Source organism: Acomys minous (genome assembly GCF_964271855.1).
Source record: "Acomys minous genome assembly, chromosome: 8".
NCBI classification, from domain to species: domain Eukaryota; kingdom Metazoa; phylum Chordata; class Mammalia; order Rodentia; family Muridae; genus Acomys; species Acomys minous.
Window position 1 is genome coordinate 112707081 of NC_140489.1, and position 258109 is coordinate 112965189.

The following is a 258109-nucleotide window of genomic DNA, read 5'->3' on the forward strand; positions in this document are numbered from 1 at the left end:
TCTTGAGAGAGAGAGAGAGAGAGAGAGAGAGAGAGAGAGAGAGAGAGAGAGAGAGAGAGAAATGTAAGAGTTTCTAGAGGGGCTGCAGAAGCTGCTGTTCCCCTGGCTGTTGCTGATTGCTGTTGTTTGCAGTTTGTTAAGTGGTCATGCCAAAAAAGATGAGTAAAAAAAAAAAAAATTAGAGCCAGGTGGTGGTGGTGCACGCCTTTAATCCCAGCACTTGGGAGGCAGAGACAGGTGGATCTCTGAGTTTTGAGGCCAGCCTGGTCTACAGAGTGAGTCAGGACAGCCAAGGCTACACAGAGAAACTGTGTCTCGAAAAACCAAAAAAAAAAAAAAAAAAAAAAAAAAAAGGATATCCTGTTGGTGAAGATCAAACTCGCTCCAAGAAACTCCATGCCCCTAATCAACAGGAAGTAGTCTAGTGATATGGGTGCCTTCTTTTCCCTCTAACTTTCTTTTCTCTCCTAACTAGTGATGTGGAGTTGGAAGGGATAGGGTTGGGGTTGGGAGGTAGATAAAAGAACCCAATATAGTAGCCAGAAATCCAGCTACACACATGCACATGTATGCAAAATAATAATAATAATAATAATAATAATAATAATAATAATAATAATAATAATAATAATAATAATGCTAGTTATGAAGGACCATAGATTTAATCCCAGCATCCCCCCGCCAGGCAGATACAGAAGGAATCTCTGTGAGTTCCATGCCAGCCAGGGCTACATAATAAAACCCTTAAAAAAAAAAAAGGGCATCTGTCAAATGAATAAGCCATTACTTCTGAAGCTACTTCTGAAAACAATGCTACCCCCTCTTTTTTCACCTGCTCTCTCCTGTGACTCAGGTCCAGAGCCTCATGGGAGTACTGCGTTTGGTGGAGCCCAACTGAGTCCTAAAGCCTTAGCCGCCAGGATCTGAAGAGTGGAGGGTTGTTTTGTTTTAAAGCTCAGTGTTAGTGTTTCAGTCTTAGTGTATAGCATGCTAATATGCAATCTCTGCCATGGCAATCTTTAGCATATCAAGAAATGTCCTTCTATTTTCTATTCCATCTATTTGAGTTATTTATTTATTTATTTTTGGTTTTTCAAGACAGGGTTTCTCTGTGTAATAACCCTGGCTATCCTGGAACTCTCTTTGTAGACCAGGCTGGCCTGGAACTCACAGAGATCCACCTGCCTCTGCCTCCCAGCGCTGGGGTTAAAAGCGTGCACCACCACACACCACCTGGAGTAAACACACACACACAAAAATCTATATTAGTGGTTTTCTATTTTTTTTAAAGATTTATTTATTTTTATCTTATGTACATTGGTGTTTTGCCTGCATGTAAATCTGTGTGAGGGCGTTGGGTCCCCTGGAACTGGAATTACAGATGGGTATGTGCTCCCAAGTGGGTGTTGGGAATTGAACCAGAGTCCTCTGGAAGAGCAGCCAGTGCTCCCAATCCCTGAGCCGTCTCTCCAGCGGGTGGGGGTGGGGAGGTGGAGGTATTGGCTTTTTGTTTCTAAGCAAGGTCTCATGCTGCTTCAGGTTGCTATATAGCTAAGGGCGGCCTAGAACTTCTGATTCTCCTGTCTCTGCCTCACGAACACTGACATTACAGACAGGCACCACCATCACAACTTACTCCAGTGGTCAAAAAAATCAGGACTTGAACCATAGGCAGCAGTGGGCTGATGCCGTGAAACCATTACACCATCTCCAATTTAGAGAGCTGAGAGTCAAGGCTAAGGCTTTATGCTTGGGAGGTAAACACTAACTGAACTACACCCTAGTCCTATACTGGCCACTTTTAAGTATACCTTCCAATGGTAATGGTATTAAGTATATTAACACTATTATACAATCAATCTATAGAACTGTGTTTTTAGACAGAGTTAGCCTGTGTATCTCAGACTGACCTAGAATTCACGATTGTCCTGCACCAACTCCCTGACTGCTGGGAGTACAAGCATGTGCTAGGTAAGGAATCCTGACCAGCTAATGATAAAGAAAATATAGAATGGGTAATAAAAAGAAGGCGTTTGTTAAGTATGAGCTACACTCACATGGCCAGTCATGAATGAGGACAGTGATTGTCATGGCATTGGTCAATAATACATTATGTGTGTGCCCATGCGTGTGCACACGTGTGTGCATGTATGGGCATGTGTATCTGCATGTGTGTGTCAGGGAACACTTGTTCTCTGTAGGCTTTTTATTGGTGTGCGATGACAAGGGACCTGGCCCATCCCCTAGACCTCAGCCCTCGCTTCGAGGTAACCAGCAAATGTGATATTTTAATTTCTTCTTCACTTTGTCAAATGCCTCTGAAGACCGGTGCTGGGACTTGGCCATGAACTCCTTCTATTTGATATAGTCCATGGCTGGCCAGGCCTTGTCTGTTCCCAACCTCCCTCAGTTTATCTGGTAAGCTCTCCAGTGTGCTGGACAAGGCAGAGGCCGCCTGGGCTGGGGGTGTGGGGGTGGGGGTGGGGGTGGGGTGGGGGAGGGATGCTGGGCCTTCCAAAGCCATGGCCATGGCCACGATCAGAACAGGAAGGGAGATGAAGACACTCTGGTGGCTGCATGGCCACCCTGGATCTAACCCTCTGTCAGGAGGACGGCATAGGCGGGAGGACCCTGCACAGTGCTTTCGCGGGTTGGGGAGCACAGACACCGTTCTTATCACTGAATACACTGAATTTGTATCAGTAATTAAGCATCTTAATTTTATATCATAGTGTTTGTTGTAGAATGTCAGAAGACTGAGCATTGCTCAGTGACTTTACTACCTCTTTCAAGGAGGAAAACAAACAAAAACAAAACCCCACAAAAACCAAGCCAATGAACGAACACTTAAAACATAGAGTTCCGACAGCTGTGTTCCTTGGTCATAGGATGTCCTTAAAACTCACTACGGAGCCTGGATTGACCTGAACCTGCCACCGTGCGTTAGACTTTCAAGTTCTGGCACTATAGGTTGTGTGTACAGAAGTATCCAACTTCTGTAGTTTTATGAAAACTTTAAATTGTGAAATATGACTGCAGTGCCATGAACCCAAATAAAGTAAATAAATGTGTGTGTGCTGTGTATTTGGGCCTGCTTCAATTGTGTCCTTCTCTGTGGTCATTATCCTGAAATCCAGCCAGTCAAAGGTGATGCACACTTTCCTCTGTGGGTTCCAAACCTGACATATCTGACTTGGGAGTTTGGACTAAAGCCAGCATTCCAACTAGAGTTGAGAACCACTGGCAACTCCAGCCCCCTAAGGAGAGAAAAGCTGGAGCCTCTAAGATAAGAATGCTGGGTCACCCGCTTGAGAGCTGTATCTTCTCTCTCTCTGAGTCTTTAACCCATTGCTATGACAGTAACCAAAGGCTATTTTCTCTGGCATCAAGCAGGGATGGGAGCAAGAGGAAAACAGCATGGTTGGAGACATAGGATAAGACTGTATCGGAACACTTAGCCCAGCACGGCATAATATCAGCCCTATCACTTTACTAAAAGTGATATGTAGAGTCCACTTGTCACATAAACAAAAGGAAAGCTAGTTGTGTTTCTCCGGGTCTGTTTGTTCCCTCCTACCAGAAGGAAGGAGGTTTCAGGCTGCCCAGGCTGTCCTGCCGCGACACTGCCCATAGGGCTACCTCTGGGACGTCTTCCCCTGTTCCTCATCCTTCTTCCCTTTGTGTGCTTCACTGGCCTCTTATTTCTTTGGAGATTCTCATTTCATTGATTAAATATGAGCAGGTTGGTATTTATGCCTGTGTTGTTGACTTCCCTTCACTCCAGTGAGCGCTTTCTTTGGGGGAGTTACCTTTGGCTCTGTGTGTCCATCAAGATATCTCTCTTTCTTTCACTGAGGGAAGCTTGTTTTCTTTTTCTTCTTTCTGTTACCGTATTTTTTGGACTATAAGACGCACCTGACCATAAGACACACCCAGTTTTTAGAGCAGTAAAACAAGAAAAACAGTAAAGGCCTTGTAGCCCTGGCTACTCTGAAACTTTCGCTGCAAACCAGGTTGGCCTCTGCCTCCCGAGTGCTGGGATTATAGTTCAGACCATAAGGAGCACCCTAATTTCCCACCCCACCCCCTTTTTTTGGGGGGGGAGTATGTCTTATAGTCTGAAAAATACAGTATCCTCTTTCTTTCAGAGACAGAGTCTAGCCTGAACTCACAATGCAGCCCACATTGTCTCAAATTCCTAGTTGATTCTCTTCTCCTCAGTCTCCAGAGTGCTGGGATTATAGTCATGAGGACACCATCACACTGTTAAGAGAAATTGTGGGGAGCCCTACCTAGGGTGTCACATGTTACTAGGGAAATTGGAGTCCCCTCTCAGTGTTCTTAGTTATGTTAATAAAAGAAATTATCCTTGGCTCTGAAGAGATCTCAAAGGCAATTTTTATTAGTGGAAAAGAAAAACAACAAGCCTGGTGGTGATGAGGCGTAACTATAATCCCAGCACTCGGGAGGCAGAGGCCAACCTGGTTTGCAGGGAAAGTTCCAGAATAGCCAGGGCTACAAGCTAAATGCTGTCTCGAAACAAAACAAAACAAAAAGAAAAACCATAAGACAAGCAAGCTGGAAATCTTGGCAGCTGCTAAGGAGTGGGGAATAGAGAATAGAGCAAGAGAAAGCCATGACTTGGGTTAAACTGCAATGTTTAGGAGAAGGCGGTCAGTCAGTCGCACAGTGGACAAACAGCTGCATGACCAAATGGTAGGGTGCAGAGCTTCAGAGAAGTGGCAAAGAAGCCCAAAGTACCAGGAAAAAAGCATCCCTGGCCTCTGGGAGCTTCTGAAAGACCTAGCAGAAACCTTGGGATGGGTGGGGGGGTGGGAGAGCTGCCTCTGCAGTGATGCCCCAGGGGTGGCTGTCTCACAGGGGAAAGCAAATTATCTCATTAGAGAATTATTTGTTTCCCCCAAGCTCTTTAGGAAGGCAACTCTATTTCCTGAGAGATGGTCCTTTAGCCAGGTGACCGACTTGTCCAACTGGATTAACTCTTCTGTCTCCACTCAAAACCAGAAGTGAATAATTTTCCATTAATGGGCCTCACAGAGCCCTGGCCTTCAATGCTACTGCAAAAAACACCTAGCTCTGAAGGGGTCTTCAATGAGATTCACGTAAACAGGCTAGGTGCTGTACTGGTGGCCTCTGAGGCACTCTTTTGATGACGTGCATTGGGCATCCATCTTGGCTTATTTCTCTGAATGGTCTCAAAGTGAGAGTGAAGATTCTGCAGGGAGAGAAGCCCAGGCCCTGTTAGAGCTGTGTGGCAGCTGGGCACGGTGGCTCAAGCCTAGACACTGTCCCACTGGTTGAGAGGCAGAGGCAGGAGGATTGCTGCAAGTCTAAGACCAGCCTGGCCTAAATAGTGAGTTCTAGGTCAGCCTAAAGAGTGAGACCCTGCCCCCCCCCCCCCCCCGATAGATAGATAGATAGACACATACATACATACATACATACATACATACATACATACATACAGTGTACTGTGTTGTATGCAATATAAATACTTGTGTTTGTTTGTTTATTGAAACAGTAAACAAATCGTTCAGGGCTGGCCTCCAACTTACTATGTAGCCAAGGATGACTTTGAACTTCTGACTTTTTATTCTACCTTCTCAGTGCTGGGATTACAGGCAATGACCAACACATCCATCTAAGTTTGGTTGTTGTTGTTTTGATTTACTTTTAGCGTGTGATGGGGGTGTGGTGCCATGATCCATCAGGATGTCCATGGTCAGAGGACATCCTGCAGGAGTCAGCTCTCTCCTTCTACTTTAGGGGTTCCAAGGATCAAACCCCAGTTGTCAGGCTTGGCAGCAAGCACCTTTAGCTACTGAGCCACCTCACTAACCCTAGGTGTTCTTTATAGAGCATGCATGGGAAAAGGACTTATGTTTCCTAACAGGGTCTCCCTTAATCTACCTTATAAGTGCACAACGAATTTTACTGCATTGGTTTGTGGTTTTCTATCTAGCAAAAGTTCGAAAGCACTGGATGAGCCTATTTCTGCAGAGCACAGTGACCCTGAGTGCTCCAGAAATAAGAGTGGCTGCAGCAATATTGATTTTTAAACTTGTCTTAGAATATTGACCTTTCCAATTATTTTTATATCTATATTGCTAAGACAGGCATCTTTTTAGAAAAAGAACAGATGCACTTCTGTAAATTACTTTCCACTAGAGACGGTGCCTTTCCATTGCTATTTTCTGATGTCAAAACTTCACCATGACCCTGTAAATCCTAATGCTCAGAGCTGAGGCAGTGGGATTGCCAGTAGTTCAAGGTTAGCCTGGGTTATAGTGCTAAAAAAAAAAAAAAAAAGCCTTGGCATGGTGACTCATGTCTGTAATCCCAACACTCAAGTGGTTGGGGAGGGAAGATTGACGTGATTCCAGGTCAGCCTGGGCTACACAGTGAGTTTGAGGATAACTAGGCTACACAGTGAGTTTGAGGATAACTAGGCTACACAGTGAGTTTGAGGATAACTAGGCTACACAGCAAGACCCTATCTTCCTCTTCCCTCCCACTAAAGCCCATAAAAACCCAACTGTAGGAACTGGGGATGTGGCTCAGTGGTAGAGTGTTTGCCTCACATGTATGAGGCTCTAGGTTTGATGTGAACCCCGAAAGAAAACCAAAAGAAAGAAAGACAAGAAGGAAGGAAAAACAAACTCCTACAGGACACAATAATTTCTCTCTAATATCTTACAGCTTTGTAGCCCTCTGCAATCAGACCTTTAGAAAAGCTTAATTCAAGACTCTTATCTTAGCCAGGCATGGTGGTACACTCCTGTCATCCTATCACTTAAGAAGGGGAGTCAGGAGGCTCAGGAGGATCAGAAGTTCAAGGCCATCCTCAATTACATAGTGAGTGTGAAAACAGCCTGGGCTGTACAAAGCATTGTCTGAAAAGCAAATAAGTCAGTTAGTGGAGCTTTTGCGGAGCCCTGGGTTCACCCTAACGCCACAGACACGGATTAGCGGGACGTCAGTACAATCCCACTGGAAGCTGGAAGCCGAAGCCTTAGAGTTCAAAGTTATCCTCTAAGCACATTCAGTGAGTTCAAGCCCAGGCTACATGAAACCATGCCCTGAAAAAACCAAAGAAAGGGAACCTTGATTTTTGTAAGTAGAGGGGAGAATCTAAAGAAAAGCCAAGCAGAATGAACTATGTCAGTCCTCCTAACGATCCTAGCTGGCATTTCAGGGTGAGCGCCCCCACTGCAGGTCATGTGATTCCAGGAGAGGCTAGCAATGTGGACAGTGTGCTGACTTAGAAAGGACTGATGGTCATTTCTACCACTATTATTCACTTGGATTTAAAAAAAAAAGAAATGTTTAAAGACTGTGAAATTAATAATGCTGTTCCTGAGAACTTGTCACCTGATTGTTAGGTCAGAAGGCCCCCGAAGCCTGGCACATTGGCACACCCTTTTAATCTCAAGCAGGAAGATCTTTGTGCATTCCAAACCAACCTCATTTACATATCCAGCACCAGATGTAAAAATTGCTACGTATAGAGACCCTTTCTTTTTGGGGGGTGGTGGTAGTTTTTTATTAATTTATTCAGATTACATCTCAATTGTTATCCCCTTGCTTGTCTCCTCCCATTCCTCCCTCCCTCCCTCTTACACCCTATTCCCCTCCCCTAGGTCTGTGACAGAAGGGGACCTCCTCCCCCACCATATGGTCACAGCCTATCAAGTCTCATCTTGGTAGCCTTCCTATTCTTTCTCTGAGTGCTACCAGGCCTCCCCATCAAGGGGGTGTGGTCAAATATGGGACACCAGAGTTCATGTCAGAGTCAGTCCCTGCTCTCCACATAACTGTAGATACTGTCCTGTCCCTTGGCTAGATCTGAGTAGAGGTCGGTGAAGTAGTTTGAACAGAACCCTCTGGGCCCAGAGTTGCCCATCATGATGTTCTTCTTATAGGTTTCTAGGACCCTCTGGATCCTTCTATTCCTCCATTCTCCCATACTTCTCTCACCTAGAGTCCCAGTAGGAAGTCCTTGCATCTATCTCAATCTCCTGGTAAGTGAAGACTTTCATGGGACATCCCTGTTGGGCTAGTGTCCAATTATAAGTGAGTATATACCATGTGTATCTTTCTGGGTCTGGGTTATCTCACTCAGGATGATCATTTCTAGTTCCATCCATTTGCCCACAAATTTCAGGATTTCCTTGTTTTTAATAGCTGAGTAGTATTCCATAGTGTAAATGCACCACGGTTTCTTTATCCATTCTTCGAGTGGGGGACATAAAGGTTGCTTCCAAGTTCTGGCTATTATGAATAATACATAATACATAGAGACCCTTTCTTTAAAAAAAAAAAAAAAGACAAAACAACAACAACAAAAGAAGGTCCTCAAATGGTCTGAGATGAGACGAGATGGAAAGACAAAGTCTCAGACCCTCCCCTCAGATCTTCTAAATTACAAATTATAAGGATTGGGGGGGAAAATCTTATAAAGAAAAAAAAAAAAAGAAAGAAAAAGAAAGGTTTTTGGTTAGTTGGTTGGTTGGGGTTTTGTTGTTGTTTGTTGTGGTTGTTGATGGTGTGTTTTTTTGTTTTTGTTTTTGTTTTGTTTTTTCTTCTTTTGAGACAGCGTTTCATATAGCCCACGCTGGGCTCAGACTTACTTTGTAACCAAAGCTGATCAGAACTTCTAATACTCCTGCACTCGCCTCCTTCAGAGCACTGGGTTTACAGGCATTGAGCCACCACAGGGATTTAATCCAGAGCTGTGTGCATACCAGGCAAGCACTCTGCCAACTGAGCTTCAGCCCCACCCCCATCCAGGTGATTCAGATGTGCGCTGCTACTTGGGAACCACTGGTTTAGATAATCCTCGTGTGTTAATGTTCCTATCACCATGACTAGATACCCAATGGAAGCAAGTTAAGGGAGCAACGATTTACTTGAGCTCACGGTGTCGGTTTATCTTGAAGCCACGGTACGGTTCCCAGTGGCCTGCTGTGTGGTTGGAGGTTCCTCACATCTCTGTGGATGAAGAAGCACAAAGCTCAGGCTGGAACCAGAGGCAGCTCTCTCTCTCTCAAAGCCTGCACCCAGTGACCTGCTTCTGCTAGCTAGTCCAAAGTCCTAGTGGTTTCACAACTTCCCAAGCCAGCAAGCACCAGTTGGGGACCAAGTGTAAGGACACATGAGCCTTCAGGAGACACTGCAGATGTGTCTTAGTGTTCTGTTGCTGTGAAAGAGCACCACAGCCAAGAGAAGTCATCAAGGAAAAGTTTTAGTTGGAGGCTGGCTTACAGTTTCAGAGGCTTAATCCATTCTTATCATGGTAGGGAACCTGCTGGCATGCAGGCAGATGCTGGAACAGTACGGGCTTTGGAAACTACAAAGTGCACCCCTACCGACCTCTAATGAGGTCCCTCCTAATCCTTCTAATCCTTTCAAATGGTGTCGCTCCCTGGTAAGTAAGTATTCAAATATAGGAGCCTATGAGGCCATTCTTATTTAAACCACAATACAATGCTTTGCTTCAATTAATTATAATATCGGGTTACAAAATGGGGAATTTCCATCACCCGTCTAACATCCACTCCACCTGGAGGCACACACAGGAAGCCTTTCCTCACTTTACCTTCCTCCTTTCCCCACCCTCCCATCTTGAGTCACAGAGTTTGGAAATTCAACCTGCTGACTCTTTTGTGGCACCATGCTTTTTTTTTTTTTTTTTTTTTTAAATAGACGAAGTCTGATGTGTCACAGGCTGGCCTGTCTAACTCACTATGTAGCAGAAAAGGACCTTGAACTTCTTATTCTCCTGTCTCCACTGCCCAAATGCTGACATTATAGGCATGTGCCACCATACCTGTTTTTAATGCAGTGCTGGATTTGAAGCCAGGCCTTCAACCCTAGCATGCGTGAAGGCAGGCACTCTAAGAGCTACCTCCTTAGCCCCTGCTCCCACTTCTTTTCTTTCTAGTACTGGGGATGAACCCCAGGGCCGTGGGTATGCTAGACAAGAGCTCTATTGCTAAGGTACGTGCCCAGCCCTTCCACCATACTTTTTGATGCCCAATGGTTCACTGTTTGCCTGGTTGTGTACTCCACACACACTCCTCCCTGGGTTATTTTTTTCCTCGGGGTGGGGGTGGGGTGGGGGGGGACTTGGTGTCTACATTATGTTCTAAAGATTAAATGCTCTGGGACAAGGAAGAGATACGTATTATTTTGCAAAGAGCAGAAGCCTGTTGCAATTATATTGAAGTCCTTGTGAATTTTAGACTAGGGTGATGTCGGGTAGATACAGGCTGCAGTGTTAAGTTTCGACTTTCGGGTAATTATTTAGACTCTGAGGTTTGACCCTTGATCAGATAACACAAAGATAATGTTTCATAACTGGCGAGAGCAAACTGGGGATGGTGAAATGAGTTTCAGCCACTACTAATTTGTCCAGTTTTAAGTCTGTGTAATACCACACAGGCATTGTTACTTAAAATATCTCAGAGCTAATTAGCACAGCTGAAGTCGAAAAATTAACTTGCCAGCACAATAATACGTTTCATTTGAAAGATAATTATTTATGATCCAGGAACCGTATCAAATATTTAACATGCTTCAATTAATTTGTAATTTGCAAAGTCGCTATGTACTTTCAATATTTGTCCCCTACAGCTAAGTAAATTGAGGTATAGATATTTTTAGTAGCCGATTCGCGTTCACGTTGAGAGGTAGTGTTTCCAGACTCCACGTTCTCAAGCACCACATCCAAACACCTTTCTAAATTTGTACTTGTAAATACTGCTCACTCAGGAGTCTGCTCTGTGACTGACTGACTTTTCATCATCTCAGGAGGAAAAGCAAGCAGTGCTGCGTTGTGGCAGGAACCCAGGGATTTTGGCCAGTGCATAAAGTTCCAAACAAGGCTCAGATATGACACAACCACATGAGCCTTAGTTTCCTCCTTTGCAAAACACCCTAACAATGTTTTTAATTATTGTCTAATAGCAGCCATCCTACCTCACGTGTAGATGGTCCTAAGTGTCGGACAGTGCTTCTTAAACAGGATGATATGTGGTATGGGTATGAAAATGCTAAAACGGAAGTGATGAGATACCTCTTAACAAAATAAAGTGTGTATGCATACATATATTTTAGGCTATTTGTTTATTTATTTATAAAACAAGTTCACATTCCAGATGTAAATTTCCTTCCGTTTTTTTCATTTTAAAACAGGGTCTCACTCTATAGCCCTGGCTGGCATGGGACTCAGGCTGCCTGAGGTCTGGCTGCCTCTGAGCATTGGGATTAAAGACACACATCACCACACCTGGCTAATATTTGATTTTCTTTTCTTTTTCTTATTTTGTATGTTCATTGGTATTTTACCTGAATGTATGTGCGTGTGTGAGAATGTCAGAAGCCCTGGAACTGGAATTACAAGCAGGTATGAGCTGCCATGTGGGTGCTGGGATTTGAACTCGGGTCCTCTGAGCCATCTCTCCGGCCCAATATTTGATTTTTTTTATAAATTATTTATTTCGTGTGTATGTATACTCAAGTGGAACCATTCGCTTCTTTTACCAGGGTGATTGCAGGGATCAAACTTAGGTGGACAGGCTTGGTGGCAAGTGTCTTTACCCTGACATCCATCTCACACCAGCCCCAAATAGTTGTGAATATTGGCAATCCTGCTTGGCAAGGTGGGTCACTGACAGTGGTTAGGAGCAGAGCAGCACTTTCGGCAGGCAGGTAGGCAGGGTTGCAGGCATAAACAAAAATACAATGTGTCTGTGGAACCAGCAGTCAACTCTAAGACCATCAAGAAACTAAAACCCTAAAAGCCCTGACTCATCAAGATGTCAGCTTGTCACTGGCCTTTTTCTTTTCTTTTCTTTTCTTTTTTTTTTTAACTTCCTATGTTGGGTCATGCCCCTCTCCTCTTCCTGCCCAGTTCAGAACTTTTTTTTTTTTTTTTTTTTTTTTTTGAGACAGGGTTGCTTTTATAGTCCTGGCTGTCCTGGACTCACTTTGTAGAACTTTTTGATTACTTTTTTCACCCTGCTTTGTGAAGTCTCATCTTATAGCTGGTCATATGACACACTGTCCAAACAGTAGTCTCTGCTCACGTTCAGACTAGCCAATCAGGCTTATCCCAAATCGACGCCTACTTTACACACATAGAGCCAATCAGGCACGTTTTTAACACATAACAGTGCTTCCAATGAGTGCTATTTGACAACTCCCTCTCCACTTCCCTCTAAACCGCAGAGGTTTTTTTCCTACTCAACCTTGTCTGTCCTTCTACTGTCCTGTTTGTCAATCCCCACGGCTGCGAGACAATGAAATTAGAAGCTGCTGACTTGGGTTGACTTTGGAGTCTGGTCTTCTAGAACTCCAGCTCCCTGCAAGCCCGTGAAGAGCCATGAAAGACATGAACGCTCTCAAAGAATCCTATTCAGTGTAGGCAAGAGTTCCAGGCTAGCCTGGGTTACATAGTGACTTCCAGCATGAGCTGCAGTAGGAGGTCTCAAACAAAAATCCATCCATCCATCCATCCATCCAAACAAATATATATATATTCCAGGGGATCTGATATTCTCTTTTGACCTCCTTGGGCATGAGGCACCAACATGGTCCACATACATACATGTAGGCAAAACACCACACACAAAAATTAAATCAAAATAAAAAACCTCTTATAGCCTCACTGTGTACATAAATTCCATTACATGGCTTCTCCTGGGGCCAAATCTTAAGATATGTCATATTCTAACCATATTGAGATACTAAATGATATAACCTACTGTTCTGGTTGCTGTATCTTACAATTTTCATATTTCTTTTTTTTTTTAAAGATTTATTTGTTATTATTATATATATGTACATCTTCAGGCCAGAGGAAGGCATCAGATCACATTATAGATGATTGTGAGCCACCATGTGGTTGCTGGGAATTGAACTCATGACCTCTGGAAGAACAGTCAATGTTCTTAACCGCTGAGCCATCTCTCCATCCAGCCCCACAACTTACATATTTCATAAAGAAAGTAAAGAAAAAGAGAAGTCTGCCAGATAGGAGTCTCCTTCCAGGGAGAGAACTAGCAAAAATTTGCATAGCCACAACCTCTTCTGCAAAGATGCTTGTTTCAGTGCTGGCCATCTGTGCCAGGGTGCCAGCTTATCTCAAGCTCCTGAGGCTAGTCTGGGCTCCAGCCTGAACCTCTGCAAGAGGTCTCTACATGCAACTTTTGCCGAACTTCTTCAAACCCCAGAAAATCGGGAATGAAAAAACAAAAGAGTGAAACAGTAGGCCCATCTCTAGAACCTAAACGTTTGCCTTATACCTGTCCAGTTAGTCAAGTCTTGCAAAAGTCTGGCCACCTGCTGGGGAAGGAGGCTCAGGTGCTTGGATTCTCAGGAGGTGACTGGGCAACTTCCTCCATGCTGTCTTTCCTGGAACCTGTTAGGTTCTGCTGAGATACCATTTTTTTTTTCTTCAGCGGGTAAAGAGTGGCAAGCACCTCTGCGCCCTCCCTTCAGGCCCACCTCCTAAATGCTCTCCACAGTAACATCCTAAAACAAAGGACGGCCCAGGGGAGGACCCAGCTCCTGTGCCAGCCAAACACCATCCACCTACCTCTACCTCCTGGAAGTCCTGGCTGCCCTGTTTCCCAGGCTCACTCCACTACCCAGGAAGTTGGGTGTGGTTCCCAGAAAGTTTGGTTGGGATTTACATTTTCGTTTGCATTGATGAGGTAATCCATTGTTTGGGGCCCTTTTCACCGGAAAACCAAGCAGGGTATTTTTGTTACCAAATTTGCTTTTCTTGAAATTAAACCTAAAGAAAAGAAAAGAAAAGAAAAGAAAAGAAAAGAAAAGAAAAGAAAAGAAACAGAATGCTACCAAGCAAAACTAGGGTAAGTGAGATTCTCTTTTTCTCTCTCGCTTTTTGAGACAGTGCCTTATGTATCCTGGCCTGGCTGCAAATACACTGGACTAGTAGCTGAGTATAAGTGAACTCCCCCTGCCCCCCCGCCCCGGGATTTTAAGGTGTACCACCAAACCCTGCCTCCTGTTTCAGTTTCTGTCCTCACACATGTCAGCATAACAGCAAAACAAAAGTGAGAAACAACAAACATATTATTTTTATCACATGACTATTTTCAGTTCATCAGAGGACTGAGCTCAGCACCTTCCACTGTATTACTGAGATGCGTGTCAGCCCTGAAAACCAATTTTAAGGTTTTGAAAGAATTTATGAGTTTTCGTGTTGACTTGCCCTGAGGAGGAGAGCTGAGTGCTGCTACTCAGGAAAACCGGGATTCCTTTTTTTTTTTTTTTTTAATAGAATATAAAAAATTGTAAACTATGTGTATGTGTGTTGGTCTGTGTTGGACGCATGCGCAGGAGGGAGATATCTGTGAAGGTGAGAGGCACCCCTGGGGTGGAGTTTCAAGTGCCTGCGAGCCCCATATACCACACGCATATGCCACGCTCACATTTTTGATCTGCTTCATTTTTCCTGAGAGTGTCTTTTTTGTTGACACCTCAAATGATACTTAGATACTGTATAATCCTAGGAGAGGTTGACAATTGTGTATGCCACTAAGTATAGTCACCTCTCCAAACAAGATAGAAAGTAATTTTTGTCACCCAAGAGAGTTCCTCCGTACTTACTTTCAATTTATCTTACCCCGACACAACTCCAGGAAACCACTGTTCTGATTTCTATCAGTATAAGGTTGAGTGTGTCAAAAGACAAAATGGTGGTCAGGGAGCGTTGGGTGTTCAGTCAGTGGAGTCGCTGCCTCATGCACGTACACAGGAACACTTTGGGGGTGGTTCCTAGTACCAAATAAACTGGGTGTGGTGCTGCTGGCCTGTAATCCCAGGACTAGAGAGTGGAGGGAGGAGGGTTAGAAGTTCAAGGTCATCCTCAGCTATATAGAGAGGTCCAAGCCAGTGTAGGTTACATTAGCCTCTGCCTCATGAATAAAAAGGAAAAGAAACCTAAAACAACATCAGGTTTCTTAGTAGTTGCCTTTTCCAGTGTCGCTAGCCCACTTCCGCCCTTAGGAATGCCTCAGTAAACCTCTATTCCTATCAATAAGAGAGAAAAAGCTGGGCACGGTGGTGCAGGCCTGTGATCCCAGAACTCAGGGAGGCAGATGCAGGCAGATCTTTGAGTTCAAGGCCAGCCTAGTCTACAAAGCGAGTCCAGGCCAGCCAAGGCTACACAGAGAAACCCTGTCTCGAAACACACACACACACATACACACACACACACACACACACACACACACACACACACACACACACACACACAGAGAGAGAGAGAGAGAGAGAGAGAGAGAGAGATCCCAAGCCAGATGTGGTCGAACACACCTCCAGTCCAAGTACTAAGGGCCAAGACAGGATGATTACTGCATTCAAAGCCAGTGAGGGCTACCATGCAAGACTGTCTAAGAAAACAACAAGAAGTCTTCATAAGGGGGTTGGCGAAATGGCTCAGCAATTCAGAGCACTGGCTATTCTTGCAGAGGACCCAGGATGCATTCCCAAGACCCACATCACACAGCTCACAACCTCAAATTCTGTTGCATGCACATAGACTCCTGTGCACACACATAACGAATGAATAAATGTAAAAAAAATTGCAACATGCTGAGCAGAGGAAGTGGTCTATATAGGCAGAAAAAGGGCTGAAGAAAGCAGAAACAGAAAGAGAGGGGACCAGTCATTTCAAAGGTTCCTTACAGGGTTAACTCAGAGGTCACTTCCTTACTGTGCTAAAACTGGCCTGTCTGGGGGATTTGAATATTATTTCTTTCTCCTGATTTCTGGGAAAGCCCAACAAATTAGTTTGGCTTGGTGAGCGGAATGTCACCATGACTCTAAGTCCACATAAGTGGGGCCCAGTAAGAGCTCCTGAGAATCATATTTAACAACAGGTTATCTATTTATTAATAAGTGAACTTACACAGACTGTTGTGTTTGGATCTTTCATTCAACCTGAGTTCTATGACATGGCAAATCTTTCACCTGTGTTGCTGTATATATCAACAGTTCTTTTATTTTTCTTGCCTTTGAAATTTTATTTTTAGAATTTTTGTTTGTTTTATGGGGTTTTGTTTGGTTTTGGTGTGTGTGTGGTGGTGGTGGTGGTGGTGGTGGTGGTGTGTGTGTGTGTGTGTGTGTTCTTTGAGACAGGGTCTCACTTTGTAGTCTGGCTTTGAACTTGCTTTAATTCTGAAAGTGAATGCTAAGATTATAAATTCATCAACATGCCTTATTTTTTGCCTTTTAAAAATCATGATAAAACACATAAAAATGACCATTGAACCATTTTGTTGGGTGTGGATTTTTTTTTTTCAGGACAGGGTTTCCCTGGGTAGCCTTGGCTGTCCTGGACTTGCTTTGTAGACCAGGGTGGCCTTGAAGTCACAGAGATCTGCCTGCCTCTGCCTCCCTGAGTGCTGGGATTACAGGTGTGCACCACCGTGCCCAGCTGGGTGTGAAGTTTCAAGGGAGGCTCTCACTATACAGGCCAGACTCAGCTCAGGAGTCAGTCTTCCTGCTTCAGCCTTCTATGTGTTATCTGATTTTTCCCCCACTCACTACCGCGTTTGTTTCCATTTTAGCAGTTTAAAAGCTTTAGTCTTCCTGGGGTCTTGTTTTTATTTTGTTTTGTTTGAGGTGAGGTGTCATTATATAGCCCAGGATAGCTTTGATTTTTACTGTGAGCTCACACTGGCTCCTGTTTCTTTCTTCCAAATGCTAGGACTAAGGCACACACCACCCAGATGGAGTAAAGCAAAACTTAGGAACTTTCACAATGTTGTACAGCTACCGCCATTAGCCATCCTCAGAACCTGCTCACTACCCTGAATGAAAAATGTCCTTATCAAGCAATGACTTCCCCCCTTCGCACACCCCAGTCTCTGGCAACCACTATTCTACCTTCTTGCTGGGAATCTGAACATTTTATATAGCACACAAATAGAGCCATATGCTATGGTCTGTTGTAGCTGGCTTCTCTCACTTAGCAGAATATTGCCAAAGTTCATTCCTTTGTTTTTAGTCATATTTCATTATAAGCCACCCGACCCATCTTCTCAGTTCCTGGGAGGGGGCTGAAGGCATAAGGGTTGCATAGTGAGAGATTCTCTCAAAACAACAATAAAAAGAAGTAAATAAAAAAAAGTCATTATTTGCTGGGTGGTGGTGGCGGCTCACACCTTTAATCCCAGCACTCAGGAGGCAGAGGCAGGCAGATCTCTGTGAGTTCGAGGCCAGCCTGGTCTACAGAGTGAGTGCAGGACAGCCAAGGCTAACACAGAGAGACCCTGTCTCAAACAAACACACACAAAATAGTTGTTCTCTCTTTCTAATAGGTTTCCCCTTCGGTTATGTAGAAGAGAAAGGAAGGAAGGAAGAAAAGTAAAAATAAAGTATTACTAGGGCTATAACTCTGTGATTTAGGACTTGCCTAGCATGCTTAAGGCCCTGAATTCCCCTGGCTAATCTCTAGCACCACAAGGAAAATAAAGTGCTCGAATTTGGCCTCCCAATACCAGGGTCTAGATGTTTCTGTCTCCTGGGATTCCTGTGTTGACCCAAATGCAATGGAGCTCTGGCGGGCCTGAGACTCATGGTAATTCTCCTCTTCTGCCTGTGGATGGGAGGACAGGTTTGTGCCACCCCACACAGCAGCCCTGATCCCCTCCCTTCCTCTTCCAGCACTTTCTTCTTCCTGTGCTTCTCTTTTACTTTTTTTTTTTTTTTTTTTTTTTTTTTTTTAGCTTTGACAGCCTTTACAGACCTGGTTCTCAGCCTTCCCAATGCCGTGACCTTTTAACACTGTTCCTCATGTTGTGGTGACCCCGACCTTAAAATTATTTTGTTGCTACTTCATAACTATAGTTTTGCTACTGTTATGAATTGTAATGAAAATATCTGATTTGCAGGATATCTGATATGTGACCCCCAAAGGGGTAGCAACCCACAGGTTGAAAACTACTACTTTACAAGAACATATTTTTAAAGTGTGTGTGTGTGTGTGTGTGTGTGTGTGTGTGTGTGTGTGTGTATGTGTGTGTGTGTGTGTGTGTGTGTGTGTGTGTGTGTGTGTACAGGTGTGCCACAGCCCCAGGATGTTTTTTACACGTAGGTACATTTTACCTATAGTGGCCATGTCTCCAGGGCTAACATGTGGCCAATGGCCTCTGTACAGACAACACAGCTCTAGGGAGTTAAGCTTTAACTGGGATTTGTCTTCTGTATTTCCACTGTCACTTCTAACATGGGCTGTTTCATTCTGGACCAGTGTATTGAAAAACAGTCATAGAGTATTTTCCCAACGGTCTTTTAAAACAACATGTCAGGAAGATACCATCAACTAAGATCAGAGTTCTACGTGGTTCTGTTGCAAACGGTCTAGAGAGTTGGGGTTTTTGCATCTAGAATCCCTCATCTCTTAGCTGGACGTGGTCTGAAGGAATACTGAAACAGGTGAAATTAGTCCTACCTTCTGGCCGCTAAAGCCTTCAAAGTAGTTTTTAACCAGAACCGCACTCTTCCAACTCAGATGTCACACCTCAGAAACTGAGCCAAATGCGCCATCACAGCGCTTGCAACTATTGTGAGCCCTGCAGCAGAGAGCTAGCCACCCAGCCACCCAGCCACCCAGCCAGCCATGCCATGCCTACCCTGCCATCTCCTCTCCCGCTGCTCCCACATACGCAGAGTAACTTGCTAACCCAAGAGACTATGAGTTCCATCTCCCCCTCAAAAGGAGGCTGCTGGCTTTACTCTGTCTTCTTCCTTCCTTTTGGCTTGAGTGGCGATACCTACAGTAACCTTGGAGGGAACATGTCAAGGCCGCAGAGCTCGCCTCGGTAAAGATCCCTCTGCTGAGGATGTGCTGGTTGAGTGAGTGGTAGTGTGCCTGCCTACCGTGTATATGCGCTTCAGTTCCATCGCTAGTGCTACAGAGATCAAACACACAGGGTCCCTGAATGATGGTGGAGCATAGATGCCCACTTATATAGACCTCCTAGCTGGGACTGTTACATGGCAGAGAAGAAGAAAACATCTATGTAGCTTGAATGGCTGGATTTGGCCGTCTGTGAGGGATAGAGGTTTTCACTCCAATTCGATTACTTGACCTACTCCCCCTTGGCCACTGTTTCCTTAGGTGTACTGCAGCAGCTACTGGAAAGCTCCTTAGTGTCTCGTGATACATGAGTACCAAGCCAGACTTCAGTGAGTCATTCCAGAAAAGTGGGAGAAGGAAGGACATCACTTAGAGGCTTCTATTAGCAAGGAAGTGTCAGTGTCCTCGCCAGACTTCTCTCTCCACTGCTCACCTGCTTCATCTGCCCAAGGCTCCAGCCTGTAAGGAAACACTTCGGGCTGTTGCTTATCTGATGTAAGGACGGCTGCTGCTTTGCTTTCCATTGCTGCAGCTTAAGAGGAGAGGGTTTATTTCAGTTTACACTTCCAGGTCATAGTCCACCATTAAGGGAAATCATAGTAGGAATCGAAAGAGAAATCATGAAGGAATGCTGAGTAGTGTCTTGCTTGCTCTCTGGCTTTTGCTCAGCTAACTAGCTTATACAGCCAAGAGCCACCTGCCTAGGGATGACACCGCCCACAGTGGGCTGGGCCTGCTTACATCAGTTAGAAATCAAGAAAATACCCCAGAGACATGCCACAAGTCAATCTGATCCTAGCAGTCCCTCACTTGCCGCTCTGTCAGATAACTCCAGGCTGTGTCAAGTTGACAGCTGGAGCTAACTGGGACAACGGCCACCAGTGTGGGAATGTTGATTTCCTTTACAGGAATTTTGTGGGCCTGTGCAGGGCTGGGGTTGGACTGCAGAGCTCTGCATATTGCTAGGCAAGAGTTCTGCCTAAGTCAACTAAATTATTTTCTTTTGCAGTGTCTGCTGGGGGAAGGATGTGTGTGTGTATGTGTGTATGTGTGTGTGTGTGTGTGCGTGCGCATGTGTGGAGGTCTGAAGACTGCTTGCAAAAGTTGGTTCTTTCTTTCCACCACATGGGTCCCAGGGATTGAATGAACTGAGGACCTCAGGCTTGGCAGCAAGGATTTTTATCGCTGATCCACCTTGTCAGCTCAGGGAATCTTATTTCTACATAGAATGATAGAAGCAAATGACAGAAATATTTTAAACATCTGAGTTTTTCAGTTGTAACCAATGCCATGCATGGGGCACCAAGAGCAACTGTTAGCTCAGAGCAAGCTCAGTTCTTTTTTGTTTGTTTGTTTGTTTGGATTTTTTAGTTTTTTTCAAGACACGGTTTCTCTGTGTAGCCTTGGCTATCCTAGACTCACTTTGTAGACCAGGCTGGCCTCGAACTCACAGTGATCTGCCTGCCTCTGCCTCCCGAGTACTGGGATTAAAGGCGTGCGCCACCACTGTCCAGCAGCAAGCTCAGTTCTTATCAGGCTCTTGCCAGCAAACATTTAAAACCTCCTAAGGGCATCATGACTTACACTGCATCCTGACTATTTCCCTTGCCTGGATTCTGAAAATGAAATCTCACTTGAGGTGTAAAATGCGCAGAGCGTGTGAATGGTAAATCCTTCGTTCTAGTTTCCCTTCTGCTTCTGTGATTAAAAACACTAATCAAAAGAAACTTGGGGGAGGAAAGGGTCTAATCAGTTTCAATGCTGGGTCACAGACCATCACTGAAGGGAGCCGGCAGGAACCTGAAACAGGATCTCTAAGCAGGAACTGGAAGCAGGCACTGGAAGCAGGCACCAGAAGCAGGCATGGTTCTATTCCTCGATGACCAAGGAACTGACTTCAAAGGTAAAGAAATACAGATCAGGAATTACGGAAGATGCTGCTTGTGGGCTCACAGCCCAGCTTATACTCAGCTAGTTTTCTTGTACAGCTGTAGGGACGGCACTGTCTACAGTGTGCTGGGTCCTCCTACATGAATTAATGATTTAAGACAATCCCGCACCGACATACCTACAGGGCCAACCTAGGCATTTCCTCAGTTGACTCTGGGCTGTGTCAAGTTGACAGTTCAAACTAACCAGGTCACTGTGCATAACCCTTATGCCTTGCATATATGTATGCAGAGTATGCCTATGTATGAGATTTGTATAAGTGTACACATGTGCACAGGTGTGCTCTTCCACACGTATGTGCATAGAGGGCAAAGGTCAATGTGGGTGTCTTCCTCAATCTCTGTCTACATTATTTTTGGAGACAGGGGTGTCTCACTGAATGGGGACTCGGCTTTTTTTGTGGCTTCTAGGGACCTGACCTCAAGTTCCCATGCCTGTGTGGCAAGAACGTTACTGACCGATGGAGCCATCTTCCCAAACGAACCTTACATTAAGTTATTGTGCTTCTCATGGCTTAGCCCTATCCTAAACCACCTGTCAGGCCAGCATTCCAAATGATTAAATTTGTATTACAAATGGATTTTAAAATTAGCAAATTTGAGCACTTTATCTTTTTTATTTTTTATTTATTTTTATTTTTATTATTTTTGGTGCTGGGGATTAACCAGGGGAATTTAGGTCCTTGAGCACGCTAGGCAAGTCCTCAGCCACAGAGCTATAGCCAGTCCTGTAATACTTTTACTTTTACTTTTCTCTTTCTTCCTTTCTTTCCCTCTTTCTTTCTTTTCTACATAATTGAAGGGAAATACTATTAGAAAGAAAGAACAACTATTTTTCGCTTGTTTGTTTGAGACAGGGTTTCTCTGTGTAGCTCTGGTTGTCCTGCACTCACTTTGTAGACCAGGCTGGCCTCCAATTCACAGAGATCTGTCTGCCTCTGCCTCCTGAGTGCTGGGATTAAAGGCGTGCACCACCACTACCCGGCAAATAATAATTTTTTAATTTAATTATATCGTTATTTTGAGAGAATATCTCACTATGCAACCCTTATGCCTTCAGCCCCCTCCCAGGAACTGAGAAGATGGGTAGGGTGGCTCATAATGAAATATGACTAAAAACAAAGGAATGAACTTTGGCAATATTCTGCTAAGTGAGAGAAGCCAGCTACAACAGACCATAGCATATGGCTCTATTTGTGTGCTATATAGAATGTTCAGGTTTCCAGCAAGAAAAGTAGAATAGTGGTTGCCAGAGACTGGGGTGTGTGAAGGGAGGGGAGTCATTGCTTTATTCTTCTTCAAAAAGAAAAAAAAACCAACAATAAGTTTTGTGAATGAATTATTGATTAAGACCATCAAATCATAATACTCACTTTAATATCTAACAATTTTGTGTTTTGTTAAATTTACTTAGTTGAGAATTTTGTTTTTCTCTGAGGCCAGCTAATTCATTCTTACCAGTTGATGGAAGTTGATTGATTCTTAAGCTTTTAACATGTTTAAAACATGCTAGAAAATTCCAAAGTGTTTTGTTTTGTTTGAATGTGCAGAGATGTGATGTTTTGTTTTGAGATGTGACTAGCCTGCTGAGGTTTTTAAGCATCTGACAATCATAAGACCCTTTCCAAGCACAGGTTTTCGAGGTAAATTCCCCAAAGTACATATTTCTTTTAAAGAACAGCTACTGTGTCAGCTGTAGTTAACTCGAGTTGTTTTCCAAAAGACTTAAGCTGGATGACTTATAAAGTATTAAAAGCCTCTTATCGTTACTTAAATGTCAACTTGTTTGGAATGCTTATCTCTTTTGTTAAAAAGACAACTCTTTCCCAATGTGGAAGATTCCAGTAAGGACTCTGCCACAAGACAAACAGGGAACCTTTGGCCTCCTGATGCCAGGGTCTGGATGTTTTTGTCTCCTGGCATTCCTCTATTGACCCCTTATCCCAAAGACAGTGGTGTCTTGCAGTTGGGACCTTCAAGAGATATCAAGAGATGAAGGTGGAGCTCCTGAACAAAGCTCAAGGGGGCTGGAGAGACGCACAGTGATGAAAACTACTTGCTGCTCTTGCAGAGCACCTGGCTTTGCTCCCAGCATCCACATGGAGGCTCACAGCCCTCTGTCACCAACTCCATTTGCACGGGATCTGGTTTCTTCAAATACTGGGAATACACGAGGTGCATGTACACATAGGCAGGTGAAACATATACATCTAAAATAAAAATAAATCTTTTTCAAAAAAGCTTAAAGAGCTAGTGCATCTTTCCTACTTAATTGCTGGCCTGTAGGAAATCATCCATGGAGCTGGAGAGATGTTAAGAGAACATCCTGCTCTTGTGGAGGACCCAGGGTGAGTTCTCAGTACCCATTTCAGGGGCTTCACAACTGCTCATAACTCCAGCTCCAAGGGACCCAATGCCCTCTTCCAAGATTCTTCCAGCACCTGCACTCACATGTGCATCCACACACATGCACACGTGCATGCACGCACGCACACACACTTTAAAAATAAGACCAGGCAAGGCTGTGTACACCTTTAGTTCCAACATTCTGGAGGCAAAGGCAGGCAAATCCAGGCCAGCCAGGGCCACGTAATAAAACCTTGCCTTGAAAGTGAATTAATAAATAAGTCATAGAAATCACTCATTATGTAGCCCAGGAGGACCTCAAACTTGTAGCAGTTCCCCTGCCTAGCTTTTAAGTGCTGCACTTTCAGACATGTGCTGTCACACCCAGTTCAGTTTTATTATTTATTTATTTGTTTGTTTCTTTCTTTATTTTGGGTTTTTGAGACAGGGTTTCTCTGTGTAGCCATGGCTGGCCTGCAACTCATAGCAATATGGCTGTCTCTGCCTCCTGAGAGCTGGGACCACCAAGCTTCGGTTTTTTAAAACATAGTAAATGCACGGTTAATCACTCCTACAGAGAAACATGCTGGTGGTGGTGCTCATCATTTCAGTGCTCAGAGACTAGAGCCGTAGACTACATGGGACTCTGTCTCTAAAACAAGCAAAAGCAAAAAAGATGTGGGGAGGGGGAAACTTGGGCCAAAGAGCAAAGCCTCAGTGGTTATGAGGACTTAACTGTTCTTCTAGAGGGCCTGGATTATCCCAGCACCCACATGCTGGCTCACAATCCCACCTCCAGCGAATCTTACAGCTTCTTCTGGCTTCTTCTAACAGTAAGCACAAATGTTGTACACACACACACACACATACACATACACACACACACACACACACACACAGCCCAAAAATAATATACTCAAAAATAAATCTTAAAAATAAAATCAACTTCTGTGGTTTCTAAGTTACTCAGTGTAAGGCAGTTTTGTTATAGCTCCAAACGTGAAAAAATAGTCTCTTGAAATTACCCAGGGCTTTTGCTCAAAAACAGCAGAACCAAGCTAATTTAAGTAGAAGAGATATAGATGTCTAAAAGGAATAATCATAAAGGCCAAAGAAACAAGCTGTTAGGTGAGCTTTTAAAAGCCCAATAGAAACCTGGTTCTCCAAGGGGCCTAACACTTGTGTCTAACTGTTGGCCTCAAGACTATGCTGCTTAGAAACAAAACAAAACCTCAGCTGGGCAGTAGTGGCGCACATGTTTAGTCCCAGTACTTGGGAAGCAGAGGCAGACAAATCTCTGAGTTTGAAACCAGCCTAGTCTGAGAGAGTGAGTTCTTGGACAGGCTCAGCTACACAGAGAAACCCTGCCTCAAAAAACAAAAACAAACTCTTCTCCTCCCTCCCCCATCCCTCCCCCTTCCTCCCTTCCTCCCTTCCTCCCTTCCTCCCTCCCTCCCTCCCTCCCTCCCTCATTCTTTGTGTTTACATGTGCACATAATGAAACATGGGCACATATGTGCTTGTGTGTAAAGGCCTGATACCTCAGGTGTCATCCTCAGGGACCTTGTCCACAGCCCAGAGTTGAGAGACTCTGGACTTTTAAAGAGGCCATGGAGAGGTGCTGCTTACTGGCTTGCTCCCTTAGCTCACTTCTATTACTTTCCTCATTTGTCCCAGAACCCCCACCTAGGGTGGCACTGCCCACAGTGGTCTGAACCCTCTCATATCAATCATTAATAATATATTTTTTAAATGCTCCTGAGACTGACTTACAGGACAATCTAATGGAGTCATTTTCTCAATTGAGGTTCTCTTTCCCTAGACGACCCTAGTTTGGGTCAAGTTGACAACAAAACAAAACAAAACCCACCACCACCAACAACAAAAAACTACCAGCAAAGTTACATAGAAAATATAAGTGTAGAAAAATATTCATATGCAAATCAGAAGCACAAGTGGCTGAGACTTTGTAACACGTTAGAGTGGCTGTCACAACCCCAGTGCCCGGCATGGGAAACCTCCCTTCTGGTGGTTGGTTAGTCAGGGTGCTCCAAGGGATACCCCAAACAATATAGGCAATTACCATTGGTTGCTTCCCAGACCTTCAAAGTAAGATTGCTGAAGACGCTTAGACACAGGAGGACTTAGAGGAACTGAGCCAGACCTCGCCTGGAAGCTCCCACTCAGGCCCAGCTCTCTTGGCTTGTTGGTTGAGAGCATTGGCCTTTAATGACTGAGCTGCCCCTCTAGCAACTGGCCCCCTTTCATCAGAAAGTGCTTTTCAAGTTGCCAAGGGAGAAAAAAAAATCAAGAGTCCTACCCAGTTGTAAAGCCTGAAACCACTGGAAACCAGGACAACCACTGGCCAGGGGAGATATCCCCAATAGTACAATAGTGGCACTTACATCTTGGGGGGTAACCAACAGCTATCTAGTCAGACTTAAAGCCCACTCAATAAAGACCTCACTCCTGTTACTGTAAACCCAGCCAACTCCCTGCGGCTGGAAGAAGTCACAGACCACAGAGGGAAACTACTACTGTCGTTTTCCTAAATGAAGATAGTTTGACTGGGTTCTAAATACTTAGAATACTCGTCCTTTGTGCCCATAGATAAGTGTAGTTCTTGCTGTCATCAAAGAATCTTTTTTTTGGGGGGGGGCAGGGATCCATAAAACTGGTCAAAATGGAGAGAGTAAATGACTCTACATAATCCCTACATCTAAGGCTCAAGGAGCATTGTGGAAAGAGGGACCAGAAAGACTGTGAAAGCCAGAGGATCAGTTTGCCGGATTTGAGAGACTGTCTTCTAACAGATGCTGCACCCTCAAAATCTCAACCACACGATTGCACAAACAAGACCTGCCTAGTCAACAGGCCCATGTGGATGGGGGAAATATCCCTAGGCCCCACCCTATAGGTCAATGATTCTCAACCTTCCTAATGCTGCGAACCTTTAACACAATTTCTCATGTTGTGGTGACATAAAATTATTTTAATTGCTACTCCACGACTTTAGTTTTTCTACTGTTATGAGTTGTAAAGTAAATATTTTTGGAGATAGAGGTTTGCCAAGGTGGGTCGAGACCCACCGGTTGAGAATCAGTTTTCCCCATGGATTGAGCCCCTGATAGGTTATTCAATCCCAAGTGGTCAGTCTTAAACACTAAGCTTAATGATCAACACCAGATGAACCCCATGGATTGATACATGTTCACACTGCTGTAGCTCCCCTGTTCCACTAACTCAGACTGACCCTGGGACTAACTTTAATCACAAGAAGTGGCACAAGTGGCCCCTTGCCTATTCTGGGGCGTGGCAGAAGGGCGTGGCAGTTTCTGCTTGACACATTTTGGAGCCTTGAACAGAAAAATCAGGTCCTGCTATCCTGCTGGAGGGGATTATATCATGAAGCTAAATGAGACAGACAGACAGACAGACAGAGACAGAGAGAAGACTGACTGCCCAAGCAAATCAACCATGCTCCATCTTCTAGTAGAGATGGGTGTTCTCTTGGCTGTTCAGCCCCCAACCATCCCCGGCTATCTGAGGGCAGCCACAAGAGGAGTTCCAAGGGCCGAGGAGCCAGCACAAAGACTCTTCCTGTTGATCCCCCACTAACCCTGGAGAAGTGTGGGAGATAATGCCACGGCTGTCGCTTTTAGCCCTCACATTTGAGGGGAGGTGGTATTACATAAGCAGAGATAACTGAACCAGGCATGTTTAATCTTCTGTTGGCTCACCCACTTCCTGCTCAAGTTCCAGACCACCAATCCCAACATTCCAAGAACTGGAGAGAGTCGCGGAACTGAGGAGGTGAGATAGGGGTGTGTGGAGGGAAGAGAAGAGAGCTACACTGGGTGCAGTGAGGGAGAAAAGATCCCCTGTGGTTGCGGCATTAAAGGAGTTCTATATCTCTAAGTCAAAATTCACATGAAAGTTCCATTTTATGTCGTTACTTTCTGCCTCTGTCTTCCTTCTTTCTAACTGTTCTAGTTGGCTTTCCAGTGTTGCGATAAACCCCAACAACCAAAAGCAACTTGGGGAGGAAAGGGTTTATTTCCGCTTACTGTTGTATTCCACCATGAAGGATGTCAGGGCAGGAACTTGAGGCAGGAACTGAATCAGAGGCCGTAGAGACTGGTGTGTTCCTCCTGGCTTGCTTGGTTTGCTTTCTCACACACCCCGGGACCGCCTGGCCGAGGATGGTACCGCCCATAGTAGACTGGGCCCTTCCACATCAGTCCTCAATCAAGTAAATTCTCCACAGGCTTGTATATGGGCTAATCTGACAGGGGCATTGCCTCAGTTGAGGCTCCCTCTTCACAGACTCCACTCTGTGTCAAATTGCTAAAAACTGACCAGCACACCAGTCCTTTGTCAAGACTACTCCTCATAATTTTATGAAATTGAATTTATGACACCGACTTTATGGATGATATGTCCTAGACTCAAGAAAAACAACACCCATTCCCTCCTTCCTGTAGCCTCTACAGTGTGGAGAAACTTACCTGGCTTGGGTGTGGCTCTTCAATTTGCTTTGAAAAATAGGTTAACTATGAGCAGATGGGACAGCATAGCACAGCTGAGCACACCATTCTACAGGCAATGTGAGTCTCCCCTGAGCCTTTTGCCCCTGTGGCCTCTGACCCAAGAAGGGACTGTCCCCTGTCTGGGCCTTCACTTTAGCCTGAGTCCTTGATTAGTCACTCAGATCTGTTCCCATGCTGCAGCCTAGATGAGAGCTGAGGCAGCCAGCTCACAGCAACTGACCCCTAAAAGGAACATCTGTTGCTGTAAGCTGCAAAGACCTTTGAGGTCACTGTGCCACATAATCTAGCAAAACTCAACTAATGAAGTCCAAACTTTAGAAGTTTCTAGAAAAGGAAGAAGATGGTTCAGCCGATAAGTGTGCTTAACCACCAAGCCTGACTTCTTGAGTTTGAATCTCTGAACCCACACTGTGGAAGGAGAGAAATGCTTCCTGCTAGAAGATGGAATTCTATCTTCAATGAAGCTTATGAACTTCCACATTCCCTCGTCACATCATGAAATTAAAAAAAAAAAAAAGCAGGGGTGGGGTGGGATTCTGTGGAAATAAGCCAGAAAAATGCCCACTGTGCCAGCTAGAGGACCTGAATTATATTACCAGCATCCATGTGAGAAAAAAGTGGGTGTTCTTAGGTGCTCTGTAAGCCTAGAGTAAGTGGGCAGTGACAGGCTGATCCCTAGAGGCCAAAGGCCAGTCAACCTGGTCAATCCATGAGTACTGAGTTCAGGGAGAAACACACACATACACACGCATACACAGACATGCATGCACTCATGCATGCATGAGCACACACACTTTCATGCTTCTATTTAGGAAGACGCCCAGTTTTGACCTCCACCTACATACATATATGAACATACCACTACACATAAAAGAAAAATATTATGTTGTATTTTGGGGGAAGTTGGGTTTTCTATTTGTTTTTGTTCTTGAGACAGGGTCTCTCTGTGTAGCCTTGGCTGTCCTGGACTTGCTTTGTAGACCAGGCTGGCCTCGAACTCACAGAGATTCACCTGCCTCTGTCTCCCTGAATGCTGGGATTAAAGATGTGCACCACCACGCCTGGCTTATTATGTTGTATCCTATCAAAATGAAAGCAATCCACATCTATATCATTATATATCTACCAATGTTTTCTTTTATGTGTATGGTGGCATTTTATGCACACTACTCTACCTTTGGAATGTTCAATATAAATACATGTAGGTCTACTTAACCTACGGCCATCCCTTTGATGTGTCACATATTTAGCAATTTTAAGGAGATCATGTTTGTGTAAGATTTGTGGAATAATTAAAAACATGCATAGATGCTCACGAGTTATTAAAATAAATAGCCTAGCAGATGACAAAGTACTGGAGAGCTTTGCCAGCCAGTGAATCTGTGAGTAGCCGCTTTCAAATGTGGAGGAAACAGACACAAGCTTGCCGTTTGCTCTTACAAATTCCCCGCAATGACACAACCATTGTGCCCTTTGTCCCAGTGACTTGGCCTTTGTAACTGGAGAAACAGTCTGGGCTCCTGCTCCAAGGAGATGCTGGAGAAATGGCTGCCCGCAGACAACAGGCAGTGTTGTATTGGTGATCCTGAGGTCAACCCCAGCACAGCCACCACGTACCTCTTCTGCTTGCTGACAATCAGAAAGAACCAGTTACAGGCATTGAATCACCAACACCAGGGGCCTTGCATTCAGTCCCACAGAGACTATAGAGCCAGTCAGTCCTAGCTGGAAGAACAGGCTTTCAAGACCATTTGCCTGCCCTGTCTGTCATCGCCAGATGGATGCTGGGAAGCAATGTCAAGGAGAGGAGAGGCAGATTCAGGCCATGTGGTCCAGAAAGCCCGCTGCAGCTGCACCTTGTCTCCATCACGGTAGTGGTGGTGATCACACTGAAGCAAGCGCAACTTTCAAACAAACCAACCCCATCTATTTTGCAATGATTCTAGACTTAAAGAACAGCTGCCATGCTGATACTGGTAATGCCCGGTTACCTCCACGATACATGACCTATGCCTAATGGTGGCATTGCAGGTTACCATGGCACCCAAACTAACAATGGCATATTACTATTGACGACAGATTTTATTTAGATTTCTCTAGTTTTTCTACCAAAAAAAAAAAAAAGTTTTGCCCACTGTTCCACTATCCACTGTGGGACCACACGTTTCTTTCCTGATTATGTATTCTTTATTCCTATGTTTCTCAGTCCTTCCTTTTCAGAACTTTGACATTTTTGTGTGTTGGTTTGTTTGAGATGCTCCCAGGGATTTTGTCTGCCCATCCTCCCACGCTCCAAAATAGAAAACCGAGGCACAATTGTGCCAGAGTTCACTCTGGGGAACCAGTGACTTTCCTGGGCTTCTTACAGAGCTCAGGTGTGAGAGTGCAGGGGTGTTGGCACCCGCCCCTGAGAAGCCTTATGTAGCAGGGGTGAGGGCTTCCTCATAGCTTGCCTGCATGGAGCTTCACTAGTCTACTCTTCCTTGATGTGCTCCAGCACCTCTCCCACGCCCCCGGCAGCAGTCCCAGATGGTATGGGACAGCTGGATACTCAGGCAAGACTCTCCTGCCCTAGTCCACCCCTCGGGCAGGGGTGTAAATTAACAATAAACCCAGCTGGGATGACCTTTTTCAAGAGAGTGCAGCTAAATGCCCCAAGATGACAGTTGCTTGGTCCAGACAACACTTATTCTTGACAGATGGTGTCCTGTATGTGACCCAGGTTAGTTTTTTTTAAAAAAGATTTATTTATTATTATGTATACAGTGCTCTGCCTCCTTGTATACCTGTAGTCCAGAAGAGGGCATTAGCTCACATTATAGATGGTTGTGAGCCACCATGTGGTTGCTGGGAATTGAACTCAGGACCTCTGGAAGAACAGGCAGTGTTCTTACCCATTGAGCTATCTCTCCAGCCCCCCAACCCAGGATGGTCTTGAACTCACTATGTAGCCAAGGATGACTTTGAATTCCTGATCCTCCTTGCTCCACCTTTGGAGTGCTGGCATTATAGGTGTAGACCACCACACGTGGTTTCTGCACTGAGCTATAGTCCCAGCTCCAGTAACCTTGATAGTTTTTTAAAAAGACTTATTTATACTTGCTTTCTGTTGCTGTAATAAAACACCATGCCAAAAGCCACTTGAGGAGGAAAGGGTTTATCTCATTTACAACTCTCAGGTCACACTCCATCACTGAGAGAAGTCAGGATGAGGACTCAAGGCAGGAACCAAAGCAGAGGTCACAGAAAAATACTGCTTAATAGCTTTTTCACTCATGGCTTACTCAGCCTGCTTTCCAGTATAACTCGGGACCACCTGCCCAGGGATGAGATCGTCCCCTGCCTCCACTTGCCCGCATAGGCTGGGTCTGCTCATATTCATCATTAATCAAGAACAGTTACCACAGGCTTGCATACAGGCAATCTGATGGAGACATTTTCTCAACTGAGGTTCCCCTTCCCAGACAACTCTAACTTGTGTCAAATCAACAAAGCCACCAATCAGGACAATGTGTATGAGTGTGTGCCTGAGCATCTGGCCCGTCTCTTTGGCTCCTACCTTAGCAGTTTTGAGTAGTACTGGCCAGAGGTTTAGCAGATCTTCCTCAATCTGGACTCATCTGATGCTCTTTTCTCACCATGAGATTAAGGTTATGGGTTATGGGGCTGAGAGCAGAGCAGACATGCTCCTCTTGTCACAGCAGGGTCAAAGATAGGACATCACGATTTCTCAGTGGTGATACCTGGATGATGTGGCTACGGTGGAGCCCCCAGGTCCCTCCACTCTAATGTCACTGTTTCCTCATCCTCATGTCCCTAAGCCCACCCCACGCTCAAAGGGAAGGAGGGCTGACACTTGACTCCTGAAGAGGAGAGTGTCTACATGTTTTATTTAAAATCATTTAATAGGAAAACAACTGCTTCTCCCTCTTCTTCTCCACCAGCTTATTTAGTCATCTGGGTAATTGTATACACAAGCACATTTTTCATTAAATGCAGAGCATCCTCTGTGGAGGGATATGTGTTCTGCCTTTAGTAAAGCTGCTCTTCCTCAGTGGTGGATGGTGAATGGAGATCCATCTTGGAGCTCACATCAGCGCTACTGCCAAGGCCAGGTGTCTAACTTCTCAACTCAATTTTACTGTGAGATGGCTCAGCCAGTACAGGTGCTTGCTGCCAAACCTGATGTCCTGAGTTCAATCTCCAAAACCTGTGTAGACGAAGGAAAGAATAGCTCCTGTGAGTTGTCTTCTGACCTCAGTGTGTGCGCTGTGGCATGTGAGGATGTGTACACACACACACACACACACAGAGAACATTAAATAACTGGATACGAACCAGGCATGGTGGTGCACGCCCTTTAATCCCAGCACTTGGGAGGCAGAGGTGGGCAGATTGCTGCGAGTTCAAGCCCACCCTGGTCTACAAAGGGAATCCAGGACAGCCAAGGCTACACAGAGAAACCCTGTCTAGAAAAAACAAAGCAGAACAAACAAAACAAAACAAAACTGGATATTATGTTATCCATGTTTATTGCTATACTATTCATAATTTAAGAAATAGAATCAGCTTAGATGTCATCAGTGGAGGAATGGATAAGGAAAATGTGGTATGGAATTCATAAGCTGAAGGCTGGCATTAGGGATATGCAATGGAATTCTTTCTAGCCACAAATAAAGGAGTAATGACATGTTCAGGAAAATGGATCGAACTGGAGATCATTACATTAAGTGAAATAAACCAGATTCAGAAAGACAAAGGAGGAATGTTTTCTTTCATATATGGAATTTAAATGGAGAGAGAGAGAGAAGAGAGAGAGAGAGAGAGAGAGAGAGAGAGAGAGAGAGAGAGAGAGAGAATGTGTGTGCAAGTAGAAAAGGGACTGGGAGAGAAAGAATGAAATACTAAAAAATGGAGGAGAGAGAGGGTAATGAAATGCATGTGGCATCAAAGCAGAAGGGGTGTATTTTGGGGAGGAAGAGAAGTAAGCCAGGGTCAAGGGACACGGAGGATGGCAGTGGGGGAGGAGCTAAATGCTGACAAAATATGATGGGAAATAAGTATGAAAATGCCACAGTGGGAGCCATTAACGTTGTATGCTAATTTAAAAATACATTTAAAACAAAAAGAGCAAAACAAAACAAAACAAAAGATAGAGGAATGGAGCTCAGCCAGTAGTGCAGACCTAGCATGCCTGAAGCCGTGGGTTTGATGCCCAACACTGCAGAAACTGGGGCTGCTGCACACGTCGGTAGCTCTAGCACTCAACGTACAGGCAGAGGTTTAGGGTCATCTTGCACTTCATAAGAAGTTTGAGGCCAGCTGGGCTATATGAGACATTGTCTCCAAAAATTAAAACTGAAATGGACACTAAATATAAAGTGCACTATTACTATATAGGGCTGTGACAATTTAATGAGATTAGCTTTCAATGGTTCTGGAACACAATTGTGCTGAACTATACTGTTTGCCATCGCTTCTTCCATAATTTTAGCAAGTTAAGAAATTATGTGCACCTCTGTACCTAGAGAGAGAGAGAGGAAATGAGAGGTTGGTAACATCATCAGTTCCTCTGCTCTTCTCCTTGGTCCTAGAGCAGTCTAAGTATCTACAGCAGAGCTTTGCCATTTCTTCACTAACACAAAAACAGTGAGTTCCCAGACTAATAACACGTGACCCTGCTGCAAGTGTGGAAAATGACCACCACCTCATACCACTGCTGGGAAGAAAGTCGGTACAGCCTCTGAGGAGTGCCTTGGCAACATGGACCGTAAGCAGTAACACGCTGCAGACTTGCTGACTCAGCAGTTCCATTTGGAGCTGTTTTACCCAGATGGAAATCTTGTCCGGTAGACGTGTGCAAAGATTTAGTCATACAGACACTCAAGGCATCGACTTAAAAAGCAAAAAACTGGCAACAACGGGATGCCTATGTAAAAATTTGAATATTAAAAAATTTAAATGTTTATTTTATGCTGTGTATATGAATGTTTTGCCTGCCTGCAGGCATGTGCATCACATGGAAGTGTACTGTATCCCCTGGAACTGGGGTTATGGATGGCTGTGAGACATGTGGGTGGCAGGGAATGGAACAGGAGTCCTCTGCAAGAGCGACAAATACTCTTACTAAGCCATCTCTCCAGCCCCCGTCATGAATATGTAATAGGAATATTTAAATATTCATAGTATGCCAACGTGACAAGTAGTAGATACACAAAAGTTATAACCAATGCAATTTTATTTCTGTGAAACACACGTGTGCACACACAGAAAAAGATTAAAATGCACATGCGTAGAATCTAAACAGCCACATTACCATCTCTAGTTCCTGAGGTCATTAGTGAGTTTGTTTCTTTTTTTCTTTTTTCTTTTTTTTAATAATTTGGGTTTATCTATATTTTCCACATTGCCTACCAATAGCCTATATTATTTTTGGAAGAAGAAAAGCCAGTGCTACTTTCAACACTCTCAACATAGAAAATTTGTAAAATGCTTAATCAAGCTGCAGAACACTATTAAAGGAGGTTATGCAAAGCACCCACTGAGCATTTAATTTGATTGTTTCTTGAGATAAGAGACTGTGAGAAAATATTTGGAAAAAACAGTTTATGCAGAGTAGCTAGCCATTACCTCTGTGAATCCAAGGACTTCCTTGGTTCCTTTGGAAGTCACAAGTGGAAAACTCAAGCTCCATTCCAATTTGGAGCCATTCTTTCCACTGTTCTCACTCTTCTTCATCAAGAGAGCCTGGTGAGCGCTTACTGGGCAAGAGAGGCATTCTGCTATGCCACAGTGGCACCCGGTGGCCTACTGTGCTCTGCCATGGTCTATGGCGTTAAGATCTTGAGTGTGTTTATTAAAGGAACACTAAACAACACGAAACAAAGGAAACTACCCAGGGCCAACTGCAAAAACCACCTTACACCTCCTGGGTAGTTTTGCTTGCTCAAAAATGAAAGTGGAGTTTGTGCTTTCTTTTCTTTTTTCTTTTGTAAAGCAACCCCACCCAGGACTATATACTGCAGAATTTAGCTCATTTGCCTCCAACAGGAAAGAGTGAGGGGCTCCTGCAGTAGACTAAGAGGCTGGAGAACACAGGACCAACTTTTTGTGATGCTGGCTGAGCATGCGCCCTGGCTAGGGTGCTTGGTCCTTAAGAGAGAAAGCTGGCTGTGTGGTTTCACAATGCACCTGAACGGGGCTTGACTGCTTGTCACCTACTATGAAGCCGCTGAGGGTCAGCGCAGTTACTGGTTCTAGCGGCCAAAGCTTCTCATTTCATCCAGTGGATTTATTTGGAAGAAAAGAAGGCCCAAGACCCAGGCTGGCACTAGTTGATATTTCAAGCATACAAAGCTTATTTTAAGCATATTTTAAAACCCTTTCTTTCCTTCTCTCTCTCGATAGGGTCTCATGTAGCATATTTAAGGCAGAATGTTGGGAGGTGGATTTGGGGGAGGGGCAGAACATCGAGACAGGGTCTCTCCGTGTAGCCTTGGCTGTCCTGGACTCACTTTGTAGACCACTGTGTTGGTCTTGAACTCACAGCGATCCACCTGCCTCTGCCTCTTGAGTGCTGGGATCTCAGGTATGTGCCATGGCACCTGGCAGAGTTTTGTTTTTGTTTTTTATTTTTAACTGTTTTGGGTTAGCCACTTAGTAGGGCAAAATTAGGTTTGGTTTTGCTCAATTTCAAGCCACAAAGAGTTCAAAGGAGCTGATGCAATACTAGCGCGGCGCACTGGGTGGAGGCAGGGGGATCAGGAGTTCCAGGCCAGCCTTGTCTACACAGCAAACTCAATCCCAGGCTCGGCAACAGGGGCAACAAGAGTCTCAAAACAAAACAGCAGCAGCAAGGACAGACGGCAAGAACCAAAACACACTCAGCTGAGTAGCAACGGGAGGCAGAGACTACAGTGGCCGGATGTTGCCCAGCAGAGCTCACTGGACACATTTTAGAAACAAGAGGGACCATCTTCTCTGGAGAAGAGAGAGGAACAGTGACACAGGGAACAAGCATGGCTGTGTTTCTAGTCGTGAGCTAGCTCTTGCTGCCTCTCCCTCCCCCGTCCCCATCTTCCTTCATCCTTGCCCTCTTCCTTTGTGCTACATCCCAAGTTGACCTTTGACCTTCACATACATGCCTCATCATCCATGCCTCTCCACACAGATTAAAGAAACAGGTGTAATTAAAGAATTTTTTTTCTCTTAGAGGGTGATGACAATACCACCATATAGCTTCTTAGATTACAAGGCACACTAACACAAATGTTTTATTGTTTCACACAATACTTCCCCCCCACCCCTCACTGCTGAGGTTTGAATTCAGGGCCTCAGGCAATGCCTTCCCAGGTTGCCTTCCCAGAGAGTAGAGAGCTGCTAAGCCTTAAGGGCTCAGTCCAGTCTGTGCCTCAGGAGGTCACAGAGCCACCCTGGATGGAAAGTGAGACAGATGAAATGGACATCACATAGCAATGGCATGGGATAAACAAAACAAACAAACAAACAAATAAATGTTTAAGAATAAGGTAGAGAAAGGATTGAGAAACGTATTTCATCTCTGACCTCCAAATGCACCCACTGGATGAGCATACCATACATAGATGTATACATGTATACACTACACACACACACAAACACACACACACACATGCACACACAGACATGCACATGTGCAGACATGTATGCACACACATGCACACATGCACATGCACTTGCAAACTCATGCACACATGCACACAACACATGCACACACATGCACATGTGCACACATATGCACACACACACACACACACTCATTCACACTCTGAAAGCAGAAAGATTAGTTCAAGAGAAAAGAAGTGAAGCATATCTGAACAGTGACCTCACTCACTATGAATTGCTTCTTTCTCTTTTGGTCATTGGTTTGCATTTGGTCCTGAATCCTTTCTCCTCTGTAGCCACACAAGGCACTCTATAAGCTGCAGCTGAAGACGCGAGGCCGTGCTGCATTCTGTAGGAGGACTAGAAAGCAGAGAAATACGCTGATAAATTGAAATAAAGACTCTTGCAGGCTCCTGGTAAAGTTGCCAAGATGTTCTCAGAGCTGAGCATCTGGCTAGCCAGCCTGGAAGAGATTTTGTTAGTTTCCCATTTGTAAGAATTCCCACAAAGAGCAGTCTGCTGTGTCAGCCTTTCAGATATTGCAACTGTTGGAAAGCACGTGGTGGAATTCACAGAGATGACAATTTTCTCACTCAAGTATGAAGTATTAGATAATAGACTATAGTTAATTTGAATAGAACTTAGGAGACAGTAATGTTTCTGGCTTTTATTAAAATAAATTAAAGAACAGTCAAGTTAGGTTATATATACAAATATACAGTCACTAAAGTGTTTAATCCTTATACAGCTTTCTTAACATCTCATGTTAATTTTTTGTTTTGTTTTGTTTTTTGTTTTTGAGACAGGGTTTCTCTCTGTAGCCTTGGCTGTTCTGGTCTCGCTCTATAGACCAGGCTGGCCTTGAACTCACAGAGATCTGCCTGCCTCTGTCTCCCAGAGTCCTGGGATTACAAGCGTGTGCCACCATGCCTGGCCTTTCAGTTAAAATTTTGTAAATACCATACTATTATATGTTTAACATAATTCAATCAAAACTGCTTTGTAGTAAACTCTAGTGGCTTAGATTACCACTATGCTAGCAAATAAATGCTAATTAACTATAGCTACAACTTCAAGCGATCTGAAATAGCCCAGCCTCTATACAGACACATTCGCAAATAACCAGTGAGCACAGGCATCTTCTGCAGCATGGTGACATTTAGAGGGATGCTCAGCGGCTCCGTTTAACAGCTCTATTACTTTGCTTCTGTTTGCTGGAGGGCCTCACTGTGCAGCCTCGCCTGGCCTTGAACTTGGAATCTCCCGTCCTGCCCCTTGATACAAACATGCGCCATCGTACCTGGACAATTCTAGCCCGGCCTGGTTTTGAACTCTACGTGTAGCGAAGGACAGTGACTTTGAACTTCTAATTCCAGATAGGCGTGACTCCAGCTGTTTTGTCCCATGCTGGAGAGGAACCCAGGGTTTCCTGCATCTCAGGCAAAGATGCCGCAGATTTAGCTGCATCCCCAGCCTTTCACAAGGCTTAGTAAAACTAAAACAGGGATAATTTTAAACTGTAGACCAGCACATAGTCATTGTTTTATGTTTTAATATAACTGTAATTAGGTCAGAAATGGAATACTAAGAAACTCACCAAGGCAAAGAACATTTAGTACATTTCTACTTTCCAGCAAGATCTTTAGATATCTCAACAGATGACAACAATGGTGTTCTACATATGTAGGGATTATTTGTAATTTATACATCCAGCTGCAGGGACTTGGGTTCAATCAACTTGTGGAGAACGGGTGTTGAGACAAGCTCGCGCTATGTAGATCGGGCTGGCCTCCAACTTGTCTTTTGACTTCTGCATATGAGGTCTCTCCTTCCCCACCTCATCTTTCTTATACACACAAGTAGATTTGAAAAGAAGAAGAAAAAAAAAAAAAAAAAGGAAAAAGAAACCCTGGTGTACCAGGGACAACGTTGGGGTGTGCAGCCAGTGACTGAGGGACGTTACTGGCGTGCGTTGGGCGACTCCTTGTAGTTTCTCTGCTGTTAGCCACGTATGCTGCAGCAATGTAAATGCAGAACACGGTGAGACCGGCCACACTGAGAAGAAATTCCAGCGTGGAGGGTCAGTGTCATGCCCTCTATGAACGGCAGCCAGCGAGCGGATCTGATTCTGGTCCAGGACGTTACGCGGCCGCTGAAGGGACAAGGTATACAGAAGGCTCTCCTAGGTCGAAGTGCACGCCCACAGATTCACAGTATCAACTGCCTAAGAAAGTACAGCTGGGATGAGAGTGTCTCCTCGGTATGTGCCATTTTGGCACTGTGACATTTAAGGAGAATGTTCTAGGGGATAAAGTTGGTGTGGAATAAGCACAGGGTAAGAATTAGTGGTGGTCAGAGCAATGCAGCCCTAGGAGGCGCCTTCATCGTCATGTCGCTCATTTGCATTTGCAGCACTGAGGACCCCTGCCTTGTACAAATATATACATGCTAAATGAATGGCCTGGGAACAGGGTCCCTAAATGTTTGGAAGATGATCGAATTTTAGCTGGAGGACTTGTTTTCTTCCATCGGGTGTGGGGGAGCCGTGGCTTCCAGGTATAAGAGGCAACAGCTGATTCTAATAGCAGAACGAGACAAAAATGAGAAAGTGAATTGAAGACCATACCTGTAGGCGCCATCTAGGTCAGAAGTGATAAGATGGCAACAAAAGACACCCACAGCACAAAGAGGTCAAAGGTCACTGGCTTTAAAATTATGCTCGTACCCTTTCCCAAAAATTGTGCTCCTCTGATACTTGAATGGAAAATTCGGTTCTGTGAGTTATTTCGAGGTTCCCATGGCCAGACTGTTTCTTACTTCAATACGGCGTTGCTGCATGTGCAGTCAATGATTAAAAGATTTTCGCCAGCTTTTTCACGAGAATCCCTGGTGACAACCTCGTGGGCACATCATGCTTTAAAAGCTAGGCTTTTTCCTGCATCTGTTGACAGTGGTCTTAAGGAAGTCATTGCCTACCATGAGGAGATCCAGAGTCCACATCGAGGTACACGCCTGGACTCTCGGAGCCAAGCAGACAGGAGCAAGCAGACCCCTGTGGAACCTACCCCCTGCTCCCTCCCTCCCTCCCTCCCTCCCTCCCTGTCCTTTCTTTTAAATACAATGACAACAGAATGCCAGCACTCCATCAGGGGAGGGAAGCTGTCCTACTGCAGCCTTCAGGAGTGAGGGTTATTAGGAGTAAGGGCCTCGAGACCAGGATTGGGCCTTGAGGAGGGCGGGGCAGGAAGAGCATTAAGCAGAAAGTACAGTGTGTGTGAGGTGGGGCCTTCGAGGGAAGGCGGGGCTTCTTTATAGGAAAGGACTTCATTACAGTAGCCGTGTCAGGATGCCTGAGTGGTCTAAGAGAGTATGAGAGACAGGGAGAAAGAGAGATAGCTTCTGAGAGAGAGAGAGAGAGAGAGAGAGAGAGAGAGAGAGAGAGAGGGAGAGAGAACAGAACTATGTTCAGACAAATTCCCCAGAGCGTCCCTAAAGCAAAGGGGTATCAGGTTTTTAGATGCTTTGGGGAGGTTTTACAGCCCATGATTCAGTTCAACATAACGTACACGACCTTTTGTCCCAGTAAATGTCTAAGGCTATTTCCTTTATGAAAGACATGATAACTAACAGATAAATGACCAAAAATTAGAACAACGATGGAAGACTGAGCAAACACAAAATATATCATTCATCAGCCACTGATAAATTGAAAATTACCATGTGGACTTATTAACAAATAGCATTCATCTATTTAATTTATTTCAATGATATGCATTAAATATCTTAATGTGTTAGATGTTATTTATTTTTAATGCTGGTGTGGAAAAACATTCAAGACAAGCCTGCTATCATCGAGTTTATGTTTTCACTTGGAAGTTGCCTCACAGGAGTCTGCCGTCTTGTTCTGTCCTTGTGTGACAGTCTTGGTTGCTAGGCAAGTGCTCCGTCACTGAGCTAGCCCCGGCCCTGGTTTCTTCCTTTTGATTTTTCTAGGAAAAGCCTAGAAAGGCAGTCTTGGCTGCCTGCATGGGCCAAAGATGAGCAGCTGGAGCCCACTGAAAGGGGGGGGCCTGTCCCAGTGCTGGCTGGTTGTGATGGGGTGCCCTTAGGGTAGATACGTCATCTGGCAGGTTGTAGATCCAATCAGCATGACAGAAGAGATGTGAAACTTAGTTCAGTTGCAGGCTGTTCACCTGTAATCCCAGTTACTTGGGAGGCTGAGGGGGCGGGAGAGGGGTGGGGTTGTCACTTGAGCCCGAGAGCTGGAGACTAATTTGGGAAACATAAGGACAGCCCCAACTGTGGACACGTATGGTTTGAATAAGACCTTTCAACAAGCTCGCTCTTTTCACAGTTGTAGGTTTTATTACAGTAATTACCAGTATTTACTGAGATTAATACAACTAAATCAGAACAGCAGCAACCAAAGTTTTGGTGTTCCTCTTGCCTGACTTTGAAAAGTAGAAAAAGTTAAAAAAAAAAAAAAAGCATTACTGTATCACTTCAGGTTGGGAACTGTGGTACCTGCTGACGCCGCCGTCTGCTTCTACCCTCACTGCGGCCTTTGCTTTTCGTTTGGTCCTCTCGGGAGGAATGGAAGTAAGCACTGTCCAGCAGCTGGGCACAGGTCAGCCTCTCATCTGGGCTCATCTTTAGACAGCCCTTTGAAGGAGAGAGAAGGCAAAACTGGTTTAAGAGATTGGCTTATTTGGTTACTGTGAACCCAAAACTCTGGAGAAGGAGTCAGCAAACATGGTTGAAAAAGGCCAGTGCCAGGCTGGGATCGGTGCTTGCCAAGCCCACGTGGGGCTCTGGGTTTAATCCCCAAAACAACAGAAACTGGGTGCCTGGCTCAGAAGGTAACGGTGCTTGCAGCCAAGACTGATAAGGGTTCAATCCCAGGAACCCCCACAGCAGAAGAAAGAAGTAGCTTCCACAAGTTGTCCTGTGACCTCCACACACATGTTGTGGCATGTGTGTGTGTACACACACACACACACACACACACACACACACACACAGAGTAATGAACAGATAAACAACCTCAAATTAGATCAAAGATGGAATAATGAGCAAACACAAAATGTATCAACCATCAGCTTCTGTATGTTGAAAATTACCACATGGGTTTAGTGGTAAATAACACCTGTCTATTTAGTTTATTTCAATGTTATGTAATAAGTATCTTATATATGTTAGATATTGGTTTTGGTGTTATTGAGGGAAAAAAAATCAAGGAATGTGGAGCAACTGATCATATTACACCCATAAGAGCAGATATCAGTGAATTAATGCTTCCTCCTAGTGCACAGGCCATTTTTATCAACTCTCACACAATCTAGTATGTCCTGCCTAGAGAATGGTTCCGCCCACTGTGGGCAACGCAGGCGTGCACCACCACGCCCGGCTTCATGCATATTCTTATGTGAGGTTTTCAGAAATGTAGCCCACTGAATGAGTTTCTGAGTCTAAGAAGAGGCTGCCATCCTGAGTTCTCTGGAGCTTCATACTGGGAACTATGCCTTGCTTGCCTCATCTTTTGAGTGCTGATATTGATTTGATGGAGACAGCTCCCCAGTCCCTCATCTCCCCAAATTAACACTTTCTGTAAATGTGGACCAGTCCTTAAAAGTGCTCCTCTCAGCCAGCTTCAAACCTGCTGAAAGGTCTCGAATCAGGACGCAAGAAACAAGCTGCAAAGTCCAAGGCGGGATTCGTTTCTCTCTAAAACATAATGTAAAAGTTGTGTGTGTGTGCACACATGTCCAGGAACATGTCGGGATGAGGGGTGGGACTGAACCCAGGTCCTCAGGCTTATGCGGGTACTTTGCCACCCTCAGCCATGTCACCTTCCTCCTCCTCTTGTCATATTAAATTACTCTTCTCCACTTTGGCCTATGCTCCTCATAGCCTCCCCACCTCCATGTTGAATGGCCAGGCCTGATAATTACAATTTATAGTTAATCCCATTTACCTTCATGAAACTTAAAGCCACAGGCTGAACATTTGAGAATTTTTCTTCAAGAGTCTCCTGGAAAGCAAAGAATTTCAGTGTCACATAACCACAAAGTAATGAATATGTCCGTGTGTGTGTGTGTGTGTGTGTGTGTGTGTGTGTGTATGTATGTATGTATGTATGTATGTACATATTTCATAGTCTTGGGGAACTTTATAGGACTTTTGCATAAATTTACAGCCTTATGCATGCTAGGCAAACATTCTACCATGGAATTATCTCTCTACCCATAGTGTGTGTATTTGACAATAAGAGCACTTTGGAGAAACACCCTTAGTATGTTTGATGAACCTTTTAAAGTTTTTGTTTGTTTGTTTAGTTGGTTATTCAAGATAGGGTTTCCCCGTGTAGCCTTGCCTGTTCTGGACTTGTTATGTAGACCAGGCTGGCCTCGAACTCACGGCAATCCGCCCGCCTCTGCCTCCCTGAGTGCTGCGATTATGGATGTGTGCCGCCAAGCCTGGCCTTTTAAAGTTTTTAAAAACAGGTTTTTACATAATCTTGTACTATAGTATAAAGGCTCAAGAGATATAAAACTAGAGTGCTTCCTTAAGCTTGTAATGGCTTCCTCTTGGTGCTAGTAATCCTGGGAGGGAAGGGGACGGGGACGCTTCAAACAAGAAGCTAAGAAATGCCCCACCTGAAATCCTGCCCCAGAGCTTGGCTGTTGGAGCCCGGCATGTTAATGAGGACGCTCTGGGCATTCTTGAAAACACACTGACTTACACACTGGAAAACACCACAGCAACCAATAGGAGGCAAAGCCAGTCAGAAGAGCAGGGAGGGAAGGATTGGAGGAACGGCAAAGGTAAGAGGAACAGTCTTCTACGGGCGAGTTTGTTGCGTCTTATTCTTTACATTAAGTGTGTTATATAAATAATCCTTGGGTGGCTTTTTTTGCTTTGTCCATTTTTCATGTGTGTATATGCATGTTTCTACATGTATGTGTGTGAGCATGTGTGATTGTGTGTGAGTGAGAGTATGTGAGTGAGTGTGCATGAGTGTGTGTGTGTGTGTGCATGCGTGGAGGCAAAGGCTGGTGTCAACCATCATCCCCTTCACTCTTTCACCTTGGTCACTGAGGCCGGGCACCTCAGACTCAGAGCTCATCCTATGGCTAGTCTCCCTAACTAGGTGGCTCTAGGAACCACTTCCTGAGGTTAGAACTTGGGCAGGCCCCCACAGCTGGGCAGTCTCTATATGGATCTGGGGGGGGGGGGGCTCCTTGCATACTTGTGAAGTGAATGGCTTTACTGCGGAGCCATCTCTCCATCCCTCCTTTACCTTTTAACATTGTAAGTCAACCTTTAACCTTGTGTTATAGTTGTGACAAGCTTTACAAACCATAGTTAAAAAGAAAGAAGATCTTAGGTAAAGTAAGGCATTACATGAAATTGTGGACTCTAGTCACATGCCGCAGTCACCATCTGTCTTCCCCTGCTGCAGCCCAGTGCTGTGTGGACCATGCCTCTCCCGAGAGGGCTCTCCTTTCCCCCCCACTGGGCAGACAGACAGTATGGAAATGGTTTGGGTTGGAGTTGTTCTGAGACGGAGTCTCCTGGCTGCCTGGGACTCACTACAGACCTTCAGCTTGGCCTTCAGCTTGTGGCGTCTTCCGGTCCCTTGCTTCCTCACGGCTGGGATTACAGGTTTGGGCCACAACACCAAGAGCAGCATGGGGTTTGGGAGGTGAGACCCTGAGCTTAGGTGATCTGATAGAGGGAGCTGGATAAGGCAGACTAGGAGAAAACATGTCCATGGATTGGGAGCAGCAAAGGCACAGCAGATCCTATAGAATGAACTCCCATGAGGGAACTATGGGGGAAAAGTGTTTTGTTTTATGCAGGGCAGTGAGTAGTCTGGGGTCTCCTCTATGTTTCAGGCTGGACTCGAACACCTGCTCCTGCTGCTCCTGCCTCCGAGTGTTAGGGTAATAGGAATATTGAGCTGATTTGAAAACTGTTTTCTTTTTAATTTTTAAAAATTTATTTCTACTGCTGTCAGGTTTGTTCTACAAGCTGGAATATAAATTAAATCAAAACATATCTTCAAAATAAAGAAAACTGAAGTATTGTTGTGAGACAGTAATTACTTCAGGGAAAGTTAACATTAGTATTTGACCAAAAACATCAAGGTGCTGTGTCAGACACTAAGTGTGATTTAAATTTAAATGTACATCAATTGTAGAGATGGGACAGGTAAATTATTCCTTTTTTTTTTTTTTAGTTTCCTGGACTCACTTTGTAGACCAGGCTGACCTTGAACTCCCAGCGATCCCTCTGCCTCTGCCTCCTGAGTGCCGGGATTACAGGTGTGCACCACCATGCCTGGCCTCCTCCTTTATTGTTTTTATTAATTATTATTATTTTGGTATGTATGTGGGGAGATGCGCCAATGTGTAAAACCACGCAAGTGTGTGAGGAGGCCACTGGGTGTCCTCTAGCGTTCTACCCCTTACTCCCTTAGGGTAGGGTCTGTCACCGAACTGTTTTTAAGCTGCACTGGCAGTCAGCAAGGCCCAATGCCCCCTGTTGCCACTGCTCGGGCTACGGCATGCCCAGCCACGCACCCCTTCCTGCGTGGGTGCTGAGTCCTCATTCTGTGTGGGTCCTGGGTCCTCATTCAGTGTGGGCGCTGGGTCCTCATTCTGTGTGGGTCCTGGGTCCTCGTTCCACGTGGGTGCTGGGTCCTCCTTTCGCGTGGGTGCTGGGTCCTCGTTCCGCGTGGGTGCTAGGTCCTCATTCCGCGTGGGTGCTGGGTCCTCATTCTGCGTGGGTGCTAGGTCCTCATTCCGTGTGGGTGCTGGGTCCTCATTCTTCATGGGTTGTGGGTCCTCATTCCGTGTGGGTGCTGGGTCCTCATTCTGTGTGGGCCCTGGGTCCTCATTCCGCGTGGGCGCTGGGTCCTCGTTCTGCGTGGGTGCTGGGTCCTCATTCCGCGTGGGCGCTGGGTCCTTGTTCCGCGTGGGTGCTGGGTCCTCATTCCGCATGGGCGCTGGGTCCTCGTTCCGCGTGGGTGCTGGGTCCTCGTTCCGCGTCGGTGCTGGGTCCTCGTTCCGCGTGGGTGCTGGGTCCTCATGCTTGCACAGCTGGCACTTTTATCTCTGAGAATCTCTGTGTCCCAGGTTGGTGTTTTGTTTTGCTCTGATTTACTTTTGTGTGTGTGACAGTTTCAGGCTGTCTGCCTGATAGCTGTGGTTGCCTCATTCTAGACTTTGATATAGCCCAGGCTGGCATCAAACTTGCATTAATTGACCTTCTGAGTGTCAGGATGATAGCCATACTCTTGGATTCTTATACTTGTTGTGTTAGGACCTCAAAACTGCCCAGGCTGGCCCGGAGCTTCTGAGCTCAAATGATCCAGCATCTCGAATAGTTGGGAATTATATTGTGCCCCAATGTGTGTGGCTTATGCATTTTTATTTTTATTTTCCTTTTTTTTTTTTTTTTGGTTTTTCAAGGCAGTGTTTCTCTGCATAGTATTGACTGTCTTGCTTTGTAGACCAGGCTGGCCTTGAACTCACAGAGCTCCTCTGCCTCCTGAGTGAGCCACCACCACCCAGCTAGTTTATGCATTTTAAACTGTCTGACTTCAATTTTGCGTCAGTGTTTCATAGGGAAAACAGCTGCCAAAAGCGCCCATGTGAAACAACCACCTCCTTACAGAAAGAAACACCACAAATAGTAATTCACCCAACACAGCCTTTTACCATGTCTTCTGGTTCAGGTATGCTGATGCCACGGAAAAACTGGTTACTTTTAAAGATAGATTGATGCCTTGGGATGAGTTTTCCTGTAAAATACAAAACACATAGCTCATGATAACGCTGGCTTGAAAATGATAAAGTATATCATAAAAATCCCCTAAGATGCAGGCAGTAAGGAAGCATCATGCCTGAGTATTCCCTCCAGACAGGGCCAGTGTGAGCCTGGGCAAGGGCCACTCTACCCTCAGCTCCCTGCTGCACGTTGTGTGGCCTGCCAATCCACCTCCACCTGGGACGGCAGCTGGGCTCTCATACGCGTTCCCTCACCTGCTTCCCTAATGATCTCGCAACAAAGCTGCTAGCACGAGCTGTGTAGCCAAGCATGACCTTGAACTTTGGATATTCCTGCCTCTGCTTCCCAAGCTCTGGGATCAGACGCTCGGGCCGACATGCCTCATTAATACATGCTGGAGATCGAATGTCAGCATTTCTGCGTGCTCGGCAGGCACTCTGCCACTGAGCTATAACGCCCAGCCTGAGATTTGACAGTGTTCGTCTCCATTTCATCAGTGAGGAAAATGATGCTGAGAGAGGTTCGTTGGCCGGTCACAGGAACAGGACTCAACTCTGTGTAAAGAGTCAGGGAACTGAGCAGACAGACACACACACAGAAGGTGTGACCTGGACGGAGGCTCTAGAGCCGCATATTTTTCATGTTGCCTGGGAGGATGAGGAAGCAGAGAACCACCCAGAAGGCAGAAAGCCGGAGCAATTCCGGGAAAGAATCAGTGCATCATCCTGTGAGGAGAGGGCTAAAGGTTTTACATGCAGGCTCCCAGCATGGGCCTGTGGTCTACAGTGGGTTAGATTCCTCTCCCAATCACAGGAGGAAGACCGCAGCTTCTGACTGTCAAGGATGACACAGTCACCAAATGCTATGAAACAAATGTGCTCAGTGGCAGAGGGCTTGCTTAGCACACACAGAGGTCCTGGATTCCATGTCTAGCATATCACACACACACACACACACACACACACACACACACACACACACACACACACACAAATAAAAGTAAAACAAATATTTTGTTGTTGTTGTTGAGGGTTTTTTGTTTTTGTTTTTGAGGTAGGGTCTCTCTATATAGCCGTGGCTGGCTTGGAACTCACTATGGAGACCAGGCTGACCTCAATTCACAGACAGTTCTCTTCTGCCTTCCAAGTGCTAGGGTTAAAGCCATGTATCACCACATGGGGCCAAAATAAAACAAACCTTTATATAAAAATACAACTTCCGCTGGAGAGATGGCTCAGTGGTTAAGAGTGGCACCTGATCTTCCAAAGGTCCTGACTTCAATTCCCAGCAACCACATGGTGGCTCACAACCATGTATAATGTAATCTGATGCTGTCTTCTGGCACACAGGTGTACATGCAGACAGAACACTGTGTACATAATAATAAATAAATATATCTTTTTTAAAAAGAGTGAAAAACACACAATATATATATATATATATACACACACACATAATTGGTTTTTCAAGACAGGGGTTCTCTGTGTAATAGCTCTGGCTGTCCTGGAACTCTCTTTGTAGACCAGGATGGCCTTGAACTCACAGTGGTTTCCTGCCTCTGCCTCACAAGTGCTGGGACTAAAGGTGTGTGACACTACACCTGGATTTATTTTATTTTCTTATATTAAAATTTTTTAAATTAAGTATTTATTTTTTACTTAAGTAAAATAGTATGCAATCTGCCAGGGGAGGGAAGCCATAAAATAGTCCTGAGCATCTGCAACACCTATGAACCAACATGACAAGGACAATTAGCAGTATGGCAAGATATGCGTAAAGGTGCAGTAAGTGGCACTCACATGTCAGTGGCAGCCAACAGCTGTCTGATCGGACTCATGGCCCATGCAATGGGAGGGAAGTCATGCCCAGGAATGAAAACCAGCTTCCCACAAATAATAAAAATGTATATCTATGCATGTATGTAATACACACATGTGTGTGTATGTATGTATGTATGTATGTATGTGTGTGTGTTTATATGTGTATTTGTACATACACATTATCTTAGTTAGGGTTTCTATTGCTGTGATGAAACACCATGACCAAAAAAGCAAGTGAAGGAGGAAAGGGTTTATTTGGCTTACACTGCTATATTGTTCATTATTGAAAGAAGTCAGGACAGGAACTCAAATGGGACAGGAACCTGGAGGCAGGAGCTATGCAGAGGCCGTGGAGGGTGCTGCGTACCGGTTCACTTGCTTCACATGGCTTATAGAACCCAGAACCACCAGCCCAGGGGTGGCTCCACCCACCCGTTGAGGTCTAGGACCTCCCCCGTCGATCACTAATTGAAAAAAAATGCCTTATAGCTGGATCTCATGAAGCCGTTTCCTCCACTGAGGCTCCTTCCTCTCTGGTGACTCTAACTTGTGTCAAGCTGACACACAAACCCAGCCAGTGCCCATACATACATACATACATACATACATACATATATACATACATACATACGGATGCATATAATAATAACAAAGAAAAGCAGGCTATCAACAACTTAAGTGGGGGGCATGGGAGAGGTTGGAGGGAGCAAAGGAAGGGATAAATGTGATATAATTCTATTTCAATTAAAAACATATTAAGAAAATAATGAAAGATTAATTTGGACAGAAGTAGTTATTTTACTTATGTGTATGTTGAGGGGAGGGACACAGACATGCATGGAGACATGCATGGAGACATGCATGGAGACATGCATGGAGACATGCATGGAAGGGCAGAGGTGTTGAGTCCCCTGTAGCTGGAGTCACAGGTGATTATGAGCCACCTGATTCCAGGTGCTGGAAACCAAACTTGGGTCCTCTGCAAGAGCTGTCATGCTCTTAACCCCTGAGTCATCTCTCCAGACAAGTAGGGTTTTTTTTTTCCTCCTTAAAACGCTATACAAATGAATCACGTTAATATCACTTTAAATGTTGGCTGCCATTTAGAACAGGAAATAATATCAGACTTACTGGATTTTCTTGGCAAGGCCTCTGCAGACTCAGTGCTGGTGCTGTGTGTTCAGAGAGGGTTTGGATTCCGCTACAACTGAGAGCCCAGAGACCTTCCCTGCAGAGCCTTAGAGGAGCAATGGGCTTCTTGCTTTCATAATAGTATCTACCATATAGGTGGCCATCACAAACACGTGAGCTGCAAAGAGCAATTCATACCCAGCGTCCTGATGATCAGGTAAAGTTGGTCCACATCCGATTTTCCTGGCCAGAGTGGCTGACCGGTCAGGAGCTCTGCAAAAACACAGCCGACAGCCCAAATGTCCACGGAGGAACCGTATTTCGTGTCTCCCACGAGAAGTTCAGGGGCTCGGTACCACCTGGTGGCAACGTAGTCTGTGTAGGAATCCCCAGGAACTGCAAAGGAGCGAGGCAAGCAGATGAGATGACATCATCATCTTCTGGCCCTCAGCACCTCTGACCCACTCCCCCAGGGCAGCTGGGACAGCAGCTCAGTCAGAGGTGGGAATCCTGTTGATGCTGAGCCAAGGCCTCAGGGAGCACCAGGTGCACTATAGCTGAAGAGCTGGAAGAATTGTCCCAGGCACGTGAGAGGGTTTCCGTCATGCCACTTAAGTCTAAGTTAAGCCCATTTCTATTTTTTAAAATACATTAAATTTTTTTTATTACATTCGTGTTCTGCTTACATGCATGTCTGTGTGGGGATGTCAGGTCCCCTGGAACTGGAGTTACAGAGACAGTTGTGAGCTGTCATGTGGGTGCTGGGAATTGAACCCAGGTTCTTTGGAAGAGCAGCAAGTGCTCTGAAGTCCCAGTCTGAGGTAGCTGTGAATTTGACCTTGTTTGGAAATAACGTTTTTTCAGATGTTGAGTTACAGTGAGGCCATAGTAGGGTGAAGTAGGATGGGCCCTGAACTCAGGGACTGATAGTGGGGGGTGGGGGGAGATGTCCACATGCATGAGTGTGTGTAGCCAAAGCTTTGCCTCAGGTGTCATTCCTCAGGCCACTCTCCCCTTTGTTTTGTTGTGTTTTGTTTAAAAGACAGGGTCCTGTGTATCCCATGTTGTCCTTGGACCCCTAATGGTGCTGCGTCTACCTTCCAAACGTTGAGACTAGAGGAGAGCCACACATATGTAGCACCTGGTGTGTGTTAGGCAGACACTCTAGCATCTGAGCTACATCCCTAACCCTTACCTTAATTTGAGACCGAGACTCTCACTTTTACCTGGAATTTCCGGATCTGGCTAGGCTGGCCAGCCACTAGAGCCTCAAGGATCTCTTGGCTCTGCCTCCGCAGCACCAATGTCACAAATAATCACACAACATGACATCTAGATTTTTTTTAAAAAATGTGGGTTCTGGGGATTGAACTCATATCTTCAACATTTGTACAGAGAACACTTAACCATACACACACACACACACACACACACACACACACACACACACCCCTAAACCCCTAGTCTAGGGACTGGTATTCTTACAAGGTGGCCCCTCAGGGGCATAGAGACAGACAGACAACATATAAGTTAGAGCAGACGCTGAGGGATGGGATGTGGCTGCCAAAGGAGGCATCACACAGCCTCGGGTGCAGGAAGGAGCATCCCCTGGAGCCTCCAGGACTAAGAAAGATTGGATTCTGCTGCTTTCAGCCTCATAGGTTGTGGCTGTTCACTTGGGTGGCCACAGACACCACTGCACGGGTGCACCCAGTGACTTTCCAGGTCTACGCTTATTTTCCAGGATTACTGTGACAGTTTAGTTTGCCTCCTCGGACCATGAGTCATGCCTGTGTGACAGAGAGATGATGGAGAGCTGGGGGAAGTCTCTCTAGTCAGACAGCCCTACCTCCGTGAGGGTTATAGTGCCTATGGTCAGATGGGCAGAACCCAATCCCATGATAGCACAAGAGCCAAGATCCTGGGATCCCAATTTTTCTCCTCTAAGGCTAGAGGGAAGTTGATATGACAATTCCAATGGGCCTTTAGGTGACAAGAGTTATATGTGAGTTTTGAACAAACTCCAAATGTGCCAAAGAAAAATTGGTAAAATAGTGGCTTATAGAAACCAGAGGATAGGTACCTCTTTGACTTTTTAAAAAAATAGTTGTGGGCTAGTGAGACAGCTCAGTGGGTCCAGGTATTTGCCACTGACCTTGACCACCTAAATTTTATCTTTGGGAATTACATGGTAATAGCAGAAAACCCACTCTGGTAGGTTGCTTGAGTGTACACACACTAAATATGTTTTTTTTTCCCTTTTTGAGACAGGGTCTCTTCATGTAGCCCTGTCTGTCCTGGAACGCACTCTGTAGAGTGAGCCTCAAACTCCACCTATCACTGCCTCCCAATTGCTAGGATTAAAGGTGTGAGCCACCATGCCAGGCAATTGTGTGCTTTGTTTGTTCTAGACCGGATCTTACCATGTAGTCCTGGCTGGCCTCAAACTCATGGAGATCTGCCTGTCTCCCCCTCCTAAGCTCAGAATTACTATGTGGCTTGAGACAGCTAATGCTGGCCTTGGAGGCCGAATAATGCGGCTTCATCTGTACACGTGTGGACATGCAGATGTGTGTGATACACTCAGGTGGCAATGCTCCTTAGCAAGGGACATGCAGACAGCAGTTAGACCACCACAGAAGACAGCTCAGAATCTAGGAGTTGCAGCTCATAAATCAGTCGTCTCCACAGCAAGAACAGAAAACAACCTTGACCATCCATGGCTCTTTCATAAAATTATGTAACTTTTTTTTTTTTTTTTGAAACAGGGTCTTGTGTAGCTCAGGCTGGCTCAAACTCCCTATGTAGTCTAGGATGACTCTGAACTTCTGATCCTCCTCTCTCGGCCTCCTAAAGTGCTGGGATTACAACTATGTTCCTCCACGCCCAGTTTATGCAGGGCTACTTGCATGCTGCCAATTGAGCCTGAGTCCTAGCTAGCCCTTTGTCCTGGGCATTTCCTGGGTAATTGCACTCACGTTGCTTGTATGACTTCAACTTGCTTTTTCGCTTATGAGGGCGTCTTGGAGATTTCCTTTCTTTTTAAATGTGGTGTGTGTGTATGAGTGTCTGTGTGCTGCGTGTGTATGCACAAGTGTGTAGGTCAGAAGACAGCCTCAGGTATGGGTCCTCACCTTCCTTGGCTTGAGACAGTCTGGTTTTCTGCTGCATCCTCGAGGCTGCACGCCTGGGAGTTTCTGGAGCTTTGGCTATCTCATCTCACCACGGGAATGCTAGGCTTACACATGCACGCTGCGCATTCAGCTCTTAGGCCTCTGGGAATTTGGATTTCAGTCCTCAGACTGCAGGACAAGGCTTTACCCTAAGCCATCTCTCAAGTCTCTGGACATTTCCTAGTGACCCTGAAGCCTGTGACCATCATTTCTAACCAGGGCCGCTTGTGCCACAGGATGACCACACTTACTACATAGCTCATGGCTTAGGAGCATGGCCGGTTTGTCCGTTTCTCTTTTCAGCCACAGGACAGGGTCTTACTGCTTTACAGCACAAGGCACGGCAGCCTCGGGGAAACTCAGTCAGTTTTGTTTCAGCCTAACCCTTCTTCTTCAGGTCTCTCTGGGTACCACTGGAGTGCTGAGGGTGCTCACATCTATCCCCCGGTAAAGTGCGTGTTGCTAGCATAGGCCCTGCACCTTCGATGAAGGTTTAGGCTTAGGGAGAAATGGTTCTCCCTGCATCCCTCTGGCCCCTCACTGCCTGGAATGAGGGACTCGTTCCTAGCACTGTCTCTGAATCCTGGTGGCTCTTTAATTTCCAGCTGACTCGCACAGTCTCACCAGCTCTGTGGAGCTTTTCCAATCACTCAAGCCCATGTTGCGATCTCTCTCCAGGGAGCCATCTGCTCCCTCACTTTAGTGCTTTATGGCCAAACCATCTTGTCTTAACTCTTTCATCTCGTTTACTTTAGGTTATAAGTGCCTGCAGAGCAGAAATGCGTCTTACGATTCCTTTCCACCCCTGTGGGGCCAAGCACACAAAGATGGCATCCGATAAATTCTAGCTGAGCGGAGAAGAGCTGAATTTTCAACTGGCTGAGAGGCTAAAATGAGATTCACCCCCTCCCTTTGAATAACAAGACATTTAGCATCTATCAATTAGTTTAAGTAAGAAAACAAATGACATCAATTTCTAGTCATCTGAATTACACGAAATAGGTTAAAAAAAAAAAAAAGAAATGTACTTACTTAGAATTCGCGCAAATCCAAAGTCACAAATCTTTATCATTCCTTGCTTGGTTATTAGGATGTTTTCAGGTTTCACATCCCGATGAGTACACTGTAAGGTGATATTTGATTAATTAGCTGAGCTGTCAAAATGACAAAGAACTAATAGTACCTATTAGTCTACATGGTGGAATCAGAGCTTACAACTGAAAAACAGATATCTCCTTACTTTTCTAGAAATGTTGAAATTATTCATTTCATGTATGAATCTCATCAAAAGAAAAACTTTAAATGTCAGTATATTATCAAAGACATTAAAACTAAGATTGCTAGCTGGGAAGTGGTGGTACAAGCCTTTAATCTCAGCATTAGGAAGGCAGCGGCAGGCGGATCTCTGTGAGTTTGAGGATAGCCTGATCTACAGAGTGAGTTCTGGGACAGCCAGGGCTACAGAGAAAACCCCTTTCTTAAAAACCAAAACCAAAAAGTATTATGTTACACACATACATAATTCTGGTTTTTGTGATACAACTTATGCTTTCAGATTCTTAGAAAAGGTGAAGTTGAATAGAATCAACATGTTGTTTTTCCCCACACAGAGACATAATGCTCAGCTAAAGCCGACGCACTAATAGGCACAGGTTTTTAAAAACATTTTTAATGTGTATGGATATTTTCCCTGCATACCACATTGCATGCCTAGTACCTGAAGAGGCAAGAAAAAGGCAACTGAATCTTCTAGAACTGGGGCTATATTTGGTTGTAAGCCAGCAAGTGTGTGCTGGGAATTGAACTTGGGTCCTCCGGAAGAGCAACCCATATGCCTGATTGCGGAGTCATCTCTCCAGCGTTGTTAGGATGGTTTCTAAAGCTGGACGTGGTAGCGCACACCTTTAATCCTAGCACTCCAGGAGGCAAAGGCAGGCTGATCTCTATGTGTTCAAGGCCAGCCTAGTCTACAAAGGGAGCCCAGGACAGCCAAGGCTGTACAGAGAAACCCTGTCTCAAAAAAAAAAAAATGGTTTTTAAAAAAACATTTACCACAAGTGTTTTTGTTTTTTACATGTACACATTACTGAAACAATGATGTCTGAGGCTGACTCTTCTTTATCTCTTTGATGCATAATATGGACCTCTTATAAAAAAAAAGATGTGCAATAAATATCCATTGAATAACCAGATAGGTAGGTGGATGGATTATTCAGTCATACAACCTGATTGTAACTAAATAATTATTGTAGCTTGGTGCAATTGACATGGCATCCCCACGTAGAAGAATGTATCCTCTACCCTGACTTCAAAATACTGCAAACTTCTCCTTAACAATCTATGGCTACTGTTAAAAATGGATAATTTCCAGGAGAAAGAAAGAGAGAGAGAGAGAGAGGGAGAGAGAGAGAGAGAGATGTGAGATGGAATTTCTAGACAAATTTACCTCCCCTTTCCCCAGGATGAAAATCTTCTGAACGAAAAAACAACAACAACAACAAAAAAAAAAAAAAAAAAAGAAAAGAAAAGAAAAGAAAGAAAGAAAGAAAGAAAAGAAAAAAGAAAAAAGAAAAGGAAATCTTCCGAAACATGCTTTTCTCACACCTGTATGTTCCTTTCTTCAAAAGATCCAGAATTATGTATCTTGGGAAAAACTTCCCCCTCTTTCATTCCTCCTAAGAAATGAAAGCCTTTACTTTCTTTTAATGGAAACTTCAGTAGCTTTTTTTTTTTTTTAATTAAAGAGAGTGTCCATAAGTATAGATATTTAGTTCCCAATCTTGAATTTTTGTTTCCAGCGATCCCAGACTACCGTGTAGACATCCTGCTGGCACTGGAACTGCCCATATGGTACTCTGAGTTGGTGCCTTGGCACTCTCCGCACCCACTCAGAAGGTCTAGAGATAGTTTATAAAATTTCCAATTCTAGCAAAAGCACCAGAAGCCAAGTGGAGTGAGCTCCCACTAGCCCGAAGTGGGAGAGAAAAACGACTGAGCACAAAAGAGAAAGTCAACTGCAGCTGCGTGTATAAACTCCCGTACATGAATATTATATGCGTGTGCATACCCTAAACCAACCCGGCACACACACACCATACCACATGCACATATGCGCATGCGCCAAACCAATCCACCATGAACGCACGCACACACCACACGCATGTATGCGCATAACCAACCCAACTTGAACTCAGGCACACACCACACATACATATGCACATGCGCCCAAACCAACCTAACGTGAACGCACCCACACACACACCACACTCGCATATGCGCATGCCTCAAACCAACGCAAATGAATGCACGCACGCACGCACGCACGCACGCGCACACACCACACTCGCGTATGCGCATGCCTCAAACCAATGCAAATGATGCACGCACGCACGCACGCACGCGCACACACCAGACTCGCGTATGCGCATGCCTCAAACCAATGCAAATGAATGCACGCACATGCACGCGCGCGCCCTCAAACTAAGCCGACATAAACGCGCGCTCATGCACGAACATAGGTACGCAAGTGCACATGCAAGGCGTGCATAAATGTGCCCCCCAAATCAACCCAATATGCACACACGCAGTGCCCGCAAAGCAACCCAACACCCATGTGCGGACCCACGAGCGTACTCCAAAACATAAAAAACCCTCCCCACACACAAAACACACACATGTGCCCCACAACCAACCCCAAAACCCGACAGTAAGAATAAAACCCAACCGAGTGCCATGATGGGTCAGGCTATAGAAAAGATAAAATATTACTTTAATCCAGTGCAAACAATTTTAGGAATAATTTAATCTGTGGTGGAAGGAAACATTAAATCCACACAAACTTGAACTCGCAAAACTATCGGTAGCTTGATTCTCATAGCTAGGAGAAGAGCCATGAGCGAGGCTGCCTCCCCTCACATGTCACTTGCTTTGGTTTTAGTCTTCTGGTTCTTTCTCTCCATCAGCAGAGTCATTACAGAGAACGTCCTAGTGCGAACACATTCTACTTACATTATGTTTGTGGCAGAAGTTCAGGGCTTGAAGGGTTTGCCACAGTACACTTTTGATAACTCCATCAGGAACTCTGCAGAGAGGAAAAAAAAAACAAACAAAAAACAAAAACAGAAATGAAAGCTCCTGGGGGTGGGTGGGTCCCGAATTATTTACATGCTTGTTGTGCCTACTTGTATGTTTATGCACCATATAGAGGCCTGGCATCCTTCACGTGGGTGCTGGGACCTGAATTCAGGTCTTCTGGAAGAGCAGCTTGTGCTCTGAACCACTGAGCCATCCCCTCAACGGGAGGGAAATGGTAAACTTGGAAGAGTTTTCTAAACCTTTTGGTGGGAAACAGTAAAGTAGGCACCACATTACTGTCTGAAGGGCACACAGCTTGCACCAGGGAGGGGTCGACACCCAATGGGGAGTCCAGGGAGATAAAAGGTCAGATAAGAACGAGAGGCTCTGAGCTTCCTGTCCCTGGCAGAACCAGCCTTCTGCATGGGGAGCATTGACAAGTGTCCTTGCTGGTTTTCATTTTCACCGGGGAACAGAGGAGCTGGGCAGCTTCTGTCTGGGAACGTTCTTCTTCTTTAGGCCCCAATCTCTGTAAGTCACAGCAACCACGTTCCATTTAACTCTGGGTACCTTTCCACTTTTCACGTCACTGTCCTACTGAGCCATCACATTTACATACTGCCAAGCAAGCTACCCTAAGGAAGGCTGTACCCATCACACGCCCACCGAACATCTGTGCAGACACATCTCTGTGTCCTCATCCGTGTGCCAACACTTGGTTTTTGCCAATGCTATGCTCTCCTACTGGTGGATAAAATGATACCTCGTTTTGATTATTTTTTTTTGTCATTCCTTAATTTTTAGTGATTAATAACCTCACATAATGGCTCTGGGAATACAGCCTGTCTAGTATGCCTGGAGTCATTCTTGGGTTTGAGCCCAAGAACTAAATAAAACCAGGTATGGAAGGACACACTTGTATAGTCTTGGCACTTAGGAGACAGAGCCAGGAGGATCAAAGCTGAAGCTTATTACAAGTTAATAACAAGACAGTGGTTAGCCTCGGCTACATGAGACTGCCTCAAATTAAATGTTCATGTGATTACTGGGCACTAGACTTCCTCCTTTGTATATTTCCATTTCATGTCTTTTTATTCTCTTTTCCTTATTATTTTATGGAGTGTGCACATGTGTTTTTATATGTGCATGGGTGTGTGTCTCTCGGTGTGTGTATGTGTGTGTGTACAAGTGTGCATGGGCATAAGGTAGTTCAAGGTTGAGATCGGGAATCCTCTTTGATTGTTTTACCTTGAGGCAGTCTCTTAATGAAACCAAGATTTCTCTGATATGGCTAACCTCCACCTCTGCCTTCTGATGCTGGACTTACAGGTAGGTTGTGATACGTACATGGGTTTCTAGAGATCCAAACTCTGGTCCACAGGCATGTACGTCAAGTGCGTAACTATTGAGTCCTTTCCCCAGTCCCCACTCTCCATTTTGGATTTGTCTGTTTCTCTTTCTCCTCCCCCCTCCTCCCTACCCTCCTCCCCCTCTTCCTCCCTTCCTCGTCCCTCTCCTCCCCTCCTCCCCCTCCTCCTCCTCCTCCTCCTCTTCTCCCCTCTTCCTCCCTCTGCCTCTCCTGCTGCTCCTCTTCCTCCTCTTTTTCTTCTCATTTGCAGGTGCTTTTGCCTTTTGGCTTTTTTAAATTTAATTTTAATTTTTTTATTTTTTGTGCTTTTCTTTTTTATAATTTATTTTTCTTACACAATATGTGTGTGTGTGTATATGTATACCCACACATAAAGTCACTTAGATTATATGTCTCTGCTTTAGCCTCACTTCCTTTCCACTTCTTTCCACCAGATCCCCCTTGTGGTTTGTCTTGTTGTTGCTGCTGCCACTGTATTAAAGCAGGTTGCGAGCACTGGTCTCTGTCCTCTTAGCAGCCCCCTGCTCAGTGTGTACTGCTCTGCCGTGGACACCGCAGAGCTCTTCTTGGTGTGTCGCTCATCTTTGCAACTCTGCTGATGCACACGGGACTGACATTTTCATATTTTTGAAAACCAGAGAAACAAAGGTTTACTTTTTATATTGAAAACTTAAATTATCTTCTAATCTACTTCTTTTGGGCGCACGTGTGTACACATGTGAGCATGCATGCAGACAAGTTGAATGAGTGAGCTCTCCTTCTGCCATGTGGACCCCTGGCTTGAACGCAGGTCATCAGTTATGGCCCTACGCATAGGCACTACCCCGTGGAGGCTGCTCTATACAGAACAACGAGTGTAGGGGTGAGTTTCCTCAGAGCAGTTCCTTTTCTTAGGTCACGATTATAGCAGCATTGTCCTTGACAGTCAGGTATTTGGTGGCAACCTTTGACTACAGTCATAATTGCAAATATTGTGAGAGACTTCATTCTCAATGTAAGTCCTTTCCCATGTGAAATATGTATTTGTCTCCTGTACTTCATTTTGTTATAAGTTTTATCCATGTCTACTTTTCCCTAGCTTTTCTTTTTTATGAAGTGGAAAGGTGACCACAGCCATCCTGGCCCACAAAGAGGCAGGCTGCTCAAACTCAAATCCCACTATGCTACTTCCTACTTTTATAACCCTGGAGAGTTATGGAGGCTTCTACTTTCTCCTATGTGAAAGTGGAATAACACCCCCAAATTCGCCGAGAAAGCCACTACCCAAGTGCTTGGGCTTAACCTCCACTTGTATTCAAGAGATGAAGGTCAGAGGTCAGATGAAGCCAGTAGGGATGATGACCGCGACCCAAGCACAGTGACCAGAGGTCCCAGAGTGGAAGACTGTGTGTGTGTGGGGTTGGTCTGATGCTATATATACTAGTGCTAATTACTGGGCCCCCAAGATCTGGTTGCCGCCTAGACGAGTGCATTCTCACGTACACCAAGTGACGCTGTATAAAACTTTGCTCGCCAATATTCTCTGATTGGTTAAATAACGTAGCTGACAGCCTACAGCTGGGCAGAAGGGATGTAGGTGTTGCTTAGGTTCTCAGGCTTGGGGTCAGATGGAGACCATGAGAGGAGGCATCAGAGGAGGAGAAGCAGGAGGGAAGGGCTGGCCTTAAAGCTTTTATAAATCCAAGAAGTCTCTGTCTCAATCATTTGGGAACTAGCTGGGGTAGAAAAGCCCGCTAGAGCCTGATATCAATCACAACAGAAGATGCTCTAGGGTGAGAAAGACTCTGAAGTGTGTCTGGGTGGGGGGACGTAAGGCAGCAGCCAGAAGCTGTAGAGTCCTGCAGAACCTGGACTCTGCTCTAAGTTCACAGCCACGGAAAGGAACCAAGCAAGAAGCAATATGGTGCAGAGAGGGTTCTAGGAAATAAAGTGAGTATGGGGAATGAATCAGAAAGCTGATCTAGCAACCCAGGCAATGCAGAGGAGGGCGAGAGTGGCTTCAGCCCTCAGGGAGGGACAGGCACAGGCACTAGTGACTGCTAACAGACAGAGGACACTGGGTAGGCATCCAGAGACTCCAGGTGAGGGGAACTGGGAGACAAGGCAGGCATGATAGTTCAGAAACCTGTCTCAGAACCCTGACTGCTAACATTGTTAATGAGAAGCCAAGCAGAGCTAATTCAGTAGGGCCACCGGTTGTCAAACAGCATCTTTAAAGACCTCTTGCTGGAAGGCCATGGCTATGCCCAGTTAGCTCAGACTCTAAGGAGGCAGAGTCCACTGCTGGAAGAACACCACACACTAGGCATGAGTCACATTGACCTTGCAGAGGAGATGGAACCATGGAGAATGCCAACTGGCAGTGCCAGGGCCAGACAGCGAGAGCACTCCAATGCCATTCTGCCACAGGCAGCAGTTTTCAAAGCATTACGGAGTGAAATAAAACCCTCAGTGGAAAGAAATCAATAGTTGGTGTTTAAATGTTATGCTTCAGTTGAGTGTAAGGACAAATATTGAAAGGAATGCTGAGAAGCTTAAAGCTCAAGACTGAGATGTCAAGACTCACGTCCAGGTGAGTTGAGCTATGCAGCTCAGAAACTGCAGCCTTGGTCACCTGAAGATGATGCTGACCTTACAGTTCGTGTGTGTGTGTGTGTGTGTGTGTGTGTGTAAGAGAGATGCATCTGTAGGCATTTGTGTATGTGCCCTCATATGTGTACATATGTATGCATGTGTTGAAGGCCAGAGGTTGGTTTCTTGGGGTCTTCTATACACCTAATTATTATTTTTTAATGATTTATTTTATTTTTAAATTTCAATAAAATAAGTCATTATTTAATTTTCACGTGTGCATGTCCGTGTGTGTGTGTGTGTGTGTGTGTATGTGTGTGTGTGTGTGCACTCAAGTGTGTGTCCCCATGGAGGCTAGAGGTGTCTGATTCCCCGGAACTGGAGCTACAGGCTGTTATGAGCCTCCTGGCATGTGTGCTGGGAATCAAACTCAGGTCCCCTGGATGAGCTGTACATGTTCTAAACAACAGAGTCATCTCTCCAACGCTATTTATTTTTGAGGCAGGGTCTCTCACTAAGCCTGGAGCTAGCTCACTGACTTGGCCCGAGTAGCTGGCCAGTTCCAGGGATCCCTCTGACTCAACTGTCCCAGTACTGAGATTACAGGTGTGTACACCCACTCCTAACTTTACATGGGGTTAGGAGAAAGAGAAGATAAACCTAAACGTGGGCACGGACTTGTCAAGAGAGAGTCATGTCTTAGCCCACCAATTCTTTACTATTGGAAAATCAGGTCAGCCCCAATATTTTCTGTTTTAAATAATGATTTTTGGATATTTGTATGTGTATTTTTGCCCTTATCTGAATATTTCCCTGACACACATTTCTCCAAATGAAATTTTGTGGTCAGAGTATGAGAACAGCTTTAAACTGTTCATACACATTGTCAAACGATCCACATAGTAACATTCTTTCTGGGTAGAGGAGGCCTGCACACTTGCTTTGTTTGGGGGTGAGCTTCAAATCGAGCCCCTGTGCCTTGCACATCCCATCCTTTTGAAAACATTTGAGGCAGGGGGTTGACTAAATGGCTCAGGTTAACCTTGAACTTGTAACCCGCCTGTCTCAGCCTCTCTAGTATATTACAACACCCATCTTATCCACTTTTAAAAATTACTAATTGTGGTAATAGCTTATTCAAATTCTTTTTCAGTTTTATTCATGGGTTTTTGTTTTTGTTTTTAAAGAAATCTCCAAAATTTCTGTGATTTAAACATTGTTGACCATTCCCCTGCACACCCCTCTCCACTTTATTTTTTTTTTAAACTTTCTTGGTTTTATGTTGCAAGATATTTAATCACATTGTGAGCCCTGAGATTGTGTACTGGAAATACCTGTTTTATAGTTGTGGTGTGCTTAGCCCTAGCACACACCTTTATTCCAATAACTTCCTGTTTATTGTAAGTAGGTGGTTGTGGTGTGGCTCAGCCCTAGCACACACCTTTAATCTAAGAGCTTTATGTAAACGGGATTAAATAAAGTCAACCATAGGTCGAGAGGTAGAATAACCAACCAGTTGACATTGAGCAAACATAGGAAAAAAACAAGTGTGTGAGAGGAAGTCTGGAGGACAGATGGAGCAATGCACAGGAAGTAGAAAGGAGGGACATTCATCTTGAAGGGTTTTTAAGACAACACTGAGAAGGATGGGGTTTTTTCCTTTTGAGATGTGGCTGAGTAGGAAGGTCAGCTGGGTGCTTTCTCTGTTTTTCTGAGGTAGCAGGTTTTCACCCCAGCATCTGCCTCTTTACTCTTTAGTGGTAAAAGTGAACATTTGGGCTTTTGCTTAAAACAACAGCTCTAACCTTTTCAAGTTTGAAAAAAATATCCTATTGGCATTCTAATTAAAAATTTGTGCTACAAAAATTGATGAGACAACATGTTTATACTTTATAGCTTTTCTATCTAAAAACACACGCCTATTTAAATAAAACCCTTTAATAATCTCAGTCAGGTTTGTGGTTGTCTCTTTTTCTTTTTTAAAGATATTTTATTTTCTGTGTTTGAGTGTTTACCCACATGTATGTATGTGCAACATCTGCAGGGATAGAAAAGGGCATCAAATCCCCTGGAACTGGAGTTTCAGATGGTTGTGAGCCGCCATGTGCTGGGAATTGAACCTGGGTCCTCAGCAAGAGCAGCAGGAGGGTGCTCTCCGGCCCCAATAGTGCTTTTATTTAAGCTCTGACTCCCTGGTAAGTTATACGATTAGGTTTCCTCAGACTGAGCTGTGGCTGCTCCTTGGGGTCGGATGGTCCTGTGTATGCTTTCCCCTCAAGCTACCCTGGGATTTATACTCACGGCCATTTGCTCACCCTTGGAGCACATCCTTGCCTGAAGCTGGAGGGTGCTGGCCCAGTATATGGGGATTGATGGGGTGTGGGGTGTGGGTGTGTGGGGAACTGGGGCCGTGATTCTCTATATGGGGCTGCCCATAGGACAAAAGAGAACTGGCCACAGAACCCAAGTTCCTAGGTCACTTACCCATTAGGGTTTCTCTCCAGCTCATGTAACAGTGTGTGATCGCAGTACTCAAACACTAAGTGCATCCTCCTCTTCCTTCGGAACACCTCGATGAGGTTCACAAGGTTTGGGTGTTTCAACTGCTGCAAAAGAGTCGAAGTGCACAGCTTAGTGGTGTGTTTTCCCTCATAGCTCTCCCCAGATCTGCTGCGATGCTGAGAGAACAAGGCCCCTTGTATCACTCCATCTCCTGGGCAGAAGCTTTGTTTTTCTTTTATTGTGTGTGTTGTTGGTGTATGTGTGGATGTGTAGGGTGCATGTGTGTGTGTGTGCGCATGCGTGTGCATATGGAGGATAGAGGTTGACATCAGGTATTCTCCTAAATTCTCCCCCCTGTAACATTTTTACTACTAATTAATTATTACATGTGTGTCTGAGTGCATGGGCACACACACACGCACACACACACACACACACACACACACACACACACACACGCAATGTCACATGTGTGGAGGTCAGATGACAACCTGTGGGGACCGATTGTCTCCTTCTATCACTTAACTCCCAGGGATTAGACTCAGGTTGTCAGAGTTGGCTGCAAGCGTCTTTACCTGCTGCGCCATCTTGTCTCCCGCCTCCCTTTACTTTTTGAGACAGGCTCTCTCACTGAGATGCGGCACTTACCAGCTCAGCTAGGCTGGCTGTCCGGCAAGCCCTAGGTCTCTTCCTGTCTCCGCCTTCCCAGAAATGGGCTTATAGGCACATGCCCTTGAGCGCAGTATTTCACACGGGCGCTGGGGATCTGAACCCGGGTCCTCATGGTTGTGCAACAAGCATTTACTGGCTGAGCAACTTCTCCAGCCTCTAGGGCAGCATCTTGCTACGGTGTTTCTTATGATAAAGTGCTCTTACAGGCTACAGAAACTTCAAGGTGGAATAAATTTAATATTTGTAACAAGTAAGTAATGATAGTAGCTAAACTGTGAAACTCCCTCTGGTAATAGCAAAGTGGGAACAGTGCGCTAATGTGAAACCACTATGCAGCGTATGAAAACTAGGAACCTACCATTCATAACACAAATGAAGAGTCATTATGCAAAAGACTATACATCTACGTACCTTATTCAGTACCCCTTGTTCAATATTTTAAGATGAAGTCATTCTATCCCTAGAGGGCCTATAAAACTCTTAGTATAGATGGCCATACAACAGGTAAAACCAGTACAATTGTGGGCAAACTACCATACGTGGCTGCTCTGCCTGTGTGTGCTGAGGGAGACCAAACAGGCCAGTGTAGATACCAGGGCACGCCGAGAGTGGTGGGGTGTGACCTCACAGGGAACCAGGGCAAAAACCATAAGCCAGGAGGTCCCTGGGAAAACCAGGACATATGACCTCACCTACTTGTAACCCCTTTCCCTTGTTGTATATGTAGTAGACAAATCAAATTTCCAACACACACACACACACACACATACACACACGAGTGTTTTGTATTTTGTAGCAGTTCAGTAAGTATCTCGCAGGCTCAGTAGCCAGTAGAGAGTCTTAGAACAAACACAAAACTGCAGCCTGAGGGCGTTTCATACTCTCTTTTGGCCTAAGTAGGCACTTGCACACACACACACACACACACACACACACACACACACACACACACACACCTATGTGTAAAACAACAACAAAATCACCTGACAACTGCTGGGGAAAGGAGAATCTATTCTATATGGGAAATGTGTCCAGAGCCCCAAATCAGCCTGCACTCTATATACCCAGTGGCTGAAAGAGTCGAAGGTCAAAGGGTGGCAGGGGTGGTTTCACAAGAGAGTCAGCTGCTTTGTGCTCTAGCGAAACCACGCTTTGGAAGCCAGGCTGCTTTCCTGCCAGGCGGACAAGGGGTTCACAGACGCTGTGGCCAAGTTGAACCTGGCCAAACTGTGGGCAGGCCTGCGACTCACAGCTACTTAGCGGATGATGTTGACCTAGCCTGCACTGTGGTCGCCTGAAGTGAAACAGGCAGTGTGAGGAGGAGGAGGAGGCTGATCGAAGGTAAATAGGAGGAGAGTGTGAGGAATATGAACAGGGATGGAGCAACAGCAAGGGGCAGGACATACAGCGTGTTCTGACTCGTCACCAGACACCTCACGGAAGCTTGGCTACTTTGCACCTTAGGGCTCACCCTCAGATTGGAGCTGTTTTAACTCAGAAGTTAAACAAACAGGCAAAACCCTAAGCATTAGGCTTATCTGAAGACCAGGGAGGGCGAGGAAGAGGTTAAGAGCATTTTTAAATTTTTTGATCTTCGACTCTGAGTGCCCAAGCAGGCTGGTTCCCTAGAGCCCTCTGCTGGCCAAGTGGTAAGAGCGAACTTTTTTTTTTTTTTTAATCAAATTATATTTTAAATGAACTGGGGAAAACTTCTGCATATGATATTTGAAAAGGAGAAATAATATAACTATCCTTTACCTTTATAAGCTGAAATTCCATTAAAAATAACAGAAGATACTTAGAAAATGAATGTTGGCTGTGTGTTCTTCAAACCCCAGGGTCAAACCCTAACTGGTGATGTCTCTACCTCTGGGAGCTTGTTAGAAATGAGGCACTTCGGGGCCCATCCTAAATCCCTCCAAACTCTGCATTTCAGTAGGTCCCTAGGGGTTCCCATGGATGGTCACACTGGAGAAGTGCATGCCAGGCTTTACAGCGCTAAACAGTGGAAGGAGTTTTAGGCTAGGAAAACATTTCCACTGAGAACATGTGAAACTTCCACACCGAGTTCCATCAAAGTAAAAACAGTGGCAACTGGGTACATGGCTGGGTGATACTTAGGGGCGGGGCGAATCCACGGTGATACCTGCAGGGGCGCTGGGGGCACTGGGAGGCTCTCTCTGCCGGGAAGTGCCCTTGTAGTTTTGTTGATTGGTTGGCAAAGTGTGTGTAAGGGCAACGTCCAGAAGACGGCCAGGCAGGAGGGCGGTTGGTAAACAGTAGGGTCAGGACACTTGGGACAGCAGGGATGTTTCCCAATCATGGATGCGGTGTACAAAGTGCCAAGTACTTCCACCTACCCGCTATGCTCACACACGCAGATAAAATCTAAGAGGCCAAAGTCCCACTCAGTTTCCCAAAGTTGCTGATCCCCAGGGATTTAAGTCCCATGGAAAAGAAATCTGACTTTTGAAGAGTCTCGGCCATTTTAGTATGGCCGTTTCACCCCATGCCTTCCTTCGGAGTGCAGATGTCCGCCCGCCCGCAGGGCGTGACCTACCTTCAGCATACGTATTTCTCGCAGTGCTATTTTCTTAACAACAGGGTCGTCCTCGGATTCCATGAACTTTTTGATAGCTACTACTTGCCCAGAGGACTTGTTTCTGCATTTGAACACAACTCCGTAAGACCCTTCTCCAATCTTAGCTAGTTTTTCATACTTTTCCATTTCGGTTAAAGCGGCCTAAGGTAGCGTACTTGATTGCAGCATTGCCCCTGGAAAAGAAAAAACAAACAAACAAACAAAAAATACTTATTACTCAAGCTACACAGCACAGTGTCCTCACAGTTTGTTCTAACAGTTTGCCTGGGTTGCCAATGGTTTATTTCCCCCCTTTAATCTTTGCTTTCTATGTACAGTAGAAGTGAGCACCAAAGTGGTACTTAGTTAGCCTAGCTCTCTCTGTTCTAGATATTTCAAGGCCTGCGGGACTCACTTCTGATGGTGGCTTTGTGTTGACCACAGGTCAGTGAAAACAACACGGAGGAACGGCCTTTACCCAATATATTGCTTTAATTTTCCTGGAGCAAATGATTAAAATACAAGGCTGTAAAACGTAGCCGAAGGGAAGGATTTTGATAGTCTGGAATACGGTGTTTGCCTTCCTAACTCACCGGAACCCCCGCAGCAAAGGGGAAGAACTGTGCAACACAACAGTACAAAACTCTACAGCGCCACCTGGTGGACAGAAGAGAGAAAACCACGGTCTCTGGACAATGCCGCTTCTCTCAGGATACCAACCATTTCCTTGAAATGTTTAGACTACATTTATCATCATCATTGTGTGTATATGATATAAATGTGAACGTGTGTTTGATATGATTATGAGATGTGTATAGGAAGCAGGATATGTCATATGGATCTGACAGCGAGAGTGTGACGGTCAGAGGACAACTTGTGATGCCAGTCCTCTCCTGCCACGTGGGCCTGAGATCGTAATCCAGGTTGCAAAACTTGCCTGGCAAATGCCTTTATAACCTGATCCTCCCTGCGGGTCAAGACACCATTATCTTTTTTCTTTTTCTTTCTTTTTTCCCCCTGTTTTCTTTTGTTTTTGTTTGTTTGGTTTTTTTTAATCTTATTTTATTTATCTTATTGTTTAGATAGAGCTTTTCTGTGTAACCCTGGAATTTACTTAGTAGACCAGGCTGGCCTCAAACTCACAGAGACCCTGAGTGCTGGGATTAAAGATGTACTACAACACACCTGGCAAGGCATCATTTCTTGTTCTTAGCTTTTACTTGCATTGGGGGGACCAATTCTTAGACTCTCGTTAAGAAAATAAGTACAGTAATACATCAACAAGGAGGTCACATCTTTTTGTTTGTTTGTTTTGGTTTTTCGAGACAGGGTTTCTCTGTGTAGCCTTGGCTGTCCTGGGAACTTTATTGTATACACTGTATCTTTTACAGGGGTATCATTAACTTAAAGGTGGCTTGCATACATTTGCCTGGAAAGAGGAGAAAGTACAAATTAGCTTTAGAAGGCTATCAGTACAAACCTTTATATATACATCATTTTACCTAGTTTTTAAAAACTATAGCTACTGGGGAAAACCTGTTTTCTTTCTTTTTGTTTTGGAGAACCTTATATATACAGTATCTTAGGCTGGCCTCACACTCACTATGTAGCTGAGGATGATGTTGAACTTGGAATTCTGTCTTTCTCTCTTGAACACTGGCGTTACTGGTGTATACCGTGGTACCTGACTTTTTAATTGCGCAGTTTTAGTCCATGCACTGTTTCCACAGTTCCCTCTAGGTAAGCTAATCCATATAGTGATTGAATTATCTGCGCCACCTGCTTTTGTCCAGCAGGTTTTTCAACAGTGACTGATTTCTCGACTGATCAGATCTCTGACACATCCACCAACTACTGATTGTAATAAAATAAAGCTCCGGCTTTTAACCCTAGTGCAGAGGCAGAGAGGCAGAGAGACAGACAAAGAGACAGAGGTAGAGGCCTCTGAGTTTCAGGTCAGTCTGATCTATATAGGAAGTCCAGGCTAGTCAGGACTACATACTGAGATCAGTCTCAGATAGATAGATAGATAGATAGATAGATAGATAGATAGATAAACTAATTAATTAATTTAAAAGATAGTGCTTTATAGAATTTTTCAGTGTGATCTTTCCTTCCACAGGGAATGCGGGAGGTATTTCCAAAGGCATTAGATAGAGGAGGCAGGGGTTCCACAAAGGGCGTTCGGCATCTAACTCCTGTTTACTTTCTTGGTTTCTAGATTCAGTGATCCCCGCTCTCCCACCTGGGGTCCTAGCTAGATCTCCACATACACAGCCCGGGCATCTCTACACGACTGGGCAGGGCCATCCTGACACATGTATGTTCTACAGTGATGCCTGCTCTGCCCTCTGACCCTCTGTTCATATCTGAGGCTCACAAGCATACTCCATATTACACCGAAATGACTTCCTAAGACATGCATAGAGGGAAAACTGAGAGATGACCAAGGATAATAGTAGGCATAAGGTTACTGTGTAGCTTAAATGCTGATTTCTGTACCCAACACATGTGTTCGCAAGCTTTGTTCTGAGAATCTAAATATGTAAGCTCCGCTCCCCCATTGTCCTCTTGATATGTCAATAAAGCAGCTTCCAGCCAATCAATGAGCAGAGGAGAGAATAGGACTGAACTTCCTGCCAGCCCAGGGTAGGAGGAGTTAGGAGAAAGATTAGGAGGAAGGAGCTGGCTCTGAGGAAAGGCGAGAAGGGCAAGTCTCTCTGGATGTTTGCTGGAGTAAGGCAACAGCATGAAGGGCGGGGGTTTTAAGAACAGACTTAAACTGCTCTATGTTAGGCTGTGAAGCTTTGTGTTAGAAAAGCGTCTCAATTATTTGCGTGATAGCCGGGTTAAGACATAAGCCAAGGGAAACAAGGACTGTTTTATAAAACTAACTTCAACAGATAATGACACTGCAGAATGTAGTCTTTTTGTAAACAACGCACAGAGCTATATCAATCAACCAGGGCACACAAACCGCTTGCACGCAATGGCTTCAACGAAACACATGGACTCCAAAAGCAACTCAGCAAGCAAAGCCCAACTCTGAAAGAGGTGTCTCTTGAACCCCCCTTTGTAAGAGTTTGTCTGGAAGAATGCTGGGAACACAGGGGCATACTCACCATCAAGTTCCTGTGCACTGATAGCTACACTCTTTGGAGCGAGGAGAGAAGAGAGATGGGACAGGCATCCATTGGAGGCTGACAAGTGATGGGAAAAGGGAAGAAGTGGGGCACAGGTGGGATTTTTAAAATAAGATAATGGCCAAAACTTTCTAGATATAGTGAAGAACATTGGTTTCCACTTTCAAAAAGTTCAGTACATTACAAAAAAAAAAATAGCAAAGATACAGGTAGGATAAACATGAGACTCAGTCTGTCCTCCTGGACCCACTGCTGTAAGCCACAGAAACCAGCCAGCTGTCTGATGGCTGATCAGAAAACAACATGGAAATGACCCAAACAAAGGCTGGCCCTCTGAAAAGATCTGCGAGACTGATGAACCTTGAGAGGGACTGATTAAGAAACAAACAAAATTATCCTTCAGACATTTTTAAAAATGAAAGAGAACAAGCTGGGTATGGTGGCGCAGGCTTTTAGTCCCAGCACTTGGGAGGCAGAGGCAGGCAGATCTCTGTGAGTTCGAGGCCAGCCTGGTCTACAGAGTGAGTCCAGGACAGCCAAGATTATACAGAGAAACCCTGTCTTGAAAAACTAGGAAGAGAAAGACACACACACACACACACACACACACACACACACACACACACACAGAGAGAGAGAGAGAGAGAGAGAGAGAGAGAGAGAGAGAGAGAGAGGGGAGAATATAAAGAGAACATTAGAAATATATATTTTGGAGACCAAAGTAGTCAAGTTCAACAAATACCTAGAAAGACAAAAATACTCAAAGAGAAATAGAAATCTGTCTATATAGAAAGCAAATTCGCCATTATAAATCTACCTGCACAGAAAAGCCTAGGATGAGATCGATGGCTCATAGATAAATTCCACCAAATATTCAAAGGATAATCAGTACAAATACAACTTTTCCTAAATATTCCTAAAGAGAAGGAAATTTTTCCAGAGGGCCAATATCATCCTGGTTAAAATAAAATCAGACAAAAAAAATCACTATGCACATGAGAACACACAACAAAATAACTACCAAACCAATTATAGACACAAATGAAAAGGATTATATGACGTGGGCACACGGAATTTACCTCAGAAATGCAAGGTTTGTTTAATATCTGAAAATCAATTGTGTTAAAAAACAAAACAAAACCAAAAACCAAAACCAGTGATACAAATAGAATAAAAGTCAAAACTCACATGTTTATCTCAGCAGATATAGAAAAAGCATTTAAGAAACTCAGTAGTCATTCATGAAAAATATCTTAACAGACTAATAGAAGGGAAGGAACTTCAAGGGTGTGTGTGTAAAGCCCACACAGTCAATGCTTTGCTTAGCAGTGGAACATTAAAGGCTTCTTCCTAGAACCAGAATAGATAGTTTTGTCCTTCCCCATCCCTTCCAAAATCTCATTATGCATCCCTAGAACCCAAGAGATCCCCCTGCCTCTGCCACCCTAGTGCTGGGATTAAAGGTGTGTGCATGCCTCCACCTCAGCTTTATTATTTCTTTTTAATGATTTATTAGAAGTTCTTGCCAGTACAATAACACAGCCAAAGACATTAAAGGTGCATAGATTGGAAATTAAAAGCAAAATTGTTGTCATAATTGTATGTAGAAGATGCTAACAAACGGACAGAAATTTTATTAGAACTAGTGAGCAAGTTGGCAACGCAGTGGATGCAAGGTCAGTATGCAAAGATCAGTTGAGTTTCTGTATTGGCAACAACTTGGAAATATAATGAGGAAAACAATTTTATTCCTAGTGCTTTAAAAATACTTAGAAGTAAATTTAACAAGTGATATTCAAGGCTTACACACACACAGCCAGGAGTGGTGGCACATACCTGTAATCCCAGCACTCGGGAGGTAGAGGCAGGCAGATCTCTGTGAGTTCTAGACCAGCCTGGTCTACAAAGTGAGTCCAGGACAGCCAAGGCTATACAGAGAGAAATCTGTCTTGAAAAAATAAAACAAAACAAAAAAAGATGTACACACTAAAAAATATGAAACCTTACAGAAGAAATGTAAAGAAAATCAAAAAGGGAGAAAAATGTTAAATTCATCGATGGAAAACTAAACAAGATGTGAACTCTTATGAAAAACTTTCTCTTTTGCTTTAGTTTTGGTTTGTGAGATAAGTCTTTCTCTGTAGCCCAGAATGGCCTCAAACTGTGGCAATCCTCCTGCCTCAGCTGCCTAATTAGTGATCACAAGCATCAGCTACAATTCCTGGCTGCCAATAGACTTTTTTAAAAAATAGAAGTTGAGCAAATAAATTTAAAATTTATATAACAATGCTCAGGAACCTAAACTGCCAAATTAACACTGTAAAATACAAATGGGACATTTTTATGTCACCTAAGTCAAAGTTGACCAAAGTCATGATTTATTTTCGTAGTTATATTCGAAGTTATTTTTGAAGTTGTAATAAATCAACTGAGATGTTGACATAAGGATGGAACATAATAGTGAGTCAAGAATTAACCTTTTAAGTTTATTGTCTATCTTGTGATACTATAATAATGCCTGAGACTGGACAATTTATAAAGAAAATTATAATTCTGGAGTCTGAAAGTCCAATATCAAGACACTGGCTTTTTCTTGCTCTGTCAAATACATAAAGGGGATGGGGAGCTAAGAGCTAAGGAGGGCTGAACTCATGCATTTATTAACTGCACTCGTCCTACCCATGAGGCCTTATGGCCTAATTACCTCTTGAAGGCCCCATCTCCCCACACAGCCAACGGTAATTACATTTCAACATGAGTTTGGGAGAGTCGCAGCAATTTCAAGTCTCAGCACTTGCTAATTGTCTTTTGATAATGGTGCCAAAGTGCCTCAAGGAGGACAGAAGGGTCTTCAACAAATGATGTCATGACAATTGAATATCCATATGGAAGGAAATAATAAATGGGCCCCATGAGACAGTGACATCAGAGGGCAAAGTGAGGCTCAACTTTACTGAAGCACTGAGGGGGGACTAGCCTGGGTTACATGGCAAGACCCTGCTTCAAAATACTGACCCCGTCCCCAAAATACAACAAACAAAACACATGCAAATAGGAAAAACAAGACAGAATGAGCGAAAACCAAAAACTAAGAATGTATAGCTAGGTTAAAGTAGCCAGGTACACACCCAGCCACACATATCTGTAGAATTCTATTTACGTAAAATTCCTAGCAAATACAAAATACCGAGATGGATACAGCATGTCCTTTGTGTTACTTTTCAGCAGGCACAGTCACAATGGAACGGCTCCTACAGACAGCTGGCCTGCACTCGTCAGAAAATGCCAAGGTCAGGGAAGACAGAGGTCAAAGCTCCGGATTCACAGAGACTGAAAAGGACACACAGTGTGATCCCCAGTTCCCTTCTGCAGCAGGGGACAGGTCTGCAAAGAGCATCACTCTCTTGTAGTTGGAAAACTCTAAACACCATATGTAGATTTGGTTTTAAAATCTTGACTTTGGTAAACTGCACTGTGGTTATAAAAAGGATGATGATGATGATGATGATGATGATGATGATGAGGAGGAGGAGGAGGAGGAGGAGGAGGAGGAAAGCTCAATAGCTTTGTACGAGCACTAGCCGTGCCAGCCCAGGGAACTGGCTTGGGTCCTTGGAGTCCCTGTACGGCAGAAGCAGCACCTCCACAGAGCTGTCCCCTGACCCCCGCATGTGCATTGTGGCATGCTCACACAGCAATAACACATCTTTAAAGAAGTTTATTTTTATGTGTGCATGGTGTGTGTGTGTGTGTGTGTGTGTGTGTGTGTGTGTGTGTGTCCACAGAGGCCAGAGCAGAGAGACAGAACATAACTATAGCTAGTTGTGAGTCACTCAGTGCGGGTGCTGGGAACCAAACTTGAGTCCTTTGGAAGAACAGCAAACACTGTGTCATCTCAATGCCTGGTACATTTTTAAAAAAAGTACATATGGCCTCTAAAGCCTGTAGAATAAACTTCAAACTTCTACCTGGTCCTGATTTACCTTTCCTGCTTTGTCTCTCAGAGTCCCAAATACCTTCAGCCTCCTCTGCTTATATTTCCGTCTGGACTGTCGGACCCTGCAGGGTCATATTTCAGCCCTCTTCATTTTTTACAGTTCAACTCAAATGTCCTAATTCCCCAAGACAGGCTCTTTTCTCCACACACCTGATTCTAATACTGCCCCTCCCCCACCCCAAGCATTACTCATCACGCCAGACTTTATTTTCTAGCACACAGTAGGCTTCTCTTCAGCCTTATTATAGTTTTATTTTCTAATCTTTTTCTTTCTAAATGCAAAAGTCACAAGTATCCATCGGTTATTATTAGCACAGTATTTGGGCAAGATTAAATGGATATAGCTATTGGTGGAAAATGTTTCCCGGAGCTATCAGTCTCCTTCTGCATGAAGTGGGGTACCTTCATCTTAACTTCAGAATTTCTGTGTTTTTAGAAGTGTTTGACTCTTGAGTAATTGGAGTTCTGTGTGTACAAAGGCAAAGACAGGAACCGACTCAGGGTCACGAGCGATTGTAAAAAGACACAGAGAAGGGAGGGGGGTAGATGGTCCTAGACTGGATTTTAAATTCCTTAGAAAGTTGCTACAGAATTTCTTTACTGTTAAAGATTTACAAAATAACGTACAAAGGAAGAAAGCACTTGGAGGTTAGTTTTCATGACTGTCCCGAGGGCCTGAGGAAGCACAAGGAATACACAGGCAAACAAAATAACAGGGGGAGAAAATGGGGAGTAGGAAAAATAGGGTGGAGAAGTGATTTTCCTAGTGTAAGAGGTTTTAAGAAACTGTTAAAATCCAACCCCGACCAGCACCTGGCTTTAGGGAAGCCGAGGGGAAAGGGTAGTTTCAAGGCCAGGGAAACTTCTCAGAAATGCTACCCACCACTCACAGTCACTTGTTTCCAACGAAACCAAACATGCATTTAATGTTTAATAAAATTGACTGGGAACATGGATTCTACAGACCAATCACTCCTATCTGTCTTACTGCGGCACCACAATTTAAAGGCGCACACCTGCGTACAAAGGTGTTACACAGAGCTTGTTACAATTCCCGGAACTAGCCCAAGTCATTTACACAATCTACACAACTCATTTTACTGGTCCCACGCTTCAGGCGTGCACACAAAAGACCTGGAAGTTTGGCAAAAAAACTCACTTTATTTCCAAGCCTCTGAGCCTTCGCTTACTGACTTCTCCCTGCGTCCAGGCCACACGCGGGCCCTAGATGCACAGGTGCATCCCTGTCCCTCCCTCCCTTGCGCCCCCACGGCCCATGAGGTCACGGGTGGCCGGTTCTCCCGTGGGTGCGCCCCCTCCGGTCCTCCGAAGCCCCGCAGATCCCACTGTCTCCGACAGCCCCGGCTAGGCAACCCGCACTTACAGCACAGCCTTAGGCGACGCAGTGTGCAGCCTTCTGGAGCCCCATCCCCACAGCCGCCGCAGAACTCCGGAGGGACTAAGCCACAGCCGCGTCGCCAGGGCAACCGGGACGCGCAGGCCGCGCAGCTTCCGGACAAAGGTTTCCGCCCTGAACTCCGGTGGGTTCATTCCCTGGCGAGGCAGCACTCAGGGCAGTCCCTTTACCTTTAGCGCTTACCTTATTCCTTGTGCTGTTTGGAGTCAGCCGTAGCTCATTAACACCTTTTTCGTAACTCAGCGACGCTGCTCCAGAGTCCGGGGTGGGTTTAGAGGAGGATTGGTTTGCCGCCCAGGGGAGAAAAAAGCGAGGCAGACACCATTGAATGTGGCATGGAGACAAATGTTTTAACCTCAGGAAAGAGAAGTTCAGTCATTACCCACAGAATACACCAAACGCGCCACACACACACACACACACACACACACACACACACACACGCACACACGCGCACACACACACGCGCACACACACAAAACACCAGGTGTCCTTCTGTCTTCTGCCTCACCTCCCCATTTCCTCACGAATATGCTGAGGGATCACATTTTAAACAAAATTAAACCACGGAGCACATTTATCTCGCTCTTTCAAGACCAGAACACAATTCCACTAAATTCATCGGAACCCACTTCTGTGTGACTTCTGTCCTTACGCTAGAAAAAAGCCATTTCTCATTAGGTGTACCAAGTCACTTCATGTGCAAAAGTGGCCTTTCTATTACCGAACGTGTGCGCGCGCGTGTGTGCTTGTGTCCTGTGCTTCTCAGGGCCTGCCTTTGTTCCCTTTTGTGTAGGGCGCGGTAGCTGGCCTGTGAAATTTGGGAGACTGTCTCTCCATCTTGCCCCAAGAGTATTGGGATTGCGTGGGCTCTAGAGATTCAAACTCACGTCTTTTCACTTTAATGGAAAGCCCTTCATCCATCGCCGCAGCCTGCTACCTGTGTTTGCTTGTTTTTTGTTTTTTTTTGAGACAGGGTCTCTCTATGCAGGCCCAGTTGTCCTCGAACTTGCTATGTACAAAAAGCTAGCCCCAAACTCAGGGATCCGCCTGCCTTTGCCTCCCCAGTGCTGGGATTAAAGAGTATCATGGCTCACTTGCCCCTCTCCATCTTTCTGGCCTGGAACTCGCTGCGCATCCCAGGATGACACGGAACTCAAGTCTCCTGTCTCTACCGCCTGAGCACTGGGAATGACAGGGGCGCCCACTCCCGATTTCGTCATGCTGCTTATCTACAGACTCCTCACGCAGGGACCCACTCCTGCTCCCCAGCACTGTCTGTGCCTGGTTCTTTGTCCATAGACCCCACGCCCCGCTGCATTTCCTGCTCCTTGAGCATGCATTATTTCTGCAAGTCCCCTGCCAGCCCATCCTTGCATATTAAAAGTTCCTTTTCCTGATCCATGACAGAGCACACTCAGGATGGACCTAGGTCCTCTGCGCATGTTACAGTGGTGCAGCTCGGTCTTCATGTGGGAGCAGGGGGACCAGGACCGAGGAGCAAGGGACAGGTTTACAGCCATGGGAGGCCTCCCTTTTTCTGAGGAGAAAGGGAGTCCTGGTGGATGTCAGGGGGGTGGGGGTGGGTGGGTGAGAAGGAGGAACTGCGAAGAGAGGAAGGAGGGAGAACTGCAACATGGATGTAAAGTAAATTACATAAATAAAGTTCCTTTTCCTCTACCAGGGATGTTATAGCTGTCTATATAAAAGCTTCTTTCCTCAAAGCATATTCTAAGTATCTTTTGGTCTCTCTCTCTCTATATATATTTTTGCATATGTTTATATATAATATATACACAAACATGCTGTTATATATATATGTGTGTGAAATATATATGAAACATGTTACATTCATATATGTATTGTGTGTGTGTGTATATACTGGAGAGGGAGAAGACACAAGGGAGCACCTTGCTCTACAGTTCCAGCCTGGCCTTGAACTTACGACCTTATCAGTTGGGATTAGAGATATGCTATTCCTTACTTCTATTTACCTTCCATTTACCCAGGCACGAACTGCATGGATTTCCATCTTAAGTCCTTTCAGTGTTTACAGGCTGTTTATTCCCCACCCATACTTTCCCTCCTGTGCTGGTAACGATGAGACGACTAAATCCTTTATTTTTGTGGTCTCTACTAAAACATGACTCACACACATCCACCAAAACCACCCACAAACAACTGCCACTTTCAAAACCAGTAAGGACACAATTAGTTACCAAGAAAAGCAACTTGAATGTAAATGAAGACAAAGTAAAATGATTTCCAACATAGATGTGATTGGATCTCTTCTGGAACTTGCACTTGAAACTGTCATCTAAGCACGTCTTTGAAACCAGCGACCCTTGCACCACGTCCGGCAATGTGGCTATAGTGTAATCCTAAGTGCCCCTCCCTCTGGTGCCCGCAGAACAATTTATGCTTCCTAAAGACAAAGGTTACTGGGCCTTATTCCTGAAGAGTTTGACTCCTAAGATGTTTTGTGAAAGCTTATGGTTAATGAGTGACCAGTTATGCACATTTTTAGGGAGGGCCCAGTATTTCTGAGTGGTTGGCAGTTTGATGGGAGGTTAAAGGCATCAACTGTCCTGCAATGGTAAGAGCAGAATCTGGATTCTTAAAAACTTTCCCATAGGCCTGTTTTTCAGCTCCGTTATATGATTCTCATGAAAGTGGATTTTTAAAAAGCACAATTAGTAGTTAATGTTGATTATTCATATTAGAGGAAATGATATCCATAATTGCTGTGACTCTTAGACATGGAAAAGGCTCTGAAATAAATGATCCAAGGTCACTCTAGAAGGTTGTGGAAGATCAATAGAAACAGCATCTCTTGGTCATCCAATCAAGTCCTTCCTTCTTTCTATTCTTGCCTTCCAGAACCACGTCCCCACCCAACACTACTTTGCTGACGTATCTCACAGTAGACACTTGGGCTATGCAGGCCAGTCTGATCTTCTGAAACCACTCAAATCTGATGCTCAAGTATGAACACAGTCTCGGACAACAGGTCAATACAGAGGTGGTGCTGTGTTCTCATAAAACTTTACTGACAAAAACAGGAGGTGGCCTAGATTTGGCTAATATATAAATTGCTAACTCCTGTTCCAACCAAAATACTATGAGTGCTTGATTTTCCCGACAAGAATTCAAGAGTCTACATAAGATACCCCTTTTCTCAAATGTGGCAATATTACACTAAAAAGATAGATCAAATAATGATGCTTACAGGAGAACTGATCCTTAAGATATGACTGCGAAGCAAAGCCTCCCCCTTTAATGCTGTTAAGCCAGATGTCAAGCAACTACTCAACAGCATGTTAAAAAACATGTTTATTTTACAGTATGTACAATCAGAACATATTTAAAACCATTATCAATTAAAATAATTGAAGCATAAATCACAATTTAGTTTCTTAGTGTATACATACTCACATCAAAATATAAAGAACATATACCAAAAAGAGCCAGAGGTGTGCACTTTGCTACAACCTGGTATCTATCTGATAAGACAGATACACTTCATTGGAAAAAAAACCAATCGACAATGATTTTAACCAAACTAACGTCCTGCGATGTGTAGTAACCATTATGATGCTTGCATGAGGTAGTAACTAAATTATTTTGGCCATGTATTAATACTCTAAATCAAAAGAAATATGAAAGTGGTAATAAAATAAGGCCAACAGAAATAAAAATTCCATGAGAAATCTGATCCCTTTGCTCTGGAATGTTGGAATTCTTCAGTGTGAGTCTGTGAAGTGTCTAGCGTGGGCTCTCTAGCAACACCACTGTATCCTGTGTGCACACCGCGGCCAGACAACGACTGCAGTGTTCGACCGTGGCACCGCCATTCTGCGATTTAAGTGTTTTGCAAAGGTGTATCCTAAGCACAGACAAGCAATCTTACACGATTCTGCTTAAATATAAAAAGATCAGTTACTACAACAGGTGGTTAATCAGTCTGTTTCACATAGAAAACAATCCAAATACATGTAAAAAAGATGTTGTGGAGCCAAATGCGTATTCATGGCGTCACAGCTTTCTTTGTGACTTAATACATCACATATCAACACTGTGCAAGGAGAAACACCAGTGCACTTGCATCAAAATTAAAAACAAGATTATAAAATGATTATAGCTCGTTACCATTTTAAAAGTTACAAGATTTATATCCATATTACTAAATTACATATAATAAAAATACGATAGTGTTAAGTGCCTTGTTTCATTGCCAGCATCCCATTTTGTAATATAACCACACCCAAGAATATACTAAAGAATTCTTAAAATAATAACCCCAGTTGCATTTTAATCAACATTTACATCTGTACAGATAAGACAGTTTTACATCTCATAAAAGTACATTATCTACATCAATTCTTAGTGTATGCCTTCAGCAATATGAAGTTTCACAGAAAAATACTGCTTATATGTACAAAGATTACATAACAATGAATTAAGCACTTGTGTGGTTCAATATGCTAAATATGTCCATACCACTTAAAACAAACAGGGCTCTCCCGTCTGTCTCATGCCACAATAAATGATGAGGAAGTGAAGCGAGGCTCCTGCGGCCCCTGTGGAGCTTCACGCACCCGCTAACGTTGCAGCAGCCATGGCCTCGGTCTCTACAGGTCACTGGCAAGAGCTCCATGTCTCAGTAGCTGTTTTCGTGACCCGCCAAGATGTATAAATTGCTATTTGCTGTTGGGTTATCGGTTGGCCTACTCTCCAAAACCACAACCCTGAGGGTAATAAGAAACATACAACAAAACAAAATTATTTACTCGTGAAAACTAACATCAGCTGGAAAGAATCCCCGAGGCCTCTCTGTTAGAACCCTCTGTGATCGCTTCTCCTCTGACTTAGGGGCGGAATGCATCTGCAGTCACTGTGCCTGAGGTTCCAGCCCCGGGGGGTGCCTACCACTGCCTATTTCTAGATCAATGCTCTTCTAGGACTTGGGGGTGAAGGACAGGGGTGAGGAGAAACCAATAATATAGGGATGATTGGTTTTTTTGTTGGGGAGCTTGGTCCTATTAATCCTAGAAACAGCTTAAGAATCTGATTACAATCCAGACTAAAAGTCCAAAATATGATGTGGCATGAAAGTCTGCAGAGCTGTCTGCTGACACAGCGCTGCCGCCCTCCTGTCCTAGGCACTTGCAGCGGCGCCGCTGAGGCACACAGTACTGTCAGGTCCGTGGGCTCCCCTGACTTGGAAGACTAGTTTTTCAGTAGTTAAAAAGCAAACAATGTTGAACATGCAGGAATTTCAACTCTTCCAAAGAGTAAGCAGCTTTATGCTGAATGTGGAAAACCTACTTAGTACCAGACGTTCCCCTACCCATCTTCATACCTGTCAGATCCAAGGAGCCTGAAAATTCTTGTGTTATCTGAAATTTCCTGTGTTACCTGTTTGGTTAAAAAAAATTTTTTTTTAATTCCTCAAATTAAAGATACAAAATCTTTTTAAAATTCTTCCTTTCCTTTTGTGACAGAATCTTGCTCAGGCTAGACCTGAACTTCTGATCCTTTTGACTCAGTCCACTGAGTACTAAGATCACATGCATGTAGCACTGACCTGACTCAGTCCACTGAGTACTAAGATCACATGCATGTAGCACCGACCTGACTCAGTCCACTGAGTACTAAGATCACATGCATGTAGATCAACCTGACTCAGCCGACTGAGTACTAAGATTACATGCATATAGCACTTTGTAGACCAGGATGGCCTCGAACTCAGAGATCCACCTGCCTCTGCATCCTGAGTGCTGGGATTAAAGGTGTGTACCACCATGCCTGGCTTTCATTATGATTCATAACAGTTGTAACATCGCAGTGTCACCACCACATGAGGAGCTGTATAAAGGTCACAGTGTGAGGAGGGGGTGAGAGCCGCTGCTCTAGTCTCACAGCGTGTGCTACTGCTCTCACCACTGGATTGAACACAGTGGGCATAAACAGGCTCACAGGGTCCCTTAGGAACTTTCTAGTACTGAAAGAATTGCTTGAAATAAACTCTGTATCTTCTATTTTTTTTTTTTAAGGACCCTGGTCTCACCATGTTGCCTGGGCTGGACCTGAACTCTTGAGCTCAAATGATCCTCATGCCTGAGCCTCCTTAACGCTAACAGAATAGGCACAAGTCAACACGCCTGCCTCCTGACTACTTAATGAGCACGCTTCAGACAAGATCACTTACCTCATTAGACCTAAAACTTCTACCTTGCATCCCGTGTTTCCAGAAAGCCAGCACACTGTCTTGTAGACAAACTAGCAGACAAGAACAGCTGTTAGCAGGACAAAAGCACAGCGACAAGCACCCGTCACCCCTGCCCATCCGCACAGCTCAGATGGGTACTCTCAGTTCTGTGTACTGATATGGCATCTTTACCTCTGAATTTATAACATTTAATATATACAATGCATTCATCTTTTTGGTATGGGAAACTCACTGGAAATATGCATTAGAAAATTGGTTTCATAAAGTAATTAAAAAAGAAATAGTATAGCACACAGAAAAGTACAGACAACAGCAGAGAAGCATATGCACACTCCTTCAATGATCAAATCTAAATATTCTACTATATTTGCCTTTGCGTCGGCCACAGATAAACACAGCTGGATCTCATCAACTCAACCCTGCTCTCACTCTGGCCTGCTTTCCTCTCTTGGACAGGACTGTAATGACTTTTACATTTGCCGTTCTCAGGCGTGTTTACGTGAATGAATCCCATACTGTCAACGTAAACGTTTATGTTGAAGTTTCCAAATATTAGAATGAACAATTATTTCTACTTCTCTTTATTATAAATGATGACACAGCAGCCATCTTGTACATATTTCTAAAAATGTATACAATATTTTCTAAGGCATGGGATAAAAGCAGAAATAGTGGGACACAGGCAGAGAGGAGGCGAATTGCAGTTGTGCATTTACATCCTATACAGCGTAATTCTGAGGAAGAAGCCTGATTGTTTCCTGCAGAAAATGAATGGTGCTGGCATCATTTTCCCACTTACACAGCACTCCAGGTTTCCATTTACATGTGGCCCTACTCTGGTCCTTCTCTTTGTCCCATTTTTCTTTCTGTTTATACCTGTGTTGACTAACAACCATGTGTTCTTGGCCTTACTCTTTGCCAATGTATGTACATGAAAAAACTTCATTGGTAAAATACATAAAACCCATCAAATGCAAAGCTCAAAGCCTGTGCATGTTAAATACTAATTATCCACCTAGCATCCTGCTTCATGATCATTGCTTTTACGTCCTCAGGACTTTAAAATACTGATACTGCTTGAAATCCCTTCAGAGAATGCAACAACCAGGAGAAAATGGCAGTGACTTTTGTTTGTTTGTTTGTTTTGAGACACGGTCTCTTGCTAGGTTTCTGAGGCTGGACTAGAACTTGCCATGTAGACAAGGCTGGCCATGAACTTACAATCTTCCTGTCTGAGCCTCCTGAGTTCTGGGCCAATAGGGATGTATCACTAGTTCTGGCTAAAGGAACTGTCATATTCCAAAATTCCCTGAGCAGTAGGCAGCAATGGCAAAAACACAGCAGGCTACCAAGGGTCAAATTTTAAGGTACTTATAGGGAAGCCATGGATTCTGGAGGTAATGTAAACTGAGAAACGCCACATCTGTAAGGAAGTTAACTTATTGACAGTGTATGTGACCACTACACACACACAGGAAAGTATAAGAAGGAGATTCACAGCGGCCTCATATTTATTATATCCAAATTAGAAAGTCCTTAATGGTACATATTTATAATGACAGTAGCTATCATATAAATAATTTTAAACAGTTCATGATACAAAGAAATAAAAAAACGACTCACCTATGGATTCTATCTGGAAATCGAAGGTGAGTTCTGATGATAATTTCCTGCTGGATTTCAATCTTCCTTGGAGATTCACTATTTTTATACAACCTAGAGAAAAAAAAAACGGAAGTCACTCAAAAGTAAGAGGGGAGAAATCTTTTCAGCAGACACAAACAGAAACTTACAATCCAAGCACACGAGGATGGTGTCTCTCTCCAGCTGGGTTACATGAGTGACGTTTGTCTGCGGGGTATCTACAACACAAATACAGCTGGATGAAGTTACAGAAAACTAGAATAGTTACAATATGTTTTTTCATAAACAAAGAGCTGATTGAGGCCGGTTGCATTTTGAATGGATGGGCATCTCACGCCGAGCACAGTGGAACAGCTGCACTGGTGCACGTGAGTTCTGATACCATCAAGGACACCAGGCACGGCAGAGCGGGCCCCTATCAGTGTTACTGCTAACGAGAGCGGTGTTTATAAGTACATTTGAAACAAGTTACGACTCTGGCCAATTTCTGATCTTAAACTCAGACTATCTGGGATGTGCTTTGAGCATTACCATATGCAAGTGTCTAGCTCATATAGTCAGTGTGTATTAAATAAAAGAACCAGGGAGCTAAACAACTTACCTTTTAACTATAAATAAGCTAAAATATCGAAGCATCTTCAGAAGTTCACACTGTGCCTGTGGGGTGTGTATACGGTGTGTGGGGACTAGAGGTCAACTTTGGGTGGTTTTTAAAATCATCCTTTCATTCTTTTGAGCAGGGTCTCTCAGTGAACCTGAGCTTGCTGGCCAACAAGCCCCTGGGACCCTCCTGACTCTGTCCCCCAGCACAAAGTCAAAGATGCATAACACATGGGTGCTGGGGATGTAGACCTAGGTCCTCATGCTCGCACGGTAGCGCTGCGCCCACCGGGCATCTCCCAGGCCCTGGGTTATCTCAGCGCTGTGCCCACCGGGCATCTCCCAGGCCCTGGGTTATCTCAGCGCTGCGCCCACCGAGCATCTCCCAGGCCCTGGGTTATCTCAGCGCTGCGCCCACCGGGCATCTCCCAGGCCCTGGGTTATCTCAGCGCTGCGCCCACCGGGCATCTCCCAGGCCCTGGGTTATCTCAGCGCTGCGCCCACCGGGCATCTCCCAGGCCCTGGGTTATCTCAGCGCTGCGCCCACCGGGCATCTCCCAGGCCCTGGGTTATCTCAGCGCTGCGCCCACCGGGCATCTCCCAGGCCCTGGGTTATCTCAGCGCTGCGCCCACCGGGCATCTCCCAGGCCCTGGGTTATCTCAGCGCTGCGCCCACCGGGCATCTCCCAGGCCCTGGGTTATCTCAGCGCTGCGCCCACCGAGCATCTCCCAGGCCCTGGGTTATCTCAGCGCTGCGCCCACCGGGCATCTCCCAGGCCCTGGGTTATCTCAGCGCTGTGCGCACCGGGCATCTCCCAGGCCCTGGGTTATCTCAGCGCTGCGCCCACCGGGCATCTCCCAGGCCCTGGGTTATCTCAGCGCTGCGCCCACCGGGCATCTCCCAGGCCCTGGGTTATCTCAGCGCTGCGCCCACCGGGCATCTCCCAGGCCCTGGGTTATCTCAGCGCTGCGCCCACCGGGCATCTCCCAGGCCCTGGGTTATCTCAGCGCTGCGCCCACCGGGCATCTCCCAGGCCCTGGGTTATCTCAGCGCTGCGCCCACCGGGCATCTCCCAGGCCCTGGGTTATCTCAGCGCTGCGCCCACCGAGCATCTCCCAGGCCCTGGGTTATCTCAGCGCTGCGCCCACCGAGCATCTGCCAGGCCCTGGGTTATCTCAGCGCTGCGCCCACCGGGCATCTCCCAGGCCCTGGGTTATCTCAGCGCTGCGCCCACCGGGCATCTCCCAGGCCCTGGGTTATCTCAGCGCTGCGCCCACCGAGCATCTGCCAGGCCCTGGGTTATCTCAGCGCTGCGCCCACCGGGCATCTCCCAGGCCCTGGGTTATCTCAGCGCTGCGCCCACCGGGCATCTCCCAGGCCCTGGGTTATCTCAGCGCTGCGCCCACCGGGCATCTCCCAGGCCCTGGGTTATCTCAGCGCTGCGCCCACCGGGCATCTCCCAGGCCCTGGGTTATCTCAGCGCTGCGCCCACCGGGCATCTCCCAGGCCCTGGGTTATCTCAGCGCTGCGCCCACCGAGCATCTCCCAGGCCCTGGGTTATCTCAGCGCTGCGCCCACCGAGCATCTGCCAGGCCCTGGGTTATCTCAGCGCTGCGCCCACCGGGCATCTCCCAGGCCCTGGGTTATCTCAGCGCTGCGCCCACCGGGCATCTCCCAGGCCCTGGGTTATCTCAGCGCTGCGCCCACCGAGCATCTGCCAGGCCCTGGGTTATCTCAGCGCTGCGCCCACCGGGCATCTCCCAGGCCCTGGGTTATCTCAGCGCTGCGCCCACCGAGCATCTCCCAGGCCCTGGGTTATCTCAGCGCTGCGCCCACCGGGCATCTCTCAGGCCCTGGGTTATCTCTAGGACACATTGCTGCCTGGCTAAGACTCTCAAGATTTCCTGAACTCAGAGAGACAGTTTGTGTATCTATGGAAATCCTTCAGATAAACCAAGCGAAGTTTAATGAGGCCTTTCATTTATCAATTAAAGTGTATTTAAAATTACAATACTTCAGAGAACTAAGACATTATTAAAATAAACTGACATCAAAATATTTTTTATCCAGCAATCCTTTCCTGTTAAATAAGACAAAACTGGAAAGCAGGTGTGTCCCAGTTGTCTCACAGGGAAGACAGTGGTAACGTAAGAGACTTTGGGAAGATCAAGGAGCTAGCCACATCTTCCTTCAACAAAGTATCCATGAAGAAACCTGTTTCAAGTTCAGTGCGCTGTTTAACACCTTGGGCTTCAACTGTATTGTGAATGCATTTGTCATCTTTTATGCCCCAGTATAAAAGTTTGAGCATGCATGAGTACGTGCATTCACAGGTGAGTACATACATGTGTGGATGTGTGTTTGGCCTTAAGCTTCCAACAATGTCCTTGCTTCAGCCTGCTGAGTGTGAGCTATCGGCCCTTTGCTTACTCTTCTTGTATTAATGGCTTCCCAAACTCCCAACAAACTCCTGCTTAGCAGATCTTGCCAGAAAACTGTTTCTTTCACATTTCCCCTTTGAAGTGTCCATTCTCTACTGCATAGCAAAACATCCCATAGTGTTTGTATGTGTGTATTGTTTGGGGAGAGGGTCTCATGTAGTCCAGGCTGGCCTCGAACTCACTATGTAGCTGAGATTGGTCTTGAACTCCTGATCTTCCTGCCTCCACCTCCGAAGTGCTGGGATTACAGGTGTGTACCACCACACTTGGCTCTACAGTATTTTTAAAGAGAAAAAAGTGAAAGGGGCTTTCCTTATCAGCTTATAAACTGAAGACATTGAAAGCTCACACTCTTTAAGTGTGAGAGTTCCACCTCATTTATTTACACAAACTAATATTTTATGTCTATTATTTTGCTACAGTACAATTCAAACTGTAATCAAATTTCTATAAAACAATTATTTGGATCTAATATTTGCTAAGGTAATTAGGGTAGTTGCCATAAAGGAAGTGTCTGTTCAGCAACTTGGCAATAAACATTTGAGAAAATAAATTATATAAAAATTATTTTCAAATATTCCCACAAATATTTCAGAAATAGTCATTATATATATAATATAATATATAATACATCTTAACCTTTAAACCACTTAACAGTTTCATTCAAGATACTGAGTACAAGCGTATGAATTATAAGAGACACCTGTACTCAAGGAAGTCTAATAGCTTCTCGTAGCTTCCCTTTGAAGGCGTTGTTTCTATCAGCCTGACAGTCTGTGAACATGAATTGATAAAAAATGACTTTATTGTTTATGTGTATGGGTGTTTTGCCTGCGTGTATGCCTGCCTAGTACCTGAGGAGGCCTGCAGAGGGCGTAAGAGCCCCTGGAACTGAAGTTACAGAGAGCCCCCATGTGGGTGCTTGGAATAGAACTTAGGTCTTCTGAATAAGCTCTTAGCCACTGTGTGATCTCTCAAGTTCGCATACACTCTTAAAGCACGGTGGCCTTCTTTCCAACATCACCAGCGCTGACTGTGGGCTTACCAAAGGACGCACTCTGGTGTAAGCTCACATTTGGGAAGCACCGGCCTGCACTGACTGCGCAAAGACCACTGTGTCAACACACTTACTAAAGCGGCGAAGTGTGACTGAAATGGTGAAATAACTGATGATTATGAGCAGGGGCAACTGGAGTTTAAGAAGATTAAAAAAAATAATCTATACCATTTAGAAATTATATTTAAACACTTGAAGATATGAATGTTATAAAATGCCTTTGTTAATTTTTTTTTTTTAAAGGTCTTTGTGAAGTAGTTCAGGCTAGAGTCACATCTTTCTGACTCAGCCTCCTAAGTGCTAGGATTCTCCGTATCCACAACCACTCCTGGCTCCTGGCAGCGGTACATGGTTCCTTCATTAATATGCATTTCAGAAAGGCTCAATCTTTATATGAACAGTAGCACCAAACAACTGAATTCTGTAAAACTCTAAAAATAATTGTGAAAAGAGATGGAAAGTACTATCAAAATATTGATAATATTTGCTCATGTATTAAACTGTTATTTGTTTTTTGTGAACCATGGTTCAGTTTGTCATATTAATACTGCTTTTTCTAAGTAAAATTACTAGAAATGTGTGTGATTTCTTTATTTTGAGGGGAGGGAGGGAGAGTGCTTGGGACTGAACTCCTGACACGTGTGTGTGTGTGTGTGCGTGCGTGCTTGCTTAAGATTTTATTTTTAACTATGCAATATGTGTTGGGGTTTATATACACGAATGCAGGTTCCCTTGGAGGCCAGAAAGAAGGTGCCAGATCCCTTAGAGCTGGAGTTACAAATAGTTGTGAGCTGCCTAACATGAGTGCTGGGAACCAAACTTGGGTCCTCTGCACGGGCGGTGTGTGCTCTTATGGCTGCGCCATGTCTGCAACCCTGAGACACAGGCTTTGTATGTGCTGTGCACTAAGTATGTACTCTATCTACCACCCAGCTACACCGCAACCTACAGCATGAAAAAAGCTTCTTCATACATATGTGGCTTTCAAGATAATGAGCTACCTAAAGCATGTGACTTTAAGTAATACATTCCGCAAAAAGCAGAAGAGCACACTGGTATCTCCTCATTTTATGGCAAGGCAGTTCTGGTCTGGATCTGAAATGTCTTCAATAGGCTTATGTCTTAAGCCTTATTTTACATTTTTAAGATGTATTTACTTGTGTGTGCACGTGAGTTACAGTATGGACAATGGCAGGAGGCAGTGCTCTGCCATGTGGGCCCCGGGACAGAACTCTGGTTATCACGCTGGGCAGCAAGCACCTTTACCATGAGCCGGCTGGCTGGCCCCACATGTTGCATTCTTGCTCCTGGATGGCTGATGGTGCTATTCTGCAAAGCTGTGGGACCATAGGAAGGAGGAGACTCGCTGAAGGAAGGTCAGCAGTGGGGGCAGCGCTGTGAAGGGAGCGGCTCAGCTGCGTGTCTTGCTGTTTCTGGTCCCACACGATCTCAGTGGGGGCTCATCACACACTCCCAATGCCAGCAACTGCTCTGCCCCACAGGACCTTCCCTGCCATGTAGCTGAAACCTTCTCAAACCATGAGCCAAAATAAATGTCTAAGTTTTTCCTGTTATGTATTTTGGTAAATAATATATAAATAACAAATACATATAACAAATTCACACACCAAATTCACCTGCACACTTAAAGAGTGTATATACTTTCTATATAGTGTGTTTTATAATCAAATTGTTTTAAATGTGTTGAACACACTAACTATACTTTACAGCATGTTGTCTCTTCTTCCGGTTACTAATGTACTTATTTAAGACTGGCTTTGTAGGCTGTCTGCTTGTTGGGAAACACAGAACACTTACTGCGTTTAACACAACCATAAGCATGGGCTTTAATAATTACATAACAATCACAAACCTGACTCTGTAAACCACGACGAGGTAGAATTTGGATTGACCGTCTCAAATCGAACCACCTGGTTGAAGTCTCGCCCTCTACTGACCCCAACGCAGACCAGAGGGTACTCCTGCTCAGGGACCACCAGCATCTCAAACATCTGGAGCGGACATGGCATTGGAAATTCTATGTTCTGGAGAGAGAGACAAACACGCTGAGCAGAGGAACCAAGGTCACATCACCAGCTGGGAGCTCTCTGCTCTCAAGACTGCTTCTTGCTCCAGGAACTCAGAGCATGCAGATAAATAGAAGTACAAAGTATCTTTATTGTTACATTAAGATTACACAAACTTTGGATATTAGTGCTGGGAAGGAATCTCACTAGCCTTCTCTCTTGAGAGTGGAAAATGAAGTTGAGGAGCTGAGTGACCAGCCCTGTCTGTCACCCAGCTTCTGTGGCAGCCTCCTGTCCCAGCTCAGTCCTTCAGTTACCCTCATCTGCTTCTTTACCAGAGGAGCAGACATGGAGGAAAGCCAGCAAACACAGGTCAGCACGAGATGTGCCTCTTTTATGTATGAACAAAAATGCCCTAAGAGAAAGCTGGCCTCCTATCTCAAGTGATTTCATTAACACATTAACTTTGACACAATGCCACTCTTTAATCATATACAACTTTAAATTAAATTTTTTTATGCATTAAAAAAAAGAAATGCCTTCCCCGTGTGGAGAACTGAAAATAAAAAACACTAACTTCATTAGTAACCAGGGACAAAACAAACAAGATATCCCCTATCGACTAGAACGGCTGAACTAAGGAGAGTGCCACGAGAGGATGAGAGCGAGCAATGGACGACGGGGACAGACCCAGGACAGCCACACCGGCTGAACACACTGCCCGCCAGTGCTGAGCACGCGCATTCCTCCTGACGCAACACTAAACACCCCGAGGAAACGGACAGAACAAGGGAGGGCATTCACAGGAGGCTACGCCAAAGTACTCATGGCAGACTGTTTAGAAGAACTCAAGAAACATCCAACTTGCTGTCAGCAGCCCAGGGATAAAACACAGCTCACAGAAAACAGAAAACCAAGAGTGAGGTAGACGGGCAGCCTGTAGCCAGACTGCTGAATACAAGGGTGCACGTGAGAACACTGGCTTGACTGGACCAGTCTTTCTGATGCCACTTCTTAGTGTTATGACATCATCAGCGCTGACACTTAGGGACACACACGCAAAGTGGAAAGATGAAAAAAAACCAAAAAACAAAACCTGGCCAAACTGGTCTTACACATACTCTAAGTTCATTCTTTCACGGTTGTGTTTTGTTGCTCTTACAAATAAATGAGTTGTGTTTGACTGCCTTTTCCGAATGGTTATTGCTAGCACTTAACAAAGCAGTTGAATAGGATTTGTTTTTTAAGCTGGCAACTCATCCTGCCAAAGCAAATAGGTAAAATGGGCTTGCCATAATGACTAGTTTGAAGACACAAAGGCCTTGGTGACTGGAAGGCACAGTTTTACGCACATCTGTTCACCCATCATCACCCTGTGGGCTCCTTCCCAGGGATCACTGGAGTGTTAACACCTCCCACCACACACACATCCCTAGCGCAGCAGCTCTCTAGAAACTCACCCTTTACTTGGGACACAGGTTTTGAATAAAACCTTTTATTTCTTCCCTTCCACATGATCTTACTAAGTTTCTCAAACTTCCTTCAAACTCTCCATGCAGCCAAGGCTAGCACTCAGACTTCCTTCAAACTCTAATATAGCCAAGGCTAGCCTTGAACTGGTGATCCTTCCACTCAGTCTCCCAAGTGTAGGAACAACATAGGCATGCATCACTATGCTTGGCCAAACCTGTCCGTTTTTAAACAAAATTTTTAAAATTTATCTTTATTTATATGATGTTTTGCATGCATATACATATGTGTACCAAATGCATGCCTGATGCTTGTAGAGGCAGAAGAGGGTGTGAGATCTAAAACTGAAATTATAAATGGTTACAGGTGCTGGGTCCTCTGGAAAAGTACCCAGTGCTCCTACCCTCCAATCCATCTCTCCAGTCCCCAAAACATTTAATTTTTAATCATATGTATGTGTGTGTCTACAGGTGCCTGGGGAGGCAGAGGTGTTGGATCCCATGGAGCTCCTAACAGCTGGGCTGTCTTCAACTTTCCATATTTATGATCAGATAATTTGAAGATTCTTTTAGATGCGGTTATATTAATACAGTAGGAAGAATGTATTTCTGGCTCTTTATTTTGTCTGAGCATGTAAGAAGGCAGCAGGCTTTGATTCCCATGCACTTGGATCCTGTAGTAATTAGTCACTAGGAGCACAGGCTCCTGACACTGTGTTCTTGGTGGCTGACGGCAGGCCCCACATCCGACTGACGCTAACAAACAGCACTGACCTTTCTTTAGGGTGCAGATAGAGTGTCGCTGAAGAGCTCTAATTTAACCTTATTTATGATTAAAAAAAAAAAAATGAGGCCTAATGACACAAACACTGTCCGAATGTCACCAAGATGAAGAAAGCATACAAAAAGCAAGAAAGCACATTTGAATGACCTAGTACACAGCCACAGTAGAGAAGCACCAAGAAAGCGAAATAAACTTCGAATCCATAACAAAATGTTTGGTGTGCAGAAGTCATGAAGCAGACACAGAAATAGAAGTGCAAGAAACGTCAGGGGAGGGGTGTGACACAGTCCTGCAGGAGAGCTAGGTGTGCAGTGACTCCCTGTCCCAGAAAGCTAGCCACCAGCTCACTAGTCGGCCAGGTCAGGCTCTCCAGTGCCATGCACTTAGAGAAGAGAAGCCACAGCAAGGTAACCTGTGGCACACCACCGCTTCTTAGAGCACACAGTCCCTCCGGCAGCTTGTGTGTGCGCGTGCACACGTGCGTGTTTCTCTACCAGGATCAGCCCCAGTGATCTTCCTAGGCCTGGGGTCTCTTTTAGTGCCGCTCTCTGGCTTCTCAGGGCTGTCTTGGAGCTAACCATGTAGCTTTCACAGACTACCACACAAAATCACCAGACTTGAGAATTAGCTGAAAACAGTTTTCTCTTAAAGAACAGCAAAGCTAACAAAGGGTTGTACTATGGATGCCATGAATGCTTACCTTAATTAACATAAACTTCTGCATTGGCTCAACCCATTCTAATAGAACGATGCTGGTCTGAAGTGCCCCGCAGAGGTACTTATGGCCCGTGTAAGGATTTCTCACTGAAAAGGCAAAAAAGTAAACATCAGTTTTCTTGGTATATAAAATCCTTACAATACTAGTTAAAAAAAATAGAGATAAAAAAAAAAAAGCAGGCTGCTAGTTTGTTATTAATCGGATAGGAGAGTGAGTAAGAAATGCTACTTCAGGAAATGAGAGGTGCCCCAGCACTGGAAGGGTCTTGCTCAGATGCACGCGTGAGAACATGATCAGGTGTCAGGTGTACAGGGGCCGAAGTGAATCTGGGAGATGTCAAATGATGTGTATGCAAACCCAGGTGGTTCACAGGCGCTTTTGACAGTAATGTAGAGAGGCTATAATGTTTGGCTTCTAAAAAGAAAGTATTTACCTATGTCCTTTAAAAAAAAATCATAGCCTTTCTATTGTCACTAGAAAACATTACAGGCACTAATCAAATTTTATAATAAAAGCTTCCAGATAATAAAATCGAATTGTCTCAAGTGTTTGAGCTTTTCTTACATTTAAAATATAGTGTAAACACATAGAAATAAAGAGTATGAAGGATAAGAGAAAAATCCACTAACTTCACATAGGTTTGAAACAGCTAAAAGGCAGAGGCAGTAAGTGGCAAGACTTCCCAGCTAAAGCCAACACAAAAGCCTGGATGGGAAATCAGGGACAAGAAAACCCTCATGTCTGTTTCCTCACACAGAGCCAAGTGGACAGGTAAGCTGCCACTCAGTGTACCAGGTCAGCGCCAGCCCCGTCCCCTGCTCTGGCCCAGGCCAGCTGCTCTGATGTCTGCCCAGCGTTCTGAGGCCCCGCCTCCTCCTTCTGTCCCTGGTTTTGTTCGTGGATGGTGAACAGGGCTCCAGCCCACAGTAGCCCTCACCCACCGCTCTGCAGCCTGCGTCCTGCTGATAGCAGCATCCAGCTTCTAAGTAAGGATTCACGCCACTGTGTTCACAGTGCCCTCTCCAGCTACTCACAGCTAATCTGAGGCACAGTGCAGGCGCTCTTCTGAGCTGGCCTGTGTTTAGCATGCTTTCCGCACGCCTGGCAATGTAGTGACAGTGTACTCACGTCCCTCTTACAACAGTGGAGAATTAAAGGACAGAAACAATTTGGGCTTTTGTTGTTGTTGTTACTTGTAAAGGTGGGGGAGCAATTTAGTGGAGAAACCACACATTACGGACTCACAGTGCACAAGCACAGCATGACTGAGTACAAGCTGCCCCACGAGCACTCACTAAGCAGAGGAGTGAGTGATAAACAACTGTTTCAGAGAGCGTGACGTGCTGATTCCCTGTGATAAAGTCACCCGCCATCTCTTATTCTCACAAGCAACAAAATATTTGCTAAGTACCTATATGTGAAGGGTGCTCTACTTGGCTTATTCTACATAGGCATAGAGAGGCCAAGAAACCTGCTTTATTTAAGGTGTGTGTGTGTGTGTGTGTGTGTGTGTGTGTGTGTGTGTGTGTGTGTGTGTGTGTGTGCACTGCCCCCTATTGAATGAGAGCCTCACAGGGTTCCCTTACACACAGCCAGGCAGGAAGGCCACAGGACGCTGGAGTCTACTTACCCACACAGCACTTCTGACACCACTTGGTTTCAGGAATTTTTGCTGATACAGCAAATTTCCTACATTTGAATGGAGAAGAAGATAAGATGCAGGCAGGCAAAGTGTACATTGCAAAAATCCCATTACTCATCAGTAGGTAAAGCATGAGCTAAAAATTAGTTCTGGCAAGTCTATATCAAAGTAAGACTATGGGAGCTGGCAAAATGGTTCAGTGGGTAAAGAAAGGTATTTACTACCAAATTTGGTGACTTGAGATTGACCTCTGCAACCCTCATGGTGAAAGGCTGTCATCTAATACCATGCATATTGTGGCAAGTGACACACACATACTGACATACATACATACATACATACATACATACATACAGTCCAACACAAAATACTTAAAAAGTTAAAGTGTATTGGATCCCTTTCTTAGGTCCCCACCAATGCCAAATTTTAAGTTGAAAACAAAACAAAACAAAACTATGGAGTATTTTTGAATTCAGAAGAATATGACCTTAGGATTTCTTTTTTAAATGTTAAACCAATAAACGACATAAAAATATACACGTAAGTCGTTGCGGCTTTCATTGGCACATTGCATCTTTCAAATTACAGAAGGCATCCAGTGAGCTGCACTAGGAACTCTGGCTTATCAGAAGGTACCAGTGACAAAAATGAAGGGAGACCAAAAGCCAGGAAAAGGTCCTTTCAACACATACGATGAGTCTAAGCTGTGTGAAAAGCTGTCTTGTTGGCTGATGCTCAGCAATAAGAACAGGTGCTGCTCTTCCAGAGGGTCTGAGTTCTAACCCCAGCACCCACACTAGTGTGGGTCACAGCTGCCTATAACTCCAGCCCCAGGGGATCTGATGCCGTCTTCTGGCCTCTGTGCATATACCCACACAGACAGACAGACAGACAGACAGACAGACAGACAGACAGACACACACACACACACACACACACACACCCCATACCTAATACCACTCTAACTTATACCAGGATTGTGAGTTCCATGCTTTCCAAATGTGCTCTCATCTGATTCAAATGAAATGGGCCACGTCAATTTTCACCTATATCTAAAAACTGCAACTTAAAAAATACATAGACATTGCCAGGCGTGGTGGCGCACGCCTTTAATCCCAGCACTCGGGAGGCAGAGGCAGGCGGATTGCTGTGAGTTCGAGGCCAGTCTGGTCTTCAAAGTGAGTCCAGGGCAGCCAAGGCTACACAGAGAAACCCTGTCTCAAAAAACAAACTACCAACCCCCTCCAAACCGCCCGCCCCCAAACATAGACACTTACATCTCTATATTTAAATGATTTATTTCTTTTTAAAGCTGTGCTATGTCTGTGTGGACATGTGAATTCAGGGCATCAGATCCCCTGGAGCTGGAGTTAGAGGTGGTTGTGAGCTGCCTGCCTGGTAGGAGCCAACCTTGGATCCTCTGCAAGAGCACGGCACGCTCTTAGCCCCACAGCCATCTCTCCAGCCCTCGACCCCTTAACAGAGGGTCTTCCGGTTCACCAGCCTTTGATTCCTCATCCTCCTGCCTTTACCTGCTAAGTGCTGGGGCTACAGGCATATGTTATGGTAACTGACTCCTAGATAATGAAGAGGAAAAAGGAAGGAAGTATCTATGGGTATTTCTAACTGTAGATAAATTATAACAAAATTCCTAAAATGGTGAGTTAGAGATAAAATCTTCCAATATGAAAACTTCCTAAAGGAGGAGGCACCATCTTACTCAACTGTGTCTCATCTTTACATGCAGACCCTTCACATACACATAAACACAGCTAAGAACGAAGACCTCTGAACCCAAGCCAAAAGGCCTCTAAGTCACAGCCTGTGTACACCATTTATATAGCAAAACACATGCTTTTAAAATATTCTTTTATGTGTGGGAGTGTTTTGCCTGCATGTATGTCTATGCATCACCAAGCGCCCAGTGCTCACAGAGGCCAGAAGACGGTGTTGGGAAGTGAACCTGGGTCCCCTGAAAGAGCTGTCAGTGCCCTTCACCACGGAGGCATCTGTATCGCCCCCAGCCTTTATTTTCCCCTCTCAACAAGAAGTCTCTTTACAGTCTGTGTGTTTTATACTCTACAGGAGCAAGTTAGGTGAGTATCCTAGATATGCATTTGGTAGTTGACTTTTGTGTCCATAAACATTTTGAATTATTAAGTTACAAAGTTGCATGGAAAGGAAGAATAGACAAACAGCAGCACAAAGTGGTAGTAAAAGGAAAAATAGGGGCAACAACTTTATTTGCAAATACAGCCATTATTATACTAACTGAAGCCCCAAATCACAATTCTGAACAATTACAAAAGTGCCCAATTAAATTTGATGTCTCCCCTAAGATAGAAAAAGCACACGTTTTTAAAGTGGTTTTCATCAGAAGGCTATCTTAAAAACCGTTTGTCAAGACTAGAGAAATAGCTCAGCTGTTCACAGCACTTCCTGCTCTTCTAGAGGACCCAGGTTCAGTTCTTAGCACCCATGTTGGGCAGTTCACACACTCCTTGTAACTCCAACTCTAGGGGATCTGATACCTCCATGGGTATGTATGTACACACATACACACACACACACACATACACACAAATGAAAAAAAAATCTTTAGAAGACATTTGTGCATAAGGGGCAGATCATAGCTCTGCTGTAAACTTAGCAGTTAACAACAGACCCTCAAGGTACCTGAAAGCTACAGGCTTTTTCCGCCTTGGCGTTACCACCAATTTTGGGAAGGGAGCCTGGCTATAGTATAGTTTGACTTAATAGACCATTTGGTCAGCAATGAAAACCACTATTATGATAAAAGCGAGAGCGCAGCATAGTTAAAAACGCCAAAAGTACAAAAGCAAAACTCCTCACCTTTCATTATCTCCCAATGCAAAAATACATTAATTCAATAAATCATTTTGATTTCCAGGATTAGAAACTGTACTTGGGAAAAATTCACTTTATGTAAGCCAACACAATAATATTAAGAGTAACAATAGTGTATGTCATGTATTGTTACATGAAAACTTAGTTTTATCTTTGCAGAGAGACAGAAACAAAAATTCAGGGAGAAAATGCTTATGTAATCAGAAAGCACAAATTACAACAATTTTAGAACAAAAATATGACAAATAAGACCTTGTTAGAATACATTACGCATGAGTTTTTAGTGAAAACTTTCTGTTCGCCCAAACCTCACCTCCTCCTGAACGTGATTGCCAGGGGCAGAAACACAGCTAGTTACCTGGGCAGGATCCTATCGGGGAGCTTGTGTGCTGGAATCGCTACAGGTAACTTCTGCATCTGTCTCGCATAATCAAAAAGCCCTGGTAAATTATGGGAATAGAGCTGAGAAGCTTTGCCTGTGAAGAAGTAAGCACCACATGAGAGCCAATAACAAGCAACAAGGGCTACTAAGATACAAAAAGTGAGACTCACCAGATATCGACAGTAAGCAGTTGTTCATCACGTACAGCCACGTACACCTGCGGGGGAAGAGCTGACAAAAAACACACAAAGTTTACAGAAGTTGAGACGCAACAGCTATGCAAAGATGTACACAGGGACTATGCAAACTGACTGTCAAGAGGCCACTTCTTCAGTATTTAAAATGCACACACACTCAATACATCAAAGGAAGCAAACCTGAGTCTGAACCCAGCATGATTAACTCGTCCCCCTGTGATGATGAGGGACCATGTAACCCCAAGGAGAATAAAAAACACTTTAAGTACCATCCATTCTTTACTTTGGTCCTGGGCTTAAACGATTAAGTCTTTCCTGTTCATTCTTCTTAAAATATACTTATCAAGTACACGCACATGTATAATGTAGAGCAAGAGACTCTGAAATTAGGTTTGTACAGGAGAAAGGCTGAGGGGCCATCATGAAGCCTTGCAAACTGCAGGGGCTGGGGCAAGCGGGAGCTGAGTGGAAACTGAGACCCCATCTGTGCATGTCGTGTGTGAGAACTGGGAACAGCTCAGAAGCGTGATGATGTGTGAGTGTTGGGGCAAAGAAAAGGGAGGCACTGTCCTTCACAGACAGAAGGCAGCTCTGACGGACGTGCTTCATCAGCACATTGGTCTGCACGGCGGCTCCAGGCCAGCAGCGTCAGCACGGCCCGGGCCTGCGTCAGAAAGGCCAGTTTCGCAGACCTCACTCACCCACCAGAGCGGCTGTGAGTGGGGAATGAACACGGGTACCTAAGCACACCTGAGGGCAGCTGTGAGAGGCACTCACGGCTGTACCCGGGTGCCCTGACGTAACTAGTTGTTTGCTGGGCTTGCTCTGGCAATTCCTACCGGTCTTTCCCAAGTGTACTGGGAGGAGGGCAGGGAATAGGAAGAGTAGAGAGATGATGCCATACATCACGGCTCTAAGGGTGTTACTGTATTAACATCAAGTCTCAACAAATGTAACAAGAGAAGGAAGAGACAAAGTAAGACCCTTATTGGTAAATGTAAATAAAAAAAGTGGAAGGCTTGCATATCACTTATTTGGGACATGCATTCATGAAATATTCTACTTCAACCAAACACTAAAAAATACAGACCCTGTGCCTATAGCTAACTATGTCTTAAATTCAGATTTCAACACGTACCTTCTACTTTATGTTTTCATTAAAAACTGTAACTGAAGTGGGAATTTACTGGCTACCCTGAGAACAGGAGGTAGAGAAAAGCAATGACTTATCATAGACTGCCTCAGCAGCAGGAGGGAGACTTTATTTAATCACTGTCGACCTGGGTACTTTTTACACAAATACAAACGTAGAATTACTTCCTTACTGTCAATCATAGGACTGTGTTTTAAAATTAGTAATACACTATATAAAAAGTCTTCATGTTTTCAACACGTGGCAATGGACTGGCATTTACATCTAGTTTGATTCAAGTGTTGAATTTCATTTTGGCTTTATTTTTAACCACATTAAAAAAATATATATATAAATATATATAAATAAAGGGAGCCTAGTGTGGCGGTGCATGCCTTTAATCCCAGCATTTGGGAAGCAGAGACAGGCAGCTCACTGTGAGTTTGAGGCTAGCCTGGTCTATAAAGCAAGTCTAGAAACCCTGTCTCAAAAAACAAAACAAAACAAAACTCTAAAGTTTTTCTAGATCATCAATGCTTCCTTTAGTAAGTTAGGTTCTGAGTAAACTAATCAATTTAATGAAATAATGTAACAGTCAAGAAGGAAAGGTTCAATATTTTGCCTAAACTGTATTTTGTTGAGGATTACGTGACTTCAGTTAACTTATTTCAGTCTTTGTATTCCTATCTGGAAGATGGAGTGTGAGGGGCTGGAGACGGTGCAGTGGTTAGGAGTGCTGGCTGCTCTTGAGGAGGACCTGGGCTTGATTCCCAGCTCCCACATGGCCCCTCATAACCATCTGCTCTTATTCCAGTTGCAGGGGATGCAACATCCTTCTCAGGTCCCTGCAGGCACCAGGCACACACATGGTGCACGTACATACAGTTTGACAATTTTAACATATTAAAAAGATTGAGGGGGCTTGGGATCACTCAGTAGTACAGCCCTTGCCTAGGATGTGCAAAGTCTTAGGAGTTTGGTCACAGCATCGCAAAACAAACAAACAAACAAACAAAAACAAACAAACAAACAAAAAACCCAAAACCAAACCAAACCAAAACAAAAAACTCCAAGAGGAACAACAAGTAGTTTGTATCTTTCAGAGGCAGTTTCTCTATGCAGCTTGGCTGTCCTGGACTCTCTTTGTAGACCAGGCTGGCCTTGAACTCACAGAGATCTATCTGCCTCTGCCTCCCCTAGTGCTGGGGATTATAGGCATGCGCCACTATGCCTGGCTCGTCTCAGATATTTTTGAAGAGAGGAAATAATTGTGTAACCACAGGCAGATAATCCTCCCCACCCCTCCCCCAAGTACTGAGGCTTCAACCCAAGGCCTTGTACATGTTAGGCAAGAGCTCTACCAGTGAAGGGTCCTGATGTTAACTTTATACAGATTTCCATTATAACATCAACTTCATTATTACCATTTTTGCATACTGTGCTAAATGACAAGAGCTTCCCTAAGTCATGTGAAAATCAAAATGCTTCCATCTATATTGTTCTATCCCACCTTTTCTTCAGTATTTTTAATTCTTAAATACATTTGCTGTCATACAATGTGTGTGCGTGTGCATGTGCATGTGATGCATGTATGTGGGCGCACATCCATGGAAGTGAGAGGACTGTTTGGTGGAGTCGGTTCTCTCCTTTCGCCTTTATGTAGGTGGGTGTCAGGGTCTGAACTCAGACGGTAAGGAGCATGGCAAGAATCCTTTTATTTATTTAAATTATTTAACATTTTTTACATGCCAGAGTATCTGCCTGCATGCATGTGTACATGCCACTTGCATGCCTGGTGCCTGGGGAGGTCAGAAGAAGGCACTGCATTCCTCGGAACCGCAATTACAGATGGTTGTAAGCCGCCATCTGTGTGTTGGGAATCAATCCCAGGCCCTCTGCAATATCAGCAAGTGCTCTTACCCTAAGCCTTGAACCTTTAAAGAATTACTTTTATTAATTAATGTGTTATGTTTTTGTGCATCATGTGTCTGCGTCTGTGTAAGTGTATGTGCATGTACGTGTATGGGCATTCGCCCGTGTGCACAGAAGCCAGAGGAGATGCTCTGGGGCTAGAGTTACAGGCATTTGCAAACTGTCTGGCTTGTTAATGCGGGCATGCAAATCTGGACTCCAGTGTTCACAACTGTGTAGCAAGTGCTCTTAACCACTAAGCCATCTCTCTAGTCCTCTGCCCAGACTTAACGCATCTGCAACCTTTCACAACAGTCTCATGGCCACTATGTCACATTTCTTTCTTTTTTTAAAAACTATTTTTTAATTTATTCTTATTTATTCAGATTACATCTGGATTGTTATCCCTTCTCTTGTCATCTTCCTGTTCCCGCCCTCCCTCCCTCCCTCTCGCACATTTCTAAAGCCCAGGCCTGACCATTGCTGGGCACGCACCGCTCGGGCTTGGCAATCCACTGCTCCTGTTCTAGACTCCATGTCACCCTGCTTCACAGCCCATGCCAATGCCTGTGCCCTCCCTTGTCTATCTATCACTTAGGGGGCCACCCACACACATCTCTTACACCTCTCACAGGAAGCGCTGACACTCGCCTCTGTGGCCTACATCCCGTGCTCATCCCTAGAGTGCTGTCCAAGTGAGTGTAAGCCTTTCAGGAACAGTGTAAGGTAGGAACCAAGCCCGTGGCTCTGGCGTCAGTATGTAGCAAATGGATGCTCCATAAGTGTTTTACAAATAAAAGAAGTGCCAAATCATAACTGAAACTTATATACAACAAGAAAAAACACAGAAGACAGCCTACCTGTTCCATTGATGTTTCATGAAGTTCATTGAGATTAAGGGTATAAATGCCCTCCTCAGCACCAAATATCAAGTACTGATCTGAAGTAACAGAGACACTTCATTAACTGGTTTCAATAAGCAAGATACTTTAAAATGGCTTTTATCATCTAAAATTGAGTAAAATGTGTTAACTCTGAAAAAGACCGATTTTTAAAAAAGATTTATTTATTTATTATGTATACAGTGCTCTGTGTGCTTGTACACCTGCAGGCCAGAAGACGGCACCAGATCTCATTATAGATGGTTGTGAGCCACCATGTGGTTGCTGGGAACTGAACTCAGAACCTCTGGAAGAACAGACAGAGCTCTTAACCTCTGAGCCATCTCTCCAGCCCAAAAAGGACTGATTTCTAAAGTTATAGTACAAAGAAGAAATTAGACACCCATAAGCAATGTTACATATAAATATTAGTCGCAGAACAGTGAGGAAACGTTTCATGAGGGAGGCTTGAAAAGTGGCCTGTGGGACTCATCACTCACCAGAGAGTGTGACTGATGGAAGAGTCTGCAGCTACTTTTTCTAAGGTGTCCTGAAGAGCAGGTTATGTGCAAAGGTCACAGCATGAAAACCAAGAACTAAGTCGGATTAAAAGTACTTTTACAGATGTGGTGGTTCGATAAGAATGGCCCCACAGGCCGTATATTTGAATGCTTTGTCACCAGGGCGTGGAACTGTTTGAAAGGGTCATGACCTTGTTAAAGGAGGCGTGTCACTGAGGAGGAGGACTATGTGGTTTCAAAAGACCCAGTTAGGCCCTGGCTCTCTCTCTCTCTCTCTCTCTCTCTCTCTCTCTCCCTATGGATTAGGATGTAGATCCTAGCTACTGCTCAAGTGTCATGCGTGCTGCCATACTTCCCACTGGGGTGAGAATGGTTTAAACCTCTGAAACTATAAGCAAGGCCTCAATTTAAGTGCTCTCTTTTATAAGAGTTGTCATGGTCATGATGTCTGTTCACAGCAGTAGAATGGTTACTAAAACAACATACTATTTTATTTATTAATTTATTTATTTTTGGCTATTACTATAAGCACCTCCATGACAAGTCTGGGTTCTGGAGCTGCGAAGGCAGAATGAAGTAGGTCCTGAGGATGTAGCTCCATGGGCAGAGTGCTGGTCAGATGGGCAAAGCACTGGGTTTGACTCAGAGCCACACAAACTGGACATGGTGGCACAGGCATGTGATCACAGCATGGGGAGGCAGAGACAAGTGGACCAGAAGGTCACGGTCATCACTGATGAGATAGGAGGTCTGAACCAAAGCATACTCACCACCCCAACCCAGGACCCAGGTATCTGCTGGGCTACTCAGTACCTTCTAGATGGTAAGGGAGACTCAGCCAGCACCCATCTAGTCAGTTTAAGATGCTAAAAGGGATACATGGCGATCTTGTCCAGGCTGAGCTGCTAAGAATAACTGAGAACACAGAGAACCCCTGACTGTGCAGCCTTTAGGATCGGTGCTGGCAGGAGACATGAGGTCACGCAGCAGTGGCTTTAAGCCAAAGAGCTCTCCCATCACTGTCTGTGGAGCAACAAATCTGAATATTTTTACAAGGATGCACACATGCACGTCTTCTTATGCACATTCATGTAAGAGTGCTCACAGATGGCTCCATGGGTATTTTACAAGGCTAAAGAGAGAGCTGATGGGATGCAGGTATGCAGAAAGAACACCAAGCCCGGACTTAGTCCTCAATTACGCTGAATATGACCCTTTACAATTTAGAGTTCCTCTAAAGTAGTCACTTGACTCTGGATATCTGAAAGCCAAGTCAGTTCAGCTGTGACTGTGAGAGTAAGCACACTGGGTCATAGCAGAAGAAGCATTTCGGCAGGAAGTGAGGGAGGCCTGACACTCCAATTGCCAGGCAACTTCAATGGGCTAACTGCTACCTCAAACTACAGTGACAGTACAGACTAATATGTTTACCTTACATTTACAGAAAACATCAAAACATCAAAGACACCCAGAAAACAAGTCAAATGAAACTCAGAGCCCCATTGAAGGACAGATCGTAACTGGGGTCCTACCTCTCGTGTCTGGGTTTATCCAGGATGTGGCACAGTGGATTTTCAAGGGACATCCATTAAAAACCTTTGAAAAACATGCTCCCATCTGGAAAAATAAGGACTCAATCAACACAAAAGTGACAAATATGATCCCTAAGGTAAAACATAATGTATAACTATTTTGTTTTAATATGGTAGACCACAAAGGGGACACTAAAATTAAGTCACCTTCAAATTTCTAGAAATAAGTGTGTCACGTCAGCCATTTATCTAACTCTTCTCTAGACATTCATAATCAACTTTTTGATAGTATTACACAGTTTCCTGGTACAACAACAATTTTGCTGGAGAAAAAAATCTCATATTTTATTTCCTTTATCATTCCACAATAAACAAATAAGTACCAATAACCAATTCTGTGTAATAAATAATTTGCCAGTTAGAATCAGAACCTCTATCACAACAACATAATATTTTTAGATAAGAAGAAAACAATAATCCCCATAAAGAGAATGTGCTTGTTTGGTTTCATGATAAATGTTATCATTGAGGTCAGGCTTGGTGGCACACACTTTTTTTTTTTTTTTTTTTTTTTTTTGGTTTTTTGAGACCGGGTTTCTCTGTGTAGCCTTGGCTGTCCTGGACTCACTTTGTAGACCAGGCTGGCCTCTAACTCAATGGCACACACTTTTAATACCAGCACCCAGGAGGCAGAGGAAGGCGGATCTCTGTGAGTTGAGGGCAGTCTGGTTTACATAGAAAGTTCTAGGAGATAGTCAGGACTACACAGACAGATCCCATCTCAAAGAAAACAAACAAAGAAACAAACAAGCAAAAACCCCAAAACCCCACAAAGTCATCATTGAACTTCGCATTGTACATTGAAAGATGCAGGGTTGATTTAAAATATGAATCTACACACTTCAAACTCAAAATATACAGCCTCTTTCAAGAAGCAATCTGAGGATAGGCATGGTGGCTCAGCAGGCAAAGGCAACTGCCTGCAAGCCTGACCTGAGTTTTATCCCCAGGTCCCATATGATGGAAGAAGACTCACTTCAGGAAGTTGTCCTGTGACTTCCATGGATGTGCTGTGACAGGAGCACACATGTTCATATGTGAAGTAAGCTTGGGCACATGCACAAACACACATATACACCTGCACACAGATGCATACACATAGATGCACACATAGAGAAAAACATGCACACATACATATAGAAACACACAAACATATACACACATACATGTATAGATATATACACATGCATGTCCACACACACAGAAAGAAACACACCCATGTACACAAACACATGGGCACACACTTGTAAAAAATTTTAATATAAGAAAAAGCTAAGCGTGATTGTGATGTGCCTGCTTGTATCAGCGCTTGAGGAGCAGCCAGACACAATCACAGATACAGTCTGAGACACTTCTCACTACATTAGGCTTAAAAAGTCAGTTGTTTGATACTGAGTACTTACATGGACTTTAGGTGTTGGAGGAAGACCATTACTGATTGGCTTCTAGAAAAGGAACACGCTGTTATAACTTTTTTGTTGCTATTTGGCAAGAAGATACTGTATTTCACACTCATTTCTTTGAATAAAATACACAACTACAATTTTACCATAAAACAAAAGCTATTTTAAATTTTCCTATATTCTTTCCAGAGTTACTTAATTGCACCCACAAACCAGTTTGGTGGAGCCTTGCTCTAGGTAACTGTGCATACTTATACATTAAATAGTGTTCTGGGCAGCATTTGTTTTTTGCAGTGCTGGAGGTCAATCTCAGGCCTCTCTAAGGCCAGCCACTCGAGCCGGAAGACAGAGCTCAAAGAGTCAGTTTCCATCAGGGAAGGTAACCAGCCCTTTCAGTGACCAACCACAGCGTGAGGGGTTAGACTTACATAAAGACCACGATTTAGAATGTGCTAAGTAAAAATGCATCTAAGTTTAAACAAGGAGGTTATGTCAGTTTACTGTAGCAAAGGTAGCCTTACAATGTAAACAAAATACTTTCACTACAGTCAACAGACTAAACTATCAATATAGTAACACACTGTTATGGTTTCAGTCCTTGTAAGTGTGACACTTGCTATATATACAATGAAAGGACACACGTGTGAGTGTGTAAGCAACCAACACTTACTGGTACGTCCTTCTTCTCTTTTCTGGAAAGGTTTGTGCCTCTTTGCTCATTCTGTTGCTGATATAATGATGCGTCTCGTTCACCGTTTAGCTGGAAAGAGCTCACTCCATTTCCTTTAATAAGGTATTTTTAAATATATTGTGAAAGGACTACTTTTATGAAAGATTTTATTAAGAGGATTATTAAGTAGGAAAGAAGTTCATTCTGAATTTGAGATTTCCCATGCAGAACATTCATCCCTAATGTGTGTATATATGTTCTTCTAGTTAAACCTATTTGGCATATCAGATAAATTTAAATTCAGCTTATATCGAAGAAAAATAGTACATACATACTTACTTTTAAGGAACGGGTAATTCATATTACAAATAGTTACCAAGAAATGGTAACTGCTCTTTTAAAGAGTTCCTCTGGACAACAGAGGAGATGTCAGTAATAAAACTCTACCTTCTAGTGATAATTTATAGATAATATCTATTCATACCAATCATTTTTCTAATAGTGATTCCTATATGGCTGCTCACCACTGTCTAACTACAGTGCCAGGAGATCTGACACCCTCTTCTGGCCTCTATTGGCACCAAGCATGCATGTGAAGGACATACATACATGTAGGTAAATACTCACACACATGAACATGACAAAAAATAGGGGTAAATGTCCTAGGCTGGGTCACAAGGGGTCCTGTCAACAGAGCACTTTGAACCAGGAAGCAGCAAATGTGTGTAGCAGCCACTGCTTTTGCTACCTCCTCCCAGAAAGGAATGCCAATTGTCTCTTAGACTTATAGAGCAAACACCTGTGACAGGCTGGGCCTTGTCCTCTACCCTCACCTAAAGCAGCAGGCTTCTGTGGGGGCAGCCGCGGGGGAGGTGGCCTAGGTGGCACGTGGGACGGCCTTGCTGGGCTCCCCGCTGAGGGACATCTCTTGATTGTTCCTTGATTACTGTCCTCAGCAGAATGTGTATCCTGAGGTATGAAGATGGATTTAGGCTGAAATTACACAGGAAAGGAAAATAGTCATTACATGTAAGGTTACTTTCTTGAAGTAAATATTACTATATATCAGGGACTGTCAAACTATTCACTAGATGAGGGTCAAGGGTATTTGAGATTCAGGATATCTTATTACTTAATTAAGAAAAAAAGAGTCCTACACGTGTTCATGAAAACATGTTGTGTTTCGCAGCTGTGGAAGGCGGTATGAACTGGTTGCTAGTCAGTGTATGAGTGTCTCAGAAGCCTTCCCAGCTACAGCACTCTTGTCTTTCTGGTTACGCTCCAGCGTCACTGCATCTTTTCAAGGACTGACGCTAATTACCACTTGTCCCTGGGACATCTTGGTATGCTTATGTTACAGGGTAATCTTTCAGATCAGGAACAATACAAGATGGCAGTTACAATGCTCATGTACTGGAGAACACCAACAGGAAGACAGGATGCCCGGGAAACTTTTGTGAGGCAGTGAGAAACCTCCCACAGCTTAAGGTTTGCAGAACTTGTGCATTCTTCCAAGTGTGCCCTTAAGATTCCACCAAAGCAATCCCCACAGGCACGTGCAGCACCCTTCCCCGGTGAGAACTGAGATTGTCCCAGTAACACGGTGAAAACAAAACACTGTTAGCAGTCAAGACTGGTGAGGCTCTGACTCAGACTACATCTGTGACTGAAGCTTGTTACGAATATAAACCCGTAAGATAAATGGGCCCATACTGCTGTTCACATTCACTCATTTTATCCTTGAGAAATCTGCAGATACGTTGTATACGTGTATGGAATTAAACAAAACCCTGTAAGTTGGGGTTACATTATTATTCACGAGGACTCTGTGCACAGTGCTTGCCTAACATGCATGAGGGCCCCAGGTTCAATCTCCAGTACAGCCAAGGAAAAGGGGGATTTTTGTCATTAAACTGTTTTCCAAAGCAATTTTCCAAATTGCTCTCCTAATTTTGTATTTTTAAGTTACAGTTCTTTTCTGAAAATTAAATGTCTGTGATGGTAGTTTACCCTCTGTCTGTTCCATTTGCAGCAATCAATTAATGGTAGGTTGTAGCTTTTAAAGAACATTTTATGAAAATGTAAGATTTCTAGCTAGGCAGAAACAACACCAATCTAGAAATTATTTCAAAGTATAAATGTTTAAAATGTATTGTTTAAATGGGTACAAAGTTATTTTTTAAAAGGCAAAAGTAAAATTATGTTCCTAGGCACTAATCGTCAACTCCGGGTCAGTCTCTGGATGGGAGGCAAAGCAGGCTCTAGTGAGCAGGGCAGCAGTAATGGAGGAGCAGCGCAGAGCTCAGCAGAGTAGGGCGGCTACCTTTGGTGGCAGAGGTGGTGGGACTCTTGATTTCATGGTTGAACTAAAAACAGAAAATACAATCAGAACTCCTCATTTGACAAAAGAATTATTAAGCACAACTAATAATAAAAAGACACAGAAGAAAAACTTTCAGAGACAAATACTGTTTTCTGGGTTCATGAGGTTCCCCCCCCCAAAAAATATTTTGTAAAATGTCTAAATTCTATTGACTGAAACATTCAGAAGTGGGTAGAAGTGCATCTTCTTGGTTTCAAACACTCTAAGTGATCCAGACTCAAAAGTTACGTAAGTAAGGATGCAGGTAGGACTGGTTCCGGATTGCTCAAGGTGATGATTAATGCTAACCTTACAATAATACAGCTTTATCTTTGCTACCAATAGATACGGCATATCTCTAATGAAACTATACATGTGTGTAGTCTATGAAGCAACAGGCACAATCCCATTGAAGCTAACATTCACTGTAATTCACAATCTTTCAGAAACAAAGCTTTAAAAGATAATCAAGAACAATTTTTTTCTTACATCTTCAGAGACAAAACGATAGGACCCAGGGTCGCAATAACTCTGTGTGTCTGTCAGTCTGGTGGAGTCAGGCTGGCACTGTTGTCTCCTGATAAACTGTATCTTCTTTCTTTGCCAAACCCAAACCAATCATCACACAAAGAGCCTTATCCCTTCCAATGAACTTCTGTAAATGTGTTGTTTATTTGAAACACACCGGGTGAAATTTAATCAAGCTTTAGAACAGCAGCAATGATTAGAACAGCTACCAGCGCTGGCTGACAGGTTCTAATGTGGACCTTTCCCCTGCAGCTTGTACTGAGCTTGTGATCCCTAGGCTGGTGCCCACAGGTCTGGAATGTAGAGTCTGGGATGTGGTGCCTGGGCGACGGAGGCTGCGAAGATGCAGCCTTGAGGATTATAGACAGATCTTCTTTCCAGTCCCATCTCTGCTTCCTGGTTAGCATCATGTGAGACCTCAAAGCTGCAAGGTTCCAGTGCCACAGACCAGGCTGCCTGAGCCACCATGCTTTCCCCCACCATGACCAACTGTTTCCCTGAAACTGTGAGCCACAGTAGACCTCTTTCCTTAAGTTGCTGCTGTTGAGTATCAATCAGATCACAGCGATGGGAGAAATAACTAATAAACTGTCCAAATTATGATTAAAAATGATCTTTGTTAATTAGCTTTTTCTAAGCCAATTCTGTCTTCAATTAGTGTTGCAGATTGACTTTTATCTCCTTAAATGAACATATTGATGAGAAAATTCTCAATGTGATATCCCTAAAGATACAGCTTTTAGGAGGTCAGTCAGGTTAACCGAGGCCATAGGCTTGATGAACACGCAGTCAGGAAGAACGGACTGCCCTTTGCCCCATTACACACATCAAAGAACGCCCATGTGGATACAAATGGAGGCAGGAAGCAAGGAGCTCGGGGTTGTTCTCATGGACATAACAAGTTCTTAGCCCACCCGGGTTACAAGGGACCCTGTCTCAAAAGCCAGGGTTGGGTTGGTAGGTACACAGCCAGATGGAGGCCATCATCAGAACCAAGTGGTCACAACCTAGATCCTGACCTGCCTAGCCTCCAGAGCAGGGAGAACTAGGTTCTGCCCTCCCCTCCCCTCCCCGTACAGGGCATCTCTGTCACGCTGATCTGAAGCTGAGCAGTCCAAATGAAACAGAAAAGCAACAGCATAGAGACTGTGGTTTAACCTAAGGTAGTGTGCTACTTAAATTAAAATTGTCATTAACACTAAGCTGGTAGAACTATGACCTCTGGTCAAGTGAGGTCTTCTCTATTGGCCAAGAAGAGCAAAGCACTTACTGTTTAGAGTCATCATCGTCCCCTTCATCATCTTCTAAGTGTGCCACATGTCCTCTAGGGAGAACAGAAGCATCATTAGATGGTGGACCTCCCAGAGCAGCCTCGCAAATGCAGGAGCCAACCGCAGGACAGGACTGCATGCCTGCATCTTTATAGGACAGACTGACAACTAAACTAACAAACTACACATGACAGAGAAGGGGGAAACGATTTATTTCATCTCTGACATAAAGCACTTCAAGTTTAATTAAAAGTTATAATTACCGCTGATGTAATTCTTCTTCAACAGACTTCAGGAGACTCCTTAAAAGACAAAAACATGGTGTGTGAGTAAAATGCAATCAACTGTGTCACTTCTATTACTTTACGTTTACCCATAAGTATCCTGAATACATTTGCCACACTGACCAATTTCTGTGCCACAGAGCTTGTGTTTTAATGAGATATCCCTCTTTTTGGTTGCTAATGCCTTTGCAAACATATCCTAAATGTACAGAAAGAAAGAAATTCTAATATTGACTAAGAATTACTGATTCAAACAGGACAACTCAGCATGAAATGCCACAACAGAACTGACAAAACAACTGCAGTGCCAGAGCAAAGGGGTTTCCAGGACTCAACTTCTACCTGGAATATTTATTCCACCTGATATTTGAAATTACAGTTCTCTTTCTCAATATAAGGAGGGTGACATACTTTAACCGATTCATGCTCTCAGGCAACCCTGCAAAAAGGGACTCAGCATGTTGGCTTTCTGCAGAAGCATGCACGCATGTGCTGTGAACATATGAATGTAGTAGCAGTCTTCTGCTTCCACGGAGGTCACTCCCTCACCTATGGGCTGCTCTCCGGTGGTGCATGTGCAAACACATTTACTTTTGGGAGACTAAGGCTGTGTTAGACTAGCTTAGCTGTAAGGGTTTTGTTTTTGTTTTTGTTTTTTTTTAAACCAGTAGGAGCAATTTTTTTTTTTTTTTTTTTTTTGGTTTTTGGTTTTTTTTAAAAAAGGCTTTTATTTTTAAGACTGTGAGAGAGTTGGGGCATTCCTGAACACAGCAATTCAGGAAGCACAGGCACACAACCTACCCACTGCTCATGTGCATCTCCAGACTACTGCAACTATCGGGAGGAATGTATTCGCCCTAAAGCTTGTGAGGTAGTAGCTCTGAAATGCTTTTCTAGAATTATCATGCCAGGAAGCCCAAAAGGCACCTAGCTGTCTACTGTAGACAACGAGCAGGATGGTCTTAGCCACCAAGTATTTTAAGTGGGCCAGCCTGGTAAGTTTCCAAGATGACAAGTTATGGATCTGGAATGGCAAATGACACAGAAAAACAATAAACAATTCCAACTGCTACCACCCCTATTGTAGTTCAATTTCCTGTTAACTGTGAAGCTCCAGGAGCCATGAGCAGAGTGGGCAAAGGAGGGCAAAGGTGGCTGGACGCTGATCCGGTGTCACCTCTGCAGGCCACGTGGCCTTGTGAATGGATGTGATTCAGTTCCTTGTGTGAAAATGAGACCTACACCAGGAGAGAAAGTACCTGAAGAAGCAACAGGTGGATGAGGGAAAGCACTGTAGCTGCTTAGGTCACAGCAAGCACTTCACTTCTATGTTCTTAAGGAATACCTGCGAGACACACTCGCCCAAATTAGATCCTGGAAAAACCTGTCTCAAACAGGAGGGCCTGCGAGGCCCCACTGTCTGCAGAATACATAGCCTTTTCTACTTCCCCCTTCCTGAAGACAGGGTGTCTCTGTGTAGCCTTGGATGTCCTAGACTCACTTTGTAGACCAGGCTGGCCTCGAATTCACAGTGATCTGCGTGCCCCAAGTGCTGGGATCACTGCGCCCAGCTTGCTTTTTCTACTCTTGTTTTTGCTGCTGTTTTCTAGAAACTATGTGTTATGTGATATAACAAATTGAATGAAGTAGCAGGCATGAAAATTCAGCCACCTTCCAGTAATGGCAAAGAACTATGAAAAGAGAAAGAAAACAATGCCATTTGTATTATTACTTTGTCAGAGGAAAGTAGTTCTTTTCATAAGAATATTGCCTGTCACGCCCCACAGTTTGCTGACTGCACAGGTGTGGCTGGAGTTCTCTGCTCCAGTCATGGTGAGAACCATGGGTATTGTGTCCAAAGGGAGCTGAAGAGGAGGCTTTTGAGCTGGTCCCTTAGGGTGAGGACTTTTTAAAATAACTGTACAAAACATGTATCTTATTAAAGGTGAGTACATATTATTATTATCTTAACATATTTAAATAACTATTTGTGGGAAAGCCTTTGTTTAGTTTTCCATTCTAAAATACTACACTAGCAATAGGAAATGCCAGCATGGTGCTGCTGCAGAGTGACCCTAGATCTGAGCCGTGTGGCTCTCCTAAGTAAGCCTGGTCTCTCGGGGGGATAGTGGGCTTTTACATCATCCCAGAAGATACGAAGTCAGCAACGGCAGCAAATGCCGGCAATCCTGTCATTAGCCCGGGCTGTATACTCAACACCCTGCCACAAGCAAACAAGCAGAAAATACGTTTTTCTGAGCATGTGGCAGTGTTTTGTTTTGTTTTTTGCATTAAGATTTGAAAATAATTGGGGGGGGTAGTTTACATATAGTTTTATTTTCTGTTACCATAGTCAATGGGTCCACACACATTGAGTGTGTGTATGTGTATGTGTGTGTGTGTGTGTGTGTGTGTAGCATGTTTAAGCGAGAATCTTACAGGAAGTTTTCTAACAACACCACTTCTGTTCATTGATATGAGTCTCTCACTGTGAATTAAGGTATTTTGTTGATAGAGAAAATGAGATATAGCTCAGTTTGCGGAACAATCCATCCCAGCTCCTGCAGCAGAGAAGGCTAGAGAACATGTGGCCCTGAGTTATTCCCAAGGCTCAGTACCACACAAGAACAAAGCCACCTTCCACTGCCCACTTGAACTTGGCTGTTAAGGGATTTTTGGTAATAGAACTGAGTGTCTATATTGAAAATATGACAAAAAGTTCTAAATTGAAACAGTGTATGAATATAGATTTAAGTGACAAGGCAAGGACACTGAAGTAGAAAAGCCTGAAGCCACCGTTAAGCACTCAGCACACCTGACTTAGCACAGGGAGTCATGCGCAGGCTACCAGGCTTCCACAGTGGCCAGGCTGACTCAGGACAACCTGTGTATGCACTTCCCTGACTGCATGTAAAAGCAAGAAACTCGGGATTTCTTTAAAACTCAAGAACAGTTTTATCTCCTTCTTAACATAATTGGCAGCTGCTAAGTGGCTGCTTACGCATAAAGAGAGCTAACAAACATGCACGCAGGCCCATGGGCACTCCACACTCCACAATGGTTATTTCCTTCTCCCGTGCATCCTAGGACTCAGGTACTAACTACTACACTCCTCATTTTACCAGAGACAGTGGTAGTCAAGTGTTCACAGGAAGAGCCGATGCAGGGACGGCACTGGCTGCTAGTCCAGTCTGCTGTGGGGAACTATCTGACTCCTGTCCAGAACAGCGACCTTTACAACCCTGCTCTATACCACAAGCAAAACCAGACATAGTTTAGTTTTCTTTAAAACAAACAAAACAAAACAAAAATTGCTTTGATTAAAAAAATTTTTTTTAAAGGTCAGAAGTAATGATCCCATATTTCAAAATGATACCAGAATTCAAAAGAAAAGGTGTTAGTTGGGTTGAACAAAAGCACTTCTGTTACAGAAAGCCAAGTCTGTGCAGCAAATCTAACTAAGGTTCCTGCGGGATCTGAAATAGGCAGATACCCATCAATAGAATTTGTCTACCTTCGCCATCAGAGAAAGCAGTAATTTTGAGTTTCAAAGCACTGCCTACTTGGAAGAATAAAGCAGCCAAATCTATACAGTAAGAGAAGTGCCACATCTGTGCTCATGTCACATGGATGTAAACACCTACACGTCAAACACAGCCAGAGCTAAAACTTTTGGCCAACCTACCTTGCCAATGACTCGTTATATAGAATACAGTTCCTTAAGCACGGATCCAATTCATCAAAAAATGAAAGGTGGGCAAATTATTAACATTTTACCTAGCCAAAGTAGCTATACATACTCAGAAAATCAGACAATTGGAAGTAGGAAATCTGGAAAAGCATCTGTGGTTGTATTATTTTGCAAGTACATTAATTTGAAATGAAAGGGTGAGTGATATATAGTCACCAAATTAATCAGCCTCTTTAGGTACATGAAAAGTTGTTGTAACAAGGTCCTCAAAAACCAATGGTATAATTTTTTATAAAAAAAAGTTAATCACTTTTTAAAATTCACTACCCCACAGTGACACACAATCTACTCTTTGTTACCCACTAAAACAAAGACAATTTAAGTAGCAGCAACATTTTCTCCCAGGGGATTTTATACTTATCTTCCAATTCTATGAAAGACAGAGTCTACTGGATGACGCACAACTTTAATTCCGGCACGCAGGAGGCAGAGGCAGGAGGAGCTCTGCAGGTGTGAGGTCAGTCATGGCTACACAACGAGGCTTTTCCTCAAAATATATTCATGAATAAACAATCAACAAAAAGATAAAAGAAGACAAAGGCTAATAAAAAATGACAAATTATTAACCTTTTATATTTAGCTAAAACTTAGATTAAACAAAATTAGCACACTTCTTTAGCTTTTCATTAAAAGCCTTTTTAAGTAAAAAATAAAAAAGAGTGAAGTGTTCGGATTACTGAAAAGAAAAACAAGGCTTACTGTCTGTCTGTTAAACTAAGGCATCTGTAATCATTATCTCTCAGCAGCTAAACTTAAAGTATGGGAAGAGATGTCTTGGCTCTCCAGTGTAACCAAGAGTTTGAAACTTTTAGTTCTAATTTAATATGTATATACATCCCCAGAGTACTTTGGTAATTTAAATACTCCCTTACAAATTAGCTTATAGAGTGCAAATTCATCTATGGATTCAGGAATCAGGAAGCTGGGAAGGGCAGTGTTGGATTACAGCATGCTTTCACCAGCTCGGTGGTGCCTGATTCCGGGGAGGCATTACCAGACGTTAATCTTAGTCCTTGCGTGAAACAGCATTAGGAGTCATGTCTATTCTATGACTAGTATTCTTTAAAAGACCAGCATGGCTGAAGCTAAGGCGTGGATTTATCTCTAAGTAGTGGGAATGATTTAGCCGTTTTCAGTGGCTAGCCCATCTGGGAGAACAAGTTTTGCAGAGGGTAAAGAGGCCAACTTCAGAAAGAAATCAACTGCTGAGCTGCAGCTTCATCACAGCTGGGGTGCACTGCAAGAAGAACGATCTACAGCATAGGTTAATACAAAGTGTGGTCCTCCCAGATGACAATCACTGACTAAAGATGGCCAGTGGAGAGAGCGGGGGAGTCAAGGGCACACTGTGCAGCCAGTGGAGAGAGCAGGGGAGACAAGGGCACACTGTGTAGCGTCCACCACCTCAGGTATTAAATATAGCAATATTAAAGACAGTTACTTTGAATTTAAATTTCAAAAGGACTTTACTTACTTGTTTCCGCCTAAAAAGTAATTACTTGGGTGTCCTTGTCCATAATCTAGTTGTAGATCCTGATGGCATAAAGCAAAATATTTAGCCCAACAGTATACCAATCACTATACACTAATACATATATTATTTTAAGAAGAAAATCTCCAAGCCCCAAATAAATCTGTATTGCTATATACTCTTAAAAAGAAGGCATGGTGGCACTTTCAACAATACAAGATGTAAGGCTGTGGTCCTGATTTTTATTGTTTGAGTATTTTTCTGGGAATTTTCCCAGTGACATCTACAAGTTTCATTTGTGGCTATTGCTATTGTAATTAGTATTCGTAAAAATTAGTTTGTAGAAAGAAAAAAGCTCAAATAAACAGTTGTCAAGCTACACAGAGCAAAAAAGAACAGAGAATAAGCCCCACACCATCTTGATCTGCCATGGTATGTGGCAGCTGGAGTGATGGTGTGTGCAGACACGTTTATGTTTCTATGCGGCTTCATGCAGGTGATTAGTGCTTCACAGACACAAAGCTGGGCCAAACTGCAAAAGTGGGGCTTGTATGTGAACTAGCACAGGCCTGGAAACGCGCTGGAGGCGGGTTAGGAAGATTTTAAAGGTTAAAACAGCAAAGTTTAAATGAATATTGATCCTTTGCCTTACAGAATGATCACACCTGGGCAGGGGGACAGAGGGCTTGCAGAGAGAAGAGCAATCATGGGTGGGGACATCTCTGTGACAAGCTGGGGAGCTTCTGGGAGGACAAGGGAACAACTCTAGCTGAGACTCCCCGCAGCAGGGGGTCATGGAGACCCACCCATAGAGACTTCAGCCCAAAACTGACCCTGCCTACAAGATATGCCGGGATAAAGATGGAACAGAGATCGAAGGAAATGTCCAACCAATGCCTGGCAACACCATGGGAGAGAGCCAACCCTGACATTAGCAATACTCTGCTATGCTTGCAGTATAGCTGTCCTCTGAGAGGCCCCACCCAGCAGTGGATCAAAACAGATGCTGAGACTCACAGCCAAACACTGGGTGAAACATAGGGAGTCTTGTGGAAAAGTGGGAAGAAAGGTAGAAGGACCTGGCGGTGACAGGAGACCAACAGAGGCAACTAATCAGGGCCCAGAGGGGCTTGTGGAGACTGATGCCCCAAACAAGGACCACACATGGACTGGGCCTAGGCCCCCTGCACAGATGCAGCCGATGGGCAGCTTGGACTTCATGTGGGTCCCCTAGTAAGGGGAGCAGGGCTGTCTCTGACTCTGTTCCCTACTTTTTGATCACTTCCCCCTGGTGGGGCTGCCTCGTCAAATCACAGAGAAAGAGGACATGCTCAGTCTAGATGTGACTTGATGAAATGCAGTGGGTTGGGGGTGCTTTCCTTTTGCTGAGGAATAGAGGAGGTGGGAGGTGGGTGGGACCAGGAGGAGAGGAGGGAGGGGGCTATGATTGGGATGAAAAGTGAATAAATATATTAATTTTAAAAATTAATATTGAGAGTTCCTTGCCTACGAAAGCATTTTGACTGAGTACTGTAGGCAGCAGAGAGCTAAGAATTAAAATGAAAGAGAATAAGCAATACACGGGCTTTATTCAGACACCTTCTTGAGAAAAATCTAGTATTCAACAACCACAGAAAGAACCATGTTGTCTTTCTCCTCTTTTAATGAAGCCACTATGCTCCACTCACTGTTATTAGGGATCTTCTACAAGACTACAGCAGGGCTTGCTTCTGTTTCACAAGGCAACAACAGATGTATGACTGGGGGCTCTAATCTTTCCAGAGTTTACCACACACCTCTCCTCTAGCATTTACACTGAATTTTAATCTGTCTACAAGTCTCTTAAAACAGTAGCCGGGCCATAAACTCTTCAAACACAGTGAAAAGGTCAAATTGGTCTTCCTGCCCTCCAGCCTTGGTCTAACTAGACTGTCTTCCTTACAGTATGGTCTAGCCCAGCCCCGACACACGGACTGTCTCCCTCCCTTACAGCATGGTCTAGCCCAGCCCTGAAACAGAGACTGTCTCCCTCCCTTACAGCATGGTCTAGCCCAGCACTGACACACGGACTGTCTCCCTTCCTTACAGCATGGTCTAGCCCAGCCCTGACACAGAGACTGTCTCCCTCCCTTACAGCCTGGTCTAGCCCAGCACTGACACATGGACTGTCCTCCTTACAGCCTGGTCTAGCCCAGCACTGACACACGGACTGTGTTCTGAGTAATAAACGTTTGTTCAAATGCCACCTGTTTTATTTCCCAGATGAAACAAATACTTCCCCAGATACTCAGAATCACAAAGATTTAACTCTGGAATCTGCTTAGTCTTTTAAGATTAATACAATTCCTCACAACACACTGTATTTTGTAATTAACTTCAAGACCCATCCAAAAATTATCTGTTGAAAATTAAAGTACTAATTTAGACATGGCTCAAATTTTATCCCCTTCAATACTTGTGTTCAGTGGTGCATATAGTAACTGCTCTTACCAGTGACATCGTAAATGAAAAAGATTAGTCAACTGTCACAGTGGTATCCTATGAAATCGTAATGAAAAAGGATACCTATTTTCTTTAACTTATGTATGACATATCTTAATAGAACCAAGTCACCAAGTCACAAGCCTGCCACGATTATTTCACTTTAAATTGTAGTGGTCATGACCTTATACTTTATGGACTAGAATTCAGTCAACAACATACTAACTTCTGTGGATGCTTCTAGGCTCAGGGTTGTCTTCACGTACAAATGACTAGCCCTCCTAACCAGAGCAGCAGCAACAGCTTAGTCAACAGAACCTGGTCAACTTTTACCTAAACAACAGCTTCAAAAATGTGTATGTGCAGAGAGGATATGGCTTCTGTTGATGTGTAGGAATGTACACTTAGCTGAGAAATGTTAATCAACAGCAGCTTGACAATCGTGACCAGAAAATGAAAATCTATCAAGGTCAGGATTATATTTATGAGGGTAAAGAGAATTATTTAAAATAACTAAAGGGATATTTAAATAGAAAACCAAGCATAGAGTCATATACATTCAGGCTAACGGAGTAGGCAAGGTGTATGTACACCCAAGTCTGATAATTAATCCAACAAGAAAAGCTAAAACTGAAAGGGACTATTCTTCACTAATTGTTTCTCTCCTAGAATCAAGTTACAATGTAACATCCAGGTGAGCCATCAAGATGGTTCAGTGCGTTAAGATTTTTGGCACCAAGACTGATTATCCGAGTTCAATCCCCAGAACTAGCATGGCAGGAGGGTAGAAATGATGCCTCAAGGTGGTCCTCTGACCTCTACCCTCAACATGGTGTGTCCTCACACACATATTGTGCACTACACAGTAATCATAAATTAAAAGAAAAGGATTTGGAAGCCATTCTATATTAGAATAATGCTATCAAAATTAAGTTCAGAAAGCACTCAAAATAACCAAGATGATGGCATCATTTGGTCATCTTTGGTTAAGGAAAATCAGAATGCGCTTGAACACGTAAGCATTAAAAATTAGATTAAATAATGAATGATAATGCTTACTTACAGAACGATGTCAAAGCAGTAAATGACATGTACTGAAAACATGCAATAACCTAAGAAAGACTCAACCTTGAGACAGTTTCCCTAAGATATGCTAAAAAACTTTATAGGTGAAAAAGTTCAATTTTAGAGGTTCCTTTCACTGAGCGGCAGGGGAGGCTATTTCTAAATCTAGAGCAAAAATTATAAGGAAAGAGCAAGTATAAGCTAAGAGAGGACTAAGACATCACTGTGAGATACTGGGAAGCAAGGGCGCACACACTTAGGAAAGTCTGACTGTAGTTTATGTTATGTCACCTTGGAAGACGGTAGTCTACAGCAGATGGAAAGCACCAGAAAGTCAACAGAGCTGAGACTATGGACACACACACTCACATTCACTCACTCATTCTCTCTGACATACACACACACACACACACACACACACACACACAGACACACAGAAACACACACACACACACACACACAGACACACAGAAACACACACACAGACACACACACAGATACACACACACACACACACACACAGACACACAGAAACACACACACACACACACACAGACACACAAAAACACACACACACACACACACACACAGAAACACACACACACAGACACACAGAAACACACACACACAGACACACACACACAGAAACACACACACACACACACACAGAAACACACACACACACACAGACACACAGAAACACACCCCCACACACACACACACACACACAGACACACAGAAACACACACACACACACACACAGACACACACACACACACACACACACACACACACACACACACACCCCAAGAAAAAAGAAAAGAACAGGAATGAATAATTTTCCTCATCATAAAAATGAGAAAATTATGGCAGGAATAAGAATGGTTAGAATAATGTATTTAATATTGAAGATGATGTGCAGAAATAAAGTGGGAATTAATCCAACAGAATACAAAAGCGATTTCTTTGGAAGTCAGAGAAGCAGCTGGGTTGGAACGTGGTCTGATGACTGATCCCCAGTAACCGATGAAGACTGAAGGGCCATGTCTGAAGAATGTGACTTTCATGCTGACTCTTAGAAAAACTACCCCAGGTGGTGAATGGCCCCCTCAGGGCTCTCCATGTCCTCTCCTAAGCATTAGCATGGGGCTTTAGCCTGGAAAGTAGTGCACACCTGCAATCTGAACACCCAGAGGGCCGAGGCAGGTGTATCTTCAGTCCCAGGCTAGCCTAACTCTATATAGAGAGATCCTATCTCAAAACAAGATAAAAAGGCAAAGCAGAAGAAAACAATAAACAGATAAACCTAAAAAACACAAAATAGTATTTAATTTTAAACTTTCAATGTATTAGCAAATGTATTATTGAAAATTAGTGAGTAAAATTAGGCATGTTCGGCTGGAGAGATGGCTCAGAGGTTAAGAGCATTGTCTGGTCTTCCAAAGGTCCTGAGTTCAATTCCCAGCAACCACATGGTGCCTCACAACCATCTATAGTGAGATCTGGTGTCCTGTTCTGATCTGCAGGTGTATAGTACATGCAGACAAAAATATTGTATATGTAATAAATAAACCTTTAAAAAATTAGGCATATTGTAAAACATATAGCATCAGCTCTACAGATCTGAAATATAATCTTTTAACTAAAGATACTATTTTATAGATCAAAGAAACCCATTTTATGACTAAATTCTACTATCCAATTATTGCTTCAGTGAGTTTTAGCAATGTCAGCAGATTCCAAAATTCAGTTACGGCATCTCTTTTTGGACTCTCCAGATCCCATTCCATCATGCTGGTGTCAGCTGCCCACTAAGATGAGAGCCAGACATTTTAGGCTCATTAAGTGTTTGGTGGCTAGTAATAAGATTTTCATTTTTTTGAGTCAAAGTCTCATATAGCCCAGGCTGGCTCTAAAAGTTCTGTGTAGCTAGGAAAGACCTGGAACTCCTGATGATCCTCCTGCCTCCATCTCCCACCTGCTGAGATTATGGGTATGTGCCAACAGTCCTGCAACAAGCATTTATGGGAGCTGAAGTGGATGGACATTTCACACTCACTAGGACAACTATTACTACAACTGAAGAAAAAAAGAAAGAAAAAGAAAAAAAAAAGAAAAAAAGAAAGATGATGGTGTGGGGAAAGCAGAACCCTGTCTACAGGTGAGTATGTACAGTGGGAAATATATGGCAGCTTCTGAAACATTCAAAGACAAAACTGTCTGTCATTCATTCCAGCAATTCCACTTCTGGGTACATAACAGAGGGGACTCAAACCTACACTTGTAGATCTGGGGTCCCATCTGTATTATCCACAGTAGCCAAAAGGTAAAACATTTACATAAATAGATTTTTTTTTCCTGTTTGAAAAAGAAAATTCTGAGGGCTAGAGAGATGGTTCAGTGGTTAAGAGCACTGGCTGCTCTTCCAGAGGTCATGAGTTCAATTCCCAGCAACCACATGGTGGCTCACAACCATCTATATATAATGTGATCTGAAGCCCTCTTTTGGCCTGCAGATGTACATGCAGACAGCACTGTATGCATAATAATAAATAAGCCTTAAAAAAAAGAAAAAAGAAAATTCTGACATATGACATAATGTGAGGTAATGCTGAAGATGCTCAGCTATGTGAGCCAGTTGGGAGAGCACACGTAGTTAGGATTCCACTTATCCATGGTCCCTAAAATCTTCACACTCATAGAGAGAAAACATGGGAGCTACTGCAAGGGCATGAAGTTCAGTTTGGGAAGATGAAACATTTTGGAGACGTGAGCAGTGACTCGTGTGCCATGAGTCTGCACTATACTTTAAAAAAAGAGTAAGAGATTTTATTCTACGTATATTTTATCAGGGCTAAAGTATTAAGAGGAAGGAGAACCCATTACTTCAAGGCAAAGCAAGCAAAACAACACAACCAACCAGAACTGATGCTGGTGGGCAGAGGCTGTAACACAGCACATGGGCTGAGGCTACTACCCCCAACTGATTGCTTAGCTAATGAATGACAGTGACAATGGTCACTTTCTTTGCCTCTTGAATGTTTGTTGCTTTTGTAAACAAGGAGAATAAGGTAATACAGTCCCATGTGCCAAGATGATTATGACATCAGTAGGTGATGTAATCGTGGGCCACTATTAGATATATACTTTATGTTGTTGATGAAAACACCATACTTAGTGTTTAGAATAACACATGACATGTAAAACTATGAGCAGAAATGTTAGGTTTTTTTTGTTATCACTAGAAATGAATTTTTGCAGCTGATTTTATGAACTGTAGAATCCAACAGTGTCTCATTTGTCCTTTTACCACAGCTACCTAGGGTTTGAAGGCCCCTAATGCCCTCATCTGTCATAGATCCTCCCCTCCATCCCAAGATGCTCCTGACTTCAGGACAGAGATAGAGTGAGGGCCTCAGCAGGTCTAGGGAGAGGAGCCAGGGATGTGGTAACTCAGTCAGGTTTTGGGACTGGTTCCACAAGGTCACAAATGGTTTTTTCTTTTCTTTGCTTTCTTTCCTTTCTTTTCCAAGACATGGTAGCCCTGTGTAGCCCTGGATGTCCTGGACTCACTTTGTAGACCAGGCTGGCCTCAAACTCACATCGATCCGCCTGCCTCTGCCTCCCTCCAGAGTGCTGGGGTTACAGGCGAGCACTACCACGCCCAGCTCTGGTTAAGAATGTTGGTAACTCTACGTCCGACATTTCTGCTCTGACTGTTACTCTTTCTGCATTGAGGGAATTACTGACCAGTGGAGCTGACTCCAATTTCTGACCATGACCTATTTACTTTGTAACACTCACCAACTGTCCTTCTAGTCTGCATTATCTAATTCTGAAGAAAATTATGACCCAGAAATTACTCTTTGCTTTGGATTTCTATCTCACCTGGCCTGAGAAGCCTCATTTCTCTCAATTGAAGAAGCCTTTGACACATGCTTTCTGACCTGGAGTCACATCTGCTCGCTCACTTGGCTTTCCCAAGGCCTCCTCCCTACTCTTAATGCTGCTTCTTCGTGATAGCCAGTTTTTGCATTCTCTCTCTCTTTCTTTCTTCTTCCTCCTCCTCCTTCTTCTTGTTCTTCTTCTTCTTGTTCTTGTTCTTCTTGTTCTTCTTCTTCTTCTTGTTCTTCTTCTTCTTGTTGTTGTTCTTCTTGTTCTTGTTCTTGTTCTTGTTGTTGTTGTTGTTGTTGTTGTTGTTGTTGTTGTTGTTCTTCTTCTTCTTCTTCTTCTTCTTCTTCTTCTTCTTCTTCTTCTTCTTCTTCTTCTTCTTCTTCTTCTTCTTTTAAATGACAGGATCTCACTCTGAGGTTCAGGCTACCCTAGAACTCATTATGTAGCTCAGGTTGGCCTTGAACTCACAGTTGTCGTCCTGTCTTAGCCTCCCAAGTGCTGGAATTATAGACATGAGCCACCACAGCCAGCTGCACTGTGCCCCACTTCTTCACATGCCAGCTTTGCAGCTTCATCAGTTCTCTCTGATGACTCAGCTCTATCCTTTCAGCTAGCTTCCATTTCTAGTGGTAGTGTAACAGTGTCTTCATTTCAGCTGTTTATTAAATACCTCTTAAAACCGTGGTCTGTGCCAATGACCCAACGCTGAGTCTCATGAAACATAGGCACACCTCTCTGTTTCCTTCCCCGAGAGTCCATGATACTGACACCAGCCTTGATAACTCACAAAAGCCAATTACGCTACATGGGCCCCAAACAGTTTTTGGTTTCCTGACTCTCATGGTACCAACTGGGTTTGCCCCACTGGTTAGCAGTTGACAGCTGGCCACATTTTGATAACTGAGCATATGTTTTTTGCACAGCTAAGAATTTATGTCTGTAAGTATTGCTTTATCTAATGAGTCAGAATTTCTCTCTTCAAAAGAATGTCTAAAATATTTTGTTGACATGGATTTCAGCATTTATATAAATATTCGGAGTAACTAGAACTCAAAGAGGTGTCCTTTCAAGTTGGAGAGGAAGAGAAAGAAAGTCTCATTTGACAGGCAGAAAAGCAGAATCTGGGAATAAATGATGGAGTAATGTGGGGCTCTAGCCAGCTATATGCACAGAAGGAGCTACCTAGTTATGAATAAAAGGAGCTATCTAATAATGTTTTAGAAAGCACTAGCTAGCTAATATTTACTAAGTCAAGTTTTCCATGCAATGGGAATATAGTCTTCAGGGATGCTGTACAATCCAGATCTTTTTCATGAGAAAAGTAGACACTGTATAATGCTAACAAATGCAAGATTTCATCTGACTCCACTATTAACTCAGGGATAAATTATTTGTTCAAATTATATATGATGCATGCAATATATATAATATATTAACATATATTATATAACATATATAACAGCATTATATATGTAATATCAAGTTATATGTAAAATATATATTTATCATTCATCTAAACAAGATACATTACTAAAATTGGATATTTTTACAAGGAAATGTCTTTTCTAAAAAAAAAGTTCACATTTGTGTAAGAAATTTAAATACTAACATTTTTTTCACAAAAGAAAAAAATTGTTTACTATTACATTGTACACTTGAGTGGATCTGACTTATTATGGGGGAAATTACTGTATTTTTAATATATGGAAGCTTGCTAACTAACAAGCTTTAGTTTGTAAAACAATAAAACTGGACAAAATGTCTGAACTTAAGAGTTAAGACTAAAACAATGCTGACAAAGAAAATCAGAAGATAAGAAATACCAGATTAGATCTTGCAGTGTAGTATATTTCTTCTGAACTGTCGAAAAAAGCATCACTGTCGGGCTGTTTAGCAGAGACCAAGAAACCCAGGTTATTGACACTTAGACTGACAACCACAAACTCACAAGGGAAATGCTCACAAGGGAGGTGGGCCCTGCTAACATAATTTTATTAAGGCAAATGCAAAATCAAATGATAGCACGTGGCTTCCACACAAGCAACATCACAGCAGCCGCTTGTTAACAGTTACTAATTAGGGACAGATCCACTCTGCAGACTGTCTTAAAACACAATTAGCATTCACAAACATTATGACTGCTTTTCACTCTTTATCTTCTATGATTAAGGAGATTAGTCTACAGGAATGACAGGCTCCAATGTTAAAATATGATCATCTTAAGCTTTTAACATTTTCTTCCTTCAGGCTAGTACAGCAGATTCATAACAGGAGGGCTGATACCTTCCTTGGTGCCAATCAAGTGGTGAAAATGTGCTTAAACTTCATGAGAAAGCTACAGTGCATCAGCCTTCAGTGCTTATTAACCAGTATTTTCTTCTCATTTATTAACTGGGAAAGGAAAATCCACCGTGCTAATAATCTGCAGCCTTGGTAAAGCAATTTTATTAAGATTATCTTTTAAACCTTTTTTTTCTTCTATAAATTATGAACATCTGAAATATTTGCAGCGCATGCTGCCTCCAGGACTGCATTTGGACAGCGGCACATATGAACCACCACAGAAGCCTCCTGAGCCCTTTAGATGCAGATGATCTGTTCTCCACACCTGCTGTGAGTGTTTGTACTCTAAACACACCAGCCACTGCTGTGACGTTTAGAGACCATGGTACTTTTCCTAGCGGACACACAGAAAAAAGCCCCTCAAAACCAAACATGAATAAAATAAAATAAAGTAAAAGGCCAGCATTTAAACCACTTAATCAGAGAATGCTAAAACTGTATCTCTTCAAATAATTTTGAAAATACTTAATTTCAGCAACACAGATTTATTTATTCAGTATTTAAAATTACCATTTTTTTAAATCCAAATACTTTTGGAAATACTAAGTACTAGCTAGCCAGTGCCAACGTATTACAAAGGCAAATTCAAGATTTATGTTCAAAGGCTAACATTCCAAGACAAAGTACTTACAAGTTCATGATGTGGCTCAGTCTCCTTCCGTAAGGGAGGATCAAATTTTACCTGGCCAACTGAGAAGAAAAAGAATTTATGTCAAGATATGGGATATTTCCCCCTTGGTTTGTTTGTTTGTTAGATTTTTTTTTTTGGGACAGGGTCTCACTATTTTAGGTCCAGTCTAGCCTTGAACACAGGAACTTCCTGTAAATATTAAGTGATATGATATTTTAATTAATTAATTCATGTATTCAGTGCTGGGGGTTGAAACAGGGCCTTGATCATAATAGGCAATTGTTCTACAGTGAGTTATATCCTTTGCATTGCATTGTAGAAATCCTTAGGCATTTCTACAGTCAAAAACAAAACAACAACAGCAAAAAAGCACTAGCGAGCAAAATGGCATGTGCTGTGGTCCAGCATAAGAGATCTTTGAACTTGGTATCTGGACAGAGATGTAAGTTGGTGCCATTGGGTATAAGAGTCACATGCAAGATGGCCCCAGTGATGCCTGCATCCTAGCACTGAAGAAGCTGTGTATTCTTCTCCTACACTAGATCACAGTTTGTGGGGATGACAAAGCAAACATGGCAGAACTATGGCTGACCTTCATGGTAAAGTTCTGTCTTTCCATTGGATCATCTGGCTTGGAGGAAACTCCTTTGTGAGCTGCCCTACAGAGCGAGGGGCCTTTACCTAAGTCATGTAAGGGAGTATGGAAGCAACCATGTAGTGCAGCCAAGCCTTCCACGACCACAGTTCTGGGTAACATTATGACAGCTATGCCACCAGAGGCCCTGAGTCAGAAACACTCTGCCATGCTGTGGTGGTTTGAAGATGACTGGTCCCCCAATGCTTAGTCACCCGGAGTGAAACTGTTTGAAAGGATTACAAGGATTAGGAGGCATGCCCTTGTTGGAGTAGGTGTGCCCTTGTTGGAGTAGGTGTGTCCTTGTTGGAGTAGATGTGTCCCTGTTGGAGTAGGCGTGCCCTTGTTGGAGTAGGCGTGCCCCTGTTGGAGTAGGTGTGCCCTTGTTGGAGTAGGTGTGCCCTTGTTGGAGTAGGTGTGCCCTTGTTGGAGTAGGTGTGCCCTTGTTGGAGTAGGTGTGCCCTTGTTGGAGTAGGTGTGCCCTTGTTGGAGTAGGTGTGTCCTTGTTGGAGTAGGTGTGCCCTTGTTGGAGGCAGTAAAACTCAGCAGCTTCAGCCACATGGTTCTAGCTTTAGAGTCAAGGATACAAAAAATGAGTTTTGAAATCTCCAGATGTGGCTGCAGAAAGCCCTTGAGGCCAGGTGTGTGTAGGGGGTGTCCATGCACGGAGGAGGCCCAGAGGGGCTTTTTGCGAAGCTGTCAAGATGAGGCCTAGATTGTGTCTGAGATCCCAAGAGGTTAGAGATGCCAGAATCTTAGAGTGCCTGACAAGAAAGGCTGCAGCCTGGGCATGGAACCAACCCAAGAGAGAGAAGTGTGCTGCAGTCAACAAAGCTGAAAGGAGCTGCAGATCTGAAGAGTGCTCTGGCATCCAACATGGAGACGCAGTTTCCAGTTTGCCCAGCTGGGCTTTGGTCTTGCTTTGGTCCGGTATTTCCTCACTGTGCTCCCTTTCTCTCCACTTGAAATGGTGATGTACATTCTGTGCCATTTTATGTTGGAAGTATGCAATCTGCTTTGTGATTTTGATTTTACAGAGGTTTACAGTTAGAGAGATTCCCAAACATCTCAGAAAAAGACTTTGGGCTTTTAAACAGTGTTGAGACTATGAGAGCCTACAGGAACTTTTGAAGTTGGACGGAATTCCTTTTCGCATTCTCATATGACTACAAGCCTTTGGGGACCAGGAACGTAGTGGTTTGAGTAAAATGGCCCCCAAAGGCTCCTACAATTGAATTCCTAGTCAAGGGTGCGTGGAACTGTTTAAAAGGATTAGAAAGACTAGCAGGTGCTGGCGGAAGTGTGGCCCTGGGGGGGGGGGGGCTTTCAGCTTCCAAAGTCCACGCTAGGCCCAGCCTCAGGACTTGGACCTCAGGTTCTGCTCCAGCACCAGGTGTGCCACTATGCTCCCCACGGCGACCATCCTGACTGACCCTCTGAAACTGTAAATGTGGTGGTTTGAATACAAAGGCCACCCATAGGGTCATGTATTTAAATGCTTAGTTACCAGGGAGTGGCACTACTTGAGAAGGATTGGGGGGTGCGGTTTTCCTGGAGGAAGTGCATCACTGGGGACAGGCTGCGAGCTTTCAAAAGCCCGTGCCAGACCCATTTGCCAACCTTCCTGCAGCCTGAGGATCAGCACACAGCTCTCAGCTAGTGCTCTCGTGCCATGATGAGGATGCTGATTCTCTGAAACTGCAAGCCAGCCCCAGCTAAATGCTCTTTTGTAGAAGCTGCCTTGGTCATGATGTCTCTTCATAGCAACAGAACCCTGACTAAGACAGTAAGTAAGTGGCTGACTATATACTTTCTGTTCTAAGATTTACTGTGGTTATGGTGTCTCTTCACAGTGACTGGGACAAATGCTGTTCTAGACTTTTGACCTTCAAGATCCTTGTGAGACAATGTGTATTTTACAATCAACCGAACTGTACTTATTAACACTTATTCTTTGATGCTCTAACGCACACCATGCTTTACTATCTTTACCTTTGAGCTTCTGCTTTTATAGTTCAAGTAAAGCACTGAAGACCACTGAGATGAAATTAGTTACAAGTGTAACGATTTCTGAGGTGACTAAGGCAGGAAAAATCAATTCCTTCATGGCTTACATAGAGGGCTTAAGGCCATCCTGGGCTAACAGGAAGACCTTGTCTGGGAAAATCAAAAGGAAAAGAGTTCGAGGCCAGCCTGGTTTACAAAGTGAGTCTAGGACAGGACAGCCAAGATTATACAGAGAAATCCTGTCTCAAAAAACAAAACAAAACAAAAAAATCAAAACCAAAACTAAAACAAAACAAAAAACAAACAAAAAACCCCCAAAACCCCAAAAAAAGAAGACAGCAACAACAACAAAAAACAAAAAAAAAAGAAAAGAAAAGAAAAAAAAAAACAAAAACAAAAAAACAAAACCCTGTGCTACCAGACTGTCCTGTGGAGATTTTCTTGACTGTGGGTGGTCCTGGCTGCTATAGGAAAGCAGGCTGAGTAAAGCATGAGGAGCAAGCCAGTAAGCAGTGTTCCCCCACGGCCTCTGCACCAGCTCCTGCCCTACCTTGAGCTCTTGTCATGTGCCTTCCCTGAATGACTGCCTACAGGCGCTAACATGAAATAAACATTTTCCTTTCCAATTGTTTTTGTTATGGTGTTTTATTATAACAAAGAAACCCTAAGGATTATAGACCTGAAAGATTCAGACTTGAAAGCCTCAAGTAGCAAACCCATAAACTATCAAAAGTGGAGTTTTAAAATCTTGTTGTTCCCTAAACATATGAAAAATATGATGCTTATTATCTGTCCCTACCCATAGGGAGTACACACAAGAGCCTCAGAAAAGTCAGGCTATAGGTGTCTAGGTTCCTGCAGTGTGCGTGTGCACACACACACACACACACACACACACACACACACACACACACACACACACACACACGCAGAAGTTGAAGGTCGTTGATGCAAACTAGTGAAAAGTGATCAAAAGCTAATGGCTGGGCTCCTGGCTGACCTAAGACCAGCCCTCAAGCAGGCTCTAAATGAGTGAAGCCTGAGAAGCTACTTTTAAGACTTAGGTAACTCACAGTTGGTTTGCAGGCTTCTGTCTTTAGTTGACACACAGTGTGGCCCTTCAGCACAGGTGCACGCAGACCTTGTCAGAAGGCCCTCACTCCACTGCCCCCTTGGAAGCACAGGCTGTACTTAGCAGGCTCTCTAGGGACTTAGAGGAACTACAGCTAAGGTGCGTTCCCTTGACAATGCCTATCTTCCCTTGTTCCGATGTTTATTTTTCCTTCTTAATGTAACATATACTCTCCCTTTCTTGTTACCAAAAGTTCCAGAGGAATAAACAAAATGAAGTTTGTATAGCCCTCACTAAACTTTATATGTAACAGTGCTTACAAAGAAAACAAATACCTTAAAGAAAAAAAAATCTAATTAAACTACAGCTTAAAAGTTCATTTTTCTTCATTGATTATGGAGGGCAGAGAGTCTGTACTCACAGTTTATCTCTGAACGTGTTTTTTCTTCTCTCACATTTCTACTCGTTGAAGGTATTCTATGTGGTACATCAACAAGAGGCTTTAAAATAAAATCAAAATTATTGATATGTAACACTTGATAATCAAATCATAGTTTTATCCACAAAATTATTCAAGGATAAATGAAATGCTTCATTTTACAAAAATGAGAATTAAAGCATATTTTCATATTTTTAAAAGGTAATCACAGTACCAGTTCAAACTGTGAACGTAAAAATAAGAATATTTTAAGTTGTTTACTTAAAGCAAATTGTTTTTATTCTGGTAGAACATGCTTCTGTGACTGGGTGAAATTAAATACAGAATTAAATCATGTATCTGTTTATGTGTAGCACAACATCAGACACGTACAGATCCATGTGAATGAGCCAGTTATATATAGCCAGGCAGGAAAGCCAGAAGCAGCGGGGCACGCCAGTCCCAGCTACTCTGGGCTGTGGGGCTGAGGCAGAAGGTTTGACCCCAGGTTTGACCCCTGGGTGGTATAATGAGACTGTCTCCAAACGAAAGAATGAGAAGAAAAATAAAAACATTTTAAAGAGAAAGGAAAGAAAGCCTTATGGAAATCTGTAAGCAGAATTTCATAATAATAGAGCTCAGGCAGCTTTTATTCATATAAGATGTTATTTTAGGTATTTATGTGTATGCCTGCACGAGTGTGGGGGTCAGGGGGCAAGCTGGGAGAGCTGATTCTCTTCTTTCATCCTGTGGGACCCAGTGATGGGCCTCGGGTTGTCAGGCTGGGTAGCAAATACCTTCATCCACCTGGGCATCTAGCCAGCCCTCAGGGGGCTTTTAAAGCAGATTTTTGAAATGACATTAAATACATTCACTTGCGGATGGCAGGCGATAAAGGCATGCTGCTTTCTTTCCTTTTTTCTTTTCCTTTCTTTGCCACATAGCAACTGGGCTGACTGAAGCAAGACTGCTCACAACTGCATAACCGAGATTCTGTCAACTCCAGCATTGTTTCTCAGACCTCCACCCCCACGTTCATTAAGAGCAGGTTCTTCATTGCATCTCAGTTTCTCTGGTGTTTAGATGCGCCATTATCATTTCTGCTAGTAGAAGATGAGCCAATGAGACTGGTGTAATTTCAAAAGGAGCCGTTCACAGAAGCTGCTTTTGGGAAGCTTACTTGGTACACCTCCGTGTGAGGGCTGTCGGGTATCAAAGGAATGGCCGACACTTACGGTTAAGGAACCTCTCGGGAATGAAATCTCCAGCATATTGGGAACCAGACTCCCAAAGGTTACTTGATTAGACAATGAAAGATGGTCCAGAGGCCATACTATTCTCAGCATAAAGAACAGGGGTGGACCAAAGATAGGATGGAGTCTCCCACTCACAGGTGCCGGCTAAGATGCTGTATGAGAGCCTCCGCGACAATAACACACAGAGAAAGATGACAGGGAGAAAGGGCTGCCATGACGCTGACCCTGAGGTTAAAGCCGATGGGACCACACAGGGCACAGTCTACTTAAATGTGGCCAAAAAGAAAGAAATTGAACAGGCAGAACAGAGTTCAGAATCTGGGTAAAAAGGAGGTCTCTAGAGGGACAAATGCCACAGAGATACATTCTAAAAAAAAAAAAATGTAGGCTTGAGCTTTCAAACATGAATTGTTCTCAGTAAATGTACTGTGCAGTAGCCATAGACATGTGCTGAGATAAGCTGCTAAGTACAGGAGGAAACAATAATTTACAAAAGCATGAATGAAGTAAGAACCATCCTAATGGCATCTAAAGAAACAAACAATGATGAGTAACTTTCAACTTTCTTTTTGAACAAAACTTTCCATGCATTAAGATATGTTATTTTCCGTACTTTCCAAAAGACCTAGGGAATGAAAATATGTAACTCATTAGATGTATTGAGTATTGTAAATAAAATGTACGATTTTTGTTTTGTGTGGAGGTCAAAGAACTTGAGGGAGTCAGTTCCTTTTTTCCAACACGTGTGTTCCCTAGACTTAACTCAGGTCCTCAGGCAGGAGCTCTTACCTTAACCACTGTGCCATCTCAGCAACCCCCTCCTTTGAATTCACAGTACCCCTGTGTATCACAGTGTCCCTCTCACTTCATCAAGTGCTGCCATGACAGATGTGCATCACCATGACCAACTGTTTCTTTTTAATGTAAGCTAAAATGTAGCTCAAAGTTTCTACGTAGCTGAGGCTAGCTTTGAACTCTTAATCTTCTTGTCTCTATCTCCCAAGTGTGTGGGGGTTATAGGTCTGTACAACCATGCTTGGCTGACATTAAAAAAAAAAAAATTACTTCTTGAAAAAATATGTAAAAGGGGCTGGAGAGATGGCTCAGAGGTTAAGAGCACTGACTGTTCTTCCAGAGGTCATGAGTTCAATTCCCAGCAACCACATGGTGGCTCACAACCATCTATGTGACCTGACGCCCTCTTCTGGCCTGCAGGTGTACATGCAGGCAGAGCACTGTATACATAATAAGTAAATAAAACAAAAACCTGTTATTAAAAAAACAAGTAAAATCTTATTCTTTGTAAGTCATCTCATGTTGGTCCAAGTTATTACTATTGATAGGCTCTATTATATTATTAGATAACATGAATGCAAATACAGGCCCTTTAAAATATGAACTAAATAAAAATGTGAAATGTATCCTATATACAATACGATCAGCACTAGCTAGTTAACATAAGCCAGTTTATTTATGTATACATATAGGATTTCATCATATAGCAAACACTGGCTTTGAACTTGTGATCTTGCTAATGCTGGGATTACAGACAAGTGTCACCATGCTTGGCAAGCTAATGTTTTGTGACCAGGGGGAAATTTTGTACATAAAGAGATATATGACATTATGGGGACATTTCTGGTTTCATGCCTAGGATCAAAGGGTGCTGCGGGGAACTAAAAGGAAGAGGACACTGTTAGACTTCCTGTCCTCACAATGCAGCCGCTCACAGCAACGCAGTCTGACAAGGCCTGCTACCAAGTGAGGAGTATTGGTCCAGAGCTCTCCTTCTAGGTGAAGGCTTAGCAAACTGTGGCTTGTGGTCAATTCCCAGTGCAGTCTGGTTCCCTGGACCGTCACCTCTTCCTGGATTACCCATGCCTGCTTCTGCTCACTAGAAAAGTCTGGAATTGACAGGCCACATCTGTGGCATAAAGTCAAATCCACTGCTGCCTGTAGTTTTAGGGAGAGTGTTTGCCAACTCACCTTAGGCCAATGACGGAGTAAGTGAATTTTGATGCTTCGATGTCATTAAGCTTACTTTCAGGTACTCATCTTTTTATTGTTTTGTTTTGTGTATCCCTGGCTGTCCTGGACTTGCTTTAAAGACCAGGCTGGCCTTGAACTCACAGTGATGCACCTACCTCTGCTTCCCTGAGTGTTGAGGTTAAAGTTGTGTGCTACCACACCTGGCTAGGTACTCATCTTTTAAAACACAACCAGGCACATACCCCTTACCACAGAAACACGCTGTACCCACCCCAGCAATGGTCTCCCTTTTTTCTAGGAATTCTGCAAAATATGAAAAGCATAATCTTTCTTTTATTTCTCCTTCCTTCCTTCCTTTCTTTTTAAAAAGAAAGGTAACTAGTTGTGCTGGCTAGTTTTTGGTCAACTGACACAAGCTAGGATTAATGATTCCATCATACTGGCCAGTAGTCACGTCTATGGGGAATTGAAAAAAAAAATCTCTGTGCAGGTGTTCCTGGGTGAATCTAGCCCATTGTGGGTGGTGCCACCTCTGTGCAGGTGTTCCTGGGTGAATCAAGAAAGAAAGTAGTCTAAGAAAGCCACGAAGAGTAAGACAGTACGTGGCGTTTCTCCATGGTGCCTGCTTCAGCTTCTGCCTCCAGGTTCCTGCTCTGCTTGAGGTCCTGCCTTGGTTTCCCTCAGTGATCAACCATGAATGTGACTAAAAGCTAAATAAACCCTTTCCTCCCAATTTGGTTTTGGTCACTATTTTATCATAACAATGACAAACTAGAACATGAACAATCATAGTAAACATCCAAAAATAAATAAATAACTTAATTAATCTTTTAAACTTCCTTTAAAAGTTTATTCTAAATATACTTATATCATGTACTATATGCTGCTATTTAATGTAAAGAAATTCATTATTCAAATACTGGGTCATAGGAACTCAGCAAATGGAAGAGTAATAAACATTTACACTTATGTGTTTTTTAACTTTTTAATAATAATAATAGTAACAACAACAACAACAAACAACAACGTGTGCATGTGTATGATGTGTATTTGGGAGCTCATGTACCATGGGTGCATGTAGAGGATAGAAGACAACTTTTGGGAGTCAGGCTGTCAGGCGTGAGCGGCAAGTGCTCTTACCCACAGAACTATCTGCTGGCTCACTATGTCTTCTTACTCTATATAAGCTTGCCTTGATTGCAGCCATCATATATGGATATTATTCAAGTGTACAGAATAAACACTGGACTCCAACATTTGAATAAGAGAGCCGAGTCTCACTTTTAAAATGTCTCAATTGGGCTGGTAAGATGGCTCAGTAGTTAAAAGCACATATGCTCTTCCAGAGGACCAAAGTTCCTTCCCCAGCACCCATATCAAGCGGCTAACAACCCCATGTAACTCCAGCTCCATGGAGCTCCAACACCTCTGGGCTCTACAGGCATCTGCACTCACACACACATTTCTACAAAGACATGCACACACACACGCGCACACACACACACACACACAATTTTAAAAAATCAATAAAACTTAAAATGGTCTTGATGGTTTTAATCTTTAGTCCTATCTGCATCTCCCCCAGGCCATACTGTGCCCAGCAATGTCAGTTTCTCTGCAGCACCTTCTGTGAATTCTCTCACAGGAACTGTCTGAGTTCCCTAGCAGGAAGTGTCTCTGATTTCTCTGACAGTAGGTGGCTGTTCTTATTTTTTACTCCTCAAACAGAACTGTTAAAGATTAAGGAATGTATTTCATCCATAGTAGCTCCCCCATAATGTTCACTGGGCCAATATAAATTAACACTAAAAACTGAACACTTCCATAATCCAGTAGCTGTTCAAAGGCAGCAACCAGCTTTATCAGTGGCAGAGGGGAAACTGTCACTGATGAACATCTGCAGCCTTTCCCACTAAGTGAGAAAGGGGAAAACACAACAAAGTAATGCTAAAAGGACCCGTTACAATTTTTTCTTCAGTACACACAATTTCTTCCCTTTATTCATTTATCTCGAAGGAGTAATTCTTTCTTTCCTTTCCTTTTATAAGACTTGTTATCCTAAGCAGTGCTGGAGAGATGGCTCAGTGGTTAAGGGTACTAGCCGCTCTCCAGAGGCCCGGGCTCACTTCCCAGCACCCACAGCTGCCTGTAACTCCTATTCTAGGGCATCTAACTCTCTCACATGTGCAGGCAAAACACAGTGTACATAAAGTAAAATAAATTACACACCCCAGGCAGACCTCCAACTTACACTCTTCCTGGTTCAGCCTCTCAAGTGCTGGGATTACAAGCGTGCACACCCATACCTGGCCTAGAGGTCACTTTTAGAGTCTCTGTACCCACAGATGTAGGACTGTCTATGTACCAATCAAGCTTATAAAGCCAAGTTCCTAAAATTACACAAAATAGCAACCACTTTTCACCTAGTATTAGGTCAAATATTCTTCACACTTAACTTACATACGCCTAACTCCTCTTCAGAACTTACAAAAAGAGAGGGTCTATTTATCAGCGTTTTAATAAAGTGAGTGAGAACAATGCTGAACTGACAAAGGGTTCTCCCTAGTACAACCTGACCATCTACCTGATTATGGTGAGGAGCATCGTTCTTTCGTCACCTTTGAACTTTGCATCATCTTGAGCACCTCACAATCAAATTGAGGGCAGTAACAGAATTTGGCTGTGCCATGTATACTGAGTTGAACTCAGGCACTTGGCTATATTATGCTGAGAGGTGAATACACTAATAGATATGGTTTGCACGAATACCAGTGTTCCTGTCATGCTAGGGTAACTTTATACTCTAACACACACTGGCTTTGTTTTGATTTCCTCAGTGGAGAATACAGATTTAGTTGTTAACAACTTAACTAACTCCCAGTATGTTACGAAGCCTGGTACCAGGGTTCTTTTTTTCTTTTTCTTTTTTTATTAATTTTAACATATACATTTATATTATTACACATGAATAAAATAAAATACATACAGCAGGAGGAACCATGAGACAAGCAGAAGTTATATAAATGTTATACTAATAGTGATTTGGCTGTTTGTATTTGGCAAACTTGAAGAAAGTATCTTTCCTCTCTTGTTGGGTCTAAATTTCTATATGAAAATCAATACCAGGGTTCTTACAAGAAGACTAGAGATGATGTTCTAGCATCATCTAGGTGCTTTCATTTGATGACTTAGCAACCTAAATGACTACTGTGAAGTTACCATAGTAATTTCATGTGGATTAAATGATTTTGCCTTTTCCATCTTCCACAAGTGTCATCAAGTTGCCAGTAAGAAAAATCTTGCAAGTGACTTCCCAGGACAAAGGATTAGCCCCAAAATAGTTTGTTTAAACTAGATCAAAAAGCACAAACACTGATTCACGCACACACCCCCATGTGCACACGCACACACACCCATACACACGCGCATGTGCACACGCGTGTGCGTGCACACACACAGTATTCTGTGTACTAGTTAGTGAAGCAGTTCATACCTCTGGGTCATCGTCATCAAAGTCATGGTACGTGGAATGATCTGGGTTACTCACTTTATCCAGCAACTCTATCGCCAAAGACCTTGTCAGAGGTTGGGTGACAAAGGGATGCTATAAAACACACAAAACACTTTAGAAATTTGATTAAACATCTTATCTTGTAACAAAATGAACGTTTCAGGGTAAAAATAATACCTGTAGCAGCTTTTCTGCATTGGGTCTTTTTTTTGGATTTTTGGTAAGTGCCATCTTCACAAAATGATGGAAGCTATTTGACCTGAAAAAGGTTGAAAATTAAGCTTCTGTATTTTAATTCACTTTTTGCTCATCTTGCTAGAAAAGTCAATACAAAAAGATGCTTACCACTTCAACTTATCTTTTAGTTTGGGAGGCTGGAAATTGCTTTTTGTCATTAGAAATAATGCCCTGGAGGGGAAAAACACATTGCACACTGTAACATTTCACATTCTAAAAATAGCAATACTCGCCTATCTAGTCCCAACAGGGCTAAAGTAAACTCCTGACGCAGTAAATGAGCACAGGCTGCACTGGGCCCAGTGTGGGCACACTCACCTCATTGGGTGCAGATCAAACATGGGCGGCTGGAGCTCGGCCAGCTCGATGGCAGTGATGCCCACTGCCCAGAGGTCACACAGCTGATTGTAGCCTCCTTTCCTCTCAACAGCCGCGACTTCTGGAGCCATCCTGCAGGAAATGAGACAGAGCACAGGGAGCTCATGTTTAGTGTGCTTTCCTGTGCTCTCTTTACCAGAGGCACACAGAGTTGCCAATAGTTAAATTAAGTTCTATTTAGTTAGTCCTTGAGGTCTGAAAATAGATAGGCAGTATTTAAAAAGACCCACTTTCCCAGAATTCTTGACATCTTATGGAAGGCATCTCAGACTCCTCAGTAATTCCTTCATTGGTTAGCTACACTAAAAAGCTTATGAAAATGCACCAATATGACAGTAACCTGCCCCAAATTTGTTTACATCCTGACCTCTTTCCCACAAAATTCCATAATGAAATAACATATGATGATAACATATTAAGTGGTCATAACTGTTTTGCAGGAAGTTTATGTCACTAACCTGAAACTTGGTAATTATTTTATTTCACCATTTCTTGGGGCTCATGGGTTTTCATATTTTGTATTTAATTTATATTTACTATAAACCTTTGAATGCCTTTAAAAAGTTTACAGTATAGTAATGGAGAAGCTATCACAATTAGTGCCTCCTTTTCACAATGTTTCATTTAGAGAGAAACAGCCCAAAATTGGCAACTTTTTCATGCCTTTTAACTTTGCTACTATTTTCATCTAATTATACTTTGACTTATATAAATGGTTAATTTCCAAGTTACACAAACTTTGAAATCTTAAACCACAGTTTTGAAAGCAACTGAGAAAAACATGTGACTCTTCCAGTTCAAAAGAACAACTTGAGTGGGTGCCTTACAAATAAATGCACATTTGTTTTCCAGCATGACTGAGGGAGTCAGGTCAGTTACAGTAAAAATAAAAAGCCAGGCAAGTTTCAAAACACTTGGTCTTAAAAGCAATTTGATCTCAAAATATCTCTTATGGGAATTCAAATCATGATAAGAACAGAAAAATTAAAGCGTGCTGGGTCTTATTACTGCCAGCTAGAATGCAGCTACAGAAGAGGGAAGGAGGTGCAGGGCCGGCACTCAGTGGCTGGGCTCAGCCCAGCACACCAGCGAGCCTCACAGAGCCACCCAGGTGCTGCACTTCTACTCTGCCACTTACAGTCCTGGGTGCCTGTGAACCCGTGTGTCAGGGGGGCCTGCTACTACAAACACACAATAAGTGAAATATGATGAACCCTCTTATTAAAGACAAGTTTATAAAGACAACCCAAACCCTAGCCAGTAAGATAAGAGCAGCAAGCTGGAGAGATGGCTCAGAGGTTAAGAGCACTGGACTGTTCATCCAGAGGTCCTGAGTTCAATTCCTGGCAACCACATGGTGGCTCACAACCATCTATAATGTGATCTGATGCCCTCTCCTGGCCTGCAGGTGTACATGCAGGTAGAACACCGTATATGTAATAATAAATAAGTAATTAAAAAAAAGATAAGAGCAGCACACCATGTAATAGATCCATATGGTGTGACTCCATTCGTAGGACACTTGAAGAAGGGGCAGAGAAGCTACAGAGACAGGTCAGAGCAGTCGCTAGAGGTGAGGGGTGGGTAACAGCAAGTGTTTCTTGATGTTCAAGTGTGTTTTATCTTGATGCTCACCCTTCACAGTACTATACACCGAATGAGAGTAAGTGACTGACTCAAAGGGAGGGCGGGCCTTGGCTCTCCACCACAGGCTGCTGAGCAGCTGCGTGCCTTGTCATCACAGCTGAGATGCCCAGCGGGGATTTACTATTAATTCCTAGTTTTCTCGCTTCAGCAGACTCTCTTGAGAAATCCCTAATCACTGCAAGAGAGCTTCTCTGTTCTTAGATGGAGGTGGGAAAGCACGGCACAAGACTGAGAACAGAGGGACAGGCCCCACCTAACTCACAGCTCACACGAGGATCCCCACTCTACAGTGTGTAATCTCTGGAGCTGGAGGGGAAGATCAGCCCTCATCAGCCAACACTAATGGCATGTGTACGGGATCGACAACACTCCCCACGTGTGTGTGCTCCTCCAGATGCTTAAAGACAAAATGGGAGAAAGCACTTGGAAGGACCAGTGGATTCTCTTCAAGTCCTCGCTCCTGTCTGGAAGCAAACCAGAAGCAAGCAGAAGAGCGAAATAAGGAGAAACACAAATACATCTCCTTTGCGGTCCTAGGGGACATAGCTTATCTGGAACCACAGAGAGGAGACGGACAACCCAAGGACACAGAGGATGAGAACTCAGAGCTGATTAGCCTCAAAGACTGAACCCACAAGCTAACATAAGTCAGGCTGAGGCTGGCTGAGAACAGGGATAGCACATAAGTGGCAACAGTTAACCCCGTGGATTCCTAGTCTCATGTACTTTTTTGTAAGTGGGAGAAGTGGGGTGGAGGGGCGCACACCTTTTATCCCGCAATTACTCCTTCCTTGTTTGCACAGGATGAGAACAGTAAGAACACACAGGCTTCTTTTAGGAATTAAGTAGACCTGCGGACAGAATGCTGCCCTTTGCCTGCTTGCTTTGGGACCAGTGACCACCAGGCCCACACCTGGCCTTTACTGCATACCAAGACGTCAATCAGCTTTGCTCTCATATTCTGAGACAGGGTCAATTTGCTCCAGGCTGTCCTCAACCTGTTGGGTTTCAATGAGTCTCCCGCCTCAGCCTCCCCCAAAATGGGAGCATAGAAATACACAGCATTACTAGCTGTGGAACCAGCTTGTAGCATCTTGCTTTATGGTGTGAACTAACTTTTGAGGGAAACCTCTATCATGAAAGTATGCACTAAAAAGCTGAGGAATTCTTGCAGAAATCTGAAGATTTCTGACCCTCTCAACTCTAACACTGGCAGGCCTCCAATTTGCTATGTAGAGAGACCATCAGGCTAGCCTTGAACTCACAGAGACTGTCCTGGATGTTGAACATAAGTTTTTGGTTTTGTTTTTAAGTGGGAGAAGTGGGGTGCAGTGGCACATGTCTATAATTCCAGCGCACAGGAGTCAGAGGCAGGAGGATCTCTTGAGTTTGAGGCTAGCCTGGTCTACAAAGCAAGTCCTGGACAGCCAGGGCCAGGACAGCCAAGGCCACAGAGAGAAACCCTGTCTTGAAAAACCAAATACCATGAATCATCACGGAATGTCAATACACGAGGCATCCCCATGGTGTGATGCCACTCACCATGATGGCTCCCATGGGATTTCAGAAAAGCCTCATGTCCAGTGCCTCAAATTCTAACCTAGTGCTCTACAACCATCAAATGAGAAGGTAGAAATGCAAAGCGCTAAAGCTTCACACCCAGACACCTCTTACCAGAAAGAGTAAAGCATATTTCATGAAAGGTAAGAGAAGATATCCTAGAATGCAAAAAAGAGCTCTTAGGGCAACACTCTGTTAAAGAGCTACACAGACCAGAGTGGTAGGGGACAGAAGACCCCGGAAAGGGCTATACCAGCAAGCAAAACATGGGGATGCAGCTCAACTGTAAAGTGCTGCCCTGGCATGTGCGTGTATGCACGCACACTCAAAGGACTGATGACTTGACAGGTTTTATAGGTATAGAAAATCATACAGACACATCTTACAGAACTGGGCAACGTGAGGAGGATCAGGATATCTTATAGGAGACTAAGAGATTTAAAAACAAAGAGTCAGGGAAACGGTGAGGAGTGACGGTAGACTGTTAACTGAGTCAGCGAGAGCACTGTAAGGGCAAGACAACTGAAGACGAATGAACAAACTGAAACCCTCACCTATTACAACAAAGTCTACAAATAATGGCTAGCGCTAGACACAGCAAAAGACAGAGCTGTACCGTGCTGTTGTTGTTTTTAAATCATTTATAAACACCATTTTAGCTCTAGGTGACTTTTAAAAATTTATATTAAAAAAAAAAGAGTCAAATCAAGAGCCAGAGGTGGTGGTGCACACCTTTAATTCCAGCACTCAGGGAGGCAGAGGCAGGTGGATCTCTGTGAGTTCAAGGCCAGCCTGGTCTACAAAGTGAGTTCTAGGACAGCAAAGGCTACACAGAGAAACCCTGTCTCGAAAGAAAGAGAGAGAAGGGGAGAGAGAGGGAGAGGGAGAGAGAGAGAGAGAGAGAGAGAGAGAGAGAGAGAGAGAGAGAGAAGAAAGAGTAGGAGAAGGGAGGGAGGGAGGGAGGCAAAGATCAAATAAGAAATGATATGTACCATGCTTCCAGTAGTGCAGCTGTGCACTGAGGTGGCAGACTAGAGATGTCTGGGGGGTGGCAGCATGGCCGCTGAAGGCACGGCAAGCAAGACTGTGTATTAAAACCCAAGCCCCTGGTGCCCGCCAATTTGATGACTTCCCCTTGGTGGGGATGCCCGGTGGTATACAAAGGAAGGGGAAGCAGGGTATCGAGGAAGGGGAAACAGGGTATTGAGGAGGCGGAAGCAGGGTATCGCGATGAGACTTGATAGGCTGGGATCATATGGTGTTGGGGAGGGGGCAGGGGGCAGGGGAGGTCCCCTTCTGTCACAGATCTAGGGGAGGGGAATAGGGCAGAAGAGGGAGGGAGGGAGAGAGAGAACTGGAAGATGCAAACAAGGGTATAACATTCAGGATGTAATCTGAATACATTATAATAAATTAAAAAAACAAAAACAAAACCCCAAAGCAGCACTGTACCTGCCTACCACTGCCATCAGTGGAGTAAATAATGAGTGAAAGGACTGCCTCCCAAGATGGTAAAGCCTAGCTAGAGCACAGGCCAGACAGGAAGGTGGGCGGGTGACACTACTAGAAAGAGGGTGCGGAACTACACATGGGAGACTCCAGATGCCCAGAAACCTGCCTTTCACCATAGTCAACCAGGACTGCAAAAGGTTTGGGGAGACAACTCAGTGGTAGACTAGTTACCTAGCGAGTCCAATTCCCAGCAACACCATACCCAGCAGAGTTGCTGAAAACTGTGACTAGTGTAATAAAGAGACCATGGAGGTAGAAAAAGATAGATATAAAAACATTGAGAACCTAACAACTGTATCAGTTTTATAGACTTTCCTGCTTTATGAAAACCAGTATATAGGATGTTTTCTGACCAAACATCCTTAAGAATACATGCTTAAATTACTAAAATTGCTGGTTACCTTTATGTAATCTGATTTAGGCCTAAGATTTCTGACCATTTTTTGTTTTGTTTTGTTTTTTTGAGACAGGATTTTTCTGTGTAGCCTTGGTTGTCCTGGAATCACTCTGTGGACCAGCCTAGCCTCAAACTCATAGAAAGCCTCCTGTCTCTGCCTCCCAAGCTCTGGGATTACAGGCACGCACCTGTTTTTAAGAAATGCTGTATCCAATAATGACAGGACAACAAAAATTTTTTAAATGAGTTAAAATAAAATTACCAATATGGGGTACCAATGAAGGACTTCCGTTTGGCAATTGTAGCTGTTATCTGTGCAGAAACTCCAAAATCAGCTATGAGAAAATGAGAGGAATAAAAAAAATCATTTAAGGTAATACCAAAAGTAACTTTCAATAGCTATTTTCATCAATTTCGCAGAATGGAACAATCTCAAACATGCCATAGTTTTTTTTAACTTTGATGGACTGTTAAAATATCACAAAGTAGTGTGCAGCACAACCAAATGGATTCCCACTGTAACGCACATGAATCAAACAACAACAAAGGTTAAAACCAAATATTTTTGATAGGAAAGAAAAGGCTGGGGAAAATAAAAACTGACACTTACTGATACTGTATTTTCCAGTTTCTGGGACCTCTTTGCTTTTTTAAAAATTATTAATTTATTCAGATTACATCTAAATTTTTATCTCCTTGTTTGTCTCTTCCCACTCCTCCCTCCCTCCTTCTTTCACCCTGTTCCCATCCCCTAGGTCTGTGACAGAAGGGGACCTTCTCCCTCACCATATGGTCACAGCCTATCAAGGCTCATCTTGGTAGCCTTCCTATTTTACCAGGCCTCCCCACCAAGGGGAAGTGGTCAAATATGAGGCACCAGAGTTCATGTCAGAGTCAGTCCCCGCTCTCCGCATGACTGTGGATAATGTCCTGTCCATTGGCTAGATCTCAGTAGGGGTTCAATATTTACTGCATGTCTTTGGTTGGTGCAGTAGATTGAGCAGACTCCCCTGGGTCCAGATCCACCCATCATGATGTTCTTCGTGTAGGTTTCTAGGACCCTCTGGATTCTTCTAGTTCCCTGTTCTCCTGCATTTCTCTCACCTGGAGTCCCAATAGGCCTGGGACCTCTATCTCAAGGGGTCTTACTAGAAAGGACCGTTAAGTGGCCATATGTGCTAGTTACTCTCTGCCAGACACAGGATGATATCTGCAGACGAGACGCCCGCTGGCAAACCCAGCTAGCTTGAAAAGGCAGCAAAGCATAACCCCGCCCAGCTCCTTGCCTCCACAGCACTCTGCAGCCAAAGCCAGTGCTGACCACAGTGGGTTCGCTGCTACTTCTTGAGCACTCTCAGTTCTGCCCCTTTCTAGTGTGCCCATCTGAGACAACACAAGGTATGGACCACAGCAGCTGACTCAGCTGCCCTGAGAAACTGCTCAAAGAGCAGAGCAAGGTGGGTCCCTTCTGCTTTCCTCATACTGACAGGCTGCCGGGGAAAACTATCCTGTATGTTAATTACTAGATAAATACTTTCAATCTGTCAGTCCTATAGCAGGATGTAGGTCAAGGCAGTTTTGTTTGTCTGTTTACATTGTGAGCTGGGGACAGACCTAGTGCCTTGTACATTCCGGGCAAGGGCTCCACTGACCTACTAGCCTGAGCCCTAGTATCAGTTTTATAAAACACATGCATATTTTGGAATTTGGTTTGTCCTAAGTAGTTCAAAATAACTGTTCCACATTTGTTATTACATTCTTGTTACCAGTAAATAAAATTACTACACTGAACCCTTTTCCTATTTTAAACTCATACTAACTCATTACTGGTTTGAACTTTATTTTAATCGTACCTTGTACGTTACTGTTTGAAGTAAAGCAGCACTTAGCATCTTAATTATATTCTTATATAAATAATAGTGTGCCTTGTTTCTTAAAGTTGGATAAATGATGTAGGATTTTCGGAGTTACTGGATTTTTAAGTTTTTTTTTTTGTTGTTTGTTTTGTTTTTTGTTTTTGTTTTTCCCCTTTCCTCATTTCTGGTTACAATATTATAGAGATTTCCTACTAGGAGCCCAATCCCTGGGTTTAGAGGTAAAAGAGGTACCAATGCATATTACTTCATGGTATCTTTGCAAAAAATCTGTTTCTTGTGAAGAACAAACTTCATCCTTGCTTAGGGGAAGGACAGGTAGATGGAGAGGAACGGCCCCTGCAATGAGCTCTCCACTGAAAAAATAAGCATGCTAGCGCTAGGGACTATCTAGGGCTCGGAACTTGTAGTCCTGAAAAACAAACAAACAAACAAAACCAAAACAAGCCCAACTATATCTCAGAAAAGATCTGTGTGTGTGATGGAATTCTGATTTACTTACCTAATTTCACATGACCGTTATCCGTTAATAGAATGTTAGCGCCCTTCAAAGTGAGAACATTTTAGTTGAGTGGGAGGCAGACATTTTATTAGGTGAAACATATAATAGGTTAACTGTACATATTAAATAACCACAGCCTTAGACCTAGAAATACTTAAGTTTAAAATGTGTTCAATTAAAATGTTACATAATTATAGGAAACACTGATGGCCACTTTTTAGGTCATTTTAAGATGTTTATATAATGTGCTCCCTTAAAAAGGGCTCTCTGCTAACACAGTATGCATGCTAACACAGATGTGATACATTTTCATCTAAACACTATTTCCTGGCTGATCACATACCACCACTGTACTAAAATGTTATTTTAACCTAGCATTTCAATTGCTCTGATTATACTTTGAACATGATTATTATATTTCCCATCTTTAAAAAGCTGTTTTTCTGGGAACTCACCAGTGCTGGCATGTGAGTGCCCTGCTCCTTTGTGAGGGAGGCTTTCTATCCTAACGGCTTTCTCGAGAGTCAGCTAGCATACCACCCAATAGTCGTGGGTCCACAGCTGTCCCTGTGCAGCTTTGAATGAGCAAGCCAAGGGAGGTCGCTTTTTAACCCAAGGTGCTGGTATGACTATAGCCTGGGGGAAGTGGTCTTGGAACCCTCTACCTTTAAGCAATAAGAGAAAGAAGCAGCAGAAGAGGAGAAGAGGGAAAAAGAATTCTAAACCCCTAGAACGTCATCATCCATGAAATGGAGCTACACCCACGTGTAATACCACTGACCTATGGGATAACGGAGAAAGGAAGGAAGTGCTGCGGGGCCACAGCCGGGCTTTCAATTCACCCCCCGCTGTCTGCCAAGTCTTCGGTATGTTCTCTCCCCACTGTCAGGTTAATTTTCCTAAGTTACAACTTGTCCCGTTCCACATACACACATCACAGCTTCTGACCCATCTGCCTTCCCCTCTATCCATCCCTCTTCCTCTCTGAGAGACGACTGCCTGCCAGTTCTGATGTACAGCGAGGAGCATATAGGTGTATATAGGTGAGGAAGAAGATGAAAAATGATTCTCCAGCCCAATGAGAGTCACAGTGAGGTAGGAACAAGCTCTCTGAAAGCTGAGGACACTTAAGCAGAGTCTCAGTGACGTAAGATCGACAGCCACACCTAAATCTTCGACAAGAACATTCTAGGAAGAAGGAAGATCAAACACAAAGACCTACAACCAGAATGAGCTTGGAATACCCCAGCAACAGAAAACTTAGTGTGGCTGAGACATAATGAATAAAACAGAGAGGATTGGAGTGTGCGAAGAGCTCAGGGAAACATGCGGGGCCTGGACCACGCATCACCTTGCGGGCCACAGGCCCAGCACCTGCATTTCTACGTGAGTACTATGGGAAGTCAACGGTGCGGATAAGCAGGGGAGCAGTGTGATCTGGCCCTGAGAGGCCAGTCTGTCAGTCAGTTATAACAGTGGCTACAGAAGCACTCATGAACAGGAGCAGTGCAAGCAGGAGGAAGGCCACTAGAGACACAGCAGAGACCATTATAAGGAGGCTGGACAAGGGTAGAGGCGGAGTGTATTGTCAGAATTTACCAAAACGAAAGCCTGACACATGAGTCCTTGCACAAGGGAGCACACAGCTACACAGCCAAGCTTATCACCTACGGAACCCATACACTTTCTGTTCCTAAATAATATAATATAGACATTATATTCTCCAAAATGGCCTCATGTTCACTTTGTAAATCTGTTCGTATTGTTCTTCCAACTCGGAGGGCACGCCAATCTCCACTTCTGACAAAAACCTACCAGCCCTTCCCTGTTGTCTAAGGCCAGTGACAGGGAGCACAGAGCTCTTTTAAGTGGCTTATGGGAAATACCCAGAGCAGGAGTTCCGCGAGGAGTTCCACGAGTCCACTTATATCCCAGGGAACACAGAATGTGGGTATACAGGTGTTTTCTGAGGACAGACTCCAGGGCTTTCATCAGGGACCAGGAAAGCAACATGAATCACCTCTCCTGACAAAGGGTTAAGACGTTCTATGCTACAAAGACTTGGGGAAGTAAAAGAGGGAGAGAATGGTATAAGGAAGTAAACAAAGAAAGGAGGAAAAGAAAATAAAGGAAAGGAAGAAGCATCTCGACTGAAGAGTACAGTGTCACTGAAGTCCCACAGTATAAGACCCTCAGGGGCCCTGACTGAGCTGATCCAGCACAGCCACTGCTCTCTTCCCAGAGCCAAAGAGAAGGCCACAGAGGGTGTCAGACTCCACTCGCCTGAGTAGGTGCATTATTAATGATATCTTACATCCCCATGTAAGAAACATTTCCTTAAGAGTGATAAACTAAGTTGACGATACAGTGAGCATACAATTTACTGTGATCTTATGGAAGCTATGGCTCTAATAATTTGTATCTTATAAACACTTACAAACAAACAGCTTAAAACAAAACAAAAATTAGAACACTAATCCAGCCAGGTGTGGGGGTGCTTACTTATTATAATTCCAGACTTGGGAGACAAACAAAAGGAGCAGGAAGTCAGCTATGTAGTGAGTCTGAGGACTGCCTGACCTATTTGACATGATGTCTCAAAATATTGCCAAATGAGCAAATGTCCCAACTGACCACTCAATCCCGTACTTTAGAAGGGTAGGCTTTACTGTGTGTGAACCTGCCTCAACAATGCTACTCTAGAAATGCAGTGAAACTTAGATCACTCGTGTTCATTATTGCAATATACTTCAGGTAGCAAACTCACCAATGGGATAGTCTGCTCAGCGATTGGATTAGAGTATTTAAAAGTAGAAAATGGGTTATTTAAAAGTGAAACACAGGCCCAAAATATAATGTATACCTTTATATCTCTGTGCATTTTTCCTTTACTGTGAAGATAACACAATCCCTGGAGTTTAAAAAAAAAATAAGCAAGATTTAGCAAACAGCACAACTTAGTAGTCACTATTTTATTTCCTCTTTATAGAAATCCAAGAAGCAAGTATCAACTGATTGTAATAAAGTATTATAGAAGACAATAGAGTCAAGATGAGAAAGAAAAAGAAAGCTCAGGCAGAAGCACTGGTTTTTCTAAAATAGCATTTAGTAAACTCTGCAAATTGTTTGAGGTTTTAAGGTGTACGTCCCACTAGAATAAACGTGAATTTCCATTCCCCTGATACCAGTCAACGCTCAAGCTTTTCCTTGTCATTAAGTGGAATAGACAGTCCCATAGTGCTTGAATTTAGGTTATATTGTAATCTTTAGGCTTTCTGGTATTTAACTGTACATACAGCTTGCACACTGTATTTTTAAATGTATTAAGAGCCAGAGACAGCTTGGTACAGAGCACTTACTTGTCTAGCATATGTGAGGCCTAAGCTCAACCCTCAGCACCACAAAACCAAAACAATACAAAGAAAATAATAATAAGGGTTAAGATGTTTTTAGATCTAGGTAGATGTTTTAAGTTAATAGAGATGAGATATGATAGATACTGATTTACATTCAAAATTTTAGACTCAACAAGGTAGGAAAGATGTTTACTTCAAGTTTGCCAAATACAAACAGCCAAATCACTATGAATGTAGCATTTATATGATTCCTGACTGTTTCATGGGTCTTCCTTCTGTATGTAGTTTATTATATATATGTATAATAATATAAATGTATGTTAAAAAGAACATTAAAAAAGAAAAAATGAACAATAAAGTCCATAGCAATGTATAAAAAAGAAAATAATAAAACTGTATTAAAAGTCTTCAAGAGTTTATCAAACTAGATTATCGTGTCCCTTAACAGTAATGATAGCAAATGAACACTTAGTAAAGAATAGCACTGTAAATTTCACTTGCCTGTAGTGTTTCTCTGCTAACATACGCAATCTGCAGCTCTGAGAGGGGTCCAGTTACTGTCAGAGAAGGAAGTAGCATTAGCAAGATTGAGCAACACATTCTTCCAGTAAGAGACCAAGTTTATAAATTCCATTAAGAACAGACTCAACTAAACAATTCCACTGAACCCAATGCCAAAAAGGCAGAGCTTTTAATTTTAATTCTTTTTAAGTCTGACATGCTCACTGTTGGATTTCTAGTGGTTAGAACAGTGCCTGGCACAGAAAAGCTACAATGCATTTATATACAATTTAGTGACTAACTTTGATTATATTTTTATTTTATACATTGCTGAATCATAGATGTTAAAAGAATGCCCAACTGGCTTACCTAGCTTTCATTAACTTCTTTATTGATGAGTAACATGTATCAGAGTTCGCTTTAAATCAATATTTTTTCCTAAAACTATTACCATTATAGCTATAAAAATTAATGTTCACTATGAAAATTCTAATCAATACAGAAGTTAAGAAAGAAAAAATCTCTTACCCAAAGCATTACTCAATAATAATATAAAAAGTTTGGCCTATAATATGTAAATTGATTTTATACAGGCATTTTATATAATATACAATCTTCAACTTATAATGGGTTATGTTCTAGATGAATTAATTTTAAGTGGGTAATATGTTGGGTCAAAAAAATGAGTTCCCTATGCCACATATGACATCACAGGTTAGCAGCCCTGGATCCCATGAAACATCAGCTGCTTACTTCAGGGCCTTGTTGCTCAGTGAGATCAGCAGCTTGCTACTACTATCTAACAATACAAGCAAGAGTGCAAGTGGCTCTCACTTTACATGGTAGAGACACATAGCCTGGTAAAAGGTAAAATTCAAAATTTGGCATATTGTTTGTACTCAGTGTATGCACCCTTCATGGCATTGCTAAGTCATAAGTTGTATGTGTATCTACTACACATACAAATGAGCAAAAACTAACTCAGAACACACGATTCTGGAACCTGCCCTTTCACTATATAGACATTTTCCTATAGCAATATACACGCCTTAATTTTTATGAAAGCTGTAATGTGAGTTGCATGGATAGATCGCCATGTGCTGTTTTAAGATTGTGGAAAGGAGAGGAGCCTCTCCTTTGTTTCCCCCGGAAGCTCCTGTGCTGGGCGGGGCTGGCCCCGACTGTGACAGGGAGAGAGAACCAGCAAGAGTGAAGGGTATCAGACACACTGCACCCTTGATAAGAGCTGGAATGTGCAGCATTTTCACCAGAGGCCATTGCTGTTCATCTCCTACATATAAAATGCCCGTGGAAGGAAAGCTGCAAACCCTCCATGGAGACAAAGGCCAACTGGGAACTCTAGTTGATGGCAACTTCCCTAGTCAATCTGTGGTCGTTGTTTCTAAGTCTCCAGTTTGATGGTGCTGCCTTTGCGCTGTTATCAGGATACCCCGGGCCCTTCTGTTGGATGCTGTGAAATCATGAATTGGTGTTGTGCAATCCACCTGAAGCTTCTTCCATTTATCTGCTATTTGCTACCTGCTCTTTTACTTTTGCTTGCCATATACTTAATGATTTACTGAAAACTGAAAGTATGGCTGCCATTGACCATTCTCTGGATCTACAGAACTATACAAATAGTATTTCCTGTGTGGGCATTTGCTATGGTTTGAGGATATGTTCCGCTAAAATTCATGTAGAATGTTTTCCATGGCACATTTATTTACCTGTGACTGCACACTCATGTGTAGGTGTGTGTAGGCCACCTGAGGATGTGGGCTATTTTCCTCAACCACTCTCAACCTTAATATATTGAGACAGAGTCTCTCACTGGCTGGTCTAGCTAGTGATCTCGCTCTGGGATTCCCTGCCTCCATCTCACAAATACTGGGATCACAGCACTAGCCTGGCACTTAAATGGGTGCTGGAGTGCAAATTACTGTCCCCACACTCGCCTGGCAAACACTTCGTCCTCTTAGCCATCCTTCCAGCTTCTCATGCTGAGTGTCCAGCATGACAGGAGCAGCATCCTAGGAGGTGAGCCCCATGAGATCTTGAGGCTACTTTCTTGAGGACAGGATTAAAAGCAGCGTGCCAGCCAGTCTTTGCTGCCCATACTTTTCCCCTCCATATGACAACACTGTATGAAATCACTTCTCTTCCTGGACACTGGACTTGCTGGCACCTTGCTCTTAGATTTCTCAGTCTCCATCACTTCAGGAAACATTTCTTCTGCTTATGGATCACGCAGTTTTAAGCAGTGTCTAAGAGAGCACAAGTGACTATGGCAGTTACTAGTGTAGTGGCTAATCTTCATTGTCAATGGGATTAAGTAACAATTGGGAAAATTGGTGAAGCACAGATGAGTGTGTCTATGGTGACCTTTTAATAGACAATTAGATCATGAGGGCTCTGGCCTAATAGCTATGTTGATATTCAAATGGCATATCATGGTATTGTGGAGAGCAGTGAAAGGGAAGAGGAGTTGGGGTTGGGGCAGCTGGAAGAGGTAGGCCATTGGGGACACGTCCTTGGTGCTGTATCTTGCCTTGGATTGCTCCAGTATTCACTTTTTCTTTGCTTCTTGTAGCTCAGGGTGTGAACAGCCTCCTCCACTGCCATGACGCTCACTCTTTTAGCTGTACCCGGGTTTCCATGAGGTAACCAATGTCCTGGCAGTATGTAATAGTCTTTGACCCGTCTGTAACGCTGCATGCCTGTGCAGATATGTCAAAGAAGCTTCCTCTTCTTTTTGCACAGTCTTCTCTACGCCCCAGTCTCCATGTTTCCATGATGTGGGGAACAGCATAATTAGGTTTCTTTACCCAATGAAAGAGAAGTTCTTGTCTTCTGAGAATCCTAGTGCTTATGAGGTTTTCCTTTGATTTATTTTTAAGATCATAATTTGGGTGAAGGATGTGGTTTGGTGGTAGAGCACTGCTTACCATAACCACAGCTCAGGTTTCGATCTAAAGCATCATGCATGCTCTGCCTGGTTTTCAAGGATCCCACATCTGATTCCAGCCCCTAAATGTGCCCTCTTAGTCTAACTGGAGTGACCTCCCACCTGCCAGTGTCGTCGCCTCACCACTGACTTATCCATTAAAACACATTTCCTCCTGTTTCTACCCAAGAGTTGCCTATCTTTTCAACACAAACAAGGCCCACTCTCCCCTCTGAGCTTTTAAAAATTTCAGAAAACCTACCATTTCCTTTCTCCTTCTTTGATTGGGGTTGTAATATACTAAAACACTGGCATATAAAATAAAAACACAGCAAGAACCCACTATTACATCATTCTTATGCTAGATAAAACCTGCAGCAGGAAGATAAAGTGATATTAAATCAACTCTGAATAGTAAAATTCCCATCAAAATGCCTTTTACCATCTTCTTTAGACCCTGAAATTATCTCAGAGTCTCCACACTGGAGACTATAAACTCAAATTCTATATGAAAAAATAAGAGCAAATGGCCAAATATTTTCTGAAAGATTTACTTCTTGAGTTATGCAGATGTTGTGTTTTCTATTAATCAAAAAGTAAACCTGCAGAGAAAGAATATGCCTACCCCAGTCAGAACTAGGATAGAACTGGGAGACAAAAACCCCCACAGGAAATAGTAAAACCAGCTTATCTTATAAATTTTCTGTATTATACCACAGGCTACCGATAAAAAGCTTTAATCATCTTCTAATTCCCTAGATTTCTGCACTAAGAGAATGAACAAACATTTAACTACTGAAAGAGAAGCCAATGACTTCAGTATCACCATCATTTCTCTTGCTGAGAAGAAACACCATATATGAGGCAACTTATAAGAGATATCAATCAGTTTCTCAGGTGAGTCCACTATCGGTGTGGCAGGAAACATGGTGACAGGAAGCCTGGTGGCAGGCACGGAGGCATGGTGCTGGAGGAACAGCAGAGGGCTCATATCTGATTCATAAGTGGCAGTCAGAGAGAAACCTCATAGCCCACCCCCAGTGACACACCTCCTCCAACAAGGCTATGCCTCTTCCAACATGGATCACACCTCCTAATCCTTCCCAAACAGCCCCCAGTAACTGGGGGCCAAGAATTCAAACATGAGCTGATGGGGACATTCTCATTTAAGCCACCACACTCATGGCATTCTGTGTCATAGTATCTGTCATCAAGAACTTCATATGTCTATGAGGGCATAGTTAAAGTCTTCAACTACCTATGATGTTCCTTCAGAGTCAGCAAGTATACAGCTTTCTCTTGAATAAAGCAAATGCCCCTTTCATCCATATATATCAAGCAATTAAATTAAAGTGCAGCTTTCTTTTCTTACAACAGCATTAATGTTTGGATGCAGCAGAGAGCAAACTAAGAAAGTGTGCTTAGCATTTACAAAGCAACTCTGGCCTCACCATGATATATGTCCTGTAAAGAGCCACCTCCACAAAACTCCATACAGATCCAAAGTTTATCTCGCCTGTGAAAAGAAAACAGTCATGCATTATGTCTGTATGATTAAAGTGCTTTGCAACAGTAACACTGAAGAACTACACAAATACAACACACTACCTTTTTAAAAAGCCAACTACTCCCACATAAATGACTTATTGCATTGCTATAATCCAACTCCATGTGTTACAACTTAAGTTATACCATTTATAGAATATAAAGCTGTCCTGAGGTACATTCAAATGAAACTTCTCTTTAGTTAAAAATTTCCTGTTCTACAGTTTACCATTTACCCAGCTTTAGCACAGAAAATGTCAATCCATCCCAAACACATCACTTTGATAGCACGCTTAACAAACAAATGTAGATGTTATGTCAAATGAAGATTCCAGAAAAATCGATCACTGTTGTTCAGACAGGATTGTTTACTCATATCCTGATGGTGTAATCATGCAGTGACAATAAAATACTTAGCAAAGATTTATGTATCTTTTTCCTTTGTTTATTCTTTCATTCAATCATTTATTACTTTTTCTTCTTAAAATACACCAAGAACTCTGGGTCATATGGGACAGGAAGTCCCTGGACTTGATAAACTCTAACTGTTCCATAGGTGAATGAAAGTATGAATGAATGAAATAATAAAGCAATTAGATCAGAGGCTAGGAAAATATGGACTCTGGGCCAAATCTCGTCTGCTGCCTGGTTTTCTGTAGTCCTGGAACAATAAATGCTTAAATGGCTGAGGGAGATCAAGAGAGTATATTTGACAAGTGACAATGATGGGAATTTCAGTGTCATAAAGCTTCATTGGGATACAGCCATATTTGTCTACTTATTTACTGTCTAAGCTGGGCTCCTACTAAGACAGAAGATTTGAGTAGCTGTGTCAGAGGTCATGTCACTTAAAAAGCCTCCAATTTTACTACATGGGCCTTGATCGACAAGTATCACATGATTTCGCCCATGCAGAAAGTAAAGCATCTGAAAGTGCAATAGGGGCTCCTCGAGAATGGGGCGAGAACCCAGAGAACGAGGAAGAGGGAGAACAGTGAGAATGCCGAGCTACATGCACGTATTGTGGAGTATCACAGTTGCCTTACTTAGGGTTATCACTGCTGAGATGAAACACCACGACCACTTGGAGAGGAAAGGGTTTATTCGGCTTACACCCTCACATCACTGCTCATTATGTACAAAGTCAGGACAGCAACTCAAACAGGGCAGGGGCCTGGAGGCAGAGGCTGATGCAGAGGCCATGGGCTGGCTTGCCCACATTAATCACTAATCAAGAAAGCGCCTTAGAGGCTTGCCTACAGCCTGATCTTATGGAGGTATTCCTTAATTGAGGTTCCTTCCTCTCAAATGACTCCAGCGTGTGTCAACTGGACATGAAACTAGGCAGTGCAACAGTGAAACTCAGTAATTTGTACAAATAATACACAATTATATATTTTTTGAAAGCTACAGGCATCTTATAAAGAAAAATGTTGCTGAATTTTTGGGTTATGTGCTATGAGAGCCCAGAGATGAAAATGTCTTGTCAAATCAAGGGAAAGTTTTATAAGGAGACAACATTTAAATTCAGTCTTTAAGTTCAAATAGGAATTCACCAGTGAGAGACAGATGGGTCTGTGGCCAAGAATGGAGACTCGCAAGAAGACGGCATGTGTGAGAGACTAGATAACAGAACACAGCGGCCAGAGGTGAAGCTGGACCAGGTTGGGGCTGCACTGTGAAGTGATTCTTGGCTCCTCAGTACAGTTACCTTCACCTGGATAATCTTTAGTTTGTCAACATCTCTCTTGAAATGTTGCATTTAAAACCAAGCACTATTCTGAGTACTACATGAACAGCGTATTACAAAGCAAAGCTGTTGGTGTTAACAGGGGTTCAAATATGGCGGTGGTTGGGTTAGCTAGACCTAAATGTTGACTTGGCTGTGTACAGTAGACCATGTGGCATACAGCAATCACGTGAACTACCAGGGTAGTAAGGTCAGCGACCTTGATAGTGTGGCATAGGAAGGTGCCATGGTTCAAGAAAGTAAGGCTGAAGAGAGTAAAACCCAAAAGATATCAAAAACCACTTAAGACGGACAGTTTACCCGTGTGCCTTATGAATGGCGTGGGTACACTAGCAGCATGGCTAATGTATGCATTTCTGCTGTTGTTTCTGATATGGTACAGGCAACAAATATAACCAATAGAAATATCAGCTGGCGGTCCAGTGGCCAAGCTTTAAGAGCTCTCAGAGTAGCTGGCTGTGATCTAATCCAAAATGCTGAAGACAAGGCTGGAGAGTTGGCTGGGTGGTTAAAAGCACGTGCTCTTACTGAGAACCCAGATTCAATTCCCAGGCCCCACACGTTATATTCAATAACTGTCTATAATTCCAGTCCCAGGGGATCCATGGCCTTTGAGGGCACCAGACATACACACACACAGGAAAACACTCATGTATATTAAATAGTAAAATATGTAAGTTTTAAAAATATTAAAAAAAATGAGGAAGGCACCTCTGACTAGAGGCTGCTACACTAACATGTTTAAATTCACCACAGAACCCAACAGCTACCTTCTTTTCTGAAACACCATGATCCATGTCTTTTATTAATACATGTGTATATGTACAAGTTTGTGGAGACCAGAGGGCAAGTTTGGGTGTAAGCCTCAGGGATAAGGTTCGCATTCTCTGAGACAGGGTCTTCTCACTGACTTCGAGCTTGCCAATTAGACTAGAGAAGGCCCAATGGCCCCCTGTCTCTGCATCCCCATCACTGAGGTTAAAGTTGAGCTAGCAGGCCTGGTATTTTTGTGTGCGTCTCAAGGGCTGGACACAGGTACTTGTGCTTGCAAGGCAACTGAGCCTTTCTGCCAGCCCTGGAATTCTAGATATAGTCTGCTTATCAGTTCTTTGTTGGACCAATAGCTAACAACGATTTCTGTATCCTCAGGCTGCATCTTCACTTGTATTATGATTTACCTTACAGTCATTTATTTAAATCACCTTAAATTGTTCTAAGAACTCAATGACGGTGTAAAGTTACTATTTTTTTTTTCTCTTTTAAGAATAAAAACACTGAAATGAGATGGGATTGACTTGTTTCTGCTTTCCACAGTGGCCAGGCTGGCTGCCACTTGTAAGTGCTCACTGATGAGGTGATTAATAATTTATTCATGATGTTTGCTGAGGAAGGGCTGACATTTGATTTGATTGTATTTTTTAGAAGTCATCTTTCTCCCTTTTGCAAATTAGTCATTGATTATCTCTAATCTTCAATGTCTCTTTTATTTGTGGAAGGACATCTCCTGATCGTGGATGACAATCACACCTGCTAACCGCTCAGTGTGAGACAGAGCTTATATGAAGCTAAAAGCTTAAATTCATTTAAAGTGTCTTGCTGCCTTGTAATTACCTCCTCACCTGTCATAACGCTTCATTCAGTTTCAGCTCAACACTGCGTTTCCTGCCCCTTTCAGCTTGAAGATAGTTCTCCACGGTAGAGAAAATGAACAGGGGATTAGTTTTCTGGAGCCTTTCAGATTCACTGCCACTGTCTTCCATCTAAAATGACTTCACTCCTTGTCTCTTCTTACTTAAATACAGTGTTTATTTATGCTACACAGTGACTTTTTAGTTTATACAAGCAAAGAAAAATATAAACTATATATGCTGATACTATTTAAAGATGCTAAAAATGTTTTACTTACAACATTCCATTTGGTGAGAAAATTTTTATTATAAAAAAGTAAGAAAGCTTGAATAGTCAGAATGTCTTAGAGAAATGGCTCCATCTGCTCCCAGATGTCTCCACTGTGATGATAAATCTGCAGTGTACTGGGTCACTCACCAAGCCATCTGTCTAATGGGATGGGCTGAGTCAATGGGCCCATTTTATGCAGGCCAACAAATTATATGGATCTTTGTGGCTACGTATCTAAACTGAAATAAAAGTAACTACAAGATCAATGTTAAATAAATCAGCATTAATGTCTTGCCTCAATAAATGCTTGGAAGCCTTTTCTTATTTTGTAAGGTTACCTTTCTACCTAACCCAAAAGTAAATAGACAAATAACAGAAAGGTAAATGGGTGTGTGTGTGTGTGTGTCTTTCCCCATTTTAATCTCCCAGTTTGATGGTTTATTAGAATTTATAGGAACCAAAGTTCTAACAACTATTATATTGATCTGAAACTCTTATTCCCAAAATATTTTTTTATCTTCCCCCATACCACAGACTTAAAAATAATCAATAAACTAATGTGACTTACACATCACTCACAAGCACAGTACAGTTAGAAAGTGAAGCGTGGCTGTGAGCAGGCCCGCCTGGACTCCACGCCACAGGGAACAGCATGCTCACCTGCTTCTCCCTGGGCCACCAAAGGCTGCACCACTGTATTCTAATAACCCAAGCTCATCTTAAGTGTGAAAAATACAAAGTTCAGGAACATCAGATATTTTCATATGGGCTAAGTCACTGGGAGTCAAATTGGAAATCTTTCGGTTCATTTAAAAATAGATACTAAAAACCGTAGACAGGTGACCGTCCAGTGTGCTCTGTCCTTAGGGAATATGAAGTGACCAACTTACTCTAGCAAGCTCAGTACAGCCTTCTCCACAGTACACGACTTCTCTACAGCCCCAATGCCCTCACAATCTAAAGAGACACTAGCAGAGAACTGGGGAGTCACAAGTGAATTAATTGCCGGACATGCCAAGGCACCAAGGCCCTCGGGTCTTGACTTGCTGATCCAGTGTGGCTGTGTCCACACTGACGACAGGTGAGGGGTGGATCTACACACAGAACTCCATTGCCTTTGCAGCTCTTCTGTATCTAGTAAGTTCCAAAATCAAGGTGTCCTGTAAAGGGTAAGTGTACACTAACAGTAACAACAGCAGTCTTTTTCTCTGTCTAAAGAAAAGCTAGGGTGCTGGAGAGATGCCTCAGAGGTTAAGAGCACTGGCTGCTCTTCCAAAGTTCTTAAGTTGAATTCCCAGCAGCCAATGGTGGCTCACAACCATCTATAATGAGATCTAGTGCCTTCTTCTGATGTGCAGACACATACGAGGGCAGAATACTGTATAAATAATAAATAAACCTTTAAAAAAACTTAAAGAAAAAGAAAAGCTAGAAGCCCAGGGTTAAATTATGCTTGGCTCTAATGGGGTTAAAGGATACGTCTTTGGTGATTTCATTTTTTTTTTCTTCTAAGAGAAACACAAATATTCAGACACTATGCAGCATGTGGTTACTTGATTTAGGTCACAGAGGCAAATGCAGTCTGTGTGGCCTTGTTAAGATTCATACTGATGACCTGAAGACTCTGTTAGAAATGGCAAGAACTCAGCGTGGCAGGAGCTCAGTCGGGTCTCTCCATGAAGAGAGTGTAGACAGCTGCTGTAAAGTGGGCCTCCGGACCTTAACTGGGGATCTGCTAAGACAATTCGTGACCCAATTCTGATCCCTCAGGGCAGGTTTGTCAGAGGTCAAATCACACTTGCAGTCTTCATCTTTTTGTCTAAATCTGCTTTGATACATTGTGATAGCAACACCGGAAGAAAGTTGGGAGTATTTTGGGAGTGGCATGTCAAACTCCAAACCCCTTACCTTTATAGAATAAGCTGGCTCCATTTGGATTTCTAGGGCTAAGTGATAATGTGGGCTAAAGAGGCATCAGTGAGGGAACAGGTAGAGCCAGGCTTACATCCTGCCAGTAACAAGCAACTGAGCCTCAAGAAGAGAGAGGTTCTATTACGTCCTGTTTCCTCGTCTGTGAAAGAGTGGGCTGGATGACAAGATCGCTCTGTCCTTTCCAGCTTGAGCACAATACAAACCTAATTCTTAGGATTCCATGCCCCTCTCCGGTCCAAGTCTGTACTTTGTCAGGAATAAAGAAGACACTGTAGAGAGCTAGAGAGAGGAAGGACAGAAGGACGGCTGCTCTTGACTCTTCATCTGCCTTCAAGTCGCTCTCATCAGAGGACCACAGTCACCGGGCCAAAGCAGCGCCCTCACACCACATTCCCATCACACTAAAGGAACTTGGGTAGTTAGTTTGCTTGGTTTGGTTTTCTGAGACAGGGTCTCCTATGTATAGCCTTGGCTGTCTTGGACTCGCTTTGTAGACCAGGCTGGCCTCGAACTCACAGAGATCCACCTGCCTCTGCCTCCCCGAGTGCTGGTATCACAGGTGTGTGCCACCATACCTAGCTTCTCAGTTTTATTTTTTAAAGTGAGCCTAACTTTGTTTTAATTTTGGTTTGAGGTGGGGAAATTCACTATAATCTTTTCATTTGGATAAAACTAAAATGAAAGCAAACTTGACACAAAACCCTTTGAAGCACCTTGTTTGTAAGCTGGAAGTAATGGGCGCTAAGGAGCACACCGCCAACAGCACTGGTATGACGGTGCTTTCAGAACAGGGAGGTGCAGCTGGGGCGGCGGCCAGCATCCGGCAAGCACTGGTATGTTCTAAGCGCTGCTCTTGCCGTTTCACATGTCCTAACATCGAGCCCTCACAGGAGTTAGAGGATTAATCACACAGGTGTTGTCACCTCCATGTCACAGAGGAGGAAATAGAGACACTAAATGACCAAATAATTTGCCATAAGTAAGTCACATTGTTAACTACTGATGAAAGCCAGCATTCTGACAGTTTCCCTCCAGCCTGTAATTTCTGTCTCACACTGTTGTCTTCCTGGAAGAAGGCTGCAGTTGTTTTACCACGTGAAGGGTGCTGTATCTGTAGGGTTAGCTTTGCGTGTTCACAGTGCTTGAGAAACACGACTAGACCCACATCCCAGGGAAGCACAGCTCTCCTTACAAGCCCAGCCTGCCCTACGGAGCAGGGGCAAACAAGCCTCTGTGCAGTGGTGACTTTCCCTGTGTCTGGAATCACTTGTTGGCACACAAACTTAAGTGATTTTAGGAGGCTGTTTCTTCAAGTCCACACGGAACTGCCCTGCCCGGCCTATTCCCCGCCACAGGGACAGGGCCATGCACAGGTGCTGAGATGGCCCTCTTAGGCCGCTACTGACCCGCTCCTTGTTAAAGCATTATCATATTGACAGTTAAGGACACACACAGGACAGTGCAACAGCACTGACCTACCCTGATTTCTTTCCTGTCTCCATCCAACCTACCCTGCTTACCACATGCAGCTACAGTGAGAAGAGACAGGAGACCGGATTCCCAGAGTCCTCTCTACCTGTTGTGTTCAGCAGTGTTTTCTATGTGGGTCATGTGAGAACAGGAGCCTGTAACGAACATATCAGGCCCCACCAGTAAAGGAGGAAAACATTCTCTGATCTTCCTGTTGGAGGGACTTTAAAAGCTTCTTCGTCACAGTGCCAGCAGGCTCGCTGCATACGCAGAAGTGAGAGGAGCCAGGTTTAAGTCTGAGGGACTCGTCTACAGCACATGACCTGATGGCCTCCTGCCAAAACAGCACAGGAGCTCAGTCCATAGTCAGAAGTTCACTTTGGGACCTGGAAAGCATGCTGTGCAAGGAATAGTTCCTAGTCTTCTGAACAAAAACGCAGAAGAAAGAGGCCAGAAGACCAAAACATTAAAACCACCACCACCAACAAAACCATCTCGGGGAAGAATACTCCTCTCTGAATTCTCTTAGCCGGGAAGAAAGAGGCAGCGGCTGGTGTGTGAGACAACACCCAGACCTCCCAAGTCACAAGCTGAATTACCATAGTAGGTCATATGCAAAATGCCATTCCTGTGAACAGAAAAGATCCTACGTTCTAGGCAAGAATCACAGCTTTGGAGTCAATTTTATTCTGTTATGTGAATTAGGTGATGGAATCATTACTGTTTTTCAAAAGGGAAATAAACAATGTACCTGAGATAGCTTCCAAAATAAGCAACAATGTTTGGGTGTTTGCAGTCTTTCATCATTATGATTTCTTGCTGTACAACCGCAAAGTCTTCTCCTAGGACACAAAGCAAGCATGTTGGACACTGAGAAGGTAAGAGGCTCATTACTTTAAAACATGTGAAGGTATTATACTTATGATTCACTATAACACAGCTGATGAATTTTATATCCAACACAACCAATGCCTTAGCGACATTACTTCAATAACAATTTCAGGCCTGATTTGAGAGAAGTACAGCACCTCAACGATGAAAAGTACAGGCGCCCCGCCAGACTTCTGGGTCCCAATTCTGTAATCACTAAACACTTGGACAAATTACTTAACTCTTTGCACTAATTTCCTGCTCAGTAAAATAATGACTATTGACCTCACAGGGTGAAATGAGTTGCTACCTATAAAATGCCTGGCAGGGTAAGTTCCATACAAACATTTCCTGCGAGTCCTAGCACAGCTTGGGCACTGTCACTAGGAAATACATATTACAAGCACAATCTTCCCTAGGAAACAGCCATTAATTCCCTTCATTACTAAACATTTGGCTGGTTGTGTGTCACATACCTGGAGACAGGCTAGAAAGGCAGAGGCAGAAGAATCATTAAGTAACCCTGAATAGAAACTCAGCATAAAGAGGTGACCTTGTTTCACATTAGAGAAAGACCCTCGGTACGTCAAGTGTGTGAGCTCTGCAGCACAGGCGACCCCCGTGCACAAAGCATCTTCTCTCAGTGCCTTTCCCAACAGTGGTAGGCTGGGAAGGGCATTCGATCTGCACCTGGCCAGACTATCAGCCAATCACCTGCCCTGTTCCTTGCTTGCCCAAATTCTTCAAAATGAGACGTGGCAACCTTAGAGCAACATCACATGCTAGGACTGTTCAAAGAGCACACAAGTGCAGGGACGGCAACATGAACCAGAGGCAGTGTAGGGAGAGGAGGGAGCACTCGCACTTAAACCAAAGCAACCCAATTATCAGTGTTATAATTCAATTTATTAATGGCTGCTCACCTCTGGAGCACAAGGCTGTCTGACTGTGGTGTCTTCCAATTGTAAATGTAGCCTAGTGAGGAAGCATCCCAATCCCGACTAATTCCCCCACCCCTTCCCACCCCGCCCACACTGTATGGTATGTCCTACTGGAGAAGAGATGATTTGTTGGGACCTTAAATGCTTTAGTTTGTGTGCACAAAACCACAAGTCCCTGGAAGGAGGACAGGGAATTCTCAACAGTTCACATCGCTGAGTCCTCCTAGGTGTTTTCACACCCTACAACATCTAAGAAGAAATTCCAGTTAGAAGTAATAGCCATCATCGGACTGCGGGGCCGGAAGCACGCTTCGCAGGCATGCGGAGTACTTTAGAGGGCTGCGTGCGGCTTCTCCACCTGTCCTACAATGTTATGGCTGCAATCCAGTGGAGGAGCTGCATGTGGTCCAGGCTGACCTAGTCAGCACAGCATGTGACAGTCAGTGGCTGAGGCGCTCTTTCTGGGGCAGGCCTAAGAGTCACTAGTGGCCATTATAGATAAAATGCTGCTTTGCAGAGGAATGGCACTCCTCTAGTGAGAAGCAGATCCACCTGTGTAAGACCAAGGCTCGTGGGGCATGGAGCCACCTCAGCAGGGTTTCTCTTACCTGTGAGCTATAACAAACTTCCTATACAATGATTGCCACACACGTCACATTTTGCGTTTATATCCTGACTAGGATGTAGTCCTCTAGGACAGAATCAGGCCTAACTCATTTCTGTGTCCTTAGCATCTCACACCTGAGCGTGCAGTTCCTCCAGGGACATCAGCTGACAACACCAGCACTGGGGTTAGTTTCAAGCAACAACTGGCATGCTTTGTACTCTGAGCCATTTACTCCTCTTTTTCATATTAGTGACTTTAAGCTTTCAACAATGTTTCCTATGAAATGTTATTGATCCAGTACATAATCCCTTCCCAACAAGTAAACCCAGTGATTGTGAGTAACAAATTAAATTCAAAACTTCAAAATCCAAGGGAAGCGTCCATGCATTTAATTTCTAAAGGTAAGTGAAATATGTAAACTTAGATAGAAAGAAAGAAAACACAGCTCAATACAGTAGTAACCCAAAGGTGGAAAAGAGGAAGAAAGTGCAGATAAAAGACCCTGAGTTATTTTATTTCTAAGCATCATTAATTTCAGGGATAAATAAATATCTAATCTGTCCAGTACTGTCTGCCTGGAGTTTATAACACGGTCTTATATAGTGGAGTGGCTAAGCAACAACCCACTTGGTGAACAGTGTCATCATTAATGATGTAATGACAACTCTACCCATAACGGCTATAAACACGAGGCGGCACAGAGCAAACAACTGGTGACCAGGGATGTGCTCGAGTGCACAGGTGCCAGGTAAATCCTTTCCCTAGAGACTTGTCACTCTATGATGAAACATAGAGGACAGAGTGCCTCACCAGCCCCTAGAGGCAGAAACCTAACACAGAAAGCTTACAGGGAAGAAGAAAGGCTCAGAAAATATTACTTTGGAAAAAAAAAAAATAGAGGAATAGGGTCTTACTGGCATTTTGCCACTTTGAAATACTGTACTGCAAGTTAATGCATGCTGCTCTCACAAGAACAAAGTTTTAAAAATCTAGCCCCACCCCCATCAGTTCCCCTGCTCATCACGGTCAGTGTTTTCCACTGTCCTGGAAAGGGATAAATGGTCTCATTTTGGAGACTTTCCTCTACAGCTGATAGTTAATTCATCACTTATCTGTGTGTATTTATATCCTACTTCAGTACCTGGTGCTGTAACCAATGTAGGTAGTTATACGCAGCCTTTAAAGCCTGACTTTGCATCAGTAAAGGGTTACTTAGAAGGCCTGAAGCAGGCAGCAGGCCCCTTCTCAGAATCTGAGCATAAAGCCCAAGTGTGTGTGTACGGAGCTCTATGCCGTTAGCCAGCTTCAACGGATCATTTATCTTGACACATCTTTACATTTTGTCCAAACCGGGTCTCAAGAGTTGGCAGTGTTCTAGCCCAGGCAAGTTTAAGACCAAAGAAGTAGACCTCTAATCTCACAAAACCAGGTTCACTGATGCACTGAAAACAAGGAAAAGCGCATAGCAGAGGGACTGTGGCCGTCTCAGCAAGTGCAGGGCAGAACAGGCATTACAGGATAACACTGTTTGGACAAGAATGAAGCTGAGGTGAAGTCCCAACAAAGCAGTGTTCTGACAGACTTAGAGGAAAGCCACTCGCTGGACTGCAAAACAAAGTCAAGGTCCTCTCTTATGGACCATGAAGTCACGACAGACATGGTTGCTGTGTCATAAAACAGCATGATATTTTTCAGGTTTATTTTAATCTGTATGAGTGTTTTGACTGCATATATGTTATGTGTACCACATTTGTTCCTAGTGCCCGAAGAGGCCATAAGATGGCACTATAGATGGATGTGAGCCACCATGTGGGTCCTAGGATCTGAGCCTGGTCCCCTGTAAGAACTGCTGGCCCCACAGAGTGAGGAGAGAGCCCCAGTTGTGGGACTGGACTGCCAGGATTCAAGATCCCAGCTCTACATTAATTAGGGTAAAGTACTTCAGTTTTTTTTAAACTATAAAAAATAGGATGATAACATAAAGATTAAATGAGTCAGTGCATGCATCTCACTTTGTATAGTACAGTGGCTGGCACAAATTAAGTTTAAATAAATGTTAGCTATTAGTAGTAACAAATGCCACGGCTTAAACTAACTCATCTCTATCTTCCAAGCTCATCTCCATGCCTTCCTCATTAATTTGATTCATCTAGCAGGTTTTGCTGTGTGCTTATGAGACACTGGAAATCTTTTTTTTTCATTAATTTATTCAGATTATTATTAACAGATCTAAATTGTTATCCTCTTGCTTGTCTCCTCCCATTCCTTCCTCCCTCCCTCTCTTTCACCCTATTCCCCTCCCCTAGGTCTGTGACAGAAGGGGACCTCACCATATGGTCACAGCCTATCAAGTCTCATCTTGGTAGCCTTCCTATTCTTTCTCTGAGTGCTACCAGGTCTCCCCACCAAGGGGAAGTGGTCAAATATGGGGCACCAGAGTTCATGTCAGAGTCAGTCCCCGCTCTCCACACAACTGTGGAGAGAATGTCCTGTCCATTGGCTAGATCTGAGTAGGGGTTCAATGTTTACTGTATGTATTGTCCTTGGTTGGTGCAATAGTTTGAACAGAACCCCCTGGGCCCAGAGTTGTCCGTCATGATGTTCTTCTTATAGGTTTCTAGGACCCTCTGGATCCTTCTATTCCCCCATTCTCCCATACTTCTCTCACCTAGAGTCCCAGTAGGAAGTCCTTGCATCTATCTCAATCTCCTGGTAAGTGAAAACTTTCATGGGATATCCTTTTTGGGCTAGTGTTCAATTATAAGTGAGTATATACCATGTGAGTCTTTCTGAGTCTGGGTTAACTCACTCAGTATGATCATTTCTAGTTCCATTCATTTCCTGTAAATTTCAGGATTTCATTGTTTTTAATAGCTGAGTAGTAATTACATAGTGTAAATGAACCACAGTTTCTTTACCCATTCTTCTACTGATGGACACTTAGGCTGTTTCCATGTTCTGGCTATTATGAATAAGGCTGCTATGAACATGGTTGAGCAAATGTCCTTGTTGTGGAGCATCTTCTGGGTATATTCCAAGGAGTGGAATAGCTGGGTCTTGAGGAAGCCCTATTCCCAGTTTTCTGAGAAAGTGTCAGATTGATTTCCAAAGTGGTTGTACAAGTTTGTACTTGACATACTGGAAATCTTGTGGAAAATCAAGTTCACCCTCATAAAAATGATAGTCAGTGAAGCTGGGGTACCATGTTCTTATCAATGGTTTTTCTTCTTTTTAACCCTAATCCTAACCCTCCAATTCCAGGCAGTCCACTGGGGCCTACACATATGCAGTACAAAGCCATACATGTAGGCAAAGCATCCAAACACAAAACACATACATTTAAAAAGGGTGAAAAGATGACAGTTTAGAAAGCTATGTATGATATACTTCCAAAATGAAAGATACATGCAATGAGCCTATTACACCCATAAATACACATCTGATATCTGTGATGGGCAAGGTCAGTCCCATTACATGCCTGAGAACATAGTCAGAAATGGAGCCTGGCTGAGGACTAGTGATATAGCTCTTGTTTAGCAATGAACAAGGCCTTGGCCTGATTCCCAGAACTGCAGGAAAAGGGCCCTGGATGTATAGGAAAAGTAGATGTCGCTGTCTTTTCCCTGACCCAGCCTTATGCTTGCAGTGGAGAGATTACTCACAGCACTGGCCACCCTTGTGAGGCACCTCTGTGAGGCCATCCCAGAGCTCTCAGAGCTGTGACATCACATGCATCACACTCACCCTTCGCAATGCTTGTTCTCTGACGCAGAAGTGTGCTAACAAAGCAAGCTTACCTACAGTATGATTTTCCTATCTCTGATCTTTGACCAACCTTTCACAGTCTGCTTAGTTCAGTGTAAACACAACCATAAGTATATGTGAGTATTTCTATGTAAATATCAAAAAATCTGGAGAAAAAAAGGTTGACAGTGGTTCTCCAAGTCAGAATGATGAATGACTTTAATTTCTACCTTTGCTTTAATTCTATTTTTCTACTTTCATTACAATGACAAAATTGGTTTTGCAATTTAAGTCCAAAAAAGCATAAGCTTATAGTTAAGCAAAAGATGCTTGAGAAAAGGAAATATAAATTAAAGTCATGTGAACAAGATTAGAAGTCACAGTGAGACACTTTCAACTAACCTCACATTTAAGCAATTTTGCCAAAATATCTCAAGTTTTTGTTTAGCTTCAGTTTCAAAATGGTTACTAGCTATTTTTTAAAAAAGAAAGGAAAAGTACAAAATTTTAAATGATTTATTCATTTTTATTTTATGCTCATTGGTATTCTGTCTGCTTGTGTTTATCTGCGAGGGTGTCCGATCCCCTGGAACTGAAGTTACAGACAGCTGTGAGCTGCCTTGTGGGTACTGGGAGCTGAACTGGGGTCCTTTGGAAGAGCAGCTAGTGCTCCCAACTACTGAACCATCTCTCCAGCCCAAAAGTACAAATTCTTATCGTCTATATCACATTGCATTTGGCTGTTTCAGAGATAAGTTTTATTTTCACAAGGGAGATCAACCACCAGAACTCTGAAAAGATTTGAATAAACAGCACTCGTGAAGACAGTCAAGTCAAGCTTTTCACAGCCAAGAATTCGCAGCATAGCAAACGCCACAGGGAGGCAACCAGTTCAGTCCTCTCGAGGACAAATTTCAGGACAGGGTTATCTTGCTTCATAAATAAAAATTAAAAACTACAGAAAAAGACAAGAAGAAAGAAAAGTCTACAGACAGAAATGACAGTGAAGACACAACTATCTCCAATCTGGGAGCTTTATTAGTAAGAAACTATTATGAATATTGTCAGTTGTCTCTTGGCTATATATTTATCACTTTAAAGAAATTCTATGTGTGATAAATACATCCTTGTATGTGGGTGTGTGTAAGCATGTGCAAGCATGTGCATCTATGCAGAGGCCAGAGGAGGACGCTGTTTTTTCTGGTATAATACTCTCTGTCATATTCCCTTGAGACAGGCCTCTCACTGACGCTGGAGCAAGGCTGCAGAGCAGGACACCCCTGGGATCCTCCTATCTCTGCCCTGCACAGTGATGGGGTTACAGGCCAGGGGAACGGCAGCTTTTACGTGCTGGCTGGGCATTTGCACTTGGATCTTCATGTTTACACAGAAGAACAAACAGACACAGTTCCCTCATTTCAAACACAAAATTCCATGGTGTTTAAAGTAAATTTACCAAGGCTTACAACCATAACCATAAATCGGTTTTAGGACAGTTTATTCTCTGTGAGACCCATCGTGTCTGCTCACTGTTAATTTGCCCACCAGCAATTCCAGCCCGCTGCCTTACTTTCTAACTCTGGAGGTTTGCACCTTTCCTGACCGCACAGTCGTCTCCTGTGTCTGGTTCTTTTCATTTAGCACTGCTAGACTCTGTTGGAGCGTGCAGTAGTAGCACCTTTCTACTGTCTGTACATTTTGCCCACTTGTTCACCGGTTATAATGGCTCCAGTATAGGGGCATTATGAATAATGTTGTTGATGTGCAACTTGCGTGGCTAGACACAAGAGCATGACTGCTGGTTTTACGGTACATTGACAGTCACCTTTTAAGAAGGAGATCCGGGCATAATGATGCACATCTTTCATCCTAGCACTCTGGAGGCAGACAGGTAGATCTCTGGGAGTTCAAGGCCATCCTGGTCTACACAGTGGTTTCCAGGACAGCCAGAGCTACATAGTGAGACCCCATCTCAACAAAAGAAACAAAACCCCCAAACCAACCAACTAACAATAACAGATAAACAAACAAACAAGCCCAAAGAACTCCAGCATGGTAGCAGTGTCTGTCTCATACTCTCACCTGCAGTGCATAAAGATGTTTGTTTGTGGCTTATGTTTTCATATTTTATTCCCTCTCTACACTGAAATATTAAGGGCAGAGATGGTTTGATGTTTGGGATCTGATTAAGCAAACCTGCATGGTGTGGCATGGTGTGGCATGGTGTGGCATGGTGTGGTATGGTGTGGTATGGTGTGGCATGGTGTGTGTGCATGTGTGCGTGTTTGAAGAGGGTAACCAGAACCAACAAGACAAGGCTGGTCACACCCTGGGATCTAGAACAGAGCAATCAAAGCCATTTCCTGTAGTGAGTGCTCAGGGAAGACTGTAGTCTCTACTACACATACTTTAGACGCACCCTGCTTAGCTCCTACCACAAGCTGAAAATGAAGCTATGATTCCTCACCCCAGAGGTGAGACCCTGAAAGCTGAGGTAATGGGACCAAGGCCACGCTAGCAGCAAAGTAGCTGCTTTTAGAGTGGGTGATTTCAGCTGCCTGGCCAAACTCAGGAACAAGTAAACATTTTCCCCAAGAGGTGTGAATGGTTTTCTTTTCTTTCTTCAACTGTACATCTTTTAATACACAGCAGTATCCGAGATCAATAGCATCACAAATCAACCATCACACGCACCAGAAAACAACTGAGTTATTTAAGGTTTTCTAAGTTTCTAGTTTGATTTTTAAGGAGACTTGAAAATGAACTAAATAGAGTCTGTGCTAGGGCTTTAGCTCAGAGCTAAGAAAACGCATTTTATTAAAACCTGGAAATAGGAAAGAGCAAGGAAAGAACTTCAGCAGGCTCCTTCCCTCAGAGTTGTAGAATTTCGTGAAGACACCCAGTCTAAGTGAGGGAATGACGGGCTCGGCCAAAATCAAGTAACTTCAACTCAGCGGTTAAACATTCAAGGCCTGATGAAAGGCCAAACCTTCAGGTGTCCTGCAGACTTCACCAGCTTCTAACATCTGTCTTAGCAACTGGACAGTAGAGAAAGCAAAGGTGTCCTATCGGTGGTATCAGAGAATCTGTAATGCATCTAACTGAAAGTGTGTCCTGTGCTAATGGTATCTTCCTGTGGGTTGTCAGTCAGTCATCACACCCTTCAGACTGCACCTTATTGGTACTCCTGAGGAGTTACCAGTGAGCTATGTCAAGTCTTGCAGCTCAGATTGTTGTTTTAGACTTCAGCCTGCAATATCTACAATATTATTGGTCATACCCAGGAAAAGCTGGCCCATCCTTAAAAAAACAAAACAAAAATCTCTGACTAGATTTCGGTTCACACTAAAGCTAAAACCGGAAGTGCAGGGGGCGGGGGCAGAGTCCGTGCATCAGCACAGCTGCCTGCTTACTGCAGGAGGGAGAGCAGGGAGGTTCTGAGAGGGCTGTGAAGAGCAGTCAGCACAGACAGATGTAGGCTTGAGGGAACACGAAGGAGAAATAGTCGAAGCAGACGAACCGCACAGAGAGGTTCTAAGCTGCTCAAATAGGAAAAAACTATTTGTATAGTAATGACACATGGGGGTTAAGAGCCGGTGAGGTCTGTTGAGAAACTCAGGCTGCAGAGGAAAAGGACAGGACACAGGGAGCCAGACCCCAGCTTCCCAAACGCCAGGTCAGTTTTTCCCACTGGACCACACGTGCCCCTCATAAGGGAGCAATGTTACCTGGAAATAAATAAGCCAGGACAAACTTGTCACAGTTAGTCCAGGAGAACGGTAATCAAACATTACTAAAGTTATGAAGCTTTAGCCAGGTATGCCTACAATTTCAGGATTCAGGACGCTGAGCTAGGAGCACCAATGGTTCAAGGCCAACATGAGCTACAAAGACCATTTGAAAAATCCAAACTATAAAAAATAAAATTATAATATCCAATGATTTTCTAGCAATAAGAAACATCAAATTTCAAATAACTCACCTGGTTCCAATTTTATCACTTTAATTGCTGCTAATTCTCCAGTGTTAACATTCCGGGCCTAAAAGAAGAAGAAAAAAGATCATGAAAAAAAAAAAGCTGTATAAAAAGACATTTTAGTTTATTGTTTATTTCCAATAATACAGAAATAGTTTAAAAGTATCTAATTTACTTTATAATTTAATTTAATTTACAATCTGATTTCCAAACAAAGAGCATTATGTCCTTCATACTATCACTAATCCAAGCATGAACTTAACCCTGCAGTAACTGGGCACTGTTCTAAGCAGCTTGATGCTCACTCACTTAACTCTCAGAACACTCATAAGGTAAAAATCACTATTATTTGATTTGCAAATGGAAAAAAAAAAAAAAAAGGAGCAAACGGCGGTTGGTCATACAACCAGCTAAGTGGGAAGGAACACTGGGATTCAGAGCCGGGTCTATTCCAGACTGCATAGTGTGATTCCTTCAAGCATTACACTACAGAGATATCTTTTCATGCAAAGGCTGAGAAAACTATGGAGAGAGTTAGCATCAAAATTATTAATTAAGATCTAATTATGAAAGCAGGCCCCTATGTCCCTTCAAATCCACATGTTAGTGAAATCAATGTATTCAAAACAAGCCACTTATGAAAAAGAAAATTAATTTTAAAAAATCGGTTCCCAGGGCTAGGGATGTGGCTCAGCTGGTAGGGCACTTGCATGGCACACCAGAAGCCCTAGGCTCCACCCCTAACGTGGTTAGAGCAGGCGTGGCGCTGCACACCTATAATCAGCACCATAACCTGTGGATGGAGGCAGGAGCTCAGGGTCATCCTCAGTGGGTGGGCTACAGGACGCCTTGTGTCTGAGACAGGGAGGGAAGGAGGGAGGGAGGGAAGCCAACTAATTCCTAAGCTGGGAAGGATGGGCATGCCTCCCAATTCTAGCACTCAGGAGGAGTCACGAGGATTGCTAAAAACTGTAGAGCTTCCTGAGCTACAACCACAACACAACCCACGTCCTGCCTCAAAATCAATCAGATATTAGATTTAGATATTTATAACTATCTAACTAAGTAGAAAATATCTTGAATTTGGGTTTAAAAAATGGCAGTAAATCTTTACCAATTTAGGGTGCTATATAACTGGATCAGAATTTAAGATGATATTTTAGCTATTTATATTTAATTAATTTTTATATCAGTTTAAAGGGAAAATGCATGCAGTTCCATTATTATGGGAAGAAAAATAACTAATACATTCCCTACACAAATTTAAAAATTAAAACTAGCAGGAAAATTCACTTAAAAACGCTTTCTTTGGGGGCTAAAGAGATGGCTCAGTGGCTAAGAGCACTGGAGGCTCTTTCCTGGAGACGGATCAGTTTTTAGCACCCAATGGTGGCTCACCACGCTCTGTTCTCTCCCAGGACTCAACGGCCTCTTCCGGCCTCCACAGGCACCAGGCACACACAACACAGACATACGTGCAGGCAAACATACACATAAGAATCTTTTAAAAATTATTCAATATATAATCTTCATAACTAACAAATACTCATGATGGTCATTTGGAGGCACTAGAAAGCAGATCTGGACACTTCAAACCAAAAATCACTCTCTTTTTAGGTGAGACAAACATTTCAACAGCCCTGAATAAATTCCGTTCCTTTGCCCAGATGAGATATTACATAAACGACAAACTCGGGATCCTAGAACATTGCTGCAGGAGCGACTGCAAACAAGGGCAGGGTGTACCTGGGCCACAGAAGGCTCTCTCCAGCTCCCACCACAAGTCAAAGCGAGGCTGATTGGCCAGAGCTGAAAACTTGCTCCCAGCGACCACAGGAGGGCGCACTCCTTACTGACAAAGTCACACATGGCTGTTCAAGATGGCTGCTGCAAATGAAGCACTTGGGCTAAAAGCTGGTTTATTCAGAATTCTACTCACTAGCTATATTCAGCTGAGAAATCGTGACAGTAAACTCCTAGTGAGCGAGTGACCTAAGCCATTACCCTTTTAGAAGGTCTGTCACTACTCATTGACTTATTCTATTTCAGAAGGTTTGTCAAAAACTTGCTGCAAAGTAACAGTTCCAAACACAGGTTTCTTTGGAGTGAATAACTAAATTATGGTTGTGTAGAGTAGACAGAAAGCAGGAGTGGGGGTCCATTAGGAAACTTAAATTTCTGAGCCTTTCCTCATCAGAAGCCATGTTATACCTGAGGAAGTTTAAAGCACTATGCTCATTTAGTACATAGCCAATGTGGTTGCCGATGTGAGAGCCCAGCGACTGGGAGGCTGAAGCACCAGGGCAGTGTAGTGCCAATCTGGGCCAGGTAGCAAGACCCCACCTTCAGGGGAAAAAATCACTTATTCCCGAACCAAGTCAGTATTATCTCTGATATTTAGTCTGGGTTTACTATTTTTGATTCAGTGCGAGTAATTTATTTTTCAAATGAGCAAGGTTAGCTTTGTAAGATAGGAGCATGTATGAATTTTTGTTTTAAAAGTCAGTACTAAAAACAGATTTTTCACACCTCTTAAAGGTAGAAACTGAAGTGAACTGTTCTGAGCATCTAGACCTTATTTTTGACAGCTTTCAGATAGAATCCACATACCATAAAGTTCATCTTTCAGCCCTGACTCACTGTGGTGCATAGCTGGGAGAGCACCGTCAGTACTGAACTTTAGAACATTTTCATATCACTACCACCACCATCAAAAAACAAAGGCAAAAACAAACCCCTCAAACCTTAGACCTACGAGCTGTCCCTGCCCTGTGGATTGGAGGATTCCCAACACTTCCCTAAATGGAACTGAACATGTGGTCCCTGTAACTGGTTTCTTTCCCTCAGTAAGTTTTCAGATTCATGTAGGTATTGCTGCAAAATACTACTCCACTGCACAGATAGCTACTCTGTTTGTGCACTCATCAGCTGATGATACGCAAAGTGGTAGTTGATCTTCAGTGCCAGCTTGACGGGGCCTAGAAGGCCCTGGAGACATACTTCGAACACTAAATAAGGAAGAAGACCCACTCTGCCTGTAGTGACATCATCCCATGAGCTGCCGCCCAGACTGGGCACAAGAGGGGAGAGGAGGGGCCGGATGAGCATTCCCTGCTGTTTTGAGGTGAGGCAAGGGAAGCTCAGGTCCAGGCTGCCAACACCAGCACCATGGCGCTACCTTCCTATCCAACCACGAGACAAAAATAAATCTTTCCTCTCTCCCTAAGTTTCTTCTTGTCAAGTGTTTGGTCAGAGTGACAAGAAAACTACCTAAAACACATAAGGTTTTTTTTTCTGTACTTGTCTGTTATAATTACTACTTTCTACTATATATACCACCATATAAATTTTTGGCAAACCTATTTCCAATTCTTTCAGATATATACCTTAAATGTACTGTGAAATGGTGGGCTATATAATAATCCAGGTCCAACACTCTGAAGAGTTGCCCAATTGTTTTCCAAAGCAGCTATAGTGTCGTGTATTATTACAACCAACACATGGAGCCCCCATTTTCCCCACACCCTTGAAAATCTGTCACTGTGTTTTTTACTTTAGTTCTACAGTGGGGATGCCCACCTGCCTCTTGAGAGCTGGGTTACAGGTGTGCACCACCACCGGGAGCTTGTCCATTTAAAATACCATCAGATGCTTACACCTTAAGCACACACTATGCACATGTTCTCACACTGTAAGCACTTTTCATTTCCCTCCCAGTCTCACTGGAAAACTAGGCAAGCAAAGCTACACCGTAGGGGCTGGAGAGGTGGCTCTTCCAAAGGTCATGAGTTCAATTCCCAGCAACCACATGGTGGCGCACAACCATCTGTAATGAGACCTGGTGCCCTCTTCTGGCCTTCAGGTATACATGCAGACAGAAAGAACACTGTATACATAATTAATAAACAAAAATTTTAAAAAAGCTACACTGTAGGGCTTGTCTTTATTTCCTTGATGCCTTAATGTTTTTCTTTTGATGAAGTCGCAATTTGTCTTATGTTTTGTCACCTCTGTATTTCTTGATAGTTAATAAAATTAGAGTGTCAGATCTCCTTGCCAGCAGTCTTCAGTTTCCACCCTTATATCAAAGTCAACAGCCCCCTTTCAGTAATTTCTGTGAGGGGTTGCTTCACTCTTGTGCATGTGAACATGAAGCTGTGAAATGCAGTATTTTTACTTCAATAGCCCCTGTATTATCTGGCCCCCACCTATCTTTCTGCTCCCTCCCAGATGTTTACTTTATGCTCGAGCCAACCCAAACAGCTGGGGTTCCCTTGTCCTAGCCACACTTCTAGCCTGGCGCCCACCCCTGGGCCTAGATCCCAGGCCTCCTACAGCTAGGCACCAACCTTTAGAGCGAGGCTGATGGTGTCCTGACCCTGTCCCCTTAACATTTTCACTTAGGCACTCCCCAGCCCCCCCATACTCTCACAGACCTTAGGTAACCTTTCTCAAACTGCAAAGGGCCTGATAAGAATCCTGCAGATTTAGAATTAATCTCGGTTTACAGATCTTGACAATTCTTGGTTTCAGACCTGCTTAAGAACATGTTCAAGTGCATGGGAGGCTTTCGGTGTAGACTAGTTTGGGAAGCAGTTTTCCTGAGCTAGCATCGCTCCTGACTTAGGCTCGTGTGTGAGAAGGGTCCCCTGAATACAAGAATACTTTAAGGAGGCAGCATCACCATGGGCCTAGGAGCATCCCAGGCGCCACAGGAAGGGTCAAGGACAGCCATTTTTGGCTGGGTATGAGCACCTAGAGCTTTCAACACTTGTTCTGTAGTAGAAAATGTTCAATGTGAATATGAAAACAGGGTATGAAATGACAGCTAAGAATCCAATAAGCCATAGGATGGATCTGAATGAGCGATGGCCACTGCATCCTCTTCCTGACTCCTCTACCCTATCCGAAACAAGAAGATGGAAGGTACCATTTCTCAGATTCCTTCTGAAACAACGTTTACAACAATTTTATCCTAAGCAGATTCCAAATAGTAACCCAGCTGGTAGGATATATAAAAACCGTGTGTTTAAATACAAAACAAAACAAACAAAAATTGGCATTAACTCTGAATCAAGACATTTCAAGTGGGACACAGGAACCTGTACAAAGCACCACCATGCTCCTTCTGATGCACACCAGGCATGTGGGCGTGGCCACAAACACCTGTTCCAGCTGAGCTTTAGACGCTGTAACTCAGCTTCTAGGTCTGATGGCTTCCTGAAGATGACACCATTCTTGCTGAGGTTTGAAAAGCAGGAAGCGTATAACACAGAGAAGAGACTAAGGGAGGTGGGGGAGGCAAAGACAAGTGTTTGAGCTTTAAAGGCCAAGGAGGAAAACAAAGCAAAATTTGGACTACTTTGAGCACTGGGGAGGAGAACCACAGGGTGTGACCCCTACACACCCTTTCAGAAGGAAATGGATAATCTCTACTCAGAATACTCTTGTTTGCTTTTCCACAGTTAGCTGCACCCAGCATGTGCCCACCACAAAGGAAGCCAGTTCACAGGAGAACGTCAGGGTGGCAAATATCCCTGGCTTGTTCAGGACAGTCTTCCTGTATGCCTACTGTCCACTGTTACTATTAACAGTATGCTTTCATACTTTCACAAATTTTGTTTAGTTTTGATGACAAGATTTAAGGTCATTCTACTTGAAAACTTCAAATTAGCATGAAGAAATGATTCAGGACAATCAGATTCTCTAGCGATAAGCAGACATGCCTGTTTTTATGAATAAAGTTTTATTAGCACACAACCATGCTCATCTGCTGTCAAGCTGCTTTCTCGATACAATGGCAGAATGAATAAATAGTTGTATGGTGAGCGTACAGTCGCGGACACACCTTGTAAAACAGCACTAATGCTGCATCTTCACTGTCTAATATAACCATATCTGTATCTTACCTGTACTTATACTCAACTGTAAGCTAATAAAGTGAACAGCTAAACTTTTCAATTGTATGTATATATGCAATAAACATTTAAGATGGGGGGTTAAATTTTTTTTTGATCTGACAATAATGTGGATTGTGGCAAGTAGGGTATAGCTTTAAAACATACACAGAGGGCTGGAGAGATGGCTCAGTGGTTAAGAGCACTGGCTGCTCTTCCAAAGTTCCTGAGTTCAATTCCCAGCAACCACATGGTGGCTCACAACCATCTGGTGCCCTCTTCTGACGTGCAGGCGCAGATGCAGGCAGAGCACTGTATACATAATAAATACATAAATCTAAAACAACAACAACACACACATCCATAGATGCCACCATGACCATCAGGACACAGACAAGTTCCACTACTGGAAAGAAAAAGGATGCATGAGTGATACTTCATCGAGGGGGACATCACCCCATGTAGCATACAGGAACATTTCAGGCTGTCTCAATAACTGGAGATGATGATGGCACTCAGAAGGTGGAAGATGCCACACAATGACAGCCCTGGCCAAAATGCCAACAGTGTGCTATAGTTTGGATATGTTTGACTGTACACCCCACATTGATGTGTTGCGAGCTTAATGCCCATGGTGGGAGCAATGGGAGCAGTGTGGAACCTTTAAGAGGTGGGGCCCAGGGGAAGGTCTTTAGTTCAGTGGAGTGTGCCTGCAGAAAAAATTATGGAGCCTCAAGGTCCTCTCGCTCTCATTCTGGTCTGAGAATGTTTCCATGCCACTGTTAGGCCCTTGCCAGAAACCAACACAGCCACCTAGACTCCTAGTCTTATATTTTAGCCTCCAAATGTGAGGACAGCCAAGGCTACACAGAGAGACCCTGTCTCGAAAAACCAAAACAAACAAACAAACAAACAAACAAACAAAAACCAAATGTGAGGGTAAACTTTTTTTGTTTATAAAATTGACCTGTTTCAGGTCAATTTCATTACAGTAGTAGAAAATGGGCCAGTACTAGTGCCTACGGTGGAAAATAGTGTATGCCTACCAAAGAATTCAGAAGGTAAACAACTGAATATAGAAATGAACTCAATAAGAATTACTTATTGCTTTCATCTGAGTAAGATTGGTAACCTCCATTCCACATGCACAGATCCTGAATGGTATAGTCTGAGCTGAGTTCCGGGACCTATGATTTTAACATCACCCAGCTGACTGAGTCAATCCACAGACCATCAGGCGGACACTGAATGGGGTCTAAAGTGCAGGGATCTGGAGAAACAAATGTTCAAGACTCAGGAGACAGAGTTTACATACGTACGTCATCAGCCATTCCCAAGCCAGAACCTGGAGACCTAGCAGGGACAGGGGGTGCTTTTCTGTTACATAATCTCTTTCTCCTTGAAGCAGTAGAAATGAAAAGGTACAATGGCTCAGAACCTAAATGAACAGAGTAATCCAAGCCACAGCCTACAAACCAGTCACACACGAACATGTGAGGAGGGCTGTCTGCAGAAACTCAGTCCACACTTTGAACTTCTTCCCTTGAGCAATGGGCGGCCTTTGCCCACTAATCCCTGACGTCTGGGGTAGCGCTATCCTAGAACTATACAGGGATTTTCTGTGGTCCACAAACCCTGCAAATAACACACACGGGTTCTCCTACAGATTATGCACAACAGCACAATGAAGGTTCCAGAAGAGCGATGAGGAAGGCTGGGGGAGAAGGCTCAGTGATTGACAGTACCTGCTGCTCTTCCAGGACTCAACATCAGTTCCCAGTACCCACACGGCAGCTCACAACTGTCTGTAACTTCAGTTTCAGGGGATCCAGCGCCCCCTTCTGGCTCCCTGAGCACCAGGAACACATGGGATACATCTACATACACACACACAGGCAAGTACTCAAACATCAAACACTTCTCTGTGGGCTGAAGAGACGCATCAACAGCCATGACTAGTACCTCAAACTACCTGTACAGTAGCTCCAGGGGATCCGACACCTCTGGCCTCCTATACCCACACACATACACACAATTTAAAAACGAATCGCATATCTTTAAGAACCACTTCTTTAAACAGGCCCAGGCTCTTCTGTTTATTGATTTTAAGTTTGGGTTTGCTGCCCTCTCTCGCTGAGTAATCAGGTCACTTCCTGAGGCCAACTCCACCTGCTGCTCACTGTTCCAGCCAGAGAGACTGGTGAGTATGTTAGAAAAGGCCTTTTCACTACATCAGAGGACTTCACCGATGTGCAATAATATAAAATTGAAAACTGGGGAAAATAGCTAAATTAAACTTAATACTTATGTACACAGACAACTGTTGGTCTAGATTAACTACATTATTACTAAAACACACACAATGCTCTACCCAATAAAATCTTGGTCTCCTTACCAGCCTTCTACATAAGGCAACTGCAGTCAAACAGAAAGGACAACAGCATCCACACACACACACATTGACTTGGTGCAGCTTCAGTTACCATTGGCCAACTATAGTCAGAAAGTATTTAAAAGACCACTCCAGACATAACAAATGATGTATTAGGTATCTTCATTACAGTGCACTGTTACAATTACTCTACTTAATCATACTGTTATTAGTGTGTGTCAAATTAAACTTTATTATGGGTATGTATATCTAGGAAAAAGTAATATATGGCTATACTGGTGGATGATGGTTCAGTATACACACACACAGCGATCACACACGGTGGTTTGACACTACTAAAGTTTCTAATACCCACTAGGGGTCTTGAACCACAACTCAGCAAATAAGGGGTAAAACGTGTCCTGGAAAATTTAGTACCTATACATTTTTGAGCCTCATTTTTATCAGTAACTGAAAATTCTATTTTTTATAAAAGCTTATATAACAGCAGACTTAATTTTTAAGTTTTCAATTTCTATCTTGGATCTCTTTTCTTAGATCTAAGTTTTGAAACACTATTGAATATATGCTGACCTGGGAAGCCTGGATATGTACGTGTCTTTTATTACAAACAATGGACTACATAGGTGTTTCCATGACGAATTTTAAAGTCAAAACAAATGACCATTAATCTGATAATCTCCCAGAAACAACAGAGACGTGCTGTCATGCTTTGCAAGGGTTTCAACAACTCCTCCCAATGTTGCCTTTTACAGGAGGATGACTGCCTAGCAGGGTAGCCCACACTCAAAGTCCTCCTGTTTTCAACATCTTCCAGTGGCATCTCATGTGTTCTGGTTCTGCAGGCTTTCTCTTCAAATTGTAATCTCAGGACAACATGAAGATGGGGTCAGGGGTGACAGTATGGTACACTTTGAAGGACACATGTCTAGAGAAAGCTCAAAGGTCACCTGAAGGAGATGGAGCAAAAAAATCTTCAGAGCAAAGTTAACAATAGCTGTGCTAGCTGATATTTCCTGGGAAATCCCTGTGGGTCTGGGTTGTGCTGCACTGTTAACCCAAGAGTCTAGAGCAGTCCTCAGTCGAGGGACAGAAAGGTGGTGCGTCACCATCTATCAACAACCGTGCCAGAGCTGCCGAGTACCCAGACAGCACATTTTCAGTGACGCTATGGAAGAACTCGGCCACATGGACAGGAACGGGACAGGAAGAACCGACTGTAAAGAGCATCAACTCTGTGCACAGGATGGAGAGTAAGATCTTGAGGCCAGAGACACAAGAGAGAAATGTGGTAGCTAGAGACCCACAGTGCCAACAAATCCTCTCTCCAGGTGCCAGTTTGCTCCAACCCCCGTGGCTCCTCATGGTAAACCCTGCACAGGCCTTGAAAGGCCGACGGAGGGAAGATGGGACAAGTGCCGCCTACCACGCAGCTCGGAGCAGCATCACTCCAACGCTTCTCACACCAGACCAGGAGAGAGACTTTTTTTGTGGGGTGGGGTGGGACACAAGAGACTGGATTCATGAAATTTTCTCATCATTCTCCCAGAAAGTTCAACATATAAATGCAGATGAAATCATAATTTGTCTCTTAACATCCCCTCCTATTTAATTTTAAAAGTAAACCTCTCACAAACAATGAGTGTAAATCAGCCCTCCGCATCGGCAGGCTCCACACCCATGAATTCAGCAGAGCCTGTGATTGGAGTGCTTGGAGAACTACTGTACTGGAAAGGGGCGGCCTCTTCTTCCTGCCACTGTTCCCTAAGCCACGCGGCATAACCACTATCTACACAGCATTCTCCTTTACACGTGTTAGGTGGAGATTCCCCCTAAAGTACACAGGAGGATACACCTAGTTCATGCAAACATTAGGGTACTTTATTAAGGCTCTGGACCATATGCAGACCTGGTACCTGGTCCCCACAGGGAGGCCTGAAATGAGCCCCTGCGATAACAAGACGCAACTGTACATAAATTAAGAAGCAGGAGATTCCTTTGCTTTGCTTTTGGTTGTCCCTAATTCTAGGAATGAGGAGAACCTCTTTGGAAAACTTTATAACATCGAGAAGCATCAATAAGCAGATAGAATGTGCCATGTAGCATCAAAGGTAAGTAGCGTGGTGCCGGTTCTTATGCACTGTCAGTTTGAAGCCTGACTCCATCAAATATTACAAGATAACACACTTATTAGATGTATGACACTGGGCAGGGTCCCTGACATACACATCTAGTCCTCTTATCTATAGCTAGACATAATAAATGGGGTTAGCTGAATCACAGGGCTGCTATGGGCCAAATTAGTCAAAGAGCTCTGAACAGAGCAGATAGATATTAAGTGATCACTTAGTTTCAGCAATTATTCATCATGACCACACAAACATAAGAAATTGTACCTTAAACCTTCAGTGAGTTGATATTTAATGTCTTTGTTGTAATGGTCTGTATTCTATGAGTAAAATATAAACATTTCCATAATGAGAAGTTGTTTAAGTTTTGCAAGGTCACATGGTGCCTGCAATCCCAGCACTTAGAAGACGAAGTCAGGCAGATGGCTATGAGTCTGAGGCCAGCCTGGGATACTGAGATGTCTTGACTGTGTATATTACTTTCCTGACCTTATGATAAAACACCCCAGACAACACAACTTAAGAAAGAAAGAGTTTCCATCATGGCTGGAAAGGGATGGCAGCAGAGGCAGGAGGCTCAGAGCTAGCATCTTCCATACAAGCAGAGAGCAGGATCTGCCAGTGGGGCAACGGATAAGCTCTGAAAGCTGCATACTTTCTTCCTGCAGCAAGGCTGCACCTTCTAAAACCCCCTAATCAGCACCATCAACTGGGGACATGTTCAAATACCAAAGACATTCTCATTAAAAAACACAGTAGCTGGGGTGTGGTGGTGCACACCTTTAATCCCAGCACTCAGGGAGGCAGAGTCAGGTAGATCTCTCTGAGTTTGAGGCCAGCCTGGTCTACAAAGCGAGTCCAGAATAGTCAAGGCTACACAGAGAAACCCTGTAGACTTAATTTTCTTAACAAATATATTTTATTATGAACTTATTAACCGAGAGTACCTCACTTATAACCCGACTAACATAAACAATAGTAAAAGAAGATTTAAGAATACATTAATGAAACTGTAAAGATATCAGTTACAAGGAATGATTCTCCTGACGTAATCAGCACGATTTCTTCTACTGGAACCTGGAGCCTCAGCTTGAGCCAGGAGCCCCAAAGCCTTCCCTCAAGTGGTTCTCTCTAGGAGTGTCTCAAAGTGGAGCAATGAACAGCCAAAACTATTCCAAGTCTCCAAAGGCCCCGCCTCCTGTTTTTGGCTCACATTTATATCTCCTCTCAAAATTCGTTCAAGGATGTTTTTCAGCTGGTTAACAACCAATCTCCCCCACAAGGTGGTTTGACTTCTAAGGGGATAAACATCACCTGCTCTTTCACAAGTCTTTTCTCGTCCCCCACTTGTGATCTAAACAAAAAACATGTTTATCTCTCCTTCATCTCCCCCTTTCTATTAAATAAAATAAGCTATATACAAAGAATAAGAATTATCCATTAAGTCACATTTACAAGGACCAGTCAGTCCATTTGTAGTTAACAATTTTTAAGAAATTATTCCACTATCTATCCTATGTTACTGATTCTTATCCTAATGTTTAAAGGGTTTTTTGTTTGTTTGTTTGTTTTTAAACTAAACTTATATTAATACTGTAGCTGTCTAGTCTTCAAGCCCATCAGAAACCTCAGAAGGAAAAATTATCTAATATGAAGGAAGTGCAGGCAGGCAACTTCCAAAAGTATTGACAGGACAGAGAGCTGACTGGACAGTCACATGTTCCTCTCCATCATCCCGGCATCCAGTCTTCAGCCAGCAGGCCCAAAGCATCTCACAGAACTGCTCTGAAGCAGGAATCCTGAAGGACTGTCGCACCTAATCTCTGCAAGGCTGGGCAGCCAATTTCTCAGTATCAGACTCGATCATAGTGGACGGTCATTCTGTCATCAGCAGTAGAGATAAGCCAAGTTCCTCAGACCAGTGGCTATCTGCCACTATTGTTTCTTGATGCCCACATAATTAGACTGGAGGTGCTGCCAGGAATGGATGTGTCTCTCTGTCATAAAAGCCCTTTATTATTAAATGACATTTTCTGTGGATCTCTGAAGTATCTATCTATCTATCTATCTATCTATCTATCTATCTTGTCCATCAATCTATACCTTTGAAAACATATATAAAAAACTAAATAAAGTTTATTCTATAATTAAGTAATTTAGTATCTAGTAAGATTTATAAGTAACCAACTACCAATTTCTATCTCCAACCATCCTGAACAAATTATAACAGCTATTTTTCACCTTTTCAAATAAGTTGTACATGTACAATACATTAAATGTCAAACAAAATAAACTTACATTTCTACCAACATACAATATACAATTTAAGTTTCCATTAACACATCATATATAATACATAAGGCAAAATGAAAAAAATCTTAACTTTCTATCAATCTATAATACCAATGTGAAATATTTGAATGTCAATATAAATTATTTGAGGCTAGTAGATTCAATAGTCTACTTTTTATTCTATAAATCTATATCCTCCTTTATATCCTCCCTTATATCTTCCCTTCTTCCCTCCCTTTTCCCTAATGTTAGATATGATAGAAAAGTAAGAGAGAAAGGCGGCTAGAAGAAATTCCTAAGTAGAACTTTTATTAACTTATAACTAACCCCCTTGGCAAAAATGAACATTGATAACCCACCACCTCATCTATTGGGAATGGAAGCATCATTCTCTCAAAATTACTTTTTGCTGTTTAGGTGAAAAAACATCTTTTGGGTACCCTTAGACAAATAAGATATTGGCCAAGCGCTGCAAAAGCTAGCTGTATCTGTTTTGTCCAGTCTTTTTTGGATCAGTCCTTGAGACTAGCCCTTTTTAAAGTTGATATACATGCAACGTCTTGAGGAAACAGTAGCTGAAGCAGTCTTTGATGTTGAATTGCCCGGGCTACTTGCTTTGTCTTCATAATTACCTGTTTTTTGCTCTGAAAATAAGCAAACTTTCACAAATATTAGTATAAGTACAAATTATTTAAAAATAAATGAGTGCCCTGTTTCTGACAGGTGGAAGCCATCAATGTTATAACATCTCTTTGAGCTGTAACATCCAAGCTGTAAGAAAGAAGGTCATGTTATAAGGACCAGGTATCCCTTATCATTCCCTTGCTAAAAAGAAGCATCCATGTATTATGTACTAAGAGGTCTTTCGTGGTCAGATCTAATCTTTGTAAATTTTGTCGGCAACCATATTTTTTTCACTCCCTGTAGAAATACAGGCATAGCCTCGGCCCCACCTCAACACTTTTGCAGGTTTCCAGTCCATGCTCGATAAATCTTTATAGTAAATTGGTTGTCCTAATTCCTCCGTTTTTTTCTATAACCCACTGTCTCTCAGCTGCTGTTGTCCCTTCATTACCAACGTTCAGAAAATTTAAAGTCAACAAAGCATTATTTAATCTGCCCCGGGGGTTCTTTACCCTTCCCTTTTGGTTAATAAGCTCTCTTTTAAAGTATGATTTGCTCTTTCAACAACTGCCTGCCCTGTTGGATTGTGTGGTATAACAATAATATGTTTAATATTATAACATGTAAAGAATTTCTTCATCTTAAGGGACACATATGCAGGAGCATTATCAGTTTTCATTTCTGCAGGTATTTTCCCATAATTGCCATTATTTCCAGTAAATGAGTAATTACACAATCAGCCTTTCAGAACTTAAATCTAAATCCCGAATAGGTATCAATAGTATGATGTACATATTTTAGTTTTCCAAATTCTGCAAAATGAAACACATCCATCTGCCATATTTCATTCCTTTCTGTACTTCTAGGGTTAAACTCAGCAGGTAAAGGGTTTTGATTATACAATGAACACACAGGACACCTATTCATTATTTCTCTGGCTTGTTGCCAAGTGATAGGGAACCTTTTCTTCAAACCCTTACTGTTAGCATGATGTTTCTCATGAAAATTTGAGGCTTTAAGCACATTCCCTATTAGTAATTGGTTGATTTCCTCATTTCCTTGTACCAATGCACCTGGTAAGCCTGTATAGGATCGAGTGAGGATGAGTAATATTCAAGGGACAGTTTCTACTTTGATGGCCTTTTGCAGTTCTATAAATAATGTAGTCAATTCAGAGTTATCAGGAGTAAAGTCAGCAGTTTCTATATGCAGAATGACTCTTTCTGCATACTGAGAGTCTGTGATTATATTAAGAGATTCAGGAAAATCTAACAGTACCATAAGGATTGCATACAATTCTGATTTTTGGACAAGAGTAAATGGGCTTTTGATCACCTTAGTTATTTTATCAGACTTATAACCAGCCATACCCATCTTATTTGCATCCATGTAGAAGGTGAGTGCCCCTGGTATTGGTGTCCTCTTTACAATACTTGGAAGGATCCAATTAGTTTTCTTTGTAAATTATATACGTTTGCTTGTTGGGTATTTGTTATTAATTTCTCCCAAATAGTTCCTACAAGCGCTTTGCCAGTCTTCATTAATTATCCATAGTGACATGATTTCAGAACTAGTAAGAGGCACCACAATTTCTGCCGGGTCTGTCACCGATAGTTGATGCCAATCTTACTTCTTCCCTTTGTAATCAGCTCAGACATTTTTTCGATGTATGTCTTCAACTTATTACTTTGTTTATTTGCTAGGAAAACCCATTTCATAATTCTATCTTCCCTTTGCATAAGGAACCCAGTAGGTGAATGTTTTGAAGGCAAAAATAACTAGAATGCAACCAACTTTCAGATCAATTCTATTCACATATGCCTTTTGCAGTTCTTGCTCTACCAAAATTAACTCCTTTTCTGCTTCAGCTGTTAGACACCATGCACTGTTTAAGTCTGAATCCCCTTGTAATGTTTGAAATAAGTTACTTAACTCACAGGTAGCTAGTCCAATTGTAGGCCTTAACCAGTTAATGTTTCCCATTAATTTTTGAAAATCATTTAGTGTTTTAAATTGATCTCTATGGATCTGTACCATTTGGGGTCTAATATTTTGTTCAATTATCTTATAACCTAAATAGGTAATTGAATCTCCTCTTTGTATTTTTTCTACAACAATTTGTAATCCCCAGCATGGCAGAATGCCTTCTACTTCTTTAAACATTTTTTTTTCTAAAGTCTCCGAATCAGAATCAGCCAACAGAATATCATCCATGTAATGGTAAATGGTAGATTGAGGAAACTGCTTATGAAGTATTTCTAATGGTCTTTGAATGAAATTCTGGCATAAAGTGGGGCTATTCAACATTCCCTGTGGAAGTACCTTCCAGTGGTATCTCTTCATTGGACTACTACGGCTCAGTGTAGGTATTGAGAAAGCAAACCTTTCCCTATCCTTCTCATGCAAAGGTATTGTAAAAACAAAACAAAACAAAACAAAAAAACAATCATTTAAATTGATTACTATTATAGGCCAAGGCTTAGGTAACAGGGAAGGTAAAGGAATTCCAGGCTGTAAATGACCCATTGGTTGGATTACCTTATTTACTGCTCTCAAATCTGTTATCATCCTCCAGCTGCCTGAATTTTTCCCCCCACAAACACAGGGGAATTCCAAGGGCTGGTAGACTCTTCTGTATGCCGGGCCTCCAGCTGCTCCAGTACTAAATGATGAAGCACCTGCAATTTTTCTTTTGTAAGGGGCCACTGCTCCTGCAACACGGGGCTGTTTGAAAACCATTTTAGGGGCACGGCTGTTGGCACATCAGCAGTGGCCCCTCTTATAAATTTGGAAACGCAATACCTGTCTGAGTTTGGACAATGGGCATAGCTTGCGGTCGCTCTTGATTATTCATTTTAATACGTTCCCCAGAAGCATGTGCCATTTCACTGCTAGCTTCATCACTGCTTATCTCTGTAGTTGCAGGAATATTAATCTGAGTACCCCATTATTGTAAGAGATCCCTTCCCCATAGATTTATGGGTATGTCAGCCATATAGGGTCTCAGCTTCCCTGTCTGCCCTTCTGGTCCCACACACTTAAAACCACCATACACTTTGTTGTATTTGAGATAATTTACCAATCCCTATCATTTCTGTGTAAACCTTCTGAAGTGGCCAACTTGGATTCCAATACTTGTTTGAAATAATCATGGTGTCTGTGCCGTATCCACCAAATCTTGTAATTCAACACTGTTCATTTATATTATCAATTTAGGTCTCCGATCATTAACCATTGTTTGCCAGAACACACATGTCTCTGTACTTCCGAATGCACCTGTTCATTCTACTGGAGCAGCTTTACCCTTAATGTAGGGAAACAGTAATTATTGAGCTATTCTATCCTCTGCATTAATTTGCATCTCCTTCTTTACGCATGCCATGATTTTTAGTTCCTCTTTACAATCCCCATCTATAATACTGGGATGCACAATAAGACCTTGAGAAGTCAATCCACTTCTTCCCAGAACCATTCCTACTGTCGCTAAAGGCAAAGGGCCACAAACACCAGTACTCAGTTTGTAACAGTGAACCTGTAGAGATAATGTATTAGATATATCTGAGGCCAGATCGCAGGCTGTGCTGCATTCAGTAGCATGTATTAGATCACTAACACCTAATTCCCATTTTCCTTTGAGTCTGGACTGGCCAGAGGAACTCGGCTTGTATTGTTGTTGGGGGGCCCCTGGCTGCTGCGCCCCTCCTGCTGTTTCCCACCGGTAAGATATTACCTTGCACATCTCTTTTGAGTTGACAATCCCTAGCCCAATGTTTTCTTTTCCCACATCAGCTACAATACCCTGGAAGTCTTGGCCCCTCGTAATCACCATGGCTCCTTGTTCTGCCCTATGACTATCATTTACTCCAGATTGAGTGCACCTGTTATTTTGAGGTCTGAAACTTTTAACCTTACAGTTTCTTTGTACATGACCAAGTCTGCCACACTTAAAACACCAGGTGTTATGGTATCTGGGACCTCTGGCCACAGCTTGACCTACCATATTGTTTTGATGTTCTGGAAAGCTAATATTAACTGTTTCTCTTACCCATTCATCTAGTGGCGCTCCTCTTTCCTTTAAGGGTCTGACTGCCCTCCTACAGTCCGTGTTAGCATTCTCATATGCCATAATGAGTTTCAGTGCCTGTTTGGTGTCAGCATCTGCTATTGTTCTATCTAGTACTGATCCCAATATCTGAAAAAATTCTGTGAATGCTTCCCCAGGCTCCTGAAATACCTTAGTAAAGGGAATGGTTGTCTTACCAGGTTCCTCCACCATGTCCCAAGCTCTTAAGGCTGCAGCGTGACATTGTTCAATCACTGTGTCATCACATCGGACTTGTTGTCTTAGGTCAGCATATCGCCCTTCACCAAGCAATTGCTCTTTACTAACATTTATCTCCCTTCTCCGATTTTCTTGTTCTATTTTCTTTGCTACCCTTCGCCACCATGATAACCATTGCAGCTCTTGTGCCATTTCTAATACTACTGAAACAAAACTTTTCCCATTTTGGGGAACAAGTCTATGCTGTGTGCCCAGTTGTTCAAGATTTCTTTGATGAAAGTGGAATGTAGTCCATACCTGATGACAGATTGCTTAAAATGTTTTAAATCTAGCATATCTATTGGACTCCATGCCCTCAGCACCATTCTGTGCAGGCATGCATCTTACAGTAACTGGAAAAGCCGATGGTGATGGTGGGACTCTGAGGATTTCCTCTATGGGAACATTTTCCTCCAAAACTCTTTTGTTTTTCTGCTCTCCTGTCCCTGTGGTTTTTTACAACCTCTCCACCTTCCTGTTTCTCTCTGCCACCTTCCACATGCTGATGCTCTGACCACCTGGCCCATGGAACAGGGCAGGGCACCAATCGTGGGAAACACTCGTTCTCAGTTACCAGATTTTTCTCCGTTATCGATGGCGCAATTTGTTTTCTATTTGCTTCAGCCTCTACCTTCGAATTTTCTTGTTGTATTGCCAACTCTGCTATCTTTTCCAGAAGGATAGAATTTACTGACCCTTCTGGTTTTTGCATCCTATTGGTCTTTCTTCCAATCCTTTTAAATATGTTATATAGTAAAAAGACCAAGAAAAAGCAAAAGATTCCATCTGGGTATAAGGCAGGAAAGGACTTTGTAACAGCAGCTGCGATTTTGCCGACACCGTGAAAAATCATTACTATCTCTTGAAAACCATTATTTTCTTCCACAACATTAGAAGTTAAGTTGCCCATGATGCCCAGAGCACGTTGGGTGCCACTTGTAGACTCAATTTTCTTAACAAATATATTTTATTATGAACTTATTAACCGAGAGTACCTCACTTATAACCCGACTAACATAAACAATAGGAAAAGACGATTAAAGAATACAATAATGAAATCATAGGATATCAGTTTTGAGGAACAATTCAGCAGGATTTCTTGTGCTGGAACCTGGAGCAGCCAGAACCTGGAGCTTCAGCCGGAGCCCCGAAGCCTTCCCTCTAGGAGCATCTCGAAGCAGAGCGATAAACAGCCAAAACTGTCCCAAGACTCCAAAGGCTCTGCTTCCTGTTTCTGGCTCACATTTATATCTCCTCTCAGAATTTGTTCAAGGATGTTTTTCAGCTGGTTAACAACCAATCTCCCCCACATGGTGGTTTGACTTCTAAGGGGATAAACATCACCTGTTCTCTCACAAGTCTTTTTCTCATCCCTCACTTGTGATCTAAACAAAAAAACATGTTTTGCTCGGCTTCAAAACCCTGTCTCAAAAACAAAACAAAAAACAAAAAACAACAAAAAAAACCATACTATGTATTTTTTTTTAGCTTCAACAATTTCAGTGTAATCTAAAATCAAGGGAAAGGTGAGTTTGGTTTTTGTTTTGTTTGTTTGTTTGTTTTTTGTTCCACTAGCTTAACTTGGGGGGAGTGGCTTACAAATGTGGCATATGAATGTTTGCTGCAATAATATTTACAACACAATTAAAAATAAATGATCATTTTTTTAAAAATCAAATCAAACTGTGATAAACTCAGGCAATGACAGTGCTGTCTGTGCTGACAGAGACATCTGGAACATGGCCCTGAACTAGAAGGGCTAGCGTAGTTACCAGCAGCACACACATCAGCAGGCCCACCCGAGAGTTCACGTACGCTTAGAAAGCTCTAAAAAGACACCTTCTGTTCTGGAGAGGTGGCATGGAGTCCAGAGTTCGGATCCCAGCTCCTATGTAAAGGCCAAGCTTTGTGGCTACCTGGAATCCAAACATTCAGAAAGCAGAGCCAAAGAACCCCTGGGGCAAGTCAGGTAGCGAGAGTAGCCAGTATCATGTTCTCAATAGAAGACAACAATTCAAGGGGGCCTCCACACACATCTGCACATGTGTGCCCACACATACTTGAATGTGCATATCCAAATATGCACCCACACACATGCAAAAAATAAAATAAAATTAGGAAACGTACCAGTAACTAGTGGTTAAATATGGGGGCAATTAAGAAAGGAGGTATAGAAGAAAGGGTCTCACTTTTCTTTCTAAATCTTTTTAAAGATTTATTTATGTGTGTGTGTGTGTGTGTGTGTGTGTGTGTGTGTGTGTGTGTGTGTGTAAATGCATGCCACATGTATGTGAATACCTGCAAGCCTGAGGTGGGCATTTGATTCCTTGGCGTTAGAGTTACAGGCGGTTGCATGCTAGTAGACATGGGTATGGGGAGCCAAACTCAATTCTTCTGATAGAACAAGAGCACTTAACTGCTTAACCATCTCTCTAGCTCTTACTTTTAAATTTATTATTATTATTATTATTAAAATTTAAAAGCATGATTGGAAGAGGGGGAGCAACTGTATAAAAAACTATTCTAATAACCTGTAAAAGCTAAAGAAAAAACATTATTCAGTGCATGTGAACAAGAGAAAGTAATGCTGTAGTTTATCAACAAATCAGGTTACATTATTCAAAGTGTGGACAGATTCCAAATCGCTGTAAGCTTTAAGCACACTATAACTGTCACAGCCAAGTAAAGGCACATGGTTTCAGTGTTGTGGTTTTAGTAGTGTCCTAAAGACTTCTAACTAAAAGATAGTAATATTTATACGAGAAAATGCAACTTTGGTAAATCACGTCTTTTCCAGTCAGTAATCTTGGCACTCTGAAGAAAGCATGTTTAAAGACTAAGTAGTATAAGGCTCACACTTATGGTACTGACAGGGGGATTATGTGACTCTGCAGGGGACTGTTTTCAGGCCACGAGTCATCCCTGTGACAATCTTACAGACAATGACCCCAGGCTCCGCTCAGTGACCTTTGGGAGGCAGGGGAAAAGCAGCAATCTTCATGGTGTTAACATAGGGGCTCAAAAAATATATCTAACAATTACAAAATAACATATAAACCTTAAAAAAAGCATATTTGCTAGCCATCTACGGCTAACATCTTAATAACGGGGCCTTCCCATCTTCCATGAGGTACGAACCCTAACACCGCGGAGGGCCAATGCTGTGTGGCCTTAGATCTCTCCTACACAGGATGATGACAGTGATGATGAGAGCACAACACACCAGCGCCTCCTCCTGAGCACTTCCTGCCTGCAAGGGCACAGTGCCTGCTGTAAAGCAAGTGTTCCTTCATTTCACTGACGAGGTAACTGACACTTTGAGATGCTAATGAATTTGAATCCCAGTGGCCCCGAGTCCAAAAACCTGGGCTTTTAATCACTACTTTTTCCACAACAAAGGATGCTTTTCCAAAAAGATGACCTGATGATGAACACTCACCATGCAGAGACCATATGCACCTTTATTTGTGCTGTATAAGATTTAATTCTGAATCTTGTTTTTACATCTTACTTTTTTTTAAAGAGGGCATAATAGAAAGCTTAAACTTCATCAACTACCTCAACAACTATGTAGCAAGTGCAGGCACTGTTTAACCTGAGTCCTCAGGGGGAAACTTCAGTGTGAGGGGACAGCAGATACAGGATGAGGGGCAGTGAGTTTGGAGAGGACCTAGGGAAGGCCTCGTCACATACCAAGGAGAGGTCCTTCCCTGAGGATGTAAGAATAATCTGATATTATACAGAAAATATATAGCTTTTATTAACATTCCGTCTTTGATGTATAAACTGTAAAAGTAATTTTCATTTCCTACCTCAGTTTCTAAAGGGAGACAACTGGGGCCAGGCCTTTCCTTGAGGCCGCTGCAAGACGCTCTCCAGGTTCAGACCTGTCTGGGCTATAGGGTGAGCCAAACACTAGAGTGGCTAACCTTTAGCAAGACCTGTCTCAAAATGAAAAATGAGAAATGGTTGGGGATAGAGCCCAGTAGTACATTACTTGTATAACTCACAGGAGGTCTTAGGTTCAATTCCCAGCACAAACAAAGTACAGAACAAAAATGAGAGTCTAATTGTTACATTGTGGAACCAATAGTTTAAGAGTGTATGTGATGCTATGCTATGTATGTGTTACATACATATGTATGTGTGTTAGATATGTATATGTTTTAGATAGTACACAAAATGCTGGTAGCTTGGATATTCACTAGTGAATTCAGTAACTTTCCAGTGTCCAGTTCATCATAAGCAATTACAAAGATCAATGCCATGGTTTCTACTGGTGGAATCATGCCAACAAACATGCTGTGAGGCAGTCATACGATACAATGGCGCTTAACAGTTAGAATGATCAGATTACTAGTGCCACGTGCAGACATCTTAGAATAAATGCTAAGCCAATGACAGCAAATTGGACAGCAGCCTTGAGTTTGGAGTTGCAGGTATTGAAGGGTTGGTCTCTCGCCCACAGCACCCTCTGGAGGTAGTGGAACCTTTAAGAGTTGGGGCCTGGTGGAAGAAAGGCCACTGATGGATGATGCCCTTAAACAGAGCACGAGGTCCATGGCCCTTTCACTTTCTATTTGCTTCTCAGCTACCATGATGTACCATGATGTGAATTTTCCCTACTACACACGATATATTGTGCCGCCACAAAAATCACCACAAACCAACAAGGCCAAGTTACTAGTCACAGAAACCTCTGAAACTGTGATTCAAAATGAGCCTTTCCACCTACTACTTGATTACCTCAGGTACTGTGCCACAGAGACTAAAGTGGACACATTACTGATTCCAGCTTTGCAGAATTTTAAGATTAATTTAAGAATCTACCATGATATAAAGTGGCTCAATGGGGCCTGGGAGACAGCTCAGATAGTAAAGAGCAACTGCATAAACATGAGGAGTTGAGAGTGGTCCCCAAGATTCACAGAGTAACAGCTTACTGCCTTTCCGCTTGTTTTTATGTGGTGTCAGGCTGACCCCAGGGCCTGGGCATGCTGCGCAGTGTTGAGATGCATTTTTTCAGTACTCATTGTTACTTTAGAATAAATCTGCAGTTGGCCCTCTGTATCCACTAACTCCTCTGAAGACTGACTATATTAGGAAAACGCTGCAGTGGACATGCACTTTCTCTGTCCTTACACATAAACTAGGTGTTATGTCATCTAGGAAGCTAAGGATTTCAAAAGCTTAGGAAGACAGGTTATACAAAGACTATGCCACCTTACATAAAAGACTATGGACATCCCTGGATGTTAGTATCTACAGTGTTCTTGTAAACAGTTACCAGAGGAATAAATAAAAATGTTTGCATTAGTGTTTGTTACTGAGGCAATACAACTCTTTACTAAAATGCACTGTGGTGGTTTCTTCACAACTCCAATGTTTAATTTTCCCATAGCATCAGCAACCCAAACATGCTGCATTACAGCGGCCTCTGGATAACACTATCAGGTCAATTTTCCTGTCTGTTTGTATGGGGATTTTGGGACAGACCCCGGAAAAGACATAAACGGAAGGTGCCAGGGAAGGGTAGACTGAGAGCTCATGCACTCTTCATTAACATAACCAAAAATGCAAGAGCTACAGGGAACCATCTGCTCTAAGCACCATCATGTTCACCATCCCCCGTACTACACTCCCAAGCAACTGACCGAAGCTGGAAGAGGTGTTGTGCTTTGGAGTTCTAAATTGTACTACTAATAAAAGGCCACGGCGTTTGCTCTGTTCAGCACACAGCTGTGCTTGTCTGGGACTGAAGGGGTAGAGTGCTTGCAGAGTCTGTGCAAGGTCCTGGGTCCCATCCCCAGTCTCACACAAAAAATAAACAAATGACATAACTGTTGTATATGCCAACAAGAACCAGCAAGAACAGGGATTCCTAACAAGTGGCATATAGTGTAAAGGTTTTAATAATAGTTCTGCCTGGTCAGGTGAGGGCTTGGAAGGTAGGCAGTAGCCGTCAATCTACCCCAGGAAGGCAACCACAAAGAACAACTGTTTCGTTCATGCCAACTGGCTTCCAATGGTCTACTTTTGTTTACGTGTATGTGTGTGCAGTGCCATGGAAGACTAAAGAGGACGTTGGAGCCGGAGCCCATGGAGCCGGAGTTAGAGGCTGCTGTGAGCTGCCCACTGTGGGTTCTAAGCACAGTGTCAGGTCCTCTGGAAGAGCCACCTCTAAGCCATCTCTCCAGCCCCTCACACTGACTTCTAAAAAGAATAAACACCATGAAACTATCTTACCTCCCTCCCTCAGTTGTGGAGGGGTTTGTTTGACGCAGTGATGAGGACAGATGTCTATACTTAGCACCTCATTAGCTCATTTCAAGGAGTTTAGGGACCTAATGAACCATGAATGTAGGGTACCTGGGGCCATATTCTAAAAAGGGCTGCTCTGGCTGCCTAAGGCGATCAGACAAGCCTGGCAAGGACTTCTAGAGATTGGAAGTAAAGCTACTGCTGCATCACTCTGAGAAATCTGAGTACTTATGTAGAGGCTGTGCCAAGGAGTTCAGCACTCTTGTTACGAGCACACACTGTAGAGCATTTCAAGAGGCTTCTCAAAGTAGGGCCTTTGTTCACATCTCAGACCTGTCTGGTAACTAATAAGTATACAAGGGAGAGTTTAATCTGGTTTTTAAAGACATTTTATGTTTCTGAAACATCTAAAAGCACATTTTTTAAAAAGAAAACTAAACTGGTAAGTTTTACATCAAGAACTCAATCTTGTGTTAACATCAGCAGACACAACTTAACCAGACTTCTCATAGGAGTTCCAGACTTGCACAACCAACCGTCTGTCATCAGCCTAGTAGGGTTTAAATGGCAGCACCCACCCTAAAATGTTATTCATTGGTAATAATGCTACTTCCAACTGCCAAGCAGGACCCTTCCAGTCATGTCCAACATGCAGCCCAGGATGAGTGCCCAACACAAGCTCTTTAACTTACTTAACACACTCATGACATGTCTTAGCAGTTGACTGCATGGCTCTGCAGTGTGAATTGCTACTTGACAACTAGCAGCCATGTCAGAAGGCGAGACACGCCTGCCCACACCCACCCGTCCACTCAAGGAATTATAGGTGCCTGCTAAATCCATCCATCTGCTTTGACTCCTAACACACAGGAGTACTGGCCACTACACTACTGTCCCTTCTCTGGGATGTTGCAATGGTCTTAAGCATTGACTCTGCTATCTATCTCTTAGGCTTTTATTTTTATTAGCACAAATTATTCATAATATTCTCTTAGGAGTTTTAAAGTATCTGCTATATTGGCAAGTATCAATATCAATATTAACCAATAAATACTTCTCATGTCTTTTATTTTTTGACTGATCTTGGCAGAAGTCATTCTTTTTCTTATTTAATCTTTTCTTTAAAAAAAAAAAAAGATTTATTTATTATTATTTATAGAGTGTTCTGCCTGCCTGCCCACCTGCAGGCCAGAAGAGGGCATCAGATCACATTATAGATGGCAGTGAGCCACCATGTGGTTGCTGGGAATTGAACTCAGTTAGTGCTCTTAACCTCTGAGCCATCTCTCCAGCCCTATTTATTTTTTTAAATAGCTAGCTTTAGCTTTTATTGATGCCTCTCTCCCTCTAAGATGTTTATACAGTGGCAAATGCTCGGTTCTTGGCAAAGAAGACATATGTATTGTAAGAAAAAGGAAACTGGAGGTCAACACGTAGAAGGCATCACTCATCCTGCACAAAGTTCAACTCCCAGTGACCTCAGAGCCCAGAGCCCCGAGACTCTGAAGCAGTGGGGTAAGTAGCAGAAACACCTTGACACGGGCAGAAAAACGGGTTTTCTGAACACATGCTGTCTCAGAAGACACGGGCAGGAATCAGCGAGACCCACGACCTGAAATGGCTTCTACATAGCAAATTAATAGAGCAAGAGATGACCAATAGGACGGGAGCAAACCTGAGCTAGTTATACCTGACAGAGGAGCAACTGGGATACACAGAGAAGTAAAAAGGCCCATCCTCACCAGCCATCAGATAAATGCAAGTCACTGAGATGTCATCCCCAGTCACAATGTCAGATACAAGAAAATGAATATGAAGATGAAAGAAAATGAAGAGATCAAATGCTGGCAAGAACGTGGACAACAAGGACCCTTGTGTACGGTGGGTGGGAATGTAAGCTAGTCCAGCCCTTAGGGGACCTGGCATGGAAGTTTATCAAAGGACTAAAACTATGGGCCTGGGGAGATGGCACAATAGTAAGCAGCATTCGTTGCTCTTTTCTTTTTTTCTTTCTTTTTTTGTTTGTTTGTTTGTTTTTTTTCAAGACAGGGTTTCTCTGTGTAGCCTTGGCTGTCCTGGACCTGCTTTGTAGACCAGGCTGGCCTCGAACTCACAGCGATCCGCCTGCCTCTGCCTCCCTGAATGCTGGGATTATAGGTTTGCGCCACCATGTTGCTCTTTCAGAGGACCCACGTTTGGTTCCAGCACCCACATAGCAGCTCACAATCAACAGTAACTCCAGCTCCATGGGATCTGATTAGCCCCTTCTGTCCTGCATGGGAAACGGCACACATGGTGCATAAACATACATGCAGGCAAAACACTTAAACACATAAATTTTATCTATCACATGACCCAACCATGCCATTCCTGATATTTACTGAAAGGACTCCAAGTCAACACAGACACACTTTAACATCAGTGTTCACAATGGCTAAATTAAGGAACCAACCAGGTGTCTAACAACAGAGTAACAGGTAAAGAATTTTATGTACACACATAAAAGCAGGAAAATGGATGAAACTGGAGACAATCATATTAGGCAAATATTGTTTTTCTTGGCTCCTAGATGCTATAAGGCTACACACAATTACATATGCATATACAAATGAATGTAAACGTGAACTATCTAGGGGAACAAAGGGCATGACTGAGGGAGGCTGGGGAGAGGGGAAATGTGCCTAAGGGCTACGCCCATTTGAAATTTTTAAATGTAAATTAAAAATTTATTAAAAATCAAGGCGAAAGGAAAGATAAAGGGAGAAAAATAAAAAGATAATTACATGGGACTAAAAGCCCTCAAGAGAATCGTGGCTACATGTATTCCTGGCTGCTGGTTTCACAGCTGTGCACATGCATCACACATATAAGTTGTACAATCTGCACCTCTGTATCTTTTGGTGTCCCCGGTTGGCTTCAAACCTGTGGCACTTCTCCCACCTCCCGCCAGGGCTGGGTTGAAGGTGTGAGCCCCATGTCTAGTTAAACCATAACATTTACACATAGGTTGTGGAAGTCAAAAGAGCAATCTAGGAAAACCTTCTGAACAAGAGCAAACTTACAAAGACTTTCCACACTGTAGCATTTCTTGGGATCCACTGTATTTATATTTACACTACATTGAAATAACTTTGTGTTATGTTTATCAAGTGCTTGCTAAAGCTGTGGGGTTCTGGAGTGTCTTACTGTATTTTCATATCCAGAAAATGGAGTAGTGCTTACATAAAATATGTATTCTATTCATTGAATTTGCATTTATTTTATTTTTGAGTTTTTGAGACAGGGTTTCTCTGTGTAGCCTTGGCCTCAAACTCAGAGTGCCACCATGCCCAGAGACATTTAATTATTAAAATATTTACTTTACTTATGTGTACATGTATATCATATGTACGGAGGTGCCATGGAGGCCAGAAGGCGGCACTGGATGCCCTGGAGCTAGACTTAAAGCAGGCTACTGTGAACCACTTGGTACGTATGGGTCCTGAGATCCAAACTGAGTCCCAGGAAGAGCAACAAGAGCTCATAACTGAGAACCGTCTCTACAGGCCACTTACGTTACAACAAACACACAGTTATAGTTTTCAGTCTTAAATAACAGAATTAAAGGTTCACAGTAAGTCCTGTGTAGGACCATGAAGGAACCAGAGGAGTAAGGCCAGTGCGCCTCAGTAAGAGCAAGGGGAGAGCCTCAGTGACACAGGGCAGCTACTAAGCCAGTCTGTGAGCCTCTCCAGGAGAATTTAGTACGCAGGGGAAAGAAATTAAAAGCAACCGAGTATAGCAGATCCTGAGATAAACTCAGAAACTTAATAAACAAGCAACCAAAATAACAAGACATCTCAAAACTGTAGAAACAAACAGAGTAAAGCTAACTGTCCATGTTCTGCATGCAGCATGCCCATGGGAGAGCCTTTAGAGATGCACGCTGCCTGTCACTACAGTGAAGAGCAGAGATAGGACCCACAGGCTCCGGGAAGGACAGTGACTGACGTGAAAGGATGCTATGGCTCAAGGTCCCTACCTGGGTAGTTTCTGAGTACTGATTCTAACATCAGCCTGACATCAGGACAACACTTCTGTTCTCTCCCACAGGCACCAAACACAGAATCTTACATTTGCTTCTTCAATGTTCCTTATGTTTTTCTGACTATATTGAGGAAAAGCTTGGGTAAGCTTTTTTTTTTTTTTTAAGTTTCCATTACACTCAAGTCTGAAGAGAAGCATGCTGGTCTAGAAGGTGGGCGGAGGACCAAGTCTGGACTAGGAAGAGGCCACTGTACTGCCTAACAGGCAGCGGAACCCTTGACAGATTGGCAGGATACACCACAAACAGCCTGAATCGAGAATTCACAGTTGTTTGTATTCATGCAGCAATGTGCACCATGTAAATAATGCTGACAGAGTTCTAGAAACTTGGTGTAATAGATCATTCTAATACCACAGCAACTGGTAATACTGCAAAGATCTTCAAATTTTTGCAAAGCTATCTATCTATGCAAGTTTTGGTTCTGTGCTCACACATCATAGTAACAAATCCTATTGAAAACCATTATAATCACTTTATTGTAACAGCCAAAGATCATATTCCATGCTTTTGAAATAAATATGCAAGTGTATTAAGAAAAACAAAATGTGTTGAGAGAGAAATGTTAAATTATTTATAATGAAAACAGTACTTAAAGGTAAGAAGTCTGAATGGATGATTAAAACTACTTTTTGATATATGAAACATAAAAACATTTAAGTTTTGAAAAGATCACTGGCTTCTCAAAAAATGAAACTTTCTCATCAACACGTAAACAGCAATATGCAACAGGATGTCACATAGCTACTGCTCGTGGAGCTCTACAAGGGCTTTTTTATATAATTTTCTCCTTCACGTAAAACACACCCACACCACACAATCTACAGAGACATTAAGTATGCCTTTTAGAAATCAAAGATTTTGATGTTCTTTTGCTATCTGCTGTTTAAGTCTGTACTAAACGACAGGATCCAATGTTCTGAAACACAACAAGTCAGTGTGTGTGTGTGTGTGTGTGTGTGAGATGAATGAAGATGTCCACTTGTGGGAGTGGCATATAAGTAAGCGTTTACATGTGTGGAACTGTGGGAGTGAGCATTGCATGCATGCGTATGGAGGGCAGAGGCATCTATGTGTTTGCCTCCCAACAATGGAAGTGCAGGACCATGCTATAGAGTCTAGTTCCCTCCATCCCCACCCTATGTGGTGCCAGGAATCCAAACCCAATAGTCATTTTTTATTTTTATAAATTTACCAGTTAATTTAATTCGTTTGTGAGTTTGCTTTTCACATATTAGAACTAAAGTAATACATTCGTTTTTAGAGAAAGTTTTAGGTTTTATTTATTTATTTCCGTGTGTGTGTGTGTGTGTGTGTGTGTGTGTGTGTGTGTGTATGTCTCAGAGAGAGAGAGAGAGAGAGAGAGAGAGAGACAGAGAGAGAGAGACAGAGAGACAGAGAGACAGAGAGAGAGACGGACACACACACACACATACACACACAGAGCTTGGGTGGAACTCAGAGGACAACTTGTGGGAATTGGGAATCGGGTTCTATTCTACCACGGAGGTTTGTGCAATGTGTGTGCATACACATACACGTGTGAGTATCTTCATGGACCAAGTCAGTTTTTAAAGCAAACTGTATTTCATATACTCTTACATTTGGGTGAATTTTGTGAGCAGACTAGGAAATGGACATCTGTATAAGGAGTGCTTTCCTGGACTCTGTTTTTTAGTGAAAGGTGTTATTTGAGATCCAATTGAAAGGAAGACTATAGAGGGCCAGACTTTTACACAAATTCTGATGTTTTCCCTACTTAAATTATATCACAAGCTTGTGGTGACCATCCCTAGCTGAGTGCACTAACTTCCATCCTCTCAAAACAGACCCCACTTCCTGGTCTGAGGAATCAGACTGGTTCACAGTTTCAGTAGCTTGCTTAGTCACTATGCATTCATTGGGAGCCAGTGATATGCCAGGCATGCTGGGGAAAACAGAGCTATTGTTTGCTCAGTGCATTCACGCCTTTGTGACTTGGTTAAACTAGTGCTGTAACTCTGAGCTCTGACCTGCCTCCGAATGGCCACCTGAAGCTAATGCTTTTATTTGATGACCAGTTTGCTATTTACTCAATTCTGCTATGTCAAATATCTCTGTAAGCATAGGGCTCCATCAGGATTCAAAAAATAAATAGTAATGTGCAAACAAACATACAAACAAAAGAGGGATGTTAAGTTTTTAGTCAGTGTATACAGTAATGGTCTTCTTGTGCCACAAGGCTCAGCAAGTTGTAGGACTTGCCACCTGAGTTCAATTCCTGAGACCCACATGGCCAGAAGACAAAATGAACTCCCACAAGTATGTCCTCTGACCTCCATACATGTGCTGTGTAGTAATGTAATTTAAAAATGGGTTTCTTACAACATTTTTACCATCATATCGTGGTATTTGCTCATGTTTGCCATTTTCATCCCCCTTTATTCATCCTTCCTGAAAGCCCCCCTTTTCCTCCCACAAATCCTCTCTTTGCTTTCAAACATCTTTATATGTAAGAATGTAGGCAACATTTCTTTGTCTTTCCCATCAGCCTGCTGTTCCCCATCCTCCTCCCCTTCCTTATTTCATCCAATATCCATCCTATTTAGTGTATACATGTACGTATAAAGAAAATTCCAAAGGACTCAATTCCTTGGAGCAGAAGAAAAGGACAGGGCTGGCCAGGCTCCAACACTGAAGCAGCAGGGAATCCACAGCTCTGGAAGGCTGTGTAGCAGAGCCATAGCGCAAACAAGAGGGCCAGCGGGCAGGCTTGGCGGGAAGGGCGCTGACAGCAAGCCCTGAGTCTCGAGCTTCGTGTTCAGAGCTCATGTAAAAGGCGAAGGAGGGATAAGATTCCACGAGAGGTATCCTCTGACCTCCACAGGGGCACAGTGGCACATCTTCCCCCACAACAGATAGAAGTGTAAAAAATAATGAACCCTCAGAACCAAAACATGGGTCATGGCCAGTGACCACAAAGGTGAGTCCCACTCATCGCTGGCTAGTCACAGAACAGAAGCACAGCTGATGACTGGAGCGTGGGGTCAGGTGGAAAGTGAACTTAGCCACAGGAAAAGCAAGTCGGAGGAGCAGCCACCCACCCATGCCACCAGGGAGGAGGTGTGGGAACTGTCTTCTCAGAGTTGTCCAGAGAGTACTCCATCGGCTCCACCTGTTGTGAAAGCAGCTGCTGGAGGCGTGGAGTGTGGATCACCACGCACAGGGCACCTCATCCCTTGCTTCCTACAGGCCATGCCTGAGATGGATGAGGTCCCACGCTGCATAATTCTTCCCCTCCATCAGCATCCACTCCTCAGGTAAGAGTAAACACAGGAACTCCCACACTCTCCCAAGGGAAGCCCTGTGGAAAAGTGGGTCAGGGCAAACTCACTAGGAAACAAGCAGCACAGGAGTGTCAGAGCACTGTCAGAGTTAAACATGGCTTTGTAGATGTCTTGATTCTTTATACAGTGATATGTTCCTAATTGCTACAGAAACAGTCAGGCCTGGAAGATAGAAATAGATCCTCAACTTCCTCAACAAAAGACAGGATGAGAGGCAAGGAGAGGCAGCAGAATTCCTTGAACACCTGTACCAATTGATGGAGAAAACATTCCACTTCCACTTAAAATGACACTTTCCTGCCTATCCCAATCACTGTTTTGGATTTTAGAGTTCATACTGAAATCTAGCATCCTGTTTGTGGAAACCACTCTGGGATGGGGAACAAGAGAAGCTGACGGGGGGGGGGGGGGGGGCGGGGGGGGGGAAGCAAATACAGTTCAGAACCGCCTTTGCTTATAAATTGTTAGGCAATATTTTCAAGATTACAATTTCTTCAGGAATGCTTCAATGATTTTTTAAAAAGGTGTTATTTATTTTTTCATGCATGCATGCAAGTATGTATGTGTGCATACGTGCAGGCATGTAGGTGTAGGTACACTCCAGAGGCCAGAAGAGTCACTCGAGTTTGAGTTACAGGTGTTTGTGGCACACGGGGCTTGCTCTGTGGCTGCGGGGGTTCAGCTGTACAGGAAGCACTCAGTTACTAAGCCACTCTACCGTCCCAGCCCCGCAACAGTGAGAAACAATGAGAAAATCCCACCGCTTCCTATCCTGCCTAATACACTTCAATTCTCTCCAGATTAGCCATTTGCCTGACAAAACCTTCTAAGAAACCCGAGTGTTATGCAAATTTTAATTCACTATATAAATAGTAATTCATCTATCCAAAATTAAACCACCAGCTTCAAAGGTGATCTTATATACCATGACCCATGTCCTTTATTCTCCTCCTCCTCCTCCTTCTTCTTTGTAGTTCAAAAATCTATAAGTAATTCTGTGAGCTCTGTGCAACACTCAATAATTTAGATATAGTTCATAACCTGATTTTCTTTTTTGTAAATGACACACCTCAGAGTGAGAGACTACTTGAAAGCTGTGGACCTTAAAAGCTCCAAAGACTAGGCAGCGTGCTCAAAGTTGGCAAAACCCAGGATGCACGGTTAAAGTTTTCTTTAAAGTTTAAGCAACAGGAGAAATGTGATCCCTTCTACACTAAGGAAACAGAAACACTCGGCACAGACAAATCCTTCACCCACTGCTAGGCGAGGCACTATGCATCATCTTGCTTTGACTTAATTATGACTTAGTGGAAGGAGGCTATGCGAGTAATGGTCCTACAAACTATGTGGGGGAAAGCAGCCAGCAAGAGGAGGAAGGAAAATGGAATGGTGGTAAAACCAGGACAGCTGTGCGCATCCTTTCACTGAGGACCAAACGAAACCACAGTCTGGTCACTTATTCCCGGCTCCTTCCTTCTCTTCCCCCTCTTTTCCTCCCTCTCCTCTCCTTTTTAGCTTTTGTTTGTTTGCGGAGTCAGGGACATAGGAACTTGCACAATCAAGCATTCCACCACTGAGCTACATCCCAGACACAGCTTGCAGACGAGATGGACACTTTTGGTGTCCATTACGAGGAGTTAACATAAAAATAGAATTATAGGTGAACAACACTTGGAAGAAATATTCTACCCAACACACTAGTCTTAAGATTCAAGTTTTAGTTATACTCATTGAATTGTGTGCTTTACAAACTATATCCGCAATAAAACTGTTAAATATAAGATGCTGCTGGAGGTGAAGGTGGGGGTAAGACTCCACAGCTTCATAGAGAACTCCAGAGTGACGAGCCTACTCTCTATAAAAGCCAGTGAGACCAAACACTGAACAGACACTGGTACATAGACTAGAGAAGATGGCTCCTGCACATTAATAAAGAAATCCCTTCAACTAATTTGGTTCTTGATCAACAGCCAATACAACGCCTTTGCTAACTGCAATCCTGACCCCTCCTTCCCCCTCTGTGCAAGAGACATATGTGAAGAGGGTGCAAGCCACATGCTCCTACCAGAAAGAAACAGTGATCTGGCAATCATCATGGAATGGTTCAGAGGAAAAAAGGGAAACGCTGTCCACATTTTTATTCCAGAATTTTTAGAAGTATAAACTCTTGTCCTCACAAGTACAGTCTTTCCTCTCTTCAGCAAACTTGTTTCTGCCTGCCTACCTTTCCTAACCCTGCTCTGCCTGACTTCCAGGGGCACCTTAGACTGTCTGATCATTTCCAAATACCCTCCCTGAGAAAAACAAAAAACTTTAGGAAAAATATCAACACTGCAGGTTGTGGGGGTCCACTTTTCTACACACCTGTTCCCGTCCACGGCTGCCTGTGGGGCTCTGGAGGGGCCTGTATGGGCTCAACCCTAGTGCTGCCCCTTACCGAGTCCTGGGGGAAGTCACTGAAGCTTCCCGAATTCCTCCATCACAGCAAGGCATCAAGACTAAAACTAGTTATTATATGGAGATTGCTTAATATATGTAGAATATGTTTACTGGAACTGAGCAAATACGGTAAATGGACAAATGATGGAAGCCAGGGCTCTCCCTACTGAAGACACGAGGGACAGACAGCAAAGGGGAGGCTAGAAGGAACCATCAAGTACAAAGGTAAAGAGACTATCATGAACTCATGTTTAGGCTAAAATAGAGATGGATACAGAACTATTTGCATAGCTGGCCTGGGTGAAGCATGCCTGAGATCCCAGCACACAGGAGGCAGAGGCAGGTGGATCTCTGTAAGTTCAAAGCCAGCCTGGTCTGCAAAGCAAGACCTTGTCCCCAAAACCAAAAAAATGTACGGCACAAGTATTTACATGGGTCAGTAACCAATACATATGCATACACACATGCTGAGACAGCACCTAGAAGCAAGAACGGTCCAATAGCATGAAACATGCTGAGAGCACAACTTGCAGGGTTTTTTTTGTTTGGTTTTGTTTGTTTTATGGGGGAGTCCCACTGGGGAGTGAGACCTGGAGGGCATGAACGGGAGGCAAGTGTTCCAACACTAAGCCCTAGATCTCAGATCTTGATTGTCTGATACCATACCAGTAAAAAGAAACAAGGCTTATTAAGAAATGCCTGAATCTGGACTGTGGCAAAGAATTTACAAGATGAGCCTAAGTATGTTGTAGTACCCAAAAATATTAAAAAATAAAATGCAGAATATGTTAAAACAAATAAACAATATGGGCCTATACAAAGATATAGAAACAGGTGGATACAACTCCCAATAGCTAAATTCCAACAAAGTAAGCAATTCTGCATTGCAGCCATTAATCCACACTATTAAATAACTGAATAAGCAAACTAGGGGCTGGGTAGCACAGTGTGGAGCGCATACTTAGCATATGTGACATCTGAGGCTCAAGCCCCAGAATCACCAACAAATTTAATTAGTAGAAGCAAAAACACAAATTTACAGTTACCCCTGTCCTAAGAGAGGTGAACGAAGTCTAACTGCCCATACCCTGTGTGGGCCTTACTTCCCAATGGTCTAACAGACACACAGAGGGAGAAACACAGCTATGAAGAGCTATCGAATGCACAGGCCTGGCAAACACTGACTGCCAGGCCATAAAGGTAAACAAAGCAAAACAAAACAAAACACTGTTAGTCACAAGTTCTTGCCTACAGCTCGGGGCACCCTATCTCCATTGACTTCAATTTAACCTTCAATCTGTTAAGGTCATTAAAAAACAAAGCAAAACCAAAACAAACCAGAAAAATATGCAAAACTATTATAGGCCAGAACATTCTATATAACCAAAAATGATGATGAACATTAAAATGTACCCTAGATAGGACCCTGGGATGGGAGAGGCGGCAGGGGAGACAGCGGAATGGAAGTGGCGTTAACAGCAATGGAGCAGTGTTGGCACTTGGTGGTAAGGAATGTATTATGGCAAGTTAACAAAAGAGGAGCCTGGCAGTGGGGAGCTTGGGTAGAAAGTGAGCGATCGATCATCTGCTATGTGTGAGCCAATCCCTAGGACTCCAAAGAGTGTGTCTTAAATGAAAGTTCATGTTCTAATCCTAATTGAACAATTTAAAACTTTAATGTTTTTAAATCTTAGCCAGATAAACGCCAAAGTGCTCCTCTTCCCAAACAATTATCATAAAGCAGACTGAGATCTGAGGTTCAGGAGACCAACAGCCCAGCTCACAAAAGGCTAGACTCTGGGGTCAAGTCCAGAGCCCAAAATGCACTTTCTGCAGATAACATTGCTAAAAATACACCTCTTTACTCCCTACAAAAATGAAATGTTACTTCTTTGATGTTTTCCCAAAACCGGCCAAAAGAGGCAAAACTATACTCAAAAAAAATAAATTTTTTTTTTTTGCCTAAAGGTTCTCTTATACCACTTTTCATAAAAACAATATAATTTTTCACAGAAATATGTCCTAAGTTTTGATTCAAATACTGCCTCACAGTATGACAGAAATGGTTTAAGAAACTCAACACAAACAATAAAAGAAACAGCAAAAATAGCAACCCTGCCCAGCAATTTACAAAAACATCCAATTTTGGGTTTGGGAAGGAAGAAAGAGATTGTCAAACCTCATGTAGCCAGTTTTATTGGAAGGGGAAAAAAAAATCTCTGCATCCAAAATCAAAATGTCTTACATGATTACGGGACTCTTGGATGTTGACAAAGTGCCAGCAGTAACCAGAGACTCTGAGCTCAGAAGTCACCACAGTGCCGGCGAAGCAACGTGACAGTGGCTGACAGGCAGGCAGAGAAGCATCTGAAAAGCAAACAGAACTATGCGGCGAAAGATCTTCTGGTCTTGCTCAGTTTTTATCAGTGGGAGGACTAAAGCACCAGGTGGAACAGCAGAAACAAACAACCAACACCCCAAGAGCAGAGAAGGGGGAGAACACCCTAACACCTGTGTCTGTGCTTCCCACCCTGTCAACAGCCAACCCTTCCTCTACCCACTGTAACGCCTGCAACTCAAGAGTAAAAGGAGAGAGGGGTGGGCTTCCCACGCAAGGATGCGGGAACCCTAAACACGCAGCTAACCCCAGACACAGCACAAGCAGGGAGCAAACCAAAGAGCTTATTGGGCTTCCTTGTTTATGGTAGTGTGGGTGACCACCAAAGCCTCCCCACAAGCATGGACTGGAGCAGCCAGCCAGATGGAGCCTCCTCCTCCTCCTCAGCTCCCCTCTATACACTCCAGCACTTTCTGAATCTAGGCTCAGAGCAACTCAGGCAGAAACACACACAGCTGGCCTGGGGTGTGCAGTGCGGGTGGCTGAGGTCTCAGTACACCTCACTCCTTTTATGAGGGAAAGTCAAACAGGCCCAAGCTCCAGGGTTGCTCACAGCAGTCCCAGCTGCTGTCTACGGAGACAGGCCTTAATGGCTGCTATGCTCAAGGGGCGGCCTTCCACACCAAGCATAAGCCTCCACTCCTCAGGACATGGACAGGGGAGAGGACTATGAAAATGAGCAGGGCACAGCGGTGGCGGACTGACAGCCGCTGTCATCTCCTGCGTACGCAACTCTCAGGAGACTCAGTGACCTGGAACAGCAAGCCTAAGCCACAGCATAGGGGACAAACGAGCACTGCAACAGACATTTTAATTCATGAGTCATACATTCCTTCAGACACTCCAAATGAAAAAGATGTGTCTTTCTGGGTCTGCCCTTGTGCTCTGTGTGTGTCTCTCTGTTGTCACCCACCCGCTCCTCCGCCTCTGGTGGCGGACAGCAGCCTTCCACCAGAGACACGCCTCAGTTCCCAGAGCTCCACGTCCACTTCTTACTTCACGCAATGTTCTCCGTCAGTGGTCAGCGCCCCAGCCACCTGTCCCTTCCCTCTCAGTCTGCTGAGCCACCTTCCAGGAAACTCTGATACATTCTCTCTGAAGGATTCCGGGGCTGCCACCCTATACCACACCTACGCATTTTCCCAAGGAGCCAAGAAATAAACGGCCTCTGCCTAGCACTCGTTGCCTTTAACTCTGTTCAAATATCTTCAATAGTTCCCCTGTCTTTATCATATGTGATTTATACTCTGGAAGCTATATGGCAAGCTGTATGCCAGTTTAGTCCAGCTTAAAAAAAAAAAAACAAAACAAAACAACAACAGCAAAAAAAAAAAAAAAAACAGCACCTGGAGCAAAGAGGCCCTGAGTTCACTCTGAGCTCAATTTTTGCTTTCATTATGGCCTCAAGCCTACACCGACCTCTGTTCATGTACTTTATCTTCTATATCTCTTTTCTTTTTTTCTTTCTTTCTTTTTCTTTTTCTTTCTTTCTTCCTGCCCACGCCCCCCCCCCCCCCCAGGCTTTTGGTTTTTCAAGATAGGGTTTCTCTGCATAGCCTTGGCTGACCTGGATTCACTCTGTAGATTAGGCTGGCTTTGAACTCACAAAGATCTGCCTACCTCTGCCTCTGCTGGGATTACAGGCGTGTACACCTTCCACACCCAGCTCACCTTCCAAATCTTTAAGGGGCCTAGTGCATAAGGCCAAAAGAACACATTAAAGAACACCTACAAAGCCATGCCTGACACACAGTTGAGGACTCAGTGTAGGGTATTTGCTATGATTTTTCTTATTAATATCAATTTGTGCCATTATTCTATAAAACAAATAATATTCTTTAATTTGACCCATAATTGATCAAGCCTGCCTCACTCACTCCCTGTAAGACCCTCTTTGACCAGAGTCCTTCTTGCTCACCCCTCACGGGGCCCTCATCCGCTCTACTCACTACTAAAACCATGTTCTCTTTCACTTCAGTCTAAACCACACTTTAAGAAACAATTTCCACCCTCTCTCCCCTGAAGAGCCTTTCTTATAGGGTCAAGGACTGCAATCATTTTTAATGTTTACTGTTTAAATGTTCACATCATTTAATACTTACCTAATGCTGTGATTAAATGAGTTAGTACTATACCCACTATTACCTAGCCTATTTGAAGCAATCTTACTGGAGTGAACCATGGTTCAGCTTAAGTGCTCAACAAAAGCTTTAGAGACCAACAGAAGGACACAACAACTAAGAACTGGAAGGAAACCGCAGGACCAAACTCCTTGGCCATGAACTATAGAAGATGTCACCACCTCCACTCACCATCAAAATAACTGGTACTCTTTGCTAACCAGTCCAAGAAAAGAGCTCCGTGGGCAGCAGCAACACACTCTTGACTGGACTCCATGGCTTCTCCCAGTCACTGCCTTCTCTGACTCCACATCTCTGTCCCTTTGCCACCCAGAGAAGGACTCCCCCCCTGTAAGCCAGCAAAAGTCTCCACAGAAGAAACCACCCTAGGGAGATTATCCTCTCTGGAATTCTGGCTTCCAGAAATAATTTTCTGTTGTTTAAGCATTAAATCAATGCAATCAAAGTATGGCTACTCTGCCACTGGTATTTGTTGCACTGTTGCAAACAAATATAAGTGCCTAGAAATAGACTCACACAAATACAGCCAGCTGGTCTTCACAAAGGAGCAAAAACAATTCAAGGAAAAGTCTTTTCATCAAATGGTTCTGGGCCAAGACTTCCACAGCACGCCTGCCCACCAATGCACACACAGACCTTTATCTCTCACAAAAATCCATTCAGAGCGGATCATAGATTATACAATGCAAAGCCACAAAACTTCTAGAAGATAACATACAAGAAATCCAGGTCTGGCGCAGTTAAGAGAATGAAAAGGCAAGACAAAGAGGGGAGGAAGTCTTTGAAAAACGCATGTCTAATAACAGGCAGGTACCCCATGAACAGAAAACTCTTAAATTAACAGTAACAACAGCAAGCAATACAATTTTTATCGTTTGTTTGAAATGGGGTCTTGCTGTGTAAGCCCAAGCTGGCCTGGAACTTGAAATCCTCCTGCTTCAACCTACTCAGTGCTAAGATTATGATGCATACCACTATGGCTGGCCCAAAATTAAATTTCTAAAAAACTTGAGCTAAGTATTGTACTAAAAAAGACATAGAGACAACAAAATACATAGTGGAAAGTATGTTCAATACTGCAGGTTGTCAGGCTTTGCAAATTAAAACAGGTGTCAGCACCCACACAATAGAGTGGCCCCAGTCCAAAACCCCGGAAATACCGACTGCTGACACAGATGTGGAGCAGCCAGAGCTCTCGGTCACTGCTGGTGGAACGCAGACAGCGCCTCTGGAAGATTCTGCAGTTTCTAACTCATAAAACTAAAAAAAGGCTCTTCATACTGTCATCCAGCAATAGTATTTCTTGCTAGTTACTCAAATGTGATGAAAAATTTTGTGTATGGAAGAACCTGCATGTGGATTATTTATTGCATTTCTACTTGTGATGCCAAAGTTTGGAAGACACCAAAATATTTTTCAGCAGGTGAATGAGTATTTCTCTGAGGTTCAACCAAATGTGGAACTATTAATCAACAATATAAGAAATGAGTTGTCATGCCACAAAAAGATAAGGATCAATCTTCACACAATTTAGTGAAAGAAGCCAGTCTTGAAGGCCACATGTTATATAATCCCAGTTATATGACATTTTGGAAAGGAAATAACATATGCATTACACATAATATACACATGTGTGTTTATACAACTGTATACCTATCAGGAACTGGCTTATGAGGGAAAGGAGGTCAAAATGAATAGATGAATAGGGGATTTTCAGGACAGTGAAACTATTCTGTAAGATAGGATAGTTTGTCACAGAACTGTGCAACACAGTTACCGCCTATGTAAACTGTGGACTTTTGTAATAACAATGTAGCAACCTTAGTTCATGTGTTTTTTTTAACAAGTATCACACTAATGCAAGGTGGAAAATGGAAGACTAGGGTTGAGCTTCTACCAGTCCTGTGCTACAGTGTAGACCTTAAGGATGAAAGGGGTTCGGGGCAGTAAGTGGGGTGCTCCAGGTCTTAAAACTAATCAAATGAACACTCAAAACTACATACTAGAGCAGAGTCCTTGAATAAAGGCACTTGGAAGAGACCATACTCTAAGTATAATACAAAAACAGATAGGTAACAATAACTTTAACCCTGCTTGGGTTTTTAAGATCCTGAGCGAAGAGAGCTTTTTAAAATTAAAAATCAAGTCAGGCAGTACATGTATCAGGCAAGCTGACAGCAAGTTTGAGGCCAGTCTGTGATACATATACAGTCTAGCCTGCACATAGGGTGAGATCCTGTCCATATACCCAAAACCAAACAAAAATCCCAAACAAGCTTGCTGCTCATTGTGAGCCAATCTATGCCATCTACTAGGTCTAATAAATTCCACACTGTAAAATTAACATAAAAGTCTATCTCAGAGCAAAAATATAAATATAAATAGATAGATAGATAGATAGATAGATAGATAGGTAGATAGGTAGATAGGTAGATAGATAGATAGATAGATAGATAGAGGCTTCTGGAGAAGCAAAAGCAAAGCTGTTTTTGAAAGACACATGCTCCCCAACCTCAGTCACAGATTCTTATGGAAAAAAATGAAATAAAATAAAAATCTACCACGATTAAAAGCCAGTACACGGAACAAAACCAACAAAGATTAAACCTGCCAAAACTTAAAATTATAGAATAATATTTCAAAAGGAAATATTAAGGACTAATTTTTTAAAACATAAAGGGAGTCAAAATTCAAGAAATTATGCAAAAGGTATACACAGATTTGGAAAAAAATTAAAGAAACTTCTAGAAACATCTTTACAATGTAAACAGCAATGGTCTATATACCATGTCCCTCCAGGATCCTATATGGAAGTACTATTCTAATTATGTAGAGATGTGAATGGAGAGATGGCTCAGTGGTTAAGAGCACTGGCTGCTCTTCCACAGGTCCTGGGTTCGGTGTCTAGAACCCACATGGCAGCTCAAAACCTTCTGAACTCCACTTCCAGGGGATCGAACAGCCTCTTCTGGCCTCCTCAAGGACCAGGCACACCCAGCTCACGCTTCAGAGAGATATATGCAAATGAAACACAAATACACATAAAATACTAAAATTACATTAAAAAGATAGGAAAACACAAAAACTTAGGATAATAAAGTGAGCTAGGGGAACAGAAAGAATAAAAAATATACACCACTTCATAATTGTCTAGGGTTACTGAAACATGTTGTCAGATTAGAGAAAAAAAGATTTCTCCTTAAAAGTATTGTGAAACTTCAGGATACCAGAGGTGAAAAGGGAAATGTCAAGTCAATCAGGGAGAATAGACAGATTAGTTAGAGATGAACCAACAGCAGACTCTTTGCAATATGCAAAATCTTGAGGGAAAAAAAAAGGTCCAGCAAACTACAATGTGGCAACAAAGACAAAGTAAGGACATTTGAACGTGGAGCTAAATTAACTCACATGCTTCCTCACGTTAGAAGTGAAAAAATAGAAAGAAGAAAAACCCCTACCAAACATTACCTCAGCACTGATTAGTACAGGAAGGAGAAAGATGCCAGGAGGAACAGCAAGCCAAGAAACTGAGTCAGCAGGAGGGCACCCATGAGAGATGGCCATCTGTAGAAGAGAAAGGTCCACGCAGCACCCTGGAGCACTCATGAACAGTGCAGAGCCAAAGTAAGACACAGCACACACGAACAGAACAGAGGGAGTGAGCAGAGTCGCCGTGCATGTAGGGATGTTGTGGGCAACCCTCAGAACTATAAAAATGAAAGCTAGAGCTTTGAAGTGGGGGGCGGAGATGGGGAGAGAATTTGGTAAGAAATCTCAACCAATACCAGCCAACCTCCCAAGAGCAGAAAGGCACGGCTGGCACTAATGAGTCTGGAATGCACTGCAGTGTGACCTAAATGTGCTCCTAGGTCTCTTCAGAAACGTACTACGTTTACTGGGAGGAGGGTGCATGCCATGGTGTGCTGATGGAGGCTGGAGGGCAGCCTGCCAAAGGTCAGTTCTTTCCACCATGGGGACTTCAGGGAGAAAACTCAAGTCATCAGGCTTGGTGACACGAGCCTTGACCTGCTGAGCCATCTGACCAGCCCTGCAAATCCTTAACTGGCACTCACCTGTATCTGAGAGTTCTGGAACATTATCTACGTCATTTCCTAATATGCCTCTTACTAAGAAATGTTGCCAATTGTCTTTGCCCACTTCAATCCCACAGGCGTGACAGTGTGCATGTGTGTGCGTTATGTGTACATACATATTCATATTGCATGCACATGTGTGTCTTCCTCCGTCACTCTCCTCCTTATTTTTCTGAGGCAGGGTCTATCACTATACCCAGCGCTCATGACCTGGGTTAGATCAACTGGCCTGCCAGCTCCAGGGATCCTGTCTCAAGCTGACCAACACTGGGCTCAGAAGCACGTGCCACTGCACTGGCTTTGTGTGGGTACTGGAGGGATCTGAACTCAGATCCTCATGCCTGCTTGGCAAACAGTTTGCCAACTCTCTACCCAGCCCACATATTCAATCTTCTGAATGACTCTGTGGTTCTTTACACGCACGGACCCAGGGCGTCCAGGAGGTCTTACATTGCTACAGTCCAGAGCTTCCCTGTTGTCCTCTAAGTGTTCAGCCTCTACCTCAGAAACGCTGCTTGGATGTCCTTTCTGGTCACATTCTGTTTCCTTGTGTCAGAGCATCAACTGCTCAAGATCAGAAAGGACACAGTGGGTTCTCCTAAACAATCTAGCATTGCTGTGCTATTTCTTTCCCCTGTAAGGATGAAGCAACACTCAAGTGCATTTTTCCTTCTAAAACTCAAAGATGAATTCTGCAAAATGTGCATATATAAATATAACTGTATCTCACATACAAAAATAAAGTGAGTGTATAAGGCCATTGTTTTCATCTCTGACATTACAAAAGTGGTTTTTTTAAAAAATAGTCATTTTTCTAGTCTTTTCGTTTCTGCCAATTTTAAAAGGAGCCCATATGCTCAGGGCTAAAAATGAACAAGGTTAAGCCAAAGGAGGTCAGACATCATCAGCATAGTGAGGACTTTAATAAGACATGAAACCATGTCTCACTAAATGGCTAATGTACTGCCTTACGTATCCCATAATTACCTTTTTTGCTATAGTATCAGCAGAATAAGCTAGGGATGAGATTTATGAATTTAAAAAAAAGGACAAAATATTGATGAGGTTTTAAAAAGATCTATATATATATTTTACATTCAGAGACAAGAAGATTCAATAATAGTAAGATCTTAATTCTCTATAAATTGATCTGCAGATCCCACACAATTCCAATCAAAATCACAGTAGGCTGGGCATGTGATAAAATATTGCAAAATGATACTCAAAGATTTTTTTTTAAAGATTTTTTCTTAATGAGTGAATGCATAAGCTGGTAAAACCAGACTGAGCTTTAGTTGGCTGTGCAGACAGGATATGGCCACAAGGAGGGGCTGAGCACTGGACCCTCAGACACTTCCTGCCAGCTTCCTAAGTTTACAATTAATTTTTAATTAAAAAAAAACTACAAAAAAATCCAACAAGCTTATATGTTTACCTTGAAAAATTATCCTAAAATATGTACTGAAAAGCCAAAGATGTAAATAGAAAAGGCAATTTTGAAAAGCAGAACAACACTGGAAGACACACACTACCAGCTTTCAAGACTCTCAAGACTACAGTGACCAAGAGTGAGCAGCTGTGGAAGTCCAGAGCACAGCGCAGCAGAGGGAAGCATCCCTGCACCGAGTCCAGATGTGCACAGCTGACTGAGTGCCCCTAAGCTGCCATGTAACTCAGCAGTGGTCTATGTATACTCGGCTTCAGAAGCCATTCCAGAGTGACAGAAATCCGAAGAGTGGCTGCCTGGTGGAGGCAGGGGTCTGGGGATGGGGTGGCACTAACTTGTGGTTTAACTGGGGAGGACACAAGGGAACTTCCTGAAATGTTCTGGAAATGTATGGACTGTTCCATCTTAATAAGAGACTGGATCACACAGCTGTACACATTTGTCAAAAACCATGTAACTGAAACATATATAATTTGTATTTTACTGTAAATTTTTAAGGATTATTTACTTAATTATGCATACAGGCAAAATTATGCATGCCTGTCCGTCATGTACATGCAGGTGCCCTCCGAGGCCATAGGTGTTGGATCACCTGGAAGCAGGGCTAGAGACAATGATGAGCTGCCTGGCGTGGGTGCTGGGAACTGAACCCAGGCCCTCTGCCAGAGCAGTACATACTCTTACCTGATGAGCCACCTGTCCAGCCACATGTACTTTTTAAAGAATGGGCCAGGTGTGGTGTCTTTAATCCCAGCACTAGGGAGGCAGAGGCAGGCGGATCGCTGTGAGTTCAAGGCCAGCCTGGTCTACAAAGGGAGTCCAGGACAGCCAAGGATACACAGAGAAACCCTGTCTTAAGAAACCAAAAAAAGAAAGAAACAAAAGAAAAGAGAAAGAAAGAAAGAAAAAAAGAAAGAAAGAAAGAAAAAAAGAATGAATGAACGAACTTACTCTCTGATTCTGTAGCATTGTTCAAAGTGGCTGGAACTTTTCATGTCTTCCTAACGATGTTTTTTTGGTTCTTGTACAAAGCCTTAAAGGGGATTGGGGCCAGCCCCTTCCCATTACTCTTTGCCTCTCTGCTGGGGTCAGAACAAGCCTCCCTGGCCACGCACTGCCACAGCCATGATATTCTACTGCATGGCCACAGCCCAGAGGAACCAGGCTAAGTGTCCAGGCATGGAAACCTTTTAAGCCAAACTAAGCTTTCATTCAGTTGGTTCTCTCGGGCATTTTGTTATAGTGACAAAGCTAAAACGCTTAACCTTAGCTTATTCCAGATAACCTTGTAGCACAGTCCCAGTATCCCTGAAACTTCCTGAGATTCTTTTTGGTCCAGGAAGTCAAAACTATTTTCAGAACAATACAAAATGCTATTTGCCACCATGACTGTGCTGCCTCCTCCCAGCTTCCTAAATCTAAGTGGTTCTTTTGAGACCACTGGGCAAAACGGACAGAGCCTTGACTACTAGGCTTAAGCATATATCCTTCAGCCCATAAGCAGGGAAGAGAGTGTTCATACAAAGAAAGGTGGAGGACTTATACAGGAAAAAAAAATCTTACAATTCCAAAGACCAAAGAAGAATTTAAACAGCAATAACAACAAAACGTCTTACTAAAAGCCAGTTCAGGACAAACACAGGCAGCACTGTTGCACTGGGAACCCTAACATATAATCTCAGATTGAGGTAGCTGCAATAGAAACAGAGCCTCTTCCAGATTATTATAAAAAAACAAACAAACCAGATTATAAAAACCAAACAACAGCAAAAAGAAATCATGATTCCATTTCTTGAAATTAAAGGGTTGTTTTTTTCTTTTCCTATTGGTGAACAAAGTCCTTTTCCTAAACACTCAATCATATTTTTAAGCAGCAACATGTAAGAAGAACCCAGTGGTGGGGTTATTATAATGAGTTGAGAATCCCTTATCAACTTTGAACCAAAATATTTTGGATTTCTCCAAACACTGGAACGATTGCACACACACAGTAAGATCCTGGGGACAGGACCAAGTCTAAACATGACATTTACTTGCTTCACATGTACAGACAGCCTAGAGGAAAGACTACTCAGTGTCTTCTCACCATACCTGCATCCAGGCTGCAACCATCCAGTGAGATCAGGATTGAATTTCCCACTTGTGACATCAGCAGTGCTACACCACTCTGGGGTTTGGACTATTTTATATTTCAGACTTCTGGATTAGAGGGGTATCAAACCCACTTTCAGCCACTGAATCTTAACACAAAATGACAATGGCTTCTGTAAATAGTAACTCTGAGCCCTGCTTATCATACAGAAAAGACACTAAGCTTACTGACTTAACTTAGGCCTTAAGCTCTGCAATGCCTAAGTTGCTCTGATGCCACCGACGCCAGAGCCTTGGGACCGCCCCAACTCCACTCCTCTGCTGTGATTTCTGCCAGTCTGAAACAATGATCTCTTTTCTCCATTCACGTACCTGCCATTCCTTTTGTGAGACTCTATCAGTCACTCCTGTAGGCCCTCAAGATACAGCACGGAATCAAGCAGAATCATTCTGGATTTATGCTCTAGCAAGACATGACAGGTAGTGACACACGCTATAAGGAGAAAATAAAGAAAAATGAACAGACCTGAACTTTCTACGAATGTCACCAAATGAGAGCCTGGTGCTTGCATGGGCTTCTCTGAATCCTGAGAGCTGTGGAGGGTGCAGGCTGCTATCAGGAGCTATTTCATATGAACACTCTGATCAGATGCTTAAATCCCAGGAGAAAGGGGCCTTCCTCTAAGCTGACAACATATTGTTGGGAGTTCTCATTCTAAAGAAATACTCACTTTTGGTGCCAATTTGTTTAATTCTAATCTACTTGTCTTCCTCTTTTTTTTTTTTTTTTCCTTTTTTTTTTCTTCTCGAGACAGGGTTTCTCTGTGTAGCCTTGTCTGTCCTAGACTTGCTTTGTAGACCAGGCTGGCCTCGAAATCACAACGATCCGCCTGCATCTGCCTCCTGAGTGCTGGGAATAAAGGTGTGTGCCACCACGCCCGGCACTACCTGTATTCCTAATGAAGGCCCCCAAATATTCCAGTTCTACCAAATCTAGATCTTTTCCAGAAAGACAGTGGGAGGAGGGTGACAGACAGACTTACTGAAAGTGATCTCTGAACTCGCAAGTACTACCTATAAAGTAAGTTGCTGATGGTACTAACCATGCACCCTGAGACATGATGGAAATGAAGAGATACAGATGCCAGGAAGAAAGGCGGACGGAGGCAGGAAGTGCAGAAGTAGAGTGAGTGTGAGGGCAGCGGAGAAATGAGTTGGCAGATGATGATGACCAGCAGGCAGCCGGCTCCAGAACCCTGCTCCTGAAGTTGCCATGACGCCACAGAGAGGTCAGCTGTGGAGAGAATGGGGCAGCTAGGGAGTCTTGAAGTTAGAACAAGGTTCACTGTGATAAAATGAGGAAACCAGTAAAGTTTTGACCTCAAACTTTGGTAACTAAAAGTGGGCATACCTTTTACCTTCTTACAAATCCTACTTACCAAGCCCTGTCATTTTTACCACTCACAGACTCTAAAACACCAGATTTTATATTACAGCTGTTCAGTGTATGATGGCTGTTCAATCCTTTTTCACAAAGGAATTTACCAATTATTCATCTCAATACAAAATCACACATTTGATGTGCATTTACAGAGACTACACACACCAAGTAAAGGTTGGAGGCAAACACTCCCTTCAAGGAATGAGACCTGTATCTAAGGCTGATAATCTGACTTTGTTTCCTTGCTTTTTAAAAAGGCTTGCTAGAGAAATCACCCCCAAATCTGTTTCCCTGTTCCTTTCCACCTCAGAGAGCCCCTGATGCTGGGGAATGCAACTTCATTGATTTCAGATGAGATTCTTTTTAAGTTCAAAAACACTTCCTCTGGGGTCTCTAAACCAGTGGTTCTCAACCTTCCTAATGCTGTGACCCTTTAATGCAGTTCCTCAAGTTGTGGTGACCCCCAGCCATAAAACTTTCATTGTTACTTCATAAGTTACTGTTATGAACCATAATGTAAAGATCTGTGTTTTCCAATGGTCCTAGGTCAAAGGGTCATTCAACACTCCCAGGGGTGGGGGGTCACAACCCACAGGTTGAGAAGCTCTGCTCTAGACTTTGCTTTCCACAGGAGTAAAACTGGGCAGAACTCCAGCTCGCCACAGTCTAGTTACCCTCAGCTGTCCCCAGGTGCTTGGTCTTCACATTCATCAGAAGAATTAACAACAGGTGTAAACAAGTGTGGGGCCGAAGCCTGCGCAGCCTAGGCTAAAAGTGTCTATTTTTGCAAATGCTAACAACAATGGAAAAACTAGTCTTTGTTGACATTAATCCAGATGCCTTGAAAGATGCGGTCACAAGAAAGCCAACACACATTTCCCTCAATACATACACATTGATTTTCTGACTCACTAACTATGCCTCCATGTTTTCTCCTGTCCAATATCCTATTTCAAATCTTATATAGATGGCCAATAAGTACAGCTTTGGGGCCTGTAGCCTTTACTTCTGAGGAAATGACTTTCATACATATGTAAATAAAAAAAATTAATGCCAACATTTCCAAAGTATGCCCTACAAGACACTAGTTCTAAGGAGAAGCAAAAGCTATCCTAAAGAATCCTCAAACGGGGATGGGCTTTAATCTCAGCACTCGGGAGGCAGAGGCAGGTGGATCTCTGTGAGTTCAAGGCCAGCCTGGTCTACAAAGCAAGTCCAGGACAGCCAAGGCTACATAGAGAAACTCTGTCTCGAAAATCCAAAAAAAAAAAAAGAATCCTCAAACCAAGCTAAAATTTGTTTGCTGGGCCAAGCGAAGTTTAGGAGGCTTGACACAGGACTCCTAAGCCTTTATTATTGTTGCTGTTGTTATTGTTGTAGGTCACATTTGTGGAGTCCGTTTTCCCCTTCCACCTCTCTGTGGAGTCAATCTCATGCTGTGAAGCTTTAAGGCAAGCTCTTCTTACCTGCTGAACCACCTCACTGCCTCTTGAGCCTTTACTGTACCCATGGTGTGGCTTTCCCTGCAGCATCCACCCAGGGTTAGAAACCATCTGTGTAGAGACTGTGACTACTGCCTGAAAGTCTAATTCTGACGTCAGAGATGGCTCCAATGACTCAAGCCATAGCATACTGTCAAAGCTGAGGCAAAGCGCTAGAATTCAAGAGGACACAGGGTTTGGCATAGAGCTGAGACAGGCATGAAACTACATAAATCTAGAAAAGCAAAGGCTTTAGCTGTAGGGATAATTTGAATTAACTGGGAAAGTGCCATGCCTGTGAAAGACAGTACAACACTTGAAGATATTACATGCGGGCAGTATCATCTATATAGAACGTCCAATTTTTTTTCCAATGACAAACCTAAGGTCATTAACCTCATGGAGAATGAAAAGAATGCTCACATCTATGCCAACCTTTTGACATGTGACACAACATAGGCATCTAAAAAGTTCACACTTAAGAACCATGGAATCAAATTACTAAAGAAAAAAGATCTCTCTCTCTCTCTCTCTCTCTTGTACACACACACACGGGGGGGGGGGGGGGGGGGGGGAGAGAAACCTGTTAAATTAGTTTATGGTTTTGTATTTGGACCGCATTCGTAGCTATCCTGAGTCACATGGGGCCCATGGCTGGACATGCTTGCTGGGCCATTTCACATGAAAAAAGGAAAAACAAACACATCCAACATAAAATCTCTTAATTCCAGAGCACTTCATGAGCCTCTTGGGACCCAACCATAGAGCTCCACGTGTTGGTCTTGCAGTTCCTAGGTAATCCTGGCGCAAATGCTTCATGGCTGATAAAGTCTGTGCAGTTATGTGGCACTTAAAAGGCAATATAATTTCTCTTTTAAAAGTGTGTTATCAAGTACTCACAGACCGTGCAGACGAAGTGGACAATTGCACAGGCAGAAGAAGAGGAGGGAGGAGGAGGAGGAAGAGGTGGAGGAAAGAAGGAAGGAAAGAAAAGGATATTTTTGGGGGTAAAACTCAAGTCATTCACTTACACCAAAACCCACAAGGTGACCTGTGATGGTTAGAACAGCCTCCCACAAAATACCCCTGAGATGCTAAGTCCGTTGTGCAAGCTGAACAGCTGCTGGCTCCCAGCTCAGGTTCAGCACTCTGTAGCCAAGCGGCAAATACAGTAACTGTGTAACTGCAGTGGGAGGAAAAGTTTTCAAAATAAAAATCCCTTAAAACACCAACCTTCCAAGAATTACTATAAGTGGGTCTAATTTATTTACTTAATGGAGCCATTGCGTTCTTAGCGCCTCCTCTCTGAGAGCTTACAGAGCAAAACTCATAGACACTGGCTTTGGGAAACAAGAACCACTTCACTTCTCTCCAGCTCACCAGCAGCACGTGTGTTGGGAACATCACACAACCAAACCCATGTGGAAAATGTGTATCCTCACCACATGACTTGATTGTAGAAAAGAAGGAAGTTTCAGCCTTGGGCTGTTTAGCAGGCAGGAGCTATGACGCTGAACACCACGCGGTGATTCTATGCTTTGGGTCTCTGGTAATGAAAGAGCCTGGCGGGCAGGAATCAAGCATCTAAGATCCGGTGTTCACTGGCAGGTTGTAAAAGCAAGTGAGGCCTGGCTGCCTATCAGGAGTGAGGAGTTAACAAAAGAGCCACAGGAGACTGAGAATATGCCGACAATCCAAATGCTGAAGGCAATGTGTGCCTCAGTTTCTTCCTTGGAAAGTCATGGACATACTCTGTCCATGTCCATGTTTACAAAATGGTGCCTCCCACTGATGGAAAATCCAGACTCCTAACCAGTCAGCTGCTACCTCTGCCACCATCAACTTCACAAAGTTACTAACTCTCCTTGTGCCTGCTTCTTCGACTGTGTCTACCTCACAAGACAGTTGGAGGAGTAGGGAGGAAAAGTCTAGCAAACGCCTGCCAGATAATAAGCACTCCAGAAAACACCATCAATAATGCCTGACAAGATTAATCAATTTGTTGTACTTCTATAACATTCAGATGTCCTTAGAATTACAGACTTGACTGGTTTTGTTTTTTGTTTCTGTTTTTTTTAGTCAGGTAGGTTTACTACACCTTTATTTCATGGGTTTGTTTTGAGACAGTGTTATTCAGTAATGGATACTCACCTCACCATGTAGGCCAAGCTGGCCCTAAACTGGTGACCAGCAGTCTCCTGCCTCTGCTTCCCAGGGGCTGAGAATACAGGCATGTGCTACCAAACTGACTTGTTTTGTTGTTGTTTTTAAGCATAGCAACACCTGGCTAATTATTCTTATCAAGGACCTCCCAGTCCTTGCCTATAACCTCAGCAGATGTTATACAGCAGCCTTGGCTAGATAGCAATGTCAAAGTTAGTCAGGGCAACATGAGACCCATCTCAAGTACTAGAGCCATGTACCCATGTACACAGCACACGTGCGCACGCGCACACACGCACACACACTCAACAAAACTTGCTGTATACATTGCCACTTAAGAAACATAAAATTTAACTTCTCGGCTACTATATATAATTGGTCTTCCCCAGACAGTTATAAGCTCCTTGGTACATTTCTACCTTCTTAGTCAAAACCAAATTCCAAAATACCATTATTCTTATCAGGACTATTCCAAGAGCCTCCTAGCTGCCCTTTCCTTCCAATACACACTGGATATGACAGAGAGAACTTTTTAAAAGTCCACACATTTACTTTAGTGTGTGTGTGTCTGATGCACGTGTCATATGGCACCTGTGGAGGACAGGACAGCTCTGGAGTTGGCACTCTTATTATGTTTTTGGTGTGTTCTGCAGATCTAACTCAAGCAAACGTGAGCCTTGGCCCAGAAGTCCAAATCTAACTTGAACTCAGTCACGCACATCTACACCTCTACAATTAAGGGGCCATAGATGGAAGATTATGAGTCTCGGGCCGGGCCAGCCTGGGATGCAGAGCAAGATCCTATATATTGAAAATAACAGAAAAGGAAAGAAATGACAGGGGCCTGGGAAGACAGCTCAACAGTTAGGAGCAGGAGATGTTCTGCCAAGGCTGAACTTTGGTTCCTGGCACCCATGTCAGGCAGCTCAGGGCTGCCTGCAACTTCAGCTCCAGGAGATCTGACGCCCTCTCCTGGCCTCCAGAGAGATCTTTGTGTGAACACATACATTCCCACCCACCCCTTTGAAGAAAGAAAGGAAAACTCCATATCTAAATATCTAATTACACTCCACTGGCATGACTCCCATAAGTCCCATGGCTAAAATTGTCTATAGGAAGCAGGAGCCACAGCCACCCTCTCTGTAGCTGCTCAGGCTAGGTCTGTCTCAGATTCACGCAGGTGTCTCTGCCCTTTGAATCGCACTCCCGCTGTGCGCCCCCTCCTCCCTCCCACCACTGCCCTGAGCAATGCCTTGTCATCTTCCAGATCTTGGCTAGAGGCTGAGAGACTGGAACGCGACAAATTAGGTCCTCCCGTTCTGTGCTAACAACCCTCACCATCCTCTCTGCAGCACAAAATACAACCGTAATAAAATGACTGAAACTGCCATTAATGTTGTCAAAAAAAAAAAATTAAAAAAAAAAAAGAAAAGAAAAAAGAAAAAAAAAAGGCTTCAAATAAATCTGGGTCCATTCCCATCTTTAGTTGTCGCAACTCAAGTCCAGACACATGGCTGCTAATTTATACACTGCAGCTATGCTCAAGTACACTTTTTGTCAATGGAGGAAAGTGGTGTGATATGCGACAGAGACAAACGTGTCACTCACAAAAGACCTGAGGCACCTGTACAGGCTAACATACGTTTAGGCATTCCATCGAAGCACGGATAAAAACCCATTGCTGCTTTAGAGTGGGCAAAACCAAAGTGAAGACTAAACTTTGCAGCGTAATACTAAGTTTCTCTGGGCATCCTCAGGTGTTCGGTGAAACAGGAGTCCAACTCCAGTTACCCAGTAAGTAGATACGCAACTAAATCAAGGCTGCTGCCACATTTGGCACTATCCACCTCCCTTCTTGGCAGACTCCGCGAGGCCAAGAGTGGAGTTGGCCTGGGAAGAATGATTTATCCTCCCACATTTAGAAGTGGTCCCCTTGCAACAGAAACGCTGTACTGCTAATGAGCTTTGAATTCTAACCTTGTCAAACCAGTACCCTTTCTAGATACTCGGTTGACCAAAAAAGAAAAAGAAAAAGAAAAAGGAAAAGGAAAATCTGATTCCTGTGAGTCACTGACAAAAACAAACACCACTGCCCAATTCTTTTCGAAGGAAACAAACCCACAAACAAACAAAGTTGCTTTCTTGCCTCCCAAAACTCTTTCTACAAAACAAAGTGACTGCTTGGAAAATTACAAGGAACTGACAGGCAGATGTTAAGAGGCTAAAGGCTAAGGCACCAGCAGATGTTAAGAGGCTAAAGGCTAAGGCTGTCGATGGAGCCTTAGATCAGAACCAGCAGGCCCCGGCGGGCAGCAGGTCCCAGCCACCGACCGACGATCCCAGGTACCGGACAGGCACGCAGGTTTGTCAAACGCCAAAGCCCCAGCAGCCCGGTTCGTCACACAGACAGACAGACCCTGCCCAGGCAACAAGCGCCCAGCCCAGCTCTGCACTCCCAGGAGCGTCGCGGCTCCAAGAGCAGCCCTTTCCCAGGACTGCGCGCAAGCGAGGCTGGGGTCAGTGACCGGGGCACGGCTCCGGTGAGGACGCCGAGGACTGCGGTCCCACGCCCGGCCCTTTGTTCCGTCCCGGCGGCGCAGGCCTGGGCTCGGCGGCCCCTGTCCTCACCTTGTAGACGTCGCCGTAGGTGCCGCTGCCTATGCGCTGGATGAGCTCGAAGTCCTCCTGCGGGTTCCGGCGGGACAGGTCGAAGCCCGGGTTCATGGCGGGCCCCGGGTGCCCCCCGCCTCCCTCCCGGCCCGGGGAGGGGGGGCGCTCAGGGGGGCCGCACGGAGGGAGCGCCCGCGGCCGGCCCGGCTCCGCCGCCGGTCACAATCGCCCGGCTGCACGCCGCGGCCGCCGCCGACCACGACGAGCCGCCCGGCGTCCCCGCCCCCCGCCGCCGCGCGGAGCCGGGTCACACCCACCAAGAGAGGAGCGCGCCCGCAGCCCCTCGCTCCGGGTGCAGCTCCAACATGGCTTCCGCCCGCCGCTCCGCCCGCCCTCCCGTTCCCGGCCCGGGAGCCACTGCGCAGCCGCCATCCCGTTGGCCGCGCGCTCCCGGCGGGCCCCGCGCGCTCCCGGCTTGCGCGGCTGTCGGGACGCGCAGGATACTCCTCCAGACTCCCGGTAACAAAAGTTGAACTCGCTGCTTTGTGGCCCCAGCCACCTGAGCAGGTAGTAGTTGGCAATGTGCGAGACGGTTAGCTTCAACTTTTTAGGAGCAGGTACCCGCAGGCTACAACCGAGAGCCCCGACCCTTTCTCCTAGGTTTAGGAGGAGGAGGAGGAGGTTCCCATCATAGAGGTGAGGAAAGCCCTGGAGGGAAAGTGACACTTGGGCTCTTGGGGTTTGGCTTGACCAGGGTGCAGAGAGGACGTGGGGGACGGGGATAGGAGTCCGAGAAGGGCGTGAGCTGGAAGCAGTGCAGAACCAAAGCCGTGATTGACCTCTGTCCCGGGCTAGGGCTGGATTATCAAAGCCGGGGCGGGGACCGTGCAAGCTGCTTGGCAACCCTAAGAGGTTGCAGAGGGTGTGGCCTGGACCGGATCTATTCCCACACCTGAAATGTAAACACGTGACCGTCCCGAAATTCCATAGCTTCCACCTTACTTTCCCAGCACTCCACCCAGTTTAGGACCCAGATAGCCAGCATTATGTCCAAACTTTAGGACACCATCTCAGACTGCTAAAAGTTATCTATAAAAGCACACGGGCAATGGAGTGGTCATGTTGCGGGTCTCAATAAGCTTTACTGCTACACATTTTCAAAAGCTGTAACCAAGTGGCCACTCAATGCTTTCCTAATCTCCTTAGGCACTACACCTAAGAACTACTGTTCCCTAATGCCTAATGGCTTTTCAGAAACTGGGTCTCATCAAGACTGTTAAGGAATAAAGACAGACTACTTACAGGTAATGGCCTCGTGTTTTGTGTTTTTAAAACTTTTCTATCATGTTGCGTACAGTGAAATTATGCATTTATTAAACTCACAAATTGTTTTACACCAAACCAGGTGTGGTGGCACATGCCTGCCAACCAAGCACGTGGGAAGCTGAGGCAGGAGCATCACTGCCAAGTCATGACAACCGAGTTGGGCTATGTATGTTTATTGGACTGTTTAATTGACTAAGAGATGTTGGGAAGTGGTCCTTTCTGTACCACATGAACAGGCTTCCGATTGTATGGTGTTTAGTTATCTTAAAGCATCAGATTGTGACTGTGTTGCTTGCCATGTCTGCCCTAGAAGTGCACATCATGAGATTTAGTTCAGGATAAACCTTAAGGCTATGCTATCTTGAGCTATCCCCAACCATGCATGCTTTTTCCCAGCGTCTTTCTGCCCATTGAAGGCACTGCCTTCTGCCTGTGCTGTGGGTGGGGAGCTGTTTGTCTTCTTTAGGCCGAACATGCAGATAATTAATCCTGGATCCAGATAAGCACATATAAGTATCCCAAATCGGGACCAGCTCTGCTTGGTTTCTCTGCTCTTTTCATGCTTAAAGTTTCCAGGACTTGCATCCGTTGCTTGTACCAGAAGGTTCTAATGGTTTCACAGTTTTTGTTTGCTGGGATTATCATCTCTGCAGATAGCCGACGGTTTGCATCACTAGTAGACTTCTTTCAAAGGGAAAAGACATTTCAGAAGGGTTGGAACAGACTTTCAAGCTTTGTTTGTTCCATTTTGGCAGGAGTTAACTACTCCTTTTCTCAAAGACCCAGATTTTCCTGTAAGGGCCGGATTTGCCATATGGGTTGGGCCACAAATAAAAAGGTGGCTGTAAGTAACTGCTCACAAATACTTTGTTCCTTTTGGGATCTATCCATACAGCTAAACCCAATGAACTCTGCAACTCCCACCCCCATCCCCCCTGTAAGCCTCTGCTTTGCTACAAGTAGCACTGAAGATCAGACACTTGCTTTGAATAAGAGAAAGGGCTTCCCTCTTCTGTGATTAGAAACATATAGAGGTCATCTGGGCTTCACTCTTAGATTTATGGTTGCTTGAATACTTCCTGTAAAAGGAGACTCACTGCTGTGCAAAAGACATCCACCTTATCATTAGATAAATACAGCTAGTGAAAGTTTCTCCAGAGTAGTAGCTTTGCGTACCAGGTGCTTACAAGGAGCCAAGAACTTTCCATGTATTATCTTATTTAATTCACACAGCAACCTGATAGCTTAGGTCATATTATCTCCTTTTTATGACATCACAGGTTTATTAAGCCACTCAAGGTCACACAGAAACACAGGAGGCTCAGTTTTTAACAGAGGCAGCTTAATAGTAAATGCTAGATTTGTAGCCACCAGTCTGTTCTGATTATATACCGTAGTCTACCATATTTTTTTTCTTACAATAAGCCATACATAATTTTTGTAGAGCAATGACGATTAGAGGATTAGATTCTGGAATACAGAAAAGGAGAGCCAAAGCCGCTGCTATCCGGCAGTTTGTCACAAATAACCCAGTCAGTAAATGAACAGACAGAAGAAATACAGATGCCCAATAAACACATGGAAAGACTGTCCATCCTCACCAGTCAGCAGAGAAATGCAAGTGCAGACTACACAGAGATTCCATCTTACCCCAGCGAGAATGTCAGTCAGTAAGAAAAGAAACAACTGCTGGCGTGGATGTGGACAAAAGGGAGCCCTTATGTGGGAATGTAAACTAGCCCTACCTCTGTGAAAACTGGTGGAGAGGTTTCCCAAGAAGCTAGAAGTAGATCAACCATATGGCCCTGCTCTACCCTTCCTGCGTATCTATCCAAAGACTCAAAATCAGCATTTTCCCAGAGATGGCTACACATCAATGTTTATTGCAGCACAATCCACAGCAGCTAAGTTATGGAAGCAACCTAGGTGTTCATCAAGAGAGAAATGGATAAGAAAAATGTGCTATCTATACACAATAGAATTTTTTTTTCAGCCATCAAGTAGACTGAAGCTATGTCATTTGTGGGAAAATGGATGTAACCGGAGACATAAAGCCAGTCTCAGAAAGACAATATCATGTTTTCTCTCATTTGTAGCTCCTGCATTCTATATAGTCACACAAAATCATGTGTGTATATATATTAAATGAAATGAGAAGTGAAACTGTCTATGGGAAAACAGGATTAGCAGGAAGGGGAAGGCCAAAAAAAGGGAAGTTAAGGAGGGTAGTAAGGCAGTGTATGCTCAAAATACAGTATATGGCTTTTTAAAATAAAACAAAACAAAACAAAACAAAAACACACCAACCCAGAAGCACAGCAGCACAGGAGAACAACATTAGTACACATTAGAAGATTTGGGACCACCCTTCAGTGAGCCAGTCTCTTCTGGGGTCTTACCTTAAAGATTTCTTTTTTCTTCCTTCCTTCCTTCCTTTCTTTTTTTTTAAATTTAGTATACAGTATTCCACCTGAATGTGTGCCTGCAATGCAGAAGAGGGCACCAGATCTCATTATAGATGGTTGTGAGCCACCATGTGGTTGCTGGGAATTGAACTTGGGACCTCTGGAAGAGCAGCCAGTGCTCTTAACCACTGAGCTATCACTGTGCTAGCTCCCATTTTTACTGGTCTACTTTTGTGGCTTACTGATTTCAGTCCTGATTTAACATAACTAGCACTCACATTTTTGATACACTAGTGACCCTGCAGAAGGAATAACTAACTAGCAAAGCTTAGGTCAAAAGAAGATTGTGGAGGCTGGAGAGATGTCTCGGGGATTAAGATGTCTTCCAGAGGATTCTAGTTCAGCTCCCTGCACTCCTATAAGGTGACCCTCAAATGCCTCTATCTCTGGCTGCAGAAGATCGGATATGTTCATGTGAACATACCTATAGGTGGACATGCATAGTTAAATTATCTGCAGAGACTACAACCAGGCCATACATTGGGGAGAAGATCAAATGTGTTATGTGAAATAATATGATGTAAGTAACTGTGGGGTGTGTGTGTGTGTGTGTGTGTGTGTGTGTGTGTGTGTGTGCGCGCGCGCGCGTGTGCACGTCTGTTTGTCTAGGGAGGCCTGAAGATGGTACAAAACCCTGCAGGAGCTGTAGTTACAGGTAGTTATGAACCGCCTGATATGGATGCTTGGAACCAGTATATGTTCTGAACTACTGAAGTGACTCTCCAGCCTAATTGTGTGTGTTGAGAGGATGGAGATAGCAAGAGCAAAGGACAATGAATCTAAAAAGTCTGATTGCTTTTGTGAAATTTATTTCTCACCTAGCCCAGGCTGGCCTCCTACTTACTTTGTGGCTGAGAGCAACCTTGAACTTTTAATCCTCCTGCCCCCCATCTCAAGCTGGATTTGTAAGTTTGTACCATACTAACGAGTTTCATATGGTTACTTAAGAATGAAGCCAGAGGCTTTGACATGCTAGACAAACGCTCATCTGGGTAACATCTGCAGCTTACTTTTTGTAGACAAAAACCAAAACAAAACCTTACACTTTTCAAGTCTTCACGAAATATAATTAGCAATAAATGATGCAGTACATGGTGCAATTATGTATATTTATATATTACATATATCATATATTCTGAAATTATTATTGCAGAGCAGCTGGAAAGGTTTTTGTCTTAAGAAAAGGAAAGAACCAGTTCATGAAGAGGCTCGTAACCTGCTGGCCTCTCAGGGTTATGTAGCAGCGGAGACGTCCGGGAGGTGCAGCCCATCTCTACTCCAGCTCCACTCTGAACCAGGCTACCTGCCTCTGTCTCTTTTCCTGAAGGACCTCACGGAATTATTTCCTACTAAGGCTATTAGAGAGTGTCAATGAGAAAACACACACAAACCTAGTGCCTGGCATCACAGGAAGTGCACAAAGCACTACGAGCCATTATTTGGGGCATATGTAAGTGCGTCTTCCCACCAGAACTTAGTGGTAGGGTTCCATTGCTCAAGACGGTATATGCTTTGGTCACAGAATATAGAGGAATCAAGTTGATACTGACCATGAGGTGCCCTCCCTGCTGGCTAGCTGTTATAGTACCGGAAGGTGCTGTGCAGGCTGCTGAGGAGTGGGGTTGGGGGAGTCACCAGTGTTACCCAGCTGTGAACTCTGTAAGCTATAATACCTGATGACATGGCAAGATAGGCTCATGGGTACAGTAGTGGTGTGGATGTCATGGGGGAGACCAAACACATTCTGATTGGGTTTTAAAGGCTGCTCCACAGTAACAAACACATGCCTAGCACTGCAAATATGGCCCAGTATCCACAGTTGGAAAGCTCATTGGCCCCAGGGGCGAACCTACTATTATTTTGCTAAATAAAAATAGTGTCAAATTGCCCTGTAAATCCCTATCTCTTGTCTCATGGATTAGCGAAGCTCTCAGACTCATCAGGGAAGTTTCTTTTTGGTATGGACCATGGTTAAGACAGAAATTCACAACTGTCCAAGAGTGTCTATGGCATGTTCCCAACCACAAATGGGACATCTCTAATACAGCCCTCCCTCAAAGCTCAGGGACTTTCTTGGAAAAGGAGGAAGAAATTTTATAAAAGCCAGAGGCTGGGGGAGGGGGGAGCACCAGAGCCAACCAATGTCTTCTAGACATGACAGGACCACTGCCTTCCTGAACTGATAGCATCTGTGGTTGCCTGTACAGGACCTGCAAAAAAAAAAAAAACCAAGATGGTTTGTCATGAAGGGCATGGGGTGGATAGCTCACATGTCCCATCCCCAGCTGAAGAGCTATTGACATACGATGCTCCTGGGAGAGAAGGAGTCAGTGTTTCTCAAGGGTATGGGCCCTGCTGGTAGGTCGACTGTGCTCCATTGGATGGTTCCACACCCATGAGTGAGTATATGGGCAGCACAGAGTGACTAGATGGGCTACTAAGAAAAGCGAGGGCATGAAGCTGGGACAGGGAGGGAGTGCCCAGGGATGAGTGGGGGGTGAAGAACATGTCTGCATATATGGACTTCTCCAAGGATTAATAAGATGCTTTTGTTAATTTTTATGTGGATGGGCATTTTGCCTGCATGTATGTCTGAGTGGCAAGGAGGTCAGAAGAGGGTGTCAGATCCCCTAGGACTGGAGTTACAGATGCTTGTGAGCCATCATATGGGCACTCAAGAGGCAGAAGCAGAAAGGTCTCCAGCGTGTGGTGAGGCTGAGCTACGTAACAACACTGGCCTCAGGGGCGGATGAATGAACGAATGAATAAATGAATGAGTGAATGAATGAGAAACAAATACTGAAAGACGACAGCCATGAGGATAGAGTTAGAGATGTGATTTAGGAAGTTATCACAACATATGTCAATTAAGGCCCAGAGTAGTGAGGCCAGAGAGACATCAAAGAACGTGAGAGACTTGGGAGCTAGCGCTCATAGGTTTGGGGAAAGGTGAAGACAGGCAAAGCGTGCATAGAATGCAGCCCTTCTGGCTTGGGCATAGAGGAAGTGTGGTGTCGGTGTCTAACCGGGAACTGGTGCTGTTTGGGAAAAGGTTCTAGCCCCAGGTCAAAGTGGACGATTGTGTTCCATGTCTGTTGCATTGGAGGTGCTCAACTGAAAATGGTGGGCGAGAAATATTTGGGTCTGATACCTAGAAAAGATCTCTGAGACAGTAGGGAGTCATTTAGAAAGACTTACTGATCGTTAGAAAGACATAGAGTGCCAGACACTCTAAGATTCAGATGATGTGACAGGACACGGGCCCTGCACCTAAGTAGGGAACATGGATGCGGTTTCACCTTGCAGTGAGAGACTTGCAGGGGAGCAGAGCCTCTTGGGTACCAGATGCCTCTTGGGAATAACATGGTTCTTTTTCAAACTAATACATTTTAAATTCTTTCATTAAAGCAGCATGCTTGACATTTATTTTCAGGGCCTGGAGTGTGGCTCAGTGATAGAACGCTTGCTTAGTATGCATGGAGCTCTGTGACAGTCTGGGCATGGTGGGTCAATCCCACAGTCCCAGCGCTAGGGACTGCAGAAAAATTTAACTGGCATGTTTAAAGCCAACTTGGGATGTATAGTTTTAGGCCAGCCCAGGGAACTGAGTGAGATCCTATCTTAAAAGAACACAATATTGTAAAAAAAAAAAAAAAAAGCATTTATTTGCAGGTAAGGCAAGCCTCTGCCTAGGAGTGGGTGCGGCTGGGAGTCTTCAGGTGTTGTTTCTCAGCCTTTGCTGTGTTGCTCTAAGCAATCCAGCTCCCGGATTTACATGTCTCCTAGCCCAGTGGCCCTCAATGAAGGTTTTGTTAGTGTTTGGGGCGGAACAGATTCCCTGTGTGGGATGGTCCCCCATGCATTATAATATTGCTGCAGCCCACAGTCAGTGCTGCTGCCGGGCATATTGACTTCACACGCAAGCAAGCCTATTTCCAAATGCCTAAGCTTTGTCTGGGGAGTGCATGTATCTGCATCGAAAATGCCTATCAGTTGTTTCTCTTGGGAAAATTATCACCCACACCTAAACAATTAGCAGACTTTTCCATCTCGTATCATATTCCCCGAGAAAAGTTTTGATATGCAATATATTGTCCTTTACTATGTTTCCAATATTTACCACCCAGGTAATATTTCTGTGGTATCTGTAAATTTATACCCAAGACACCTTTATCACATGGTCTCTGGGGTCACATAGGAGACCACCAGTTCAAGTCTGTGCAAGTGACAGGTCTTCTTCAGAGAAGAAGAAATATCTAAGTGGGTACTTAAAAGACAACAAAAAGAATTAGCCAGCACTAGGTTTGGGTGTGGTCTGTTTCCTTAAGGAGCCTTGCCTTGGAGACTTCTTCCCCAGGGAAAGTAACAGACCCTGATATAAGATCTGGGACCTAGTACAAAGTTCTGGGACATTGAATGTGTACTGCATGGAAGCCTTGGAGGACACTAGCCTCTGCCATTCTGCTTTTGGTTTTAAATCAGAGGAGACGGTTACACTTTAATTCAGTCTTTATTATAGCTAGCCTATTTGGCAGGCAGCTCATTATAGGCAATATCTTTTTTTTTTTGCTAGCTTAAATGATAATATTTAAAACAATTTCACAAGGTTCCAAAATACTACAGCTAAGACCACTTAATAATACAGTGCATGGCATCCTTTACAGCAGTGTATAGGCAGTATCTTAAAGGCTATTTTCCTTTATCTGTTTATGAATGACAAGGACTCATTGTGTAAGCCAGGCTGTTTCAAATTCTGGATCCTCCTGTTTCTGCTTCCTGGGTGTTGGGACTACAGGCAGGTAATAACGTGTGTGACGAAAACACATTCCTTTTTTCTTTCTTCCACATTGTTTTTAATTAGCATTCAAAGTAATGGCTTTCATTATGGCTGTTTTTGTTTTTGTTTTGTTTTGGCGGGGGTGGTGGTGGTGGTGGTGGTGTACAGGGTTTCTCTCTGTAGCCCTGGTTGTCCTGGAGTCAATTTGTAGACCAGGCTGGCCTCAAGTTCACAGCAATCCACCTGCCTCTGCCTCCCTGAGTGCTGAGATTAAAGGCATTATGGCATTTTCACACACACTGTTTTTGATGATCTTTCTCCCTCATTCCCTCCCCTTCTCCTGCTGGTCCCCCTTCCTCTCCCTGGTGATGGCACCTGGTTTATTTTGATTCACATGTGTTTTATTATCTGGCTTCTTATTTTGAACAGTGATCACTTCTTCCTACCATGTCCCCACTGTCTGCCATGGGGCCCTCATCAGAGCCAGTGCTGTATAGTATGGATTTTCCACCCCCATACTCTGAGCTAAATAAATCTATCTCCTTTATAAAGTTTTCTTGGCTTGGGTATTTTTGTATTAGAAAACTAATGGAAAGATTATAGCCAAAGAGCCCAAAGGTGACAGATGGGGCAGGTCTCCTAAGCAGGAACGAGTTTAGAAAAAAGGCAAAGGCAGGAAATGTAGTGAGGCTGGTAAAATGCTTGCCCTACCACAAAGCCCTGAGTTCAGTCTTCTGCTCTGCATAAAATGGGATGACTCAGATTCATAATCCAAGGATTTAGAAAGACAAGACAAGAAGATAAAAAGTAAAAAATAAAATAAAATAAAAATAGAGCCGGGCGTGGTGGCGTACGCCTTTAATCCCAGCACTTGGGAGGCAGAGGCAGGTGGATCGCTGTGAAAATGACGGCTGAATTAATGTGTGATGTATCAACTCTCAACTAGTGAATCACAGTAAAAAACGTACAGTATGGCCAGAAAATGGGCTCCTGGAGAACCTTAGCGGGTTCACCGGAGAAGGCCAGGAAGGTGAGTCCCTGTAGACACAGGCCTGAGGTCGAGTGGCAGCCACTGCCATGCACTGTTCAGGGCTCCTTTTAGAGGAACACCTGCTTTGGGGAGCAGGCTAGCTCACGGCCGCCAGCCACCATGTTTTGGGGATCCATCGTAGCAACTGTGTAGAGGTCTCCCTGCTCCCAGCCAGTGACTGATCATGCCCATTCCTGCCCACTTCTTATTCCTTCCTCAGGATTGGCACAGATGAGCATCTTGCACTAATTCAACTTTACCATCTTCTGTACTGGTGCAAATGATACCAGTGTGCTGGGTGTGGTGGCACGCTCCTAGAATCCCTATGCTTGGGAGGTGGATCAGGAGGTCAGAGACATCTTCAGCCACATAGTCTGAGGCTGGGCTACATTAGATTGTCTCTACCAAACATAAACGAACAAAAGGATCAACAAAGCAAACACGCTATGTCAAAGAGAGAGCAAGAAAGAGGAAGGTGGAAGCCTATCCTAACAGCTGTCTTTGGGAATTACTACTGACTTCCTGTTCTCTTGTCTGCTGTTTCTTCTCTCCAAAACTGTCTCCTCTGAAATCCTTTCAGCTGTTCTCTTGCATCATGGGCTCCACGCAGCCCATCTGCACTCCCCCAACTGGACACATTTAGTTACTATCTTTCTAAGACTCTGGGACTAAGAATTGAGCTCAGAGTTACACATTCATTCTGGGCAATGCTGATCCTTTGGGATTGTAACTACCTGTTATCTAATTGCTACATTGTAGCTTCAGTTCTTTTCTAGCCTTAGTAAACTGAGCCTGATAGTGCCCAACTAACATACAGCATTAACTGCTATTTATTGCATCAATGTAACCTCTTACTGTCATTCTCACCTCCAACCTGGCCTGTGTTCCGAATCAAGAAAAAAGCTCCAGGACACAGGTAAATCTCAACGGTAGAATGCCTGCCTGGGGTGTATGAATCTCTGGCTCCATTCCACAGCAAAGAACATCACACAGACAAAAAATTTAACATACTCTCTCGCCCCCTGCCTATGCCAAATCCCAGCATCATGGACCTTTTTGCTTTTCAACCCAGCACTGCCGTAAGGGGTTGAGAGGAGAAAAGATGGCCCTGCACATCTAGTGTTCCTGCTCTGCACACAGTTTCTGGGGCCAGAAATAATAAAAGCAGATCAGCGCCATCAAACCTGAGAACTGACGACCTTTACCTCATCCTGCTGCCAAGAGAGACTTTTGAGAGACACTTTGCATAGACAAGAACCACCTGCCTTCTTGAAAATCCAAGATGTCAAGGCATCCTTGCTGGCCTACATAGTGAGTAACGGATGGCTCTTTTGGAGCCTTGAGGATGAAGGCTATGCAGAAAATTGGCAGCAGAAGATTGGGAAGTATAGGCCACCCACTGACTGGATAGGAGAGAGACTTCTGACCCCCAAAGGGTCACAACCCACAGGTTGAGAACTGTTGGGCTAGACCAAGCTGAGCCCAAACAAAGCCAGCTACAAAATGGGGTTTCTGGGGTAGATTATCCCACCTTGTGACTCAGCAGGTGCTTCTGCTGTGCTTAGCACAGAAGCTGTGTTTACAGCTGTTGATCCCTTGCGATGCGTGTGTGCATGCACACACCGACAGCAAAGCAAGTAGTCACAGAGCTCAAAGTAGCCCATTCATTCACTTCAGACCAGGATTGGAGTTTCTGAAACTGAATGTCCAGGTAAGTGATTCTAATACCATGCCAGGCATTTTCTGTTACTTCCTACTCCCTGCTCACTGGAGCAAGGTGAGAGAGGAAGTAATCCATTTCTCAAACTGACCCAGACCTCTGTCTTAGGAAATGGATCCAGCTTGCTGAGCCTGAGCTCATAGCAAACCCCATCTGGACCAAGGCATGTCTTCTGGCATTAAAGATAGACTTCAGTTTGGGATCTAATCCTCCAGTTTCCTGAATTAGGACTGTGCTCACTTAGGACTCATCTGGTGTCATGAGCTTTCCCAGCTGAGTATCTAATACAATCAGAACATCAGAACGTTTCAACATACGGTGGCGGAACAAGTGTCCTCATGGTAATTAGAAATGAAAGGAAGGGATCTCGTGAAAAACCCCCTACTGCTTTGTGTCTGTCTGCAAATGGATGAGCTCCTGTGTGAAATGTGTTGGTAGGGGCTGGAGCGATGGCTCCACAGTTAAAAGTGTGTACTTCTCTCTCTCTCTCTCTCTCTCTCTCTCTCTCTCTCTCTCTCTCTCTCTCTCTCTCTCTCTCTGTGTGTGTGTGTGTGTGTCTCTGTGTGTGTGTCACTAATAATATCCAGAAAAAAAAAGATTAGCTGGCTGTGATGACACATGCCTTTAATCCCAGCACTCAGGAGGCAGAGGCAGGTGGATCCTTGTGAGCTCCGAGCCAACCTGATCTACACAGCAAGTTCTAGGTCATGCTTTGCTGAAAATATCTATGTTTAAACAACTGCACATGACTATGAGACTATATTAGTTGTTAGACTATATTAGTTAGTTTTCCTTCCTGCTGTTGTGGTAAAACATCATGACCAAATGGAAGAAAGACTTTATTTTGACTTATGGTCTCAGTGGGAAAAAACTCCATCCTGGCTGGGAAGCATGGCCATAACGGGGGGGGGGGGGGGGGGGGCATGGCCTTTGTGCAGGGGCACCCCTGCCACGTACTGCCTGACCCCAGCAGCTCTCTGAAACACAGTGGAAGAACCCCTGACCCTTAACTATTGGATTCCTTGTGTCTGTAAAGCCAGTACCACATGGATGGCACAGCCAAGTTCCATTGCAAATTTGGGATGAAAGACCTTAGCCTTTCAGAGTCACATTATTATCAGCTTTCATTTGTAATTACTTTCCAGGAGCGGGGAAAACTACTTAGCCCTGAGGGCACCCCTCCCTTTGTTCCAGCCAGCAGCTTCTCCTTAATGCGTGGCATCTCTTCCAGCACAAGCTTTGGCCTTGATATTAAGCTTACTAATGTTCTTTTCCTCTCCAAACTATATAGGTTGTGTTTGTTTCTGACTACTTACTTGTTCTTCTTTCTTTCTTTCTTTTTCTTCCTTTCTTTCACTAAAGACCAGCATAAGGGAACTCAGAACCATGCTACAGAGTCAATATTATACTGTCACCAGATACATTAGTCCATTTCTTTGAAACTTAGCCTCTGGCAAGTTCTTAGGGCAAGGGCAGAAGACAGGCACATTCTTTGCAGAACTATCACAAGAGCAACCTCCAGCCCCAGTTGCTGTTGAAACCCTTTCTCCCCTCTGAAGCCCACTGAGCCAGGCCTCTGCAGTCTTCTTTCCTCTCAGCCTCCTATTTGAACTGCCTCTTATGCTTTATTTACAACATTCAACTCCTTTCCTAGTCCAAAGTTCCGAAGTAGCATGGATAAGAGCCCAAGGTTATGTTGTACCCCAGAATTGATTGGAGTCACAGGGAGAAGGGCAATGGGAAACACAGCAGTTCTTTTGAGCCATCAAAATACTGTGCTGTCTGGTTGTGCCTAAGAAGTCACAGCCTGGGGACAGCTTGCTTTTCTGGCTTAGTTTGCACAGCTCTTTAACGTTTATAAATGTTTGCACTTTTTTTTTGTCTCATTTTAGCTTTAGAATGACTTAACAAATTATCATCCACAATTTACAGGTGGGGAAATTGAAGCTTAAAGAAGTGAGAGCTAAAAGCAGATCATAATTATCATCAGTCCTGGTCAATTAAACATTTACTGAGCCATGATTACTGAGTTTTGTGATATTACATACTTGGGTTCAAAAAATGAGTATCGTGTTCGCACAGTCCTCACACACTCTGAGCATCACCCCTTTCTTCCCAGAGGTTGATGTCTCACATTAGCTCAAGCTGCATAGATCATGGTGAGACCCAACACAGATGGCCACGTCCACACACAGCTGGACACAGAGATGGCAGGGCACGTTCACAGGTCCAGGCCTTTGATGTAGTCATCAGAATGACAAAGATGACTTGGGGACTTTTAGACACTGCATTGAGAGGTCTTAAACATTGTCACAACCACAATGGAAGAAGATTTAGCAAGATCTGCTAATATTCTCTTGTCTTACAGTCTAGCAATTCTACTCCATGTGATCCTAAAAGGAAACTCTCCCTTGGATGCAAAGAAGGCATGGGTATGATCACTGAAGCATCAAATACAACAGAAAATTACCCCCAAATAACATACATCTCCATCAACACAGCGAACGAGGGCATTGTTGTGTGATCATAGTTTAATTAAACCACACAGCGTCCCGTAGGCCCTGGGTTCAGTTCCCAGTGCTGCAAATGAGTGAATAAATGAGTGAGAACCAGAATGCACATACATCTAAAAAAGATGCGATGCTGAGTGGAAAAAAAGAGTGATGCAAGATATGTCGCAGATGCGAGCGTTTGAGGTAGAATCAGACATTGCCATGTGTGATAAGCATTTTTAAATAGGCACAGTAATAATCTCTGCATGTAGGATAGTATGTGCTTTTGCTGAGGAAGTAAGAATCACAACAGAGGGCAAAGCTAAATCCATTGTGTTTCCCTGTTTAGCAAGTGAGCCTGAAGCAAATACAACGACACTAAGTTAATATTTCACAGAGTTGTATGCAGAGAACAAACGAGTTTATTATTCTCTATGCTTTTTAAGCTTGAAACATTTCATTTAAAAGTGTAGATGAGCCCCAGGCTCTGGAATTCCAGACCTGTGTAGAATTTTCTTTGCTTCCTTTTAAAGTAAAGTCCGTTGGGGATTGAGCATGCTGGGCAAGGGCTTCACCACCAAGCTGTATCCCCAGCCTTCTTATTACTGTTTTATTTTGAGACAGTGTTTCCCCAGGTTGCACAGAATGACCTCAAACTTACTCTGTAGCCCAGGCAAGCTTTGACCTTGTAATCCTCCTGCCTCAGCCTTGTTATTAGTTGGAGGCCTCCAGGCCTTGCTTGTGCAGAATTTTCTTCCCTCCCTCCCTCCCTCCCTCCATTCCTTTCTTCTTTCCATGTTAAAAATTCCACTTATAATATTAAAAAAATTCCACTTATTCTTTTGATCATTGGCTCAAGCTTCAGTGTTTATCTTCCATTTAAAAGCCTCTGTATGTCCATAAAGCCCTCCTGTGCAGGATGCCCACATGGCCAAGCTTCTTCCATGATGTTTAAGTGCCTTTCCTACAATAGTAATTGGCTTCATTGTGTACATTTTTTTTCCTGGCTACAGGATGAGAATCTTAGGAGTTAGGGCAACGTTTTCAAACTCTTTAATGCTTCCTCAGTGCTCAGTATCACCTAACCAAATTCTAAAGAAAAACCACGTATTAACTCATATAACCCTTCCTACAAAATCTTTACATAAAAAGTTGAAAATAAAAATATATACATATAAAATTTTTTTTAAAGTTGAAAATACTACTTTGAGCCAGCTGTGGTGGCACACACCTATAATCACAGAACTCAGGGAGGCAGAGGCAGGTGGGTCTCTGTGGATTCAAGGCCAGCCTGTTCTATAAAGCCAGTCCAGGACAGCCAAGTATATATAGAGAAACCCTGTCTCAAAATAAAAAGAAAGAAAGGAAGGAAAGAAGAAAGAAAGAAAATACTACTTTGAGCTACATTACTTTTGTTTTGCTTTTCCAGGGTAAGAATTAATTGACAAAAAACAAAAGGAAAAAGAAAACATTCTTAGCAGAGGAAAAATAAAAAGCAACAGGCAGTATAGTGCCCATTCTGAATAATCAACTCTTTAATAATTCAATGTGATGGAAGTCTTATGGGAAGGAGATTTTAAAACTAATTTTATGGAGCCGGTGAGATGGTTTAGCGGTTTGCATGAGAAGGACCCCACAGAATCATGTTTGAACACTTGATGCTCAGTTAGTATGACTATTTGGGAAAGGTTAGGAGGCGTGGCCTCGTCAGAGAAAGTGTACTGCAGGGATGGGGAGTGGGGGTGGAGGGAGGGGAGGCTTTCATGCTCCAAAGCCTCCTACCATCCCCAGTATGCTCTCTGTGAGAGGTTTGCTGTTTGAGTTGTGAACTCTCTCAACTGCTGCTCGAACCACCTGTCACCTGCCACCTGCTACCTGTCATCTGCCACCTGTCACCTGCCACCTGCCACCTGCCACCTGTCATCTACCACCTGCCACCTGCCACCTGCCACCTGTCATCTGCCACCTGTCACCTGCCACCTGCCACCTGTTATCTACCACCTGCCACCTGCCACCTGTCATCTGCCACCTGTCACCTGCCACCTGCCACCTGCCACCTGTCATCTGCCACCTGTCACCTGCCACCTGCCACCTGCCATCTGCCACCTGCCACCTGCCACCTGCCACCTGCTACCTGTCACCTGTCACCTGTCACCTGCCACCTGCCACCTGTCATCTGCCACTTGTCACTTTCCTCCACTCCGCCACCATGGACCCTAATCCTCTAAAACCATAATCACAAAATAAGCTGTTCTAGAAGTTGCCTTGGTTGTGATGTTTTATCACAGCAATAGAAAAATCACTAAAACAGAATAGAAGCGCTTGCTTCTAAGTGTGACAACCTGAGTTTGATCCTGGGGGACCTCATGAAAAACCAGTTCCTACAAGTTGTCTCCAGACTTTCCCACACATGCACTGGTGACCACCCACACACATACAAAATAAATACATGTAATAAATAAATACATAAATAAGATTGGAGAACCAAACTAATTTTATGACTATAGAGATGTTTTATTTATCATGGCTAATTTGTTTTGTTTTCTGGTGTGTCATTGAATCCAGGACCTTGTACATACTAGGTTAGTACTCAATCACTAAGCTAACAAGCACAGGAAATCCTAAGATGTCTCATGTACATCATCTCCTTTGAATTGAGTGTGGGTCACACAAGGAGATAAATTTATGAATAAGTGCAGGGGTGTTTTTTTTTTAAGCAAGATCAGTTATTGCTGTGGTCAAGGTCAAAACTACCCACATTGGGCTAAGGAGTGGGCTCAGAGGGCTGAGGCATGCAAGCCTATGACCTGTATTTGAGCTCCGGAACCCATGGCGCAAGGAAGGAGAGAGCTGATTCTTGAAAGTTGTCCTTTTGAGCCTGGAGAGATGGCTCATCAGAGAAGAGCACTTGCCCCAGAGGACCTGGGTTCAGTTCCCAGAACCCATGTCAGGAGGCTTACAAGTATCTGTAACTCCAGCGCCAGGGGATCTGACATTGTCCTCTGGCCTCCATGTACACCTGTAAAATTAATACATTTTAAAATTATTGTTATTTAGTCCCTGGGAATTCCCCAGTGGCCCTTTTGTGATGTTTTATTGAAGCAAGCTACCAATACCTCATGGTTCTTTGGCCTAGGTGCTGCAACACCCCAGAGATAACCACTCGTGGCGAAGATGATAACTAGTACCCTACTTTAGCAAACTAGTGGGTGTAATAAAGTTGGACCTGTGCATACTGATCACTCAACAACCACAGGCACATTCGGAATGAGCCTTTGTGTCCACTGATAGGAGAATGGATAAATAAATCACCATAAATCTGTTCAATGCAATTCTCTACAGAAGTAAGAATGGATAAGCTACTGTTCCATTAGGAGTTCTTAACCACAGTATGGGTGAATGAGGCCCCACACAAAGGGATGCGTTTGTTTATTTCCCAATGTACTTACTTAGTGGGCAGACAGAGAACAACTTTGTGGATTCGATTCTTTCTTTCCACCTCTGTGTGGGTTCTGGGGATTGAACTCGGGTCATGAGGCTTTTGCTGCAAGTCTCTTTTACCCACTGAGTCACCTTTCATCAGCTGATGCATTTGTTTAGAGTTTAAAAACAAAAATCATTGCATTACAGTGATAGGCGCGGGGATTGTTGTTACCTGGCAGAATGTAATAATTGGAGGAATCTTAGAGGGTCCAACCTGAGCTTTGTGGTGGTCACAGAGGAGTATTTTCATTGTGAAAATTTATTGATATTGAACTGTGATGTGTGCCTTTTTTCCTGTTATGTTCAATAAAAGCTTATTTTAAAAAATATAATCTTGCTAATATTTATGTAACAGTCAAAACACAGAGACACAGCTTACAACCAAATAGATTCTATTAATCTAAATTTGCCTTATCTAGTAATATCATATAAGTGGAAACCTGAACATATAAAATAAAATTTCTCAAAGCTCCTCATACTTTACAATGCAACATGTCAAATTCATGGAAGGAGTAAGGATAATGTTGTAACACAGCCATCCTTCCATTTTATATGTTTCTCATAAGGAGAGAAGTAACTCAACAAGTGCACTGCTCTGTGCACTTTTGCTCAGTTTGAACATTATGTCTGTTAGCAAAGCTCCAAGTTCAGCCCAAATACTCAGCCATTAGATTATGATTTGATGAATTACAATATACCAATACACGATAATGGTACCCATTACAGTGATGCATAGAAGGCCTTGGGTATAATGCAAGATAGATCATTGACTGGAAGAGGAGATGTGTATCATGATTCTAACTATGCAAAAGTGGAAAAGTAGGGACCATAAGCAATACGTTATTGTTATGCTTGTGTGGTAAATGTATGGTTTGGGCAGGTAGGATAGGGTAAATCCCCACAGCCTCTGACATTCTTTTTATTGTATTAATTAGCTAGACGGTTTTCCTGCATGCAGTAGACACGAGCTTAGATAAAGGGTATTTATGGAGCCTTACAGCCATAGCTTACAGAGTTTAAGGAGGCCCTGGGTAACTAAGAGGATGGAATAGGAACCAAGATGGAGGTCTTAGCAATAAAAATTCTTTAACTGTAGCCCTCCCACTTCTGCTTCCTGGTAAATAGCTTTAATACCTCCGGTCCCTTTATGCCTCCAATCCAGATTCAAATTATTGGAAGATGAACATCTCATGATTTGTATCTGAACCGCCTGGAGTTGAGGAAAGGCGTCTTGAGTTGAGAAGAGGGTGGGCAACAAAGAGATGCTGATCAGAGCAAGACAGCAGTGCCACGAAATATGGCAATGTTTTTCTGATTCTTTAATTTTACTAAAATGTTTTTACACCTGCGCATATTGCGCATATTTTCCCCATCGCTCTGTGCCCCACATGACACTTCCCGTCACTCTTGTTAGCTGTTTCCCTAGGCAGTTTCCCAGAGCTGGAGTAGCAGGCCACTGTGAGCTGCCTCACAGGGATGCTAGGATCCAAACTCAGGTCTTCTAGTGAGAGCCAGCAGTTCAGCCCCGGCTCGAGCATCTTAACCTTCTAGTCCTATGCTGCCAAGGACCCTTTCTGGTATTTGCAGTTTATTGTTCTTCCATAGCATTAGAGCCTTGCTGCCTTGAGTGCTAGCAACTCTGCCAATTTCTAGGTTAAAAAATTGTACTTTGCTTTAGTTTGTCTTTAATAATAACATTAGAAAAATATCCCATTTGGAGGCCACCACTTATAAGTAAGCCATCCCCAGAGGGCATTAATCCTTTCTAGGAATACCCATGAATTTGTTTAGTATTTATCAAGTGCCATTGTAAGGATGGAGAAGTGCCTTGCTCTCAAAATGCTCACCAGCAAGCTACTGAGACAGACAAGTTCAATACATTCTGATCGGAGAAAATACTTAAGCTTCCAGAGTCAAGTAGTGGTTTTGGTTGGTAATGGAGACTTCAATATGTCTTGCTAAAGCATCAAGTATAGAGGTGCAGGCTAAGAGACGAGAGAACCACATTAGATAGGTGAGCACAGGTCACACCCCATTGGCTTATTTAGGCCACGCAAGAAGGTCGGGCTCCAATCCCTGAGGATGATAAAAAAAAACAAGAGGAGAGGACCCACAGCGAGGTGACATCTTTGTGGTGTTGAAGGCTCCCTTTGCACATGATGGACAGAAAGGCTCACGCTTTATTTCAGATATGAAACATCCTCCAAAAGGCTCATGTGCTTAAGGTTTGGTCCTCAACTAGTAAATCCAATCTCTGAGAAGTTATTGGGTCTCCCCCCCCCAATTACCTAATTTATTTATTTACTGTGTCTGTGTGTGGTTTATGCAAGCATAAGCATGAATGCATGTTTGTGTGTGTGCGTATGAGGAGGTACACAACTTTAAGGGCTCTGGCTGAATCAGTGCATTAGCCCCTTGTTGGATTCATAATTTGATGGTGTTATTGGGAAATAGGGAAAGCTGTAAAAAGCTAAATTGGGTGTTTTAGTGTGAAAGCCAAATGAAATGCTGTGTACCTCTAGTCTAAGACAGCGGCTTTGGAAGTGAAAGCTGGGTTAGAACATGGAACTTCCCTCATAAATAACTCGTTCCCTTGCCTGCTGGACGTGACACAAGCAGATATTCTCAGCTGTCGGCCACCAGTGGCTCAAAATTGTGCTCGCTTTCCTGGTGACGCCCACGTTCAGTGACTGATTAGAGTGGGGAGCAAAAGGCCCAGCATGAGCTAACTTGGAACAAGAGTTGCTTCCCTTAAATAGAGTGGTTGTGCATGCCAGCGTCCATGTCACCTGTGCTACTTCATCAAAGCAGGAAACATCTGGATAACACTGAGGGGCATTAAGGAGCTTAGTCACTGGGGGTTAGTGTTGGTTATAAATGAGGAAAAATAAAAACAGTCACATATGAAGCCTAGTCTCTGATGTGATGGTAGTGGTACTTAGTGAGATAAAAGAAACAGGAGGGCTGGGGGGAAAATATGAGTTTAGTTTGCGATACACTAGGCAGTCAGAGTTTAACTGTGGAGTTCAGGAATGTTACTGGTGAGGGGCAGTGTCCAGGCCCCTCAAGGCTGATAGAGAAGGAACTTATCATCAGCAACAGAATGGCTTCTGTTATTATCAGAGATTCCAGAAAATATACAAGAGCAAGGGTGCAAAAAAGAACTAATCAAAAATGCAAGGAAAATGTGAGAATGAAAATTATGATTGTCCAGAGAGAGGGCTCAGTAGTTAAGAGCACTGGCTGCTCTTTCAGAGGACCTGGCTTTGATTCCCAGCACCCACATAGCAGCTCACAACTGTCTCCAAGTACAGTTCCAGGGGATCTGATGTCCTCTTCTGGCCTCTGCGGGCACCAGGCATGCTCATAGCACACAGAGGCCCATAGTGCACAGGGGCACATGCAGACAAAATACCATATCCATTAAATAAATAAACAAGCAAACAAACAAATAAGCAATTTTATATGCTAAACATAGTGGTGCACACCTCTAATCCCAGTATTTGGGAGAAAGAGGCAGTTGAATTTCTGTGGGTTCTGGATCAACCTGGTTTCTATAGGGAGTTCCAGACTAGCCAGCCAGGACTAAACAGTGAGGCACTGGGAGGAGAGGGGGGGGGGGAGAAGGAGGAGGAGGAGGAGGAGGAGGAGGAGGAGGGAGGGAGAGAGAGAGACGGGGAATGTGGGAATGATGTACCCATAGTACCACATGCCTGTCATTCTAGTACTGGGAAGGCTGAAGTAGGAGGAACACAAATTTGAGGTGGGATGATTGGAAATAGACTGAGATATCCTCTGGGGGCTTCTGTGTTGTCTGTGGAGTGTGGACAGGATTGCCCGTGGGAACAGAGCTGTGGCTATGGTGGCTGGGATAGGATGCAGTATGCAACTAGGTTCATGAGCACCAAGTATTAAAAAACAAACAAACAAAACCAGCAGGCCTGAGGACATGGCTCAGCAGGTATAAAGCGCTTGCTGCACATGCATGAGATCTGATCCAGATTCCTAGGACCCACATTAAAGACTGGGTGCGCTGGAGTGTGTCTATAACCCCAGACAGTGCTGAGGGCCGGAGGCAGGCCGACCCCAGAGCCTCACTAGCTAGCTAGTTTGGCCTTAGACAAACAGACGGGTTAACGAGTTTCAAAACTAACGTGGAGAACGATTAAGGAAGATCCCTAACGTTGACCTCTGGCCTCCATACACATGCACACACATACATACATATACATATATGCCACACATGTATACATGGGCATATGATGATGATAATTCAACAACAAAATGCTGTATAAGGGAACAGGAGAGCTTGCCAGTGAGAGCCTCGGTGAACAGGTAGGTACATCCCAGAGGGAGGCTAAGAATAGAGGTTGGACCATCAGAAGCGGAGTGAAGACTCTGTCGCCATAAAAGGGAGCCGACAAAGGCTCCTAGGTTCTTCTAAGGAGAGAGCAGGATAAGTGGAAATAGAAAAACATCCTCTGATGAGTCATAGTCTCGTTTCCATCTGCTTTCCTGGTTCTGCTTCTTTTCCTTTGATGTTTACAAAGGGGACATGTGATTACACCAGGGAAAGGTGACGTTTATAATAAGGCAGGGACAGAGGGAAAGAGCCCGGGAGCCTGAAAGGGGGAGGAAGAATGCTAAGGCCGCTGGGAGCAAGCAGCCTAGGGCTAGGGCTCCCTCAAGCTCTCTTATGAGTTGGGTTCCCGGTCCAGAAGCTTGCTATGGATCACACACATTGTCTCTGCATCTCTGTCGTCAGCATCTACCGCAGAGCCTGGCATAGTACAGGTGTGAAATAAACATTTGGTGAATGACTGTAGACCACAAATGCTCACGGTTTAGATGGGTAGTGTGCAAACATTTCTCTCTCCGCATTCTCCCTCTCCTTTATAAGGTTTTCAGGGAACGTTTGGACCTGCTGGGGCCTCTTCAGAATACAAACAGTCCTATTACTGTCTGTCAGGACTGCCCGCCCACCTCCCCATCACGACCGTGGCTCTCTGTTCTCACTGGAAAAGGAGGCACAGCTTGCTTAGCAAGAACCTCATAGAAAGAATGGTACAATATGGGCTGGTATTTTTTTTTCATCCTCTTTCAGCCTCATTTCCTAAGTTAGAGAAAGAGTAATTTAAGGAATCTTAGGAATATGAAACTTCTCTGGAATGATCTTTATTGAGCTGTGTTTGGAACCAGCTGAAGTTCTGAAGGGCTGCCAAGCCAGGCAGGAATAAGAGAAAATGAAATATAAAGGAAAATGAAATTTAACTTAAAATAGTTTTTGTCACGTCCAAGAAAGATAGCTAGAGTGGCTGTGTAGATTTTGTTTTGTTTTGTTGTTTCTTTTGCCAGAATCTCTTTCCAGCTTAAAATTGTTATAGGATTGTTTCAGACTGTGTAGAAATAGAAAGGGCAAAAGGACAGGAGAATGTGATGTTTTTGAAGCCCTGTGACTGATATGGTTAGCGCTCTCTCTCTCTCTCTCTCTCTCTCTCTCTCTCTCTCTCTCTCTCTCTCTCTCTCTTTCTCTCTCTCCCTTCCCTCCCCCCTCCCCCTCCCCCTCCCCCCTCTCTCTTCTCTCTCTCTCCAGGATTTCTCTGTGTAGCCTTGGCTGTTGTGGACTCGCTTCGTAGACCAGGCTGGCCTCGAACTCACAGCGATCTGCCTGCCTGTGCCTCCCCGAGTGCTGGAATCACAGGTGTGAGTCACTGTGCCCGGCAGTGTAGTTAGCTATCTTCAAGCTTTGTAATTTACACAGCTATTATACACATGTTGGCTTCTCCTATCAGGATGCCACTGAGCTGTAAGCTTGCTCTTAGTATCTTGGTCCATCTCCCCAGCTTCTTTGTGGTCAGTTGCTCTTCCCTGCAGGGCTTATCTAACGGCGAAGGACCATTTTGTCTCGTCTTCATTTATACAGAATGCAAGAAAGAGCTATGTGTAGTCTACCAGATGGACAGGGAACATTTTACTGGGCCGAAAGTTGTCCAGCAATGGTGTTCCCAGCTCTCCTTTTTTGCAGTGAATGTTGCCTTTGAAATCTCCACCTACCAACAGCAAAGACTGGCTTGGCTGGTTCCCAAAGCCACCGAGACAGATGGGAGGAGGCAAGCCATACACTTGTACTCTCCTTTTTACCCCAATGGGATATAACTGCCCCTATAACCAAACTGGATATGACGAAGGACTTGGAACGGGTCTGTTCCCAATCAGAGTGGGTGTTGAACCCAAAGTAGAACACTGGCTTGCTACGGCTTGGCCTGGGCTAGGGCATGCTCAGCTGAGTCACCAGCTCTCAGGAATGCAGCTCGTCTGGAATTCAAAGCAGGGGCGCAGATGTTTCACACAGACCAGGAACTCTGCAAGCCCAAGGCCTCTGTCTCATACAGTAGTGGGATCTATACCAAGGCGCTAAGGAATCCTGAGAAACATTGTTCTTCCCTCTATCCCTCTGTGTACGCCCAGTCAGCATCTTCCCTATGAGCAACCACTGACGTCAACTTTACAGGGTGTGCCTTTCTTTTCTTTTCATGTACTTATGTATCTGCATTAGTTGCCTGTATTTATCTAGCTGCATGCATATGTGTTTACATGTATGTATGAGATGCTTTCCTTTGTTTTGCTTTGATCCAAGCTGGTATCATAGTGTAGATGTTTTTCAGATTGCTTTGCGAGGGAGGTCTCATGCATCCCCAGGCTGGCCTCAAGTTCACTCTGTAGCTAGGGACCTGAAACTTCTGAGTCTCCATCTTTCATGTCCTTAGTGCTGGAGTTATGAATGTGTCTACCATGCCCAAGTTTATTAAGTGTGGAGAGGAGTAGGTGTGGTGTGTATTGGGAGGGGAGGAGGGGGCGGCCAGCGTCTCCTGTAGGCCAGGCAAGCACTCTATCAGGTGAACCATATCTCTCACTCTCAACTTACTTTCTAAAAAGGGAGATATCTACCCACATGTCTTGGAGATTTTTCTGTTATTATGTTCTAATTTTTTTTTAACCACTGCATATTTTTACATAACTCAGATGCCCCTTTGATTGGGTTTCTGTCCTTCTTTTGATGAGCATCTAGGCTGCTTTGCTATTTCTATGGCTGCAGGTGGTCCTAGAGCAAACAGTCTTGTACCTACTTCCCTTTGGCTTTTAAGTGACTGTCTCTCTAATGTGGATACCAAGGTGTAGGTTGCCAAGTCAAAAGGTAGGTACCTGCAAAGAACGAACTTCTGTCCAATTTATTTCGCAAGAAGTTCAGCCAGTTTATATTCCTGGTAGCACCTGCTGTCCGCACCCTTGCCAACACTTCATATCAATCTTTCTTATTTATTGCCAGTCCAGTGTATGAAAAAACGGCATCTCCTTGCTCATTTTATATTTCCACCAACATTGGCTGGCAAGGTTGACCAGTTGTTCAGATGCTTTCTTGCCATCATAGTTTCTCTTTTGTGAATTGCCTATTCGTACACTTTACTAAATTTCCTGCTTAGTTTGCCATTTTCTTGGGAATGTGTAAGAGCAAACCCTTAGCTATTTGGATTACAATGCTTTGACCCATGCTATCTCTGGAAATGGAATCTCACAATCTTGTCTATTGACCAGATTCAAAGTTTTAATACATTAGAGTTTATTAAACCTTTTTTTAAAAAAAAAAAAAAACAAATTTACATTTGAATATTGTTTCAACTGTTTTCTAACTTTAAGATCATTAGCCTGGCCCACCCGTAATTTTAAGTAAGGAAAAAGATTTAAATGAGGGGCTGGAGAGACGGCTCAGAGGTTAAGAGCACTAACTGCTCTTCCAGAGGTCCTGAGTTCAATTCCCAGCCACCATGTGGTGGCTCACAACCATCTATAATGTGAGATGATGCCCTCTTCTGGCCTGCAGGTGGCCACGCAGGCAGAACACTCTATAAATAATAATAAACAAATACATCCTTTAAAAAAGATTTAAATGAAATGCCTTATGGTGGCCCAAGACACCATCGTATTTGGTCTAATCACTGCAGTAGCCTCCTAGCTTGTTTAACTGCTTCCTTAGTCTGTTCCCAGCATAGCTGAGATTTGGGATGGGATTTTTATTTTGTTTTGGGAAGGGCTTTCTCTGTGTAGCCTTAGTTATCCTGGACTGTCTTTGTAGACCAGGCTGTCCTTGAACTCACAAGCGATTCACCTGCCTCTGCCTCCCAGAGTGCTGGGATTAAAGGTGTGCACCACTGCGTCCTGCTTGGAAGGGATCATTTAAAAGCATTGGTCAAATCATACCATTTTGAATGAAATCCTCCTGTTGGAGCTAGGAATATAGCTCAGTAGTAGAATGCTTGCCCAGCGTGCACGAAGCCTTGGGTCCCATCTCTAGCACTATAAAAAGCAAAACAAAGGAACAAGTAAACAAACCAACAACACCCAACTCCTGTGACTTTTTACATCACTTCCAATAAAAGCCAAAGTGTCACTTGTGTCCCACACCCTGTCAACACTTGATAACAATCTTTCTTGTTTATTGCCAGCCCAGTATATGAAAATGGCATCTCCTTTGTTCATTTTACTTTTCATATTTGGCGTTCATATTTTACTGTTTCCCCATCATCCTTCTGCCATTGCTTCTGACTTCTCTTTTTTTATTTAAATACTTTATTCAAATTATATCTCAGTTGTTGTCCCCTCCCATTTCCCCTCCCTCCCTCTTTCACTTTATTCCTCTCCCCTAGGCCTGTGACAGAAGGGGACCTCCTCTCCTACCATATGATCATGGCCTATCAAGTCTCATCTGGGTAGCCTGCTTTCCCTTCCTCTGAGTGCCACCACCAGGCCTCCCCACCAAAAAGAAGTGGTCAAATTTGGGGCACCAGAGTTCATGTCAGAGTCAGTCCCCGCTCTCCACGCCACTGTGGAGAATGTGCTGTCCATTGGCTAGATCTGAATATGGGTTCAATGTTTACTCCATGTAATGTTCTTGGTTGGTGCAGTAGTTTGTGTGTGCCCCCTGGATCCAGATCCACCAGCCTTGATGGTCTTCTTGTAGGGTTCCAGGACCCACTGGATGCTTCTATTTCTCCATTTTTCCATACCTCTCTCACCTGGAGTCCCAATAGCGAGTCACAGCATCTGTCTCTATCCCCTGCTGAGTGAAGACTCTCAGAGGGCATCCATGTTGGGCTAGTGTCCAATTATGAGTGAGTACATACCATGTGTATCTTTCTGGGTCTTGGTTGACTCACTCAGGATGATCATTTCTAGTTCCCTCTATTTGCCTGCAAATTTCAGGATTTCCTTGTTTTTAAAAACTGAGTAGTATTCCATAGTATAAATGTCCCACAGTTTCTTTATCCATTCTTCAACTGAGGGACATCTAGGTTGTTTCCAGATTCTGGCTATTATGAATAAGGCTGCTATGAACATAGTTGAGAAAATGTCCTTGTGGTATAGTGGAGCATCTTCTGGGTATATTCCAAGGGGTGGAATAGCTAGGTCTTGAGGAAGCCTTATTCCCAATTTTCTGAGAAAATGCCAGATTGACTTGCAAAGTGGTTGTATAAGTTTGCACTCTTGTACTTAACAAATTACAGAGTCTCAGTAAATACTGGAAGTGTTCACGCCTACATTTATTTTCGTTTCTTTGAGAGGACAACATCTAAAAGATGCTGACAACATATGGAAACACAGAGAATCTTTTAGACTATTGAGAACGGTGGTAATTTGCACAAATCTTTGCTATTTGTGCCTAGGCCACTCCTCTTCTACATTTGCACTTGAGAATCTTCTATGAGTGTGCAGTAGCTTCTAGAAGAATGTCTATTGTAGCCTTTGGTGACTAGACAGGAGGAAGCAGAGGATGAATGAAACACGTGCATGGCTCACTAACTTGAGGGCACTTTACTTTCATAGGATGCCTTTTTCATTTTGTTGAGGGTTGGTTTTGTTTTTCTCCACGTGTTCAATATTTACAGATATTTTTTTCCCATATCAAAAAGCACTTTAAGTTTTGAGACTCTCACTCTGTAGCCCAGGCTGACCCTGAACTCACAGAGATCTGCTTGCCTCTGCCTCTGAGTGCTGGGATTAAAATGTGTGCCCCATTGCCCAGCATAATTCATATTTCTTTTAATTCTCAGGGTAAGTGCTGTCTAGTCATAATGAATTTTGATATTTTTAAAATTCATTTCTGACTTTACTAGTAATTTCATTTAGAACCTTTTCAGTTCTGTCCCTGAGTGTGGTCTGTAATTTCTTTTTTCACTGTCATTTGCTTTAGGTATGAGAATTGTGTTAGAATCCTGAATGGGTTGAACAGTACTTCCTTTTTTTTTCAATTTTACAAGTAGTTTCTTTGTGATAGCCATTATCTCTTAATTGAAGGCATAATAAAATTCACTTGGGCCTAATATCTATCGACAAGAACTATTTTCAGAATTTTTTTCTTTGACTTATTAACATTGTACATTTGATTTCCTCTTCTTCTTTCTCCCCTTTCTTCTCCACCTTTCATATTTATCTATTTACTTGTGTGTATATGTCTGAGTGAGCACACGTGGAAGTGTGTGTGTCCACTTTAGCCTTTGTTTCCCTGATTGTTCTTTCTTTGTTTTTTTTTTCTCCTCCAAATTAAAAGACTCTGTTTTTAATTTCTCGGTTTATTTTTAATTGGCTCTTTTAAATATATCATTACCAGTTGTTTTGTTTCTGAACTTTTTTTTTTTTAACTTCAATTAACCTTTCAAATTAGTTTTAAATATTTTTCCCTTTGGAGGCGGGATCTTCCTATACAGCCCAGCAGGTCTCGAACACACGATCCTCCTGCCTCCACCTTCTGAGTGCTAGGATTACAGTATGTGTTGTGTATTGCCCCTCAGGTTCTGTGGCTGTTATTCTTCTGCTTGACCCTGAAACTATTTATAAAGACCTGTTCATTTATATTTTATGTGTATGTGTGTGCCTGGATGTATATATGTGCACCGCATGTGTGTAAGAACAGTGGAAGTCGGAAGAGGGCATCAGATCCCTGAGGATTGGAGTTCCAGGTGATTGTGAGCTGCCACGTGGGCTCTGGGAATCGAACCCAGGTCCTCTGCAAGAGCAGTAAGTGCTCTCCCTGCTGCCGTCTTTCCAGCCCCTCTTAGAAACTCTTAACCAGATTCATTTTATAACGAATGGCGTTCAAATAGTCTAACATTATCTTTTAGCCTAGTATTAATTCTTCTGCATGTTGTTGCTCCTATTTTTGCCTCTTTTTTTTTTTTTTTTAAATTGTCGTTTGTTGGGTTTTGAAACAGGGCTGTTCTATACAGTCCTGGCCATCTTGAAATTTCCTATGTAGACCAGGCTTGCCTCAAACTCGAAGAGCTCCTCCCACCTCTGTCCGAGTGGTGGGAGAAAAGTGTGCCAGCGCTTTGCAAGCCCAGGCTCCAGTGCCTCCATCTACTTATGGAGGGATCCAGCAGCTCTGTATCGCCAGCCTACTTACCATATAGTTTCTGTTCTGTTTCTGGGCTGCAGTGATACCTTGGAGCGCGAACACGCCCGGCTCAGCCTCCCGTTTAGCATTTCATCTGTCATCCCTGTTGTTTGGGTCAGAGTGGTCCCTGAGTTACCTGCCGCCTGGAAGGCCACTCGCATTCACTCAGCTTTTGCCTGGTCCCCACCGTTCTCTCTGCAGTCACGCCGCTTTTGTTTCTCAGCCATCACAGGCAGCGCTTTTCCCTTCGGTCTGCATTTCCTTCTTTCTGCACACAGCGGTGTAGACCGCACCTGCGTTAACCTTTGCCCTTTGGCCGGCAGGATGCCCCACTGCCCCGGTTCACGACCTCTTCTGGCTTTTCTGCTCCTACTCCTCCTTTTGCAGGCCAAGTCCTTCTTTGTGGGCCTTGACCTTCTCTGTCACCAAACTAAGTACTTTCATATTTTCAGGAATCTAAAAGGCACATCCTGATCCCTGGGATGTTTTCCCTGCTGAGTCAGAAAGCTAGAGATCTGCGTGGGGTGCGTTCCACTCATACTGTCCCCTTTGAACCTTTCCAGTCCTGTCACAGATGTCATCTTTCTCCCAGTTCCTAGGGGCTCAAGCCAGCTTTCCCAGGGCCAGTCAGTTACCCAGCTTATCGACCCTTTTTTTCTGTTTTCTTTTACGCCACTGCACTGTTCATGTGTGTACTGTGATCTCTTACTGTTCTTCCTTTGCATCATGGGAAGCCGAGCATGCTAAGTATGGTCCCATTTTGATATGCTGTCATTTGGAGTTTGCGATTTGGGTCCTGTCACTCCCACCTCCATGTGCACACATATACAGGCGCTGGTGGGATCACCTGCTGGGGGTACTAGGAACTGAGCTGTGGATACTAGGAACCAAACGCCTGCCTTCTACGGGAGCAGCAAGCACTCGCCCTGCTGAGTCATCTCCCGTCCCTGGCTTTCAACCTTCGGGCAGCATCTTTCGTCACGTAGGACTTAAGTGAGAGGAAGGGTGGATGTGGGCCATGGGCTCTGAGAGAAGCCACTTCTGAGGGCTGCCCGGGACACCTTGGGGGACTCCTACTCACCATGCAGGGAGGGGCAGCTCTAAGAAGGGGGCTCTTGGAATTGTCACGTGTGCTTGTCAGGTGGGGAGGCAGAATCAGAGCGAAGACCAGGGGACCTGCCATCCCAGCTGGACAGAGTCTCCTAACGGGATTTCAAAGATGCAGACAGGCACATTGGAGAATTCAGTGAGCACAAATAAAGAAGTTGAGGGTTTTTCTTTTTTGGTTTTGTTTTGCTTTTGTTTTGTTTTGTTTTCCAAGACAGGGTTTCTCTGTGTAACCCAGGTTGTCCTGGAACTCGTTCAGGCTAGCCTGAACTCACAGAGATCCACCTGCCTCTGCTTGGGATTAAAGGTATACACTATCACTGCCCCACTTAAGAAGTTGAGATTTTGGTCCCTTATTCCACTGTCCTCGTATTTGTGATACACTGGTTGGTTTGCAGAGTGCTTGCCTAGCATGCATGAAGACCTAGGTTGGATTCCCAGTGCTGTAATCCTTGGCTACATAGCGAGTTCAAGGCCAGCGTGGCTGTGTAATATCATGTCTCAAGGTCCTTTAGGGCATCCTGGAAGAGTTCTCTTTTTCTTTTTTTGGTAGCTGTAACTTGTGGTTTATAAGCATTTTGTGGTTTCACAGCTTTCTATCCCTGCCTGCCGGGGTACAAACCTCTGACAATGGTGCTGCTCTTTTCTCTATCACCCCAGACTCTGCTCAGTACAGCCACTTACTGAGGGAGCAATGACCAAACGAATTCGGCACTTCCACAGAAATAAATAGAAATCTTAAATAATGAAGTAGTTCAAGGAATTTGAATATTTCAAAGGCCCAGCCACACAGAGGTTGAATAATTCATGCAAATGTCTGAGGAAAAGAACAAAAGCCTGCCCAGTAATCCAGCGCACTGCTCCTCATTTGGGTCCATAGGCCCAAGATGCCACGCATAGTCTTGATGGTGAACTCAGTTTCACGGGCTTTGAAGTATAGGTTTGATCCATTACGTCACCATCAAAATTGAAAAATTAAAAAGAAGCATTATCGCTCCAAAAAAGCAAATTCCAGATTTGTGCCATTTCAAAGAAAGTGTCATTTGGAATGAAGTTGATTCACACCATGACGTATGTGGCTTTTTTTTTTCTTTTTCTTCTTCAGTTTCCACGCTCTTCTGTAGTAAGGGTGGGCTTGTGTGATGTGTAGACATGTGCTTAATCAAATTCAGCCTGCCTTCTCAAGTTAGGAGAATGCATATGAAATGTTTCGAGATAAGCAGAAGCACGCTCTATTTTTAGCTCCCGAGTCTCTAGGCTGCTGTGTTGGTCTTACCCCCTTATAGGAAAAACTGGCTTTGGTTTAAGACCCACTGATTCGTGTTCAGTCAGCATAGGCAGGAAGACCGGGTGGCCCATGGTGCTGAGCGGCGTGTGAGAGCGCGGAGGGCCCCTGTGTTCCGTCTAGGGAAGAGCATCACACCGTCACTCGTCCTTGCCTTACACCCGGATTGTTACTTACCTGGGAATGGAGCAGAGTTCTGGCCACAGAACTGAGTGACGCTGGGAAGTCACAACAACGGGGAGATAAAGGTGTGATAGGCTATTAGCTGAGTTCGTGACTAAAGAGTCAACCCAGTAGACTGTCCACTTTGAAATAATTGACATAGTTGATAGCCACTTTGAAAATTAAAAAACAAACCAACCAACCAACCAACCAACCAACCAACCAACCAACCATAATAACCATCCACAAAGCTGCCCCGAATCCTGCTTTTGAAGTAATGAAAGACAGGGAGAAGATTGGCAGATCTCTTTATGTTTGCCTTAGGATCCGAGTGAGGACATGGCAGCTTTTGGGGGTGGGGTGGGGTGCGGTGGAGTCTGCAGATTCTACCAGAATTAGGGAATGGTGGAAAGCCTAGCAGAATTTTCTTAATTTGAGAATTTGAAGAAAACAAACTAGAAATGAATTTCTAATTAATTGAAAATAACAGGAAGAACTCAAAATGGCTGCATGAGTTACACATTCCTACGCTAACAAGCACCGTTCGAAAGGATCTGGGACAACACAGTGGTTCTCCAGGGTTGTTTTCAAGAAGAGCCTTTCTTTTAAAAAATATATTTTAGCCGGGCATGGTGGCTCACACCTTTAATCCCAGCACTCGGGAGGCAGAGGCAGGCGGATCGCTGTGATTTCGAGGCCAGCCTGGACTACAAAGTGAGTCCAGGACAGTCAAGGCTACACAGAGAAACCTTGTCTTGAAAAAAAAAAAAAGAGTTGGTTTTTAGGGTTGCAGATTCTTCAGAACCAGTGTCTCTATTGTATCTTGCTCTTGTTTTTTGTTTGTTTCTGAGAAGCTTTGCTTAGCATGTGAAAGAAATATATGTTGTCACTTTTATTATGAATTAAAGTTGAAAGAAAGAAAATCTGATTTTAATAAGAAAAGTTATACTAGATGCAGAAAAAAAACACCACATATCAAGTATTTTGTAATGCATGATTATTTTATACTGATTTTAAGTGTGTATTTTAAAATACTATTTATTTTTTCAAGAAAGGTTTCTCTGTGTGGCCCTGGCTATCCTAAAACTCATTTTGTAGACCAGGCTGGCTTTGAACTTGGAGATCCACCTGCCTTTGCCTCCCAAGTGCTGGGATTAAAGGTGTGTGCTGCCACTGCTGCCACCACCACTCGGCTGTTTTTAGTATTTCTCAATCATGTGTATGTGCATGTGTGTGTCTAAGTGTGGGTATGTGCACATGAGTTCAGGTGCCTGAGAAAGCCAGAGCTGTCAGAGGTCCCTGGGGCTGGAGTGACAGGTGTGTGGACACCCTGATACAGATGTTGGGAGCCCAACTTGGATCCTCTGTAAGAGGTGCGATTATTTTTAGTTGCTGAGCCATCTCTCCAGCCCTAAAATGTAGATTGAAAAAAAATGTGGGTTTTTAAATATTTATTTTATGTTTAGCTGAAAAATAACTGTATGTATTTATGAGGTACACTGTGATGTATTAACACATGTATACATTGTGGAATGGCCTCATGAAGCCAATTAACATATCTGTCATGTGCTATTCTTGTCATTTCTTTGTGGTGAGAAGACTTAAAATCCAGACACGGAGTTTGAAATGTGTAACTGAAAGAAATGTATATCTCCGGAACAATTTAATAGTAATTCCTAGACGTTCATATTGCACAGAGACACATGCCCGTGCATGTGCAGCTACATGCTTCATAGACTGGATCTATATAATAAGCCTTTATATTGCGGTTGCAGTTCTTATCTTTGAAACAGAAAAAGATGTGCTAAAATAAAAAATACACATTTTTCAGTTCACAGCAAGAAAAAAAAAAGTTCCACGTCTCTTTATGTTCTGTTATCACTTTCTCCTGGGCAGCCGCAGTGACTGAGGATTCTGTGTGTAACACTCAGGGCTTCAGTGTCACAGGGAAAATTCCAGCCCCCAGATAAGGGACCTGACACAGCATGCCCACCTTGAAGAATAGAAAATTCCAACAAGAGTCTGCCCTTCAGAGAATTTGGGGTCACAGGTACTAAGTACTTTAATCTCAGTGCTGCTGATATGCTGATGGAGTTGACCTTCCTTAAAGAAACATAGACCACAGCTAAATTTTACTTGCAGCTTATACGTAAAAAAATATGAAATCCCCCTCCACCTTTTTTTGTTTTGTTTTATTTTAAGCCAGCTCATTTTCTTTCTATACAAATGGATTATTTTCACCACATAAGCTGAAAGACATTTTCTTAAACATTAGGTTTGTTTGGTACAGGTAAGTTTAAACTTTTAAGTTATTTTTAAAACATGCACTTATTTATTTATATGTGTGACTGCCTGCATGAGTTTATGTACACTGCATGTGTGCAGGGTCCCAGGGAGGCCAGAAGAAGGCATTGGCTCCTGTGGACTTGGAGTTGTAGGCAGTCATAATTGGTTATGTGGGTGCTGGGAACCAAGTCTGGATCTTCTACAAGAGCAGTAAGTGCTCTTAAACCCCAAGACATCTCTTTCCAGCCTCTGGGTAAGGTTTTAAAGTTGAAACAAAAAATCTGAAGCCTTCAGTGATTATGTTTAGGTGAAGAAAGACTAAAGTGATATAAGCACAAAGGAATAAATAAAGGGTGCCAACATTAGACATATAGATTATACAAGTACTTACTTGGATGGTAGGCATGTGCTACCTCTCTTTTGGAGGTTGTAAGGTTCCAAACTGTTTATTTACTACTGGTGCTGCTGCTGCTGCTGCTGCTGCTGCTGCTGCTGCTGCTGCTGCTGCTACTGCTGGTGCTGCTGGTGGTGCTGGTGCTGCTGCTGGTGCTGGTGGTGGTGGTGCTGCTGCTGCTGGTGCTTGTGGTGCTGGTGCTGCTGCTGCTGGTGATGGTGGGGTTGCTGCTGGTGATGCTGGTGGTGGTGCTGGTGCTGCTGGTGCTGCTGCTGCTGGTGCTGCTGGTGCTGCTGCTGGTGCTGCTGCTGGTGGTGCTGGTGGTGCTGGTGCTGCTGCTGGTGCTGGTGCTGCTGCTGGTGGTGCTGGTGCTGCTGGCGCTGCTGCTGCTGGTGCTGCTGCTGGTGCTGGTGCTGCTGGTGCTGCTGCTGGTGCTGGTGCTGCTGGTGCTGGTGCTGGTGCTGGTGCTGCTGGTGCTGCTGGTGCTGCTGGGGGTGTTGCTGCTGTTTCTGCTTCTGCTGCTACTACTACTACTATTACTGATAATAACAACAATAATAATAGTAGTCAAGAGAAATGAAGAACTGGGTCTATCGTGTAGTGGTAGAGCAGTTGCCTAGCATATGCTAGCAAGCCCTGGCTTTAGTTTCTAACACCAGAAAAAAAAAAAAAGCAAAAAACAAAACCAGAAAGGCTGGTGGAACTTAGGAATAAACAAATGTCTACATTCTGGAGGTAGCAGCAAGAGGATCAGAAGTCCAAGGCCATCCTCAGAAGTCAAGGCCACAGTGAGTTTGAGGCCAGCCTGGGCTACATGAGCTCCTGCCTCAAACCAACAAAAGAAAATCAAGGAATAAACTAGGACAACCAGTTACTCGTATCAGACCTTTCTGACATGTACGCATTATAATGCTGAAGGTAGAAAATTCATTAGGTTGTCTTTTCCATCAGCCACCTAACGAACCCACAATAAATTGACTTCACTCTGGGACTCCACAGCTATTATTTAAATAACCTCCCATTTTGTGCTGTGCAAATCAAGCTATTAAAAATACTATATTCCATTTGTGT

General features: G+C 43.6%; 2 protein-coding genes and 1 long non-coding RNA gene across 13 annotated transcripts; 1 reads left to right on the plus strand and 2 right to left on the minus strand.

Annotated features, from left to right (window-relative positions):
• Positions 1–30910: 30910 nt before the first annotated feature.
• Positions 30911–75026, minus strand: CDKL4 (cyclin dependent kinase like 4). Of its 5 annotated transcripts, none has more exons than XM_084791735.1 (11): positions 74620–74776; positions 66075–66289; positions 62825–62943; positions 56335–56407; positions 53359–53449; positions 49352–49549; positions 46133–46215; positions 42382–42438; positions 40932–41069; positions 36637–36767; positions 30911–31974 (listed from the first exon to the last, which is right to left on the minus strand). In XM_084791735.1, coding segments are annotated over exons 2-11 (1059 nt in total). In that variant the 5' UTR covers positions 66243–66289; positions 74620–74776; the 3' UTR covers positions 30911–31973. The 5 variants fall into 5 exon arrangements, with proteins under 5 accessions (XP_084647861.1, XP_084647860.1, XP_084647858.1 ...); XM_084791734.1 differs by lacking the exon at positions 74620–74776 and adding an exon at positions 74836–75026 and having other exon boundaries at positions 30919–31974; positions 62825–62946; XM_084791732.1 differs by having other exon boundaries at positions 30920–31974; positions 62825–62946; positions 74620–74766.
• A 2941-nt stretch (positions 75027–77967) lies between these two features.
• Positions 77968–223341, minus strand: MAP4K3 (mitogen-activated protein kinase kinase kinase kinase 3). Of its 6 annotated transcripts, none has more exons than XM_084793096.1 (35): positions 223084–223341; positions 169441–169498; positions 160048–160138; positions 152152–152216; positions 147757–147812; positions 146763–146810; positions 143900–143942; positions 141786–141858; positions 136348–136479; positions 136138–136200; positions 135970–136051; positions 135775–135885; positions 129040–129118; positions 124906–124964; positions 123755–123817; positions 114495–114553; positions 109249–109287; positions 108985–109038; positions 107148–107190; positions 105658–105817; positions 104825–104937; positions 104155–104196; positions 102692–102776; positions 100618–100697; positions 96688–96748; positions 96494–96611; positions 93256–93314; positions 91608–91711; positions 88501–88672; positions 85753–85842; positions 82678–82746; positions 82508–82600; positions 80864–80934; positions 80015–80070; positions 77968–79400 (listed from the first exon to the last, which is right to left on the minus strand). In XM_084793096.1, the coding sequence occupies exons 1-35, from the start codon at positions 223177–223179 to the stop codon at positions 79313–79315; spliced, it is 2775 nt and encodes a 924-aa protein (XP_084649222.1). In that variant the 5' UTR covers positions 223180–223341; the 3' UTR covers positions 77968–79312. The 6 variants fall into 6 exon arrangements, with proteins under 6 accessions (XP_084649222.1, XP_084649226.1, XP_084649223.1 ...); XM_084793100.1 differs by lacking the exon at positions 223084–223341 and adding an exon at positions 215743–215851; XM_084793097.1 differs by lacking the exon at positions 123755–123817 and having other exon boundaries at positions 223084–223340.
• A 254-nt stretch (positions 223342–223595) lies between these two features.
• Positions 223596–240681, plus strand: LOC311603873. 2 transcript variants are annotated; one of them, XR_014781294.1, is made up of 4 exons: positions 223596–223761; positions 224272–224369; positions 236752–237079; positions 238305–240681. It is a non-coding gene; the product is annotated as an uncharacterized lncRNA (long non-coding RNA). The 2 variants fall into 2 exon arrangements; XR_014781293.1 differs by having other exon boundaries at positions 236752–240681.
• Positions 240682–258109: the final 17428 nt, after the last annotated feature.

Bases quoted from the DNA above. Each gene is read 5' to 3' on its own strand.
- CDKL4 (XM_084791734.1), bottom strand. From the start codon at position 66,242: ATGGAAAAGTATGAAAAACTAGCTAAGATTGGAGAAGGGTCTTACGGA. The intron at 49,550-53,358 runs GTAAGTACATTT...GCTCCTTTGCAG, and splicing joins TGGATTTGCGCGAATTCTAA to TTCCTGGGGATTCCTACACA. The intron at 42,439-46,132 runs GTAAAAGGCTGT...TTTGCTTTCCAG, and splicing joins TACCTGAACCAGAAGACATG to GAGACTCTTGAAGAAAAATT.
- MAP4K3 (XM_084793096.1), bottom strand. From the start codon at position 223,179: ATGAACCCGGGCTTCGACCTGTCCCGCCGGAACCCGCAGGAGGACTTC. The intron at 100,698-102,691 runs GTAGGACCCCAG...CTGTTACTTCAG, and splicing joins GATAAACCCAGACACGAGAG to ATCAGTACTTGATATTTGGT. The intron at 93,315-96,493 runs GTAACTAGCTGT...ATTCAAATGTAG, and splicing joins CCCGATAGGATCCTGCCCAG to GAAATTTGCTGTATCAGCAA.